A 288,358-nucleotide genomic window follows, 5' to 3' on the forward strand; every position below is an offset into this window, starting at 1 on the left:
GCACTTGTAGATCGCTGTTCAATTGACACACACTGTACCATTGTGTGCTGTAGTGTTGCAATGTAGATTTGTGTTCCAATGTGTGCGTCATTGTGGGGCTGTATGCACATATGCAGGTGTAGTTGTGGTGCAGCACACACACAATTGAGTTGCAGTGTGTGTCCAGCGGTAATGCACTATACTGAGATGGTGTGCTATCTGTGTTGCAGCATGTGGTGCACGCACAACGGTCGTGCAGCATGTGGTTGTGGTACAGCAGCTTTGCAAAGTACAATGGGGGCAAAATGGTGGTGCATTATGTGGTTATGGTGCAATGAGCACTACCATGTGCGATGGAGGTGCAGCATCTGGTTGTGGTGCATTGCAGTATGCAGAGGGGCTGCAATATATGGTTGTAGTGCAGAGCAAGTGTGTTGCAACCTGTGGTGGAGTGCAGTGCATGCAGTGTTAAGTTGTGGTGCATTATAGCATGCAGCACTGGTGCCAGATGCGATTGTGGTACAGAGACCAAGGCAGTCTGCTGGTGTGTTGCAGAGGCTGCAGCGAGGCGTAGGTGTGCAGCGTGCGGCCATGTTGCAATGTGCAGAGGGGTGCAGCACAGGCAGTGCTGCAGTTTGCAGTGAGGGTGCAGCGCACAGGATGCTTCAGTGTGCAGGGGTGTTCAGAGTGTGTGTGGCGCTGCAGTATGCAGTGGGATGCAGTGTGTGGTGTGCAGGGGGGTGCGGTGTGCAGGGGGAGTGCAGCACCCGGGCGGTGCTGCAATGTGCAACAAGGGTGCAGCACACAGAGGTGCTGCAATATGCAGTGGTGGTGCAGCACACTGGGGTGCTACAATGCGCAGGGGAGTGCAGTATGCTGGGGATGCTGCTGTGTGCAGACAGGGTGAACGTGCAGGGGTTGCTGCAGTGCGCAGGGGTTGCTGCAGTGCGCAGGGGTTGAAGCGCATGTGGTGCTGCAGTGTGCAGGGGGTGCAGGACGCAACAGTACTGCAGTGTGAAGGGAAGATGCAACGTGTGAGGGAGCTGCACCATGCAGGAGGGTGCAGTGTGTGGGGGGGCGGCACTGTGCAGAGGGGGTTCATCGCGCAGGGGTGCAGCAGTGTCCGGGGGGGACTACACAGTGCAGGGGAGTGCAGTGGTTGCAGCGTGCAGGGGGTGCAGAGTGTGGTGGTGCAGCAGTGTGTCGGGGGGACTGAGGAGTGCAGGGGGGTGCAGGGCATTGCAGCGTGCGGTGGTGCAGCAGTGTGCTGGGGGGTGCAGCGCGCGGGGGCTAGTGCAACGTGCAGGGGGGTACAGCGCGCGGCGGTGCTGCAGTGTGCAGGGGGGTGCAGCGCGCGGCCGGGCTCCGGCTGCAGGTGGCAGTGAGGGGATTGATCCGCTCCCGCACGTCGGCGATGACTGCAGCCGCCGCCGGTCCCCCAGCCCGGCCGGGGAAGGCTCCCGCCCCGCGCTCGCCAGCGAGCCGGGCCGCCCGGGGCCAGGCCGGCGCCTCCCGGGCAGAGCCGCCGCAGGCAGCGAGGTAAGGGCGCGCCCGGGGCCAGCAGCCGCAGACGGGCGCCGCTGGGCGGGAGGGGCTCGCGCAGCTGCGGGGCCGGTGCGCCAGAGGCCCGGCGGGCGCCTGCCGGGGGTCCAGCCCCGCTCCCCCCGGGCTCGGCGGGTCCCATGGGGTGGGGGGAGCCCCAGCGCTGTGCCGAGCGGGCAGGGGCTCCGGGTTGTGTTTGTCGGGCCGCGGGGGAGGGGTGGGCGCTGCCTCGGGCCTTCCCCTCCTTTGCGGGGCGGAGAGGTCTGCCCGGCCTGCAGCGCTCGGGGCCCCCTTGGCCCTATTGACTGGGAAGGTTATGACAAGCCGGGCAGGGCCCTGCTCCAGCCCTGGGGGCTGGGATGTGTGTGTGTGTGGGGGGGGGCTTTTACCCCAACAACTCTGATTCGTTCTCTGTGGGCTAATCTCTGTGCTCTTTTTTACATTGGGCGGGGGTGGGGCATATGCAGGCTTCATCCGCCATGGACCCACCTTGCGCCCAACCTCTGAGTTGAGGAACTGGACTCCCTCTTTGGGGGTGGGAGTGCGTTTGTTGTTGTGAAGATGAACCTCACACACAGGCTGCAGGACTGGGCTGACCAAAGGCGTCTGGATCCCTTCAACACCTCCCGACAGTTGCTGCACTCTTTGAGCGGGAATTACACCTCTTCCTCTTTGCAGGGGGGTCTTCAGGAGGTGATCCACACAGCCACGCTAGTCACATGCACTTTTCTGTTGACCATCATCTTCTGCCTGGGGTCCTACGGCAACCTCATTGTCTTCTTGTCTTTCTTTGACCCAGCCTTCAGGAAATTCAGGACTAACTTTGACTTTATGATTCTCAACTTGTCCTTCTGCGACCTCTTCATTTGTGGGGTAACTGCCCCCATGTTTGCCTTTGTTCTGTTTTTCAACTCTGTGAATGGTGTTCCTGATGCATTCTGCTTCACTTTCCACCTCACCAGCTCTGGCTTTATCATTATGTCTCTCAAGACGGTAGCTGTGATAGCCCTGCACCGTCTGAGGATGGTCCTTGGGAAGCAGCCCAACCGAACTGCCTCCTTCCCTTGCACCCTGCTTCTCACCTTGCTCCTGTGGGTCACCAGCTTCACCCTAGCTACCCTGGCCACCCTAAGGACCCATAAGTCCCGCCTCTGCCTCCCAATGTCCAGCTTGATCAGTGGTGAAGGGAAGATCATCCTCTATTTGTATGTGAGTGATTTCATTTGCTGTGTAACTGTGGTCTCAGTCTCCTATATCATGATAGCCCAGGCCTTGAGGAGAAATGCCCAAGTGAAGAAATGTCCCCCCATCATCACAGTAGATGCCTCCAGGCCACAGCCTTTCATTGGACCTCCTGCTTCAGGGCGGGGGGATGGGGTGCAGTGTGCTGTGCCTGCTTTTTACAGGAACCAGAACTACAACAAGTTGCAGCATGTCCAGACCCATGGCTATAGTAAGAATCTCAGCCAGCTGACAGCCCCAGCAGCCACCAGGCTCCAGCTGGTGTCTGCAGTCAATTTGTCCACCGCTAAAGACTCCAAAGCGGTGGTGACATGTGTGGTCATTGTCCTCTCTGTCTTAGTTTGCTGTCTCCCCTTGGGGATCTCCTTGGTGCAAGACGTGTTCTCCAGCAATGGTGGTTTCATCCTCTACCAGTTTGAGTTGTGTGGATTTACCCTAATTTTTTTCAAATCTGGATTAAATCCTTTTATATATTCCCGTAATAGTGCTGGACTTAGAAGGAGAGTCCTTTGGTGTGTTCAGTATTTAGCCCTTGTTTTTTTCTGTTGCAAGCAGAAGACAAGGCTTCGAGCCATGGGCAAAGGGAGCTTGGAAGTCAATAGGAACAAGTCATCCCATCATGAAACCAATTCAGCATATATGTTGTCTCCAAAACCTCAGAAAAAGTTTGTGGACCAAGCTTGTGGTCCTAGCCATTCTAAGGAAAGCGTGTTGAGTCCCAAGGCTTCTGCTGGACATCAGCACTATGCACAGAGCAGCTCAACTCCCATGAATACCCGCATTGAACCATATTACAGCATCTATAACAGTAGCCCTTCCCAAGAAGTGAGCACCCCAAATAGCTTACAGCCCGTGAAGTCCACTTTTGGATTTGCCAAATCCTACATTGCCATGCATTATCACACTACTAACGACTTGGTGCGAGATTATGACAGCACTTCAGCTAAGCAGATTCCTGTCCCCTCAGTTTAACTTGGAGGATCATTGTGTTTTCGGTCTCTCCCTGTTTGCTTTTATTAATGATTACTCAAAACTCAAAAGGTATAGTATTATATCTGGTTTTGATAGACAGTTGCCATTTATTTACAAACAATTATTATTAATATTTGGTTATTTAGAGTTGAACTAAGCAGTAGAATACTGTTTCCATTATATTTTCCTGAAATTTTAGGATTTACCATTAATAAAAAAGGGCATCTTTTAGATCTGTATTTGGAATAGTTATATTAGGGTGTTTTAGTTACTATATTTTATGCTGACTACATTATGTATGGAAAGTGGAGGTTTAATTTGTATTATGGCAAAGTAAGTAAAGAACACAGACTTTGCCACCATTATGGTTTGTTATTTATTTGTTGTATTTTTAAGAATGTAGAAAACTGTATTTCCAGTGAATTGGATGGATGCTCAAGAATTTATTTTTATAACTTAAGTAAAAAAAAAGCCGTTTTTATTGCAGGCATTGGAAGAATGAATAATATTCCTATAGGAGGTGCCAGGCTGAGTAAATTTTTCTAAGGTTCTAATGTGAAATCCTAGGTTTATTGAAGTCAATGGAAAACTCTCTTTGACTTCAGTGGGAACCAGGATTTGACTCATGGTTAGTTATAATGATTGTTACATCACTATCTGTTTAGAGTGACTCTTGCAAGAGGCATTGTGCCTTGTTATATGGTAATTTTAATTTATTTTATACCTTTATCGTAGGCACTGGTGTCAAAAAATAACATTTTAGTGGCACAAGGAAAAGTGATTTTCAATTTATACAAGTTAACTGTGCAATGCCTAATTATAAATTTTATTTGAGAATACAAATGATTATTGCAATATCACAGTGCTAAGGTTTATTGCTAATGCAAAAGCCTGTGTAATTTTGTAATTTACAAACTGTTACCTGAGGAGCAGTGTTGTTGTTTGTATTTTGTTTATGCCTTTATATATTTCGCAAATTAGTATATACCATTGCCAACAAATGCACGCAGAAATTACTGATACCTGGAAAAACAGAATTACCAACTAATAATATTACTATTTTTTTCAGATTTTCTTATCTACTAAAATAATTACAAACATGCTAGTGATAAATTATTTACTTTTAAATCAGATTATTTGTCTACTTCTGCATTTTATCTGTAGCCCTATTTCAGGAACAAAATACAGACATTAAGTTTTTTTATAATACAGATAATTAGTTCTATTGCAATTTGTCTATTATGTCAAATCTTTTCTGAAACAAGATGGTTTTAGTTTTAAAGTGAGTGAGTGCTGTTATATCTGCAGCCAAAAATTTAAGTTTGGTGTTCTTAAAGTCATTCACTTCAATGAGTGGTCTGTGTTTCAAAAGTGCTCAGCACTTTAAAGACCTATAGACTTCAGCTGGAGCCCAGGAGCTCTGAAATAATTAACCCATTTGCAAGTTTATGTGCCTCATTTTAGCCCCAAGTTTGAAGAAGTTGGCATCTTTCATTAAGAAAATGGTGATGCTAACTGTTAGGTTCCAGGGAAATAATTTACTGTTTAGAAATAAGAGAAAAACTTCCTTTTTTAGTAATGTGACTTGCTTTAGTTGGCTTTTTTAGAAACTAAACTATTTTACAGTGTTTCCATTGAAGAATGTTATTTAAATGAATGATTTTCTTAGACAAAAGAAAATGTAATAATCAGTAATTTAAACAATTTCTTACAATAAGCAATCTAAACAAGTTTCTATCACAAAGATAATTTCAGTGGTTCTTTTCTCACTACTTAGATATTTTTTTCTGGATGAATAACATGGTCCTTGCTAAAGTGATGATAAAATATAACTAACTAAAATGTGTCACGTTTATTTGTTTTCTGTCTGTGGATTACTCCAGCCCTTACCATGATGGACCATAATTGTTTTAAGGGATGGGGGAGATGTTGCAATGGGATTGATCCTGCAACTCTCACTCATAGCCAATGCTGCAGTAAGTTATAACTTTTCATGGGAAAGGATATTAGGACTAGGATTAGGTTTTATGTGTACTTAAGTTGCTCATCTCCTGTTCTGCTTTTCTGGCATGTCCAAACATTCCACTGAATTCAGTGAGAGTCTTGGTTATGAAAGGTTTGCTAGATCAGGTCTTAAGGTGATTGGTTTGTTTATGCTCCTCAAATGATGCATTTGCTTTGTAATCATGTGAGTTCCATAATGTGACTAGGGGTTAAATCCTGATCCCTTTGCTCATAAAAAGCTTGTGTATTGAATATTTGTGTGATGAGTAAAGTGAGAAGGATTTGGCCCTTAAACAGCAGGGCCAAAGCTTTATTACCTACACACAGCACATCTCCTAGAACTGGAAGGGACCTCAGGAGGTCATCTAGTCCAGTCCCCTACCCTCTTGGCAGGACCAAGCACCCTCCCTGACATCTATTGCCCCAATCCTACTGAGCTCACAACCCTGGGTTTAGTAGGCCAATGTGCAAACCTGTGGGCTATCCCTACCTTCCTGAAATGGTTTACCAAGACACAAAGAAATTGAAAATTTTCAAAATATGTTGTAATTTTTTTTAAGTTAACTGTTCATGGAACTTTGTATTCCTAATATTTTTAAATGTTTGCAGTATCAGATAATAAAATGTAGCATTTCTGAAATTTGAATTGCACTGTGAACGCTGTCCAGTTTGAATTGTCCTATATAAGATTAAATAACAAAGCATTTTGTGCAGCTGTATGGAAGAGGTAAAGAGAAAATACATTGCTGTAATTTTTGAGTTATTCCTTAAGTTAAGTATCAGAAGTCATTAGAAGATCACAAAATAAGTGATTTTTTTATTACTAGTGTGTCTTATTTATTTGTACTATAGCCTCATCAGATCAGGATTCCCATTATACTGGGCGCTGGACACAGTACAGTAATCCCTCAATTTACACAGAGATTGCATCCTGGGCAACCTCTATGTAAGTCAAATTTTTCCCCCAGTTGGGGAAAGCCAGGGAGCAGCAATGCTCCACCACCGTTCCAGCCATCCTCTTCCCCTGGCTGGGAGAAGCAGTGCAGCCATCTGCTCCAACTGCTGGCTTCCCCCAGCTGGGGAAAGTGGAGGCGGGAAGCCATGTGGCCACTGGCTTCCCCCAGCTTGCGGTGCAGTACTGCACTGCAAGCAGCTGTCTGCATGCCGGGCTCCCCAGCTGGGGGAGCTGGGGGCTGGATGGGGGTGGTGGTTTTGATTTGTTCTTAACTCACATTAATGCGAGTTAAGTACAAATCGAAATCGCACTTCTCAAGGGTTTACTGTATAGAACAAGGTCTTACTTAATAAAAGTGATTGTCTGAGAGAAGATGTAACATGTGAATGGTTAGGGAGGTGGACCACTCATATTAAGAAAGTTTGACAAGGAAGGAGATGAGTAAGAGAGGACATGGTAAAAGTGTATAAAACATTGAAAGGTTTAGAAAAGTAGATTTGGAGCTATTGTTCTTTCTGTCTTAAAATACAAGAAGATGAGCACATCCTTGTCCTTTTAGTGTAACACAGAATTAGATTGGCAAAGTCATAGGTGCACTGCATAAAGCCACTGAGACCAAAAATCAAAGAGGGATTGGACATTTATATGGGTAAGAAGGAAATGCTGAGTTATAAAAGTCAAGGCCAGGAATAATAGTTAGTCCCTTCTGCTTTATGGTTTAAACCATTTTCTGAGTTAGGGATTATGATGAGACCTTCAGAGGGGAGGGGGGCAGGTTATCCCCACATCTGCTTAGTGTGGAGTTACTTCACGTTTCTCTGAAACATCTGATGCTGGTCATTGTCCGAGATGAGATATTCTGTGAAATAAATGGGAGAAATTGTAGGACGGTGAACTATTAGGTATGTGTTCAGCCAGTTTATTTTCAGATGATTAATTTATTTTATAAGACGGGAGTGAGGAAACTTTACATGTCAGGCCCCATTTTTTGGCCCTGCAATTAGCCAGGGCCTCCCCAACCTGTGAGGGGACTACAGGAAGGGATGCGGGGGAGGGGCACTCAGGAAGAGGGTGCTGGACGCTCCAGGGGGGTGTCCCAAAGGGGGAGGGGTGCTTGGGGGAAGGACCCTAGGAGGGTACCTTATCAAGCTGGGAACTCACCAACTGCCTCTGCCACTTGACTCAAGGCCTGTGTGCATTCTGATTGGCCCAGCGGCAGGGGTGGGGTCATTTCCTTGGTGACAGCAGTGGTGGAGGTTGCAGGGAAGAAAGCAGAGGTGGGTGTTAGCTGATTGTTGGGTAATGAGTGGTTTGTGAGCCTTATTACATCCGAGTCTTTAACTGCTAGGACCGGCAGTCCCTTTGCAGCGGGCAGCCAGTGTGGCTGACGGGTGTCCCGAAAGGTTGGTGCAGAGAGCTTATTTCACCCGACTCTTTACCTGCTAGGACAGACTGACCCTTTGCAGCGGCCAGCCAGGGTGGCTGATGGATGCCCCAGGAGTCTGTCCCGTGGAGGCGACACTACTCAGTGGTTAGCTCTTACTACACCTTACCACTGACCATGCTAATATAGCCAAACTGGCTCGGGCTTTTTGTTTGTGTTTGGCCAAGTTACAGTAACTGGAATGAGTCAGGCTGAAGCTTAAATGGTTACTATTTATTAAAAGGCAGAAATAAGAATCTTAGCGGTTACAAGGTTATTGCTCTATTTTCTTAACTGCTAGTAGGATGATACATGTGGCATACCAGTTAGATTACAAATGCAAGTTACACATATAAGGACAAAACGCCTTAGCATACAGAGCTTTTACTATTAAATGTGCACAAAGGTACATAGCAGGTATAATTCTTACCCTTGTGTTCTCCGACTCCGGCGTAGCCAGCGTCTTTCACTCAATGCCTTGTGAAGAAGAGTATGAGGCAGGCATCCCCTGGGACCTCGGGAGGCAATGACCTTACCCGACCGGTAGGTTTAGGTGATTGGAGCTCAGTTAGAGTGGGCTGCCGGACCCTTCTTTATACCCCTTGGGTCACGCACAGTCTTTCTTATCTAAAGATGCCGATTGTACTGGTTCGCCTTTGTGACGCCAGTTCTTACAAGGGAGTTGCAAACTTAATTTACGCTTGTAAGAAAGAGATAACTAAATCATTAAGAGAGGACATTGTTTTCATATGGGTGCGAGATTCCTTTCCTGGGATGATGTGTAGGCGTGGCAATTATCAGTACCAGTCAAGGGCAGTTTGAGGCCCTGTGGTCATCAGCTGGCCTGTTAGCCCTCTTATCTGTGTTCTTCCGTTGTCCAGGGTCGTGATGAGGCAGCACATCTGTGCTCTGAGGCATCAAAGACTGTGCTTGAGATTAGTACATCTGTGCTCCCAGCCATCTAAGACTGCACTGTTTCCTTTTGTCCTTTGTGCTCTGAGGCACCTAAGAGGGGCAAGATGGAGTAGAGCAGGGGGATTCTGTCTGGCTGCAGTGGGGGAGGGAGCAGAAGCTACGGGGCAGTGGGAGGGAAGCCGATTGCACTGTGCCTCCCTTACAAAATGTCATGCTCCCTCTGCGGTGCATGCCCCCCACTTTGTGCACCCCTGTTGTAAGACATACAGTAAGTCCTTAGCTGGTCGTCTATCTAATGATTATAATTTTGCAAATTGTCATAGACTGCACAGAAAAATAGAGACCATTGGGGGCCAAAATAACATGGTTGGCTGAAGCTGGATGTTGTAGGGACTGGCAAAGCAATTTGTTTCCATTGACACCCATGCCTAAAAACCTACTAAATGCAACACAAACTGCTCTTGCGTGTTCACACTATGCTCCTGGCTCTGGCAGAGAGCATCCACACAAGCAGCTATTCCATCAGTGCAGAGAGCAGTGCACTGTGGGTAGCTACCCCACTTTGCCAGTGGCCAGGGGATGCTTTCGGAAGGGTTTGCAGTGCCTCGTGGGGCAGGTGCAGCATCTCATGATGCAGGGTTCTCAATCCCATAGTTCCATAGGTTTCCTAGTAGATTGTCAGCTGCTTTTTCAACTGAATTGTGTGGGCCTAGGGGGAGGGAGTATTGTTTCTGGGGCAGAGGGGACAGCAAGCTGACCCAGCTATCCTGAGGTAGGAGGAGGAGGAGGACACCCTTCCCACATCAGCTCCCAGCTCTGCACCTCACAGCACTCTCTCCCCCTTACTACCAGAAGCAACCCTCTTTGCCTGTCTACCTGCCTATGGTTCTAGTGATTCCCTTTGAGTTCTCTCACAGCCCTCTCCGCTGCCTAGAGCAGCATCCTGTGCAGTTCTGTCAGCTCTCTGTGCTCAGAATTGTGCAGGCAGCCCAGCAGTCCCCCTCCCACGCTCTCTGCAGCAGCAGTTTGTTGGCTGCTGTGTTCTGAGTGCAGGGGCGAATGGGAGCATTCCATACCAGCGATGTGCTCTTTGCTCCAGGAGGAAAGCAGCATGGTTAGCTGTCAGATACTTCCTGGAGCTTTGAAAAGGAAGGGGCACATGTCTGCAGGGCAGCAGAGATCAAATCAATGATCAGCGTAGTTACAGCCGGCATGATAGGATGTTGGTGAAAGTCAGTTATGTTGGCATAACAAGCAGCAGCATTTATATTGAGGCTTTGTTGCTTTAACATTGCCACAAAAAGCATTATGTCTCGTTGAGATGGCTTTATTTTGTTGGAAAACCAGCAGAGTTTTCCTGCCAAAAGTAGCATCCTGTTGTGGTACACGTACTTGCACTGTTTTGTCAGCAAAAGGTAGCTGTTGCCGGAAAAACTTTGTAGTGTAGACAAAGCCGTAGTAACTTGACATAAGCTTCTGAAAAGCTTTTGGGAAATGGTAATGCCCAGGAAGAAGAAGAAAGGAAGGGAAAAGATAACAGATTATAGACATCATACTGGTAAAAAGGGGCAGGATGGAGCAGGGATGGGGTTTGAGAGGAGAGGTAGGTGGGGTGTGGGCAGAACAAAAGTGGGGCCTGCGGTGGGGAGTTGCCCTAGGCCATGCACCTCGGGCAGTGGGTGAGGGGTTGACCTGGACCCCATGCCCACCCAGGGACAGTCCTGGCTACAGGCTGGGGACCAACTGGCTCCATGGCAGTTTGCCAGAAAATGACCTGGGGATTATAGTGGATGAGAAACTGGATGTGCGTCAACAATGCGCCCATGATGCTAAGAAGGCTAACGGCATATTGGTCTGCATTAGTAGGAGCATTGCCAAGAGATTGAGGGAAATTATTATTCCCCTCTGTTTGGAACTGGTGAGGCCACATCTGGAGTACTGGGTCCAGTTTTGGGCTCCCCCATTACAGCAAGTATGTGGACAAATGGGAGACCATCCAGCTGAAGGCCGCAAAAATGAATAGAATGCTGGGGCATGTAACTTATGAGGTGAGGCTGAGGAAATTGTTGCAGTAGAGGAGATCTAGGTTGTAAGTAGTTCATTAGGAAGGCACTGAAACATTGGAATGGGCTATCTAGAAAGGTGGTGGAATCTCCGTCCTTAGAGGTTTTTAAGGCCAGGCTTGACAAAGCCCTGGCTGGAATGATTTAGTTGGGGTTGGTCCTGCTCTCAGCAGGAGGCTGGACTAGATGAGCTCTTGAGGTCTCTTCCAACTCAAATCTTCTATAATTCTGTGATCTGTCCTCTGTGTTTTGAAACAGAGAGGAGATAAAGAACAAGAAGGAGAGGCATTCTGAGGATGAACAGGACTGGAGAAAATACAGTGGAAAGGGAGGAGCATTTAAAGGTTACCTCCCTGTAATTCAAGTGATTAGCTGGCAATGTGTCCCTAAGCATGAGGATCAAGGTCGCACACGTAGGTGGAGAATGCATCTCCTTTGCCTGTAAGAAGTCCAAGTGTTTTTGGGAAGAGCACAGGGATTTATGGTTTAACAAAGCACAGTCATTTGGGGACTGTTTTACATGTTAAACTGGTTTTTCATATGTGGAATTTGAGTCAGGGAAATGCAGGAGCAGTGACGGAATTGAGGAGGTATGGGGGGGATTCATATGAGAAATAAATGGAAGTGTACAAAAATAAAGCTATATTTAGGCACATAGTTGTGAATGCAATATAATTGGAAGCAAGAGAGACTTTGGCAACTAAATATTCCTAGAATCATGGGATTGGAGAGGACCTCAAGAGGTCTTCTAGTTCAGTCCCCTGTACTAAAGGCAGAACTAAATATTGTGTAGGCCAGGGTTTGCCAAACTTTACAAAGTTGGAACCTGTTTTTTTTCATTACCCTTTTTTATGGCCCAAAAATATGAGCACAAATAAAAAAACAATCAATGAAAAATGCATAAATGTTCACTGTTTTATTTGCAATAATAATAGTACATGATATAAATCTTGATATAAAATACTTAAGTGCCTAACTTATTGTTACTACCTTAATTATATGGGAAAATACTAAATGTACCAAATTAATAGGATCGTGCATGATAATTTGTATCTTTTCTAAGGACCAGTATTTTTTTCCAGGGACTGGTACTTGGCTTTGGACCACACTTTGGGAAACGCTGATGTAGACCATCCTTGAGGTGTTTATCAAAACTGCTCTTAAAAATATCCAATTATGGAAATTCCACAGTCTCCTTAGATAATTTATTCTAATGCTTAACTACCTCAAGAGGAAGCTTTTCCTGCTGTCTAACCTAAACCATTCTTGCTGAAGTTTAATCCTATTGCTTTTGCCCTGTTCTCTTAGCGAGAGCAAGTTTTGCCCTCATCCTTGTAATATGTTTACACACTTGTAAATGGCTGCAGTGTCTCCCTTCAGTCTTCTCCAAAGTAAACAAATTTGATTTTTTTCAATCTTCCCTCAGAGGTAATGTTTTTCGAGATCATTAATACTTTTTGCTGCTCTCCTCTGAACTTTTTCCAGTTTGTCCACATCTCTCCTAAAATGTCTCCAGAACTGAACAAAAAAACAACAAGAAGTCCTGTGGCATCTTATAGAATGACAGATTTAGGCATCCATCTGACAAAGTGGGTCTTTGCTCACAAAATCTTATGCTCCAATAAATCTTTTAGTCTATAAGGTGCCACAGGACTTCTCGTTTTTGTGGATACAGACTAAGATGGCTACCTATCTGATACATAGGCCTAACAAATGTGGAATAGGGTGGAAAAATTATTTCTCGTATCTGGGATACAACACTCCTGCTAATACATACCAGAACAGTATTTGCTGTTTTTGCAACAGTGTTACACTGGTGTTTCATATTTTGCTTGTGGTCCATTATGACCTCTGGATCCTTCTATGCACTACTCCTTCCTAGGCATCATTTTGCATTTGTGAAACTGATTATTCCTTCCTAGGTGGAGTACTTTGCATTAGTCCTTACTGAACGTCATTCTATTTACTTCAGACCATTTCTTCAGTTTGTCAAGATTATTTTCATTTTTAATTCTGTCCTTCAAAGCACTTCCAGCTCCTTCCAGTTTGGTATCATTTGCAAACTTTGTAAGTATAGTCTCTATGCCATTATCTATATCATTGATGAAGATATTGAATAGAACAGGATCCAGAACTGATCCACGTGGGACTCCACTTGATATGCCCTTCTGGCTTGACTGTGAACCATTGTTAATTACTCTCTAGGAACAGTTTTCTAAGCAGTTATGCACCCATCCTATAGTAGCTCCTTTTAAGATGCAGTATCTAGTTCATTTATGAGAAGGTTATGGAGACAGTAGGAAAAACTTGACCAAAATCAAGTTATACCATAGATACCACTTCTCTACTACGCACAAGATGTTACCCCATCAAAGAAGGTTGCCATCAAACAGCTAAAGAATTACAGTAATTTCAAAATGTTCAGTAACCTAAATAATGATTCTAAATGGTTCTTCCTTTTAAATTAATATCTTTGAGTGTAAAAGGCCTAAATAATATAATTAAAAGGAAAAATAGCCATGCTATAATTTGAAAAACCCACCCTCAAATTAGTCTACATCAAGAAAATCATTTTCAGGAAGGGCAAATTACATGCATCAAAGGTTATTGGTTTCAACAGACATTTTTTGGTTCATCAAAAGTAAAGAGGAGTGAGCCCAATATTTGCTAAACACATACCTTTTCAGAGCAAAGATCATTTTCAGATTAAGCACAGATGATTTATATTGTTTAAAGACATAATTGCAGGGTTAGTACTCACAATGGGTTTTGACTATGCTCCCAATTCAAAGCAAATAACTTGTTTTAAGGATATTTTACAACACTGGAAAGTTTCTGGATTTAAAATAAATTATGCCAAACCTGAAATGCTAGCTACAAATTTGCCCCACGCTGAAAAGTTACTCCTCCAGAAAACACTGATACAAATGGGCAACAAATTCCACAAGGTAACTGAGAATTCAAATTCCAAACAATCCAGAAAAGTTCTATGATTTAAATATTCAACCACACTTCTACAAATGAAAAAAAGGTAAAGTGCTGGGAAGTACGTACTTGCTTGTTTTGGAAGACTAGTTACAGCCTAACTGAACGTGTGTCCCAGATAAAACAGTAACAGAGAGATAGCCGTGCTAGTCTATATGTTATCAAAACAAAAAAAGCAGTCAAGTAGCACTTTAAAGACAAACAAAATAATTTATTAGGTGATGAGCTTTCATATGATGAGATCATAACCAGCTGAAGAAGTGGGTCTGTCCCATGAAAGCTCATCACCTAATAAATCGTTTTGTTAGCCAGATAAAACCATAGGGATGTGTCTACATGGGCACAAATCTTCGAAATAGCCATGCTAATATTTAATTTAATATTTAATATTCAGTGCCTCATGCCTCATTATCATTAGGACGCTTCCAGCTGCAGCACTTCGAAAGCACTGATTTCGAAAGTGCGCGGCTCGGCGTGGGTACATGGGGGTGCTTTTCGAAAGGCGCAGGGTCCTTTTGAAAAGGACCCCCATGTAGCTGCGCTGAGCTGTGCACTTTCGAAAGCGGTGCTTTCGAAGCACCGCAGCTGGAAGCGTCCTAATGCTAATGAGGTGCTGAATATTCAGTTTAGTGCCTCATTAGTAATCTTCAAAATATGGCCATGTTGAAGATTTGTGCCAGTGTAGACACAGCCTAGTTGTTTTTGCTGAAACAGACTAACACGGCTACCTGTCTGTGATCTCTTTCCTAGTGCTCTATATATGGACATTTTTTTGTGAGTGAGATCTGCAAATATTGATATTATAGTTTTTGTGTCCTGACCATACACAATCACTTCTGTTAAAGTTAGCTTTTAATATAAAAACAGGTTTTCTAGAAAGCTGAGAAACGATGTCTGAAAGAAATGGTACCAGGAAAGAGCTTGTCAGTTAAATGTAGTTTTGATCTCTATGTAAGTTAGAAAAATTCTTTACTGAATTACTGGCCATCTGTGTATATTCCATGGCTCTCACACCTTGCAAGATGTCCAGTTTGCATTTTGGATTAAAATCTAGATTATATGTAATGGAGGCTTACTGAAGAGGGAAGAAACCTTAACTCAGCCTGAGTTCTATCCCAAGCTTATAGGGTAGCTTTTGCTAAAGGAGGTGTGTACGTTTCTGGAGGACAAGATCTGTTGTTCTTAATCAGAAGTACTTTAGCAGTGTTTATACCGCTGCAATCTTCTTGTTTAATAAAGGCGCAGTAGTTGACTAGAGCATCCCCAGCAGAGCATCTTCAGTCCACTGCAGGATTTATTAGGGTGTAAGTACATGAGCAGGGAAGTGGCTTTTGGGAAGAGGTTGTGGTTCAACAGATTACACCAGAGGAATGTGGATTCATGTCAAAAAGAGGACCAGCAACTTCAGTCTCCAGCACAATAAAAAATTATCTTTAATATTTCTATAGCAGTGGTACCTCATATCACTCAGGTTAAAAGTATAGATAAATTAAATAGGGCTACATGTTGGAGAAATTGTGGTGATAGATGAAATTTAAGCATGTATAGTGGATATCTCCAGTAATTTGTGAGAGAGACTACCGGGGTGCAATTGGTAACCAAATAACACAAATTTTTGGATATTTATTACTTAATGACCCTTTGGTAATCCTTTTAGGACTCTCCAATGTACATGGTCATGTAAGAGGAAATGCAGAATTAATTTCTCATTTGCTAATAGCTGCTCAACTATTGGAAAAGAAAAATATGTTTGTTTGTTTGCACCTTTTCATCTAATCCATTATCTAATCCCACCTAATCCCATAATGAGTGCTTCTCTGAAAAAAACTAGTACCATAAACAAATCACTAATGATACTTGTTTGAGTAAGCTGTTTCATGAATGATATACATGGAAGAAAGCACAACAAAGCTTGTGGAAGAAATGTACAATCAATGATGGCTGCCAGATGACCAATGCTTATTTATATGAGCGTAATTATAGGCTATGATTTTAAACATGCTGCAGTTTTTGCAGTTCTCGATGTCCGCTGGTTGCGATTAATTTCTTCACCCATTAGACTGTTTTATGCCATCATCTCTCTACACATATATTTTTTTTTATATCCACATTATAAAATCTGCTGAGTCATATAATTATTGGAAATATTATACAGTTTGAACGTCTCTTATCCGGAACTCTCATCCGGCAAACTCCATAATCCAGCATGATTTTAGTTAGTTGGATGACCACGTATCATGGGTGTGAGCAAATTTTCTGTGGTTTCATAAAGTTTGCTTATGGACACCAGTCTTGACTCTCAGTGTTTTGTGCTGCTGTTTAGCTGTAATTTATCCTTATATGTCCTCTAAATGCCCAGTAACCAGTGAATTGTTGGTAATATGCTAGAAAATATTGACTTCCCGTCATCCAGCAAATTCTCTTGTCCAGGATGGGTCAGGTCCCGAGGTTGCCAGACGAGAGAGGTTCAATCTGTATTTACATTAGGTCAAGAAGTAATTAAGAGTAGGCTTGGCAGTTCAGTGCTATTTGTGGCCTTTTTAAAATAGCCCTAAGATAATTTCTAAACTGAAGATCCTTGGTTCTTTATCCACCAATGACAGTGCTGTTTGTGTGCACACTGAGATGGAATCTTTACAAAAACAGAGCAAAATAAACTATAAAAAAACCTATATGTTCAGTGAAAGCCACAAACAGTATTGCTTATTTAACTATATGCACACCTATCTAGCTTGGAGACTTTGATTTAAGACCCAAATGTAAGATTTAAAGATTTAAACCTGAAGCCATTAAAGACTGATGCAGGCCCAGCATTTCAAGTGCGGTGAAGTGAAAGCTGTAGTAGAGAGGGAACTGTACTAAGTTAGGAGTGAGTTATTTACTCTGGCTGCAGTTTCATATCCAGCTTGCATTCCTGGGCAGAGTGAATGTAGTGTTGTAATGGGGTCAGTGGGGCTAACAGCCATCCTGGGGCACTGGGACAAAGTGGGAGGGGGGCCAAGGTTGGCACCCTCCAGAAGTGAAAGGGACAAGTATGGAAGTGGCAGGTCCCAGGGCAGACAGCCCTTGATGCCACCCGGACCGCAGTGCTGGCTCTCCTTTCCCCGCCGAACCACATGGAGAGCGGAGTGGCACTTCAGAAGGGCCCAGAGCTCCAGCAGCTGACACTGCTGAAATGCTAGGCCCCAGGGCAGCTGACTTTCCCTGTCAGTGGGCCTGAATGGGGTAGGCTGGATACATGTAAACAGGTGGGGCTAAGGTAGAAAAGCTGGATGTGGAGAAGAACAAGTGTTATCCTTGGAAGCCTGGTCATAGTCAAGTGTATGTAGCCACAGAATATATCTGATTAATCAAGAAGATTTTAAGAAAGGTAGAATTTATTTAATTATAACTTTGTTAGCAAATGCAATTGAAAATGTCACTCTACATTCTTGCCTAAAGAATTTCATAGTTGAAATCCTTAGCTGAGAGGAGTTTAGAAAATAGTTATTATAAATGTTAGAAAATGGACAGTTTCCCAAATAGGGAATACTCTTCATGTAAAATGAAAATTCTTTATGTAAATGCCAGCATTTCCTTTTAAAATCCCAGAACTCTAAACCTAATGTATCAAATTCAGATGAGGGGTAAGAAAGAGCAACTGCTATTGAGTCAGTGCACCTAATCATAGCTCACACCAGGCTAAATTTGGCTGGTTTTATTCATAAGGGTGATTAATTCATAAGGGTACTATTTCTGCTCAGATATAACACAGAGTTACTCCTGATTTTATACTGTTGGTAATGATTGGGGAATCAGTCCTGTTGACTTCTATGCCTGGCTGAGAGGGAACCAGCCTACAGGAGTGTCCTCTTACCCACTTCCATCATCATGGTCAGTCTTAGCTGCCTTTAAGAGAAATAAAGGTGACTAAAATGTGGGTGCAAACAAATGGGATTATTCAACAGTTCAACATGGTGAATGAAAGGTAAACCAAGAGATATAGAACAGAAATAACAAGGATCTCCACAACTGAAGGTAAATGACAAAAGGAATGGAGTACAGTAATCCCCCAGTACTCACTATTTCAATTTGCACTTAACTCACGTTAATGCGAGTTAAGTGCAAATCAAAAGCGCTCCAGCCCCACAGCTGGGGGAAGCAGGGCAGAAGTCCCGATGCAGCAAGCTGTCTGCCTGCCAGGCTCCCCCAGCTGGGGAGAAGCTGTGCCACCTGCTGGGCTCCCCCAGCTGCAGGATCGGGGGGTAGGCAGATGGCCATGGTGGCTCTTGGGGGAGCTGGGGAGAAGCCACACCTGGCTCCTGACAGCGGCAGGGAGCTGGGAGCCAGGATTCCACTTGGTTCCTAGCTCCCCCAGAGCATGTGGGACTTGGGAAACTGACCAGCACATGGCTGCTGCCTGGTTCCTGTCTCCACCAACTTGCACAAAATTTGAGTTATGTGGGGGTTGCAAGGAATGCAACCCCCATGTAACTCAGGGGTCTACTGTACTGACTGTGAAACAGGTAAACTCACCTCCCCCCACGCAATGGAGGATTAAGGACATAGTACCATGTCCTGCAGCTTGAGGTCCCTCGCGGTGATGAGACAGCACCGGATTCTGTCTTTGGATGGCACCGACACGTAAGAAATGGTTAGATGATGTTAGCTCCCGAGCAATGGCTTGGCTCACTCACCCTCCCTGCATCATTGTGGGTGCATGTCTGCCCTCAGGTGGATGGGGTGGCACTTGAAAGCACATCTCTTGCCTGCAGATATACTCACCCTCCTGCAACATGCCCTTCCTGTGTGGAGCTGGCATGCTCCTTTGAGCACATACAAAACTCTGCCACTCAGAAAGACAGCCCCTTATAGCTGTTGAGGCAGCCGTTGTTACGGGACAAAACTCAGGGCACATGTCTGTCTCATTTCCAACCAAAAGATCAGGAAAATATCCTTAGAGGAGGAAGGAAATGGGCAGCCAAGATGGAGCCCTGGTGGTTGTTTGATATTCCAAGATGACACACCCATGTAATTAAGCACTGGAATTAACTTTTCCCCGATAAGCCTCATGACAGGAGTACTTCTGTCTAAGTAACACTGCGGCTGTCTTATAATAAAACAAGTGTAAATTATTTAGTCAGCTAGACCAGAGGTATGTTTTTGTGGACATCAAAATTTGTTTATAGATTACTTGAGGTCTGTCATTCATGATAGAAACATTGGACCATCAAGCTTTGTGAAAGCAAGAATCAGGCATGCAAGTCCCAATGCCATTAGAACATTGACTCAAAGCTGAGAACAGTTGCCAGCAGCGGGTTACCAGTGTGGTGCTGAAAACAGTGCTATTGGTAACATAGCTGAGACACAAACATTTTTCTTCATTGCAGGAAGTGCAGCTGAGGTTGGTTCTTCCAGGTCTCAGTCACATTGGTTGTAAGAACGTGGAACACATTTTTGTCCCATTTACATCCCCTTTGTGCAAGCAGTGCCAAGGCAGTGGATACTGCCTGCATTGCTCCAGCTGCACCATATCCTTTTTACAGTATGCTGGGGAAAGTATGTTGGGGCTGGCAGTGCTGGGTGTAGAGGTAAAGCCTATGCTTGTATTTCATTTGTGTATAAACCCAATGACTACTTTAGCCATTTTTGCCATAGCACAGTGTTGGCTACTATCTTCAGTTACTCATCTATGACGACACCTCAGTCCTTTACAGAGCCACTCTTCAGGATACAGTCTCACATCCTGTACACAGACATTCTTTGTTCCTAAATGTGCGTGACCTTCAGTTGGTTGTATGAAAAAGAAGGTGGTTTGGTTTTGCACAGTTTACCAGGTAATGCAGATCAAACTTGCCCTTTCCTCATCATTATTTACATCCATAATTCACATCAAAGATCTTTGTATCCCATGTGAATTTTATGAGCTGTAATTTTATATTTTCTTCCAAGTCATTGATAAAACTATTGAACAAAATTGGGCTAAGAATCCGCCTCTGCTGGAAACTAGTACAGACATCTCACTCATTGATAATGCTCTGATACATCTCATAATGTAATTGTTAACACTTGGGTGGTTTTTAATACACTTTAAATGGACTGTATTAGAGTTGCAAATTCTTAATTGGTACAATGTCATGCAGTATTTTGCTTCTCTCATTCTTCAGTGTTGCACAACAGTAATATTTAAGTGAGGGCAGGTTATCACCAGCTCTATTACTTAAAGATTCATATTAGTTATTTTCTTTTAAACATATTCCTCCTACCACTTACTGTAAAGCTACAGCAATTAGTATATCACTTGTGCAGGTGCATGCTTTGTCCCTTACGTTGACTCTGTGTGTACTCACCAGGAGTGCCTGTTTCAGTGCACTTTGTGGTGCACCAGGGGTAGATGTCCCAGTGTGCAACTTGCCATTGTCCAGAGCGGTGTCTTTTAGGAATGCATCCTGGGGCAGAACTGAGTCATGCAAGAGTAATTAAGAGAGTCATGTCAAGTCCCTATCATGCCTCATAATGCCATCTCTACCCCATAATTTTCATGACTGTTCTGAAAAATCTTTAACTTATGCAGGACTTTGTGTTATTCACAACGACAGACAGAAGTATGGAGCCCAAGCAGGTCTATACTATTGTCATAAGTGGTGCAATATTTTCAGAGCCCTACCAATAGCCACAGGGAACATGACAATCTACTGGAAGGTAGGTTGCTGTGGGATGGAGCACAAATCAATTAAAGTTTCTAGCATTCAGCAAGCAGCGCAAATAATGGAGCACTGCATATGGGCCTGAGAAGTGAACACTGACCAGTGGGCTCTCATTGGGATGATGAGCAGTGGCTGCAGAACTTCTGGGTGCAAAAGGCAAAGCTTCTGGGTCTATGCAGTTTGCCCTAGCCCTCCAGTGCAGAAACAACAAAATGATAGCTGCAGTGACAGTGAAGAAACAAATGGTGATCACGCTAAGAAGCTTGTAATGCTGGATTGCTACTGTTCAGTGGTAAATCATTTCAGAGTTGGAAAATCTGTAGCAGAGGCCATTGTCATGCAAGCGTGCATGGACATTAATCTCTGCTACATAGAACTGGCAAGGTGCCCTAATGGGGACATAACTTACTACATTCACAAAAGTATTTTCTTCTGGAGTCCACACTGGTGCTTAACTTAAATAACTCCACTCCCTTCCAGGTAAATATATATCTTTTTGATGTACTTCTATGTAGTAATCTCTCTCCCTAATCACCTATTAGTTAGGCAAAACAAGCCAAGCCTATGTTACCTCTCATGAGGTAGATTTCCTGACGTCATCCTAGTAGCCCCTCTCCTAGTTTGAATAGATCTTTCTTAAGCATGGGAGACCAGAATACCATGTAAAACTCCAGAGGAGGTACCACTAGTGCCTTACATAACTGTAGTAACACTTCCCTATCTCCACTGGAAATATCTCACCTGGTACATCCAAGGTCTGCATAAACTTTTTTCACAACTGCATCGCACTGATGGCTCATAGTCGTTCTGTTATCAACCAATGCACCCCTCTCTCCTTTTCTGTCACATCCAACCAAAAAGTCCCAAGCTTATAGCAAAAATTCTTGTTAGTCCCTACATACATCACTTTGCACTATGTCATTCAATCCCATTTCTATTATTGCAATTATCAAATAAGATGAACTAGAGTGCCGCATATTAAAGGACGATATTGATATACAAGGCATCACAGAAACTTGGTGGAATGAGGATAATCATTGGGACATAGCAATAACACCAGGATAAGACATGAGTTATTCCCATTGATTTCACTGGCAGCTTTTAGTCTCCTGCAGCTGGAGAATGAGGCCCCTGAGTTTAAAGAGACAGGAAGAGCAGAAATAATGACAAAATCTAGTTTGTCTCAGTATTGATTCCTTATTGTGTGAGAGTGGATGTAAACAGAGAGGCCGTCAGTCAATGCAGCACTACTGCCAGTAGGGACACATCCTGCCCTTTGTTCCATTTGAAATTCTGTTATAACAATGATTTGTTATTGACTGTGGCATAGCACCTAAGTGTGCTAAGCACTGGGTGTTCATGTAGGAAGAGCTGGCCCCTCCTGTAAAGACTTTTACCATTTAAAAAGACAAAAAAAAAAAAGGACGCTGTTAAATAACCTTGCATGGTGCTTTACAGCACGGTGCTGCCCCAAGAAGCTTACATTCTAAGTCTCTGCTCCTGCCAAGGCTTACACACGTTTAACATGAATCACGAGCAGTCCCACTGAGTTCACGATTAAGCAGTTTGTTTACTGGGGATGCTGAGAGCTATAGAATCAACTTGTAAACAAAATAAGTGGTCTCCATTTGGGTCCTCCAGTAAGAGAGGCGATGAGTGGGTGTAAAGATAATCCCTGAAAAGTCCATACACATTTCAGAATAATGACCGTGAGAAGATTATTCCCCACAGTTAAAAGTCATAAAAGCAGAGATCAGAAGGCTGTTTTTGTTAGTGCTTCTTCCGCGGACTTGCTATGTCTACACATCACAGCTGTGCTAGCTCACTTTCCCCTATGTGTAATGGAGAATAAGACTTATGCAGCTGAGCAGGAATGCTGTGCAATAAGCAGCTGTAAAAGTACAAAGAAGTCCTGGAGGGCAAGCAGACCTGGCTGGCAGTCCAGTTACAGGAAGAGACAACAGGGATGAGGACTATAATGAAAATGCAGCACAACTGCTAAAAGTGGAGACAACGTAGGCAATGTTCCTGCTAATCTTTTCCATCCATGCTGAATAAAATGTTTGATGTGCACCAAGCCATGTGTGGATGTGCACCACCAGTAGAACACAACCTGCCTGCTGTGAGCACTCTGCTAATCAACTGGGAGGCATCTGAATATTTCCTGGGTGGCTGCCCCAGTGCACAGCTTTCAGGGAACATAAATGCTAAAGTTGTATTTTGCCTTTTTACATTACAATAGAACTAAGCACCAAGGGTTTATGTCATTAGAGACTGTTGAAGCCCTGAGGCAAGATGCCAGTGTTTAGTCTCTTCTCTTTTAAAAAAAAGTCAGCCGTTGAGCTCTTTAGTGGGAGTGGGACCTGGCTCATCTGAGGTTTTTCTCTTTTTTTTAAACAGAAGTTGATGCTTTTCACAGTAGAGAGGAAGATGCCCTACAACATACTCAGAACTTTCAATATCCAGTTCAAATTAAAGGTGCGGGATATTTTAATCTTTAAAAGTTTATCATTCTCTTATATACACATATACACAAAGTGGTTCGTGAGCGTCTCCTTCTAATATATATATATTTATATATAAATTTATTTCTGCTGGCAAGGCTGGCTGGCAAGTATCTCTTTCCATGACTCTAACTCAAACTGCATTGTCCTTTCAAGTGGGCACTGAAAGGAGCCCATTTTCATCTGCTGTATCCAAAATCTTACAGATGACCGGCGATTCCACCTGAACAAAAAACAAACAACCCCCACCCCCATATGTTAGTTGCTTTGAAAAACAATATTGTCAAGTGCATAACAGAATAACTTGGCCATACCACCTGACTTAAGCATCACTGTTTTTGTGACTCTTGGGATAATTATTTGTATCTGTGAAATCTGTAAGTGCACAGTTCTTTATTTGCAATAATGAAATTGAAGTAGCCTTACTGTTGAAAAACAGACTGACAAATGGACCACTGTTTGCTTAGGATCAATTATGTGTTCAGTGCAAAACATCACAAAAGGAATCTGCCTTCAAGAGCTGAAAGTCAGGTTCACAGAACACATTGAAATCCACTAGTAGATATGACTCTTTCAAAGTTACTCACTAATCTCTGAGTGAGTTCAAGAGCTGGCTACAGAGAGCGTGATGGCCTGATGAGAAAAGTTCTGGAAATAGTAAAATTAGATATAGATATACAGGACCCTCAGACTAACACCACAATTGTTCCTCAGAATTGCATTGCAAGTCAAAATACAAGTTGATATCACTTTTCCGACAGGAATCAATTAGGGCTCCTAAACCAAAGCTTGAAATACCATGTTCAACACAATAATCCAGATTTTTTAAAAAATAAATCATGGATGACTGGTGTACCATCAGCATATTTACTGTGCACTGCACTTTATAAACAGCATTCACACGCACATATAAAGTCACATACACTTTGACTCTCCAAAACGGAGCTGGAATGAGGGTCCTTTGCAGTCACTTGTCTGAATGGCTTCCAAGGCCAGGATAGTTTATTGCTAAGTAGCCTTGCCACTTTTTTCTGATTGGCTGCAACCATCGCTGGAAGCCAATGAGAAAACTTGAACAGTGAAATTAATGAGTAGTCAAGGTTCAGCATGTGATGTATGTTCTCCCTGCCAGCTTTTGTCCTTTTGTCTAAGGGCAAAACAACTGTGGTGAGCCGAAATGGGCAGTCAACTGAAAAATGTTGTAAGTAGCATCCCAATGTAAATCAGGCATCTTAAGTCTGAGGACTCCCTCTATATTTACAATGTCTTAAGAGAACTAAATCTCTAACTCTGATATGAGGGAAGATAACCCAGTGAGTGCACCCATTCAACCAGAATGAGCCTAACTGGCATTTTTAGAAAAACAATATTGAGTCATATTTGTTAGGGGCTTGATCAAAGCACATCAGTTTTAATTTAGAAACTGGAAGTATGAAAATCCCACAGGCTTAGTAATATGCTGAATGCCTCATAGAGCAAATGAAAGAGTAACTGAAATGTAGGTTTTTTTTCTAGGCTTCATATGGTAATTATTTAGAACTATTTTAAATTTTCTTCTGAATGCTTTATGGAAGATTACCTACAATGTATTAAAAGGAGATCAGTTGAAGAACTCAAGCTATTATGAGTAGACACCATATTTACAAACACACATACAGTAAATCCTCAATTTAACGGATCCGGATATAATGGACTTTGGAAATAAGGGATGCTGTCTGCCAGCCCCCCGGTCCCCTTCCAAATAAAGGATGGAGAATCACCAGAGCCGCCAGGGCTGGAGGAGCTGCGGGAGCAGCTGGGGCCACTGCAGAGGCTGTGGCCACCAGGGCCAGAGGAGCTAGGGGGAGGGCAAGGGGGCTGCATCAGGGCCCATGAGCTCTCCTCCCGCAACCCTGTGTGCATGGAGCATGTTGGTGCCTGGCTGCTGCTGCCTTGAACAGCGCTGGGCAGCAGCCATGGTGTCAGAGGCTGCTGCCTACTGGCAGACTGGGGGCGGCCACACTCTATCTTCACGCGGGTGGCTCAGAGCTGGGGCCTGGAGGAGCCATGGTGCTTACAGCTGCAGGAGGTGGAAGGAGCCAAACCAGCTTTCAGCTCCTCTCCTGGCAATTGGGAGAGGGAGATGGAGGTATGAGGGGAAGAATGAGGCAGGAAGGCAAATGGAAGGGTGGGGGCAGAGGACAGGAGTAAGTGATGGGCTGGGAAGGTCAGTGCATCATCATACAGTATAACCATGCGGCTATCACCGACTTTTGGTATTAATGGACACCACTTCCCTCCATTAGTCTGTTAAATCGAGCGTTTACTGTATTTTATTTTCAGAGTATCTGAAAATCTGGTCCTATGTTTTCCAACTATAACTGAAGTTAGGGTTCTATGTTTATCTGCAGTGAGTGACTACACCTTACTAATCCTACAAACGCAGTAAGGGGGAAAAAAAATTCTGCAATCCTTTCAGTGCAGATGTGGAATCATCAACTTCCAGCAGAACAAACTCCAGTTTTGTCAAGTGAACGTCCACCTGATTCAACTTTAAATCTCTGGCAGGCGCAAGTTAAAAAGACCCACTCAGAAGTGAATATGCATAATTTCTTTAACTCAAGGCATATGCATTGAGAAGCCCTATTAGATAAAAAGGGACTGAGCTGAATGAATTCATTTTATGCATTTACATACCCCAAGAATGTATTGACAGGAGTGAGGCTCCATCATGTATACTGTTACAGCGTGAGGGGAATCAGATTCTTTACACCTATAAACAGGAATAATCTCAGTAAGTGTTCTAAAAGCACAGAACTGTACCAGTGGGTAGAGATAAAATGTATGACAAAATGTAAGATAGTTTACTTAAGAGCATAACTTACTTCAATTTCACAATCACCTGTCGTGGCTTGTCAGTTAAATCACAAACATCTCCATTTCCATAGAAATGAGATACCACTCTGCCAGAAAAGTTTGGAATTAGACAAGAATTTGGACTCAGATGACATCACCTTAAATGCAGAAAGCAAACTGAAAGGTGTGATTACTCAACTCAAACACTCCCGCCCCCTCAAATACCAGAAACTTAAATATACATGAGGAAACAGAAAAGGGGAAGAAAACTCAGACAAGTTACATTTAATTTGTCTAAATCTATAGAAGCAGATACAACTGTGATTAACAACACTGTTCTCCTTGAATCACACCCAAGGGACAGATGTTGAATTATAAATAGCCTCTTCTGTATTTTAAGTGAAATGATGCCTTATTCAACCTACTTCAACAGTTTATTGTATTGATTAGACTATAATTTACATAGCCCTGCAGTTCGGACTAGTGAGGCATGAACCACAGTGTGTAGTAGTCTGCTGTGCGGTATCTCCCAAGGGGGGTATGCTGCTAGTGCAAACTAAGAGACCTGGGTAGTGTTCACACAAATCCATAGCCCAAACTGTGGGGTCATGAAAGGCCATCTCATCAGAGTTTCGAGCCTCTCCATTTCCCTTCCTCTGCAGCAGTAAATATGAAACCAATTCTCACACTTAGATGACATGACCAATGTGGCTCTGGTGGCAGGGACTTCAGTGCCAGTCGTAATTAAAGCAATCAACACTCAGTATGAGAAATGCTAACTTTAAATTTTTACAACTTTTCCCCCAAAAAATTAAAACAAATTGTGTGCGCCACTATCACAACTTCAGTGAGAAACTTTAAGGCAATAGCAACATGAATCTAATGTTTATGGGGTAAAATTTTCAAAAAAGTGCCTACATCACATAGGTTATTTGAAATTTTACACAGGATGAACTTAGTACTAAATTAAACTGTTTTCAAACTAGTTTTAAGCTCAAATGCCACAATTTATGCAACTTATTTTAAAAGGCAAGGTGAGAAGCTCATTTTCTATTTTTAAAATGTAATATTCTCCATTCAGAATGGAAAATATGAACCGTTCCTTAGGTGAATGGTTTTTTAACAGAAATTCAGATATGCTGGATTGAAATGGCAAAGCTCATCTGTTCAGCATGTTATCTAAGGTTTAGCCAGTCAAAAATCTAACCCACTTACCTAACTGTCTGCATGCCATCTTCTCGGAGATGATAGGCTCTAGCAACATTCTTCTTGGCCCATTCAATGTGTTCTTCTTTGTTCCAGGTACCAACAACTACAGAAGTTTTGCCACTTTCCTTATCCTAAAATAAAAAGAACATGATAGAAATCTTGTATCATGAGGTTTAATAAGTTTGCTGCAGAAAGCACTTTTTCAAGATGAGAAGTACTAGGGTGTCAAATACTTAATAATGGAGAAAATCTTACCAGCTAATTGTTGTCTACATACCACATACAGTAGGGTCTCAACATTTGTGAAGGTTCCGTATTCAGAACCCTTGCGAACATTGATTTTTGCAAAAATGGGGTGGGGGAGTGGGGAAGTAGAGGCCGCCAGCACTCCTAGCCCTGGAGAAGTGGCAGCTGCCTGTGCTTCCTGCCTTGGAGCCCCGTGAAGTGGCAGCCTCAAGCAGCCGCTCACGAATAACTGAATTTGTGAACATTAACTTTGCAAATGTGGGGGATTCTACTGTAGTTATTACAATCATGAGCAGCTGTGCCAGCATGCTTTACTTACCTACAATAGCTTACAAGAAGGTCTCAACAGCCAGAAGAGTTGCCCTATACCAGGAAACTTTCAGTTTTGACCATTTCTGAAGCTGATATAATTGGGGTGCCTGCAATTTCATTGCATTAACTGAAATTTTGCCACCTTGATATAAAATGTTTCCTACTGAAGTCAGGTGTTTTGCCTGATAAAAATACACAGCCTATGGGCTAGTCCATGAACGTTTAGTTCATGGCAATGTGGGCTGAGCATCTATCCCACTTTAGCCTGCTGCATGCTAACTGTCCATGTGGACCCTGTTGAGTGCATTAAATTAGTGAGCTTTATTTAGGGATTGTTCTACACTAAAAAATTAGACTGACCACTTCTTTCAAGCTAGCTTCTGCCTCTTGGGCAGACAGGTTTACCAAAGCAGTGGGAGAACCCCAGTGTAGTAAGTGCCTACACTGAAGTGATATAGCAACACACCTGTGAGCATTTTAGGTGTAGACGTAGCCTAGTCTGCTTTCAAATGGGACTAAATTAAAGTGAACTATTGCACTCTTAATGCACATCAGCCGGCTCTGCATCAACAGCTAGTGAACAGCAGGCTAGTGTGGGGCAAAATCACATCCACAGAATGAGAGTATGGTGATATATGTATGTGTGTATGCACAATGGGGATATAGTGGAAAAAAATATTTCCTGTGACTTGTTTGTAATTTAAAGGCCAAAATTCCTCTCTTCTAGTCAGTTTTATATTCTCTTTGCCACTTTTCTTCCAGACTTCAAACAACCCAATCCACCCAATCATAGCAAACTGCTCAGGCAGACATTACGGTTCTCATACACGGTCCAAAATGCAAGCCGATACTAGAAATCAGCCATCTAGTTTCAATTACTACTAGAGAAGATGGAAATGAACACAATGGCTGTAACAAGAGCTAAGAAATACAAAGAAATAATTCTGCACATCTTGATACATTGTCACTTTCAGCAAAGAGCTGTGTAAACATTTAGGACAAGATTATCTCCTCTTTGTTCATGGGTAATGGGGACTCAGGTCAGGAGAAGATGAGGGACATAAGGGCTCCAGCAGAAGGGAGGTGTTAGTATCAGTGACATACTACACCAGGGATGGGCAAGATACAGCCCATCTCAGGCACAGAACTGCCAGCCACTATTTTAAATGGCTTCCTGCTCTGGATGCTGGGGAGAAGGGAGGCTTTGTGTTCCGCCCCCATGTCTCCTCTCGCCCCAGTAAAGTGTCTCAGCTCTGATTGCCTGGAAACCGGCCAATGGGAACTGAGAGATTTGCACGAGGACAGGAGCATCTATACCCCACATAATCCAAATCTTCTCCTCTGCCTCCTGCACCTCAATCCTCTGTCCCTGGTCACAACCCAAACCACAGCAACCGCCTCCTGCAACTCAGTCCTCTGCCTTAGGTCGCAACCCCCTCCTGTCCTATGTCACAACACAAATCCCTGCACCCCCACTACATCCCAGACTCCTGCTCCAAGTCCCAACCACCTCCTTTACCTAAACTCTCTCCCATACTCCCCACTCTCTCCTACACCCCACTCCCTCACCCCAAGCCCTTTCACGCACCAAGCCTCCATCCCAGTCCCCGCACCTCTTTTATTAATATCATGGAACAGTGCAGCAGCCCTTGACCACTTTCCAATTTTCATCAAAAATTATTACCCACCCCTGTACTACAGCATGGATTGTGGGCACCTGCACGTCAGTTAATGCTCCTGCTAGCAGGATGGAATCTCTGTGGCCACACTCCTGCCCTTTAGGCTTTTTTTTTTTCTTTTAAAGTTTAAGTGTTGGGTGAACCCAGTTTTACAGAAAAATACTGAAAATCTTGTAAGATATTCCAAATGAGTCTAATATTTTTGAAAACTAAAAGGGAAGAGAGGAAAACTAACCACCATCTCAGTCTGGTGATCAAAATAAAGGTATGTTAAGCTTATAGCTTTATTCTTGTAGCCTGTCCGTGTATGTGGATTATTTGACAAGTACAATGGAAGAGCATATTACCTTGACATATCTGGTATATTATATCCAGCAATTAAATGAACAATGTTGGCATTAAAAGTGTCATGGTATAATCAAGTTTATACATTAAAATGGATTTCCATGTGTGTCTGCAAACAAAAGAAACATCAACTGAGGCTGCAAAGCCTGAATCAGAAGGACTATTTTCACTTATTCTAAGGTATCAGTCAAATAGTAAAGAACAGATTTCTTTACTAGAGCAGTCAAGTAGCACTTTAAAGACTAGCAAAATAGTTAATTAGGTGAGCTTTCGTGGGACAGACCCACTTCTTCAGACCATAGCCAGACCAGAACAGACTCAATATTTAAGGCACAGAGAACCAAAAACAGAAAGCAAGGAGGACAAATCAGAAAAAGATAATCAAGGTGAGCAAATCAGAGAGTGGAGGGGTGGGGGGGGAAGGTCAAGAATTAGATTGAGCCAGGTATGCAGACGAGCCCCTATAGTGACTCAGAAAGTTCCCATCACGATTTAAACCATGTGTTAATGTGCTGAATTTGAATATAAAAGCCAGCTCGGCTGTTTCCCTTTCCAGAACGGTGAGATAATTCTTCTTCAGTAACACACATACCTTTAGGTCATTGACAGAATGCCCCATTCCATTAAAATGTTGACTAACTGGTTTGTGGATCTGGAGTGTTTTGATGTCTGTTTTGTGCCCACTGACCCTTTGTCTATGGGAATTAGAAGTCTGTCCAATATATAAATCATCTTTAAAGTGCTACTTGACTGCTTTTTGTTTTGATAGTGTATAGACTAGCACAGCTTCCTCTCTGTTACTATTTTTTACTAGAGGATTGCTATTGCCTGAGCTCATGAGAATATTCATAAAAGCAACACTTGCCCATCTAGTGGCAGAAGACTGCAACTGCTGTTTAACATACCTCATGATACTGATGTACATGTTTGCCATAGCAGAATTCATACTTCCACCAACCAACACCCTGGAAAAAGAAATGGGAATAAAATTTTCAAACATTTTTCTTCATCTGTGCTTTTGTAGTTTCAGAACTGTGTACTCTGGAGTGCCACTGCTTTATGTACCATCAATAGCAACCCATATATAGATGAACTCCTGGAAAGTGGTAAGTGCCCAAAGCATGGTGGTCCTTCCATCTTTTTCCTGAATCTCTTTTGTATTTCCTCCTCCTTTAAAAGTAGCAGTAGCCACAGACTCCCCCTCTTTGTTACTGACCATCCCAATTTCTTCATCTTCCTGATCTCTTTCCCAATCCCAGCTACCAATTATTTCTCATCTTACTAGCAAAATCAAAAGAAAGTTCTCTCTCAAGTTTCACATTCCTACTCTCCCCCTTCAATCTCTGACACATTTAAGTCTCTATTAGTATTTACGACTTCCCTCCTTAGTACACTCCACACCCATTTATTTCATCATCCATGGTGCAGAGAACTGAACTTCATTTGGACTTAATCTGAAACACTAAAGAGATCCCTTAGTAAGACTGTCCCACTCTCCATAAATGTGTGTCTGTCTTTTTTGTTAAACCAGTAATTTAGTAACAAAGAACACCATTAAAACATTTAACAAATCAGTACAAAGCGGTGGCTTTTAGAATGTGGACAAATTCTTATTAAATACAGTACTTACACTTCATATTTTTATCAAAATGGACAAGCAAAACAAAAAAGGCCAAGCTCTGTTAAGAAACCTTTCTGAACATCAGAGTTCAGAAATGTCACTGTTGAAGAAGGCATTCTAGCTAGCCATTTGATGACCACATTCAAAGTCATTTAGTAGAATAAACCGATCATCTTGTCAGACACAACACAGTCTTTTCAATTCATCTTACAGAAGCATCATATTTGATAGAATTACTCTACTACATTTCCAGACTGTAAACAACAAAAACAAAAAACATCAATTTAGCTTCTGAATTTAGTGAACATAAAAAACTCAGGTTATGCTCTAATCCAAGGATGGCCAACCAGTTAGGGACTAAGAGCCACAGATAGAGTGCCAAGAGCCACGTATTATATATTTATTTTGATTTATCTATCTTATTAGATATAAGATACATCTAGATAACTAGATCAAAATAAATATATAATATGTGGCTCAATGCCCTCCCTCTCCCCCAGAACCAGGCACTTCCAGTCCCCCAAATGCAATGCCATTGACTCACTAGAGCAGCTACCACCACCACACTTTTCTCCTGCCAACTGCTGGAGCATGTGTGCAAAGTGATGAATGGCAAGCCTGCCGCATGGCTCTGAGCAGGAGCCGTGTTTAATTGCTCAAAGAGCCATATGTGGCTCGAGAGCTGCAGGTTGGCCACCCCTGCTCTAGTTACTGGCAAATTACTGTGAGAGAATGCTAAGAAACACAACAGCTCTGAGTTAACACAAGTTTTTCCATCATTCTAGTCCACAAAGGAGAACTGAAAAGTGAAACAAACAAGCATTGAATGAAGGCTATAGTACACAGTTCTTTTCTCTCACCCCATGAAAGCAGTAAGAACCACTAAGAAATTCCTTTATGAGTTGGTCATCAGTCAGTCTGGAGATGTGCGTTGTTCCAACAGTTATCAACTGCTGGGATCCAACAGCAAGTGGCTTATGTATGGCGGAAAATTTATCTTCTTTTGTTGAATGCATTTCTTCCTGAAATTAAAATTCAGACATATTTAGAGTCTACACTCTCCCTGCTTAGCACATACTAGTTAACTGAGTGTTGAAAAGTATTAGAATAAATATCAAATGAAACAAGTAGTAGATTAACATGCAAGACCTTAACATGTTGGCCCACTATTTACTGCTTTTTGCATTAAAACCTCACATAAAAACAGAAATCAAAAAAGCAAAGACAGACTGGGGATTATAGACCAGTGGCCCTAACTTTGATTTACAGATTTTTTTAAATATGGCTCCAGCTATTGACAATCCTTGCTGGTTTCCCACAGGCTACTTGAAACATCAATATAAGTGACAAATCAGGGAGAGAACTAGTTGCCATATACTTAAGGTCACAAGTATTCTAATAAGGGAGACTAAAAACTATACTTGCTAATTTAAAATTGCAAAACTCCTACCTCCTTAATCCTTCTAAAAGGCATCTTCAGCATTTCTTGCTGTTGCTCCAGCTGTTCCAGATTATGTGGTTTAAGTGGGGATCCTGGCAGTGACTGGCAAAATATGTCATTCACAGGAGAAGCCCTGAACCTGTCCAAACAAATCATATATATGTATCTACATCTATATCTCACCTTTTTCCTTGTAACATTTATTTCTACTATACTTAATGGTATGCCAGCACATCATCTCAATTTTAAAAACTAAATCTATTAACATCCCCGGGTTAAACTATGCATGCAATATATTACATATAGATCTGTTTTTTAACACTGTTGCTTTAAACAGGAATTTCAGCTTTAGGAGTTTAAAGAAAATAAAAGTGCATTGGGTCATAATGTTTACCACTTAGATTTGTTAAAAATTGTTTTATTAAGAAACCCAGCAAATCAATTTACCCTGTTTTTGTTTTCCTCAGATTCCAGATCATCCTTGCAAATAGGCAATTTTTGTGTGTACTATTAGTCAGCTTTTAAGGCTGGGGGGAAAAAAAACAAACAAACCAACACCACCAAACCTCAAAAGCTAGGAAACTCAAAAAGTTAAGATTAAATGCTCAGCCTTCACTCCATCTTCATCTGTGAAATAACAGAATCATAAAACACTAGGACTGGAAGGGACCTCGAGAGGCCATCGAGTCCAGCCCCCTGCCCCAATGGCAGGACCAAGTACTATCTAAACATTCCCTGACAGATGTCTGTCTAACCTGTTCTTAAATATCTCCAGCGATGGAGATTCCACAACCTCCCTTGGCAATTTATTCCACTGTTTGACCGCCCTGACAGTTAGGAACTTTTTCCTAATGTCCAACCTAAACCTCCCTTGCTGCAGTTAAAGCCCGTTGCCTCTTGTTCTATCCTCAGAGGCCAAGAAGAACAAGTTTTCTCCTTCCTCCTTATGACTCCCTTTTAGATACCTGAAAACCGCTATCATGTCTCTCCTCAATTTTCTCTTTTCCAAACTAAACAAGTCCAGTTCTTTCAACCTTTTTTCATAGGTCACATTCTCTAGACCTTTAATCATTCTTGTCATTCTTTTCTGGACCCTCTCTAGTTTCTCCACATCTTTTTTGAAGCGTGGTGCCCAGAACTGGACACAATACTCCAGCTGAGGCCTAACCAGCGCAGAGTAGAGCAGAAGAATGACTTCTCGTGTCTTGTTCACAACAAACCTGTTAATGCATCCCAGAATCCTTTGCTTTTTTTTGCAACAGCATCACACTGTTGACTCATATTTAGCTTGTGGTCCACTATAATCCCTAGATCCCTTTCTACTGTAGTCACTCCTAGACAGTCTCTCCCCATTCTGTATGTGTGAAACTGATTGTTCCTTCCCAAGTGGAGCACTTTGCATTTGTCCTTATTAAACTTCATCCTGTTTACCTCAGACCATTTCTCCAATTTATCCAGATCATTTTGAATTATGACCCTATCCTCCAAAGCTGTTGCAACCCCTCCCAGCTTGGTATCATTTGCAAACTTAATAAGCATACTTTCTATGCCAATATCTAAATCATTGATGAAGACATTGAACAGAACTGGTCCTAACACAGACCCCTGGGAAATCCCACTTTTTATACTTTTCCAGAAGGATTGAGAACCATTAAGAACTACTCTCTGGGTATGGTTATCCAGCCAGTTATGCACCCGCCTTATAGCAGCCTCATCTAAATTGTATTTGCCTAGTTTTTTGATAAGAATATCGTGAGAGACCGTATCAAATGCTTTACTAAAGTCTAGGTAGACCACATCTACCACTTCTCCCCTATCCACAAGGCTCATTATCCTATCAAAGAAAGCTATCAGATTAGTTTGACAAGATTTATTCTTTACAAACCCATGCTGGCTGTTTCCTATTACCTTACCACCTTCCAAGTGCTTGCAGATGATTTCTTTAATTAGCTGCTCCATTATCTTTCCTGGCACTGAAGTTAAGCTGACTGGCCTGTAGTTTCCTGGGTTATTCTTATTTCCCTTTTTATAGATGGGCACTATATTTGCCCTTTTCCAGTCTTCTGGAATCTCTCCTGTCTCCCATGGTTTTCCAAAGATGATAGATAAAGGCTCAGATACCTCCTCTATCAGCTCCTTGAGTATTCTAGGGTGCATTTAATCAGGCCCTGGTGACTTGCAGACATCTAATTTTCCTAAGTGATTTTTAACTTGTTCTTTTTTTATTTCAACTTCTAACCCTACCCCTTTCCCACTAGCATTCACTATGTTGGACACTCTTTCATCAGACTTCTCAGTGAAGACCGAAACAAAGAAGTCATTGAGCATCTCTGCCATTTCCAAGTTCCCTGTTACTGTTTCTCCCTCAATAGTATGTTAGTGATAGTAATTTGATATTTTTTCCTACAATTTCACATTACTTTATACTCACCTCTTTTAAAAACACTTCTAGCAATTTCACAGATTTACACATGCTTAGGAAAAAGGAAACGGACTCTCTGGACTATCATCATCATTGTGATGGAATGTGTCTGCAGTACAGAAGGCTATGTAAGATATTTTAGCTTGTATTTAAGATAATAGAAATTGCTTCCTAATCAGTAAGCAACTACATTCTAAATTAAAGACCTAGATTAAGGCTGATGAGTTTGAGAAAGGCGTTATTAAATAAATCAAACAATTACATGCCATTATATATTTCCTTTCACCTTTCTCTCCCATCTGTCTGGCATGTCCTACCCCAAGCATGTTCACATGCTTAGGGATCAAAAGAGATTGTGCCAACAATATAAAATACATACTATTCTTATTTAGAACTTTAGAGTGCTCTTATTCCTCAACTTCAGTAGCATTACTGAAGAGTAAAGATGTGAGAATGAGTGGGGAGGGAAAGATTCATGGCTGAAATACTGTTCCTGAGCCACTTTGGGGAGCAACACAAAGGTCTCTACTGAAGAAAAATGCATTTTTAATAACCTGCTACCCACACGTGTGTATGCTGCTTTGAGCAGGGTCAGAGCTGCACTTTAGTTATGCTACTTATGCTTTTGCTAGTTATTAGTGTTACTGAATTGGGAGAATGAGCCCTTGTGTGTTATATGTTAGGTGCATTTTCAATCATCCAATATTCTTACTTGGAATAAAAAAGCCCCCCTCACCTATAAGTAATAAAAGTTTCATGTCTGAACATAGACTGGGGAGAGGAAACAGAAACAACAGCTAGTGGTTTTAAAAAACAAAACCAAACCAAACAAAATTTCCAGCCCATTCTTCCTTCTTCTGGGCAATTTTAAAATGTTTATGTAATACAAGTTCAACCTCTCTCATCCCGTACCCTCAACTGGACAAGAGAATTTTCTGGATGATGGGAGGTCAATATTTTCTGGCACATTACTAACATTTCCAATGTGTACTGGGCTCTCTGAAAACACGTAGGGGAAAATTAGAACTAAACAGCAGCACAGAACACTGAGAGCCAGGACTCGTGGCTGTGAACAAACTTTATGGGACCACAGGAAACTTAGCCACACCCATGATAAACTGTCTTCCAGCTAACATTAAAACCATGCTGGATTATGGAGTTTGCTGGACAAGAGGGTTCCAGATTAGAGGTTCAACCTGTACTTTAAGTATTTCTAATTTGTCACTGAAATGGATGCTGGTGAGGTGGACAGCTCTAATCCTTAAAGAGAATTTTCAAATTCTAAAGAGTGAATCAACAGCAAAAAAATTATAGCAATGTATAAATTCACTGGTCAGCCATGAAGAGAACTGTACTAAGTACAATTGTCACATAAATCCGTCCACCTCAGAACATGTCAGTTGTATGTGCTATATAATGGATTTGCATACTGTATTACTAGACAATAACTGCTATAATTATGCAATTATGGAACATACTTCTAGCCAGAATATATGCATTTGCACCAAAGAGAAAACTAGAGTTATATCAGGAGCTGTACAGAACTGTTATCTGATGAAGTAATACAATACACTTAGGCTAGGGCTACACTAGAAGCATCTGTCTCTACAGAAAAGATGTTCCAACAAAACTTCTGTTAACAGATCCTGTCTACATATAAAAGCAGATCATATTTTGACCTGCTCTGTTGACAAAAGGGCACTCCAGAGCATCTACATGGCTTTCTTTTTGACAGTTTCTCTTGACAAAACTCTCTAGTGTAGACGTAGCCTCTCACTATTTAAATAAAAGATTACACTGTGCACTTACAAGCAGGCTTTATTAGATCGTTCTGCTGCATTAGGAGAAGCTGAGGGCCAGGTTATGATCAATTTACAATTCTAACCTGACTCTAGGCAGGGTTGGAGGGCAGGTGGAAGTAGTCTGCATCAGCCTTTCATCTGGCACAGATTACTTCCACAATACTCAGGGGAGGTGGAGTCAAACCTCAACCCACCCCTCAACTCTGAATGCTCATCTTTACAGGAAGGGGCTAGTAGCAGTCACAATATTGTTCATATGAAGATGCTACAAATTCACCTTCAGATAGAGATCTGCCTAGAAAAATTTCAATCTTCAATGAGAACAAGAGTTCTGGGTGGGTTTAAAAATGCAGGAATTCAAATTAATCTATAGTAGTGCTTCTCTTGCATACAAAGTCAAATGATCCTTTAAAATTAGAAATTGACTGGCAAATAATGATTTGCCAGGGTTACTAATTTATTCACCATATCTTGCAGCTATGTTTGCATTGTGCATGACTGATGTTCCCACATTAGATAGTGCTTTGATGTCTACATATTCTAAAACAGGCTACAAATGACCCATCTGCATCTCTACACATCTCAGAACATGGAAATAAGTAAATATTACAAATATTACAAATATTCATTGCTTCCACCTTCACCACCTTGCCAAGACCTGAGTTTAGGATTCTCTGCTGAGCCTCCAAGAGTTGATAGACTGTAAACATAGGTAAGATATCTGTTATGGATAAGCTACACCAACAACTTGGGCTGCAAAAACCAAGCCCTGAACTCAAGCCTTAGCAAGTACTGTTAAATTATGGATGAACTAATTTTCTAAAATGTAACCTATGATTAAATCTACACATACTGATATGGGATCTTAACACTTTTTAAAAAAGCTTTTAGATCACATGAATAGGATTAATATTTGCAAATGCTTAATGTCAGAGAAACAATGTGACATCACAGTTCTAAAGTCACACCCTCTGTGGCAGGTACACATAAAATGTCCATGTGCAAAAGTTGAGATGTGATTTCTAAAGTTAATCACATGTTAAGCGAACATGAAGACAGAAATTAGGTACCTTGGTTCCCTTGTTCATACACAGATTGGTGGTCTGTGCATATATATAGTATTTTGCAGTACTTCCAACCCTCAGTACTCAAACACTGCGACACCAAAAATTCATGATTAGCTTGACACTTTTTTGTTGTTAAATGGATGGGAGAGGTTTTTTTTTTTTTTTTTTTTTAAAAGAAGCAATGTTGGGGTTTTTTTTAATTTGTCATTTGAACCCTTAGGATGCAGTCACTTCATATTTCTAAACTTTTCTTTATAACCATAATGGTTGGAAACTTACCTTTAAAAACAAACTGAGGCTCTCATTTGATGTCTTAACTTCAACAGTTGGACCTTTAAGAAATACTCCAAGTATTGTGATGTTCAAGTTAAAAAGCATGAGAGTTGGCAGTGTATTTTCAAGTAGCCAGTTATATGCAAGGGTGAAAGGAAGTGTCCAGTCTTGCACAAGGAACCACAACTGGATATAATTTTTGCACACACAAAAGAAAGCTGACTGAAAATTTGGCTCCATATAAGTCAAAAGTATATTAGAACCAAAATGTTAACTGAAATTTGGAAACTGTACCTATATTTAGGATGGTTGCATAACAGAGGGGTCAATATGACCACTTCATATTCACATGTAGTAACTTCTGCAACTGACAGAATCTCATGTTTAGCTTCCGGGTGACAGACATACATCACTGTACTTGATCTGGGCAGATTTTGTCTCAAACTACAGGGTGTACCATTTCCCATTCCTACAGGATAATATGGGGTCATCTGCCCTTCTATGTTCTTTGTAGGAATCTAGGTGAAAGAAAAAAGAAGTTAATTAGGAATTGCAATAGAGCTGTTTCACTTCTCTGTAATGGCAACACGACAACTTATCAGACTCCATGTTTCAATAATGTTTTAATCATTTTCACGTAGGGATTTTTTCCTCCTGTTGCCAAGAGGTGAAGTGTGGTAGGTAGCGGACAAGAGCCACACAGCTAGAAGAAATTAATGAGTTAAGAATCTTAATGTAAAATCCAGTAATACAAATGAGTGACTAGGTAAAGGTTAGCAGTAATATGGGTAAGAAAGAATGTAAGAGCCCAAGCAGTCTTCAGCAATAGATGAATACAATTGGGCTACGGAATCCATGGATAAAAGACTATGTATATGACCACTTTTAGTGGAAGAGTTCATATGTTCTTGCATGCCACAGAACTGTTTTAAATTTAAGATTGTAGCATTATGAAGTGTTTTTTTTTTAAATAAAACTTAGCATTTCAACACCATGAATGTGGAAAGTGGTTCTTGTAAAAATAAATTAACTGTCAAATTCACTTTAATGTCCAGTGTCCTGGGACTAGACTGAACAAGAAACTCATCAGTGGAAAAGAACAAGTAAACTCAAAAACTGGACCCATGATTAAAAAGGGAAAAGCAGAGCTTATTTTCTTACATCTGGATTTGTAAATTAAATATTTAATCATCTCTACGTTTAAGGGTTCTCCATTATTGACTTCAAAAGTGAAAGCAATATTTTACACTTGCCTCTTTTGGATTTTCCTGTGTGTCTTGATCTACAGAATAATACAAGAATAAAAAATGTAAATGTCTTAAAATATATATAAAATGAAGACATGAAATTATATACAAAGTTATGCAAAGTCAGAGATTCGATTTCAGAAATAAAGACCTTTCTTATCAACACACCAGCCCCCACAGTTTCACATTGAAAATTTCAATACGGTACAAGCAAGATTTGATTACACATTTACTTAATATTGTTTTTCACTGAAATTATGCTTGTATGTTAGAATGTTGTCAAATATTACACAGTAAATGATTGTCCTAAAATACCAATCTTTTTTAATTTAATGCATCAAATCTTCCCTTAATCTTAATTTTTTTTTAAATTTTGAAGTGTCCATAACTTAGGATTCTTTTCTTTTTAAAATGGATTAATACTGTACACAAAGAACTATCAGATGCAAAGTATACAAAAAACAGTTTCCTCTACTCAATCTCACTTGTCCGTAGGGAAAGTAGGAGCAAGAAGAAAATGTGGTTGTAAAATAAAGTCACTGATAAAGGGATTGAAGCAAGCAGAGTAAACTCCCTTAAAAGGACAAGTTTCAAAATTAGTGTCCCTTTTTTATTTAAAGCCTTTTATGTTTGGGAAGTCAAGCTAAATTCTGCTCTGTGGTAAGGTCCCTTTGTGCTGGAGTAGTTCCCTGTGACCTTACTGCTGTTCTAAAGGGGTGACTGACCACTTCCTTCATAATGAGAGAACTCCTTTTGCTGGCACAGCAGACAATGCTTAGCTCTCCTGTCTCTCCTCACTGTGCTTAGGGAGCATGCTGGTGGAGGGAGGAATCAGGGCTAGAGTACAGCTTGCCCATGATCACCACCTGTTTGTGTAAGCTGAAACAGGGCTCAGCAGGTGAGGGTTCTCTAAGCAGTGCCAGAAGCAGGATCAGCTAGAGAGAGAAGAAAGGAGACTTGGCTACATTCACCGTAAATGGACAGCCAACTAGCTAAACTCATGCTGGACTACAGATTTTGCCAAACCAGAGAGTGTTGGACTAGAAAGGTTCAACCTGTATTCTTACTTTTCCATTTCCACTTGAAAGCACATTGGACATTTTTCTATACATAACTTCAAGAATATTTTTGTGGGAAAAAAAGAAAAAAAAACAATACCAGAACGTACATATCACCAGCATTAGCAAAAACCCTGCAAACAAGAAAGACACACAAACCTGGATCTGAAAATGGACTCTTTATCAGCATATTCCCAAGGTAGTACTCTTGAATGTTTATTTTCTGCAACCAAAACCAAATATAATTATAGCTTTGTTCGTTAAAGGCAACTTCTCCCACATAAGCTTCATGTGTATTTTCTATTCATTCTTCTCAGAATTCATTTGTGGTCACTTCCGCATCAAAGTGTTGGTTCTAAATACTCCTTTTTTTGATTGGGACTCATAAGCTTACAGAAACATACCTGCCCAGTTTCTTTCTCTTCATGGTACTGACGAATATGTTTTCCATGGCAGACTTCATAAGTCCAGTAAGATTCAATCTAAAAAATATATATGTTTCAGTCAGTAACACAAGAGTCTGGCAATCAACATTTTCCAAAATGTTATTCCTTAATTTTGATCGATGAGTAGAAAAACCGACCCTTCACAGTAGCATGACTTAATCCTCAAATAGAAAAAAACTGCATTGAATTTCCCCCTCATTCCAGGGATGTTAATAGTGTTACAATATGCATAATGGATGAAATCACCTTTTTTTTTTTTAATGCTAATATAGTGAATCATCTTCCATGTATGTAAGAGCCAAATACGTCCCCACCAACCCACAGCCAGATCTTGAGATAGTACCATAAACCTGCTGTGGTCTCTGCTATGGACTATAGGCTAAATTATTAGATATAGCCCACTTCTCTTCCCCTGCCACTTGTATGAGGGTGTTGGGCCACAGTATCTGAACAATAATGGATATGGAATGCACTCTCCCTACTCCATCCTTAGAGCTAGCTTGCTTGGGCGCAGGTATCTAGTTCATCTCCATACAGTCTAAGGAAGTGATGGCAACCTTTGACCTGTGGACCGCCCCAGCTTTCCTCCTTCCATATGGGCCTCTTACACACTGGAGCCCTGCATTTCTTATGCCTCCCTACCAGCACTTTTGGAGGAGCTGCAAATCACCTGATTTGTGCTCTCCCCTCAGAGACGGAATGCCGCAAATAGGTGATTCGCAGCATTCCAGGTCTAGTAGGGATGGGGAGGAGGAGGTAAGTGTAGGGCACTGGTATCTTGGTGCATGAGGGACGAGGCACACACTGCACATAGAACCCCAGTGGGCTGCAGGCTGCTGTAGCCCACTGAGATGCAGGAGGGCCGTTCATCTGGCCCACCCGCTATTTGTGGTTGCCCATCGCTGGTCTAAGGAGTTGTCCCTATCCTACCTTTGTGGCCACTCTGCCACAGACAAATACAGAAATTAGGTAGTATGGACAAACCTTCCTACTTGGATGAATTGCATCCTGCAAAAGAATTCTGGATAGGTAAGTGAAGCTCTTCTAATCACACTTATCAGGGTTCACTTGCTAGCTTTAAAATTGCAGCACCTTCCTTCTAAATGGAGTAATATCAGCAAGTCACGTTGGGCAAGGCAAACTTCTGAAGTCTCTGGGAGGCATTTATCTTTCAGCATTGTTATATATCCAAGGCAGGCCTGGTAACCAGTGCTCCTGATAAGCTGAGATGCTTGGGCGGCCACCCAAGAGAGATTCAAGTGCTGTTCAGATGATTAGGAGAGCACCCACAGCCACCAGCATGTGTTTGTACTGTGGTGCACATCTGCACCATACCCTGGTGTACAGGATAGAATTTATTCCACCCACAAATGAAAAATTTAGAGAGAATGCTGCCTGTAACCATAAGCTATCCTATACTGTGATTTGTATACTGGACATATGATGACAAATTGTTAGTATACTCACCTAAGGCACTTTTTAATTATTTAGAATGTACTTTTTTCAACAATATTAAATATTAACACTAATGAAGTTTATATTCTTACTTTAACTGCTAAATGAAATCTCATATACATATTTATACAGTTGACTACAGTAAGCATTTCAAGGGGCTGAAATTTACATGGTTTATTTTGCTAATTAGCAAATTGGAATGAAAACAGAAAGAACATACTCTATATGAACAACTACTTTGTTTGAAAAGAGGTTCCAACAATTCTCCCGGACTAGGCCCTTTGTAATCCTTTTCTTCTTCCTAGAACAAAAAAAAAAAAAAAAAAGAATTTTACACTTTTAGTTATATATGCAATCTGAAAATTAATACAATAATCAGATAATTCATATGAATAAGAAGAAGACACTTGCAAAGATTAAAATATTGATTGTCTCCAATAACTTGCTGTATGGTGATTAAAAGAATCTTTAAAATTCAGGTATGTGCAAGGGCCACTGAAGAAAAGCCTCAGTCATAAATCAGTCAAACCAAACAAACCCAGGAATTACAAAATTGAAACACAAACTGTAGAAATAAGACCTTTTTGTCATTTTGTACCATTTAAACCTGCTGATGAGAAGTAAGAGAAAAACATTCAAATTGGGATATATCTACAGCAATGAAAATATTTTTATCATTTGTTTCCTACTTCAATATTTGTGTTGTGAAAGTATACTAACAAGGTAGCTACCACTCGGTTTTCACAGAACAAAATCTGAAACTACTTTTAAAAAAGCAGAAGAAACATTAGGTGAAAAATGATTTGTGATGAGTGTCACTAACACAGATGGTCATGCAAACGAGGTGCTCATTTAAAAATCACGTGCCTCATTTGCATATACACCCCTTGTCCACAGCCCTTATCCTTCATTCTTGTCATTCTAATACCCTAAAAAACTTGTTACATGCAAATTCCCACTCTAACAATTGTTTTAATTATCTCTTTCTTATTCTTTTGCTTTCTCCTAACTTGTGTCCAATCTCTCCCCTGTTCAGTCTTAGCTGTTTCCAGCAGGCATCTTAGGTGATAAGTGGAGGGTCTACTAGCATCTGGTGACTGCCTCTGTCCCTCCCTTCCACTTTATAATTCTTTTGCCCAAGGTAGAAATTCTTTGTGCTCAGTTCAATTTTTTCTCATCTTTGCTGGAGAAGTACGAGATCCAGCATCACATGGCATGGTCATGTGTCTTTGTAGGACCCACCACAGTTTGAGCTTACAGGAAAAACAAAAACATTCATGGGTCATTGACTTGATCATTGATCCATTAAGTTCCTAAGTATCACCGATGGCTTTTACTAGAATACTTGGACTAATAAAAACAGGCTACCACTTACTATTTCTAACTTCGCATATGAGGCAGATAATAGCACAAAAATAGAATATACTCATTCAGGGAATCACAAGGCTACATGACCTGTTTTAAACAAAATATCTTTGAGTTATGTATATTCATATTCATAAACTAATTTCATGATGCATAGGAGACAGAAGCTCATGATACCTAGAATTTATTTTAAAAAATACACTTTATTTAAAGAATATACTTAAAACTTCACTATGAAAACCATGCTCAACAGCTCCACTCCTCAGGCACAACAGAACTTCTATCATAAGCAAAAGCTAATCTGTGCAGGACACAGAGCTCTTCCCAGCATTCTTAGTCCAGGACTGTAATTATCACCAGCATCACGAGGTTTCATTGCAAATGAAGGTGTATTTTGACCGGCCTTTTCTAATACAGACACAGAGCTGCATATACACTAAAAACAAATAAATACCCTACCAAAACAAACATTACCTTGCATATACAATTGCTACTCTGCAGAAAGGATGAGTGAGACACAGAATGTTAGTCACACTTTTTAATAAAAATCATGGAAGGTGTTCAGATACTAGCAAGGATGGTATAAGAATCTGTAACCCCACAATTAAAGCACATAACTGTGACTAGCTAACACATCAATCATCCTGCCTAATTAAGGACAGGAAGAACAGATTCATAAACCTGTCAAAAATAGAACTACCATACTAACTATAATTAGGGCTGTGACAATTTCATGAGCAAAGGTATACCAAATCATGAAATAACCCCTTACTTGTGAAACCTGATCTCCCCGTTTTTGCTGGGAAAACCCCAGTGCAGGTGTCTTAGCTGCAAGACTCTGCTGGGCTGGGGAAGGAGAGGATTTGTTCTTCACTTGCACAGCACCCCTGGGAAAGAGGAGGAGATCAGGCCCACTTCTGGGTATATTTTGGATTGGGAACTGCCTGCCCCGCACCCCATGCTTCAGTTACACACTAAAATTTCAGATATAAACAGGGGAAAATGTGAAACTCATTTTAAAATCACCTGAACAAGAAACTGATTAAAATGAACTCTAATGAACACATTTAATTATAAAACTGCTGTACTGTGAAACATTTTGCACAGGAATTTTGTTTTACAAAGGGAAAAAAATACAGATGCGTCACTAACAATATGTAATTGCTGCTAATTGTAACAACTTGCCTTAAGCTTACCTCATCTCCATTTGCTATTAGTGGAAGTATACATTTATATTTTTCTTTATCTACAGTCGTCATAATGATGTAATTATCTTCTTTGTACAAAACGCCTGTTGTAGGCTAAAAACAGAACAAAACCAAATCCAATGAAGATTTTTTTAAAAACACTGTAAAAATTACTAGCCCTTGGAATAAAGTAGGTTAATCAAAACAGGTCCCTGTATCTTTTATATATCTCTCCCTAACCTCATGCACCTCTCTTCCTTCATCCTATTTACTCATTCCCACTCCTTTCCACTGTCCCATAAAATTGAAAGAACTTGCAAAACATAGCTCATCATCACTCTATTCATTTTGAAATTTTGTTGTGACTCTTTCCTTCACTCTGCCTGTTTCTACCTAGCTTGTAAAATCTTCAAGACAAACAGTGTCTTCCTTTGTTTGAACAGAGCTTAATACACTGGGCCTCAACACCCTTTCCAAACAAAGCCTGTAATAAAGTAACAAGACTGTAGAGTAGGTTAACTTACTTTTCATTTCTTTTAAATTCACATCCCAAGTACCCTCTAACTCTGAAAAGGCTATGGTATGTTGAAGTTCCATCTTTTTATCTCAATGCCTGTCTGTGCAAGTGTACTCTGTTTACCTATAATTTTCCTTGCAAATTTTTCTTGAGATCAGAAATTCAAGCTGTGTTCTCCTTAGATGGTGCAGTCCATTTGTGAATTTAGTTAACAATTATTGTGATAATGTGCAATGCATAATCCAGCACCTTCTCCCACATATATGGAAGCTACACAAAGAATCATGTATCCTTCTCAGCAATGTAGCACTTTAAATAAAGAGGCCTGAACAGATTTGCTGCTTTAAAATATTTATCTGGTTCAAGTACCAGAGAGTAGGCAGGTTATTCTGTGTCTGCAAAAATAACAAGTCCCGTGGCACCTTATAGGCTAATGGATTTACTGGAGCATACATTTTCGTTGGCAAAAACCCACTTTGTCAGATGCATGCATAAATCTAGTTCACAGATTCTCCAGCTGTGGGTTGGGACCCCACAGTTGGTTTTAGCCCCATTTTAAACGCGTCTCTAGAGCTGGCTTAAAACTTGCTTGGGCACAGGACTGGAGCCTGGATCCCACCACCCCAGGGCTGTAACAGAACCTTGAGGGCTCCAGGTCCGGGAAGCAGGCTCAGGCCGCAGTCCCCCCTGGCTGGTGCTCCGGCCCTCCCACTCAGGGTGGGCTCAGGCTACGGTCCCTGCTCCCGGGGGCATGTAGCGATGTTTGTTGTCCGGGCAGGGGGATGCGTATCGTGGTGCACCTCGGACTCAGTGCCGCCTCGGACCATAACCACGGCCTGTCCCTCCCCCAGCTCTCCCCGTCGCCGGCAGCCCCAGCACTGACCAGGCTAAAGTCGGTGCCCGGCCAGTTCACCCTGAAGGGGATGTCATCGCTGAGCTGCGAGAGGGCGCGGCCGCCGCTTGCGGCGCCCGCCAGCAGCCCGCCCAGCAGCGCCAGCAGCGCCGTCCGTCCCAGCCGGCACTGCCCCATCCCGCCCGGCGGGGGCTGTGGGGACCGACAGGGGGAGAGCCAGCGGCACCCCGGATACTACCACCAGCCGTCAGGCACCGGCCACGTCTGCTTCCGGCGGAGCGCTAACAGTCATTTCCGGGGCGGGCCGCGAGCGTATCAACATCCGGGGTATGGAGCCCGCCTGAGCCGTTCGTGCCCCACTTCCGGAGTTTGGACGTTAGTCAAGCGCGGTAAGAGGAAGGGGGGTTGCCTGGTCGTGGCCGGGAGCTTCTGGTGTTACACGGCCGGGTGTACCTTGGGCTCTGCTCACGCTGGAGAGAACCGCTGTGCCTGGAGTTGGGCCCGGCTCTTGCTCAGGCCGGGTGCTCCGCGCTGTACAGAGGAGTGCTGCGCCTGCGCGCAGGCTGCTCACCGCCGTGACTCCGGAGCAAACAGCGGCTGGTCGGGGAGAGCGGTCCCTGTTGGAGGTTTGCCTTTGATCTCCAGCCAGGTGGCTGGGGCGGCGCCTTGCTCCCTGCTTGCTTTGGGCACGCCGCAGTAATGGCTGTTCGCTGGCGCCGGTAATTGTGCCAGTCCCCAGGCTGGAAGCGGGACGAGTTAAGGATCTGGCCTAAAAGTTCATGGTCGCGCTTCTGATTGTGTTCGAAATGCTCCTCTGTCTTTGGGTTGGAGTTCTGCTCAGCAGGTGCAGGAGAGCTAGCCGTGCTGGCACCAGACTGCCGCTCAGTCGTCTCTCCTTGGTGTGTTAGGGACCCTCCCATTTGATGGATTGTAGGCGTGTCTGTTAGATAAGGGGATGAGGCCGTGATCATCTTCGTGCTTGCTTGTGATTTTCAGCTCTTCAGAGAAACCTTATGTTAAGTAAATACAGTGAAATAAAATAACATACATTTTTGTTGCCTACTGTTACAGGTAAACACCAGAGACTTTGACTGTGGAAGTTGCATGAACTACCTAATGAAGCTTCGTGTCAGAACAGGTAGGTACTCTATGTACCTAAGCAGCCAGAGGAATAATAGAGGTTGTTTTCAAGCTCTGTAGTCCAAAATGGACTGTTGGTGAAATCCTTCTTGTATTAGAATACAGTAAAGCCCTGTGAGGCCTGCCCCTATTGGTCCCTACGTGCTTTCTCTATAACCATGTTCATTAATACTGGTTAATGATCAAACAATGAACCTTATTCAGAGATGTGATTGTGAAACTGATGTGTGGTCAGAATATCCATTGTTACTTCAGATTTACGTGCGCAGAATTAGGTGTTCAGATACTCTTGTGATGCCTATATGAGTACATAGTAAAGTATTAAATTATATCTATGAAAATAGATGTCATTTAGTATTGCTACACTTTTAGAACTTAGTGTTATTTTTGAATATATGGAGATTGTATGGTAAGTATCTGTTGAGCTTACATTATTGTTTATATCTAAAAGTTTCAAAGATACTTTCCTGCATTTGTGATGTTTTAAATAAATAGGTGTCATCAGGTCAAGTTTTTACAGACTTGCGCAGTATTTTATTTAAAAAAACTAAAATTGAATTATGTATTGGTGTGGACACACCACCCTAAATAAATGCGTTAAGGAGTACTAGGCATGTCTCTAGTGAACTGCCCTCTTGCTGTTCCCCTACACTCTCTGAAGACAATATGCAAACTTTCTCAATACTTCCTATTTGATGCAACACCATGGCTGTGGCTACGCTTCTCCTCCCTTTTGGAAGGGGCATGTAAATTATGGCAGTTCATAAATGCAAATAAGGCACTGATGTGAATATTCAGTGCCTTATTTGCATAATGGCAACCACCTGGCCCATCAAAAATACTGATTTTGATAGGCACAGCCCAGGTATTGTGCTTGGTCATTTCATACTTGCCATTGAACAATGATGGAGACTGAAGCGTGTGTGCATAGTTCATTGCTCCCTCTGATCCAACCACCTACATTGCACGTTGCTCTTTGAATGAAGTTAATATAGTGGGAGGGTGGAGGGAGTGAGGAAGAAGGGAGGTGTACTGGTGGACACACAGGTAAATAAAGCATCAGGGTCTGCCAGAGGATTGGGGGTGGGGTGGGGTGTCTGTCTTTGTCCCCCAGTATATCTGTAGTTGAAAAACCTGTAGTGTGGATGCAGTTGTTTTATTATAAAGGTGATTTATACTGGTATATTTTTTGCCTTTTCCCTTACAGGAATAGCATGCATGCATGCATGCATGCACTCTCTCTCTCTCTTTTTCTCTGATGTAACTGCATCCGCACTAAGGGGGTTATACTGCTTTAACTGTATGGCTATATTACTTAGTGTAGGCAAGCCTAACTTGTGAAAAGCTTTAAAAGTACAGAAAAGAAGCCTGTGTTTGAAGGGGAAGCAATGGGAGGGAGTTGAAGAGTGGTTGAGATCAGTATTCTTGGCTCCTCAGTGTAACTTAATAGCAGAATTTTGAATGGACTTGAGGAGAGGAAAACTGGAGTGGTCAGGATCAAAAGGGAAGAGGTTAGTAGTTGACTGAAAATGATGAGAGTTTGAATCAGTTCTAGCTGTGTGAAAAGTAGGGAAAGGCCAGTCTTTGATATTTAGGTAGGGTTTGTGTGGGTTTCGAGAGTTGAGGCAAGATACTGTGCATGTTATGGTCTTGTACAACTAATATGATTATGGTGATTCCACTATATTAAAGGAGGTTGAGAAGGGATGGTAGAAGCGGGTTGTTTTGGCTGTATTGAGTTTTCACTGATGGAAATCATCAGCTGTTCATCTGATAAAGTGGGTTTTACCCATGAAAGCTTATGCCCTAATAAATCAGTTAAGCTGTGTCTTCACTTGAAGCATCTTTCTACAGAAATTACTGTTGGAAGAGATGCTCTCACAAAACTTCTGTGAACAGATCCTGTCTACACAGAAAAGCGGATTGATCTTTTGATCCCCTCTGTCCACAAAAGGGGCCCCTGGAGCATTTACATGGCTTTTGGTTGTCACTTTTGGTCGACAAAATGCATTTTGTGTATAGATGCTCTGTGAGTTTTGTCTGCAAAACCCCAGTTTTGTTTATGAAACTCTCTAGTGTAGATAAGTCCTTAGTGTCTAAGGTGCTACAGGACTTGTTGATTTTTATACCTCATTAGCAGTCAGGTCTGGTCTGAACTTGAAAGTTATGTTGGCATAAAAAATACAGTAAAATTCCTTTAATCCAGCATGTCTGGGACCGGACAGATGCTGGATTACCAAATTTTCTGGACTATTGGATGTCACTGTAACCCCCATGCCCTAATTCAACACCACCCCCGTGCCCAGCTGCGGCTCACCACTCCTGTGCACCCCCAGCTTCTCCACTTCCTCATTGTCCTGCAGCTTTTTCACCTGCCCCATGCTTTTTGGCTTATTTGCCAGCTCCATGCGTCTCCAGCTTCTTCACCCCCACATGCCACTCCCACCCTACGTGCCCCGGTTCAAACCCCATGCCCAAACCCCCCTGTCACGGCTCACCACTCCCACACTCTCCGGCTTTGCCCCCTGGCCACCCTACAGCCCTAACCCACCCCATGCTTAACTGCCCTGCCACCCTCCCTCACAGCCTCAGTCCACCACCCAAGCCCCCATACTTATGCAAATCTTGAGGTACGCGTATCTTGGGGGACTTCTGTATGCAGGTCCATCAAATTTTGCCAGATTATCCCATAAATGGGACTATTTCTGCAATATGCCGGACCATCAGGATTTCTGGACCATCAGAGGCCACATTAAAGGAATTTTACTGTATTTCAATTACTGGCAGTGCTTTTTTTTTTTGTGCTAGTACTTGCTTGTACTGAGTATATAGGCATCTCTGCAGGCCCAGTCATGGGACTGGCTGGGGCATGGAGGTAGGGAGCTGGCTGAATACTGGCACATCTGTTAAAAAAAAACAAAACAAAACAAAAACAAACAAAAAAAATCACAGGTTACAGGTGTGAATTTTTACCAAAATAGTTATATGGTCTCAGTTAAACTGATGTAGACGTGCCTTATACCACTATAGCTTACAGCTTATTTTGTTATGAGAAATAAAATGATGGTATAAGCACATTTATCGTAGCTTATCCATGTTCACTTCACCCACTGTAACTGCATCCGTTTGGTTAGAGCTGTACAGCTTTTGAGAGTATATGAGCACATAGTCTTTAAGAAAGAGATTAGCTCAACTTGAACTTGATGAGAGTTAGTTGAAAGAAAAAGAGCATTAAGAAGCTTCAAATTAGGATAGGCCAGTGTTTAGATGGAAAATGCATGTTATCCATTGAGGAATGGGAGAAAGGAAGACAACTAGAGTCCTCTGATAAAGAAATTGGATATTAGAGATTAAAAATATAATTATTTTATAGCACTCGCTTCTCTTGAGAGAAAAATGGATGCAGCTGAGTTTTAGTTTTTATAAATAGACATTTAGAATAATTTCCTAGTTATTTTAAGTGAACTCTGACACATTTAGTAAAAACATTTACAACTGCTATTTAAGGGTTACATCTCTAAAAAGATTGAACATCTGTAGACAAAAATATATTCGCAGACTTTCTGACACTAGGGTATTCAACTTCCTTATTTGGTACTGACTTGAACTGTATGTGCAAATTGCTCTAGGACTTCTGAACTTTTGTCCTTGTCACCCATTTATATTCACTTACACTTCAGAGATAGATATTTTGTTCTGCTTGAATTATCTGGATGTACAAACAGTTTTAAAGTAAGTCAGGAAATCATAAGTATTGAATCACAATTTCAGGAGCTAAGATATTTGTGTGTCTCAGGTTCTTTATGACCTGTTACTCTTAAAGCATTGACAGTTCTATCTTACGGGTCTGGAGCACTAGACTCACTGTTCTATTCACACATTGAGGACCCTGCAGCATTGTAAGTGAAATATCCAATCATGTTGAGCATTCACCTACATCATCAAACAAAACAGAACCTCTATATGAATGGTCCTGGTGGAGGAGCTGATGCTTTTAATTTCTCAGCCTCCATTCTTTGCCTCTTGTAGGCTCCAATCAGAAGACATCTAGAAGGCTATGTAGCTCTTCACCAGAAGTTAAGAAAATATAGAATTGGAGCGGGTGCAGCAATTATTTCGTCAAGCTGATGACATGATGATTTTCTGAATGACACGGTGGTATTAATTATTGGTGCTGTCGGACAGTATGGTGTGATCATATTTGGGCTATGATGCTCCAGCTTTTAAAACTAAGTAATATAGACCTAAGGTGTTCCTTAGTACTCACATGCAGTATGCTGTTCTGGCTATTTTAAGTAAAGTTCGTAAGAGTCTCATACATCCTTTTGTATTTCAGGTGAACTTTATCAGCATAGACTCATAGAACACTAGAACTGGAAGGGACCTTGAGAGGTCATCGAGTCCTATCCCTTACCCTCACAGGAGGACCAAGCACCGTTTAGACCATCCCTGATAGATGTCTATTTAACCTGTTCTTAAGTATCTCCAGTGAGGGAGATTCCACAACTTCCTTAGGTAGTTTATTCTAGTGTTTAACCACCCTGACAGGCACTTTTTCCTGATGTCCAACCTAAACCTCACTTGCTGCAGTTTAAACCCATTGCTCCTTGTCCTATCCTCAGGGGGCCAAGGAGAACATTTTTTTTTCTCCCTCCTCCTTGTAACCTTTTTTGAGGTACTTGAAAACGGCTATCCTGTCCCATCTTAAGTCTTCTCTTTTCTCAACTAAACAAGCCTAGTTCTTTCAGTCTTCCCTCATAGCCCATGTTCTCTAGACTTTTAATTATTCTTGTTGCTCTTCTCTGGACCTTTTCCAATTTCTCCACCTCTTTCTTGAAATGTGGTACCTGAAACTGGACACAATACTCCAGTTGAGGCCTAATGAGCACTGAGTAGAGCGGAAGAATGACTTCCCATGTCTTGTCATGTTAATGCATCCCAGAATCCTGTAATAATACCATTGGCAAGGGCAAGCAACCTACTCTGTTTAGATTTGAACTGTACATCTGTAAGATTGACAGTAAGTGTCATGTTTTAAGATTTATTCGAACAGTTCTAAATTGGTTGCTGCAGTGCCACAATTCTCAGTGAGCATAGTTTTATGCTTCTAATGAGAAAAATGTTTTGTTTGCTAATTTCATTGCTTCTCATTTCTGCATTTTTCTGGCTTATTAAAGAATATCAAACACTATATTCTTTCTATGGTCAAACTTGATGGTTAGACAGTGCTGCCTAAAACAGACCATCATCAGATTTTGAGCTTCTAGCTAGCAAGAACATTTATATACAGTTACAAAAAGAAAAAAAATAGGGACTAAAAATGGGAAGAGTTGAGAAAAGAGTAAATAGGCAATGAAGTCTTTGTAAAAACTCTTTCTGTCTCATTTAGTCAATAAGCCGATGCTTTTCATATTTTCTTCATTCTTGCCCATAGAAAATTTGATCTTCCTAATTTCAGTAATTTCCTCTTGCATGATGCTATTAAGCTTAAATAATGATTAAAGGTTTCAGTTTCTGTGTATGTGTAAAAAAATTTTAATGGCCGGTTTGATTGCTCCTTCATCATATCGTTTCAGGGATTCCTTCTTCCCATGTAGCCCTATCCTTGATCCCCATCTCTTCTCTCTATGCGTCTTGGAGTTTTGTTTTTTTTTTTTTTTTTTTTTTGTTAACTTCATCTGCAAATGCAAATTCAACTACTCTTTCTATGCAGAGTGTACACATATCTGCCTGCTGCTCCAGACTTGTCAGCTTCTGTCCAAGCTAAAGTCTCAGCCTGTATTTCAGTTTGTTCTTTCGATGTGTAGCTCTTACCTACACTGAGCTTGAGTTAAAACAGAGCTCTTACTCTCCCACCCTGACCTTCCTGCAAGCCTTTTCTGACAAAAACCATCTTGCTTATCTCTCAGGCACATAACTTGGATGTCATCTTCAACTGGGATATCTCTCTAGATCCTTGTATTCATCTGATGTCCAAGTTTTGCAGATTCTCTCTGCATAACATCTCTACGATATGGCCTTTTCTGTCCTCCATGTAGCCCAAATTCTTCTATGAGTTCTCATCATCTTACATCTCAATTACTGTTACCTACTTTATCTCTGGCCTTGACAAGTGCAGTCTTGCCCCACTCACATCTATTCAGAATGTTTCTGGAAAGATTTTCTTGGCTTGTCATTTTTGACTACGTCACCTCTATTTTTGCATCCCTCTGCTGATTTTTTTTCTTCTGTATTGCACCCAACTTTATTATTTGTCTTCCCTTTGCAGGCCCTTCATAGCCTACCTATCCTCTCTCCATTCAGTATTAAGAATTTGACTCCTGCCTTTGGCTACCCATGATGACCGCCTCAATTGCTAACTTGTCAAGTTTTGCAACAAGCATCTTCATATTTTCATGATAATGGTTCAAGTAAATAATTCCTACTGTATTCAGGGGGAAGAGTTGAGAACTCATGTGGTAGGCAGCATGATCTTGAGTAACTGGAAGCTCCTAATGACCTTCTGCTATTACTTGCTCACCTGGGCCGTGTGTACACTACAGCGATCTTTTGAAAGAAGATCTTCTTTCGAAAGAGAGCATCCACACATAAAAAAGTGGATTGCAGGATCAGTCTGCTCTTTTGACAGAAAGACTCTGTGCAGCCCGTGCTCTTTCGAAAGAACAGGCCAGCGATTTAAAAAAAAAAAAAAATCTGGCGCCATGAGGACTACTTTTTTGAAAAAAGGGCTCATGGAGCATCTACACGTTCTTTTTTCCGAAAGAAGCTTTTGAAAGGAGGCAGGGCTCCTGATCCGGGAGTGGAAGCAGGCTTCCAGAAGAAGAGTTGCCTTCTTTTGATTTTTTGGATTGAAAGAGCGTATTTTGTGTGGGGACGTTCTGTGTGTTCTTTCGAAAAACGGCCAGATTTTCTAAAGGAACTTGCTGGTGTCAACATGGCCCTAGTTTTATCTGCTTTGTTTCTTGTTCATGTGCCAGAAATGTGAGGCAGAGAAGTTGAGAAGAAAGCAGTTTGTTAGAAAAGTATAAAGAATCTTGTAAATGCAGATCTTCTCTGCTTTTTCATATTTTGTCATAACAAGCAGGACAAATTGCTTCTATTTACTTCTAAAACTTTTCAAGTTTCTCTGACTTACAGTAGACAGCAATAAGGATAGATATGAGGCATCTCTTGAGATAATGCAAACCTGGAAAGATGAAAAATACAATACTGTAGTTTCAAATAAAGGTGAATTCTGTTTTCAGTGTAGTTCCTGTGCATATTTGATTTTTTTAAAAATAAAATAACTTACATTTTTATAGCCGATATTATTTTAGGGCATGCTAGTACAACACTAGAGGAAGGCATGTCTTGATGAACAGCAGGTCAAGCTCCTCTTACAAGAGGACCATGGACATCAGATAAAGTCACTGTACACAAACTGCGTAATATTTATTTAATCCGTTTTCATGGGGATGAGTGGTTTAGATGATCATTGTGGGATTTGAATCTGTGGTGCTAGAAAGTAAAAATGTAATACTGAGACCTTTTATGCTGACCTCAGCCATTGTTTTGGAAAGAAATTTGGAGGTAGCATAGAGGTAGTGTTTTTTGTTTTGATTTTTAAATGTAAACCTATTTTGGATACAAATAGAACCTCTAATTTTGTCACACACATGAGACAATCCTAACCACAGGAAAAAAAAATCAAGCATGTTATGTACGAAAGATATAAATAAAATGGCTTGTGGTCTGATTTGATAGCATATTCAGCTCCACGTAATGCACCTGGTTTTGAGAGCCATCATGAAGCATAGGGAAGAAGACACTTTTAATACTAAATTTATTGTTTGTAACTCCCGTACAGAGGCTGCATCTAGATTCAGTCTGTCTGCAATCAGCATGATGCAAATAAGGGTTCATGAAATTGCAAATGGCTGCTCATTTGCATATTTGCAGCCAACGACAAGCAGTGTAGATGTGGTTGTGCTGGCAAACCCCCCCCCCCCCCCCCCGTCACGAGCCCCATATCCCTGGAAAAAAAAATCAGGGATAAGGGGCTGGCAACCGGGGGGGGCCGGCGTTGCTGGCAGAACCACATCTACACTGCTTGTTGTTGGTAGTGAATATGCAAATGAGCATCCATTTGCAATTTCATGAACCCTCATTTGCATCATGGTGCTGGGAGCTGGACTGAATCTTGATGCAGTCAGAAAGGGAAAGTAGAGCTTTAACTTTAGTGCTTTAACTGATATGTTAATGTTGCTAATCTGACTCTGTTTTTGATAAACCTAATGATAGCCCTTTTTATAAACAGAGCTCAAAATGCTTTAAAACTGGAATTAAATATCATAACTAACTTATTTATACTATTCAGGTACTTTGAAAATGTGTCTTGTGGTGGATTGTGTTCTTTAAATCCAAGAAAAAGATTCTTAAAATCTCTGTCCAACACTCTCTCAAATAAATACACGATGCATTTTATTATACTGAAATTTATATGCATAAAATGGAATGTATCATTACAGGTGGTATTGCAACTATTATGAATCTGGAAAAAAGATTGAACTAACAGTATTTTGGAAATGAATAAAAGTAAATTACCAAACTTAGAGCCATACAGAGTCCCAGTGCCACAGTACTAGTGCTTAAATAAACATAATATTTCACGGTATCATTATTGATATGATTAGGGAGTTCTTGAACTCACAAGGGGGTTATGCACTTCCCCTACCATCTCATGACAAACAAAAATAAGCCTTTGACTGAAGAGAGAGAAACTAATGAAAATGTGTACATTTTACAATGCCATATGATATATGCTTTAAATTTACAACTGTGTATTCAAAGCCCAGGTATGCATAAGAAAGGAAATGCTGGCCTTTTTTTTAAAACAAAAATTGGTATTCTTTTGTAGTGTTTCCATAACATTTCTGTGAACTTAGAAGTGTCCAGTGGACACGCTGTGAGTATATTTAATGTCAAAGTGAAAACATTTGCCTACATCAGTATTATTCCAGCTTTGATATCTAAAGTCGTAAGTCCCTCTTCATACACCATAAGTGATTTGATATTTTTAGAGGCTTCCATTGGAGTTAGTGGAGATACATGTTCTTACCGCCTTTGAAAACCTGGTCATTTACTTAGGTGGCTTACATTAGCTATTGAAGTCTGAATAGTCTGACCATACTATCCAGATGAATTTATTGGGCTTGATTCTCTGCTCTGTTACACCGGTCTTGAATCAGTACAGCATAGTGCAGAATAAAGACTTTTGAAGCACATAGGATCTATTTCTCATAAACTATAACAAAGTATTAATGGGAGAATAGGTCCTCGTATCATATATATGTATTATGGCAAATCCCCCTTTCGTCCAATTAGACTGGTGCACCACATTCGATATCTTATGTACTCATAATACAATAAAATTCAAGCATTATCTTTTAATTTTGTTCTTATATTGCTAGTAGCTTTTGAAAATTTAACAGGTAGACTTGTGTCTTTTAGATCTGCAGTCCTTTGATTGGTGACTAAAATTACAGTTCTGGTGTTAAATCCAAAGGTTCTTCTTCGTGTGTTAAATTACATCCAGAAAAGTTACTTTGTGTGCTGTAGCCTGTTTAAGTAGGTGCCTGACCAGAGTGTCATTTTGTAAAATTCAGTTTAAAACTTGTTTTCCAGTGGTGGTCATTTTGGTGATTTTAAGTTTTTGGCCAGCTACAAATATAAAACAAAGGAAAAGAGGAAAAGTCTACCTGTTTGTACAAACATAAATCATTTTGTGTAATATTTGTGCTACTACTGATCGGAAAATAAGACAGGTTTTCATGTGATGATTGAACATACAAACACTTTTGTGTGTGAAAAATTACATTTCAGAGGTCCTTTTATAAAAATACAAAACTATGCTGTGTTGAAGGCTTAAAGAAAATAAACTCTGAGAAGCAAGAATATTTATAGTTGGGATGGAAACTCCTTATACCTTTGTGTTGCAAACGTTAGGCCCAATTCTGCCCTCAAAAGTTTACAAACTACCCTTGTTTTTCTGTGGGATTTATGGTAGCATATGAAGGCAGAGATTAAAGATGGGAGTTTCAGAACATTCTTGCTATACTGTGGATTCAAGTCATATCCTCAGTTACTTTACCAATTCAGGTTTATTTTTGTTTACCACAGTATTTTAAAATGGAAGAAATGAGGCACTAATATGGTATGGCTTATTTGTGTCAATGTACCAAATTTTGTTTCTAAGGGTTTGACACAATGAATAATCTAATGCATCAAGGGAAAGAGTAATTCCTTTGATAGCACAAGTGTTTGCCCTCCTGTCTAATGACAAACTGTGATAAACCAAACGTAAAACTATTAAGTCAATAGAATAGCTTAGTTCTAATGGAGTTGAACCTTTTCTACAATACATGTTTTTCCATGTATTTATTGTGCTTGTATAGTAGCTATTTAAAACACTTAGCTTTTAGCTGTAATAAGAACCTAATCCTGCAGCCTTGACTCAGAGAGAACTACTGCCTTAATCAATGGGAATTTTGTCTGAATGCAGGATTTGGTCTTAAAGGTAGCTTAAAGATAACTATTTTTAGAGCAACTTAAAACCTGAAATCACAAAACAAACAAACAAAACAGGGCCAAAGTTAATTTTTGTCACCTTTTGAAAAAGAAAAATACTCCCTTTGGCTCAAATTTTGTATACCAAATTCAAACCTGAAACACTTCTGCCTCCACTTGTAAAACCATATTTTCAGGAGTTTATAACAATGAAATTTTTAGTGACCCTTAACTACAGTCTTGAATGTAACATTGAAATCAATAAGATAGCATAGTACAGATAAACATGCCTCCAAAGTCAAATACCCGTTGTGCAATGAAACGATTTCTCTGAAGATGAAAGGCGAACCTTATTTGAAACTATGAAATAATTTTATATGCAATTGAGGTTTTGATTTCTTTCCAAGAGTTCCTTTACTAGTTTCTCTAGAGAGAAGAGATGCTCATCTACATCTTCTGGTACAAGGTTCCTGATGGAATTGGCAAGTTCAAACAAATACTCTGTGTTTCTTCCACTGGGACCAACCGCATTAAAAATCTGTTCAGCAATGTCTTCTAGAGGTGCTGGACCAAGGTAGTTAGGATTATCACAAGTTCCAATATATAATAATACATTGAATGGTTTTATTGAGGGATCTTTTGGATAGAAAATGACAGTTGTAGTCCTGTAGCCTCCTTTCTCTCTGAAGTCGAGGTATGCTTTAACTTCAACTTCTTGTCCTGCAGGCAATCTGTAAGCAACACCCCATACACAACCCTGTCGAAGAACACAACCAGAAAGGTAAATCCAAACACGGACAGGACTCTAGAAATAAAATTAATATAAAATGCATTTTGTTGGTAATTCACTTTCTACAGTTTGTTCCTTCCCCACCCCTCATCAGCGGAGGGAGTACACAAGGAATTTTCACAAAAACAGGTTAAAAATAAATTCCTTGGAGAGGTAGGTTTAAAGGTAATTTTTATTATATTTAGGTAGGTTGAGCTTACTTGCCTAAAACCTTGGATATTGCTTTATTCTCATACACTTCCTTTAAAATACTCATATTTTAATTTATATGTACTACCAATATACAGAATTCATAGAGAAAAGGTTATTTTAAAGTTTGTTTTTTTTCCTTGGAACTAAACTCTATATATCAGAGCACCCAACAACACTGTTTGCAGAAATGACATTAAAACATCTTTAAGAATCTGGATGACTAACCATGTGTCAGAGCTGAGTGAGAAATTTGAGGAAATATTTTTCATCAGAAAATGCCAAGTCATTAAAGCCAAAACTACTGTTTTGTGTCTACATGCATGCCTCTTCTTGAGCTGTGGATACTGATGCTGAAACAACGAGAATGTAAATCTTGTTGCTGCTATAATACCATATAATACAGCTGTTATGGGCAAAATTATTCAAGGGTTTGGTACAGGATGTCAAAAGAAGAGGGCAGTCTGTCAGTATTGAGGGAAGTGCTCGATCTCCTACCCCTGGTTATTTTCCATTTTTTAAAATAATTTTCAATGAGCTACAAAGAGACATTCTCAAACATATTTTTACATTAAAGCCACCTCTCCACTTTTCATTTTTCTTTTGTTTCACAAGTATTTGTGCTGAATTATAAGCAAATCAACTGTTGAATTAGTTGATGGTCTCTTTATAACATGTAGTATTCTCAAAACAACTTAGGGTTGTATCTAAATCAAGTTTAAAAAAAGCTGGTGGTTTGCTTTTGGACTCCGACAATTACACAAATAAAGTTTAGCAATACAAATACAGCAAAAACAAACAATCATTCTTTGCTTATATGAGAGAGAGTGAGAGTGTGTAATGTAATGGTATCCCATAGTACTGTAGTGTGTGTGTGGGGGGGTGGGGGGGAAGATTACCAGAAAGGTACAGAAAGTCACATTGACAGACACTACTGCATTGTGCTTGTTTTGTCAGCTACAACAACAGTTGAAGTTTGATTACTCTTACATTTTCCTCTCTGTGTTCATAGCTACCATTTCAGAGAAATGGCAGTGGTGCAAGTATTTTGCCCTATTGAATAATAATTTAAAAGGAGCATAACACTGAAAGCTTATGTCAGGCATGAGCCCTGTTTAGACAAGTTGCTCAAACTCCATCACGTTATGTATGCTGGCTGCACACCAATCTCGCCTTAGCTCAACTGTGACAACTAGGTTAGCATACATAACTTAAAAAACAAAAACTACCTCCAGTTGTTTGTAAGGAATTTTTTATTCAAGCTCCCTGCCTCTTCTCCCACCACTGCTCAGTAGCTTAGCGTCCCCTATGTCCAAAATTCAATTGCATTTGAGAATCCTCACCCTCCGAACTCTAAAATGAATGAAAATGCAGGATGTTTGAGAGAATTTACTAGTGTGTTGTTGTAGACCCCTTGCCTAGGTTGCTTTGCCTAATAAAATGTAGTCCTACTATTTCTTCCTCTGTACACTGATTCCTACTTGGGTTTGTGGAAAATCTTGCATTTGGGCCCTTTGTGTCCCCTGCCTAATTTAGCACTGCTTCGGCTTTTCTAATGTTTCTTGCATAATTGACTTATCGGGCAGGTAGGTAAGAATCTGAATGCCAGCTCAATCCCCATCCACTCAGCATATCTGAAGCATGTTTACTTCATCCCTGGAGTCATGTTTCTAGCAGCAGTGCTAAAGCCAAAACCTGCATTATCGTGTCAGAGGGAAATTCCTATTGGAAAAAGGAGCAGCCTTTGGGTTTACACATCTTGGAAGGCTCAAGTAGCTTTAGCAGGTCAATAAGAACAAAACTATTATTGGCTTAACAGAGCTGTTAGATGAGAGAGAAGTTTTTGGCAAACTCCTGACTTAAATCTTCGTTTGAGATTTTGTTCATACTCTAAGACTTCTTTGGCTGTCATGAAACAAGACCCAGAGTTCTATAACTATTGCAAAAAAGTGTATGCAAATCATCCACTATTAATAAGTTGTTTGCTAGACTAATATTGTTAAATCTATTGACAGCCTCTGGTAAAGCCTCTGTCAGGCTTCAAGCAGTAATGATACACGGCAGGTTTACCTTAATACAGGATTCTTGATTCTTATGGAGGTGTTCTGAACAGCTGAACATAAACACCCATGCACTGCTACATCTTGCACAGATTCAGGTTTTCTTATGTGGAAACTTCTTTGTAAATTCAACTGAAAGCTCTTAGAATGCCCCAAAATTGGTGCAGCAAATGCATAGGATGACAGTGTAGAGTGATCCAGACAAATTAGAGCAGGGGAAGCTGCAGAATGGGGGAAGTTTGATATTAATAAATGTGAAGTTTTATGCCCAGGGAGAGAAAACAATTGAGTTACAAAATAGAGGATGTGGTGGGTTTACAGACCCCTCCTAATGTGAGGGAGTGACAGAGGAGTACTGGGCCAAGAAAGACTTCCCCTTAAAAGCTGCTAAAAGAGCAGCTCCAAAGGGAGAATCTGTTTAAAAAGGGACTCTTGCAGTCAAGCAGGGGTAGCATGAAGGAGAGAAGAATCCAGTCAGTGTCTTCTGGGACACAGGAGACCACAGGGGAAGGCTTGGACTATGAGTAAAGCCCAAAATGCAAGACAGTGCCCTGATCTGTTCTCCCCTTCCCCAGCTGAAGTTTGTGATTGTCTGCTTCTTCTTTTTCTTCTCTGGCAAAGGGGAATCATTTGGCTCTGGAAAGACCCCACTGCCTATGAATAATTGAGATGAAGCAGCCTTCCATTAGGAGGGAAGAATGGTGTGATTTCACCCCAAACTGAGGAGAAACTGGGAGGGTAGAAATGGCTCTGGAGGGGACTGAGATATTCCTCCCCATTGGACCTGGACTTGTTGAAGAGAGAGGGCCCTCTCTGACTGAGAAACCCAGAAAAGGATCTGGTGTAACTTGGCTGCCAGGCTTTGACATTGCCCAGCAAAGCCACACAAAGACTTTGGGGTTGGGGGGGTGGGGTGGGCAGTTGAGCCACAGCCTGCTCTCTAGGCATACTGGTTTCTGAGTGAACCCTACTGTAGAGGGATAATATGTACCTCTTCAGTACATTTTCTTATGTTGTTTCACAGAATCATAGAATACTAGGACTGGAAGGGACCTCGAGAGGCCATCGAGTCCAGCCCCTGCGCCAATGGCAGGACCAAGTACTATCTAAACATTCCCTGATAGATGTCTGTCTAACCTGTTCTTAAATATCTCCAGCGATGGAGATTCCCCAACCTCCCTTGGCAATTTATTCCACTGTTTGACCATCCTGACAGTCAGGAACTTTCTTAATGTCCAACCTAAACCTCCCTTGCTGCAGTTTAAGCCCATTGCCTCTTGTTCTATCCTCAGAGGCCCAGAAGAACAAGTTTTCTCCCTCTTCCTTATGACACCCTTTTAGATACCTGAAAACCCTATCATGTTTCCCCTCAATCTTCTCTTTTCCAAACTGAACAGGCCCAATTCTTTCAGCCTTTCTTCATAGGTCACATTCTCTAGACCTTTAATCATTCTTGTCGCTCTTTTCTGGACCCTCTCTAATTTCTCCATATCTTTCATGAACTGCGGTGCCCACAACTGGACACAATACTCCAGCTGAGGCCTAACCAGCGCAGAGTAGAGTGGAAGAATGACTTCTCGTGTCTTGTTCAGAACACACCTGTTAATGCATCCCAGAATCATGTTTTTGCTTATTTTGCAACACTCATATTTAGGTTGTGGTCCACTATAACCCCTAGATCCCTTTCTGTTGTAGTCATACCTAGACAGTCTCTCCCCATTCTGTATGTGTGAAACTGATTGTTCCTTCCCAAGTGGAGCACTTTGTATTTGTCCTTATTAAACTTCATCCTCTTTACCTCAGACCATTTCTCCAATTTATCCAGATCATTTTGAATTATGACCCTATCCTCCAAAGCTGTTGCAACCCCTCCCAGCTTGGTATCATTTGCAAACTTAATAAGCGTACTTTCTATGCCAATATCTAAATCATTGATTAAGATATTGAACAGAAGCGGTCCTAACACAGACCCCTGCGGAACCCCTCTTGTTATACTTTCCCAGCAGGATTGAGAACCATTATGAGCTACTCTCTGGGTACAGTTATCCAGCCAGTTATGCACCCACCTTATAGTAGCCTCATCTAAATTGTATTTGCCTCGTTTTTTGATAAGAATATCATGCGAGACTGTATCAAATGCTTTACTAAAGTCTAGGTATACCACATCTACCACTTTTCCCCTATCCACAATGGCTCATTATCCTATCAAAGAAAGCTATCAGATTAGTTTGACATGATTTGTTCTTTACAAATCCATGCTGGCTGTTCCCTATTGTCCTATTACATTACTTGATTACAAGATGATGTATTGCTTCAAGCAAATGATAGGAGAGGAGACAGCCACATGACACCTGATGTAGTGTTAGAAACTCTTTAGGAAATAACATGTACTCTGCTCTATTCTTTTTCAACTGTGAACCACAAAGACAGCACAGTGCATCAGCTGAGAGCTGCTTCTAACTCCATGTCACATGTAGTTGTTCCAAACTAAAGGTCTGGTACTGTGCTGATCTAGTTTGGTTGATACCAGTGCAAGGGGGGACACGGTATTCTGCAGGAATGGGCTGTTAAAAAGGACTTATGGCAGAAATGTAAATCTGGAAGAGAGAGATGGAACCATATCCTTTCTGTAGAGCACCCAGATTCATAATTCACACACTATTTAAGTCTGAAGATGATCCATGCTTGACAACTTGCATTAAAAAGGAATACCATCAAGTGATGAATATGGGTTCATTTTTCAGTTAACACAAATGGGTTGAATGCATACAAACCAATTGTGTGAGCTGTGAAGACATGCTGAAAGAGACCAATTTAACACTGCAACATTTAAGAGCACAGTCTTGCCGCCCTAGCTCATGTGGGTAGTCCCACTGACAGTCACTAGAGTCCTTCAGCAGAATGGTAAGCAAAAGCTACTGGACTAGGCCCTTTTAGAGCTGTTGCATGTAAAATCATGTTTCCTTGTCACAGTGGAACAAGAACAGATATTTACAGAAAATCTTCCCCACAATAAAAACAGCACTTTTTTTCTATTTTATAATAAAAGTAAATCAGAAAGAAGTTAGTTTTTGTATTTCAGGGACTCTCAAACTTCATTTCTTGCAACAAAAATTACTTTTAGATCCCCAGGAGGGGGGACCAGACCGTAAGCCTGCCTGAGCCCCACTACCTCGGATCTGGGGACTAAAGCCCAAGGGTTTCAGCTGCAGTCAAGGGGCCAGTAACCTGAACCCTGCTGCTCAGGGCTTCATTCCCAGTGGTTAGGCTCAGACATTGGTCCCTGGTGATGGGGCTTCAGCTTTGGCCTCTAGCAGCTGGGAACAGGCATTGGCATTGTTGAAGACAGCCCTGGCAATCCCAGGCCTAATTCTGCCATTCTTCCATATGTTTTACTCTGCAAAGATTTCATTGTGACTTTTCATGGAGTTAGCATATCCATCTGGAGTAAGACTAGAAGAGTCAGGCCTGTAGCTATTTCCAAACAGGATGTTTTGCTTAAATTCACAAATTCTTTGATTAAAAAATGAACTGCTGAATATTAAGCAAGATCTACGGTGACTTAACCTTTCTTTATATAATCCCCCACATTACATATTAGGACAGTAAGCACACAGGCTGTATTCCATGAGAACACTGTCTCAAACTGGTAATAGCTTCCGGATTGTATTAATCTGACAGTAGCAAAAATCTTATTTGTTTAGACAAAGGCAGTTAATTTGGCTATTCAGTCAGGTACTTAAAACTCTGCCTTCTGTAATCATAAAGCCAAAACACATCTTGTTTCTTATAGTCTCAGTAAACAAGATCAGTTGGAAGCCATTAAATGTATAATTTTGTATAAAAGATCCAGATTTTAAGAACATGTTTTGAAAGCAAAAAAAATAATCAGTTATTTATCCACACTAAAGATAAAATACACAGCTTCGTAGAGGCCTTAATTTTGAATGCAGGATGTTCTGTATACTTAGAGTAAATAACAACATACAAAGAAGAAGTCTTTACCTCAGGATCCTCAATAAGAGTCACAACTCTTCCAGGCTAAAATAAAAAGAAACATTAGTTCAGTGACAAGCCTTTTTGCCAAATCATTAGTAAAAGTGAACAGTAAATAACTTTATTTTTAACAAAGGTACAGAGAACCATGATTAAAAGTCTCATGGAAGTTTATCCCTTTAGGGTTGCATCTACACTAGCAAGTTCTTTCAAAATATTTTTTTGAAAGAAGGGACTTTCAAAATAGCCAGCGGAGAGTCTATACACAAAAGTGTTCTTTCAAAATTAAATTTAAAAAAAACCACAGTGTTCCTTTCAAAAGTGTTCTTCCACTCCCATTTCAGGCAGAGCGCCTTCTTTCGAAAGCTGCTTTCAGAAGAAAAGGTGTGTAGATGTTCTGTGGGCCCTTTTTATGAAAGAGCAGTGCGCATAGCACCAGATTTTTTGATCCCTGGCCCATTTTTTCAAAAGAGTGGGGGGCTGTGTGGAAGCTGTCTTTTGAAAGAAGTTCTTTTGGAAGATCTCTTTTGAGAGGACTTCTTTTTGAAAGATCGCTCTTGTGTAGACATAGCCTAGATGATTGGGGCTCTAGCACATGTGTGTAACGTCGTGTTTGGGAGTGGGGAAGTAATATGTATTAAGGATCAATATGGGAATTAGTTGGTGGTACATAAAACGTTAGCCTTTAAGCAGAAGTGGTAGAAACACAAAAATAAAGTTAAGGTTGGTGTAGATTTACAACTCTGCATTCTTTACTTTTGAACTCATTCCTGTTGCCAGGAAGACAATGAAAATCTTGATTTCATCATATTGCTTTTAGATTTTAGTCTGAGTTTATGTATTTTCCAGCTCAAGCTTTTTTGAAACTAATACATACTGTAATTCCTTTATTCCTTTACCACTTATATCTGAAATCACAGGGATAGAGGACTTTCATTAAGAATCCTACGAAACAATAATTCATCATCATGGAAGGACAGTTGATTTCAGTGATATGGAATGGTAGCCCCACTAAGTTAACAAAGAGATGCTTAACCAAGATATCTTTTATATATTTTCTTTTGTCAGTATTTTTTAATGAGTTGGCATCCCTGATATTGGAGGTGAAGAAACCTATCCACTCTACCTCTACATGCTAGTGGAGGTATTTAGATATAATTTTTATTTTCACTGTTTGAAGATGTAACTGGTATCTGATACAGGTTTTTGTGTATTAACCAACAATTATGTTGTACAAATAGGAGAAACAACACAAAATATTATGAGACTGAGTTCTGTGTGTCTGCCTTTTCTTCTCATTCTTTTAATAAAACTATACTTGTATACATGGTTTGCTGTGGTTAAAATTCTGTCTGAGCGCTCATTTTTCTGCGTCATACTTGTCCCAAAGCTGAGTTCAGGTTTTATGTATTTTTCTACATGCTTATTCAGTCTGAGAATGCTGAACTATGTAGTATTTGTGTTTAAACTAAAAATATTGAGAAAATGGTAGTAGTCTGTTATACAAAAATTAAAAACAAGAATAATTCAAAACCTGCATATTTTCTATATCTTCAAAAGCTGAGAGTTTGACCTACTCCTTCCATATTTTTAAACTCCCTATTCTTTAGTTCAGGATGTAAATTTCCCGGTGTAGGAACTGTAAGACAGTAAATAGCTAAATTTACTGTATATTCTAAAATTTTAATATTTTACTGAACCTAGGTCTCTTGTAGGAATCACAAGAACTTCAGGGGATACAGCATGATTCAAAATGAATAAGAGTGGAAGAATATGAACCATTGGGTAAATCAGAAATAGTAAGACAAACTATACGACCAAACTGACCGAGTTCCCTGTGTAATTCCTTGGATTTGAATGTGTTCACACCAATGATAAGCTGACCCAGTATAACAGACATTCCTAATGCCGCACTTGCTTAGTGCATGTTAAAAACAAACTCTACATCTACACTAACCCTTTCCTTTCAGAAGGGCCATGGTAATGAGTGAGGTTGGAAGATGCTAATGAGGCGCTTCCGTGAATATGCAGCACTTCATTAGCATAATTGCAACTGTGGTGATTCAAAAGTGCCACTTTCAAAGCACGCGTCGCCCATGTAGATGGGGGCTTTTTGAAAGGCCCCCCAGTCTTTGAAGGCCCCTTATTCCTAAAACCAAATAGGAATAAGGGGCTTTCGAAGACTGGGGGTTCCTTTTGAAAGGCTCAAGTCTACTCAGGTGGTGCGTGATTTGAACGTGGCACTTTTGAATCACCGTGGCCACCATTATGCTAATGATCACTGCATATTCATGGTGGCACCTCATTAGCATATTCTGACATCACTCATTACCATGCCCCTTCCAAAAGGAAGGGGCGAGTGTAGATGTGGCTTTAGAGCAATAATAATGTAATTCACAGGATGCTGTGATACATTTATGTAGTAGGTCTCTGGTTGCAAGCGATAAAACTTCAGTACTAATTGTAAAGCCTAGAAATTGTTTGTATTAGCTCAGTTTTATAACAAACCAGAGACTGTAGTGGTTATCAATCTGACAAACTAACAAAGAAATTCAGAGTTAAATAGTAATCCAGATTGACTTTACAATTTTTTCTTGTTTCTTTTTTCTTTAAAACACCGGCTCACTTAGGACTAGATTGTGTTTCTAAATCCATCCTTAACTAGGAGTCACTGTGTAATCTGCTGTGTCCCAGGAGCAGTCATAGGAGAGAGAGTGTCTGAGACACCTCTCTAAGAAACACCTGGCACTTCCTTTTTGTGTAGGAAAACACAAGAGGGGGGAATCTGCTGCAGCCTTTTTACAGGACTCTTCGTGCACACCAACGAGAACCCAGTTTGCATGCCCATCTGCACGTCCGTGGTAGATCAGGGCAAAGTGTAGTCCCTAGTAAGTTACAGCTGCTATTTCTTTAACATTGCCCTGCAAAATAAAGAAATTGGGCATGTGCTATTTTTGCTGCTTTATAGTATGTAAAGGATGTTGGAAAGGGGCTTTCTCTGTGTGGTTTTACATTAAAAATAATTGATCTTGTCTGTCAAGCAAGGCAAGCATTGCTATAGGGGGACTTTTCTGTAAAAATTTCGTCCTGTGGTAACATCAGTTCAGCTGCATGAGCATTAAGAAAATTATGAGTGCTAAACACAAGAGTTTCAGCACTTTAATTATGTTGGTATAATTAATGAAGTATGAACCCAATAGCATGGACACAGTTACATTGATGTAACCATTTTTACTGCTATAGCTTATAAGGAGAGGAATAAACCAATATCAGTAAAAGGGAAATTAATAACACAAAGTGCATCCACACCAGTATAACTACTCCAGTAAAGGATTACACCTGTAACTGAAATAGTTACATGAGTACAAATTCTCTGTGTAGACTAGGCGTAAGAGGTCTTCTGGCAAATACAGGAAAGACTATACTTGACAGTTCCTGCAGATCTGTTTATTGGCATTCCAGATAGTCATCCTTGGTTGATAAGGGTCCTAGCAATCTGGTCAAGCTCTTCAGAGGTAAAATATGGGATCATTATTTTGGTATTTAATGACTTAGACATAGTAATGTTGCATAAATTAATTACTGCTGATTCATGGTTGCATGAACCTATGCATCCCCTTTTTGCAAATGCAGCATTTGCTTTTTCAAAGAGTATTCTTCTTACATCTTCACTAGATATGCTCTTTTTCAAAGTCAGGCTTCAGTTTTATCTTGTAGTTGCTTATGAAGTGTAAATGAGGTTACTGCTTGGGAAAAAAATCTTAAATGAGCAACAGAAAAGCATTTTAATGAAGTAAAATTGGCATTTACCATTTTCTTTCACAGGTAGGGAAACTTAATATTTGATTCATTTACATATATGGGGTCCAGTATGTTAATTATCAGTAAAGTGTTTCTAGCAACTAAATCATGAGCCACATATGCAGCTGTAAATAACATAATCCAGCTCCATTGATGTCATTCCCCTAATTTGCTGGATGTTTCTGTAACCTATTGTTTCCTTAGCATTTGTTGAGCTATTTAGAATTCTGTTTAAGGGTGATAGCCCTTGTACATAGAGCGATGCAGAATTTCAAAATGTAGTAAAACCAAATCATGCTCTTTCCTGTGCTTGAAAAATGTACTTGCCCAAAGGAATTTGGTAAAGATGTTCACACTTGGAAATTAACATCATAATCCTGTGATTTGTTTTATTTAACAAAGATATAATCTTTCCTCTTTATAATTTGTTGTCTGTTGATAAAACTAAAAGCCCACACAGAATGAAATAGTTCGCTCAGATCTCTAGTTTGCTTTAGCTCTCAATTTATAGATTCATACTTCCCCTTGAAGATTAACAAAAATGAGATTTATTTTCTCCAGGCTATTTTGCTAGATGAATATTATAATTTAGGATATAGTTCAAGTAACGAAATTAACTCTTTTTGGTTATTCTTGCTGTTGCTACCATCTTCGAACTCACATATTGCTTAAAAGATATTCTATAGTGTGAAATATATAGAATTTATATATATATGATTTAGCTACAAAAATGACTTCAAGACAACAAGATTCTCTGAAGTATAAGGAGCAGTTAGTTCCTAATACATTATTGGCTTCATACAATCATAAATTTGCAGTCACTGCTGAAATGGTCACTTCCTAATACTCATGAAAGGAAATTACAGTAATCTGAAGCAGAAAGCATGACTTTGGTTGTGTGTACAAATTAAACATATTTCCTTAAGGTTTGAAAAAGTACTGAAAGGATCAATATAAACACAACAAAACTTAATATAAGCTTCCACTGGGCACTCCCAATTTAAGTGAGCACTTAAAGAAGTTCAAGGAAATATTTTAAGTTTAAAATAAATTTCTCCCCACATGTTTATACAGTACCCAACATAGTGGGACTTCATGCTCCTCTGAGATCTTCGGGTGTTACAACCCTATGTAAATAGGACACATCTACACAAAGATCTTTCAAAGTGTGTTCTGAAAGGGGCTTTTTCGAAATTTCCAGCGGAGCGTCTACACAAAAAAAGCATTGTTTCAAAATTAAATAGAAACAATGCAGCACTCCTTTCAGAAGTGTTCTTCCACTCCCGTTTCAGGATGAGCACCTTCTTTGAAATCTTGCTTCAAAAGAAAAGGCGTGTAGATGCTCCGCAGACCCTTTGTTTCAAAAGAGCAGCCCTCAGGGCACCTGATTTTTCAGTCCCTGGACTATTCTTTTAAAAGAGCTGTGTGGACACTCTCTTCTGAAAGAGTAGAACACTCCTTTGATCCCCTTTTTTTTTTTGCACGTGGATGCTTTCTTTCAAGAGATTTTCCAGAAGATCTTTTCTGGACAATCTTTCCAAAGATCATTTTAGAGTGGATGTAGCCCCAGTGCTGATGGTCAATTTTTATTGATCCCTAATGCTGTTTTAAGATAAACTTAATTTGCATAAGCAGAGCAATTTCAAATGTATTTGTCTCAACCCTGCATGTATCACTCGTCTTCTCCTTTTTCCTCCTTTGTTTTGTTCTTTTTTAATCTTTTCCCTACATATACCTTTGTTCCTGCAACTGCATCTAAAGTCGGTGAAGTTCCATGTAGACACGAGGAGTCCCATCTGTACTGAGGCATTTGCAGATAGTGATTTTAGACTATAAGCTCCAAGGGGCAAGAACTGTATTAAGAGTTTGTCTGTACAGTACCGAGGGTGGTGAGGCCTTGATCCTTATGGGGACCTCCAGGCACTAATATAAAATTAACAAACAAATAATTTACTGAATTTTGGTGTTTTAAAGTCATATAGAACCTAGATTCCTCCAGGGTAACAGTAAGTGTGTGATGCTCATATTGATGGCTCACTCACATTATCAACATAGCTATTGCTCTTGAGAAGGTAAGTGTACCAACACCTGCAGGAGAAGCACCCTTGTTGCCAGAAACAGCAAAAGTGGTGCAGCTGTGCCAGTTGGCAGCACTGTTAAGTGTAGACAAGACCTAAGTATTGTACTGGAAATATAGGGATGTTTTCTAGTTTTAGAAACTAGTTCTTTGGACATTATGCCTGTGTCTACCTGGGCAGCCTCTGTCGAAAAAACTGGGCTATTGTTGACAAAGTTCACCGAGCAGCTATATAGTTAAAACACTCTGTGAAGATTTGTCAACAAAACTCAGCTGTTCAGTTGGCAGCATTATTTCTGTTCCTGATCAGGTATAACACTATCAACAGAGTGCCTGTGTAGACACTTCTGTCGACAGAGAAGGTTTCCAGTTCCCTGGACAGCCCTGTTTGCAGATCTTCCTGTCAGGCATTCTGTCAAGAGAGGCAGGACAGTCCGGCTTCTCTCTGTCAACAGAATGGCTTGCTCTTTTGATCTGCTTTTGCGTGTAGATGCTATCTGTCGATGGAGGTACTCCTGAGGTTTCTCTGTTGCCAGTGACCTCCATCGACAGAGGCCGTCCATGTAGATGTGGCCTACATGTGTGTCTCCAACAGCCTGACACAGCTGGTATGGCTTTGGGATTTCTGATCCGTAACTATTAAGAGTAGCACTAGATTTCCCTAATACAAAATAAGAACCAATATTTTAAAATGCCTACCTATGCAGAAGACAACTACTTTTAAGCATATGACTATTTAAGTTGTTTCTGGCAGTTATTCAGCAGTTTTATGCAAATAAAGGAATACTTTACTTCTCTGAATTATGCCATAAAAGTTAACCTATTTTACTTTTCAGAAGTTTACTTTCGTATTTCAAAAGACTAAGAAAAGAGAGAGTTTTTATATTTATTAAACTGCTTCCTGACCTTCTTCGTTCTTCCATGGGATACTGCCAATTCAATTTTTTGAAATTAAGAAATTTTATAAGATTCCAGTTTCAACAGGGCATTATCTTAATATATTCCACAATTCTTTTAAAAACATTCATTTTAAATGTAAGGAGTTTTAACTACTGTTTTGGATTCTATAAGGATCTTTTTAGCAGGACAGTAACTGAATGAGGCCACAAACATGGAAACAGCTGAGTGGTTCTGAGAACAGTCTCATATAAGTCAAAAGGATGTTGGCAATATTGAACCCTAAGGCATTTATCTTGAAAGTTGTTTCAAGCTCCCCTCCTCCACCCTGTCCAGGCAGATCCTCAGTGTGTTGTGGTGTTGCTTTGTACAGAATATACAGGGTCAAGTCAACTTTTGTTACATCGGGGCCTTAATGACTGTAGGGGGAAAAGGATGAAACTAACAGCACAGAATGCTGACAAATGCACAAAATCAAGTGTGTGTGGTGGGGGATAGGGTCATTATTTGTTCTGTTAGTGTCTAACAAAGCCGTTAGCTATAAGTAACTAATAGGTATAAAATGTTCAGACGAGTGTGATTTTTTTTTTTTTTAGTTAATGTTGGATAATCTTTTGTGCTAACTTTGATCAAGATGATGAGATAAAATAGGTGGTGCTTTGTATTGAAGTGGGGTGGAGGACTTTAATGTTACATATGTGAAACTGGTATTAAATGCACTGCAGTTGGAAGGCAGGGCAAGAGTAAAGTGAGCTACTTTGTGTTTACCTGCAGGATATATTTTAAAACTAGGACGTTTTTGAAATCATGTATTTGTTTAGTGAAATGGAGGTGGGACCTAGGTGAGGGAGGCGATCCTTTATGTGTCTGAATGGGACGGGCTTGTGCATGAGAATGAACTGCGTAAGTGTAGTTGGGTGGTTTGAGGAAGACCTGTGTGGTTGTTGCGGGGGAGTGCGGGGTGTGTGCACGTGGGAGTAAGTGGGTAGGGATGCGGGAGAGGGGAGATACTAAGGGCGGGGAGCTGAAGAGCCGCAGGTACCTAAACTAGGGTGGGGGCTGAGCAGTCGGATCTGTATAAGCTCAGTGGGGGGGCGAGCTCAGTGCCCTTTGCTTTGGCGGGAGCGCGGCCAGTATCTTGGCCCTCGGCATCAGATTAAATATTTGGAACAGGGATGGGGGCGGGAATAGCAGGTGCCACCGGCACTTCGCCTCTCCTGCCCCGGGTGGCAGCTGATGCCTGCTTCCCTCCCCGCTCGGGGCACCGGCAGGACACGCTCCCTGCTCCCAGCGCTCACCTTGCCCGGCACCCCGCGGTGGTCGGTGCTGCCCTGCCAAAACCTCCTGCTGTAGCCCGTGATGTACCCGACCATCTTTTCCTCGTACGGGAAATCCACCTTCCAGATGAGGGAGCCGTAGCCGAACACCCACATGGTTCTCGTCCCGCCGGCCGGCAGCCGCCCCTGGCGGTCTCTGCTGCGTTTTCCCCGGAATAAAGACAGAGGGGCCCGGAGCGCTGCGTGGCACAGCGCCGCCTGGCAAAGCACCATGGGGCTTGTAGTGCCGGGGGCCTCTCCGGGCGGTTGCGTTGCCCTGCCCTGCTCCCGCGCGGGCGGCCGCCCCACCGCGCTCGCTCCCGGGGCCGAAGTTGCGGGCCGAGGCGGCGGCCCATCTAAGGCTGAGCAGGACTACAGCTCCCTGCGCCTCAAGGGGCGGGCCGGCCGCGCGACCGGGCACTAGAGCCGGCCCTTGGGAAGCCCTGGCCCTAGGCGAGCGCCACCTGGCTGCCCCGGTGTGCAGCTCTGTGCTGGGGCGCCAGGCAAGGCAGTGGGCCATAGAGGTTTTGAAACATACATATCTAATAGAAGTGGAAGGGCCCTTGAGCGCGCCTTGCTCCGTGTGTTGCAGAGCGGGAACAAGTCAGTCATTCTTAAAGCTGCTGCTCCAGGAGTTTAAACATTATTAAAAACAGCAAGAAGTCCTGGGGCACCTTATAGACTAACAGATATTTTGGAGCATAGGCTTTCCTGGTCAAAGACCTGCTTTGTCAGATGCATGAGTCATCGCATCTGTTGCATCTGAGGAAGCGGGTCTTTGCCCATGAAGGCTTGTGCTCCAAAATATGTTAGTTTATAATGTGCCACAGGACTCTTACTGGTTTTTGAACATCATTAAAAGTCACTCCAGGTGCACAGGTGATCCAGGGGAGTGTCCCATTGCCCCCTGGACCTGTGTGTGTGTGGCGGGAGGGACTGGGCTTAAAGCAGCGCCTGGATTTTTAAAGTGGCTCCTCCGGGAGATGCATGCGTTTTGCTCTGCACTGGGTAGATCACAGGCAAAAAATCGGTAGTGACTCACAAAACTTCTAATGCATTCTAGGGTGCTAAATGAGACATCAGCTGCATTGGAATAAGAACAGAGGATAACAAAAGAGTGCTTCTTCTGTCTGGGTGCAACGCTGGAAAATTTGCAAGATTCCTCTGTGGGGACCATGCTTCCAGGTTGCTTACTGCTGTCTTACCAGAAGCAGGAGCAAGTCAGGTTTCCCCAAAAATCTTATGAGGAGAATCCAAGAGTGCCTGTCTAAGACCTTCAACTTGTTGTCTAAACAGGATCAGCGTGCCATCCCTAGATATACATTAATAAGCTGTTCTAAGGGAAAGGAGCATAAACCCTCCACCCCATGATTGCAACATACTCTTATCAGTGGGAAAAAATCATGCTTACCAGAATCGCCCTCTCCAGGATCTGGCTTTGCCTCCAAAGTCACCTCCTCAGTTAAGGGGATGAGCACCAAGTTGAGAAGCAGCTTCTGGCTTTCAGGCTCTGCTTCTACAGTCAACTGGACCACGCTGTCCTCCACCTCTTTCAAATCAGGATGTGCTTCATCATCCTACTGATGAACACTCTGTAAGGAGGAGTCAAGTTGTCTTTGCGAGGGGAAGAGGTTGCCTCTGTCACCAGAATAGTGTGAAGCTCACTGAAGTACTGGCATTTCTGGGGAGATGTCGCAGACAGACCATTCGCTTGTTTGCATTGCTGGCAGCTCTGCCTCAGCTTGATCTTTATGCAGCACTGAGAATTATGCCGTGAGATGTTTTAGCATAAATATCAGTAATTCTTTTGCTGGCTTTGAGCTAGAAGAAGATAGCTTCTTCCCCCCAAAACTGAGATGAGGTCCAAGATCTACTGATGGCTACATGCTGGGGCCCTTTTGTGATCTTGAAAACTCATGGCTACAGGGTGTGTTGGTGTGCTGCAGAGATGCGATACACATGTCTGCCTGCCACTCTGGCCAGAGAGGAAAGGAAATGTAATAAAAATTCCAGGGCTGCTGACTACCGCTTCCTGTCACCTACTTCCTGCTTACCTGACAGGAAGGGACTGTTTCAGAGGCTAATAACATTGATTTTAATAACACTCCCATCTGCACTTATATAGATTTATTGCACAGATGTCTGGTCTGCCCATCCCCCTTTTCAAAAAGCCTTTTCTCTGCCACTGTACTAAAGTTTCATTGTCCAAGATTGAGAACAACAAGAATTCTTGTGGCACCTTATAGACTAACAGATATTTTGGAGCATAAGTTTTCGTGGGCAAAGACCCGCTTCATCAGATGCATGAGTGGGGGGGGTGGTTTCAGAGGGGTATTTAAAGAGTGGGTTCCCAGTAGGAGGGAGGGCCAGAGCTGACAAAGTCTATTCAGCAAGGTGGAAGTGGTCCAGTATCAACAGTACTTATCAAAAGAGGAAAAAACAAATCAGATCAGACAGGGGGATGTGAGCCTTTGTCAGAGTCTAATGGGGAGACATCAGCACCCAGAGCAGAGAAACTGCGAGCCACTCCCAGTTTCAAATTTGCAAATAAATTGCAGCTCAGAGATTTCTCTCTCCATTTGATTTCTGAAATTTTTTTGTTTCAGAACTTTCACCCTTAAATCTGCCACTGAGTGTTCAGGGAGATTGAAGTGTTCCCCCACAGGCTTCTGGAGGGTTTATGCTCCACCATTTTGACTTCCTGCAGAAAAGGACAATGCAGGAAGGCTGGCTCCTGCAAACATCCCAGCCCTTATCCTTCTCAGCCATGTAAACCTCCAAATCCTTCTGCCCACCCTTGGCTAAATCAACACCCGATTCATCAATTACAGCAGCCTGATTTACCCCTCAGTGAAGGCAAGCAACAAATGATTTGCCCTAGGTCACATGGGGGGTCTTTGGCAGAACAGGGAATTGAAGACTCACCTTTGAAATCTTAGGTTAGCACCTCAACCGCTTGACCATCCTGCTTTTTCCACACCTATTTTTCCTGTACCATCTATTTCATGTTTGGATAGCTGCCTTGATTTTGCAATCAGATTCATGCAGAGCCTGACTGAAATCTGTAGGGAGCCACATAGGTGGAATAGTCTGTCTGTGTACCTCTCATTGAAGTGTTTGTATGTTTTGGCCCAAGGATTGTGTTTTTACTTGTTAATCTGAAGTATGCCCTGTAAATTTTGTAAAGCATTTGGGAAATGGTATCTTTCATTCAACCATAAATGCAAAGTACATATGATCCAGGGGTAGTGTGAAGATGTACAAATTTCAAAACAGTTTGAAGAGAGACTTTAACTGTCACTGAAACGCTAATCAGTGTCTTACCTCACAGGATGGCAATAGTGCAAATACTGCCTAAAATTAACTCAAAACAAGGGAGTCTCCAATAGATGAATAAAACTGGGCAGTCCTGACAGTCTTGGCTTGGATTTTAAGAATATGCTGTCTGTTTTAATTATTGACTTGCTGGACTAACAGTAACTTTTTTGCCCTCTCTTCTCAGAGTGAGCAGTGGAAGGATGGATTTCACAGAGGCCTATTCAGATAGATGCTCCAGTGTTGGACTTGCAGCTAGAGAAGGAAATGTCAAAAGGCTAAAGAAACTGATTAAACAGGGATACAGTGTAGATGTTCCTGATAACAGAGGGTGGATGCCACTCCATGAAGCAGCATTTCACAACTCAAACGAATGTCTGAAGCTGTTAATTAATGCAGGTAAGAAAAACTTGATTAAGGTGCAGCAAGTTATTTTTATTTTCCCTGATCGCTTCCCCATAAATAGAACAATAAATAGAATATACTATGAGACAGACTATTAACTTTTTGATTTCTTTTGTAAATTTTAATATGGTTATAGTGAGAAAAATAAGTATATGTGATAAAAATGGCACCTTCCTGTTCAAGGATAGGAATGCTCCATGAATGTCTTTGAAATATATATTCGTACCTTTTTTGAGAAAAAAACCCTTTTCCTTTCTGTTAAGCAGTGCTAAATAAATTCTGAGATCCTGAGTGGGGTTTGCAGTGTGGAGGTAGTAATTATCTTATTTATATTAGATACAAAAATATTTTAAAGAATGTTATTTAGGTTGCAAAGTCAAGCTCTCAGGAATGAGGAAATGCCAGATTTAAGGTCTCCCGAATAGACCTGTTTGCTTCAGATGGAACAAGAAGTGCCAAACATTCAAGTGGGGCTTAGGGTGCAGTCTTTCTTTGTCTCATGGGCTGCGTCTACACTGCAGAGACCCTTCAAAAGAAGTTCTTCTGGAAGATCTCTTATGGAAAAACTTCTTTCGAAAGAGCGCATCCACACACAAAAAAGAAGATCAAAAGAGCTGTATGTTCTTTTGAAAGAGAGCATCCACGTAGTCCCCTTCTCATTTGAAAGAACAGGCCAGGGATTGAAAAATCCAGCACCATCAGGACTGCTCTTGTGAGAGAAGGACCCCACGAAGCATCTCCATGTGCTCTTTTCCAAAATAATCTTTCAGGGAAAAGGCCCTTTTCCTTATCTGACAGAAGAAGAGGGCCTCTGAAAGAAGGGCTGCATTATTTCAAATTCTTTTTGAAAGAACGCATTTTGTGTGTAAATGATCTGCAGGATCTTTCAAAAGAACCTCGGCTAGTCCGAAAGATCTCACTAGTGTAGGTGCGGCCGTGGCTTCTGGTGATAATGTAAACATATCCACAAATACTGTAGATCAGATTCAGCTGTAATGATCACACTAGGTTAAACTTAGTCTACAGGTTTTTTTGGTATTTGGATCTAATGAGCCTGTCAGCTCAGTCCCCAGTTACAATAACTGTCATAGTTTATGAGAGCTGCCAGAACAGCAAAATGATTTGTAAGCAGTACCTGGGTCTTTGGGAAGCTGATGTGTCACGTAAGCCAGTTTGTTCAATACTGTTCCGTCCATGTTTCTGTGCTTGCCCTAGCAGCCGTTGCACTGGATCGACACCAGGTATGTGTCATGCAAGGGATACTTTATTGGGTTAAGTGCTGGCTGACAGAACAAGGAGCAGTGGTTTCAAGTTGCAGTGGGGATGTCGAGGTTGGATATTAGGAAAAACTATTTCACTAGGAGAGTGGTGAAGCTTTGGGATGGGTTATCTAGGAAGGTGGTAGAATCTCCTTCCCTAGAGGTGTTTAATTCCCATCTGGACAAAGCTATGGCTGCGATGATTTAGTTGGGATTGGTCATGCTTTCAGCAGGGGGTTGCACTCCATGACCTCTTGAGGTCTCTTCCAACTCTCTGATTCTCTTTAAAACCCAGCATCCTGGTACCCTCTGATTTCATGAGCACCTCAGCTTACATGGAAAACAGTATTCTTGGCATTAAGGAGAAAAGCTCGAAAACATGATCTGAGGGTGATCTAAAGGATCAAAATCCAGAAAGCAAACACAAATATACAAATATTTTTAAAAAGCTAGTTTAAAAATTTCATGCTGCTCAAGCCACTCATGAGGTTTTGTGGCTTGATTCATTTTCAGATGTATGGAGTTGACAGCATGGAGAACCGTGCCATTTTCCTGTAAGGTCAGCTGAACTTGGACACACTTTTCCCCTATAAAGTTGTTGTTCCTAGCAAATACTGAAATGGGGGCGGGGAACCTCAGTTTCGCTCATCGGAAAATATAATTTCAAACCTACTTTTTCCCCTAGATGATAATATAAGGTAGTGTTTGATTGAGTGCAGTTTGTTTCAAACCCTAAATGTTGAGCAGTGGGATATTAAATTGCATCAGAATGCACTTAGGTAGGGGTTGCTCTTCATTTCTTGCACAGTTGGAATTAATATTAACAGCTATTACTAAAGTAAAATTTTACTTGATAATTGTTGCAGTTAGATGATGTTCCAAAAGAATTAAGGACCCCACAGAGTGCTCAGATTGTCGATCACATGGAAAATTGAAAGCAATTGCTGGATTTTTTTTTAAAGCGGCTAATATTTAATAAATTCCCTCATTTTCACTGGACATTGCTGTACCATTGCACGCTAGCGGAAAGGGATCTAGGGGTTATAGTGGACCACAACCTAAATATGAGTAAACAGTGTGATGGTGTTGCAAAAAAACCAAACATGATTCTGGGATGCCTTAACAGGTGTATTGTGAACAAGACACGAGAAGTCATTCTTTCGCTCTACGCTGCGCTGGTTAGGCCTCAGCCGGAGTATTGTGTCCAGTTCTGGGCACCGCAGTTCAAGAAAGATGTAGAGAAATTAGAGAGGGTCCAGAAAAGAGCGACAAGAATGATTAAAGGTCTAGAGAATGTGACCTATGAAAAAAGGCTGAAAGAATTGGGCTTGTTTAGTTTGGAAAAGAGAAGACTTAGGGGGGACATGATAGCGGTTTTCAAGTATCTAAAAGGGTGTCGTAAGAAGGAGGGAGAAAACTTGTTCTTCTTGGCTTCTGAGGCTAAAACAAGAGGCGATGGACTTAAACTGAAGCAAGGGAGGTTTAGATTGGACATTAGGAAAAAGTTCCTAACTGTCAGGGTGGTCAAACAGTGAAATAAATTACCAAGGGAGGTTGTGGAATCTCCATCACTGGAGATATTTAAGAACAGGTTAGACAGATGTCTATCAGGGATGGTTTAGACAGTACTTGGTCCTGCCATTGGGGCAGGGGCTGGACTCAATGGCCTCTCGAGGTCCCTTCCAGTCCTTGTATTCTATGATTCTATGATCTGAGCCAGCATCGCTACATTTTATAATGTGACTGCTATCTGGTTAACCACCAGAGCCTATTACTGTAGTGCATAGCCAAGGCCTTCGTTTACAGAGAATGTATCGATCTGTATTACAAAATTTTAAAAAAGGCTGAAAATAGGTGTAAAAATTAATGTCAGCTATTTTCTGCTGGTGATTATTAGGGTTAGTACTGGCAGTATAGGAGGACTGAAAAAAAAAAGAATTCAGGAAAAGTTTTGAGTATTTCTGACCCAACTCCCTGTTTTGGAAAGAGAGGTAGCAGCTCAGTAACTTCAGAATTGGGAGTTGGTTCAGCTCTGTGGTCTGCCTAGGCTATTTATCTGCCATCTTTCCTTTCAGAGCAGAATCTGGGAAGTTCCAGCACTTTGTATTTTTAGGACTCAAGCATTGACATCCATAGGTTGACTGGATGGTCCAATATGATCAGCACTTTCCCAAAAATGGAGGCTTTGTCTTTTATAGGCAATCTATTGCCCATTGTATTGTGTAGATGATCTATTGCCTCCCCATACTGATTTTTTTATACATGCTGTCTAGTCACTCTAGACATACACATATACTCTTATGTGTGTGGACCTTCCACTACACTGCCTTACCCTAACAGGCAGTCTCACATTTACATTAATGTATTATTAACATAATCACATCAACTTAGTATGATATACTGGCCTTTCTTAAGGTAATCAATATTCTCATGTACTTGTGTGATTCAGAATTATCAGCTCATCATTCTGTCATTCAGGGTCACACCATACTGTTTCCCACCCTACTTTTGCTAGATTTTTCAAGGACCTCACTTATATTACCCTGTCTGGCAGTTCCCTCTTATAAAGAATCTAAGTATCATTTTAGCTGGCCTAATGTGGACCTCTTTCAAACCCTGACCAGCTTGCTCTTCACACCATTTGTCTATTCGAACTGTCATTTTAGTTGTTATACATCATCTCAAAGAGTAGGAGAAATTCAGTCCCTGAAGGATAGCCTACCTTACTTTGGTAAATAAAGAAGACAAAATGATTGTAAAACATCATGCTAAGTTTTTACCAAACGTGGCCTCAGATTATCATTTTAAATTTATATGATTCACCTGCTGGTTGTCTTTTGCAAGCCTAACTTAAGCCAAGAGGAAACCAAACCATTTGTGTGGTTAACTCTCTGTTTTATATTACCTCAACAAAAAAGACCCTTCAGGAATTCACCAAGCTGTTTGCAGCATGTGCAGATAGAGTGAAAAGTCAGGCAATAGCAATCCAAAAATGTCTAGGTCAAAGTTTTTCCACATTTTTGATAACTGGGACTGGCTTCCTAAACAGTGTCAGTGAGATCATAGGGACTGGTGCCTGGTGCAGACAGGTTATTGAAAAATGTTGAATTAGATTAGCCTGGCAGTGTTTGTGTCAGACTATCTAGAGGGACACGGTGAGCCATCCCACTAACCTACTGAATGGCAATCCCACTCGCTTAACTTTGACTTGGCTGCCTTTCCATCTGATGGAAGGGTAACTAGGCCGTGTGGTGCCTGGTAACTGAGCGTGTGGTGTGACGTGGCAAAGGGGCTTTCAGTGCCCACTAGCATTCTTTGATGCTGAAATTGAAAATCACTGCCTGGAAACTTTGTGGATATCTAGATTCATGTACTTTTAAAATGTTTCCTAGCCTTTGCATGAGTCAATAGCAAGATCAAAGAACTGACTTCTTCATTGAGATCAATATATTAATGGCCCCAGGTCCACCTAGATTACATTGGAACATCCCTCTTTATAGGTGAGGGGTTTGGAAGAATCCAATTTAAAAAAAAACTGGGGGGTGGGGTGGGAGGGAAGACTAGGTTGATTCAAAAAAAGGTGTAGAGTGGCCTGGACTCTATTAAATAATGCTGAGGAATAGGTATGTTAGGTATGTCCCTGCTTGTTAAAATCCATTCCACTGGGGATCAGGCAGCTTCTGCAGTTTCAAAAGATCCCTATAGCTTATATTTTCTGGGCAGCTATGTGGGATGCATTTTACACTTTCAGCTGAAATTATTCCTCAGTTGAGACCTCAAAAATATTCTCATGATTTCTCAGCTGTGCCCCAGGTTTTTCAGCTCAGATTCTGCAGCTCTTTGCTATGTTATTTTCGAGTGACATCATTTTCAGTTGCCTTCAGGTATCCATCTTATTGCTATTCTGGTGATGGAATCAGTTTCCATTCAAACCACATAGCCACTCATTCTCTGCTACTTCCTGGTAACAATGGTGCTCATAACTCCTGGGCTGCAATTTGTGAATAAAATCTTGGTCTGAGATTGTTCTGGGCCAAAAAATATGGAGGATTTTTCTGACATGAAATGAAGACATTTGGAAATGTCATACTTTGTCATTCCACAGCATTCTGCTGTAACTTCGATAAATCTTCAGTTTGGTTTTGGTTGTATTTTGATACTTTCTAGATTTATCATAGCAAAATCTCTTTTAATTCTCTGTATTCTTAGCTCCATCTGATAACTACATAAAATCCAAGACATTTGAGGGTACAAGCGCATTACATCTTTCTGCAAATCATGGATGTTTGGAAAGTGTCAATATTCTCTTGGAGGCAGGAGCTGAGAGCAATGATGTTACTTACGAAGAAACTACTCCACTATTTCTAGGTGAGTGTGTGTGTGTGTGTGTGTGTGTGTGTGTGTGTTTTTAAAACAGACAATGCTGGATATTTAGGAAATTACTTCACAATTCCCTCATTATCCAGCAAGTTTCTTAGTCTTTTGTGGTCTGGACAGTGATGTGATTTTGCTTCTGAGATGGAGGCATTGCTGAAAACTTCCTTGACTCTTCTCCTTTTCTGTCTCAATGCATCTGTAAAATGAAAAACATATTTTTTCCCCTTTTATTTCTTTGGAATATAGACAAGCACTGGAAGTTTTATGACCCTCACATTTGTCCTTTGTTTTTTGTTTGTTTTTGTTTTCGTTTTATTCCTGCCTACTCCTACATAAAAATTCAAATCTATACAGTCATATTGATATTTCTGGTCTATGCTAGGGTTTGTTGGCAAAAATTTCCTGTCTTTAAATTTTTAACTTCAGTGCAGCTCCAAGCCCAAATCCTTACACTTGCTAGCATTTTTTAAACAACCTATTAATTAGACCTTTCATAGGATGAGTTGGACAACATGGTATTTAAAGAGTCCATGGCTCTGGGAGCCTTGTCTATGTTAATGCTCCTGCTGTCAATATTATCTGTGGATCCCCACTGCAGTTAGCAATGGCAGGGCATTTTTACAAACAAACAATCCATCCCATACAGAAAGCTAGATAGATGAATACAGGAGTAGGAAAACTTGAACAATGAGAGGATAGGAGACTGTAGTCATCTCTTTAAAAAATACACACACACACACACACACACACACACACACACACACACACACACACGTGTGAGGAATAAGGGGGCTTTCTCTCTCTCTCATACACACACACACACACACACACACACACACTCTCTCTCTCTCTCTCTCTCTCTCTCTCTCGGAATAAGGGGGCTTTCAGAAGGTGGGGTTCCTTCCAGAAAGGCCCCATCCATAAGTCTCTGTAGCTTCTGGAAGCAAAATCTTTCAGGAATATGCAAAGGAGGCATGAGATATTTAAATCTACACCTCATTTGAATATTCCCCTTTGCTCATTATCATGACCCTTCTGGAAGGGAGGGAGCTGTGTATACATGGTCTAGCTGTATTTCAAAATAAGCTATTTTGGAAAAGCTATTCTGGAATAGTTTTTTTAAAATAATGCTGCTAAACACAAAATGCATTTCAAAATTGCACATAACTATTTCAAAATACAGCATCTACACAAAGAGCCCATTTTGAAATAGATGCATTATCACTTATTTCAGAATAGGCTCTATTTCCTGTGTTAACACCACCAATTTCAGCGTAGGTGCTATTCTTTGTGTAATGAGGTTTACCAGTTTTGAAATAAACTAACTACTATTTCAAAATGATTTCAAAGTAGCCGTTGCATTGTGTAGATGCTAAGATAGTTATTTTGAAATAACAGCTGTGACTTCGAAATAACTATGCTGTGTAGCAAGTCCTTTCAAAATCGAAATTGAAAGGATGGCCCCTTTCAAAAGAACCCACGAAGCGTCCACACATACAAAGCGCTTTTTTGAAATCAATTTAGAAAGATCGCGGCGTGGCTTTTGAAATCGCTTTTCCCTTCCTGTTTCAGTGAAACCGTCTTTCGAAAGAGGGTCAGTGTAGACGCTCCGCATGCTGCTCTTTTGAAAGAGCAGTCCTCCATGGCACCAGCTAGCTGGCGTGTGGAGGTGCTTCTGACAGCACATGAGAGGCTCTATGGCTGGCATGTGTGCCAACGTTCAAAGATGCAGAAGCCCCATGCAGGAAGCTGGGAGCAGCCAGCTGTGCTCTGGTGGTGGCTGGAGCTTGAGGAGGCGGACATGGGGCGGCGACATGAGCCTGGGGTGAGGTTGCTGGGGCCCTATGGGCCCTTACCCCGGCTGTCACCCCATGCCTCCCCCAGCACCCCCCTGCCACCTCCTGTGCTACCTCTTGTGACACCTCCCTTGCCAGCACCCCTGCTGCCTCTCACCTCACTGCCCTCCTCCCACCCGATGTCTGCCCAGCTGTCCTGCTGGAGCTGGCACAGCTGCTCCTGGCCATGACAGGCCATGCCGCACCGCCTCCCTCCCCCCCACCTCCTGCCCCTGGCACCCAGGCTGCAGCTGCTGCGCCCCTGGCATGCCCACCCGAACCATCCCACACAGATGTCCAGGAAGCGGCCCTGGGCATCCACAAGGGCCTGGAGGACCACCAAGTGTTACCCCTTTCTATTCATGTATGGGCCCGTGCTGTGGTCTGGGGCCCGGATGGGAATATGGGTCCCATCCAGGGCCCCAAAGCTGTTGGGGAAATTCAAGCCAGCACTGAGGTCCCTGAGGTGGACAATCCTCCGCTGGAGGACAGGCATTGATTGCTCAGATGATCTATGTGGGTTGCAGGGCGTGTGCACTGTGAGTACATGTCAGGGTGCCCTGCAGCTCCTGGTCCCCTGTCTTCTCCCCAGGACCTTCCCCCATTTCTGATGGTCATCCTTTCCCGGGAGCTCCCCCCATCCCCCGGGGTGGGTTGAGACCCCAGCATCACTTACCTCAAGTAGGACGGCTGTGACGGTGGCCAACTGAGCAGTGGCTGTCTGGGATGGCCAGCTTCCAGATCGCGATCGCCACACGTTCCTCCAGGTGGAGTGCAGGCCTCATCCGCATATCCCGGGGCTGAAAGATGGGGGCCAGCCAGTGGCACAGCTCCAGGAAGGTCTCCTTCCTCATATGGAGGTTCTGCAGCCATCACATCGTCCCACTTTCACGTGACCACCTGGGCCCACCACTCGTCACTGGTAGGGTCATTGCACGCGCCATATCGCACAAGGGATGGGGTGTGGGTGGTACTCCGTGGTGAGGACCTGCAAGACTGGGGCAGACGGGGAGGGTGTTGGCTTCTGGAGGAGGAAGAGGGCGGCGGAGATGATTAAGGCCAGCAGCATGACCACATCAATGCTGGCATCCCTGTCAGGGAGCTGGCTGGGATCCATGGGGTATCTCTGGGCAAAGGGCCATCACAGCTGTCTCTGCCACAGTAGCCCTCTGCGTGTGCAGGCTGGGGCTCTTTGGGAGGGGCCTTTAAGGGGGAGGCTGACTGTGGGGCTGGGAAGGGCTTGTCCACCATGTGACCCCATCTGTGGCGCTTCCTGGCTTGTTCTTTCAAAAGGGCTTGCCGGGCTGTGTAGATGCTCCCTTTCGAACGAGTGCTGCGCCCTTTCAAAAGACTGGATCAGTGGATCAACCTGCTTTTGGGTGTGTCAGTGCTCTTTCAAAAGGTGCCTTCTGGAAGCTTGCATTTTGAAAATGTCCTGTAGCCTAGACATGGCCACTCTGTCTTTCTCTGTAGATCCAAGTCCCACCCCTTTTGCCTGAGACCTCACCCCTTGCAGGGGGTTCATAGCTAGCCAGTGTCTGGTACCAAAATTCATAGAGTGACCCCCTTTGTGAAAATTGTTGCCCACTCCTGTCTTAGACCTTCTTAGTAAAGAAGAAAGGGGAGGAAAAAATCTGAAACTTCCCCAGAAACTCTATTTGATAATGACTCACAAAGTATGGGGCAGGGGAATGGACTAATTTATGTCTGGAAGTGTACTTCAGTCTCCATTCCTATTCAATTTTTTCCCTTAATTGCTGAGGCTACCAGAAAAATGCCAATCAGTTCCTGTTGTATGAAAGGGAAACAGGACATAGCTGGAAAAAGTCTGATATAATTTTGGGCTTACCATCAGCCTAAAGAAGACAAATGTACTCGGTCAGGATGTTGCTGAATCCCCATCAATCAGCATTGACAACTATACGTTAGAGGTCGTCCATGAGTTCGTTTACCTCGGGTCCACCATCACTGACACCCTGTCGTTGGACACTGAGCTAAATAGGAGGATTGGAAAAGCAGCCACAACTCTGTCCAGACTCAGCAAGAGAGTGTGGAATAACAACAAGCTGTACACTCGCACCAAAATGCAAGTCTACAGAGCCTGCATCCTCAGCACCCTCCTTTATGGCAGCGAGGCTTGGCCCTGTATGCCCGCCAGGAAAAGAGACTGAATGTCTTCCACTTGTGCTGCCTCAGGCGCATCCTTGGAATATCATGGAAGGACAGAGTGACCAACACCGCCGTCCTCGAGCAAGCTGGAATCCCAACCATGCACACCCTCCTCAGGCAGCGTCGACTCCGCTGGCTTAGCCACGTCCACAGGATGAATGATGGAAGGATTCCAAAAGACATCCTGTATGGTGAGCTAGCCTCTGGCAAAAGACCTCCCGGACACCCCCAGTTGCGCTACAAAGATGTCTGCAAGAGAGACCTCAGAGAGGTAGACATCGATCTGGACAACTGGGAAGAGCTAGCAGATGGAGGCAGGGGTTACACAAGGGCCTTCAGAAGGGCGAGATGAAGATCAGACAGCTAGGAGAGGAGAAGCGAGCGCACAGAAAGCACAATAAGGACTTGCCAGACACCCACTACATCTGCAAGAGATGCAGCAAGGACTGTCACTCTCGTGTGGGTCTTCATAGTCACAATAGACGCTGTAAATGAAGTCCTCAATTGAAACTTTAAAGGGTGCGATCCATAGTCTATGCAGACTGAAGGATGCCTACTGGTACTCAAAAGAGTATTGCATGTAAATCCTGAGAAGTAGCTGTCCTGTTCTGTTGGCTCTGGTGAGAGTTCAGCTGGAGTACTGTATCCACACTTGAGGAAATATGTGAACAAATCGGAATGAGTATAGAGGGCAGCAACAAAAATGAAAAACATTTTAGGAAACGTGACCTATGAGGAGAGGGTTTAAAAAACCTGGGCTTGTTTAGTCTTAAGAACACGGAGTAAGGACCAGGTCATCTTCAAATATCTCATTGCTCATGATAAAGAAGACAATTACCAGTTGTTCTCCAGGGCCCCAATGAAAGGACAAGAAATAATGGGCTTAATCTGCAGAAAGGGAGATGTTGGGTGAAAAAAATGTAACTAAAGACAGTTAAGCTTTGGAATAGGATACAAAGATAGTCTTTGGAATCCCCAACACTGGAAGTTTCTAAAAACAGGGTGGACAAACATCTCTGTCAGGGATTGTCTAGGTTTACTTGAACTTGCCATAGGATGACTTCTTGACGTCCCTTTCAGCATACTTTTATATGATAATTTTGATATTTTTATCAGAAAATGGGCTTCATGTTTCATATATGTAACTAACAAATGACCTAGAGAAGAAAGGTTGGAACCTGTATAAGATATCAGCACTTTTTGTAGCCATGTAATGTAAATGTGGCCAAGAGATTTTTAAAAAATAGGGGAAAACTTATTCCTGGTGAAAGTGATAGTATGTCAAGATTCACCTGCATGCAGATTTTACTGACAAGCTCTGAAACCTTAAATAGAGGGTCTTTATAATATAAATGCTGACTCTTAATATAGTATTAATAACAATAATATTAATATTAATAATATTCTGGAAAAATTAAATAAAATAGGTGAACAAAATAATTCAATTTATAGTATAACCGATGGGCTTGACAATTTCCTTTAAATGCCTCCAGATGTCAGTATAAGCAAAGGACGAGGAAAATACTGCAGTGGCTTAAAATAGCTTTAATTTAGGTGTATTCTTTTAAAGAAAAAACAAAATGTATTTTGACAGTGATGAAGAAAGTAGATGTTTTCTTCAGAAAAATATGTATTTGTCAGTATGTGTAACCTATGCTGCATAATAGATGTTTATTTTATGCAAAAACTTCAGTGTGCCTAGAATTTTGTACTGAATATTTTGATGTGCTTATTATGTATATGAATAAAGCCCAAGCACAGAAATGGCACTTATGTGAAATTAGCAATGATTGGTACCTGTTTCACAGAAATCATAGAGCTGCTACTCATATTAAGATTGTGGTATTTTCTCAGCAGTGTTAATCTAAACCTGGTGTTCTAGGTGAGACAATGTTTCAGATATATTGATTTAAAACTCTGTTCCCTGCAGTTTAAAATTGGAATATAATGCATGAGCTTTTTGTACTCTTTAGGGTAGTCTCACTGAGAATTTTCCTGAACAGTGTTCTCCAGGGTGTGCATTGTTCACTTGTATGATCTAAATGGAGAAGTCATTTTCATTTTGCTCAGTTGTCTTTTTCTTATTTAATACTAAAAAAAATCTAAAATATTTTGATACGTTTTCTTTTTAACATTTCTATGTGTGAGATACAACTTTGAATACATTACAGGTAACTGAGTGGTTTAGAAGAGGGAAACTGCACATATTAAAGAGTTACAGCATCAAGGTAATTGTAGATGTGGATGCATTAGTGTGTAGTAAATTGTGCTTTGTTATATTTCTTAGATCGTATAAGATCAAGACAGTTTTTTAAAATTTGAGAGACTGACAAACATTTGTCTGAGGGAGGTGACAGTTGAATAAAGGAGAGCAGAACTGTATTTATTAAGAAAAGTTTCAGGACAGGAGATTGCCCCCATTAGGTTTTACTGTACAGCATGCAGTCTGCATTTTTAGATATATGGAGATTTAAATCAAGTTTAGGGGGTATGTTTTCAGTATTGTAAGATAAATTTTGACCCTGGAGAGCCTGAATTAATCAGAATCCAGCTATTTAATGTGTAATCTATTTTAATTTATTTGTGTGCTGCAGTTACATTTAAAAAGGTATAATGTGAGCAGGGCTATTTGAAAATATTTGTTTGGTTTAGTGCTAGGTTAAGAGGATACAAGATATAAACGCAAAGAATAAATATAGTTGGATATTAAATGCCAAAGGCATTTTCATAACTGTTTATTTTTCCACTGAGGGTGGAATATTCAAAAGCATATGTGGACAGTTAGGGGATTAATTTCCATTACTTTCTTTCAGGTGCTTTTGAAAATCCCATTGTGAATATCTACCCACAAATTTAAGTTCTTCTTTGAGTGCTTGTTCATGTACATTCCAGTCAGGTGTGTGTGCATGACTGTGCACAGAAGTTGGAAGATTTTTGCCTGTCAGCAACTGTCTGGTCAGCCTAGGTGCCTCCTGGAGTGGTGCCAAAATGACACCTGATATATAGCTTTGCTGACATGCCCACCCTCAGTTCCTTCTCACCGCCTTTTGAGAGTAGCTGGAATGCCGTGCTCTTGCTTCTTGCAGAAATACTCGTATATGGTTCTTAGAGTTCATTGTTTTTTTCCTTGTAACAGCAGTAGTAGATAGCATTGCTAGTTGGGGAATCTCCCTGACCTTTTCCCTTTCTCTGGTCTGGGGCATGCCTTGGTCTTTGGGATTTAAAGCTTGCCAAGCCTGTGGCAAGTTTATGCCAAAGAGCAACCCTAATATAGAGTACTTCAAGTGCCTTGGAGAGGCCTATCAAAAGGAGAAGTGCAGAGGAAGGAGGAATGAAAGGCATTATTTTGTCCCTTCTCATGGCTATGACAATCTTTATATGCTACCTCTATCTGACTCTCTAGTGCTGGAGGCAGTGAATCAGAGGGTGCATCAAGATTCTCAGGGCCCTTATCCCAAAAGGGAGACCAAAAAGGTGGACCTCTTTGGGAGGAAGATATAGTCTACTGCAGGGAGGGCTGCAGCTTGGAATTTTGAATCCACATGCCTTTATCAGACATTATGTGCACAGCACCTGATCAGCTTTGTCAACATTCAATGAGCTCCTTTCTCAGGGAGCTAGGCAAGAATTCACCTCACTGGTGGAAGAGTGTCAGTTGGTAGCCAGACCATCTTTACAGGCAGCACTTGTGTGCTGCTGCATCTGCATCTTCTCCTTAGCCATAGGGATGGCCATGAGACTGAGTTCCTGGCTTCCGGTCTGTGGGCTTCCATTTGAGGTCCAGCATCATTGCAGGATGTACTATTTGAAGGGTCCACTCTGTGTTCCGAAAAGACAGACAGGAGAGTCCATAGTTTGAAAGACTGTAAAGTTACTTTTAAGTCTCTGGGCATATGCACGTGCTCCTCGGTTCCTGTACTTTAAGCCTGAGGCCTGGCCTTGGCCATATCAACCTCCTAGTTGCCAGGACTCCTTCCGTAGGTGATACTGTAGGGGCATGAAAAGACAGCATTCAGGCCCCACCCAAGGGTCCAGCAACCCTAAGCATTTCTGGGATTCCAAATAAAACTTTTGAAGATGCATTAGAGGATGGCGTACCAATTCCATCACTGGATCCACACTGCCTTACCTTTTCTTGCTGTTTGTCCCACTTTTACTGTGTCTGGTCCTGTATTACCTTGGGCTGTTGGATTCTTGGCATGATAGGTGGGGGGGGGGGTCTCCAAGTGCAGTTTTCTACCTCCCTATCCCCTGTCCATGTCCCTCTTCAGGAACCCCTCTCACAAATAGCTCCTTATACAGGAGGTGTGTTTGCTCTGAGCTTTGGGAGCAATAGAGGAGGTACCTCAGGGGTACAAAGACAGGGGTTTTTATTCTCAGTGTTTTTTAATACTGAAAGTAAAAGGAGGCCTCAGACCTATCCTTGATCTTTAGGAATTGAACAGCTTTGTAAGGAAAGTCAAATTCTGCATAATCTTTCTGGCTTCCATTTTCCCATCCCTGGATCCAGTGGGTTGTTATGCTGCCCCCAATCTCAAAGACACCTGTTTTTACATAGCCATCTACCGTCCTCACATGAAATACCTCATATTTGTAGTGAAGGATGGTCACTACGGATTCACAATACTTCCCTTTGGTCTATCTTCAGCTCAAGGGGTGTTCACAAAATTTATGGCTGTCGCAGCAGCTTTCCTACACAGACAACATGTGGAGGTGTTCCCTTATCTTGACACGTGGTTGTTCAAAAATCAATCCAGATTTGAATTGAAATCTCAGATCCAGCTAACAAGGGATACTTTCAGCAATCTGGGACTCCTGTAGAATGTGGGGAAGTCTGTCTTTTCCCCGGTTTAGAGGATAGAATTCATAGGGGCTCTACTGGACTCAAGCCAGAGCCTTTCTTCCTCAGTCCAGTTCCAGTCACTGATTGATTTGATCCACATCCTCATGCAGTTTCCTCGTACCATGATAAGGAATTACCTAAAAGTATTGGGGCACATGTCCTCTTGCATTTATGTGGTACAGCACGTCTGACTTAGACCTCTCCAGCCGTGGCTAGTGTCAGCGTACTGACTGGTTTTTGACAGACTAGGTCTGGTGATCACCTTACCAATTCTGGTGTGGGACTTCCTTTGTTGGTGGACAGACCCTGCCAACATACTAGCTTGGTGTTCCCTTTTTTTCTTCCGACCCATTGCAGGCACTGGTGATAAATGCTTCTGATCTAGGTTGGGGAGTACACCTTGGGAACTTCAGGATGCAAGGTCTCTGGTTCTGAGAGGAGATGGCCCTTCACAGCAACATCAGAGCTGAAAGCAGTGTGACTCGTGTGCCAGACTTTTTAACCATGTATATTGGGCCTGTCCATATTAGTGATGACAAACAACACAATGACAATGTTTTATATCAACAAACAGTGGGGTGCACTTTCCTCTCTCCTGTGCAAAAGAGCCTTTCTAGGGGATCTCTGTATAGAACACTCGGTCCACTTCAGCCATTGTATATTCCAGGAGTTCAGAACGAGATGGCAGATCACCTCAACAGGTTTCTTCACACGAGTGATCTCTTTGCGTGCACATCACAGTCTTCCTGTTCTAGGAGTGATTTACTCCCCAACTAGACCTGTTTGCCACTTGTCGCAACACAAATTGTTGCCTCTTCAGCTCATTCCAGAACTACAGCCCAGGCTCCTCCACTAACACATTTCTCGTATGCTGTGGAGGTTGCCTACTCCTATGTGTGTCTTCCAACCCCATTGTTGTACAAAATGCTCATCAAAATTAAGGGAGACCAAGTACAGGTTATACTAATAGCCCCCACCTGACCTCATGAGCATTGGTATATGTCTGTCCTAGACATATCAGTGGACACTTCCACTACACTGCTACCTTCTTATGCAAGACAAGTGTCATCTTCATCACCCAAGCCTTGACGCTCTACATCTTGTGGCTTGGAAGCTCCATGGCTGTACCCCAGAGAGCTTCTCTGTTTGAACCAAATCTTCACATTCTCTTGGGAGTAGGAAACCCTTTATGAGAGCCATGTATTTGGCCAAATGTAAGAGTTTCTCCATCTTGGCATCTCAACATGGTGCAGCCTCTGTGTCAGCTCCAATTCTTCTTATTTGAGACTTCTTACTACATTGTAAGCACCAAAGTCTTTCCAGCTCAACTATAAAGGCCCACTTGGCTGCCATTTCACCCTGGGGGTGTGTGTGTGTGTGTGTGCGTGTGTGTGTGTGTGCTGGTGGTGGTGGTGGTAGGGGCTGCATATTAATATGCAGCAAGCATAAAACCCTTATGAAGCTTTGTGATGGTGCCCTGGGGCAGGGCCAAGGGTTCCCAAACTGAGGGTCAAGTTGAAGGGGAAGGGTGGAGACAGTTCCCATGTCTACAGTGAGTTACTTTGTCAGGACTCTTAACCTTTGTGTGTCAGTTGTTCAGTAATGATAAAGGTTAAGCTAGTCCAGGCAAATTTTTGAATAATTTATTATGTATCTTCTCTTCCATTTGTACAATCAAGTGAAGCTGAATTGCTTGAGTCATCTCCCAGCATGCTGTGTTTTATGTTACAGTCTTCATTTTTGTCATGGCTCTCACAAAATTAGGGACTATGTGCCTTCCGTGACTTTCACAGAATTTGTGACTGAAGCATTAACACCTTTGGATTGCTGCATATGAGAAGTAGATGCAATGGGTAAACTGAGCTAAATTCATTCAGAAACTTTAATTCAGTTGAGTCAAACTTTGAATTGCATGGGGAATAGGAGCTCCTCAGCAATATTGAGAAGCAGAAACTATCAGACCAGTGAGCTCTCACAGAGAGCTTGAATTTCCATCGAGGCAATGAAGTTGATCCCTCACCCAATTTTGAACATGGCAGCAAAAATACAATTCTTTTATGGCAAACTACTGTTCAAATCTATTCATTATTACCTTAGCAAAAGCATAATTATTTAATTCTTTTCTCTAACACAACCTTGAGGCATAAATAAACATTGTACCCATTTTATAGGTAAATAAGCTGCGTCATAGAGACTATAATGATTAGATGTCCATCAGCATACCTTTGTCAATGGCTTAATGAGAGAAGTCCCTCTTTATAGCTATAATATTTGGCAAATGAACCCAGAAAGTGACTGACTGGAAATAAATACTCCTCTTTGAGGAGTGTCCCTTAGCATGTTCCACTTCAGGTATCTTGATGCCCTCCACTTGTAGTCATAGATCTGTGGTAGCAGTGCCCAGCTGGGCCGCACATGTGCTGTTGTTGTCTTGTTCCAGTCCGAGTGATTACATAGTGGTGCACAGCTAAACATTCTTCAATTCCTTCTCTACTGCCTTTGGCTTGAGTCCGAGTGATCAGTAGCACCTCTTTTTACCTCAGATAAGATTCATAGTATATAGTTCATAGAGGTGCTTGGTAGTGTTAGCTACCCTGTCCTCCCACCCTACTTTCTTTTTCTTTTATATTCTTTAAAAAAGAAAATTTGTTGCCTTTCCTAGCTATCTGTGTCTTTGGCAGGCAGACAGCATTATCCTCTAGCAGGGTTACCCCTGCTTTTTGTTTCTCTAAGATACAGGTTGTCTCAGGCATAACTAACTCAACTGACTTTAAATGCTGCCTGACTCACAGACTCTCTATACCAGTCTTGGGCAGCCACTCACACTGTGTCTGCTGCCTTGACGAAACAGATGTTACTCAGAAGTGCCCATGATGCTGAAATCTGACAGCCAAGGCAAGAAAAGCCAGGGATCTTAAGCTCTTCATATGGAAAAATTCCTCAAGCCAGCCTAGGACCCTGATTCCAGGACACCTGTGGGCCAATGGTGACCTAGTGGCAAACTTTGACAGGGGTTTTGCTCCACCAGCAGCTAGCAAGGAGCTTGTTCCAAGAGCGGCTTTCAAAAATTGGTCACAGATTGTTAGCCGGTGGCCAGGTAATGTGCGGTGAGGTACTCCCCTGGGTCCTAAGCAACCCAGTTTTTTACTGTTAGAGCAGGCAGCTCCTAGCACACGCACCCACGGCCAGGCTGTAGTAACCAAACGGTTAAAGTTCTTTTGTTGTGCCGGCTGTGTTGCAGTGACAAAAGGGTTAACAAAATAGTTAGGCTTGGATCTTAGCTAGTTACAAGTTTATTAAGCTACAGTTATAAGCGTGCGGTTACAAAAGGCTATTGTTTACTTCTTATATGCTAGCAAAGTACAGGTGTTAACAAGTTACGTTACAATCCAATACAAAGATATCTGTTACCATCTAACACAATGATATCTTGGCACAATGACATCTAGTTACAGAGCTCTAATTCTTTAGCTGTGCACAAAAAAAAGTCAGAGACCTAGCATGGGTGTATTTTACCCTCTCTGCGTCTCTCGATACCAGCATAGCCAAGCCGGATCGGTCACTCAATTCCGCGGAAAGAAGAATACGAGGTTGGGCGTCCCCAGTTGTGGACCTCGGGAGGCAATCACCTGACCCGACCAGCAGGAAGTTGGTTGAATGCACTCAAAGTTAGAGTTCTGCTGGACCCACCTTTTATACCCCTTTTGGGTTATGTATTCTCTTTCTTATCTATGGTGCCAGATCATACTGGTCTGTCTTTGTGACGCCAGTTTGTTACAAGGGCATTTCTTACTTAGTTTGCACTTGTAAGACAAGAGATAAGCAATTTAGGAGTACAGGACATTCTTTTGTGAGGGTGGGGCACGTCCCCTTCTGGGGTGATTGTGTGTGCATGCATCATATTGATCAGTGCCAGCTGGGGTGATTTCTGAGGGTCCCCCCCCTCTTGTTGACAGTCTGGCCTGTTAGCCTTCCATCTGTACTTTCTGCTTCTCAGGGTCACGATAAGCTAGCATATCTGGGCCTCAATGAGGGCATCAAAGACTGTGCTGTCAGCAGCCATTTCCGTGCCCTGTGTGCTCCTCAGGTGGCGGTGGGGGTGGGCAGCAAGCAAGCTGGCTTGTAAGGGGGAGACTTTGTCTGGCTACACAGATATCTCCCGCTTAGACCTGCCTAAGAGAAAATGATCTGCATCTGGAAAATATGCCCTAGAACCAATAGCACTAAGAGCACTGGATGACTAGGCACTGGGAACATCTGGTACTGAGAGTTCCTATGTGGGCAAGCTCAAATGGAGGTTCACAGAGTAATGTGAAACCTTCCCGCTTGGCATGTACAGAGCTGAAGAAAACCCTGGCACTGAGCAGAGCTGTGACACCCCCTGTGTACCTGCGCTGAACAGCTCTATGTCCTCTGCACTGACAGCTAATGTCCATGGTACTTATTGGAGAGGTCGCCGTGTTAGTCTGTAGCTTCGAGAATAACAAGAAGTCTTGTGCACCTTATAAACTAACAGATATTTTGGAGCATAAGCTTTTGTGGGCAAAGACCCGCTTCCTCAGATGCATGACTGGGGGATGGTGGTTTCAGAGGGGTATTTAAAGAGTCGGGTCCCAGTAAGAGGGAGGACCAAAGCTGACAAGGTCTATTCAGCAAGGTGGAAATGGCCCAGTATCAACAGTACTTATCAAAAGAGGAAAAAACAAATCAGATCAGACGAGGGATGTGAGCCTTTGTCAGAGTCTAATGGGGAGACGTTAGCACCCAGAGCAGAGAAACTGCCTTTGTAAGCTGCGAGCCACTCCATGATACTGTCTCTGGTGCCAAACCTTATAGTTTCACAGCAATTGATGCGAGTGGCTTTGCCCAATTCACAGTCATGAAAAATGCATCATGGATCATGAAATCTGGTTTCTTCACATGAAACTTGGTCTTTTTGTGTTTTGAGCATATACTATACAAATTTCATGGGGGAGACCAGTGTTTCTGAAACTGGGGGTCCTGACCCAACAGGAAGTTGCAGGAGGGTCATAGTTGTTTTAGAGGTGGTGTGGCACTGCCATCCTTAATTTTGCACTGCCTTCAGAGCTAGGTGGCCAGCTCTGACTGTTGGCTCTTAGCCTGCTGGCCAGCTCTGAAAGCAGTGCATCATCACCAGCATCACAGAAATAAGGGGGGTGATAAAATACCATGCTGTCTTACTCCTGCACTGCTGCTTTCAGAGAGATGAAGGGCTGGAGGGTGGCAGCTGCTGACTGAGAATTCAGCTCTGCAAGCAGTAGTGCAGTACCATAATTTGCCATTCTTATTTCTGTGCAGCTGCTGGCAGAAATGCTGCTTTTTGAGCTGGGCTCCCAGCCAGCAGCTGCTGCTCTGAAGACAGCACCATCACTAGCAGCAGTGTAGAACTAAGGGTTACAATACTGCAACACCCTCTACAATAACCTCTGCTGTCCCCTACAGTTAATACATGGCAAAATTTCAGATATAAAGAGCTGAAATAAAGAAATGTATGAATTTTAAAGTCCTATAACATGAAATTGACCAAAATGGACTGTGAACATGGTAGGGCCCTATTTGAGACATGTAGACCTGATAATGGCTTCAATGCCTGAGTCTCCTCTGCACTGTACTGAGGATACCTCATTCAGATCAGTACCAGATCACCTGAATATCCCACCTAGATCCATCCCAAAAATCTCCAGTGATGAGGCAGAAGATAATGCAGTAGTATATACTCATTGCTGTTCTTCACCCAAGTCAGGACCATCTCACCACAATCCATTTGCGGATGTGCGGGGCTGGTATGGTCACCCAGGGGCATCAGCTCCCCTTACCTTTCCCACCTAACTGGCTGTACTGGGGTCCCTGGGGAATATACAGGGCCCACCATTGCCTTAGCCTGACTAGGTCCAGGACATCATGATGCACTTGGTCAACTGTCATAGCACTCTAAGAAACATAAAAGGAAAAGACTGAGGAATCTGAGGATACAGCTGGAAAAAGACATTAACTGTCTATTCATTTCTCATCATCCTCACTGGATGAAGCCATAATGCCACCCCTTTGTCCCCACCACAAGTGATGATCTCAAGTGCATTCAAGGTCTCTTCAAAAGGGTAGTTGAATCCCTGTATGCTTCACTACAGAAACACACCATAAGATCATGAGCATAGAATTCCCAGCAGCAAAGATAAGCCTTGCCAATTAATGATGCTATCATCATCATCATCATCAATAACTGCGGGCTCAGTGCTTGTTGGCGTCTGATGCCTGTCTCACTATTCCTTTCCATCATTCCCTATCCAGTGCAGAGTGGCTTAGTTTCTGTAGACTAGCTCCGCACCAATCTGCTACATCATCTATCCATTCTCTGTGGGGTCTGCGTCTCCTATTCGAACCGTCCATTATGCTGAATACCAGGGTCTTGATTTTTTGTTCATCATTCATTCTGCAAATATGTCCAGATAGTTGTAGCTTCTGTTTTACAGCCTTCTGCAGCAGGTTCTTTCAGCTGTATCTTCCTAGATAATTCCTCATTGGCGACCTTCTGCATCCATCCTATTCTCAGAATCTTTCTATAACAACTCCTTTCGAACGCCAATATTCTCCTTTTTGAATCTTTTGTTATCACCCGTGTCTCACATCTGTACAACATGCTGCTGAATGCACACATTTTCAAGACACCCAACTTCGTTATTAAGCTAATTGCTTTGCTTTTCCAGATCTTATCCATCGCCTTCAAACTTGCTCTTGCTTTCGCTATTCTAGTCGATATTTCCTTCTTACAGTCTAGATCATATGTTATGTTGCTCCCCAGATATGTGAACTTTTCTACATTTTCTAGTTCAATACCATCCACACTGATCTTCCTTCCTATTTCCTTATCTCCAAATACCCTTGTTTTTGTTTTATCGATGTTCAGAATCAGTCCGTACCTCTTCCCTTCTTCGTTTAACACCTGCACTGTTTTTGCTAGCTTCTTCTCATCTTCCTCAATGATAACTATATCATCCGCGAACCTCAAGTTGTTAATTCTTTTCCCATGCACAGATATCCCTTGTACCTCTTCCTTGATCTTGTCCATCGCTCTCTCCAGATGCGCGATGAAGATACTTGGCGATATTGGATCTGCTTGTCTCGTACCTCTTCTTGTTTTAAACCAACTTCCCAACTCCCTGCATGTTCTCACTGCTGCCCCCACGTTATCATTGATATCTTTCAACAACCATATTAGTCTGCTATCCACTCTGTATGACTCCAACACCACCCAAGTCACTTTCTGATCTATACTGTCAAATGCCTTTTGAAAATTGACAAAGCAAGTGTATATGTTTTTGCTCTTTCGTCGAGCTTTTTCTGCTATCAGTTTTAGTGCCAATATTTGCTGTATGGTACTTCTGTCTTTTCTGAACTCTGCTTGCTCATCTGCTATATGTTCTATCTGCAATCTTAATCTCTCAGTTAGTATCCTCATCAGCACCTTACCTAGATGACTCGTTAGGGCAATCGTTCTGTAGTTCTTGCACTCCAATGTACTTCCTTTCTTGGGTATTGTCACTAGCATGGATCTTGGCCATTCCTTAGGTGCCTTTCCCTTCTTTCCATGCTATATTACATAGTCAGTGTATTTCCAGAATTACGCTTTCTCCACCGTATTTGATCATCTCTCCCGTGATCTTATCATTTCCAGGGCTCTTGTTGTTTAGTCGTTTCACTGCTTTTTCTACTTCTTCCTTTGAAATATCCATCTCGCTGTCGATGCTCGGGGGAGATATCTCTTTCAATTCTTCAATCAGTCTGTCTGAGACAGTTGGATCCAACTGTGCTTTGTATAGATCAGTGCAATATGTCGTCCATCGCTGCCCAATCTTCTCCCTGTTCATGAGCACTTCTTCGTTCTCATCTTTGATCGCCATCTGCTTTGGTTGCCATTTCCTATTAATATTCTTAATTGTCTTATGCACCTCTCTGGTCTTACATTCACCGTAATACCTCTCGATATCTTCACATTGCTCCTCTAACCATTTCTCCTTATCCTTTCTGGCTGCTTTCCTTACCTCATTGCATTTCATCCTATACTGCTGTTCTGCCATCTCCGAAACATCTCTTCTGATCTTCAATGCCCTTTTGTCTTCCACCACCTTCAGTATCTTCTGGGTAATCCACTTCTTATTGATCTTTTCTTCTTCTGGAATAGTCTGCTCAATTGCCTCTTCTATAGTGACGGCTATCCCTGCGACTCTCTTATCTAGGTCTTTCTCTGTGGTGATATTCTTAATCTTCTCTTTGGCTACGTCTACACGTGCAGCCAACATCGAAATAGTCTATTTCGATGAGTAACGTCTACACGTCCTCCAGGGCCGGCAACGTCGATGTTCAACTTCGACGTTGCTCAGCCCAACATCGAAATAGGCGCAGCGAGGGAACGTCTACACGTCAAAGTAGCACACATCGAAATAGGGATGCCAGGCACAGCTGCAGACAGGGTCACAGGGCGGACTCAACAGCCAGCCGCTCCCTTAAAGGGCCCCTCCCAGACACAGTTGCACTAAACAACACAAGATACACAGAACTGACAACTGGTTGCAGACCCTGTGCCTGCAGCATAGATCCCCAGCTGCCGCAGAAGCAGCCAGAAGCCCTGGGCTAAGGGCTGCTGCCCACGGTGACCATAGAGCCCCGCAGGGGCTGGAGAGAGAGCATCTCTCAACCCCCCAGCTGATGGCCGCCATGGAGGACCCAGCAATTTCGAAGTTGCGGGACGCGGATCGTCTACACGGTCCCTACTTCGACGTTCAACGTCGAAGTAGGGCGCTATTCCTATCTCCTCATGAGGTTAGCGACTTCGACGTCTCGCCGCCTAATGTCGAAGTTAACTTCGAAATAGCACCTGACGCGTGTAGACGCGACGGGCGCTATTTCGAAGTTGATGCCGCTACTTTGAAGTAGCGTGCACATGTAGACGCAGCTTTTGAGTGCTATTCTGTATGCATTCCCTGCTTCTTCCTCACATAGCCTCGCCATATCTCTTCTTTCTTAAACAGTGTCTTACATTTTCTTTTGAGTTTTATCTTGATGCTTGCGATCACTAGACTGTGGTTTGAGTGTATATCCAGTACTTGGAAAGTTGGGTACTGCTATACTGATGTTATCCATCATCTTCTTATCAAAATCATATCTATCATGTTCTTGGACTTCCCATCATTCGATCGCCATGTCCACTTCCTACAGTCCTTTTGTTGGAATCTTGTGTTGCAAATCACCATCTCATGCTCTGTAGCAAACTCTAACAGTTTCTCACCTTGTTTGTGTCTTTCTCCATATGCAAACCTTCCCATCATTCTTTCCCAACCTTCGTTATCTGTTCCAATCTCCGCATTCCAATCTCCTCCAATGATCAACACATCTTTCTTCAGTCTTTCCTCCACCGTCTTTGTCAAGTCTTTATAAAATAGTTCAATCTCTTCCTCCGTACTGTCCGACGTGGGTGCATACACCTGAATGACTGAGATGTTGAATGGTTTTGCTTCATATTGCGCGACCATCATTCTTGCACTCACCGATTTGTATCCTAATAATGCTCTTCTAGCTGTTTTACTAAGAAGGAATCCAACTCCTGCTTCCTGCTTCGTTTCATTTCCTGACCAAATGACTTCGCAACTGCATATCTCTCCTGATCCCGTCCAACGCATCTCTGCCAGTTCAAGTATATCACATCAATATCTCTCTATTTTCTTCTGAAGCAGCTGTAATTTTCCAGTTACTCACAGTGTTCAGGCGTTCCATGTTCCAATGGATAGCATATGTATTAGGTGTAATTTTCTTTCGGTAGCCAACTTATTGACCCAACCCCCAATCGCTCGATTGGTATCACGGACCTTGTTTATCTGGGCAACATCCGAGCCGGCATCTTTTAACATTTGGTTGTACTGGCATCAGATTTCATTGATACTGTTGTTTGACAGTCAGCGCATTGACACACATCTGACCAACCCTCCTCCTTCATCCAGGCTTGGGACTGGCATGGAGCTCTCAGTGGCTTCATGGTGGAGTTGATGCTATCATGGAGTCTGCAAAAATAATCTCGTAAACAACAGCTATAGCTCCAGACTCTTATAAGAGGTCTGTTAACAATATTATGTGCCAACTGAAGGGGCAGAGATTTTTATTTACACACCCCAAACCAAACTTTCTAATAGTGGAGGCGGTCAACCAAAGGGGAAAATAACGCTGAAGAACTGAGGCAAAATACAAAGAACTTTGATCCTCCCTGACCTTAATTTCATTGGTTATGCTAAGTATAAGGCAGGGCAATGATAATAGCCAAAGCAGTGTTGATGACTTGCTCTACTTTGTATTGGTGGCTAGCACCCCAAAAATATACACACACACACACGCACAAAAAAAATCTTCAGCCAGTAATAGTGAGTCAGCCTATCATAATTAGGGTCGTCCAAGGATTAGATTTACTGATGAAAGGAAATGGTTTATGCAGTAGTTAAATGCGTTAAACTCCATGTCTCCAGGAAGACAGAAACTAAACTCCCAATTAATTGGGACCAGAATTTCACCCAGTTATATGTTGAGGGCACCTGAATATAGGCATGTGCAGAAAGAGAGAGCGAGAGAATCAGAATTACATGGCCTTGAGTTTCTCTCTCCTGTGAGCCCCCAAGTCCTCTTCTTGCGGGGTACAATATATCGAAAAGTGACTTTTTCCATCTATTTCTTCATCATCATCATCATCATCATCAATAACCATGGGCTCAGCACCTGTTAGTGTCTGATGCCTCTCACTATTTCCTTCCATCTGTTTATTTGTTCTTCCGTATAATTTCTTATGAGCTTTTCTTCAGGAGATGTGATCTGGGCTAAGAGAGTGGTGTGGACAACAAAAGATGAAGGGTTGATGTCTTCTGGTGAGAAAGTGGTGAGACATCAGCAGTAACTAATCACTGGGAGAAGATTAAGTTATTATTAACAAATGGCATAAAAGGGCATAAAACATTGGAACAGAGGGGATGGGATTTATAGATTCAGGAAACAATTACAGCTACCATTTGGCAGGCAGAGGTGAATTGGTAGATAGATGGCTTGCAGCCTGTCCATTTGTTGCTGCAAAAATTCCTCAATGTGCTAGCTATAAATATGCCTTATTTTTGTCTACTACTGGTCAGGATAAATGGGGTTTGAATAACAACAACAACAACAAAAATCATGTGAGAATTTTTCCTCTTCATCTCTTAAGTTCTATTGCTCTATCACAAGCATTGGTTAGAAAAGTGAACATTAAAGAGAAATAGTATATTTTCATTTACATGGTTATTTTGTCAAAATGCATTAAATTTGTGAGGATATTGCCACAAAAACATAATAATATTAAATATAGTGATGAGTCATTAATTATAAAAATGCATAAATAATGTAACCATGGTACTTTTTCCAAAATAACATCAATGTAGCTGAGAAAAACTGACACTTTCAAGTTTCCTGCAAACAAAGTACTAAATTCATTATTTCCAATAGGATGGTGATATATCTTCGAAGAAATCACTTTTTAGTTTAGTAACCAACTAAGTGGTCTCAAGGAAAGTTTTTGTGTGAGTAAAAGTTATGAGTGCAAAATCTTTGAGGCAGATATCTTACAGTCATCATAATACCTTTTTTTCCTTAATGAGTGGTAAGGATTCTGCATTCACGCTGGGTGAGAGAGACTAAGATCATATTATTATAGTCTCTCTCACTCTCTGTAAGCCCCATAGTTGGAGCACTTTCATTATCATAGCAAAATTAGCCTGTGAGCAATGTGTGCAACAAAAATGATGCTGAATATGATTTAACTGCAAATATAGGCAAGGGATAGGAGTTCAGAACCAGTGCAGAACCTGGGGCTAAAACCTATTTAGCTCATTTTCTGAAATGGAGTTCAAAAGGGCTTGTCTTTGGTGTATTGTCATTTAAACTCTGTTCAGCACCAGGTTAGTTTCACTTGTTGGTGATGCCTGTTAGCAACGAGACATTTGGTAGTGCAGACATGATCTCAGGCAAGAAGTAGCACTATTGTTCTTGTATTGTTTTTAGTGCTTGTTGTCTTTCAGACCGAGACTGAAGAGGGAGGATGTTGTTTATCAGGTAGATGAACAGCCAACTTCTCTGTATTCTCTCTAATTCTTACTTTAAATATAATTTGCAAACAGCAACCAAAATAAGCTAAATGTATTTTTATGTTCTGAATGCAACAGATAGATAAGAGAGGCCATCGGCATGTAATTAGCTCTAAACAGACTTTTTCTTTAATTTCAAAACCCCAAAAGTCAAGGTGGCCTGCCCTGGCCCCACTTAGTATTGCATATGCTATTGTGCCTTGCTGTGGAAAATGGAGCTGTGTCAGGGGCTCAGATAAGCATAGCTGTGTATTATATAGCATAGTTTGCAAAGTATTTTTTGTGTTTTTATATTTCAGAGGGTATAAAAATAATATGAAAGACACTGTAAAACTGTGCTATATAAAGAGAGAAAAAATGCCACTTCCGTGAGCTATCATGAGTCAGTTCCACACCCCAGCATGGTTCTTTGGAGCCTCTGAAATTAAAGCATATATTGTGCAGCGATCGGGGAGGCTAGAGGAGTAGCCGGCATGTGTGACTTTGGAAATTTAGGTAAAAAGTGCACTTCTGCATGCAATTTATTTAGAGTTTTCAGAACTTAATAATATGTGTAGCTCTGTGACTTGATAAAATATTCTCAGCTCATCTTTCAAATTCTGTTCCTGTGCCCTGTAATGTGTAAACTCCATTAGAGAGAATTTCAGTTGAACCCCATACTTAAGATGTTTCTGTGATTGTGTAAATTATTGTTAAGTAAAGTATGACAACTGTCTATGGTCTAAAGAATTCTGAAATAAGGACCTGTATTGAGAGTAAGAGCAACTCTTTTGGCTTCTAAGGAAGGCAGGATTTGGACAGAGGGCATTGTGGGGTCCTCTGACGTAGCCAATGCACGGGCCTGCTCCCTGTAGATATGTGAATAGCTGTTCTATTTTACATAGAATTCCTATGCGAATAAGTGGAAGATTTAGCATCTAGAATTATCCAAGTGAGTCAGGTTGGAGAGGGTTAAAAAAAAGGAATACTGTTTGTAGGAGAAAACATTCAAGAACCATTCATCTCTCTGAATGTGACCCCTGTAATTCTGCCGAAGACAGCAAGACTTATTGTGATCGCCTGAGCAAGCACAGGGCTATTTTAACTTTTGCACTTATTCAATTTTTCAAAGTTTTAAAAACATTTTAGACAAGATAGTATCAACATCTTGCTCCAGAGGTCTCACACTTTCCTGTTTCCTTCAACTGGAAATCCATAACCTCATATCTCAACTAAAATGTACAACCCATGCGAGGCAGCAGACTCACCGCTTTCCCTGATTTGCCCCTGAGAATTCCATTTAATCAGTTTTAGTCAATGGCTGCGGTGTATATATGGATATAAAATATGGGGGAGTACTTCTCACTTTCCTGCTTTTGCCTTCTAGTTCAACAATTTTGCAAAGCAGGGGGTTCGGCAGGGGCTCTGACCCCAGCCCTGTGCTCTGGCGGGGGCTCTACCCCCTCACCCCCATGTTGCAGCAGGCCCCAAACGTCTCTGGCCTCAACCGCTGCCCCACTGATGCAAGTCCTGCCCCAGCCCGAGATGTTGCGGGATGAGGGAACACCGGATTTAAGAAACTGTACCTATATATCCCCACAACTGCAACAGAACATTGGGTTTTAAGTCTGTGGAGTTTCGACTGTAAACAAACATAGTTTACTGACTTATTTGCGGAAGCAGGTGAGATCTGAGACATATGTGACTGACCGGCCAAGTTTGAATCCGGATAAGTAAGCAAGTGGCTCTTTCGGTCAGCACTGTTTGTTTGTTTTTCTTGAGGAGCCACTTGTCTGATGTGAAGGGTAACTGAGTTCTAGATTACCATGTTGTTAGCTAGTTCCAAGAGCAATGGCTAGTAAACCTTCCTGAAAAGGTATATAAAGAGGCATACAAGTGTTACTATAAAGTCCAGTTTTAAATGTCTTGTAGCATTTAAAGAGATTTTACAATGGATATGCACACTTGCTGTGTATGCCAAAGACTCTACCTGGGGTGATCTCAGGGATCCAGTCCTTCTTTTTGACAGGTGTAAAGGAGAGTGCTGGAGTAAGGGAAATGAACAGTCAGTTGGTCCTGCGCATGTGAGGTAACACAGGAAATACTTTTTATTTATCCTCCTCAGAGAGCATCTGAACTGCTGAAGAAGATAGTGAGGCATTTTGGTCTGTGGTAATGTTTGTATGGAGATGGTGCGTAGTTCTAGGTTTCTTATTCATCAGATTCAATTAGTTCACTTTCCTTACTTCCCTAGCATAGGCCCAAAATAGGGAAAAGAAAGAGCTGTCTGATGACTAATCTGGGTAAAACAGAGATGTGACTGGTTGATAATCTAGAGAAATCAGTGAGAGTTGTAACTGCTCCACTTATGCATGAAATGAATCCCACCCTTGCCAAAACAGCCTGGGGCAATTTGAACCCAAGATTTCTCATGAATTCCTAACCAGCAAAAGAGGTTCATAAAGCTTTTTGACGCTGTGGTTGAGTGAAGCGTTGTGGCTTTTCCTCATTGAAGCAAGTGTCACCAGTCATTCATGCCTCTGTCCCTTTCAAGCTCAGGCTTCTTTGTTGTCTCACCATTGTGGTTATCTTTAAAGACCACTTGGAAACTTTAGCTAAAGCTGACTTCAGTAGCCACATTGTCACAGCGGAATGGATCAGCACATTAGGCCTGAGTGCCATGCACTGTTTTCCCTGTCTTCCAGGGCTGTCCCTAGGGACAATCTGGGACTACCCCCCACCCTGTCTCTTCATGTTCTCTGCCCCCATCTCGAGTGATGCAGCCCAGGGGATTAGTGGAGGCACCTGGCATCGGCAGCAGACATTGGTCTGTCCCCTGACTGACTGACAACAGTGGGACGCAGAGCTCCCTGGCCCCAACCTGCTCTGCTCCTCTAATTCCCAGCTGCATTGCTCCACTTCCTGCCACTGCTGTATACCTTTCCTATGGAGAACCTGCACTGAACATACACCACAAGGGTGTGCCAGCAATTAATTTGTTTGCCTTTTCCCCACAACTAGTCAGGTTTCCAAACGTTTTCTAATGCCATCCTTCTATTGCTTAAAAATATAACAGCACTTAAGTCAGGTAAGTGAACCCCTTCCTCGCAAAACAACTCAGGTGCCCCATATGTTGTGACCAGGTGTGAAATTACTGCCCCTTCTATGCTCCCATGGAATTTGGCCACCTTCCTGGCGTTGTCCACCCATGGGGGGCTCAGGGCTCCCTGTCAGACCCTGTGCTATAGCATATCTAACTAAAGAAAGTTAACTCCTGAAAAAAGTTCAAGGGTCAGCCCCAGATCCCTCCTTGCCCTGAGCATTAGTTCTACCCCTTTTAAGCATTTCTGCATTGTTTTCTTAAAAATGAACCATAGTTATATCTGTGGGCTGCTAACAGGCCTGCACAGCATACAGCATTGGTATCAGTTGATCCTACAACAAGCCCCTTCTTGCATGCCATCTGAGTACCACTTCATCACCAGAGCTGAGCTCCAAGCCTTTGGGCAACTTGTACCTGTGCCTTTGTGCCCAAAGACAATAGTGTGTTTGCAGATCCATACCATTGTCTGCACGGCTGGCTGTCCGTCCAACATCCATAATGAGATTACAACAAATTAATGTTGACTCATTGCCTGAGTTCTTCGTATATTAGGTGTGAATCCAAATGCCAGCTCCCGATTGCTTGTATTGCCTCTACTCACATAGCCAGCTCTACTGCTGCTGTTGTCACCCTGATTCTGAATGAGTGAGAGCCAAATCCGTGGGCTGGCAGCCCCAATCTTATCAGTCCCGGTCTCAGCTCAGTAACAAATTGATACACTGTAAGGGGACTCCTGTCACTGTGCATAAAAATGGGCCTTTCCCCTTTGGCTGTATCAGCCTGCAGGTCTTTAAAGCCTGAACTGGGCAGACTAAGATCCTAATTGCTTGCTTCTGGCACCCAACTGTGTTTGCATTTTCTCACTGTAAACACTTCACTGAGTTCTTCAAATGGTGACCTGTACTACTTCTTGATAGTAAGCAAGATTACAATTCCTTTGCCATACACACAGAAATGCAACTTTTGTTTGTAAGTATGACAACAGAAGAAACATAAATATTTCTAAATAAAACCTTACAAAACGTAAACCAGAACACTGAAACAGAATGTGAATAGTCAACACTGCACTTAGCCTGGCTGTGTCTGGACCAACTTTAATAAATCTGCCAAAGAAAGCAAAATAGATTGTTACACATAGGCTGCGTCTACACGTGCACGCTACTTCGAAGTAGCGGCAGTAACTTCGAAATAGCGCCCGTCACGTCTACACGTGTTGGGCGCTATTTCGAAGTTGAAATCGACGTTAGGCGGCGAGACGTCGAAGTCGCTAACCCCATGAGCGGATGGGAATAGCGCCCTACTTCGACGTTCAACATCGAAGTAGGGACGTGTAGACGATCCGCGTCCCGCAACATCGAAATAGCGGGGTCCTCCATGGCGGCCATCAGCTGGGGGGTTGAGAGATACTCTCTCTCCAGCCCTTGCGGGGCTCTGTGGTCACCGTGGGCAGCAGCCCTTAGCCCAGGGCTTCTGGCTGCTGCTGCTGCAGCTGGGGGTCCGTGCTGCATATACAGGGTCTGCAACTAGTTGTTGGCTCTGTGTATCTTGCACTGTTTAATGAAAGTGTGTCTGGGAGGGGCCCTTTAAGGGAGCGGCTTGCTGTTGAGTCCGCCCCGTGACCCTGTCTGCAGCTGTGCCTGGCTCCCTTATTTCGATGTGTGCTACTTTGCCGTGTAGACGTTCCCTCGCTGCGCCTATTTCGATGTTGGGCTGAGCAACGTCGAAGTTGAACATCGACGTTGCCAGCCCTGGAGGACGTGTAGACGTTATTCATCGAAATAGTCTATTTCGATGTCGCAACATCGAAATAAGCTATTTCGAAGTTGGGTGCACGTGTAGACGTAGCCATAGTAACATAGGACCTAATCTGTAACATGCTGAATACCTTTAACTTCCATATGATTTAGGGTTGTGCCAATGCAAATGAGGGGAGAACTTGGTTTGGATATCTTCTGTAAGTGGCCAATGGAAAGAGATGATGAATAAGCAAGATTTTGTGTAGTCTGAACCTTTGCACTAGCAAAAAAGTAATATTCCTAAAGGGGTGATATACTTGACTGTAAAATGTTAAATTTTTAGCATAAATTTTTTACTGTCACTCTTCCTCTATCAGTCATGAATACAGTGATCTCACATTCTTGTTTAGATGTGCAATTTTCAGAGAAGCCTTGCAATAAATACATATATAAATACTTGTTCCTTTTGTCATTTGAGTCCTGTGGCATTTCTAATAGCTAAACCAATTTTTTCCACTTTTTTCATGTAGTCAGTCTAAGTCCAGAAAAACTAACAACTGAATAGTAGATTCATATATCACCCCTGCAGCCTGATAAAGAGAAAACAAGTTTGGATTGTGGAATAATTTTTTTCTATTAAGTGTTAGCAATAAATGTATAAAGTATGTATCAAGCAGCTTGATTTTCATAAGCTAAATTGACTATAGAGATTGGAAAAATAAAATTGTTTGGATTGAAAATTTAGTAAACATGCCCAGTGTTCTTTCTAACTTTTCCCACACCTGAGCAGAATGAATTTATTATTTGTCTCTGCTTATGCATCTGGATCCACAAAAATGAGCCACGGATAGCCTCATTGACATCTGTGGGTGCAAATACCCACAGGTATAAAGTGGATATCTACCAATTTGCAGGGCTCTAGTAATACTGGTGAACATAACAAAATTCATGTGGTGAGTTGGGCCCATGGATTTCTGAATGTGGGTGGGGGCTCAGGCCTGGGGCAGAGGGTTGGGCTCTGGCTGGAGCTGTGGATGAGGAGCTTATGGATGGGACAGAATATTAGGGCATAAGAGGCCCTGGCTGGGGGTGCAGGCAAAAGGATGAGGCTGGGTTGAGGGAACATGCTCTGAGGTTACTGGGAGGACAGAGGACCTCTCCCCATCCCACCTCTCCTCCAAGCAGCACCTGGGCTGGGAGTGGAGGACAGCGTCACTCCCTACCATGACAGTGCCTGGGCAGTCATGGCAAGATAGGCACCGCTCTCTCACCCCACCAGGTTTGAGCAGGGGCTGTGCTGAAGCTGGGAAATGGCCACTCCAGCCATGGCAGGTCCAGGGCTGGGTTAGGTTGGGCCAAGGATGAGGCGGCTCTCCCCTGGCTGCAGCAGGTCCTTGGGTGGGTTCCCTGAGAGCTTGAGCCGTGTTAAATAGGCAGCAGCCATGCAGCTTACAGGGAACTTGAAACATGACCTAAGACGACTGTCACATTGAGGTACACCTTGCAGAAATGTATTTTTTTTCCCAGTGTGATTTTGTGAGGTCTTCTGTAGAATTTTACAAATTAAATTTTACACTTTATAGGATTTATAAGTCTTTTAAAATGTTTTACAAATATTTCCTAAGCTGAGCAACTCTGTAAGAAATTATGTACTGCAGAATGTATCATACCTATTTTACATAAAGGCTGATCACTTATTCTCTTTGTTCGTCGATTTATATATTGGTTATAGAGTGTATTGTGGTAGAGCTACAAGTAGAACCCAGGATTCCTGACTCTGTTCTTTCCCCTAATTTTATGGTTATTTCATTTTCAAGGGGTGTCTGCAATATCTGTACAATGAGAAGCATAGTCACGTACTCTAATTCCACTTCCTTGTCTTCGTGCTGAATGTGAGAAGTAAAGTGCAAGGTTGCCTCTAAGGCCAGTGTGGCTGATTGTGATCTCTCATCACAGAGTGTAATCAGGAGTATATCACCCTGTGTTGACATAGTTCTATACCAATGTAACTCCATCACTGAAAGCAGTAGAATTACTACTGATTTACACTGGTGTGAAATCAGAATCAGGCTCAGCGTAGGCACTGCACAGAAAACTGGGTGATATAAACTGTGTCATGGGAGCACTTTGAATTTGCCTTAAAGTTTAGAGCTCTGTAAATAGTGGTCAGCACTTCAGTTTTCCCAGCCGTAGCTTTTCAGCTAGTACAAAAGAAAATATCTGCATAGGAAATATAATTTCCAGATAATACGTGCTTCTCAGTAGCCTTGCATAGCTCTGCTTGCCCACATGAATAGGATTTTTTATGAATAAAAGTTAGTAATTTTTGATCAGTCACCATCATCATGGAAAAGTAAAATATACCAGTGGAGGGGAAGAAAATTGAATGACAGTTTTGTAAGGCTAGTTTACATTCTTATGTCTTGTGTACAGGCTGCAGCAGTGTGCTCTAAGGTGTTGTGCATTAATGTCTTCATAGACTTTGTTTGGTGTGCACTAAAAGTTTCCTACCATGCTTCACCTTGCAGTATACCATATTACACTACACTACATTAAAGCAGGGTTGACTTATGTGCAATGCGTTAGTGCAGTTTAGAAACCACATCCCACAGGGCACATTACCCTCCCACACCAAAAATGGCTAAGGGCTTAAATTACATATCTACAATTTTAGTGTTGTGTTTTTAAGTTAAACATTATTGAGGATGAGAAGAAATTAAAATTACTAGTAGATGTTTCCTGAATTATGCTTTCCCTATAAACTCTACTTCCTGGAGAAAGAGGTGTTAGTTTTATTGTACATTGAAACTTTTATTCACTGTAAAACCACTTTATTAGACTGATAGTACTTAATGTTCATTATCCATGTACCGACTGTCATATTCTTAAAAGATAGCTATTAGTATCCCTATCTTGGATCTTATAAATGTTTTGCTTCAAAATGATGCAACATTCGACACAGTTTCTGTTTCAGATGCAGAGCCTTAAAGGGTAGGTTTTGTATGTTTGTGTTTAGATCAGATCATGAAATTCTTGTAATCAAAGCTGCACAGTCACTCAAACAGAACTCATTTTGATGTCTGTTGTGCGTTCTTAAATCAGTTCTAACAACCAATGTGAAAATTTGATGACAAAACAAGTGAGCAGACTGGATCCTTTAGTTGTGCCTCTTTGGTAAGAATAATTCTTTACTCCTCTGTTTGAAGCTGTTGAAAATGGACATGCAGAAATTATAAAGCTTCTGCTCCAATATGGAGCAAATATTAATGGATCCCACTCTTGGTCTGGATGGAATTCTTTGCACCAAGCTTGTTTTCAGGTAATCTATAAATTTATTATTTCATTTCCATGTAAGTAGTGTGTTTTACCCTTTTAAAATGACAAGGTTTACAGTTTTTGCTTCCTACTCTGATGATTTATGATTGTTAGGCTAGGGCAGCAAAGGCAGTCTAAATGCTAATGATCATTCTGAATATGTCATAGTATGCTACAGCTGTTATAGAAGGTATTGGCCAGCAATGATTATTTAAATATTAAGAGTACTGCAAGTACTTAAGAACTGGTCTGATACAATATTTGGGATGTAAATCTGTTATAAGATAAATTTTAATTTTTTGAAAAAAGACTTCAGTTGATGAGGCCAGTCTGACCTCTTCTGAATTATTTTTATCCATTGTAAAAAATTATTAGACTTATGGTTCCAGGTGTTAATTAAATTCTGTTTATATTTTTTGGACTTGGTTACTGCAAGATGAAGTTAAACCTATTTGATGATTCTGCCACAGACTTTCAGAATGCCATAGATTATTGAACGTATTCCATATTTTAGGTTCCTATGCAAAGTAAGAATGAAAATGTAGAGGTCTAGGTTTCACTGTTCTTTTTCTAACAAAACACAAATGTATTTATTTCAGGGACATACTGAAATAATAAATTTGCTCCTTGAAAAAGGAGCAAACATGGAATGCGTGGATGACTTTGGAATCACACCTTTGTTCATTGCTGCTCAGTATGGGAAGCTGGAGAGTTTACGAGTACTTATATCACATGGTAATTTTCACATTTCATTTGGCATTAGTAATATTTTTATCATTTTAGTGAAACATTGGCTTTGAACTGACTATGAAATTATCACAAAATGCTGAAATTTTGCTATTGCTCTAGCTTATCTTGCTTTCCCTTCGGTGAGACCAAGAAACAAGAAATGAAAGAAGTGCTTGTCTACACTTGAAATGCTCCAGTGCATAGGTTCAGGTACACCACTATAGCACTGCAGTGTAAATATGGTCTATGCTGATGGGAGGAGTTCTCCTATAGGCATAGCTAAATCAACTCACTGAAGGGCAATAGCGAGCTTGTCAGAAGAATTGTTGGGTTGACATAGAATTCTGCTTTGTAAGCCCTGGGAGTTAGGATATTTTATATCCCTGACTGACTTTTTCGACCAGGTCTAAGTAAAGACCTAACCTAGGTAAAGATTGTGTCTGATAGTGAAACTCTTCATCCCACTGAGTAGTCCTTTAGTATTTGGGAAGCCCAATTCATTTCTATGGATTACTTCAAGAGGAAGATACAGTAGACTCTCATATCCAGCATTCTATTAGCCAGAACTCTCAAATAACTGGCATTTTAACCATAAGTAAATTTTAGCTACTTTTTGCATAAGTACAGTATAGTGAGAGTAATTACAAATAAATACAGAGAATACAGTCTAAGTTTACAGTGTACAATATGCCTGTTGGTAAATCAAGTACTCTGCATACATTTTTGTTTCTTAGTATCTAATCTTGTTTTTCTTTAGTGCTATGCATTGCTAGGTATACTTCTTTATTATCCAGAATATTTGAAAATCTAGCAACCTACCTGTCCTGGGGCTGCTGAATATGAAAGAGTTTACTGTACTACTCAGCGTGCTTAAGGGTATCACAAGCGAGCCCTAAAGTGACAGTAATAATTTCTTCAGAATCTGAAAACAAACAGACCTTAATGTTCATCTCTGAATAGAATGTTCTCATGAGCTTTCCCACAAAAGCAGATGAAAATCAAACAATCATACAGTAGACCCTCGATCTGCACTAGAGTTAGGTTCCTGGAAACCAGGTGTAACTTGAAATTTGTGGAAGATGAGGGGACGGGGCCACCAGTTGAGCACCAGCAACCACTGCCGCAGCCGGGAGCAGGGGACTCCCTGTTAAGGGGGAAGAGAGCTGGCAGAGCACTTTGCTCAGCCAGCTCTGCCCTGGGGTGCCACATCTGGGAAGGCAGGAGGTGGGGATCCCCTTGTTAACAGGGATCCCTGTGTTAAAAGGCTGCTGCTGGGACAGGGGGGAGGTGATCCCCCTGTGAAGGGAGATCGCACCTGGCCTAGGGTGCCCTCAGTGCCATTGTGGGGGGGCCCTTGTTAATAGGGATCCCCCATTAAAAGGCTGCTGGCTGGTGGAGCGAAGCTCCCCACCTCAGCCACAGGAAGCAGCCACCACACAGGCAATGGGGGAATAGATCCCCCTGTCAAAAGGAAACAGAGCTGGTGCAGCCAGCTCTTCCTGAGTGCCTTCGCTGGCGGAGGTAGGGGGGTCAGGCTCCCCTGACCTCTCCGAGATGGCACTCGGGAAGATCTGTTCCCCTTTCACAGGGGGATCTCCTCCCCCCTCGCCTGTGCAGCAAAGGCTGCCTCCAGCTGGAGCTTCCAGGGTTCCCCTCCAGTTGCGCTAATGTGAGAGACATGCAAGTCGAATGTGCGTATCTCGAGGGTTTACTGTAATTATTGCATTGATGAGCACTCTAAACCTGGCCAAAACATCACAACACAGATCAACAACTCGAGCATCTCATAGCTTCTGGGATACTATGTACAGAAAGTGATTGCAAACAAAATATTAACTAAATCTTTGCCATTTCTTCGCAATGTCTAGCATTTATCTGGAATTGCTCTATTCTGAGTGAGTGCTTCCTCCTATCACACAAGATCTCTTTTAATTTCATAGTAGGAGTAAAAATCTAATATAAAGTTGGTCTGTAAAGGTGTAAATAAAAATGACTCTTTGTTTTATACTTCTGTTTACTAAGTATTCTCTTATCAATGTATAACACACTGCTAATAATTTGCCAAAGTGCAAGCCGTAACACTGTCAGCATAGGATTATTGACATGTGGAATGATGGAGGAAAGTGGTTCAACTCTCTAACATGTGATGTTATTTTAGAGTTTGTTTTATTAGATACTAATTACTTGTTTTGTGCTGACAATTGCGTTTTTTGCTGTATTTGTGATTAACTTAAAATAATGTTTTATGTCACTCATTGATTCTATAACTTCATCAGGTTTCAGGTGACACTGACAGAGAACATTAGAGGGCTAGCATTCAACATCAATGTTTTTGTATCAGATTTAAATGAAAATAAAAAAAATTGAAAACTTTATTTCTAATCACTTGGAAAACATTTGTAGCAGGATAGTAAAGTAAATAAGATTATTTAATACCCATGGAAAAACTTCTGAATGATGAAGCAATTTTGTGACATCCATTACCTAATTAAGGCTGTAATTTATTTACTCCCTTTTGGTTTTTTGCTGTTGTATGTAATCAGGCATCATGCTAAATGTTTTATTCTATGTTAGGTGCAAATGTCAATTGTCAAGCCAAGGACAAAGCCACTCCATTATTCATTGCTGCACAGGAAGGCCATGCTGAGTGTGTGGAACTATTGTTATCAAAAGGGGCCAATCCTAATCTCTACTGTAATGAGGAGGAATGGCAGCTGCCTATTCATGCAGCTGCCCAAATGGGCCATAGCAAGTAGGTGATATACAAATCTAATAAATGATTCTGCTCACTAAAGAGTAATCAAGAATGGAGATTTTCAGCTATAACTAGAAGAGAAATAATGGGTTATGGATTTGGTTTTTAGTTTAGAATTTTTAATTCTCTTTGCATTACTGTTTCAAGGCCTCATCTTGCAGCTGTTTCCCATGTGTAAGTACCAGGGCCTGACCCAACTCCCACTGAACTCCGTGGGTATCCCACAAAGAGAGGGGTTGCAGGATCAGGCATTTGTTCACATGATCAACATATTACTGGTTTGTTTTTATATGTTTTAGGTGTAAATAATGATAAAGCATTTTATTTAAGCGTATTTTTGGATCCCTTAATTAGAATTACGTTTGTAAATGATAACCACACATCAGCAAAAGGTGCCACTGGACTCCTGGTGTTTTTCTTGGAACAAAGACTGTGTTAATACTTCTTTCAAAGCAACAGGCAGGCTGTTCTCTCTAAAGAGAAGCTTTGACATCTGCAAAGGACTTAGTGGTCTTCATTAGTCAGGAAGGATATGGGTCCAAATTATAGGTTGTGACATCATATTCTCCCATCACATCCAACACCTCATTAAGTGCCAGTGGCCTGAATTCTAACAGAGAAGTTATTCCTCTGTCTACACTTTGTTAACCCAGTCCTCCCCCAATCTGAACAACCACTCCTACTACTTTGTAAAAGTTTAGATCCAAACTTTGCAGAGTATAAACCAATCCCAAATGTGAGCTATTACTACAAATGCATCAATACCAGATATATTTGAGTAACAAACCATAAAAGATGTTCAAAGCAATATTTCATTGTACTTTTGCAGATCGTATTACGTTAATGATACTAAGTTCCATTTTTGTGTCAAAAAGTCTAAAATTATGAATGGTCTTTGTAATATATGTGTTCAGTTAAAAGGATGTGATTGTGAATTTGTTTTAAACAGTAATGGCCATTGGAGAAATAACACTAATTTTTTCCTATATGTGAAAAAACTCCTCAGTAAACATAATTTTAAATATTCCAGCATATTGGGATTGCTAATACCAGTTACTGATCGGACGTGTGACACAGGGAAAGACAAAGTGAGCCCTGTCTATTCAGCAGTTTATGGTGGTAATGAAGAGTGTTTGGAAATATTACTTAAAGAAGGCTACAGCCCAGACGCTCAGGAGTGCCTAATCTTTGGCTGCATATCTCCTATGTGTATGGTTTTCCAAAAGAAGTATGTATTTCTCTAGTATTTTTTTAATTAGTCATATGTAACTATACTGTTTTTATCTCAAGTTTATTTTTAAAAATATGTAATTTATTTTTCCTTCTCCAGTTTTGATGCTACAGAGTAAATCTTAAGTACCTGTGTAGCTCACTAATTCAGGGTCACTCCATGAGCTAAAGAACCTTGCTAAAGTCTCCTATGGGGAGTTCTGTTCTTTGAAAAAGGAGTCTTGTATAACATAATTGCAGTCTAGTTTTCTGGCTTTCAAAAGGCCTTATCAGCCATCTTTGTCTTGTGGGAACTTGACATGATGCTCTAATTGAATAAAACAGGATTCTTAATTAACCTGATTCTTTTCAGTATGATTGCATTCTTGAAATATACAGTTTTACTTTCTCTGTATGCCAGCTTTGTGTGTAAAACAAAGCAATATGAAATAGTTTTTGACAAGTGCTCCTCTGCCTTATATCTCAGTGTTCCTGGGACAAAACTGCCCCATAGTCTGAAAAGAAAGCTTTCAGCATATTACAGTTCTTGTGAAGTACTAACGGGTTTATACTTAGATTTAAAAAATCCCTTAAGATCATGATCACAGTGCTCTTTTTGTTCAGTACACTGTACATGACACATGCTGTTGTTGCTCATCAAATAGTTATTTCATGATGGTTATTTGATACAACAGAGGAAACATTGTAAAATGTATCCCTACATTAATTATATTTTAATTTAATGAATTTAGCATTGAAAGTACACTCTTGCATTTTCAGTGTTGTGAAGCAGAATTCCCTTTGGCTCTTCAGTTCACTATTTTGTACTAATTAATTTTATTAATGAAATTGGTAAATCTTCTTCCACCAAATTCTTCATATAGTTGGGTTTGTGGAACCCTTGAACAATAAGTTCAGCATGAAGATTATCCCATTATTCTGTGTCTTCTATTGCCTCTGCCCAAAACTTGTTCAATGTGTAATGCATTCTCTCTAAGGATGAACTCTAGAGGCGAGTGAAGATTATGGTGCAAGATTAGCCCCCCAGACACTTCTTGGGAACTCATGAGCTTTACATGTTATTCTGAGCTACCTTTTACAAAAGGTACATATATATGTTGGGTTTGAACTGAGACAGATCTCTTCATGGATCTGATATTGGGCTAGGCATTAGAATGTTAAGGATATTCAGTACGTGCATATACCGGAGAATAATATTTAAAAAACATGTACAAATTACTTTTGCAATAACTACATTTATTATTAAATATTTTGACAGAATGCAATTTTAACTTAATTTTTATATCATGGCAATATTATGCATAGCAATGTTGTGTGACTAATATGCCTTTTTAAAGGGAAATTTTTGTTCAGTCTTAAATTAGATCTACTTAAAAATCACATTCTAACAGAGGAATGACTCTTGGACAAATGGTAAAATTATTTCCTGGCACAGTGCCATTGAAGTCAGTGACTTAGTAGGAACAGAGAATTTGGCTTATTTCTAATTTTTAAAAAACTTACTCAGTTGAGTCAAAAAGCACCTGTTTTGGTGCTGTTTTCATTTTGTACATGCAATACTTTAATCTCCTCATTCTGATTTCTTTCCCTCTCTTTCTTGATGACCAGTTGTGCTTTCCCTGATGTTAGACTCATAAGAGGCCAGTGAACTTGAAAATCAATATATGGAAAAAGCGTGAAGAGATATATGTGTCAATTGACTTAGATTCTTTGGTTGATACAAAGTGAATGAAATAAAATGAGGGTTTTATGTAAAGTCTTGATTTTTAAAAAAATCTACATCACATATTTTATTTACATGCTACAAGGCTATATTTTCGGGAGAGGGAGGGATTGTTAGGGAACCCATGCAGACCTCGGCTGATCTCTGGCCTCCTGATACATTCCGGGACATCTTCCTCTGCATCCCCACGAGTCTTGCACTCTCCCTCTTTCCTTGTGTGGCCTGGGCCCACCACTTCCTCAGGCACTCTTAATGTGTCCCTGTGCCCCTACTCAGCCATTCCCTATCTGCATGTGTCCCTGGAACCCTTTTCTTCTGTTCCTGTGTGGCCCTGCACCTCTATTCAACCACCGTCCTTCTCCCATGAACCCCAGAGCTCTCTACTCATTGCTATTTGTCCCTGAATCCTTCCATCCTGTTCTTATCGGTGCCTTTGCTCCCACTTAGCCAGCCCACCTTTACCCATCTGGCCCTACAGCCCTTTCCCCTGTCCCTGTTTGGCCCTGTACTTCCACGCCTATTGAGCCACTGTTTCAGTCTCTCCTGCTCTACTAGCTTTTATGAACAGGAGTCTGTGACTCCCCTCCAGTAGCCCAGTGTGCCCCAGGCTGCCTGTTCTCTTCCCTAATACAGTGAGGGAGATTCTGGGAGTATCTGCATTGTTCTAGCACCACAGTGGCCCTGGGTGGGCAAAAGGAATAACTGAAGTAACTTTTCAGTGAAAGGTATTTTTTTTTTCTGTCAGGGGAACATTTATGTATAGCGCATGAATTATGCATGCGCGCAGTTGTGCAAAATTCTCCCAGGATAGTACACTTAAAAAAACCCCTGTCTAAACATTTAAATTTTCTTCACAAGACTCTCGCAATATGTTCCAGGTATCTAGAATCAGTATCAGAATTTTAATAAATAACCTGCCAGTTTGGTAATTTTCCTGAAGTGAAAATTCTGTAACAACATTTGGCTTTCATTTATTCTCCTTCAACTAAAAGCACATATTTCAAGGGAGGAAATCAGCAAGGACATAATTTTTTTTTAAACAGCGAAAGCATGTCCCTATGACTGTGCCTATTATAGCTAATGCTTCCCTGGTCAGGCTGCAAATGATTTTGAATTGCTTGAGGCAGGAGCTCATGCAGATCCTGAACTGCACATGTGAAATCATACATCGGAATAGTAGCCAGAATGTGCTCTGCCATGTCTCCTATAAATTATGTATAAGGTTTGCAGTGAAGCAAGGCCTAGGGTTTATTATATTGAATTTCACTGCATGCTTCTTAGACCATGTCTTTAAAAATCAATGAGCACCATTTCACTGTTCTGGCCTATGCTTAGGGTATGCTAAATATAGTTTTTAGAAAAAGAATCAGCCTACCTAATGGTACTCAGAAATGTTGCTACAAATGAGGCAGGCAGCAGAAGTGTAAATTTCAATCTGTCTCATAGAAGCTATATTCTGTAATTAAATTATTAGCTAAATGAAAGCTGAATGTGCAACCAAACAACATAAGTTATTGGTCATGCCAGCATTCATTATCATTATATCATTACTAAACACTAATCAACACCTATTTCAAAATACATCTTGCTGATAATTTCAGTGAGGGCAAAGAAAAGCTGACAATTTGACATTAAAATTCAGTATAGAAAGAATTGGCTCTTCGAATTGAAATCTTGCATTTCAGCATTCTAACACGACTGTCTCTTTTATTGCATCCCACAAAACACATCTGGACAGCACATTTTCAAGGTAAAAGCAAGATCTTCAACTGTTTGTTCATAACAGAGGTGAGGGCTAACTCAGTGTCTCATACAAATCATGCTCAATGCAAAACTTAAGGAAAAATGTTGCTAGGGTTGATGGTATTACTCTAATTTCAGCATCAGAAGACACTAGAAAAAATATTGAACAATCAATTTGTTCAAATCTGGAGGATGATAAAGTAAGTAATAGCTAGCAAGATTTGTTAAGAATAAATCCTGTCAAACCAATCCAATTTCTGTCTTTGACAGGGTAACTGGCTTACTGGATGGTGATAAGCTGTTATCTGGACTTCAGTAGGGTTTCTGACACTGTCCTGCATGAAATTTCATAGACAAACTAGGGAAATGTGGTCTAGATGAAAATCTTGTGACGGGGCAACACAACTAGCCGAAGAATGATACTGACAATAATTATTAATGGTGTGTTGTCAAACAGGGAGGTCATTGCAAGTGGGATTCCACGTGGTCTGTTTTGTATTTGTTGAAATTTTTATTAACCAAGAGGGGGATGAAATGGAGAGTGTGTTTATGAAATATGAGGCTGTCACCACCCTGGAAGCAGTTGCTAGCACTGCGAAGGAGGGTATTAGAATTCAGAATGATCTAGGTAAATTGAAGAATTGGTCTAAAATTCTCAAGACGAAGATCAGTAAAGACAAAGGCAAAATACTTCATTTAAGAAGGATAAAATAAAATGCACGCATTCAAAATAAGAAATGTCTGGCAATATGTCAGTACTGTAGAAAAGGATTTGGGGTTTATTAGATCACAAAGGCTGGGTCTACACTTGCCCCCAGCTTATTCAATCTGTATATAAATAATTACATTAAGGGCTTGTCTACACTTGCCGCCAGCTTCAAAGGGGGCTTGTTAATCAGGGCAATGGGAGATTACTAATGAAGTGCTGCGGTGAATATGCAGCGCTTCATTAGGCTAGTTCTTCCCTGTGGCAACTTTGAAGTGTCAAACTTCAATGTGCCAGCATGCATGTAGCTGCGGGCACTTCAAAGTGCCTTTATTCTCCAAAATTTTGACACTTCGAAGTTGCTGCAGAGGGGAATTAGCCTCATGAAGTGCTGCACCAGTTGTTAGGAAGAGGCAGCTGTTAGCAGTGGGTGAGTCGATCATTAGAAACATAGATATTTGGGCTTTTGATGACCAGGAGAACTGTATGGTGACTTGTCTGCCTGGTGCGAAAGTTGTGGATCTCTTGAGGCTTCTAGATAGACTTACGTGTAGTGCTGGGGAGGAGCTAGTGGTCGTGGTACATGTAGGTACCAATGACATTGGGAGGGTTAGGAAAGATGTCCTGGAGGCCAAAGTTAGGCTGCTAGGAAAGAGACTGAAATCCAGGACCTCTATGGTGGCATTCTCAGAAATGCTTTCTGTTCCACATTCAGGGCCAGGTAGGCAGGCAGAACTTCAGAGTCTCAATGCGTCGATGAGACGATGGTGTAGGGAGGAGGGATTTAGTTTTATTAGGAACTGGGGAGACTTTTGGGATAGGGGGCACCTATACAGGAAGGATGGGCTCCACCTAAACCAACGTGGATCCGGACTGATGGCACTAAACATTAAAAAGGTCATAGAGCAGTTTTTAAACTAAGAGATGGGGGAAATCCCATTGGTGCGGAGGAGCACATGGATTGGACAGACTTTTCTCTTAGAGGAGAGTCCATTGATAGAGATTCAATAGGTTTTAGTCAGAAAGGCTGTGTCTACACGTGCCCCAAACTTCGAAATCAGCTCATGGGAATAAGGGGACTTCGAAGTAGGCGGGGTCCTTTTGAAAAGGAGCCCCGTTTGGACGAGCCGCGCGGCGGCAAGCCACGTGAATTTTGAAGCACCGCTGCCGCCCACATGCTAATGAAGTGCTGAATATGCATTTCAGCGCTTCATTAGTAAACTTCGAAATGGCCATTTGCGTGGCCATTTCAAAGTTTGGGGCACGTGTAGACGTAGCCAAAGAGGAGAGGAGATGATATAATATGTGACAGATCAGACAGGGAATACTCACATATAAAAAAAAATCTAATACATCAGGGAAGGGCAGACAAACGGTGACAATTTTTTAAAGTGGTTCTACACAAATACAGAAGTCTAGCTAATAAGATGGGTGAACTAGAGTGCCTTGTATTTAAGGAGGAGATTGACATAATAGGCATCACAGAAGCCTGGTGGAATGAGGGCAATCAGTGGGACGCAATCTTACTGGGATGTAAAATATATCAGAAGGACAGAATAGGTCGTGTGGGTGGTGGAGTGGCACTGTATGTGAAAGATAATATAGGAGCAAATGAAGTAAAAATCTTAAATGAATCAAAATGTTCCATAGAATCACTATGGATAGTAATACCATTCTCTAATAAGAATATAGCAATAGGGATATATTATCGACTGGCTGACCAGGACAGTGATATTGACTTTGAAATGTTAAGGAAGATTAGAGAGGTTATCAAAATAAAAAGCTCAGTAATAATAGGGGACTTAAGTTCTTCCCATATTGACTGGGTGCATGTAACCTCAGGATGAGGTGCAGAGATAAATGACTGCTTCTTGGAGCAGCTAGTACTGGAACCCACTAGGGGAAAGCCAATTCTCAATTTAGTACTGAGTGGAACACAGGATTTGGTCTCGGAGGTAACTATTACAGGACCGCTTGGGAATAGTAATCATAATATAATAACGTTTAACATTCCTGTGGTGGGAAGAACACCTCATGAGTCCAGTACTCCGGCATTTAATTTCAAAAAGGGGAATTACACAAAAATGAGGAGGTTAGTTAAACAGAAATTAAAAGGTACAGTGATTAGAGTAAAATCCCTGCAAGCTGCATGGAAAATTTTCAAGGGCACCATAACAGAGACCCAACTTAAATGTATACTCCAAATTAAATATCATAATAAGAGACCTAAAAAAGAGTCACCATGGCTTAACAACCATGTAAAAGAAGCAATGAGAGATAAAAAGGCATCTTTTAAAAAGTGGAAGTCCAGTCTTAGTGAGGTAAATAAGAAGGAACATAAACTGCCAAATTAAGAGTCGCAATGTAATAAGAAAAGCCAAAAAAGATTTTGAGGAACAGCTAGCCAAAAACTGAAAAAGTAATAGCAAAATGGTTTTTAAGTACATTAGAAGCAGGAGGCCTGCTAAACAACCGGTGAGGCCCCTAGATGATCAAGATACAAAAGGAGCAATGATAAAGCCATTGCAGAGAAACTAAATGATTTCTTTGCTTCAGTCTTCATGGCTGAGGATTTTAGGGAGATTCCCAAACCTGCATCATCCTTTGTGGGTGATGAATCTGAAGAACTGACCCACATTAAAGTGTCATGAGAGGAGGTTTTGGAACAAATAGGAAAAACTTAACAGTGACAAATCACTAAGAGTGGATGGCATTCACCCAAGGGTTCTGAAAGAACTCAAATGTGAAATTGCGGAATTATTAACTGTGATTTGTAACCTGTCTTTTAAATCAGCTTCTGTACCCAAGGACTGGAAGACATCTAACATAATACCAATATTTAAAAAGGGCTCTAGAAGCAACACTGGCGATTACAGATTGGTAAGTCTAACATCAGTATGGGGCAAATTAGTCAAAACAACAGTAAAGAATAAAATTGTCAGACACATAGAAGAACATAATTTGTTGGGAAAAAGTCAACATGGTTTCTGTAAAGGGAAATCATGTCTCACTAATCCATTGGAATTGTTTGAAGGGGTTAACAAACATGCAGACAAGGGGGATCCAGTAGATATGGTGTACTTATATTTCCAGAAAACCTTTGACAAAGTCCCTCACCAAAGGCTCTTGTGTAAATTAGGTTGTCATGGGATAAGAGGGAAGATCCTTTCATGGATTGAGAACTGGTTAAAAGACAGGAAACAAAAGGTAGGAATAAATGGTAAATTTTCTGGATGGAGAAGGGTAATGAGCAGTGTTCCCCAAAGGTCAGTCCTAGGACCAATCCTATTCAACTTATTCATAAATGAACTAGAGAAAGGGGTAAGTAGTGAGGTGGTAAAATTTGTGGACAATACTAAACTGTTCAGAATAGTTAAGATGAAAGCAGACTGTGAAAACTTCAAAAAGATCTCACCAAACTGAGTGATTGGGCAACAAAATGGCAAACGAACTTTAATGTGGATAAGTGTAAAGTAATGCACATTGGAAAAAATAACCCCAAGTATACATACCATATGATGGGGGCTAGTTTAGCTACAACTAATCAGGAAAGAGATCTTGGGGTTATTGTGAATAGTTCTCTGAAAACATCCACTCAGTGTGCAGCGGCAGTCAAAAAAGCAAATAGGATGTTAGGAATTATTAAAAAAGGGATGCAAAATAAGACAAAGAATATTTTACTGCCCCTTTGTAAAACTATGATATGCCCACGTCTTGAATACTGTGTACAGGTGTGGTCTCCTCACCTCAAAAAAAGATATTTTGGCATTAGAAAAGGTTCAGAAAAGGGGAACTAAAATGATTAGGGGTTTGGAACGGGTCCCATATGAGGAGGGGTTAAAGAGACTGGGACTTTTCAGTTTAGAAAAGAGGAGACAGAGGGGAGGTATATAAAATCATGATCCGTGTGGAGAGGGTGAATAAAATTTACTTGTTCCCATAATATAAGAACCAGAGCACACCAAATAAAATTAATGGGTAACGAGTTTAAAACTAATAAAAGGAAGTTCTTTTTCACACGGTGCACAGTCAGCCTGGGGAACTCCTTGCCGGAGGATGCTGTGAAGGCTAGGACTATAAGGGAGTTCAGAGAAGAGCTGGATAAATTCACGGAGGTTAGGTCCATAAAAGGCTATTAGCCAGGGAGTAGGAATGGTGTCCTTGGCCTCCTGTTCATCAGAGGCTGGAGATGGATGGCAAGAGACAAGTCGCTTGATCATTGTCTTCGGTCCACCCCCTCTGGGGCACCTGGCACTGGCCACTGTTGGCACACAGGATACTGGGCTAGATGGGCCTTTGGTCTGACCCAGTAATAGCTGTTTTTATGTTCTTATGTTCAGCACTTTGTTAGTAATCTGCCGTCACCCTGATTACCATCCTCCTTCAAAGCTGGGGGCAAGCGTAGACAAGCTCAAATTGAATATGATTCAGCAGTGTGATGCTGCAGTGAAAAGAGCAAGTATTCTGGGGTGTATTAACTACTACTACTACTACTTCAGTCAGCACTGGTCAGGTTTCAGCTGAAGCATTGTGACCAGTTTTGAGCATCACACTTTAAGAAAGAATAAACTGGAGATATTATGGGTGTGTCTACACAGGCACAAATCTTTGAAATAGCCATGCTAATGGCCATTTTGAAGATTACTAATGAGGCACTGAACTGAATATTCAGCGCCTCATTAGCATTAGCGGCCACGGAATAAGGGGATTTTGCGTGCGCGTGTAGTCGCGTGCTTTCAATAGCGCAGCCAGAAGCGTCCTAATGCTAATGAGGTGCTGAATATTCAGTTCAGCGCCTCATTAGTAATCTTTGAAATATGGCTATTTCGAAGATATGTGCCCATGTAGACACAGCCTATGGGGAGAAGAGCAGAAGTGATTAAAAAGGTTTAGAAAACATGACTTATGAGAAAAGATTGGCAGAATTGGGCATGTTTAGTCTAGAGAAGAGAAGTCTGTGGGAAGGTAAAAGCAGTTTTCATATATGTAAAAAAGAACAGTGATCACTTGATTTCCTTGTCCACTGAGTGTGGGAGAAGTAATCCCCCTTTGTGGGATGCAGCATAGAAGATTCAGGTTAGGTATTAAGAAAAACTGTCGAAGGGGTTTTGTATAAGGAGATTTAAGCATCAGACCAGGGCGCCTAAAGAGGCTGTGGAATTCTCGTCAATGGGGTTTTTTAAAAACAGCCCAGAGCAGCGGTTCCCAACCTTTTCGAGGGGGGACTGCATTTTGACAATTCAGAAAGACACGGTGACCCAAGGCGATTCAAAACTGGGGTAGTGGGGAGCAATTTCTCCGCTGTGAAACACTCCTGCCCTCTGGCTTAAACCCTTCACAGCCCTAAACTACCACCCCCACTTATCCCACACAAGCATTGTGCACTGCTGCTGCTGGTCCTTTGCTGGGCTGCTGCTGCTTCTTTTGCACAGCTCCCCTTCCTACTCCTCCTCCCTTTCCCTGTCCACAGTGCAGGCAGTTCCCTGCCCTGTCATGCTGAAATTGGACTCAATTTCACTGGTTTAATGGCTGGATCCCTCCTTCCAGCTCTTAAACCAATTCAGTTAAGTTCCATTTCAACATGACAGGGCAGGGACTGGGAGCTAGACGAGTGAGCAGCAGCGGGAGCCACAAGTGTTTCCTTAAAGAGCTGCATGTGGCTTAGAGTCACCCATCTAGCAACCCTTAGAAAATCTAGTGGTGACCCATGTTTGTGTCCCAACCCGTAGGCTGGGAATCCCTGGTCTAGATAAGCACTTGTCAGGTCTGGTGTACATCTAGTTAATCCTGCCTTGACACACGGAATGGACAAGATGACCTCTCAGAGTCCCTTCCAGGATCACACTTCCATGATTATTTCAATTTCAGAAGATTTCCAGGACTCTCAGCAGTTGGGAGCATTTTGATCAAATTGTTAAGTAGATTGTCTATAAAATGAATAAATTTAATATATTAAAGAGAAGAGTAATGGTGACCGCATCCTGACCTTTTTGTAAGAGTGACATGAGAGAATGGGTAATGAGACTGGTCTTAAAATGGAGGCTTTCACATCTAGATTACCATCTACCATCTTAATTATGAATTAACAAGTGGCGACTGAATATATTAACATGTGAAATTGATTGGTAGTCTCAGTTGAGTAGCTGTTGGAGAGAGAGAAACCAGTAAACTGCTATTGTTAGTCTCAATAGAGAATTCAGGGATTGAAAGGAGAAACCAATATAATTTATGCCATCATGTGCCAGCAATGCCCCTCTGCTATATACATCGGACAAACTGGACAGTCTCTACGTAAAAGAATAAACGCACACAAATCAGATATCAGAAATGGCAATATACAAAAACCCGTAGGAGAGCACTTCAGTCTCCCAGGCCACACAGTAGCAGACTTAAAACTAGCTATCCTACAGCAAAGAAATTTCAGAACCAGACTCCAAAGGGAAATTTCTGAGCTACAACTCATCTGCCAATTTGATGCCCTCAGCTCAGGCTTAAACAAAGACTGTGAATGGCTGGCTAAATACAAAAGCAGCTTTCCCTCCCTTGGTGTTCACACCTCCAGATCAACTGCTGGTAGGAAGCCTCACCCTTGCTGACTGAGCTAACCTTGTTATCCCCACCCTTGCTTTGGCTTATTTATACCAGGCCCTGCAGATTTCCAAGACTAGCATCTGATGAGTGAGTCTGTGCTCACGAAAGCTCATGCTCAAAACTTTTCTGTTAGTCTATAAGGTGCCACAGGACCCTTCGTTGCTGTTACAGATCCAGACTAACACGGCTACCCCTCTGATACTTGTCTGAACTAGGTGGTCCATGGAAAGCTGGTTTGAAGAACACTGGTAGGGCAGCACAAATGGAGCACTGCGTGGATACAAAATTTGTAACTTTATCAGATCTGCAAACATGGTCCATGGATATTAGTAAATTTGCTGGGTTCAAAAAATAAAATTTGGATCCACATCCACCTGCAGTCCACAAACATGATCCACTGATACCCACGTTGGTTGTCTATAAAGATGATATCTGCAGATTTGCAAGGCTAAGTGTGAGAAGGTAGCAGAAGGGTAACCTTCATTGCAGCTGTCCTGTAGGTAATCAGAAGGCTTAATTTTTTGGTTGTATACTGATCAAACAACTTTCACAAACATTACTTAAACTAAACATTATCGCTGACATAATTAAGTGTAGGATTTTTTTTCAATTTCAGGAACAGTTTTAAATTTTAATACTGATCTCTTTTGTGGAATACAGATTAATTGAGTAATGTCTTAAGGTGATGATTTCTTGAAACTTTCATGACTATAATAGACTAAAATTGTTATTAAAGATTCTCTAGTCTTATTGTATAACTTCAGTAAAATATTTTCAGTATTATCTTATGCAGATTTCCTGTTTTCTGTGTGGTATTGCAGGTTTTGTGGCTTAATTCCGGTTCTTCTGAAGTATGGGATACACCTACTTGGGATTAATTTAGGATACTGCCTGCATCATAAAAAGTTTTCTTGGTTTCAGCACTTCTTGAAAGTGGGCTGCCCGATGCCTTCTGTGGAACACTCACGGGAGTTTACAAAATCTGCCATTAAAGCACAGGATGAGTACAAAGAGTGGCTACCATATCTGTTATTAGCTGGATTTAATCCACTGAATCTGTTGTGCAGATTGTGGTAAGAAAGATGATAATGACTTGTGTTTAATGTGTTGTGTACTAAATACTGATCTCCAAATTCATGACTAACCTAGTTTAATAAATGTGTTCGCTGAACAGCAAGCACTTCATAACTAGTGCTTATGGTGTGGCAAGTGATGGTGGGTTTCAGATCCAGGAAATAAAAATTGTTAACCAGCAAATCACGTTCTGAGTGGCTGCTTTACCCACCTACTAGGAAAGAGCAGCCACTCAGAGCTGCTTCAGGAAGCAGGTCAGGCTCTCCTTCCTTCTCTCTGGAGCTCACAACATTTTCACAGTGGGGACAGCAGGAAGAGACCAAATACACAGGGTGACTCTGTTCTCTCCTCCCTTTTGCTTCTCTGTGAACAGTTGGACAGTTCCTATGTTCTCTCCCTGTGTTTTCCCCACTTCCTCACAACAACATTCAGACTGGGAAGGGGCAGAGGTGGCCTTGCTGCAGACGCTTCTCTGGTCTGGAAGATGGGGCAGAATTCCAGGAGCTGGAGGAGGAGCAGGGTTGAGACTGGAGGAGGCAGGAGTGAGGGCAGAATAAATGGGGCACAATTGATATAGGGACTGGAGGGAGGCTACATTGAGGGGGCAGGATTGCTTTGGGGCTTGTAGGGTAGAATTAATTTAGCAGGGGCACAAGCACATATAGAGGTGATGATGGAACCCTCCATATTTGTCAGGTCATTTAAGCATGGATCTTAATGCAGTTAACTAACTCAAGATCATGACTGATAGAGATGTCAAATGTCTTGAGTGAAAAGTTCACACATAAGTGCAGGGTTCAGTGTTATAATATTTTTTCACTTCTCTGGGAAGAGGCCCAAAGCAAGGCTTCTTTGTTTATTCAGGGGAAAGGGGTGCTTCTCCATTTTTCACTGAACAGGCTTTCTACCCAATCAGTTCCTTCTTTCTGTGTAAATGGTGTGCTAACCACCCCAAATGAAAGTATGGAAGTGAATAAAACAATGGTATAAGAAGAATCTCAAATGGACAGATAATTATGTGTCAAACTGGGAATATAAACAAATGGGAGGAGGAATCCCCCTAGCATTAAATTCAGCGGCGGGAGCGAAAGAAGGTGAATAAAATTCCAAATTGGCATTATCACTTGAATATTTTACAATAGTACTATCAATCTTATGTTGTTTTACACAGAGCATTGTTTCCTACATTTTAGGTAAAAATAACAGTTTTTTATTTACTTAGGCATTATCAAAATTATTCTAGTACTTAAAAATGTAACAATCTTTTATTTTGAATTTTTTCCCATTTTCTATGTTGACCTGCAGAGTAGAAGCTCTGATTCTACAGTTCCATATTTATGATTTTCACAAAACAATATAAAACCCTACAAACATGTGACATACAAATACAGATTGAAACTCTCTTGTCTGTCAACTCCATAATCCAGCATGATTTTAGTTAGCGAGATGAGCACTTATCATGGGTGTATCCCTGTTTCCTGTGGTTCCATAAGGTTTGTTTCCAACCACCAGTCCCAGCTCTCAGTATTCTGTGCTGTTATTTAGCTGTAATTTACCCCTAAATGGCCATGTCTACGCTAGCCCCAAACTTCGAAATGGCCATGTAAATGGCCATTTTGAAATTTACTAATGAAGCGCTGAAATACATATTCAGCGCCTCATTCGCATGTGGGCGGCCGCGGCACTTCGAAATTGACGTGGCTCGCCGCCGCGCAGCTTGTCCCGATGGGGCTCCTTTTCGAAAGGACCCTGCCTACTTCGAAGTCCCCTTATTCCCATCTGCTCATAGGAATAAGGGGACTTCGAAGTAGGTGGGGTCCTTTCGAAAAGGAGCCCCGTTGGGACGAGCCGTGCGGCGGCGAGCCGCGTCAATTTTGAAGCTCTGCAGCCGCCCGCATGCTAATGAGGCACTGAATATGCATTTCAGTGCTTCATTAGTAAACTTTGAAATGGCCATTTGTGTGGCCATTTCGAAGTTTGGGGCTAGTGTAGACATGGCCAATGTCTTCTATGAGCCCAGTAAGCAGTGGAAATGTTGGTAATGCTGCAAGACAATATTGACATCTGGTGGTCTGGTAAATTCTCTTGTCTGGCACTGCTCTGGTCCCAAGGGTGCCAGATGGGAGAGATTCAACCTGTAATGGATTAGATGGAATTCACTAGTTTGGTGTATTTATGAAATTTTGCATATCCTATTAATAATTCCACTTATACATAATCTTTAATTTTCATAAAAATAATTAAATTTTAATATTCATTCAGTTTCAATAATTGATTTGTTTAAGATTTTGTGATGATATTATATTGGAGTTTGTCATACTGCTTGCAATGTTAACATCATCTTTTGACTGATTTTCTTGTCTTAGTGAAATTTAATGTTCAGCAGTTTTCCACTCAGTAGTTAAAACATATTTTAAGCCTGACGCAATAAATATTTGTGATTACACTTTATATACATATAAAAGATAGTGCATGATTACAAGAGTTAAGCTCTGCAAAAATCCTGTTTTTGTGACTCTTGTCTAGGATGGATTGATTTGAATCAAGGCAATTTAAATCACCACAAAAATCATTGGTTAAGTTACAAAAAAGGTAAACCTGATTGTGCTTAGAGTGCACTTAATTTTAGAGTAAGCCCCACTGATCTCCCTGGCACTTGTGTTTTTTTGAGAAAGCAAGTATAGAATGGGGTTTCCTTGGAAAAGCTGAGTTATACTGAAGAAAAATAGTGAATAGATAGATAGTATCACCATTATGGTCTGAGACCATGATGTTCCAAAAATAAGAAGCATATATTATGTAAAAAACAAAACAAAACAAAAAAAAAAGACAGTGGCAACTGGCAGTTCTAGGTTTCTCTTGCTGCAGCTTTCTGTACTGTCTACTTGAGTGATAGATTCTAAACCTAGGTAACTAGTTAAACAAGTCATAAGGATTAGCTAAGCGAAACTTTTCTTTTCCTAGCAACATCCAACACAGAATACAGCTCAGGAATTTACTTGTCAAATCATACTTCTGCTAAAAGACATAGAGTCTTGAAGCATGATGCATTGCAAAGTGAATTTTTTAAGTTACTAACCGGTTAATCCATTTAGCCATATCCACATAATTTCCTCCCAATAAACTGTTTTCCTTGCGATGTTTCATTTTTGCAGTTAGGCCCTGTATCATCTTCTTGCACTGCTTACACTTGACACATTTTCCTTTTTTACCCAGGGAACAAATTTATTCAAAATATTCCCAGATATGTTCTCTCTTAAGCCCAGAAACCAGGGGAGATTTTCTGTGGCAAAACTAGGGGAATAGAGGAAACTGTATGCTGAATAAAGTCTTCCATTTTTCTTTTTAGTTCACTCCACTGTTCCTTTCCATGCTGCCTTCTTTCCTATGTATTGTTTCTGTCTTAAGACAATGTCTTAACTAACTCGTCTGCGATGCTTGGCCAAGGTCCACCACCACATAAGCATAGAACAAAAACAATTGCATCCAGCTTTTGCATATGTTACTTTTTAATCTGCTGAGATACAGAAATTGAAAGCCCAGAACTTTGAAGAAGCAAGGGCTAGTGCAGGGGTTGGCATCCAAAATAGCAAGGAACGCTTTTTTTAATTTGGTAAAATACTCAATAATTCAAGAACTGCAATACATGTGAATATGAGACGGTCCTTAAAAAATAACATCAAACTGTACTTTTTGTAACTTCTATTATAAGAGCAGTGCACAAACAGTGATTTGTAATGCAATACATGAATACTGTGGGACATTCACAAACTTTTTACCTATTCTGTTTACTCACACTTTACGTGTGTTTGTAGCACTGTCTTCCTGACTTTCCTTCCTGAACCTTCTCTCTCTGGAGGATACTGGGGGCAGTTATCCAATGTTTCAAGATCACATACTGTTTGCTGTTTAGATAGGAGTTCATTTTTGGGCTTTTTGACATTCACTGTTTATCTAAAAAAAACTTTCGTGACTATTTTAACTTAGCAATTATAGCATTAGGAGCCACAAAAAAGACCTTACAGAGGTGCAGGTTGCAGACCCCTGAGCTAGTAGATAGTCCAGATAAATTAGAGCCATTCATTCATTTTTATGGGGATCTAACCACTGCAACGCATCATTAAAGACCTACAACCTATCTTAAATGAGGAATCCACACTCCAGAAGACCCTAGGTGACAGGCGTGTTCTCTCCTATAGACAACCTCCCAACCTTATGGGGATTCTCACTAGCAACCACAGGATATACCACAATAATACCAATCCTGGAACTTTTCCTTGCAACAAGCCCCGTTGCCATCTTCGTCCACATATCTATTCTGGGGACACCATCACTGGACCTAACCATGTTATTCACAGAATCACAGGCACATTCTCCTGTTCCTCAATTAACATCATATATGCAATCATGTGCCAACAATGCCCACACACCATATATATAGGACAGACTGCAAACTCTCTTCAACAAAGAATGAATGGACACAAAACAGACATCAAAAAACTCCTAACTCTCAAACCTGTCAGCCATCAGGTTAATGGAGTGTAACAGCAATGAAGGGTCCTGTGGCACCTTATAGACTAAAAGAAAAGTTTTGAGCATGAGCTTTCGTGAGCACAGACTCACTTCATCAGATGCTGGTCTTGGAAATCACCAGCATCTGATGAAGTGAGTCTGTGCTCATGAAAGGTCATGCTCAGAACTTTTCTGTTAGTCTGTAAGGTGCCACAGGACCCTTAGTTGCTGTTATAGATCCATGCTAACACGGCTACCCTTCCGATATTTAATGGAGTGGGCCATTCTGTCAATGACCTGAAAGTCTGTGTTTTAATGAAATGGAACATTAACAGTCGTTTACGGAGGGAGTCCACAGAACTGTCATTTATGTTCAAATTGAACACATTAACATGTGGTTTGAACCAGGACAGCAATTACCTGGCCCATTATAAGGACTCTTTTACATACTGTTTTTATTTAACTCTTAATTTCCCCACCTCACACCCCTCTCCTGCCACCCCACTGGTCTTCTGATTTGTCAACCTTGATAACAGTTTTTGGACCTCTGTGCTTTATATATTGAGTCTGTTCTGGTATGGCTATGATCTGAAGAAGTGGGTCTGTCCCACGAAAGCTCATCACCTAATAAATTATTTTGTTAATCTTTAAGGTGCTACTTGACTGCTTTTTTGTTTTCATGAGGATCTAAGTGTATGTGTAGCATGTTTGTAATGATATTTAATTGTAACTGTTATGTTTAAATGAGAAATATTTTATTTATTACTTTAAAATAGAGAAAAATCAATTTTAATAAAATCTGATTTAAATTAAAAATTCCAATTTTTAAATTTTTGTCATACATTTTTATCTATATGTCACTTTTTGTACTGCCAGATAAGTGTTGCTATACTTCTTGCTTGAATTAAATTGTTTAAAAATATTCATGTTAAAGAAAACCCTGCCTCTTACTGTGTAATCTACAAATTTGATACACCTTTGAAACTCTAAATATAATGCTAGTTTTTTCCCCTAGAAAATAATGACAGAGTAGTAGAAAGTAAATGCCATCTGTGTATACGGTTTGATTCACTGTCATTGGCTTTTGATTGTACAACTGTGCAATATAATGGTCTAGTATGATAACAGTAAATTTTACTAGGTGTATCGAAAGAGGAAAGAAAACTCATTGGCTGTGTCTATACAGGCACATATCTTCAAAATAGCCATATTTCGCAGATTACTAATGAGGCGCTGAATTGAATATTAAGCGCCTCATTAGCATTAGGTCGCTTCCAGCTGCGGCACTTTGAAAGCGTGCGGCTGCGTGCAGCTACACAGGGGTCCTTTTTGAAAGGACCCTGCACCTTTCGCAATCCCCTTATCCTGATCACTGATCGGAATAAGGGGATTTTGAAAGGTGCAGGGTCCTTTCCAAAAGGAGCCCGTGTAGCCGCGCGCTTTCAAAAGCGGCGCTTTCGAAGCGCTGTGGCCAGAAGCGTCCTAATGCTAATGAAACACTGAATATTCAATTTAGCGCCTCATTAGTAATCTTTGAAATACGGCTATTTCGAAGATTTGTGCCTGTGTAGACACAGCCATTAAGTCATTAAAGAAAGCAATGCAATCAGACATCTCTCTCCTGTGTATTGTTTAAATAAATGCATTAAAATTACTCTCTTGGGTTAATCCTGAACTAAATTAATGCTGAAAAATAAAATAATAGAAAAAATAAAATAGGTGAGAAGGATTTTTATTATTTTTAGTTAACCAGTACATTTTTGTGTTTCACAGCTTTTTATGTTGTAAACTATTCATTGAGTCAGTTTAAAGTGCAAGAATACATATATAGGTAGAAAATACTTTGTGAAAGTACATATACTGTGCATATATTGTATTTCAGTACATTTCAAATGCTTTTTAAAAAGCATAATACCTTAGATGTCTTGAGTAAAGCAGTTATGCAGTGAAGGCTATTGTTAACAATTTTTAACCCATTATCTTGGAGAACTGAGGTATTAATCACCCTAAAATCAATGTATGCATACAACTAAAATCTTCTTGTAATAATCCCTTAGGCTTTGGTTTGATTATTTTGTAAGTTAAATAGGCCATTCAGCATTTTTTTCCAGGTGTGATGGAAAGGCAAGGTAATGTGTGAGATACTCAATCACCCTGATTTTGAGAGACCTTGCAAAACCTAGTTAGAGATGGAATAAGCAATTCTAGTGGAGGAATGTATTACCTATTGCTAGGGGAGATATATTTTAGAGTGTATTCATTCTCTTACTGTGGAGCTTAATTCCAAAAGTGATGGAGGAAGATATAATTCTTTTAGTAAAATGTTACATTGTCCAACTTTTTATTTATTTATTTATTTATTTATTTATTAATTAAGAATTTCCTTTGACGTAATTCTATGCTTAGGATATTTCTAGGAACTTGTTATAAAAACATAAATCTTGCAGTATGTTTCCTCCTCTCCCCCAAGATTATTTTTATGATGGCATGTACAATAATTGACTTATATGTAACTTTTTATTATGTAGGATTTATTCTGTGAATGATGACATCCTTAATTTCACACTGGAGTTCACTAACTGGAAAAGGCTTCCTCCAGCTATAGAACAAAATCTCTCTCAGCACAAAGAAACATCCAGCTGGGTTCCACATAACCATTTTGGTGAGTAAAACAACGAATCAACTAATTTCTTCACATAACTGTTCACAGAGTTTGAGAGAGGATTAGCTCTTTGGAACAATATGTGCATATTGCAGAATGTAATGTTAGATTGGATAGAAATTTTGTTTTAAGACCTGGGGCAACCAGTTGTTGTTCTAAACTAAGATCATATTTGAATTAATAAAATAAACGGGATAGTAAGTGATATATATGTACATTTATTCCTCGCTATATGAGCACAATTGGTTCCCAACTTTCCGCTTGTAGGTGAAAACTTGTAAGAGGGACATTAAATTACCATTAAAATACATGTAAAAGTGTCTGATTGGTTCCTCATGCTCCAAACTCAGCGAAGGAGTGGCAGCGGGTGCGCTGCTTTGGAAAGGTAAGTGAACCTTGGGTGGCGGGGTTGGAGAGGGTTAAAGGCTGGGGGCAGTTCAGGGCCATGAGTGGGAGGGAGGGTTAAAACCTGTAGGCGGCTCTTGTGGAGGAGGTTGTGGTGGCTTGTTCCTCCTGGCTGCAGCAGAGGTACGGTGGCAGGGTGTGTGTGCAGCGGGCAGGGAGGTTTGGAAGGGGATGGGGTGGGTGTTGGGAGCAGGCTAGGGGGCGTTGCGTGGGGAGCTGTGGGCTGGGGGAATGTTGGGACGGGGTGAGGAGAAGCACGGGGAGTTGCCGCAGGGGGAGTGTTGGGATCGGGCTGGGCAGGACTGAGAATCTCCCCGCTCCCCAACCAGGGACCCGGTGGCTGGCTCGAATGAGTGAGGGAAGTTCACTTGGATAGTGAACAGTGGTAAGTATATGCCTCCCTCGTTTTAGCGAGTACTCGTAAGTAGAGTACTCCGTTAAACAAGGGATGAATGTATTTCTAATTGATACCTTTAGTCAGGATTATCCTCTTAATGTAATTACTGAAATACAGATTGAATAAAAATTTGTCTAATTTATCTTCATATCTTCTTCCTGCTTGATCCTTCAATGGAGTTTTAATTCTGTTTTGTATAGTAAACTATTTTGTTATAGAAATTCATGCAGTGTTCTAAATTTAGCATTAGGACTTCACTTCAGGATCAGCTGGGAGAAAGACAAGTTATTATTGGTAATTACCAAACTTAGTAAGAGGAATATGAAATTGTTTCTTAAAATATATGTTTTCCAATATTAAAAAATACGAAAATAGCAGACTTAAATGTGTTCCATTTATGTTAGATATTCCTAAATTTTTGAAAGTCTCCTTTTGAAGTTCTAGTCAAATTGTTAAATGTAGAAGCAGGCCATCGTCAGACAGTGCACCCCATTTCACAGGCCAGACTACTTGCCTAATCAAACCCAGTGAGAAAAGTTGGGGAGCTAGAGAAGTTATCCACAGCAGCCTACATTTTTTGTTAATGTTCAGTCAGCTGCAATCAGATAGGGAGAGAAGGCAGGCATGTTGAGGTGCATCCTGCCCATATGTGGCATGTTACACTCAGTGGAGAGTTGGATTTTACTAGATCTCGAATGGGACTAAGAAGCCCCAAAGAGTTAATATCAGAAATTAAAATTGAGATTTTGTGCTAAATATACAAGAACCTGTCAGCATACCTCAATTACAATATGTTTATTTCAAGCACTCAGGATGAATAGCTTTAATTATTGTAGGTGAAACTTGTCTCTGTGCAGAAGGATAGTACTGCTCTATATACAATTTAACTTCCACTGTTGTCATGTTTTGACACTTTCATGGGTTTCTATGAGTATGTCTGTACTGTAATTAAAAACCCATGACTAGCCCATGCCAGGTGACTCAGGATAATGGGCTTGGATTAAGGTCCTGTTTAATTGCACTGTATACATATGGGTTTGGGCTGGAGCCTGGGTACTGAAATACTCCAACCTTACAATGCTGTATGCCTAAGCTCCAGCCTGAGCTCAAACATATATACTTCGGTGAAATGGATCTTTAGACCAAGTCATCTGTCATGGACCATCACAGGTGCTAATTGTAGTGTAGACATACCTTATATGATGAGCATTTGTACTCTTGGGGTACATCTATATTGCAGCGTAAGCCCACATCTAGTATAACTTGAGTTAGTTGTTCTTGAGTTTAACTGAAGGCTTGAACTTTTACACTTATTTATAATCCCAGATAGGAACTGTTGAACCATCCGTCTCAACCTGGGGCTCAAGTGTCTACACTGGATTTTGTGGTCCCAAATCCAGCTATTCCTATACTAGACTTTCTAGTGCCCTCCAAAAGATATGACCACTCTAGCCCTTTGTTCATTGTATAGCATGGGAAAATTTGACTGCCAAACTGGACTATCTGAGGACTAAAAATAAAATAAAATAAAATAAATCAGCCTATGGGATACTTTTGGTGGACTTGAGAGCACAAGTCCAGTGGGGCTTCAGCTATACTGCAAAACATTAGGGCTTGAACTCTGAGTCCTGGCTTGACTTAGGCTCAGTTCCTTTTGCTCATGGGGTTGCAGAACCTGACTCCAAGCCCTTGCTTAGCACACTCTGGCTGAGTCTACACTTGCCCCCAACTTTGAAGGGGGCATGTTAATCAGGGTGATGGGAGATTACTAATGAAATGCTTCAGTGAATACACAGCACTTCATCAGGCTAATTCTCACCTGCGGCAGCTTCGAAGTACTGGCATGCACATAGCCACAGGCACTTTGAAGTCCCCACACTACTTCGAAGTGCCTTTACTTGGCAAAATTTTGAGGAGTAAAGGCACTTTGAAGTGCCCATGGCTACATGCTTGCTGGCACTTCGAAGTTTGACACTTTGAAGTTGCCGTGGGGGAGAATTAGCCAAATGAAGTGCTGCATATTCACCACAAAGCTTCATTAGTAATCTCCTGTCACCCTGGTTAACATGCCCCCTTCAAAGTCGGGGGCAAGTATAGACAAGCCCTTTGTGTGTGATGGAAAGAGGATTTGACTTAAATCCAGGCTACATATCCAGGTTTGTACTGCAGAGTAGACGTACCTTTAGTCCTTATCTACACTATACAGTTTTGTCAGCAAAAGGCAACTTTCCTTGACAAAACAACGAAAGTGTCCATGCTACAATGTCAATTTTGCGTAAAAAACAAAACCCCTTTTTCCATGACAAAATAAAACTATCTCAACCAGAGGCATACAGTTTTTTGTGGCAAAACTTTATAAAAAAAAGAGTCTGTATAGAAACCACCCTTTGTTTTGTCACTGTAAATGGCCTCCAGGGGATGTCCCATAGTGCCCATCCTGACCGCTCTGGTATTCAGTTCAAACTCTGCTGCCTTGCAGTCAGGTAAATCGCATCTGTTTCTCTGCCTTTAACAGCCTGGGAATTTTGAAGTTTTATTTTCTGTATGTGTGGTGTGGAGAGCATAAACTGCATCTTCCCCGCTGACCATGCTGGCTCCATGCAGCAAACACTCTCCCACTTGGACAGTATTGGTTTAAACTACTTAAAAAAGGGAAAGTGGGAAAATATTTGGCAAGGTATTGGAACTGATTCTGTGTTTGTTTTGTTCAAATTACGAAGGTTAAAAGTTGCTCAAAGAGGAAGGAGGCAATTGCAGGTCTCTAGTAATTACTTGTATTCAAAGTTTCAAGAACTTTGAGTATGTGATGTTATAGTGCATGTGTATTTAGTGGTCAAAGTATTCAGTGCCACATTGCAAACTTTATTAACCTGTAGAATAAAAAGTCCCTTGGTTACTGTGAGATTGGTTCTCAGCTGTTAGTTCATCAGGTTAAGGATCATAAGCCAAAAGCCATGGTAAATGTGTTAGTCTCAACATCAGAACTAGAGTGATTCTATTAAAATTGTATCTTTGCAAATGTAACACCATCTTTGAGGCATTTTGGTCTCAAAATAGCATAGCTTTTCCAAAAGGTAAAAAAAGAAATTGAACTCAAATGATACAGATAAACTATATATAGACTACACAGATCTGTCCTCAGAAGTTACTGTCGGAAGATATCTTCCTAACGATGCAGACTGAGTGGACAGCTCAGAGGCAACCAAAGGGCCCGTAAGGTCACCTAAGGCGTTCCACCAGCGGCCAGACACTGCCCCAGGTTTTACCCTGCAACCTGTGTCGATTGTCACGGGACCTAGTCCAGTGGGGTTTTCAGGGTGCGTGACGGGCTGTGCTGTTCCCCAGAAAAGATGACAGACAAGGATCAACTTTCCCACAAAAGATTTTATTTCTCAAGACCAGGATTCTTTTTATATTATTCTCTTTTTATATTTGTATTTAAAGTAAACTCTTTATATTCGTTTTATGTCGTTATGCTATGAATACAACTATTAATTCCCCTACTCCCTAAGCCTAGCACAGGATTTGATTGTAGCAGACTAATAGCCTTTAATATATTATGTTATTACAGTAGTCAACTCTACTCTAAACCCTCCTAACTTACTTCGGATCCGGAGGAATACATAATGAAACTCTTCTTCGAATGTCTGTAAGGGAAGAATTATAACAGAACTGTATACTGGTGTTTTTCCTAAATATATTATATTATATTATATTCTCTTTGTATCTTATATGTATATATTATATTATATTCTTTCAAAAAGGATATTTTATCTAAAAGGACTACAGTACAATGAAATGTACTATATTGTATTCCCTTCACCTCAGCGTCCTTACGCCCTTCTACAGCCCTTTCCGCTGGAGGTCGTTCCACCCTAGGCCCAGCTACCTAGGGGAACAGATGGTATAGATAGTATTAAGTGAGGTATGCCCTGTTGGCCAGGCAGGACAGAGGCCTCCAAAAATAGCTCGCGGGGTTCTTTCCCTGTAGGGGCTATTTGCCTTAATACTAAAAAAGCTGCCACTTGGAACTGCCTATGCCGGCCCCCAGTTACGGGAAGCCCTTTACTGCACTGTCCCAAGCTCAGCCTAAATTAATGTACGTACAGTCTCCTCAGACATATAGGTACAGTCTCCTCAGACATCAATAGAAATGGAACTGCCTATGTCGACCCCTAAAGGGCCCTTTACTGCATTGTTCCAAATCCAATTCAAAATACCCTTGAAGGGTTTAACTGCCGTATAATACCCACCAGCAGTTACGTTTAATATCTAAATGGGGTTTTCCCTTTACTGGGTTATCCCCTAAATGCTCTTACCTCTACCCAAGCGAGCTCTACTTAAAGTGAGGGAGCCAACAGTTCTGTATGAATATTAACAATGGCTATAGTCTACACTAGTCTTCTATTTGAGTGCTTAATATAAAGGCTAGGTCCAGTAAGACCGCCTCCTGTGCTTTACAATTACGGCTATAGGAAGTGGGGTTACAAAATCTAAGGCGCGCCCTATTCAAACAATGCTAGAATTCCTGGATCTGCCATAAATGTAACAGCAGCAAGGAATAGTTATTAACAATGTAACTAATAACAATGTTATCGATAACACAAAAAATATTAAATCCAATTCCATAACTAACAATTTAAAATTATTTAACCTAATACCTATGTGTATGTGTGGAGGAGATGTTAAATACCTATACCCTCCTGCTCTTTCCGTCCGGGCGCCGGGCCCGCAGGTCTCCTCCGGATGCTAAGAAGGAAAGCCCTCACGGCGCGCTTGTACGGCAGCCGTGGACAGGCAGACAGAAAACCAAGGGAAGAAGAGGTGGCCAGGGGGAAAAGGCCAACGTGGTAAACAAAAACCCCCTGGCTTAAAAGGCAGCCTGCAGTTCCACTGCTGGCCAGCAGGGACCGGCGGCTGAAGCAGGCAGGCCGCTTGTGCGGCTCACCAGGCAGGGCACCTGCCGGCGCGGTCTGCCCGGTGAGCCTGCCTCAGGCAAAGTTCTGAGGTCTTTGTTAGTGAGTTCAGTTCAGTCTCTTCAGATCTTCCTGGCTGGAGCTCTTCAAAAAGGCTTTGTAGCCGGAGCTCTTCGAAAAGGCTTCTGCGTCCCGCGGCGGCTGGGGAGCGATGATTGACTCACAGGTCCGCTTCAGCTCTCCGCTCCGAGTCTTCGGCCACTAGCAATGTCCAGCTCTTTACGCAGTCCTTTTGGATGTTCCATCCGCTCCTCTTCTCGTCCTCCGGCGGACTGAGGTAGCCGGGGCTGCGCTCCAGAATTTATGGAGCCAGGGCGGACCTGGTTGAACACTCGCAGGTGTCAGGTCCGCACCTGCGTTGCCCTGGCAACCAAGATGCACATTCCACATACATATTCATAAGCATCCTATTTTACCCTATTAGAGCTTCGGATTTCAAACTTACGCTCATGAATATTCAATTAGCTCATACATATGCATTACCAACTGGCAACCCTAACGGTTGCTTCCTATACCTTTTATAGCACCTATGTTACCTAAGCACTTTTATATCCTATTTTAAGACAAATCTTTTTCTATTTATATTTTATTCTTAAGCGGATTGATAGGGAACACTGTTGAGAAGATAAAAATAAAACTCTTTATTTAAAAATGCTCAATACCTCGAGGCTATCTAGTAAAGGGTAGTGGAAGGCACACACACCTCACAGCCCATGGCCAGGGACATGTTCTCTTAAAGAGGAATTTACAACACTTCCGACAAAACTGCTGTCAACAGATTGTGGCCACACACGAAAGCAGATTACTCTGTCGATCTGCTCAGTCGACAGAGAGCAGCCAGACTGCCTAGCTGCTTTCTCAACAGAACAACCAACCAGAAGCACAGCAGGCAGGGTTGCCTGGTATCCAAGAAGCCCTGTCTGACTACAGAGGGCCCCCTGGAGCATCCAGACTGCTTCTCTATCAATAGATTCTGTCAAAAAAGGCATCATGTCTCCTGAGCGAATGGCAGAATGCTGCCAATAGGAGTGCCGCATTCTGTCAATTTACTGTCGACAGAACATATTTGTAATGTGGACGCTCCGTGAATTTTGTCAAAAAAACTCTCTAGCGTAAACATAGCCATAATTAATGACAGTAATATACTTTTCTGTGCATATAAAAGAGAATTAATCACCTGTACCTGTATTTGTTTCATGGGTGCGTATATAAAATATATAGCTGCTTGCAAATCAAGCCTTGTCTTATATCTACACTCACCCCTCATTAAACGAGTACTTTACTCACAAGTACTCGCTTGAACGAGGGACATATTTACTTACCTTTGTTCACTCTACGAGTGAACTCCCCCACTAATATGAGGCTAATCCCCTCCCCTGGCTCCAACCTGCCCTAGTCTGACCCCCTGCCAGCTGTGTGGCCCCAATCCCAGGCAGCCTGACCCCCCCCAATCGCCCCACAGCAGCCTGACCCCCCCCATCCCTCTGCAGCAGCCTGATCCTCACCACCTGTACCTCTGCCAGCCCTGCAGCAGCCCGACCCCCCCACCCTCCAGCCACCCTGTGGCAGCCTGATCCCCCCTGTACCTCTACTGGCCCTGCAGCAGCCTGAACCCCCTCCCCACTCCGCCACCCCACGGCAGCCAGATACCCCTGCCCTCCACTGCCCCACAGCAGCCCGATCCCCTGCCCTCCACCTCCCCATAGCAGCCCGACCCCCTGCCCTCCGCCATCCCGCAGCAGCCTGATCCGCCCCATACCTCTGCCTCTCCATGGCAGCACGATCCCCTGCTCTCTGCCACCCTGCAGCAGCACGACCCCCTGTCCTCTGTTGCCCCGTGGCAGCACAATCCCCCGCCCTCTGCTGCCCCGTGGCAGCCTGATCCCCTGCCCTCCGCTGCCCCGTGGCAGCCTAATCCAACCCCCCTGCCAGCCCCGCATACTGGACCGCGGCAGCCTGACCCCAGCCTCCCCTCCCCGCCAGCCCGATAGACCTAACCCACCTCAGCCTGACAGCCCCCACCCCCGCTGGACCACACACCCAACCTTCAGTACCCTTAAGCCCCCCACCCATCCGACAGACCCAACTGGCTGCCAGGTGTTAACCCTCCTTCCCACTCATGGCCCCAAACTGCCCTCAGCCTTTAACCGTCTCCAACCCCCCAACCCAAGGTTCACTTACCTTTCAAAAGCAGCGCCACCTGCTGCCACTCCTTCGACCAGCTCTAGAAACCAATCAGAGACTTTTACATATATTAGTGGTAATTTAGTGTCCCTCTTCCAAGTTTTCACCTACGAGCACAAAGTTGGGAACCAATTGTGCTCATACAGCAAGAGATGAGTGTATTTACTGTTGTAATGTTTGAAACATCAAAAAGAGCAGTGCTTCCTTAAGCCACACACATATTGCCATCCTGAGACATTAAAAAGCAATGAGTGTGCACAGAACTCCCTCCCAGCTTATGAAACTGACTTTAAACTCACAGGGTTAAAATGATATGTTTGATGGTCTCTTTATTTATGTTGTGCCTATTAAATCTTTAGGGTTTACATTTTCAAGGTTTTCTTCTCAGCAGGAGGGCTAAATCTTTTTTTAAATTGGTTGAGATTCTCATGTAACCATATTACTTTAAGAACGGTACTTCAACAAGAACACTGAATATTCTGAGATTTGTGATAAAGTTGCACGTGCCCCTTTTCAGATACAAGCAAAAGCTATAAAAAGAACTTTGGCATGCATGTATCCATATCTGTTTCTGCTAAATGGAAAAAAAATATTGGGTTCAGTAGACGGATTTGCAGAGGCAATGTTCCTAAAGAGGCGATGCCTGCAAAATAACTTTTTTCTTTTTTCTTTGCTAATTGTCTGCAGAACTTCACAATCCCGGGATGCAAAAAAAACCCCAAACCTAATGTTAATAATCCCAGCAGGAGGACAGATGAGGACTAATTTAAACAATGATTACAGAACTGCTCTCTGAAGGAAGCATTATAAGAAAATAATGCCTGGCTGCAATTCAGGTGGTAGTTTTACAAATCTTAGTCCTAGGTACACTAAGGCTGGGTCTACATGTGCCCCTTCCTTTCGAAAGGGGCATGTTAATGAGCAGGTTCGAAATATGCTAATGAGGCACTGCAATGAATATGCAGCACTTCATTAGCATAATGGCAGCTGCAGCAATTCAAAAGTGCGGCTTTTCGAATTGCATGCCGCCTGTGGAGACGGGACCTTCCAAAAGGACCCCCCCCCAAGTTTTCGAAAGCCCTTCTTCCTATCTGGTGATCGGAAGAAGGGCTTTCGAAAACTGGGGGGGGTCCTTTCAGAAGGTCCCGTCTCCACAGGTGGTGCGTGATTCAAAAAGCTGCACTTTTGAATCGCCGCAGCTGCCATTATGCTAATGAGGAGATGCACATTCATTGCAGCACCTCATTAACATATTTCGAACCTGCTCATTAACATGCCCCTTTCAAAAGGAAGGGGCACATGTAGACCCAGCCTGAGAATGCCACTGAAGCTGTAACGAGGTCTAGTTAGAGTGAGGTATCTGACCGAAAGGAGTACTAGGTAGATAATAACCAGCCTGCATATATAGCCTAATCCATTTAAAAATCATTGCATAAAACTAAGATTCGTTTGTATGGGAAGAGTGAAATGAGAGCATTTGGTTTTGTCTTGCCCTTTTCATTAGTCTCAGTTGCTGAATAGTTTTGTTAAATTGTTTGGGAGCACTAGTATGCCGGTGATATGCTACCCTGTTCCTAGTCTGTAATGGGGTGGGCTCGTACATTGTGAAAGTGTGGATAGTAGAAGGCATTCTGGAGGAATAAACTGTTAAGACTCTTGCTTCATCTTTAGCTCACAGTGTACTCTTCAATTTTGCTAAGATCTGCTGGTTTCTTTTTTGGCATCTGTTGCAATATATGAGAAACAAGAGCCTAGCTCTGAATTTATTTGCTTTAGTTGGTTTTATGTCAGTCCTTTGGCATAGTTTTTGTATGCATTGATAAAAAATGTATAATCCAGGTCTTGCATTGAGCCAGTTGTTGCCACATCAACATTTTTTCATCAATGCTGTAGGCTGCTCACTTAGATAGGTGAAATATGATATTGAACAACGGTAGTGCTAGGGGGTGACTGTAGGCTCTTGTTTCCTGAGTTATTGACTTTCTCTTCTCCCTTAGAACAAAACTGATGTCCACTCCTTACCAGGGGATATCTCTACAGAAGGTGGGAGAATACTTGTTACACTTAGTAGAGAGACACACACCAGCTCCTCAGTTATTATGGCATAGAGAGGAACTTGTAAAGTTTGTGGATGACAGCAAACTGGCAGGAGTTGCAAATGGTTTGGAGGAGGAGAATATAATTCAAAATGATCTGGTCAAACAGGAGAAATGGTTTGAGGTAAATAAGATGAAATTCAATAAAGAAAAGTGTAAAGTGCTCCACTGAGGAAGGAACAATCAGTTTCACACATACAAACTGGGCAAAGACTGCTTAGGAAATAGAATTGCAGAAAGGGACCTAGGTGTCATACTGAACTGCAAGCCAAATATGAGTCAATAGTGTGATATTGTTGCCTAAAAAGCAAACATAATTCTGGGATGTATTTACAGGATTGTTGTTAGCAAGACATGAGAAGTAATTCTTCCACTCTACTCTGCTCTGATAAGGCCTCAAATAGAGCACTGTGCCCAGTTCTAGGCACCACATTTCAGGAAAGATGTGGAGCAATTGAAGAAGGTCCAGAGAAGAGCAACAAAAATGTCTAGAAAGATCTACAAACATAGTCTATGAGGAAAGATTGCTTAGTCTGGTAAAGAGAAGACCAAGAGGGAACATAAGTTTTCAATACAGTAAACTCTTTCATATCCAGCAGCCCTGGAATTGGGAGGTTATCAGTTCTTCCAATATGCCAGATATGTGGGAGGGTCCAGTGTGCTATAGCCTGGGTGGGCACCATGCAGGGAACCGTACTGGGTGGCGTGCATCACTACAAGCCACCCTGGGTGGGGCACTGCTATGGGCATCTTGTGCATTACCGTGCCACGTGGGGAGCCACTCTAGGCGTCCCGTGCATGATTGTATCATGTGGAGAGCCGCTCTGAGCAGTGGGCACCTGGGCAGGAGAATGGAGGAGCCACCAGCTGCACATATATATGATGGATGCTGGTTAATTGAGAAGTCTGGTTGTTTGAGAAGTCTGGTTTGTTTGCTGGTTAATTGAGAAGTCCGGTTAAACAGAGTTTACTGTATTTAAAATGTAATGGGGAGGAAGAAAAATTATTCTCCTTTACGTTTCATGATAGAGCGTGAAGCAGAGGGCTTGATGTTCAGCAAGAGAGGTTTAAATTGGACATTAGGAGTGTCTACATTAGCCCCCTCCTTCGAAGAGGGCGTGTAAATGAGCCCAAGCAGCAAATAGCAATGAGGTGCTGCGCTGCATACGCAGCACCTCATTAGTCTAATTCCTGCTGCGCAAACTTTGAAGTTGCTAACTTCGAAGCACTGGCAACCCATGTAGCTGCGGGCACTTCAAAAGTAACTGCAACTTCCAAGTGTCCTTACTCCCAGATTTGTTTATTTCCACGTAGAGCACAGATAAGCCTGCACTCTTCTATTTTATAAAAGTTCTCCTTGCTCTGTCACACTCCTGTTCTTGAGATAAAGGTCAGCCAATTATATATGGAAGCACATAGCCACACACTATCCATTGAGTGAGCGTGGGAAGGAGCATGATCATCACTTGCTAAGTAGACCAACAGAAGAATGAAATGCCATCTGTTAATAATGAAAAGGTTCATTTAAACTCTGATCAGAAGTTGTTTTCTCCTATCTTTTGTATGGATTGGCTTGTATAATGTAAGGTCAGCGTGTTGATAGTTTTTAATTTAATTACTCTTCTCTCCATATCTTGTCCCTCTCCATCAGCACACTCAATAGATAGGAGATGTCCTCTTTTAATCTTGATTTTCCTCTTACTCCCCCATATAATATTCCCTTCATCCAGACTTCCTTTTTCTAATGTTTGAATTCCTGACGACATTTACTAACTCCATTGCCTCTCTTCTTCCTTTCTGCCACTGAGCACTGTTGGCAAAAAATCTGACAAGCTGATTTTTGTTGTGCTTTTAAATCTTCCTTAATTTCCAATCAAACTGTGCTCTTCCTTCTGTGAGCAAGTCCTAATGCCATTCTGAAGAGCTGGTATTTGACATTAATCAGGCCTTCCATTTTAAACCAAGTTTGGTCCTTCCCACTGCACCCCTTCCCACTGCACCCAAATTTAGCAATCTTACCTAATGGTTTTGACATTTTTTATTGTCTCAAGGCAAAAATCTTCTAGAAATGAGAGGCAAATCTGAGGGACTGGGGAGTCCAAAATGATACAAACTCATTTGATGGATGTCTTTCTAATTTATTTATTTTTTGCTCGTTATGATTCAAAAATGGCTTGGCCTAAATACTTCAGACCTGGTTTAAACATTGGCCTTGGCAAAATCATTCTAGATGACTATACCACTTTGCTTCCCCAGATTGGTGGTAGGCCTTGGTAAAAATTAGAATCAGACTGTTAACGTGTTAAATAGTGACTTTTTAATAAGATTGTGACCAAGAGATTGATGGTGAGAAATATGAGATTTTTTTATAATATAAGAGAGGGAAGGTGAGAGGGAAGGACGTGAAAGGAGAGAATTATAGTGTGGAAGACTCAACACAATAAAGTGTCACGGTCTTCTCTTTCTCTTATATAAAAAGAAATATTTTTGTTCTCTCCTGTTGTTGGTATGAAACAAAAATTAAGCTTGTACCAGGCTATGATAGTCCCTAACGTTATAGAGCATCTGTGGAGACCCTGCTGTTCATTCATCTTTTAGCAGATTGGTCATTCTTAATTAATCAGATCTTGTAGCAGTATTTTAGGTAAAACAAAGGCTTAATGTATTATATGAAGGCTTAAAGCTGTATTCCAACATCTGTATGATCGATTTATTTACTCGGCACGTGCGGTGTGGTTAAGCCCAGCCACAGGATTCTAATCAATGGTGTTCAAGGCACAAAGACCTCCAGGATGTTTAATCATTCTGCCTTCTTTAGCAATGTGTTTGTGGCTGCCCACATGGACATAATGGACTCTCTCTAAAATAACACCAAAATTCTGCTGCTGCATCGGTATGAAATACTAACAATGTATCACAATACATGTACAATATATATTCTGCGTGTTAATACACCACTTCACTCATTGGCTGCAGTTTGATGGGACACAGATATATAGCAATATAGATACAGTATAGTTCATATGCATATGTGTGAAAGAGGAGTTTGCAGAGGGATTGTTTATGACTTCTAATTTCACACTAAAACATAATAGCCAACACAATAGGTTAACACAACTCACAGGTATGCTGAACAAACATGTATTTGTGAGTCTTGGTTCATTAAAGGAGAAGCTGATTAGTAATAGCTTGAACGATAATCAGAAAAGATGACAATCATATTATCTTCAACCAATTACTTTTGCTATCAGTACTGACTCTTTTCTCCCCTCAGTAAATTGGTGTTTCCATTGTTGAATTTCCATAATCTCAATTAATTTTGTTTCTCCCTCTGTGTACCTACTATGACGACTGCTAATCTCTCTCCAAGCAACTGGCAGTTCAGGCGAGTTGAATGGAACATTTTAGTAAAGGGTGAAAAAGTTCGATTTCATGGATATCAAGATTAAAGAGTTTTTATCTAACTGATACAGAAAAATTCTAACACACTGGTTTTAAAGGTGTTAGGCTTTTTCTTACATTAGAATTCTGATTAATCCTCTGCCAAGTGGTTTATTTAATGTTTTTTAAACAAAGGAGAGCTGCTTGAGAGAAGCAAAGACATAAACACACAGATTAATTCAGTAATTCTTTTCCTCAGTTTGATTTTTTTGTTTCTCACATTTTCTGTCATTTTTCAGCCTATATCCCTTCCTTGGCACACCTTTGTCGTCTTGAGATCCGGTACATTTTAAAAAATGAACACTTACGATCTGACCAGTTTATACGTAAGTTGCCATTGCCCACTTGTCTACAGGACTATCTGCTATATTTAGATATATTGAGAATAAATGGCATTCCAGAACTCGTGGATGTTCAGGATGTATGGGGTGAAGGAACACTGCACCCAACTCATTCTAGTTCCGAAGATTGCAAGAAGGAAAGCATGTGTAGCTGATGTATGATAGCCTGGCTGCCTGACACTGGACCCAAATGGTACAGACTTTATGAATGTCAATTAGCAGACAACACGGGGAAGCTACTGCTTCAGCATATTTGCTACTCTAGTATAAGGTTTTTTTCACGTTGTTGTTTTATATTTTTATTAAAAGTAGGCTGCAAATTATTGTCTCAACTACATAGAAAGCTTTTAAAGAATCTGTTCAAGTCCCTTCATTTATATTCTTTATCTCAAATGAAAATTCCTTTTTCTTATGAGGTAAAATCAGTACCTTTGGTAAACATAAGTTCTCGATTGCATTCCTGGTGGTCACTAATGTGAAAAATGCTATCCTAGTATTATCGTTTAAAAAAAAAATTGTGTGGAGAAATAGGTCTGGAGAGCCAGACAAAATCACTGAATATCCAAAAGGAAGTGCTTGTTGAGGTAAGTCTGGTCTTTGTGTTGATGGACAATAGTCTGTTTTAATTTGTATAAACTAATGCATTAATAGTTGCTTTTGTTCTGCCTTGTATGAGACTTAGGCTATTCATTTCATTATAAAAATATACACAGTACTTTATTTGCAAAATAATAATACTTCCTTCCTCTTGACTTTAAAGACACGTAAATGACATTTTTGGTACATAAGAGATGTAGATCCTGGTTTGTGTGTATACTCAATAGAAGAAAAAGCAATATTCAGGTTAGTGTTTGAACAGCATACACAACAATGATATTTGGAATGATGTTACAGTAGAATTGAAATCCTGCAATAATCCCAAATTTCATGTTCACATTCATGGACTATTTAGTCTAGTTTCTTAGTAATTAGAGTACAAAAAGAATTTAGGTTCAATATGAATGTGGTGAGCTGTCCTAATTATTCTAATTATCAGGAGATTAAGCACTTCATGTTCAGTGATCCCACATCTGCGTGTTGCAAAGAGAAATTAAATCTGCTGAATGCATTTATTTTTTCTTTAATTAGATAGCATTTACAGTCCCTCTTTTGCTTGGTAATGACTGACTTCTGGTCCTGTTGGATATTTCTGGAAATGGAAAGTCTGTTCTTGCTGGATATCGTGACTTCTGCTACCAAAGTCCCAACTGTGTCATGTATATAGAGTTGACCATGGTCACGAATGTAAATATTTGTGGATATTGCAGTTTACATTTAAAAAATTACTGCTGGATTAGAAAAGTTAGTCATTCTTCATAAATGAAAATGCAAACTATGAACATGAGTGATAATAATCACCTCAAATTCCTTTTTACACTCAAAAGATCTTATTATCTTAAATACCTTTTATTTACGTATGGTTTGTACAGAGAGGAATTTGGTAACACGGTGTAGAGCTGTTTCTATGTACTTTGCTGTAATGGAGTGCATATGTGCATTGTTAGTATACAATGCTAATGTTATAATCATTGATATTGCTTATATTGTTGATGTGTTATCAACCCTTTTGTCTGATTCAATAAATAATTTAAGAAGAAAATTTCCATGGTGGTGGTTTTTATGAAATTTCAACATGCTTGCCATCTGCTCAGTCTAGGTTAGTCTCCCTTCAGTTATAATTTTTATAGGGATGGTTCTCAAATATTTATAGCGTGCACATTGTATTATATAAGTAACTGTCCAAAGACCTAGACTGTCACTTCCAGATCCATTAATTTATGCTTATACAGTGTAAATATATTGACAGCACAATTTCTGAATCACAGATTTACAGTGCTTTCTTATACTTTGTTTAGAAAGTAACAGAGAGATAGCCATGTTAGTCTGTATCTGAAGAAGTGGATCTGTCCCACAAAAGCTCACCACCTAATAAATTATTTTGTTATTCTTTAAAGTGCCACTGGACTGCCATTTTGTTTTGTTTAGAAACACTCTGTACACTCTGCGCCTTGCAGGCTCCATTGTATTAATCTGTGCTGTAGTACTTAATCTGAGGCTATTGCAAAGATTTGCATATGTCTCCTCTCCTAATGCAAATATCTCTGAGAATCTTCACACATGAGAGACCACCTGTTCTTGCAACACTGCACATAGGTTCCTTAAAACTCAGAAGCACAGGTGATATGCAATCTGCTTCTGATAGGGTTCTGTTCTGCTCAGGCTGTGGTGACATGGTCAGGGCAGATGGGGAAATTGTGCTCTATCCTGGGAGTAAGCAGGGCTTCCCATGTAATTGTATGTCTGAGCTGCTGTGGGTCAGGTTGGGTCCAGACCCTTTGTCCCTGCTGTATTCTCAGTGGTCTTCTTCTGGGCCCAGCCAATTTAGAGGAGCAAGCTGCCTAAACTGAATCCGGAGCGGTAACATCTGGGAGTGTTTCATTTGGAACAAAGAGGTTTGGGATTGGGGGTTCTGGTGGAAGGGAACTAGGAGTTGGGGTACTGGGCACTGAGATAGAAGGGGGATTGTCTTGTCAAGCAGATTTGAATTGAGAGCTGGAGAGCTCTCGGAGGGGAAGAAGGCAGATCTGATGAGGAGTTCTAGTGGGGAGAAATGGGTCTTGGTGGACAAAGAGATTAGGAATAGGAACCAGGGATTTCTCATATTAAGGAAATGCAGTAGATCTCATCTACCTGGATTTTAGTTAAAATTTGATAGTTCACTGCAGGAAATCCTTTGTTAAAATAGAAAAGAATGGTGTAATTCAAGACTCAAGACAGGTGAGGAACTGGTCAAAGGGAAGGTCATGTTGAAATTAATGTGAACTGTCAGTCTGGAGGAGGTTACTATCAAGGGTTCCTCAAAGATTGGTTTTAAGACCAATCTTACTAACATTTTCATTAACGACCTTGTCACAAAAAGTGGGAGTATACTAATAACATTTGTGGATGTTACAAAGTAGCTGAGTATTGCTGATGCGGAGGAGATATTAGACTATCATAGGCTATGTCTACACTAGCCCCAAACTTTGAAATGGCCATATAAATGGCCATTTCGAAATTTACTAACGAAGCACTGAAATACATATTCAGCGCCTCATTAGCATGCAGGTGGCCGTGGCACTTCGAAATTGACGTGGCTCGCTGCAGCGCAGCTCATCCCAACGGGGCTCCTTTCCGGAAGGACCCCGGCTACTTCGAAGTCCCCTTATTCCTGTGAGCAGATGGGAATAAGGGGACTTCGAAGTAGGCAGGGTCCTTTCGAAAAGGAGCCCCGTTGGGACGAGCCACGTGGTGGGGAGCCGTGTCAATTTCGAAGTGCCACAGCTGCCCGCATGCTAATGAGGTGCTGAATATGTATTTCAGCGCTTCATTAGTAAACTTCGAAATGGCCATGTGAATGGCCATTTCGAAGTTTGGGGCTAGTGTAGACATAGCCTATGATAGTCTAATATCTAATATTTACATATTACATATCATAGCCTATGATAGTCTAATATCTAATATTTACATGGCCATTTCGAAGTTTGGGGTAGTGTAGACACGGCCATACAAAATTTGGGCGAACTTGAAAACTGGAGTTATGGAAAAAGGATGCAATTTAATACAGGTTGAACCTCTCTAATCCAGCAAACTCTTGTCTGGCAACATTTGTGGTGCAGCATGATATTAGTTAGCTGGATGTCCATTTATCATGGCATAGCCAAATTTTCTGTGGGTCTGAAAAAGTTTGCTTGCAGCCATCAGTCCTGGTTCTTAGTGTTCTGTGCTGTTATTTAGCTCTAATTTGCCACTAAAGGTCTTCTAAGAACCCAGTAAGCAGTGGAAATGTTAGTAATGTTGCTATACCAGTGATTCCCAAGCTTTTTGGTATCACACCCCACCTTTCGATGCTTGAGAGACCCTCATGCCCCTCCACCTCTTTTTACCATCATCCATCCCACTTTAACAAAAAATTGAATTCATAATTTAAAATAAACACAAAAATTGATATAAAATGTCATTTAAAAATAAAAATAAGCACAAATAGTTTTTCTTGGTCCAAAAATTTAATAAAAATTTAATTTAATACCAGAAACAGCAGAAACAAAATGAATTTAATGTGAAGGATGATGCTGCATTTTCTTCACAAATTGGGAAATCCTAGGTTTGAAAGATGATAGTGTGCAAAACAAATCGCTTTTGACATCCAGTCGATTTGCATTTCATTTTTAAGGTGACTAAACTTGAAAAGCTTTTTTCACAGAGGTACATTGATGAAAATGGAAGAATAATACGTAGTGCTTCTTCTCCAACTTTCGAGTACATTGGGAAATATTTTATCCAAAATTCTTCCAAGCTTGAGTTTTCAAAATTATCTTTTGCACTTGAATCATATTTTATTTCAATTGCTTCTTCTTGTAATACTTCTGGCAATGAATCAACATCAATGTTGATTGGGCTGCATACTAATTTATGAATGGAGTTGCCAGAAAAGTTGTCTGGAAAATAGTGGATGAACTCGTCAGCAAGGAAGTGCAGATGAAACACAATTTTGTTCCTCACATTCTCTTTACAAAGTTCTTGGAAACCTTCATTTTCAGCAAATGATGAAAATGTCAGAAAAGATGAAAAGTTAGGCATCTGAGCTTCTGTTCAATGTTTCCAAAGCTGGATTTTTCAATCAATGCTTTAATGGCATTGTGGTGTGCTATAACGTTTGCAGCATTGCTTCCTTGTAGCTTCAAATTGAGGTTGTTCAAAGATTCAAAAATGTCCACAATGTATGCCAGTGAAAGTTGAAATGTTTGGTCTGTAAATGCATGATATAACTCTTCTTTCTTCCGTTGCTTGAGGAAAATTTCCACTTCAGCTTTCAGTTTCAATAATCTCGAAAGCATGTGTGAAACAAAAGAGTTTTATGATCCGCTCCCAAATCTGTGCAAAGAGCAGCAAAAAGTCTCATATTTAAAGCACTGTTCTTCACAAAATTGACAATTTTGATCGCCAAATTCAAACAGTCATGTAGATCACCTGGAAGGGTTTTAGCAGCCAGCGCTTGTCTGTGTATGACACGGTGAGTTGTGGATACAGCTGGAGTTTTTTCTTTCACTAATGTCACAAATCCAGAGTGAGAGCCAAGCATTGCTGGAGCACCATACGTGCACATACCAACCAGTTTTACCCATGGAAGTGTATTTTCTTAAAAAAAGTCAGAAATCATTTTCATAACATCAGAAACCTTTGATGTGGTTATCAATTCCTTTGAAAAAAGCAGTTCTTCTTTCACAGTTCCAATGTTAATGAATCACACGTAGGCAAGCAACTGACAGTGTTGTGCTATATCTCTGGTATCGTTGCACTGAATTGTGAAAAAAGGAGAAGACAGCACTGCCTCCATAACTTGAAGTTTAAGATTTTCTGCCAGGTCATCGATGCGACGTTTCACGGAATTGTTGGACAGCAAAATTTCTGATAGTTTTCTCTTGGTTTCGACACCAAGCACAATATCAGCTGCTTTCAACAATTAAGGCTGCAGAATTGTTTCTCTGATGATGTGCACTTTCTTGGCTTTAGCGATGAGCAATGACAGTTCATACTATACTTCCACCACTTTGGCTGACTCTTGATGAAAAGCTCCAGTAGCATCCAGGTTCATTCGTTTCAAATTTTGAAGTTTAGAAGCAAAACACTCTTTTGGTTTGTCTGTCAAAGCACTGTGGTGCTTTGTCAAGGGTCGCTCAAGACGACTAGGTCTCAAGGCATCATTGTTGAGAACTGTGTGGCATACTACGCATTGAGGATGATCGATCCCATTGTTTTCTATGACAGTGAAGCCATACTTAATGAACTCTTCATCATGCTTCCTTTTCTTAATTGCCGCCATAATATGTTAAAAAAGTCTATAAAAATAATTTTTCTGATTAGAGTAAATTTAATGGATGCAAGTTACTTTGATCAGTTATTGTGAATGTTTATTTACTGTTATTTTGTAGGGATGTGTCCTGCTTTATATATACCCTACCACAAGTAACCACGCAAGACTGACTACTTACTCCCATGATAGAATACTCCCAAACACTCCTGCGAGCATGCTAGTAAGTTTGAAAAAGTTCCATTGCCTTCTACATCGTTCTTTAGCCTCCCAACCCACCGAACCAGTACCCCATATGTCAAAAGGGAAAAAAAATTAACATTTTATGGTATGAAATTTGAAATTTAAAATTTTTAAAGGCAATGGTCTCCAATATTTTACACCCTAAGATCACTTTTTAAATGTCAGCACAAGCCCCATGACCCCACCCACCACCCTCTCTGTTCCCCTATGGATCTCCACATTACCTCCCTTAGCCAAGCACCACCCTCTGCAGCCAGATACCCTACTCTCCCCCTCCTTCCCAGTCAAACACACTGTTCCCAATCCCACAAACTGCCAGTGACTCAGTGGAGCCATGCCACTTCGAGCTGCGCGCCAACCATACAAGCCTTAGTGCACCGCCAACCTGTGGCCCCCTTACCTCCTGCCAGACCTTGACCCCTGCTGGGCCCCAGTCATGGGCTGCGAAGGCTGGTTCCAGCCACATGCTGGACATGTCCCTGGCCACATGGACATCAGCTCTGCCCCAGTTTGGGAACCCATGTGCTAGACAATATTGACCTCACTTGGTTTTGTAAATTATCTCATTCGGCATCAGTCAGGTCCTATGGGTGCCAGACTAGAGAGGTTCAACCTGTAGTGCAGAGTGCAAGATCATGCTGTAAGGCACCAACACCAAGAATTTTTGCTATAAACTGGGGATTTATCCGTTGGAAGTGATAGAAAAGGAGAAAGACCTGGCTCTATCAGTGATCACAGGATCTCTATTTGCCACTAATATGATGCAGCTAAGAAAAAGGTTAATTCAATCCTATGATATAGCAGGTGATTGGTTTAATTAATCACTGTAGGATTTGGCCATGTACTCAATGGGGATAGGATACCTTCAGTTTTTCAGTGGCTGTCCCACAGCCCTTCCCCAGGACACTAGAATTAGCATATAAATTCAAGATGCTGCTTTCTGCCACAGCTTGCACGCTCCCAGTAAAATTGAAATAGATGGATGCGAAGATGCTGGAGAGGGAACCAAAGATTAACATCGTAGGGGACTTACTTAACCCAAATCAAGCTGGAAGCCTCGGATGTGAACTCAGTACAGACACATTACCCAAAAAGAGAATAATGCCACTGTCCAGCATAATCTACTCTCACTTGGTCACAAGGGAGCATGCCATGGAGAATGACTGCTCTCTTCTGTACCTCTTTCACTGCTCCCATTTTGCACCAATTTTTCCAGATCTCTAATCAAATGATGTCAAATGCAGATGTTTCTGTGCTGAAACATCTGTACAGTCTTCAAGAATAGAAGCAACATACTACAAAAGAGTTCTTCCCTGCTCTACATCTGCCTACTCATGTCAATCTGCATCACCTGGGACATTATGGCAGTATACCACTGCACTAAGATCCTTAACTGGATCACATTCTTTTCAGTTGCTGAAATTATATATCCCTGCAGCCCAGAGGCTTGACATTTTCTATAATTTTGTACGCTTTCTATTTTATGGTGGAAAAAGTGCTTGTGAATGACAAATGACAAGTTTACACTTAAACTGCAGCATAACAGACACTTATGGAAAGCAAACAGTGGGGCAAAGAAAGCTCTTGGAGTAGAGAAATGGTCAGAATGTTTGGTCTGGGAATATACTCTATGCGCTCTTTGTTTTGAGTCAAAATAAATGTCTGTGTCTACAAGGCCATAGGACTACTAGTCTTCAAGTGCTTGCTCGTGTTCATGCAACGTAGGGGGGTGTGTGAACACCACATGCACTGGTGCCGGAAGATTTTTCCTTCAGCAGTACCTGCAGGGGAGCTGGCTCTGGTGTCCCCTGGAGTGCCACACCATATAGGGCACCTCCGGCCCCATCCCTCCTCAGTTCCTTCTTGCTGCCAGTGATGGTGCTTGGAACTAGTGCTTTGTTTTGTTAAGGACCTGTGAGTAGTCACAGAGAGGTAGACATGTTAGTCTGTGTCTTCACAAAACAAAAAAGCAGTCCTGTAGCACCTTAAAGACTAACAAATAAAGTATTAGGTGATGAGCTTTCGTGGGGCAGACCCACTTCTTCAGATCTGTTTTCTGAAGACCTTCTTCATGATCTGAAGAAGTGGGTCTTCCCCCTGAAAGCTCATCACTTAATAAATTATTTTGTTAGTCTTTAAAGTGCTACAGAACTGCTTTTTTGTTTTGTGACCTGTAAATAATTGTAGAGAGCTGTAGATCAGTGCTGTTATTTCCCTGTTTGGGACTTAGCCTGGGGATGGGGCATGCTCTGTTCCCCTGCCTTCAAAGCCTGTGCCTTGTGTCGCAGGCCCATGCCACTGAGTCATCTTCATTTTGATTGCCTTCGAAGTCTTGGTGAAGTCACATCTCATAAGCGCAAGCTCTGCAGGTCCTTTCACCCAAGGACAATTAAAGACAGGGTGAGACACTTAAAAATCCTGCTTATGGAGTCTGCACTCACCCTGCAAGATCAGCAGTCAGACTCTGCACTAAGCACCAGTGCCACAGTGTGGAGCGCTCCATCAGTGCCATCGGTTCAGCATCATAACTCAGTGGCACACAGACAACTGAAGAAGGCCAGGAAGGTCAAGTCACCAGCTCTAAGTAAAGAAAGAGCCAAGAAAGTGGATTGTGCAGTGGATCATGCACTGGAGAACACACTGGCTTTGATGAAGCAGCATAGTCCTGCTTGCTCCCTCGTCCCTTCTCCAATTGTTCACACCTTGTCCACGCTCGAAACATTTCAAGTGGCACAGAGCATTAAGGACATGGTGGAGCTGATGGGCCCTAAGCATAGAGGGAAGACACCATTTGTTCTCCGGTTGTTCAGCAGCCATTGCTCTCATACACCTGTGTGGATGGAGATGATAGCCACCCATAGCTTGGCATGGTCTGAGAGAGACCAGGGCAACATTCCACACCTCAGGCTTCACCAGATACTGGGCACAGACCCGTGGAAGCAAATCCCCATCCCAGCACCATCAGCATGAGGAATTTTGTCACCCCCACTGCCACGCCGTCGTTTGAGGGACATTTCCCCAAGAACTTGGTGCTTCTGCTACTCACTGGCACTCGTGTACCATCTCTGGCAAAGTGGCTCACGGAGATTGAGGTAATTCTCCTGGCAGTGGGCTTCTATCCCAGCATCATTCTCCACCAAATATGAGTAGGTTCTGGTGTTGTCTGTGTCAGATCTCTCCTGGTACTGGAGAGGACGGAGTGCCTGGTCTCCATCATGGTTGTCGCACAGCCTTCACTCATGGAGCGTGGTTTCAGAGTCTGGCTCCATTCCACCAGCACAGCCTTTAGCACTGCCACTGGCACCACGGTTGGTCTCACTGGTCCCCCTACAAGTCACCCGATGGTCCCAGGAACAGTGGCCATCTCGGTGGTATCCTTGGACTCTGTGGGACTTCCCACTGCAGCTGCAAGTGACTCTCATGGTCACTGGTGCATCGGAGGCACCTTTGGCGTCCTCTGAAAGCTAAACCCAGGACTCTGAGGTGACTAAGCTAGTTACCCTACCAGTTGAAGAGGAAACTGGTGACCCTCCACAGGAGCTGAAAGAAGGCTGGGTGGCCCAAGCATCCTCTTCCTCATCTTCTGATGAAGCCATTGTGGCAACACTTCCAGTGGTCTCCCAGGATGACACTAAGGCCCACTGGAACTTTTTAGAGGGAGGCCTCAAACTTGAATCACTCCAGAGGGGAGATAGAGGAGCCTTCAGATTTGCTTTTTAGAGTCTTGAGCCAGGCAGCTTTGGCAAGAGTTGTGTTCCCACTGCATGAAGGGACAGCCAAGATCTCCAAGTCTCTCTGGCAAACCTTGTCTTCTTTCCCACCAATTTCAAAGTGGGTGAAAAGAAAGCACTTCATTCCTGAAAAAGGGCATGAGTACTTGTATACCCACGTAGCACCAAATTCTCTGGTAACAGAATTGGTAAATTACCAGGAGCACCAAGGTCAGCCTGCCTCTACTCTTTAAAATAAAGACTTAAAGCATTTGGACTTGTTTTGTTGCAAATTTTATTCATTGGCCAGTTTTCAATATAGGGTGGCAAACAAACAGGCACTCTTCACCCAATGTGACTTGAATGTGTGGCAGGCAATTTCTAGGTTCAAGGCAATTCTTCCTGAGGGCTCCAAGAGGGAGTTCTCAAGGCCCTCACAGAGGAAGGTTCCTTAACAGCCAGAGCAGTGCAGGAGGCAGCCACTGATGCAGCAGACTCTGCTGCCAGAACTATGGCCTCTGTGTTCACCATGAGGAAGGTCTCATGGCTCCTGTTGGGGTTGTTCCTGGAGGTGCAGAACTCTACCCAGGACCTCATTTGCACAAGAGATGGATACTAAATTGCCTGGGCTGAAGGACTCCAATCCAATTTTGAAGACCCCGAGCCTCTACATCCTGATTCGAGAAAACAGAAATGTAAGCTCCAGCCATCTCAACCTAAAGCTTCTTACCGCCAGAAAGAGCAGCCTCGAGGGAAACTTAAGGCTTTCAAGAGAAGGTCAGGTCACCCTTAACAGATACAGACCACCTCCGTGCAACTGGAACAGTCCAGCAAGTGCCCCTTTTGAGGGTACACTCAAGGGCAACACCCCTGTTGGTCCATATACTCCCTGTTTCTTTTCATTTCAATGACATTTCTTTCTCACAGCCTGGAGGACCATTACTACAGACTGCAGGGTCCTGGCCACTGTTAGGCACTGCTGTACCCTACAGCTGGCTTCTACTCCACCTCCCATCCTATCTTCAGGGACCCCTTTCAGGAACATCAGCTCAAGCAGAAGATGCTGGAGTTGCTGCATGTCAAAGCGGTGGTGGAGATGCTGCTACAGAACAAGAAGAGGCGTTTCTATTCTCACTACTTTTCAATCCCTCTTCCACAACCTCCCTTGCCAATGTTCCCATTCAGGATATCTGCAAGGCAGCAATGTGGCCTTCCATCCACACATTTATGTCCCATTATGTCATCATGCAGAAGGTGAGGGATGACACAGGCTTCAGAAGGGCTGTATTGCAATCTACAGTTCGTAAGGAAACTCCTCCTGCCTCTGTGGACATTGCTTGCAGTCACCTATGTTGAATGGATGTCAGCAATCACGTAAAGAAGAGTGAGACATCCTGATGTTGTCTGTGTCAGATCTCTCCTGGTATTGGAAAGGATCGAGTGCCTGGTCCCCATCATGGGTGTCACACAGTGTTACATCTTTCAGTTACTGGTGTTCTTCAAGATGTGTTGCTCATGTCCATTGGACGTCCCACCTTCTCTCCTCTGTTGGAGTTTCTCGCAAGAAGGAATTGATGAGGTGGGGAGCTAGAGACACCCTATATAGCACAGCATGCATGTGCCACTCCAGGGGGCACCTGAGCCAGCTGGCTCTGGGTCATCTACCACTTGTGGGGCTTCCCCACAAGCAGCGACTGGTGGGACGGGCTGGTGCTGGAGGATTGGGGTGATGACCGGTGGCTACAGAACTTCAGGATGACCAAGTCGACATTCCTGGAGCTGTGCCACTGGCTCGCCCCGGTCCTCCAGCACCTCACTACTGCTGAGGGACAATGTTTCAGCAATAGTGCATGTGATGAGCACACACACCTTTGTTGACAAGACATGCACAACACATCTCAAACACCAGTTATGGAAACAGGTAACTGTCTTTTCTCTAATGGAAAAAATACAACTCAACATAATTTAGTCAGGGAAAAGAAAGGCTGCAGTTTGCTGACAATAGCTATTGACTTGTAATATAATTGAGGGTTTGTTGGAAAATCATTGAAGATTAATGACATAATTAGCTTCAAAATCATATTCCTTAAAAATCATATTCCTTAATCTTTTTTATTAATTTGTTCTTTCCCTGTTCTTTTGAGGGCTTGATTTGACAGCAGAGAAATTTAATGCAGAGGATCTTTGATGACTAAACAGTCACAGAACACAAGTATCAGTCTCAGCACCCACAGGAGGCCACCAATCCTAAAGGGAGGAGTGCAGAATGGATCATAAATATTATTATAGATTGCAGTACTGGTCATGGACTGGCTCCTACCCTTATGGAAATGACCCACAGGACTTAACCACACTTACATTTTGTTAGATGCTTTGAACCATCCTATGAAATTCAGTAGAGAGTTCTACCCAACAGCAATATCCCTACTATGGAGAATGGTTCAAGAAATCCATAGAAAATATAAGGAATCTGTAAGTTAAACCAGATTCTAAAGAAGTCCATTACATTTCTATAGATGTCTCCTGGTTTCAGACCTCTTAAATTCTAAAGGATCTTTGCATGTGCATAAGTTTGTTTAGTCAGGCTTGGTGGGAGAGATGAGGGTTTCACCCTACATAGCTGTGGAAGTCATCTTCGAGGAACTTGTCTATAGAGCCCTGAGTACATGGATAGTGGGTGGAGCCCCCTCAGAAGAGGTTAGCCACAGCTCTGCCCCTTCCAGAATGCTGCTGGAGCCTCAAGACCACCTGCGTCTCGAACCCAGTATCCTCTGCCTCCCTGCATGGTTGGAGCCCTGAGACACCCCTCTCCCCCAAGGGACCTGAGTATCCCGTCTTGGGCAGAAGAACCCTAAACTGTCTGAAGCCCAGAGCCCGTCCCCTGCTGAGAGGAGCCCCAGGCTGGCCAAAACCCCAAACACCTCCCCAGCTGTCCAGAGGAGTCCCAAGCCAGTTGCAGTTGTGCCACATCTCCCCTCCCCAGACCCCAAGTAGCCCAAGGAAAAGCATCTCTGGTCTGGGAGATGCTTTTGCTATGCCCCAAGCAGGTTCTGGGATGGCAAAGAAAGCAGTATGTGCTACTCAGCTTCCTTGGTTGAAACATGGAGATATACCTGTCTCATAGAACTGGAAGGGATCTTGAGTGGTCATTGAGTCCAGCCCCCTGCACTCACAGCAGGACCTATCACCATCCTTCAGAGATTTTTTTTTTCTAATCTAACCTCCCCAGAGTCCAGGCAGACTGCTGATGAACTTGAGAAGCTGAATAGCACATATTGGCTACGTCTACACGTGCAGCCAACATCGAAATAGTCTATTTCGATGAATAACGTCTACACGTCCTCCAGGGCCAGCAATGTCGATGTTCAACTTCGACGTTGCTCAGCCCAACATCGAAATAGGCGCAGCGAGCGAACGTCTACATGTCAAAGTAGCACACATCGAAATAGGGATGCCAGACACAGCTGCAGACAGGGTCACAGGGCGGACTCAACAGCAAGCCGCTCCCTTAAAGGGCCCCTCCCAGACACAGTTGCACTAAACAACACAAGATACACAGAGCTGACAACTGGTTGCAGACCCTGTGCCTGCAGCATAGATCCCCAGCTGCCGCAGAAGCAGCCAGAAGCCCTGGGCTAAGGGCTGCTGCCCACGGTGACCATAGAGCCCCGCAGGGGCTGGAGAGAGAGCATCTCTCAACCCCCCAGCTGATGGCCGCCATGGAGGACCCAGCAATTTCGACGTTGCGGGACGCGGATCGTCTACACGGTCCCTACTTCGACGTTGAACGTCGAAGTAGGGCGCTATTCCTATCTCCTCATGAGGTTAGCGACTTCGACGTCTCGCCGCCTAACGTCGAAGTTGGTGCCGCTACTTCGAAGTAGCGTGCACGTGTAGACGCAGCTATTGGCTCCAGCCACCCTGAAACTTGCATGTGCGTAGCAAAAGTGTCTTCCAGACCAGAGACACCCAGTAGCCTGCGTGAGTCATCATAACTCAAAAACTATCCTCCCCAAACCCTGCAACTGGGGTCGGGTGGCTTCAGCTATCCTTCTCTGGTTTATTAAATCTCCTCCCATACCTGTGTGATTGAAAAAATATATATACATATACCGATACCTGAACTGTGATTTGCAAACAAGGTCTGTAGATATCTGCAGATATAGAGTGGAAAGCTTCAGATTTGCAGGGCCCTATGCCCATTAACTTCCCTGGAAATTGGATCAGCTGTAAATGTGCCTCTACACATTTGTCACTGTTTATGTGCAATGTAGTTACCAAATGTTTGCAGTTTTGTCGTCTCGGTCTAACGACAGTAGTTCTCCATTTGCCTCCGCTGGCTCCCCTTCACTGCATGAAGCACAAATTACTTGCCTTCACTCTTACAGATCTTCATGGCACAGTCCTGTCAGCTGTTACACACTTTTGAGCTGGTGACCTTTGCCTCAGCTTTGCCATGTTTCTAGCCTTAGTTATGAATTAATCAAATTTTCCCACAAGTGCCTTTGCTTTTCCACCCCCACTGCCCACTATACATGAGAGGGGTTCCCTATAAAAATCTACAAATCTCCCATACTCTCCACCTTCACATCCCTTCTTAAAATACGCTTCTGCTTTGATGCCTTGAAAGCACTAAATAATGGCCAGGCAGCTGGTGTACTGTCATTTTTGCTTATCACACTGATCACAGTGCCTCACTGTTACCTAGTGTTCGAACCTCCATCTGTTAGTTGCATCCACTTCTTGTCTTTCATCTTATACTTAGATTGTAAGCTCTTTGGACAGAGTTTGTGTCTGAATGATATGACTTAGTACAGCACTAAGAGCATGTGATCCCTCCTATAGTACTGCAAGACAAATAAATGCTAAGAAAACCACCATATTTTCTAGTATCTTACAAGAATGTAATGGAGCTACTGCCATGTTTGGAGATGGAGAATAGACTACTGTGTGACAGTTTGGATTTTTTAAATTATAAAGTATTAATGTTTGGTTTTAAATCTAGGAAGGGGTCCAGGTGTTAACTCGGTAAGTGCTGAATCCCTTGGTGTTATAATTAATGTACTATTGTCCTTTCTGCGAAACCTTTATTTGGGAAGATCTTGCTACAACTATCTGCCTTTCAGTCTTAGCTGAGTGATATGATGCTGTAGGTCTTTTTGTGCAGGCATAGGGTGATGTGCTACCTACTTTAGTTTGAATGGCATTCTAACCCATTGCCTGATTCTAGAGCTACTCTGAAATTAATCAATCTTCCAAACTGATAGCAAGATAATTAATTTTGAAGGTTTTTGTTGATGTTGGAACTGAAGTTTTTATGCACAGCTGCTGCCAATAGCAAACAAAGGATTTCAAAGTCCTTAAGAGTAGAACTGTCAGTCTGAAAGATCTAGTCTTGTACTTTCTGCCATGCAACAGTGGTTAAGTTACGAAGAATAGAAACATTCAAAAGGCGAGACCTTGACTTGTTTTGACTGCCTTTGAGATCTGAATTTGTGGGAGAGAGTGAGTATCAAATTAATGCATAAATTGGCTGGCACAGTGTTTTTTGGAAGCTTTTGCTTTTTATCTTAAAGGAGCCCGAATTGCCAACAAAAAGAAAATTTACAATCAATAAATATGTAATGGCATCCAGGTTGCTCAAGTTCATGTTTGGTACTATGTGGACCCATAGAATATTAATAAATGTGTGTTCTACACTGGAAAAGAAATCCCCTTATAAAATATGAAGGAAAGGGGGAAAAAATCCAAAAGATTTTAACAGCAGAGGGAGCCAGATAACTAGGTAACAAGTATACACCACAAGGAAGATTGATTAGGCAAGCCGTGGAGATTAAGCATAGTTTGACAGTATATTGCACCATACAAGTAAATAGAAGGAAGCACGTGGCTCAGGCTTGCTAGATGATGGGGATCTTTGGAGAAATGCTAAGTTCCTCTACTCCCGATCAGGGCAGGATTAAAGGGGCCTAAAGCTAATGGGAGGGAAGGACCTAAGTGTGACTCATGTATTGCAAAAAATATTATGATGTCACCAAAGTTTGTTTGTTTTAAGCTTTCTGTAAGAAAAAAGGTCACAGCTAGAAGTGCCACAGGTCTTTCGATGGTAGCCCTGTACTTTTGTATATTTTTGTACTATCTTAGCTATTCAAAAACCAGTGCACAAACATTACACACATTTAATCTAAAGCTTTGCAGCATTTGAATGACTAGGACAAAACAGAAGCTAGTCCCTGCTGTGTTCTCTGCCCCTGTAAACAAAAAGACTTCATGGAAAATCAGCATCTCAGAAGAACCCTCAGAACCATGTTTGTTTACTAGATTGCTATAGAAGGATCTAGCAAATCACATGCAGATCTTGCTTCCTGTTCCGTTGTTTAAAGTACTCAGGGTTTAGGGGAGGAGAGTGAATGAGATTCTGCTTATCTAGCAGTAAAAAATCAGTAGGGACCAAATTTTTTTCTTACGCAAAAATTCATTCTCTCAGTCCCTGGCCTAAAGTCAGTGAGACTACAAACATCAATATGAAATTGTTGTCATTCTCATTCCTTTCTTGAATTGCACTCATTCCAGGGTTACCCAATATTGCCAGCTGAGAAAAATGTGAGTATGAGTTGGGGCAGAAAAATGACAACTAACTTCAGGTTTATTTAGCTTTAAGTTTTTTAATGAAGCACAAAAGAAATCAAATGTGAGGTACTTACATGATGGATTGAACTGCTAGAGACCCGGCAAATGGACAGAACTGTGTCTTAGCCTATTCAGCCAGTCTTTCTATCATAGCCTGCAGAAGAGTCAATTTAAAATCCTTGAGGGAGCGCCTGGGGAGGGAAGAACCTACAGCATGGTGTGTTGAGTTTGCTCCAGTGCTTTTGCAACCCCTTAATAGTACAGAGATGCGTAGGGCTGTGGAACTAGGTGGAGCATAAGGAAAGAACTTAGCCACCTGTGCAGTTCAGTATTGAATAACACATCGGAGAAAAATGGATTTCGTTGATTTTTAGTACAGTTCAATACAGTACACTGCATCGTGAATCTGAAGCCCCTGGATGGAAGACAGTGTAAAACTAAAGTGCTGCTGTCCAGCGTGGGATGTTGTATTTTTCTTAATGTGTGAGAAGGCATTATACATAGGAGAGGATGGGGGCAAAAGTTCTGGCCGGAGCTGGATAGAGCGTATGCAGCTTCTGTGCAAGCTTCCTTCTTGCCTACTGCTTTGGTACTGCCTCTTCCCTGCACCACCCCACAGGCACTCACCAATTGCCCAGAAATGGACCCAGCACACTTAAGACCCACCCATAAGACGTAAAGTGGGCACTAAGACACTGGAGGCAGCATCATGGGCCTGCGTGACCTCACCTGAGAGGACACAGGGACAGCAAGGGAGCGTGGGGTCCCTTCCTGACAGCTAAGCAGCGCTGTGGAGAACTCAGGGTTGAGGTACATGGGACAGAGAGGACCATGCCTGCTCAGACTACACCCACAGCTGGTGGAGTTCTCCATAACCCAGGTTTTAGTGTCTGGTCACACAGGTAACTGGAGAATACCTGGTAGGCACAGCCTGTTCCTGCAGCACAGCCCGGGAGACACAGACCCTGGGGAATGGAAGCAGCCGGCGGCCAAGCTGAGCTCCTTCTAAGCCACAGGGGCTGCTGGGCCTTTCCTGTTGGTAGGAGTGTTCCAGGCTCCAGCAGCTCTACGTAAACAAGTGCGCTCTGCCTCCCTCACCTGGCACTGCCCTTGCCCACTGACTGACTTAGCAGGGCCTAATCAACAGGGCTTAAGGCTATAGTCTTATTAGCTTAATGGTCAGTTCGGCCTTGGTCCCAGTGTAAGCTGTTGTCCCCATTCAGGAAAGCATTCAAGCACACAGTATGTTTAATGTAGCAGTGTTTAAGAATGGGCTTAATTCCCACTCATTGAGTGCATGTGTAAATATTATCCTGACTACTGATGCTTTCTGGAATCACAGCCTGTTAGAGGTAAAGGTGCTCAGACCTCAGAGTTGTCCTGTCAATAGGAGTCTGCTTGGCATGGGGGAAGAAGTGACTCCTGCACCTTGAGGAAACCACCCCCATTACTCCCACTGGCTGAATTGCAGCCAGTGGGAGAGACCGAGGGTAGTGCCGACAGGCGGTGGTTCCCTGCAGTTCACACAGCCACGTGAAACTATGTGTGCACGCCCCTGCCCCCCCGCCTCCCTTGTCAATGTGGCAGGTAGGCGTCCCCATCCTCTGTCCCCTCCTGCCCAGACCCTGCACTTCCATCCCACTCATGCATCCTCCCTTCCAGACCCCTCCCCCAGCTACCACTCTGTTCCTGGATCCCCTGGTACATGCTTGGTGATGGCCTTGCCATAGCATTCTGGTCAAATGTGCTGCCAAGTGCTAGCAACTGTGCTTAGATACTTGAATGACCCTACTGTTTTTTCTCTACAAAGTGCATTTAGCAGTTATCAGAGTGGGACAAATGCTCTTCTCTCCTTGCACATACCAAGCCATGGAGGAGACAGACCCCTTTGCCCACACAGGCTGTGGAGGAGGCAGCAGAGCCATTCCATAGCCACGAGCAAAAGGGTTGCAGGAGTGTCTGCAGGTAAACCAACCCCTCTCTGTGGAAGGCAATAGGGCGTATAGATCCCTTACAGGCTTGAGCTTGCTCCTTTGAAATTTTACCATTGACTTCAGTTGACTTCACTGGGGAGAGATCAAGGATTAGCTTTGCAAGAGTTACCTTAAAACCTTGCCTTGCCCTTTTGACTGCATTACAGGACCCTCTTCATCCATAGAGGACAAGGCAGAATTTGCCACAGTAGTAGTAATTTTGCTGAAAGCTTTAACATAGGTCTCTATTCAGCAAAACCTTGCAGATGTTCCTATCTTTACAGAGCCAACTAGTCCCACTGACTTCAACAAGACTATTCACATATTTACAGCTAAGTATGCGCTTAAATACTTTGCAGAATCAGGGCCTTAATGATGTACATGGGATGCTAATGTGCAGAGTACGTCTGGATCACACAAAAGAAGTGCAGATATTTTCTATTCATCTGTCTCCTTTTGTATCTTTAGACAGAAACATTTGTCCAGTTCCCTGTATAGCACTTATTTATTTTTTTCTTGTATGTAAAAATAAACAAAAAAATCAGCTTCAGGGCATGAGTGTATTCTAACATCCCCCCAAGGTGATGTCGGGGAGAATTCCAGTGCATATTTTGCATATTTATTTTTGCCTTGCTTAGAAGCATTTGCCAGTTATACAGGTCCCATCTCAAATTATTTTATTAAGATAACAACTGCTTTGCTATGATGGGAGAGAGGGGTTACTTTTCAATTTACACCTTCATGAAACAGACCCAAATGAGATCTCTACAGAAACCTATTTCCTCTCTATGCAGCTAGATGGAATGATGCATTTTGCTTCTGGTAGGTAATTAGTGATAGAAAAGAGACATGCTGAGAAGAAATATACTAAACTCTCTTTTTCCTTTCCTTCCATGGCTGAAATTCACCCCTCGCAAAAAGGTTTGCTCAAGATGCATGTGTAACCTACTAGTCAAGAGAAGTGTGCTATGTCTGAAAAGCTGCACAGGACAGGAGACTGTTGTAGCCCTTGACTACACAGCCTGGTTAGCTCTTTAGCTTGAACTCTTCAACTCTGGATGTCTCTGTTTCAGTGACTTGAATTAGCCAAGATGGCAACCAGCACACATGTATTATGTATGTCTTCAAAATTGGCTCTGAGTAGTGCATAAAGTTCATGCTAGTCTTCTGTAAAAGGGAGAACTTTAGCCTGTTTGTGTTTCAAATTTCATTAAACCTACATGAACTGAGCAGTGTGTGGGCTACCTTGAAGTGAAAAAAGGGCATTACTTAGCTGTGAAAATGACACAAGGTGATGTGGCTTCCTGTTATAGGTTATAATTTCAAATCATGGTTGCCAACCTGACTTAGAACGTTGAGATGGGAAGTAGAAGTCCCACAATATCAGGCAACATTTGACTTTTTCCTTGGGGTTGGAAAAAAAATCTTATTAGCTGCACCTCTTTAAGAGAGAGCCCTGAGCTGTTGCTCAAGAGCTCATTAAAGACTGGGTCGAGTACAGCCAAACCCTCTATATGTGTGACTCCCATTGACTACAATACAGATTATGGAACTGGAAGGGTTGAAGCGCAAAGCCTGAAGCTATGAGCATGCCAAAGCAACCAGTTCCTCATACAGCGTCTATGGTGGATAATGGAAATTAAAGAGCATGATATGCTTCCAAACACTGAGGTCCTTGAGTGCTGCAACATCACAGGCTTGGAAGATTTCATGCAAGGGCACAGCTGATACAGTGCAGCCATGTGGTCTGTATGTCTGGCAATCAAATGCTCAGTCTGGAACTCATTTTAGAGGAAGACCAAGAAACACCACAAAGCCACTCATAAAACCAGCCTACAATCCTATACTGTTTACCTTAGCACCTAAAAGCACTAATTCCAATTTTTCAGAGCTCACGGATTGTTGCACTCAGTGACACGTGTGAAGCATAAAGCTAAAAGCACCCTGTGTTCATCTACAATTGTCTTCATTTGTGGCACTTGTGGATGGGGGCTAAAAGTCTGAAATTGGTCTTCGGTCTCATCTCAGAACCCACAATATTTGTGAAGACATTAATGTCAGAAAATAATGCATTTATAGCTCCCAGCCTTGTGCAATGGCTGGGCCTGAAATAGCTGTGACTATAAGCAGATGGTCTAGCCACATACTGTAGTTACGTAAGAATGCACCAAGGGCTCATTAATATTTCACAATGGAGTATTAGAATGAAATGCCAGACTTTTAATGTGTAGCAATGGGAAACAAACTACAAGAAGGCAATCTATGGGAAAGTGTTAGTGTGGATTCTAATTTTAAATAAAATTTAAGGCATTAGAAATGCAAAAAGAAAAAAAGAGGTTAGAAAAAAAGAGAGGCAAGTTTCAGATTCTCTGGTTTAAACAGCTATGCTTTTGTCTAAATTTATTTTATATAGCGTGAAATAAATTAATTACTGAATTGTGTATATTCACTGAGCCAAAACTGTCACATTTAGGTGCTTATGGATAGATTAGATGCTACAACAAAAGAGGCCTATGTTTCAGAGCCACTGGTTTCATCAGGAACTGTGCGTGATAGCAACTCTGAAAATAAGGTCATTTCACTGAGAAACCAGTGGGCTAGATTGTGACCGCTCTATGCTCCTTGGTGAACAGTGACTGAAGTTAATGGGGCTATTAAGTTGAGTAACTTCTCACCAATGCAGATAAAGTCTCAGTTAGACCTTGGGTGTAGATTTAGGTGCCTACAATAGCCTGAGGCACTGAAGATTGAAAATATAGGCTCTAGTCATTTATAGGACATTGGGTGTGGTTAGGACACACTGTCTACAGCTGTTAGAGCAGCTGCTTGCATGGAGAGCATTTATTATTATTTGTTGTTTGCATTACTGGTAAGTCTCATCTGATTGTAGGGCCTAACTGTACTTGATTTACTTGACTTGTACTCTGAGTGGAGCATAGATCATGGACAAGTCTCCTGCACTTCACTCTGTCTCCAGACAAAACTTCTAGGTGACTCCAGGTCCAGGAGTGCCCCAATTGTCTTTCAGTCAGTAGATCTTTTCCATGTTGTCTGGGGTCTTCCTCTTTTGTGTTTTCCTTGAGGGTTCCATTTGAGAGCTTGATGAACTATGCTGGATGATGGTTTTCTGAAAAAGTGGCCTAGCCATCCCCACTTTCTTCTCTTGATTTGATCTTCACGTGGTTCTTGTCCTGCTCTGTTCCAAAGCTCCTCATTTGTGATAAAGTCTTGCCTTTTGATGCAAAGGATGTACGTCAGGAATCTATTTAAATTATATTAGGCACAGTAAAAACAGAGACCATTTGGTTTAGTGGATAAAGCACAGGACTGTTATTCAGAAGATTTGGCTTCTGTTTCTGGCTCTGTCAGTGGCCTGCTGGGTGAGCACGGTGGAGTCACTTCACCTCTCTGTGCCTCAGTGTTCCCATCTGTAAAATGGGAATAATGATACCTACTCCTTTGTAAAATGCTTCAGCATCTGCTGATGAAAAGAGCTAGGTATTATTATTTTATTATTACAGTGAGAAAGTTATAATCCAAGAAGAAGTTATAAATCAAACAGACTAGGAGAAGTGGAATGTCTTTTTTTAAAACAAAGTCACAGCAGGTCAGGCAGAACAGACCTTGGATGTTCTGTAGCCTAGTCTAGTGCTCTACTCACTAGACCATTCTGGCATTCCAGCGGGTGAAATTCAGACTGCTGTGTCCTCTTAGCTCACCGCTCTGGGATGCCTTTTACACTTTTGTCTGTGAGCAGCAAACCCCTCCAGGTTCTGTTTGGTCTCAGACACCAGTATCTAGGGTTCCCAACTGTCTAATTGCCCAAACAGTGTAGCATTGCCCCTTCCCCTTCTCACTCCATCCCACCTCCTTCCATCACTTGCTGTCCCTTATCCGCACTCACTTTCACCAGGCTGGGGCAGTGGATATTTGAAGGAGTGCAGACTCTGGCTGAGGAGTGGGGCTGAGGGGTTTGAAGTGTGGGAGGTGGCTCTGGTCTGAGCCTGGGGCAGGGGGTTTGGGTGCAGGAGAGAGTGCGGGAAGTGGGCTCTGGGAAGGAATTTTGGGTGTGGGATGGGGCTCAGAGCTGGGGCAGGAGGCTGAGGTGTTGGTGAGGCTGAAGGGTGTGGCCTCTGGCTAGCTCCTGAAAACCAAAGGGATGTGCTGATTATTTCCAGGAGCTACCTGGCGCCAGGGCAGGTAAGGAGCCCACCTTCATGCCTCTGCACCACTGACTGGCTTTTAGTGGCCTATTAATAGGATGACCATCCATCCTGTTTTGGCCAGGACAGCCCTGTATTTCGGGCAACAAGAAGGAGCCCCAATTTATGTTAACAAAGGGGCTAATTGCCCTGTATTAGTGTGGGGGAGCAGCTCAGGGGAGTGGGGAGCCAGACTGGCGCAGCTGCTGCCAGACTCCCCACAGCTCAGGGGAGCTGGGATCCAGACTGGCACAGATGCTGCTGGATTCTGACCAGACCAATGTGGCTGCTACCCGACTCTCCACAGCTCAGGGGAACTAGGAGCCAGATCAGCATGGATGTGCCTGGCTCCTGGCTCTTTGCCTCTCAAGGGAGCAGGAAGGAGCACTGGCTCGGGGAGGTCCCCAGTGGTGCTGCAGCCTCATTCCTGGCATTCCAAGACATGGGGTAGCCAGGAGCTTCAGCTGCCCCCCTGCAGCCAGGGAGTACCCCGTCCCCCGTCCAGCAGGGTGTCAGCTCCCTATTTCAGGTGCCAGGAAGGCATCACTCTCCCCCACCCACTAGGGTGTCCCATATTTAGCCTGGGGGAATATGGTCACCGCACCAATTAAAATCTCCTAAATTGATTTCAGTAGCCACTGGGAGTTCAATTCTGTGAGATTCCTAGCCAAACTGAGAGTGTTGGCAACCTCACCAGTGTGAAAGGACTCTCCCAACTAAGTACACGAATGCTAAGTCCAGCTAGGGATGAATTACATACAAAGTTATGCCCATATATCCACAATCGTAGCCTTGCAGCCCAGAAATGTGCAGCTTACACTGCTCAATCATCCCCTGGATGGTATAAGCTCATGGACAGTCCCACATTAATATTTATGAACTAGGCTTGTTGACTTTTTCAGAAGTTTCCCAAACACTTCAATTAAACAGAGTAGGTTAGATAAAGCAGTAAAACAAAAGGGAAAGATTTTAAGTGACTGCAAGTATAGATGCATAAAAGTGAAGACTGATTACAAAATAAATAAAAAGGTAAACATGGAAGCTAATTCCTAAACTTTACCAAGGCTAATAGTTTTAAAAGCAAAGGAGCCATCTCATCATAAGCAGTAGTAAAATGTCACAGGCTGCATCTCTTTCCAACCTGGGACCACTCATTGTTCAGCTCTCTGACAATCAGTGTTCACAGAATCACAGAATAACAGGGCTGGAAGGGACCTCAGGAGGTCATCTAGTCCAGCCCCCTGCTTCAAGCAGGATCAACCCCCATTAAGTCATCTCAGCCAGGACCTTGTCCAGCTGCGACTTAAAAACCTCGAGGGATGGAGAATCCACCACCTCTCTAGGCAACGCATTCGATGCTTTACCACCCGCCTGGTGAAGTAGCTTTTCCTAATATCTAACCTACACCTTTCCCTCTTCAACTTCAGACCATTACTCCTTGTTCTGCCATCTGACACCGAGAACAGTTTCTCACCCTCCTTTTTAGAGCTCCCCTTCAGGAAGTTGAAGGCTGCTCTTAAATCACCTCTAAGTCTTCTCTTCTGTAAACTAAACAAGCCCAAATCCCTCAGCCTGTCCCCATAGGTCTTGTGCTTGAGACCCTTAATCATTTTTGTTGCCCTTCGCTGAACCTGCTCCAGTAAATCCACATCCTTTTTATACTGGGGCGCCCAAAACTGGACACAATATTCCAGATGTGGCCTCACCACTGCCAAATAAAGAGGAATAATTACTTCTCTAGATCTGCTCAAAATGCTCCTCCTAGTGCACGCTAGTATGCCGTTAGCCTTCTTGGCTACAAGGGCCCACTGTTTACTCATATCCAGCCTTTCATCCACCATAACCCCGAGGTCCCTTTCCATCGTACTGCTGCTGAGTCCGTTGGTCCCCAGCCTGTAACAATGCTTGGGATTCTTCCGCCCCAGGTGCAGGACTCTACACTTCTCCTTATTGAGCCGCATCAGATTTCTTTTGGTCCAGTCCTCCAATTTATCCAGGTCCCTCTGGATTCTCTCTCTACCCTCCAATGTATCTGCCTATCTCCCTAGTTTTGTGTTGTCATGAGCAGAGAGATGGAAAGAAGTGAGAGTTGTTTAGGGATATTTTTTCCTTCCTTCCTTATACCTTGGACCTTTTGTGTTGGAAAAATCCTTGCTGGGTCATGGGGGGAGACCGTTCTATTGTGTATGTGATCTGCAAACTGTTCTTCAGATGAATTGTAAATGTCTTGTTTACAACTCTCCTCCTGCTGGAAAATGTCTGATTAAGCTTGGAATGGCTCTTTAGTTCTTTGCTGTGGTGGTAGGGTGTCTTTGTATTTGAGAAATTGCTTTGTGTGAATTACCTAGACGTATAACATTTCAGTAACAACCACATAGTAAAATCTCATAGTTTAACTGCAGTGTTGTTAAATACATTTCAGTTGTTTTCAAATGATACCTCACAAGGCATATGTTATTCAGAATAATCACATAATCATATAGAAGTGGATAACATGGAGTACAGGGTATCTCAACCACCCTGCCTCCCAAGTTGTGTGACAATTGTAAATGCATCCCTACAAAATAGGACTCATACTGTTGATTTCTGTCACCTGGTGTGGGTGGAACAGGCCGAGTTGGCAGTCTTATAGTTTCAGGCTTTGTCCTGCAACCCTTCCAGTTCCCCACTGCCACAGCAGGCATACTGGATGTCTGTGGAAATAACTCATACACTTTTGATTCTGATCCTTAGCTCTGATTTTAGAGTTTGGGTGGAAGAGGAGGTCTCTGTGTATTTAGTTTTAAGGGTTGGTTTTTTCCCCCCAGTCTAGTCTTTTGCCACAGAGCATCACCAAAAAATGAAGGAAGAAAGAACTTACCTGTTTCAGGGGGGAGGAAAATAAAAAAGAGACTTGGGTATATATGTATGTGAGCAAGGATGGAAAAATACACACAGCTTTACATGCATGCGGTTAGCATATCCTGCAAATATACACACAGGTATAGTGAATGGGGGAGGGAGGGGAGAGTTGTTTGGGAGCCCAATGTTTTAAAGGGGCCCTGAGCTCCAGCTGTCACTGCTGCTGCTGCTTTGGAGTGGCTGGAGCTCTGGGTCCCTTTGAAACTCTGCATCTGTGCTGCTCTGCCACTCCGCACAGATGTGGGCAGCTCCATGGTCTGAGCAATGCTAAAGGCTGCCTGCCCGAGGCCCCACCAATTCCAGGAGCAAGGCGCCAGGCCCTCCTCTCACCTTGCCCCTGGGCCTGCGGTGGCTGTCAGCTCCGCTATACACAGATTGTTATTCTCAGAGAAAGAGGAAGTAATAGGTCTGTATTTCCCTCAAACCCAATCAGTCTGTCGCCTGTCTGACTTTATTTTTTTGGTATGCTTACAAACCAGAGAGCGATTAGAAACTGTTTGCCTCTGCCAGGAGTGGGAAGCAGTGAGGGAGTCGGCTTATGTCTGAGCATGGAGGGACTGAAGAGTTTCTTTGCTGGTAGAAACAGGGGCTTTGATTTCTTGTTGGCTGCTTTTTTTATCCATCAGTGTCCCTTCCTGATTGCCTAAGTATCTGGGGACAGGAATTGGATTTTTGAGCGGGGGAAGTCAGCAGATTTTAAGTAATTTAGGAGCTGTATCTACCGCAGCCAGCCAGTTTTCCACCCTGTAACACAACAGTGAATTTGCTTAGCCCTCAAGAGGGCTGCCTTCCCATATTCTGTTATAGGTAAGATGCTGACCGTCAGCTGGGTTCCACTTAGGGAATCCCATTTCCCAGGGCTTTGTTTGGTTTCTAAGGCCAGCATTCTAGAGAGGCCTACAATGCATTGCTCTCAGCTTTATTCTTCTCACTGAGCTTAGAGCCCATTTCTTACCTATGAAACACGTTTCCTGGACTGTAGGAACAGCTTTTTCAAAATTCGGTGTCTAGGCAGCCAGCTTTTGCAGCCACCATTCAACACAATGGCTGTAATCCTGGCCCAGTTGAAGTCAATGAGAAAATTCCCTTGGACTGCAGTGGGGTTAGGATTTCCCCTCAACTTCTTCTCCTTGAGGCTCAAGGAATGGGTTGCACAAGACGATGGGAAAAAGACTTGGTGCCGGCCGTTTTGCTACCAAGAAAGGTGAATGAAAGGCAGCGTCAGTTTACTTTCAACACTGGGGAGTTAGGCCCGGCTGTCCAAGCCTCTGTGAGTGGAGATAGCTTCCCCCTCCATTCTTCTTGAGGCTGCCCAAGTTTACAAAATCTCTCCTTGAGGCTGAGACTTCCTCTGAGGTGGACATGGTGGGTGAGTGATTGGAGGGAAAGCAGGACCACGAAAGAAGAGTAGTGAAGTGACATAGGAACTCACAGAACAAAACTGGCACCCACTAGCAGCCAGCTTCCCCACTTACCCACAGTACCTCTCGTCTGCTGCAGTCCATTGATCACTCCCTCCCCCTCATGCCCAGTGCCTCCCAGCCACCACAATCAGCTGTTCTGCAGCGTGCAGGAGTTGTGGGAGGGTGGGGGAAAGGGAGGAGTGAGGAAGGGATATGCTTAGGGCAGGAGGAGGTGGGTGGGGAATAGAGAGGAGGCTGGAAGATGTGGGGGGGGGTGGGCAGGGCACAAGTAGCCCTGGGACTCAGTGAAAGCCAATGCTTGTGATAGGCTGAGCAAGAACTGGAATGCTCCATAAGAAAACCCTCCTGAGAAAGAAGGTTGCCGTCCATGACAGCCATGCTAGCACTTAATGCTTTGCTCCTGTTTCCCATGCGGTGGGAGCTAGAGCAGAAGAGCCTTTGCCTATGTGAACAGAAACTGGGCAGGACCAAGGCAAAAGTGAGCACGGCCCCACCCCCCCAGCCATGCACAAGTGGAGCAGCGCTGCTGCAGTGTTACCAAGGGGCACACCTACCATCTCCATGTGAAAAATTAAGCTGTTGCTGAGCTGACGTGTGTTGGATGGCGGCTAGGCAGGCCTGGGGAAGACGGCTGCAGAGGCCACATAAGGAAAGACTAAGGGTATATCTACACAGCAAAGACAAGCCCCTGGCTGGCCCAAGCCTTCCACCTCAGATTCACAGGGCTTGAGCTCAGGGGGTGTTTCATTGCTGTATAGACTTGTGGGCTTGGACAGGAGCAGAGTTCTGGGACTCTCCCACCTAGCGAGGCCCTAGAGCTCATGCTTGGGGCTGAGTCTAGAGGTTTACTCAGCAGTGAAACAGCCCTGCAGTCTGATCCCCATAGACCCGAGTTGGGTGGTATGGGCCAGCTGCAGATTTTTCCTTGCGGTATAGACATACCCTAAGTGCTGCAGTCTGCCGGAGAATAGTCTATAGTTCCTCAGTGTGTAGTGGTTTATGTTCTCTCACTCTGCCCTGTGTCTTTCAGGGAGTGTAACAATGCCTTTGTAACAGCACAAGCTTCATTGTCTGGATAATAAAAAGTGCTGGTTATTTGAGCTGGGGCCAGCAGCCAGCCCTGTTCTGCACCCCTGGCCAGGCAAGCAGGCACCAGTCCCACTCTGTTCCCCTCCCTCCCGCTCTGGCCAGGCGCTGGGCAACCAGCCCCACTCCGCCTCCCCAGCCAGGCAGCAGGCAACGGTAACTGGTCTGTTTTGTTGGCCCCGGCCTAATAAACAGCCCTACAGCAGCTGCAGCAGCCAGCCCTGGCTGGGTAACTGGTGCAACGACAGCCGCAGCAACTGGCCCCAGCCAGGTAACTGGTCCTGTGGCAGCCACAGCAGCTGGCCCTGGTCAGGCACTCAGCCCCTGCCAGCCCCAGCTCAAATGATCAAATGTGCTGGTTATCTGTGTGCTGGATAACCGGGCTCGTGGTGTAATACTCTTGTGTCAGATTCTTTCACTAAATAACCCAATGTAATTTTGTTACCTTAACATTTGAATTGCTCAGAAAGCTTTTCCCTTTTTTAGACATCGTACTCATAAAAGGTGATCACTTGCTTCTTCCACTTACAGAGCATACTTCCTGATGTCAATTTATTTGAAAAAGCCCATTAGTACTCTAAAATAAATCACTCAGTTAGTCCTATCCAGGCCTGAAGTATGTAGTTATGCTTAATGTGAGGGAACAATTCCAAAAATAGCCTTCTCTTTTTCTCTTAATTCATTTTTTTTTGCCATTCCTCTTTAAATCTTTCTGTACAAGACTTTTGAGGTCTTGTTAATAAAGGGTATTTCTGTAGTAACACTTCAATTTATTACAACATTTCTAGCTGCTTTGTGTGTCATTTCATTCCCTGTTATCCCCACATGTGTTGGGATCCAAGCTAAGGCTGCATGTATCCTCATCAGTTCTGTGTTATTCGAAATATAATTTAGCTGATTAAATAACTTCTGTATTTTGAGACACCCTTTTTATCACCATAAGGCTTTAGACTGAAGCTGAAAAAATGACCATAACTGCTGGGCATACATCCCAGATCCAATTTAATGCTAGCATTACTGCCACTAGTTCTGCTGTCATGACAACAACATAATCAGATATTCTCCTAGCTGTACTAATTTTCAATTTTGATACACAACATATTGTCCCTACTCTTCCTGCTTTTTCTTTTTCTGCACCCAGCTCTATATATTTGACAAAACTGACTCCATTTTTGTTTATATACCAGTAAACTTCTCTTTTATTAGTCTTTTTTATAACCCTTAAAATTGTAGAATAAATCTAAATTCATGTTTGTATATGCAACTTTCCACCCATAACTCATTTCTCCTTGACTAAAAGTTTTGACTTCATTCAGCTTTGCCTTGTCTTTCAGCACCTGCATGCACACTTTAAAGCCAATGAGATGTGGACTTCTAACATTGTGTGCTATAGTTCACTTCTTGAATGTCCAACAATTCTCTTATATTTGGTATGTTCATCATTGGAGTTCCCATTAACTTTAACTTAGAAAGTTGGGCCCAATAGTTTCCTTCATAGTAGAAATGGCATTTCACTAGCAGCTGTCTGTAGTATGTAATTAATACACCTTATACAGGCTGTAGCATGTGGGCTTGTTTTAAATAATTTTTTTAAAGTTCAGATTTTGATGTCGATTTAAAAGCTTGGCAGCCATAGCCAATAAATCCATCTGATTAAGGCTCTCTATACCATCAGCAATTTTTTTCCCTGTGTTAAGCCACACCAACAGAAGCCCCCAATTCCCTTGCCCCCCACTGTGAACACCCATGCCATTCAAAGCTTGGACTCCTCAGCCACAGGCGAGTCCACAACCAATGAGCCTGTGGAAGCTGAAGACGTCATCGTTGAACACGCCAGACTACCTATATGTAATGGGCTAATTAGCTGTCTTGTCCCCAAGCCCATTCTAATCTGCTAATTAGACACTGTCAGGTCCACTGTGAGAGAGTTAGTTGGTTTTTAAGTGACCAGAGTGCTAGTAAGCTGTTGATTCACAGAACTCTGTCACATGGAGTCATAGGGTAAAGGAGAGGAAAATCAAACCACATATTTCCATTGCATTTTATATTGTTATTGCTCCTTGTGAGGAGACGATTGTATTTCTCTTTACTTAGGCCAAAATATTCAAGCCTGTATATCTTAGTCTCTTAAATACTGAGGTACTAAAGCAAAGTGATATGAATTTTTTAAAGCTCCAAACCCCTGAAATTCTTATTGACTTCATTTAGATCTGTGGGTGCACTTTGATCTGAGAGTCAGTTGTTAAACTTCAGGCTACCATGCTAAAACTGTGGCTTCATCTATGCCAACAGGAAAAATCTTTGTTTCATATATTTATCAAATATGGGCCCCCATCCCTAAACTTTGTAGGGGATTCATCACTGATTGAATTTGCTGCTTTGGCCCATGTCTAATAGTCATTCATGTCACTCACTAACCCATTTGTTTCCTTTGCAGTGCAGGGAATATCAAACATTTCATTATGTTTCAGCCATCCTAGTTTTCTTCATGTATTGATCGGGTTCAAAATCGTCAGGGGATACCAGCTAAGTCCTATTTATAGAATTGTGTGCGTGAGCTCTCTACATAAATAACTGCTCAGCTTTCTCACACGCGATGCCATTTAAAGGGCAAGAAGAAACCTGAAAGTGAAACCTAACAGACATTTAGTGAATTCAGAGTTCTGGCAAGAGTTACGGTTAGCTACAAGATAAAATAACATTTGTTTCTCAGGCGTAGATGAATTTTTACTGAGTGAAATTTTATTCTGGAAAAATATAACTGAGTCATTAGAGCTAAGATATTAAAAAAAAGAGTCTGAGAGCTAGATGGACTGATAGGTTGATTTGGTCTCCAGATTCATTAATGCTGCTTTGAAAACCCTGAGCCTGATTTTGAAAAATAAATGTGTGCAAAAGAATTGTAATTGGGACATCATAATCATAAAAACAAGAGCTGCTGAAGCTCCTTTGAAGAGCCACTCTACAAACAATTAATAATAATACCTAGAAAAATAATATACAATTCATTAGTGGATCTCAAAGTGCTTTTCAAAAGAGATTAGCATCATTATTTCTGTTTCATTGATGGAGAAACTGAGGCACAGAGCAACGACCCAATAACACAATTGCACATATGGCTTGTATTCAAATGGCCAGAAAGATGCCTAACTGGACAGCGGCACTTCCAAATACTGAATTGGTATGTGTAGCTGGGGTAACTGGGCATTCACATTAGTGGACCAGTTCTTCAAACTCTACACGTGGATCTCCCATTGATTTTAATTGTAATTCTGGACATAGAAGTCTGGCAAGATTAGGTCCTAAGCACACAGTTACACTCAGATGAATAACACTGAAATCTTGAGTAGGAATAAAGGGTTATTTTGCCTCTGTATTTGGCACTGGTGTAACTGCTGCTGCAATACTTTGTTGAGGACTGGGTTCAGAGAAGATCCATAAGGATTAGACAACAGGCCTTACAGTGACAGACTTTAGGCATTTGATCTGTTTATCTTAGCAAAGAGAAGATAAATTGGGTGGCTTGACTACAGTCTTTAAGTACCCTCCCAGGGAACAACTAATGATGGGCTCCTTGTTCTAACCAAGGAAGGTATGACACAATCCAATGGCTGGAAGTTGAAGTGAGACAAATTCACACTGGAAATAAGGGGAACATAGTTATTGGAACTAAGGATGCTGGAGGTGCTGTTGCACCCCAGCTCGAAATGGTTTCCATCAGAAGAGGGTTTACAATTTGGTTCAATGACTTTCAGCACCCACACTATACAAATTGTTCCAGCACCCCTGAAGGTGTAAATATTTAATTGTGAGAGTAATTAGCCTTTGGAACAATTTACCAGTCACTCACTATTCTCCTAAAAGATATGACCTAGGAATTATTTTGGGAAGTTTCATGGCCTGTATCAAACTAGATGAACAAAGTGGTCCCTTCTGAGCCCAGAGTCTATGAATTTCCTGGTTCTGCATGCAATTATTGCTTTCTTAAGACAGTTTTGAAGTGTGTTTTGATTTCATTCTTGTTTTGATTAAAAACCTGTTCACATGTTGGAAATTTTAAGTGAAAACTAATTGCAAAGAAAATGGGCATAGTGATGTGAGAGAAATTATAATAAAAATGTGTTGGGCAATGGTAATGCTTTAGCCCTTAGTGTGTGTACAATACGTTTCATCAGTAGATCTCAAAGCGCCTTTCAGAAAAAGTGTATTGTGGAGTGCACCTACAGACAACTAATATTTACTTAAATGGAAGTCCTGCATTGGAAGCTAGTTTCTGGCATGCCAAATGTGATGCAAGAGGGTTACTATGCTATTGATGTAAACTAATTAGTTAATATTAGCCTATTGCTGTTTTTGCACAATTATGCTTTTCATTTATAAAAATAATTTCATACAGACCACATCCCACAATCACCTTCTAAATATTTTGGTATTAATAATTTATTACAAGTTTTAATTTTTGTGGTAATAGAGGCAAACTTTCATTGGATTTAATACATAAGTAGGTTATGAATAGTCAGATAGAATGTTAAGGGTACAGTATTTATATATTATTTAGTTAGCTTCATATATTATCTGACTACCTTTTCCCAACATGCGTATGTGTGTTTCAAACCCATTCTATGTTGTACTTAAAATTGCTAGGTAGACAAATGAGGATTTTGCCACCTAATTCTATAGAAGATGCCCCTCACTATAATTAAATGTGATTTCTTTCACTTGAAGATGAATGAATTATTCATGGCATTTAAGCATAATCAGGTTATGTGCTTTGTGAAATTCTTGGATGATGTTCAAAGGTTAATTTTTTTATTAAAACACAAAAAAGCTCAGATGGTACTGTTTCCAACACAAAATACACGTTGCCTAGGATACCATATTAAAGGGACAGATAGGTTCAGGGTGTATATATATCCTTTTACATGAAGTCAGATACATTTCTCTACTTATTTAATCCAATATGATTACTTATATACAAAGACACTTGCCTGATTGAGTATTTTTTAAATTTTTTCATGAAAGCAATACAAAAATGAGAGGAATGGGAAGACTAGAGTAGAATAGAGGTGAAGAAATGTAGTCACTCAAAAAGATGGAGGGAGAAGGAAAGAGAAAAAGTTAAGACAAGGAGAAAGAAATAAATGCTTAGGAGGCATAAAGAAAGCTGATGTGGACCAAGGTGAATTACACTGCTCTGTCAGCACACATACATGTTACCCATAAGGATTACAAGTTCTGATGTCAATTTCCTTTTACTCTGTATAACCAGAAATGCCATCCAGATGTTTTCAAAATGTTGGAGTTTATTCTGCCATTTGTTGTAGGCTATTCTCTCCTAAACTGCCAGATCACACAGTTCAATACATCTGCTCGCTTCAGCAGTCATCTATTACTGCAAAATAATTTCCTTGGCTACCAGGGAGGTATTCCTGACTCACCTTAGAATCAGACTGTGCTGGAGATCTATGTCTAGATTCTCAGCTGGAGTAAATCACATAGGGAAAAAGTCTTTGCTGCTGCTCATGCCCTAATTGAACAGCAAAAAATTCCTTCAATGTGGACATAGCACCTACATCAGTTGTTCCCTCATGCTTCCATGGAGCATTTGAGAGGGGTGGGCAGTGAGTGGGGAGTGTAAAGCATGACTGCATTTGGCCAGTTCTCAACTGGTATATAGTTTCTTAGGGACTGTAAACAACTGGTACAAATTAAAGTTTCGCTTTTCTGATATATGCCAACATCAGGTCAGTTTAGAATCAGAGAGTCCTGCTTTCTGTTCTATCTCCTTCTAAAATTGAATGGGTCTTGGCAGAGCAAAGTTTTGTTCATCTTCTTTTCCTTGTCTGCATTTACATCTCGCTGCATTTGCTGCATTTAGAAACTGTGACTCTGTGGCTCTTATTTACTCTAGAAATCCTCTGGGGATAGAGTCTGTATGAATAATGTGAAATAAATGTATTATTGAATACTGATGCAGTTTATTAGACTTACCTTTCTAGTAAGAAGCTTTGTGTATGGAAAACTATCTAGGAATTCCCTATGTATTGCAAAAAGAAAACTCCAAGCGGTCCTATAACATCTTAAAGATTAACAATTTTATTTATTAGGTAATGAGCTTTTGTGGGTAGGACCCACTTCATCAGATTTGGACCATTAATAAGAATCCAGGGTTTATGCAGCAGAGGGCAGGGGTGGGGAGGAAGAAAGACAAAGAAGCGGGAAAAAAGGGGTGGCAGAGTTACTTGTCATTAATAGGACTGATGGAAGAAGTAAATTAAGTTAAGTGGGATGGGTGGGGAAATTTGTCCTTGTAATGCATAAGATAATTGAGATCTCTGATAAGCCCCAGGTTAAATGTATCAAACTTGCAAATGAATTCCAAAGAGTTCCCCTGTAGGTTTATGTGTATTCCAATTCCTGATGTCTGATTTATGTCCATTCATCCTTAAGTACAGGGACTTTCCAGTTTGTCCAGTGTACATAGCATTGTTGGCATATACCACATTACTGGATGTGAAGGTGTTTGAGCCCCTGATGGTGTGGCTGATGTGATTAGGTCCAGTGACAGAGTCTGTAGTATAGATATGTGGACAGAGCTGGCAATGGTTTTGTTTCAGTGATAGGTTCCTGGGTTAGTGTTTTTGTGGTATGGTATATGGCTGCTGGTGAGTATTTTCTTGAAGTTTGGTTGCTGTCTGTAGGAGAGACCTGGCCTGTCACCTGAGGGCTGTGAGAGTGAGGTATCGTGTTCTAGTATAAGAACATAAGAATGGCCGTACTGGGTCAGACCAAAGGTCCATCCAGCCCAGTAGCCTGTCTGCCAACAGTGGCCAGTGCCTGGTGCCCCAGTGGGGGTGGACCGAAGACAATGATCAAGTGCTTTGTCTCCTGCCGTCCATCTCCAGGGACACCGTTCCTACCCTTGGCTAATAGCCTTTTATGGACCTAACCTCCATGAATTTATCTAGCTCTTTCTTAAATTCTGCTATAGTCCTAGCCTTCACAGTCTCCTCTGGCAAGGAGTTCCACAGGTTAACTATGTGCTGAGAGAAGAACTTTATTTTATTAGTTTTAAACCTGTTATCCATTAATTTCATTTGGTGTCCTCTAGTTCTTGTATTATGGGCACAAGTAAATAACTTCTCCTTCTTCTACGAGTGTCCTCGTGGGTGCTCCACGTTAGGTGTCGGGCTTGCCCCGGCGCCGCAGGTCGGATCTTTCCAGCAGTTTCTGCCGGACCGCGCATGCGCCGGCGCGCACTGCTCCCTTGCGCGCTCCTGGCCACGTGAGCGATCCGGTCCCCGCCAGTTCCTCTTTAACCGCCATCGGCTGCAGATGGAATCCGCTCAGGCTACGGCCAGAGTCAGCGTATTTAATGTTCTTAAAGTGTTTTAGAGTTTCTTTTTCAATCTTTTAGATTAAGATAGCTTGTTATTGTTTTCCAAAAAAAAAAAAAAAAGAGGCAGGAATAAAGCTTCCAGTCTTAGTAACAAGCAGAGCACCGGAGGCCCGGGGACGTAGGGCCATTAGGCATCCTGCTGCGGCAGGCTGAGTCAGAGAGGGGAACAGGCACAGAGAAGGTGCTAAGTACCCTATTAACATCTCAAAGACTCACCATAATGTCCTCTTCAGGATTTAAAAAGTGTGAGTCATGTCGCGAAGCGATGCTGGCCTCCGATGGGCACAGTCAGTGTATAAGGTGCCTTGGGGAATCTCATGTCACCCAGAAATGTTCCTTCTGCGCTGAGCTCACAGCCGGAGCAAGGAAGCACAGGGAGATGCGGCTCAAAATGCTGCTCTTCGACAAGGCTCTCCAGCCAGATGTGCCGGAGCGACTGCAACAGGAGGGACCCTCAGGGGCCCATAAAAGGAAAGCTGCCTCCCTCACCCCGTCAGCGCAAAAACGGAGGAAGCTCTCACCAACCCGATCCCTGCCGGCAGCTACAGCGAGCGGGACAGGTGGAGCGCATAGCCCCTAGCCGCAGTTACAGCTGAGCGGCGGCAGCGCGGAGACATACGTGGCAGAGGCTGAGCCTCTGATAATCAAACAGCCGCCCCGCACCGCTGGCAGGGCGGCGGCCAGGCAAGCGCCGGAACCGGTGGCACCGCAGGCAGCGGCAGCGATGCCCGGGGAACCGGCGGTGTAGAGCGCGCAGGCACGTGGCCTGCAGGCACCGGGGGAGACCACCCGCGTGGCACTGCAGCGGAGCGTGCCGAGCGCAGCGCAGACAACGGGGCCAAGATCCCCGACGTGAAAGGGGGCGGAGCCAGCCCTGCAGGGGAGGGGAAAGGCAGCACAGAAAACCTGGCACCGCAGCCCTTCTCCAGATAGGGCTGCAGGGCTGCTTGCTCTGAGCCCTCTGCTCATGCTGTGGACCCCAACAAGAAGGCAGGGGTCACCCCCAGCCTATCCTGAGCCCCCATCCCCGTTCCTACAGCCAGCCTCACCATGGCTCGGACCACCTTCGCCCTTTTTGGGCTTTGAACCTTTGGAGTACTACCAAAAGTCAGTCTTTCCAGTATCTCAATTATCCAGACGATCTCGCTCCCCCAGGTGCAGGGGGTATGCGCCTCGAGAGTGGTCCAGGTCCCCATCTCAGGAGCAGTGCCTGTGTTGTCATGGTCGCCCCTATCACGTGGGGCATAGACACCATAGGCATACTCCCAGGGACAGATCCCCCCAGACGGTTCAATATCCCCGAGGGCAATTGTGGACGGGGACGGAAACGCAGATATCTGAGGGGGAGTTGATTCTGGAACCCCGAGATTTTCCCTCGCAAGTATCTAGCGAGAGGATGTATCACCGTCAACAGGACCCAGAGGGGTCCAGAGAGGCTTACCCTAGCGGTTCCTCGCTATCTTCCCCTGATGAGGCCACGGCCCCAGGGGACGTCCATCCTCCGGACGATCTCAAACAGTTCCAAGAGCTGTTTAAAAGGGTGGCCTTCACGCAAGGCATCCAAACAGCAGAGGTGCAGGAGAAACACCATAAGCTCCTTAAAAACCTGAGACCTCCAGCCTCTTCCAAAATAGCTATTCCGCTTGATGAAGCAATCATGGAGTCCGCCACCACAATATGTCAGACCCCTGCGTCCACTCCGCCTATAAACAAGAGAGCGGATAAGAAGTACTTCGTCCCGGCGAAGGGCATGGAGTTCCTGTTCAGCCACCCGCAACCAAATTCTCTGGTGGTGGAATCGTCTCAACAGAGGTCGAAAACTTCTCAGTACAAGACAGGGGGAATGGACAAAGATGTCAAGAAACTAGAGTTGTTCGGCAGAAAGGTCTACTCCTCCTCTACCCTGCTGTTGAGAATGGCGAATTACGCAGTGCATCTAGCGAACCATAATTTTGACAACTACTCCAGGCTGACTTCCCTCATGGACTCGCTTCCAGAGGGCAAGAAGCCGGTGCTCAAGGCCATCGTGCAGGAAGGCTACGCAGCCTCGAGGACGGGAGTTCAGATCGCCCTAGACGTAGCGGACACGGCAGCATGCTCAACAGGTACGGCAGTGGTCATGCGCAGGGAGTCCTGGCTCCAAACATCGGGTATCCTGAGGGATTTGCCGGCGAAGATCGTCGATCTCCCCTTTGACACGCAGAAGCTGTTTGCTGAATCAATCGACTCGGTCCTTCATTCCAGTAAAGATTCAAGAGCTACTCTTAGGACCTTGGGGATTTACACCCCTCCATACAGGAAGAAAAAGTATTACCCTCAGCAAAGACGGTACCAGTATCAACCACAGCGTCCCCAGTACCACAGGGGTTACGAGCAAGGGCGACATCAACAGCACCAGCAATACAGAACTCCCAGGCGACGTTCCCAACAGAGCCGTGAGTCCTCGGGGCAGGGCCAAAGGCCACAAGTTTGACACACAGATCCAGGGCTGCACCATCACTACCATCGCGCAATGTCATCCGAAGCTATTATTTCACCATCGCCTCCGACCATTCTACGACCAGTGGCAAAGGATCACCACAGACAAATGGGTACTGGAGATCATAGCCACGGGCTATGCGATCCCCTTCCAGTCGCTCCCACCGCCACGACCTCCACCCAGGCCCCACCTGAAGGATGCCTCCCATGAAGCGAGACTCAAGCAGGAGGTAGCCCATCTCATACTCATAGGGGCAGTGGAAAGAGTGCCAGAGCAACTTCGAGGGAAAGGATTCTACACCAGATATTTCCTCACGGAAAAAAAGACAGGAGGCTGGAGGCCCATCCTAGATCTTCGGGGCCTCAACTGGTACCTGCGCAAGCAACGCTTTCGGATGATTACGGTCGCCTCTATACTTACGGCACTGGACGATGGAGATTGGTTCGCAGCCCTCGACTTACAGGACGCGTATTTCCACATAACTATCCAGTTTATGGTAGGCAAAGAACATTTTCAATACAAGGTTCTGCTGTTCGGCCTCTCCCCGGCCCCCAGAGTCTTCACCAAGACCTTGGTAGTGGTGTCAGCCTACCTGCACAGACAGGGGGTGTTTATATTCCCATGTCTGGACGACTGCCTACTGAAAGGGGCCTTGAAGGAGGAGGTACTTCGCATGATACGCATCACAGCAGGCACATTCTCTTCGCTGGGCCTGGTCATCAATCTGGCAAAATCAAAGATAGACCCCACACAGGACATAGAGTTCATAGGGGCACGTATAAATTCTATCACAGCAAGGGTTTATCTACCAAAGACACACTTTCGAGCCATCGGTTCCCTCGTGCAGGTCATCACCTTCAGCCCTACGGTGCCGGTTCTAACGTGCTTACAGCTGCTGGGCCACATGGCAGCAGCGATGTTTGTAGTACAAAACGCCAGGTTACACATGCGCAGCATGCAGCACTGGCTGGCGAGCGTCTACAAACCGGCAGCACATACCATTCACAGGGTGGTGTCGCCCACAACAGAGGTGCGCAGATCCCTGCAATGGTGGGTGAACCCCAAGAACATGCTAACAGGGGTGCCCTTTCACCAACCACAAATATCGGTTTTCCTCACTACAGACGCCTCCCACATAGGGTGGGGAGCACACATGGGCGAAGAGGTGATGCAAGGACTGTGGTCCTCCACGGAACAGTCACTGCACATAAATATACTGGAGCTCAGAGCAGCGTTCAACGCCTGCAGACACTTTCGAGACCATATACAAGGCAAAGTAGTCGGGATCAGTACAGACAATACCTCCACCATGTTTTATATAAATCGGCAAGGAGGAGCTCGGTCCTGTGCCTTATGTGAGGAAGCAGTCCGATTGTGGAACTGGTGCATCGCCAACAATATAACCTTGAAAGCCTCGTACTTATGAGGCGCTCACAATGTGAAAGCAGACCAGCTGAGCAGGCGCTTCACACTCACGCACGAGTGGCAGATCCGCTCCAATCTGCTACGACCGATCTTTCACGCATGGGGTTTTCCCCAGATAGACCTGTTTGCCACTCAACACAACAAGAAGTGCCCACGATACTGCTCCAGGGCAGGACTGGGACGGGGGTCCCTGGGGGACGCATTCGCGATCTCGTGGAGGAGCCCCCTGCTTCACGCATTTCCTCCCACAGTGCTTATCCACAAAGTCTTGCAGAAAGCCAGGAGAGAGGGAGCCCGAATGATCCTAGTAGTCCCAACGTGGGATCGACAGCAATGGTTCCCCTTACTCCTGCGCATGTCGGACCGTCCACTGATGCCCCTCCCGGTGGCGCCGGATCTGCTCACGCAAGCTCAGGGGTCCATAGTGCATCCACACCTCCGAGGCCTACGACTACAGGCATGGTTAATCCCTGGCTCAGCTCCCTAGAGAGCACATGTATGGAGGAAGTGCAACAAGTCCTAGAAAGTAGCAGGAGGACTTCCACCAGGAAGACCTACAAGCAGAAATGGACTCGCTTCACTGCATGGTGTTCTACCAAACAGTTAGCCCCCCTTGCTGTGCCTATACCTGTAATATAAGAGTATTTACTGGACCTCAAGAGAGGAGGACTCTCCCTATCCTCGTTAAAGGTCCACCTTGCCGCTATTTCGGCTTTCAGACATGAAGAGGAAGGGCACATGGTGTTTGCCCATCCCATGGTTACCAGGTTCCTCAAAGGGCTGGTAAACCTATACCCCCCCTTGGAAACTGCTTCCACCTTCGTGGAGCTTGGACCTGGTGCTTAGTGCGCTAACGGGACCACCGTTTGAACCTTTAGCCACGGTTTCCCTCCGTCTCCTTACAATAAAGACGACCTTTCTTCTCGCAATCACATCAGCTTGCAGGGTGAGCGAGCTTGCAGGAGTTATGGCAATGCCACCCTGCACAGTATTTTCCAAGGAGGCGGTAACCTTACGGCTGCATCTAGCCTTTGTTCCCAAAGTTTCTTCAGAGTTTCATATTAACGAACCTATAGTTTTACCCTCGTTTTATCCAAAGCCTCATAACTCTAACTCTAACAAAGAGGCACGCCTACACCTCCTGGATGTGAGGAGGGCGCTGGCTTTCTATATAGACAGGACTAAGTCCTTCCGGAAAACGGATAGACTCCTAGTCTCTCTCGCTCCCAAATCAAAAGGAGAAGGTCTCTCTTCACAGAGAATCTCGAAGCACATCGTATCCTGCACAAAAATGTGCTACGAACTCAAAAAGACTCCTTTACTGGCCCCGCCCAGGGCTCACTCCACTAGGGTGGTGGCAGCATCAACAGACTTTTTCAAGGGCGTTGCGCTAAAAGACATTTGCAGAGAGGCGACCTGGTCATCCTATGACACCTTCGCCAAACATTACGCCCTTCACAGGGTATTCCAAGAGGATACCCATCTCTCGACAGCGGTCCTCTCGGGGACAAGCTGCACATAATCCGATTACCCACCTCCTATCTTGGGTTACTGCTGGGTAGTCACCTAATGTGGAGCACCCATGGGGACACTTGTAGAAGAAAGAGAAGTTACTCACCGTAGTAACGGTGGTTCTTCGAGATGTGTCCCCATGGGTGCTCCACCACCCGCCCATCCTCCCTGCTTCGGATCTGTGTTTAGTGTTTTGCAGGAGCATCCGAGGCGGTTGGTCAAGGAACTGGCGGGGACCGGATCGCGCACATGGCCAGGAGCGCGCAAGGGAGTGTCGCGCACCGGCGCATGCGCGGTCTGGCAGAAACTGCTGGAAAGATCCGACCTGTGGCGCTGGGGCGAGCCCGACACCTAACGTGGAGCACCCACGGGGACACATCTCGAAGAACCACCGTTACTACGGTGAGTAACTTCTCTTTATTCACCCTCTCCACACTGATCATGATTTTATATACCTCTATCATGTCTCCCCTCAGCCTCCTCTTTTCTAAACTGAAAAGTCCCAATCTTTTTAGCCTCTCATCATACGGGACCTGTTCCAAATCCCTAATCATTTTAGTTGCCCTTTTCTGAACCTTTTTGCAGTGCCAGGATATCTTTTTTTAGGTGAAGAGACCACATCTGTACACTGTATTCAAAATGTGGGTGAACCATAGATTTATATAGGGGCAGTAAGATACTCCTTGTCTGATTTTCTATCCCTTTTTTAATAATACCTAACATCCTGTTTGCCTTTTAGACTGCCTCTGTACACTGCGTGGATGTTATCAAGGAACTATCCACGATAACGCCAAGATCTCTTTCCTGATTTGTTATAACTAAATTAGCCCCCATCAAATTTTAAGTATGGTTGGGGTTATTTTTTCCAATGTGCATTACCTTACGCTTATCCACATTAAATTTTATTTGCCATTTTGTTGCCCAGTCACTCAGTTTGATGAGATCTTTTTGAAGTTCTTCACAGTCTGCCATTGTAGATTGTCAGTAATGAGCTGGAGGGTTCTGTCTACAGAAGTGGGTTTTTCCAGCAAACCTGGCCTTTTGCTGGAAAAACTCATGGAGCATCTACACACAAAATGTGTTTTGTCGACAGACTGTTGACAAAACCTGGCATGTCCACCAGCAGCATCGTTCCTCTCCACGTTCAGGTATAACACCTCTGTCGACAGCTTTCTGTCAACACAAATGCTGTGTAGATACTCCAGTGGCACTTTTGTTAACAGACAGGGCTTCTGGTTCCCTGGGCAGCCCTGTTTGCTGAGCTTCCGGATGGCCCTTCTGTTGAGATTGTGGCCGGGCAGCCTAGCTGCTTTCTTTTGACAGAGTGGATTGCTCTTTCGATTTGCATTTGTGTGTGGACATGATCTTTTGACAGAAGTTTTGCCAGAAAATCTCTTCTGACAGTAACTTCTGTTGACAGATTGCTGTACTGTAGACATAGCTGAGGGCTATAGGTGATGACAAATGGTTGTTCTGTTATATACTTTCTTGGGCCAATCATGAAGTAGCTGGCCTCTGGGTGTTTGGTCCTGTCAATCTGTTTCTTTACTTCTTCCAGTAGGTAATTAAATTTGACAGATGCTTAGTAAAGATCTTGTAATTTTTTGTTCATGTCACTGCATGTTAATAATCTTTTATATTTCAGTATTGCCTGTAGGTCTCAACCAAATCTTGGCCCAGTTGGACTAGATGCTGTAAGACTGTGGAGCAAATGACAGTATCAGTCCAAAGAGCTCACAGTCTAAGAGGCAAGGAATGACAAATAAATTAAATGAACACATGAAGAACAGAGAGTCTGTGTCTACACTAGTTCCCTACTTTGAAGGGAGCATGGTAAGTAGGGTGTTGGGAGATTATTAATGAAATGCATATGCAGCACTTCATTAAGCTAATTCTCCCCCACAGCAACTTCGAAACGTTAGCCAGCGGGTTAGCCGCGGCTACATGCAATCCGGCACTTCAAAGTATAACACTTTGAAGTTGCTGCAGGGGAGAATTAGCTTAATGAAGTGCTGTATATGCACCACAGCACTTCATTAATAATCTCCCAACACTCTAATTACCACGGTCCCTTTGAAATAGGGAGGTAGTGTAGACACAGCCAGAAAGAAGAAGGAAGAGTGGGGATGATTGGGTAGCAAACAGATTGAAAATACTTTATTTTAAGAAGACATAACATTCTGATGCACTGCGAATATTGAAATTAAAGCAATGTTATGAATGAGTGAATGAGGCACAATGTAAATAAATGACTTGCTTAAAGTCAGCAATTGAATCTTTGACACTGTCAAGACTAGAACACAGAAATAGTAACTCCAACCCCTTGTGCTAACTAGTCACAGTCCTTCTCTTTGGTGATTACTGGAGCATTTGGAATTATTTTTAAAGAATGAGAAAATTTTTTTCTATGTCTGTATGTTTGAGTTTAGTCCACCCATGCTGCTTCTTCCCATAATTCCCTTGCAGAGCTATGGTCCTTCAAAGTGTTTTTTTTTCTCATTCGTAATCATTATTTTCATATCTGAGCTGAAACATTATAGTTTAAGGACCCTAATGCCTTATTGTCACTTATCACCTTTTCATGGTTAACTGCATCTTTTTGTAAGCCACAGCACTCTGGTGGTAATAAAGAATATACAGAATACCTACAGTTGTCAGGTATCCCAAAGCTTTTGAGAAATCATTTTTTGCTTTGTATGTGCTCTATTATTGCTTTCTGCAGCAGAGGTGAAACAGTAGGAAGAGGTGGAGAGCTAACTTTATTTCCCATTACTTGTACATTGACTAACATTAGCATAATTCTTTGACCAAAGGGTAGAAATTACAGCAAATAAAACACCATGTAATCAGTTAATGAAATCTTAGGCTGAGGTCATAATAATTCAGAGAATTCAAAGCTTCAAAGGATTGCTCCCCTGCATTATCCTAGTCTCTCAAATCAGTAGACATGCACTACAAATGAGCACACAGGCAGGGGATGTCTATTAAGCTTCCTCCTGGAGAGCAGTAACATTTTCCTCTTTTTCACCAGATTTTTCTCTGTCTGGGAGAAGAAAAGAGAGATTTTGTTAATAAAGAAATAAATAAATGAACGGAGCTTTACTATTATAGGCTAAGGTGGGGGAAACCCCCCCGAAAATTATATGAAGTTCAACTCCTGACTTGGGAGGGTGAAATAAATTGCAGTCTGTTTTAACCTTGTTGTTCATGGTTTGCAAAGGAATGTCCTGGCTACCAACATTACTCAGTTCAGCATGTAGATTATATCCAAAAAAACAGTGCTCAAGGAATGTAAAGGTTGCAAAGTGGAAGTGCTTGTGGCTGCACGGTATGCCGGCACTTCGAAATTTAATACTTTGAAGTTGTCGCGGGGGAGAATTAGCTGAATGAAGTTCTGCATATTCATCGCAGCATGTCATTAGTAATCTCCTGTCAGCCTTTGAAGAAGGGGGCAAGTGTAGACACAGCCAGAGAAATTCACAAGGAGGACTTGAGTGTCAGTCCACTCAGTGGACTTCTGAGTCCAATGTACACAGTGTCAAGTCATTTAACTATGCAAAGTGAGAGTTTGGTCCTTGAGAATGGGATTCACAAAGTCAGTGGGGAGCTGCCTAAGCTAACCAGTAGGAAACACTGAAAAAATGGGTGTGGCACAAAGCTTCTTTCCACCTTAAATGGTGTTAGGTGCCTAAATCTGAACTCCCAGCGGTGAACCCTCTCCTGCAGTTAGATCCCTATGTTAATCCTTTTCGAAGAAAGACTGAAAAGGAGGAATCATCTTTCTTACAGTTCTTAGCACAATGGATGACACAATGACGTAGTTCCAATCCCACATCTGCTTGCTGTGAAGCAATACTTTGAACTTGAATCTCCCCAAAGGACACCATTTAAGATTTTGCTGTGTGTGGGAGGCTATGCCTGCAGGGGCTACTTAAGCATGAAATAAACATTAGACCAGCAATGGGCAACCAAAGCTAGTGAGTGGGCTGTGTAAGTGGCTCTCCTTCATTTCAGTGGGCTGCAAGAATGTTGTAACCAAGATGGCTTTCCAGAATAGGGTAATTTTGCTAACTGCACTTGCATACCTAGAGTTTGAGGGGTGCACCAATTGAACCATAGCAGTGCTTTGATTGGATGCAGCAGGAGTGCACACCTCTCATAGTCAGTGTTATGGGCAATTAGCACACACCTCACATCACATGTCCTTGCTTTACATGTGCGTCACATTCATAATACTGGTAGAAGTTATGTGGATGGAAAGCAGCAGAATCTGGCAACCCTGTGTGTGTTTGCAACAGTAAACAAACTGTCACAGGCCGCACACAGAAGCTCAATGGGCTGCATGTGGTCTGTGGGCTGCAGGTTGCCTACCACTGCATTAGACCCATTCAGCTCCAATAATAAAATATTGTGACATCTTGTGGCAAGTCTCTTAAGGGACACTGGTTAGGTTTAAAATTGTAATGTATATTCTTACTTTGTTACTAATTCTGTACGGAGAGAGACACCCTATCAGATTGCAAGGTTCTATCTGAGCTCTGGGAGGGAAGTGGGTCTAGTGGGTTACAGCGGAGGCAGATCACAAAGTCATAGGAGATTAGGGTTGGAAGAGACCTCAGAGGGTCATGTAGTCCAAACCCCTGCTCAAAGCATGACCAAACCCAACTAAATCTCCAGCCAGGGTTTTGTCAAGACAAGCCTTAGATGCGTTTAAGAATGGAGATTCTACCACATCATTCTAGTGCTTTATCACCCTTCTAATGAAATAGTTTTTCCCAATATCCAACCTAGAACTCCCGCTTTGCTACTTAAGAATATTGCTCCTTGCTCTGTCATTTGTCACCACTGAGAACAGCCTCTCTCCATTCTCTTTGGAACCCCCCTTCGAGTAGTTGAAGGCTGCTATCAAGTCCTCCCTCATTCTTCTCTTTTGAAGATGAAATAAGGCCAGTTATAATAGCCTCTCCTCATAAGTCGTGTGTCCCAGCCCCTAATCATTTTCACTGTTTTGCTGGATTCTTTCCAATCTGTCCACATCCTTTCTGGAGTGAAGGGTACAAAACTTACTCTAAATGTAAGATAAATTACTCTAGATGTGTTGTCACAAGTGTTGAATAGAGGAGAATAATCACTTCCCTCAGTCTGCTGTCAATGCTCCTACTAATGCAGCCCAAGATTGCATTAGCCTTCCTGGCAGAAAGTGCACACTCTTGTTTCCGCTTCAGCTTTTCATCTCGGGTCCTTTTCTGCGAAATGGATGCTTAACTAGTTACCTGTAGCAGGATATAGTATTCTTCTATCCCAAGTGCAGGACTGTGCACTTGTTGGACCTCATCAGATTTCTTTTGGCCCAATTGTCCAATTTGTCTAGGTTGCTCTTGACCCTATTTCTATGTCTCCCCCCAGCTAAGTGTCATCCACAAACTTGCTGATTGTGTAATCCATGTCATCCTCTAGATCACTAATGAAGATGTTGAACAAAACTGGCCCCAGGATCACTACCATTAAGCTTGACAATCTAGCCAGCTTTCTATCCACACATTCAAACCATACTACTATAATTTGCTGGCAAAAATACTGTGGGAGACTGTATCAAAAGTCAAGCTATATCATGTCCACCGCTTTCCCCATATCTAAAGAGCCAATTACCTCATCACAGAAGCCAATAAGGCTGGTCAGGCTTGACTTGCTCTTGGTGAATCCATGTTGACTGTTCCCAATCACCTTGTTCTCCTTTAGATGTTTCAAAATGGATTGCTTGAGGACCTGTTCCACAATTTTTCCAGGGTCTGAGGTCAGTTTGACTGGTCTGTAGTACTCCAGATTTGCCTTCTTCCCTGTTTTTAAAGATGGGTACTACATATGCCTTTTTTCCAGTCATCTTGGATTTCCTCCAGTCACCACAAATTTCCAAAGATAATGGTCAATGGCTCTGCAATCACATCAGCCAATTCCCTCAGCACCCTTGGATGCATTAGATTTGCCTCCATGGACTTGCACATGTCCAAGTTTTCTAAACAGTCCTCAACCTTTTCTTTTGGTAATGAGGTCTGCTCACCTCCTAATTGGTTCCAGACATCTTGTCTCTCTCAACTTGTATGACTTTTGAACCCAGACGTCCTGTAGATTGTTTCCAGCTTCTTTCAGTGGTTTCAAAGATAATCCTAGTTTGATTCTGAACATCAAAAAGATTTGCTGAGGTTGGCTGCATTATATAGGTAATAAAACATTTATATGTGGAAATGCATTCAGTTCCCCAGTATCTTATTCACTGAGGAAAGAGAGGATGGTTCACTGGGAGAATGAATAAGACCTTAGAAACAAAAAGATTTTGATAGCATCAGAGTAAATATGAAAATAAAGTGCAAATGTGTGTAATGTCTTTAGACTCTTTGATATGAATAACATTTCATAGTTTTCTTGCATTGCATTTTATATGTTTAAATATTTGTTGGAAAAATATTTTCTATGCAAAATGTGCTCATGCATGTTTATGTTTACAGGCTATTAGATATTGTAACAGAAAAGACTGTATAGTCCTCTTTTACACTTATAGTTTGCTTTCCAGACATTCATGTGGTGGTACTGTAGGACTGATAAACAGGTGATTCAGTCAACTGAAATACAAATTGCTTTAGTCCATTTTCAAACTGCAGTCCATTTCAATAATATAACATTTTCAACTTAGTAACATCATATGGAGGAAGTAAAACCTTTTGTTTTTCAGCAATTGATAGATTTTTGTTTTGGTCAGAGCTGTGAAATACACCAGCAATGATGCATAGGAAGGCATGTATTCAGAGATGATTGAATTTGTGGGGTCAGCTGTGATCCAGATACAGAACACTAGATAGTACTAAACAGGTCCCAGAGTAGCATGGCTCAAAAACAAAAAATCTCTGTAATATGCCCAGGATTTTCCATTTAATTTCCACTGAGTCCATGTGGATCTGAGTGACATGAGAGAGGGAGAATCAAAAGAACTGAAGATAAATTTAACACCATGGGGCGAGAACTGAAGACAAAATCAATGCAAGCTAACTTTTTGGAAGTCCATCTGGTGCCTATTGCAGCTGAAGAACAGTGCAGGCTGACACTGGAGACCACGCAATAGATGTGGATAGTTTAGAGCAGGGGAGCTCACCACAAATTTTTGGTGGTGAGCATGCAGCTATCAACTCTTATGGTTAGGCTCTCTGATAATTTTTTGTAAAACACTTACCTGTAGGAAGAAACAAACAAATAGGCACATAAACAAGCCAATTCATTTTTTATTTATGTGATAGATGGGAAGTAGAGCTCCTCATTCAGCTCATCTTACCTTTTTCCTATTCTTGCATTTGGAGAATGTCATGGAGTGGGAGCATCTCATTGTGCTAGGAAGCTGTCCATTTCTCCAGTTTATCCAGATAATTTTGAATTATAATCCTATGCTGCAAGGCACTTGTAACCCCTTCCAGTTTGGTATCATCCACAAATTTAATGAAGCATATTCTTTATGCCATTATCGAAGTCATTGATGAAGATATTAAACAGAACTGGTCTCAGAACCGATCCCTGTGGAACTCCACTTGTTATGCCCTTCCAGCATGACTGTGAACCATTGATAACTACTCTCTGGGAATGGTTATACAACTAGTTTTGCACCCACCTTATAGCAGCTACATCTAAATTGTATTTCCCTAGTTTGTTAATGAGATCATGCAAAACTGAATCAAATGCCTTACTAAAAAGGCATTTAATTTACCATATCTTATCATCTACCAAAAAGACATTCGGTATACCACTTCTACTGGTCCCACAAGGCTTCTTATCCTATCAAAGAAAGCTATCAAGTTGGTTTGACATGATTTGTTCTTGACAAATCCATGATGACTATTATTTATCCCTTTATTATCTTTTAGAAGTTTGGAAATGGATTCCTTAATTATTTGCTTCATGATCTTCCTGGTAAAGAAGCTAAGTTGACCACTTTACAATTCTCTTGGTTGTTCTTCTTTCATTTTTTTACAGAAGGGCATTACAGTTGGCCTTTCCTAGTCTTGTGGAATCTCTCCACTATTCCATGACTCTTCAAAGATGTCTATTCAAAAGTCTATGGCCTCAGTTTCTTCCACACTCCACACTCACAACTCTTGGGTCAAAACTACTCCACTGAATCTAGGGCTTTTAGGAGTAATAGGGAAAGGATTAAAAGGGGTCACTGTGGTGGTCTGGTAAGAATATCGTTGGCCATCTGCTCAGAGGGCTTCTTTGCATATATTATAAAACTAGGCTAAAAGGGGTATTAAAATTCTTGATGAAGCAGGTAAAAAGACAGATGCCATCAGTGCTGGGACCACCCATGTGCACCTAAGGGATAGAAGGACTAGTTCAGCACGTATCTAATCCATTAAAAACGGTGTGCAGACAACTGTAACATAGCTAGGCAATTCAAGTGACAAAGTAGTTTGATCCCAAATTTCTCTGTCCTATTTTAATGCTGAGACCATCCCAGTAAGAAGAGTAGACTCCCTGTCTTATCAACACAAAATTAATGTTAGAGATAAGTTACTCAGTATACTAAATTTGGGGTGATGGATAACGGTTAAATAAGCACTATCCCTAGGCGCAGGTGAGCAGAATGTCATTTAACACCAAGCATGTAGGTTATTTCAATTATGTAGGTTTCCTGAATTAGTAACTGATTAATTAATAGCCCTCTCGACATTGCAATTCTCCAAACACCACAATCTCTAAAGGTTGAACTATTTGTTGCAAACTAAAAATTGAAATGAAATAAAATTTCCTAGGATTCTTTTTTGTTCAAATGGACACTGTTTTTACCAACTGGAATAGTGGTATGGAAAGAAAATGTAGAACACTCACCATTCTGTACATATGTTCACATGACTGTCAGGAGACAATTCTTCTGGCCTGTTGGTAAACAATGATATGGTCTATAGACTGCAGAGGGTTATGCTGCTCACATCAGTGCTGGTCATTGCTCTTGTGTTTAAGAAGATAAAGCCTTTGCTAAATGCAGTTTGCATAACCTTTATGTACCATTTACAAATTGGCATAGTTAACAGTCAATATAAAGGGGTTTCCTTTTATTACAACTTGTCTCCTTCTAAATGAGATCATAACATTTTCTCAGCTTTTGCAGATGTGGTGGGTTATAATATTAGGGGGCACACAATATTTTCACAATACTGGCTAACATTTGGGTTGAAGGCCTCAGTGGATTGCAGGTAATTAGTATCACAAAGCATCCTTGCAACAAAATGTGTTATTCAGAATTTTCATACTGATGCTCCAACTTGCTCTGTTTTACATGATTATACATGGCATTTGTTGCTATCATGGCTTAGTCTTAATGTTTTATGACTTATTCATTTTTGATGAAATCTTGTGATTGTTCCTTCTTGGCACTGTAAACTCTGATTCTATAACATATTATGCAGGTCTGGAACTCAGAGGAAGAAAGGGCACAGTATGGGAGCAATGCTGGCCGGCCCAGGCCTCACACTTTATCAGCTCTCTGTTTTGTACTCCACTGCATAATGATATTGGCTCAGATCCTGGATGTTTGTTGTGGAATGCACTACATGGTTCAGCACAGGCAGTGGGCCGTGCAAAGGTGATTCTAAGTTGCCTGTGTTTTCCTCTGGTCCAGGGCTGGTTGTGTGCTGGGCTCCTCCTTGGACATACGCAAGTCCAGCTGCCATCAATCGGGAAGGCATATGGCAGCCCAGATCACACCCCACTTGTTTCACATCCACATTCCTGTGCTCAGTTCCTGGGGCCAGTGTAGGAGTCATTATGTCGAATTCATGACACTAGCAAATCTCCCTATGCTGGCTTTATTTCACTATTGTCTGTCTATGCCAGCTTCTTCGAGTTGGTGGTATGGAGTGGTAGAATAACATAAGGGCCCCCAAGAACAAGGGGCTTCAAGACTCCATAACTCCACTTTGTTTAAACAATTTGCTTTAATGGAACAAAAGAAATGTGTGATGTCATTCTTATTTTAAAATTAATTCAAGTGTAATTTTATTATCCATCACAAGTAATAATAAGCATGAATAGATTTTAAAGCATAAAGAATGATGTTACATTAACATTTTAATATATTAAGGGGGCTCCTTGTGACTGTGGTATCCCATGGCCCCACCTGTTCTTAATTTAGCCCCGCAGTATGAGGCAAAGTGGCCTCAATGCAGGGAAGAATCTCAGCTGTTTTTTTGCTGATGGTTCATGGATGTACACAATGTATTTTATCCCTTATTTTGAGCACATGCATGACAACAGCTCTAATTAGAATTGTTGTAGAGTCTAAATAAAAGGAATCACAGAATGCACGGTGTCTGCATTGACTCACAGGGGCCATATGTGCTTTATCCAGAACTTAATTTTAAACACATATAAATCAGCTGTGCTTATGAGCTGTGCCCTGGATGACTGTATGAAGTACAGAATAGAAATCTGTCCCCTGAGTGACTGGGCAAGTAGAGTTTGTTCTGGCTGCTGACACATTTCTAAACCAGGGTGTTTCCAGTGCGATGTCTTTGAGTTCTCCATTCTTTTAAGTCAGACAATAAGTTACTTGTACTGGCAAATACCAAAACTTCAAAATACAAATGTCATAATGCTTCTCAAAAATAAATGCTTGATTCTTGTTTATACATCGATTATTAGAAATGTACATTTGCAATGAAACCCAGCTATTGATTGCAATCAGAAATGGATTTCCCAATTTATATTTTTTAACTAGACGTTGAGAACAGTTACACTCAGAAGGGGCTGTAATTTGCTATGCTTCCCTCTATGCCTGGAATTGCATTTTTAATATCATGGCAGATGGTGTTCAAGCACTTATGAATTTTACACCCACAGTTCCCAGAGTGCCAGTTGGGCACAGCATTTTTTAATTCTCTGATTACACCACCTTGCAGTTTTTTTAACAGTCACATATAATACAGTATTTCCCCAGTTTGCTAGAGGTACGTTTTCAAATCCCAGATATTTTTTTTCTCCGTCTCTTTTTAACTAATAGTGCATGTGCTCAAATGGCACAAAGGCACTGTAAGACTGAGAATGAAGGTAGAAGTATTTAGACTTTAGTGGGTGAACTCTGAGCTGTGTAGGGTGCCTTGGTGCAGGCCCACGGATGCTGATAGGGGAAAAAGAGCAATTAACTGGGGCCCTGGGCAATTTAGAAGGTCCCGGAAGCTGCTGGCAGCACAGTGGGGCTAAAGCAGACTTCCTGCCCCCCTTCACTCTGCTCCAGAAGCAGCCAAAACATCCTGGTAGCCCCTTTGTGGGGGAAGGGGGACGTGCAGGAGAGGAAGACAGTCTCTGCATGCTGTCCCTGCCCTACACGCTGACTGTGCAGGTCTCATTGGCCAGACAGTGTAGCCTGTGGGGGTGGTGCCTGCAGGCAGCAGCATGCAGAACCCACCTGATCCTCTCTACCTAGGAGCTCCTGCCAGAGGGATATGTTGGTCACTTTTGGGAGCCACCCAAGGTCAGTGCCAGATGTCCCCTCACCCCCTCCTGCACCTCAACCCTCTGCCTCAGCCCAGAGCCTGCACCTCTTTCTGCACCTGACTCTCTGTCCCAGTATTGAGCCGGCACCCCAGCTCCTTCCTGGAGTCTGCACCCTGCAGCTACACTCCCACACAAAGCCTGCTCTCCCAACCCCTGTCCTAGCCTACATCCTGCACCCCACATCCAAAACTGCCTCCCAGAACCCACACCCCTCAGACCCAAACTGCCTCCCAGAGACTGTACCAAACTCCCTGCCACAGCTGACCCCTCTGCCCAAGCCTGGTGTAAGTGTGTGGAAGCAGGAAGAGAGTGGCATCAAAGAGGATGGAAGGATGGAGCGGCAGGGGGGTCACCTCTTGTCCCCACACTCACCACATGGGTGGTGGAAGCAGCAGCTCTCTCTCCCATACCATGCCCTCCAGGCCTGCTGAGACCTGCTTCTCCACAGCAGCAGGAAGCAGCCTCCACTCCCTACCAACCACAGAGAAATGGGGCTCACCAGGCTGGGAGGGAGCAGTGAGTGGAGCGGGCTCCCGCCACCCAGGTGGTGTGTGGGAGGGAGAGGAGTTGACCCCCTGCTGCTACCACTGGCTGCTAGCTGCTGATGTGCCTTGCCCCATGTGAACTTGGCCTGGTTGGCTGGGGAGAGAACTGGGGGATAAGGTGAGGGGAGAGCAGGGGGAGGGGAAGGGCAGGGCCCATGTCGTGGAGGGGTTCACCCAAGGTCCTGCACCTGGGATACAGAGGGGTGGGTAACAGCAACGAAGGGTCCTGTGGCACCTTATAGACTAACAGAAAAGTTTTGAGCATGAGCTTTCGTGAGCACAGACTCACTTCATCAGATGCTGGTCTTGGTTAGCTCAGTCAGCAAGGGTGAAGCTTACTACCAGCAGTTGATCTGGAGGTGTGAACACCAAGGGAGGGGAAGCTGCTTTTGTATTTAGCCAGCCATTCACAGTCTTTGTTTAAGCCTGAGCTGAGGGCGTCGAATTTGCAGATGAATTGTAGCTCAGAAATTTCCCTTTGGAGTCTGGTCCTGAAATTTTTTTGCTGTAGGATACCTACTTTTAAGTCTGCTACTGTGTGGCGTGGGAGATTGAAGTGCTCTCCTACGGGTTTTTGTATATTGCCATTTCTGATATCTGATTTGTGTGCATTTATTGTTTTACATAGAGACTGTCCAGTTTGTCCGATGTATATAGCAGAGGGGCGTTGCTGGCACATGATGGCATAAATTATATTGGTAGATGTGCAGCTGAATGAACCCACGATGGTGTGGCTGATCTGGTTAGGTCCTGTAATGGTGTTGCTGGTGTAGATATGTGGGCAGAGCTGGCAATGAGGTTTGTTGCATGGATGGGTCCCTGAGTTAGAGTGACTGTGGTGCGGTGTATAGTTGCTGGTTAGGATTTGCTTCAGGTTGGCAGGTTGTCTGTGGACAAGGACTGGTTTGCCTCCCAAGGCCTGTGAAAGTGGGGGATCATTGTCCAGGATGGGTTGTAAATCTCTGATGATGCGCTGTAGAGGTTTTAGCTGAGGACTGTAGGTGATGGCTAGTGGTGTTCTGTTGGTTTCTCTCTTGGGCTTGTCCTGTAGTAAGAGGCTTCGTGGCACACGTCTGGCTCTGTTGATCTGTGGGTGTTGGTTGGTGGGTGTTGCCCTAGGCCCCGCTTCACACTCAGAATGGCTGTGCCTGTTTTAATGCTCATACTCTGCTTAACTCTTGTTCTCTTCAGACTATGAGTACAAGATCCCATTGTCAAACTGGGACAGTAGATTTTAGTGCTTCAAAAAGCTGTCCACTGATGAGCTCTAAAGGCTATACAGAAGCTACATTCTGCTGCATAAAATATGGCCCATTATTTTCAAATTAGCCCTCCAACAAGTGTTTGCAAAGGAATGTGAAAAGCCTCTTCATATGCAATAATGGAGACTCTTCTGTAGATTAGATGGTAATCACAGTTAATTGTAAAATGATTGTTTTAGTACAAACATGGACAAATGAAATTTAAATGCCTTATTTTTTTCTTTCCAGAGTTCATGTTTTGCTGTTACAGCTTCCTCCATATTTTTGCTTAAACTCATTCCCAAATAAGATTATTGCATGTTAAAAGAGGGAGGTTAAAGCCCTTCTGTGTTTACTTGTTCCGGATTTAGAATTAAAACCTTCAGTAAAATGAGTGTATCAAGGGCTTTCAGTTTCACATTATGAAGTGTGCTGTTATGCATAGTTCATTCTGTTAAAAACTGAAAATTGTAAACCTAAATTAAAATGCAGGGACTGGATCATTCAGAAGGGACCTCTGGAAACACCACAGAGTTCTCTCATTAACTAGAGACATATTTTACTTGTTTCTTTTTTCTCAAGGAAACTGATGAGAATAACTGTGGTGGCAAGAGTCTTAAAAGCTGCAAGGTGGGATTGTTACCGTTATGACCATTTATCCTATGTTACCTGAATCTTCATGCTACCATCTGTCTCAAAACCTGATGGGGACTGCCTGTTGTTTCAGGCATTGGAAAAGATCTGAATTACAAGGGGATTTAGAGAAAGGAAGCACACATTTAAAATTTGCATTTTTTTCTTTCATTTAAGTCTTGTTTCAATACACCATATGTTATTTCAGAAGCAAGAAAAACACTGATTCTTTTCTTCAATGTATATGGTGTCCTGAAATCTATACAAAAATCTATACGTAATGTGGTGTACTCACCTTTCACAAGCAGCCCCTGGTTGAGCATCTGTTTGTGGTGGCTCTTGTGGTCCACATTTTGTCTGTTCAGGGTGGCTCTTTGCTGGCTGAGACACACAGAATCTGTGAAATAAAACAAGGCAAACCCCTTCCAAGGTACACGTTCGGCAAGGGCCTGTCTCAGTGCCCTTGACAATGTCTGTTTGTTTCTGGTCTGGAATATAGAAGTACCCCAGGAATACTTCCCTGAAAGCAAAATCTTTGTCCCCTCAGGGCTTTCTGGACCCAGCTCTTGAGCTGGGCTTCTATGCTTCAGATCCCTTCCCCACACCTCCTGGGGTATCTGACTGTCTAGGCCACTTCCCCAAATGGCTAATGGGGGTCGTAGAGGGAAAGGGTAGGGGCTCACCCTCTACTCCAGGTCTCAGCTCAGAGACCCTCCAGATAGCAGCTGTGTGCAATATTCCTTTCAATAAGTGTTGCTGCTAGAATGCCTTGGGCCACTTCCCCATAGTTCCAGCACACTTTTCATCCTTATGCCAGGGCCTTATCCCAGTGGAGTCTCAGCAGCCAGTGTGGCATAGCACCTGCTGTCCTCCAGCTCTAACAAGGAACTGAACTAGCGCTGACTGTGCAGCTGTTCTTATGCTAGGCTGCTGGACCCTCAATGGCTGTGCCCTATATAGCCACTCTAGTCAGCTTGGCTAGGGAAAGCCATTTTCTGGGGGAAGATGTGACAAGACCACCAGGCCTCCAGCAGGGGGCCTCAGGGTCTAATCAAGCTCAATCACTCTATAATTAGAAATAAGAAGTTTTAACATGTTCACTTTCTGACTGTGGAATTGCCATGACACCCTGTTAACTCTTCATTATGATTTAGCCTTTTATCTGGGACAGGCACTGATGGAAATTGATAGGTCTGATTAACACTTTCACAGAAAGGGAGATGGAAAATACTCAGTGATGAAGTAATTGTTGGGTGTTTTGGCCTCTGTTGCTAATTCATGGTTATTAATGAATGACACATTGAACACACCATGGGACATCCCTTTTGTAGCAGGATTTAGGGAAGGAGCAATCTCTGAGAAGACTGGCATATTTAACTCTCTGGTCAGATCTTCCAGTTTACCTCTACCCTGATGAAGCATTCTGGGAGAGGATTTCCAGAGGCAAAATGGGAGTTAGTTAGAAGCCCAATGTACTGGGTTTCAGTGGGAGCTGGATACCAAACTTGTCCTTTGTGCATTTGAAATATCCACTCGTGCCTATGTGAAATAATTCTACAATACCACATAATTTATAATCTGAATGGCATATTACATTGGTTAGAGTTATGTTAGCATGTAATGACAACCCCAGTTGTGATACACAAATACATGAGATAAAATTTTTCACATCATTGGTTGTCAGTGATGCAGAACTCTCTAACAGAACTTTGTCATACATGATATCAAGTTTCCACTATATACAGCACTTCTTATAGTACCCCAGTAGGATACTCGATATAGTGCATTGGGAAATCTGTAGGAATCTGATGAGATGCTTGGTGCTCCTGGGAAGAGTGTCATTGATAGAAGAGTTCTATAACGGAATGGAGGCTATATTTGTGTCAATGGCAGATACACAACCTGGTTTCCTGTTTCTGTGGGAGCACTGCAAGGCTATGTTCTGTCACCACCATTGTTCAATATCTGCTTTGAGTATTTGATGGAAAAGCTTAAGGAAGCAGTTCTTGATGGCACTGAAATGAACACCTGCTAGGACAGCATGAATACATCAATGATCTTGTCAATCTGGTGAGTCACTGCAGCAAATGACTTATCTGGTCATGCAAGAAGCAGTGTGCATTGGTCTGTTTATTAATCTGAATAAAATGAAGTCCTTTGGCACTACCATCAAGCAGATTTTTAGCTCCAGATTACAACCAGCTGGATGAGACATTAACTTGTCTGGATGAGACACTGAGCAGTTGGTAGCTGTCAAATAATTGGAAGTGTGATTGATTGTGATAGAGGATACATGAAAGATGTGGACATTGAAAAAGTAGCAGCTGTGACTTTTTAGGGACATTGTGACATCAAACTTACTACAAAGCTGTGGCTCCATAGAACTCCACTGTTGTTCTACTTCTGCTTTGTAGCATGAAAGGTGGGCACTTGTGAAGACTGAAGAGTGGCAGTCGGATGATTTTGATTCTTATAATCTTTGTCAGATGCTCTAGAGCAAGATCAACAAATGAAGATTATTCAGAGCCAGACCTTGCAATTGTCTCCATCAGCACTGGTTAGATTTTGGTAGCTTTCTTGGTACAGACATATCAATGGGATGGAAGATCAATTCATTGTGAAGTTTGTTTACCAAGGAATGCTGCTGTACAATCATGGATCTTGTGGTCATCCAGGCTTCCCGATGGGGAGGGCAAAGGGGGCAAATGAACTGGGGTCTGACGATTCAAAGGTGCCCAGAGTTCCCCACTGCTGCTGCTGCTACAATGGGCCCCTTGCATTGTTGGGAGAGCACCATTCCATGCAGCTCTGAATACTTGAAGGGTGGGTGTGTGCTGTGGCCTGAGGCCCTCTACCTTCTACCCAAGGTCCCATTTCTTCTGGGGTGAGGAGTCAGCCCCCCACCCCCATGCTGTGGCCCATAGAGGCTGTCAGCTCCGCTGTATCCTCAAAAGACTTGCTGGCTCAATAAGATCACTAGTTGTGGACATAAACTGAATATCCATCCAGATCACCTTAAGGACCTAACTAGAGTGTTCCAAGCAGCACTTGATCTGCAAGAAGGTTATGTTCCTTTAGAGTTTGCTGTGAGGCAATACATCTTTTGTGATGTTCAGGCTTGCATGTCCACTGGTCCTCCTTAAAACTTTCCAATTGTTTTAGTTAAGGTAATGACGTGCCTGTTTTGTTTTACAGTAGTCAAGGTATGTTTCTATAATATATCAGAAAAGTACAGAGAATATTGCAAAATACTGAAGTAACACTGTCTCTTCAGTGACAGAAAATCAGCCATGTTAAAAATATCTACAGTAATTGCACCACTACTCTCTTAGGCTGGGTCTACGCTTGCCCCCAACTTTGAAGGGGGCATGGCAATCAGGGCCACAGGAGGTTACTAATGAAGTGCTGCGGTGAATTAGGCTAATTTTCCCCTGCAGCAACTTCGAAGCACCAAACTTTGAAGTGCCAGCATGCATGTAGCAAAATTTTGAGGAGTAAAGGAACTTCGAAGTAGTGAGGGTACTTTGAAGTCCTGTGGCACTTCATGCTGGCACTTTTAAGTTTGAAGCTTGGAAGTTGCCACGGGGGAAAATTAGCCTAATGAAGTGCTGCGTATTTACCGCAGCACTTTGTTAGTAATCTTCCATGGTCCTGATTACTATGCCCCCTTCGAAGTTGGGGGCAAGCGTAGACAAGCACTTAGTGAATGTCAGACCATTTCAAATCTGAATTATCATAAGCCGTAATAATGTTGCCGCTAAAAGTGACTTCTCCTCTGTGTTCAAGACAACTGTATTTGACGCAAACTGTCTAATAATAAGTATACGCATTTAAACACAACAGAGCTGTGTCTACACATGCACACTACTTCGAAGTAGCGGCACTAACTTCGAAATAGCGCCTGTCACAGCTACACGCGTCGGGCACTATTTCGAAGTTAACTTCGACGTTAGGCGGCGAGACGTCGAAGTCGCTATCCTCATCAGGAGATGGGGATAGTGCCCTACTTCGACGTTCAACGTTGAAGTAGGGACCGTGTAGTCATTGCGCGTCTCGCAACTTCGAAATAGCGGGGTCCGCCATGGCGGCCATCAGCTGAGGGGTTGGGAGACGCTCTCTCCAGCCCCTGCGGGGCTCTATGGTCACCGTGTGCAGCAGCCCTTAGACCAGGGCTTCTGGCTGCTGCTGCTGCAGCTGGGGATCCATGCTGCAGGCACAGGGTCTGCAACCAGTTGTCGGCTCTGTGGATCTTGTGTTGTTTAGTGCAACAGTGTCTGGGAGGGGCCCTTTAAGGGAGCGGCTTGCTGTTGAGTCAGCCCTGTGACTCTATCTGCAGCTGTGCCTGGCACCCTTATTTCAATGTGTGGTACTTTGGCGTGTAGATGTTCCCTCGCAGCGCCTATTTCAATGTGGTGCTGCGCAACGTCGAAGTTGAACATCGACGTTGCCAGCCCTGGAGGACGTGTAGACGTTATTCATCGAAATAGCCTATTTCGATGTTGCTACATCGAAATAAGCTACTTCGATGTAGGCTTCACGTGTAGACGTAGCCCAGGTTTGATTTCTGTAGAATTTTTGTGTGTCCATGGAATGCAATAATTGTGAAATCCCAGACAGCCTTTGATTTCTGACACCTTCTATGATGCCTTATGTGTATGAGAGAAAGAGCAATGGACTTTTGACTTTGAATTTGAACTTTTAATAAATCAAGTAAATGAAGTTGTTATGAACAAGAACACGAAATGCAAGCTCAGTAAATTTTAGTGCTTTATAAAAGCTCTTTGCATTCTCATGACAGTTATCTCCTGATAAAATCTGTCATTGTATGACACAGGATTGTAATTTAATGATACCTTTTTTGCAGAGTTGGGATCAGAAAAATGCATTTTGAAAAGATTACGTGTTCTATGCAGTTTTAAGTAACCCCCAAGATAATAATTTGTTGCCAAGTTCTAAAAAAGTTTTGGAACTTTTTGTGTGTGAGCAATCTTCGTTGGGGCAATCATGTTCTTGGTTTGATCTTGAGTCAGCTAGTGCTTGTTGAACAGACAAACTCAACAGAGCTCAGCCACATCTCTTTTGCAGAAATGAGTAGGTTTGTCTGATGATGAGCAGCTGGCACAACTTGACCTGACATACAGTAGCATGAAGGTGTGGTTAGAACAAATGCAAGTTTTTATAAAATTTAGACATTTTCCATGTATTGTTCTTTTGCTACTAAGTTTTACATCTAGAGTAACTTGAAAGAATATTGCTAGTTTGTTGGATGCCAGTTTTATTTTCCTATATACAGACTAAAGCTTTAGCTGTCTATTAAGCTGGCTTGGCAGCCTGTGGACTCTTTTTGGGTTTGCTCATGCAAGGAGCTGCAAACTGTATATCTGATCCAGCAAAGCACTTAGAATGCAAAGAGTACTCTTGAAACCAGAAAAGGCATGTGTAGCCACCCAGGCTCGGGTTCCCCAGAGACGAGGCTGCACCCAGAAGGCGAGTGCTATATTTGGTTTATTGAAAGCGCGTGACACCCGCGACGGGAGCCCCGGAGACGCCGCAGTCACCAGTGGGGAAACCCGACGCGTCGGAACTTCGCTCGGGGAGAGGCTCTGTAACAGGCCTCCTAACACTAGCTGATAAAGCTGAGCTCATTAACATAAGATTGCCTAAAATTGCCTATGCATTTCTTATCACTACCTCTAGTGGCCTCCTGCCAGGCTATAGCCTTGGAGTTTTGGCGAACACAGCATAGTTCGCAGGTGTGAGTTGTTTTGCAGCTTTCATCTTGCACAGACCGGTTCCGGTATCTCTTGTTTGTTGGCAGCATGCTTTTGTATATGATTCCTGTGAGAGTTCACAGAGGGGTCGGACTGCTCTCATGAGACCGTTACAAAGTCTTCTCGCACCCTACACTCCTCCCCGCGACCCCTTTGTGAACTCCGAACTAATAAGAGGACTCGAGGGAGGTGGTGGAGGCCCCCCTGACAAGGCGTCTGGTCACACAGCGTGCACCTGCAGAACAGACTTGACAACAGCACATGAGACAGAGATACCCGGCGCAAAGGCATAGAAGCCCAAGAAAGAGGATCTGCACTAGGTGGGCTACCCAGCCCCTCAGTGAGCCCACCCAGGACCAAAGCCAGCTACTGCCCTGGCTCTGTTGGATGCCCTGGGCCAGGGCCTCCAAACGATTTAGGTTGGTCTCCACTGTGTTACCGACATCAGTGATGTTAAAACAACACATACCTTCAAACTCATCACATATGTGTCCATGTCGCAAAAGGAGATAATCTATAGCCATGCGGTTCTGTATCACTCCTTTGCGCACCTCCCCGAGTTCCTGATTGAGGGCCGCAATGAGAATAGAGGTGAGATTAATGGTTTTAGCAAGAGCACAAGCAAGGTGAGTTATCGCATAATAATCATGGCCCAAGAGGCCAGAAAGGCCTCCAAAAGCAAAAATCAGGGCTGCTGCTTCTTTTTCGGCGGCCAAAGTCACCCTCGGATCACAAGTGGGTGGCAGAGGCAGGGTTGGCAGGTCACGTGCCAAACGGCGTCGGGCCTTACGCGGTGACGGATAAGGGCTAAGAAGGGGCACAAGCCTGCCAATGGTACAAGGGCCGCCTGAGCTATTCGCAGGTACATAAGTGCGGGCTACACGGCCACATAACAGGAACCACCCTGTTGGTAGCAAAAGGGGGTGGCGGGCATATGAAATAAGCTCGGTCTGAGCACACTGTAGCTCGGTGTTATTCAAATCTACGCGGGGCCCTGAAGCATTAACAAACAGCAGACACTGTATAGCTTGTGTAACGTTGGCTATACGAAACGCATATGTGCGGCTGTCTGGGGCTGCTAACACAGTCCCCATATCATACAAATTGGCAAAGGTGGCAGTGAAAGCAAAATTACGCAAAAGGGTATAGTTTTGCAAAACAGCAGGAGAAGCACTGACACCAATAAAACAAGTGTCCATGAGCTGTCCCACGGCCATGCTGTGGGGCAGACAAAAGGCAGACGTGTTGATGGCAGTCTGTGCCAATGTTACCCAGACGTTGGAGCGGTCACTGATACGTGGGCCCCACTCTGAGGCCAGTGTTACAGCAGTCCAGAGGTACCAGCGCCACAGCCAGGCCATGGTTACAAGGTCCGTAGTGTCAGCCTGCGGGAAGAAACACATTGAGGAGAGTCCTCCCCTTCAGGGAGGACCACGGCCGTGCCCGAGCCTTCTGCTAAGATCGTAACTGCTTGTATAGCCCCTGAAGGCGCACCACGGCACCAGGCGCTAAGCAAAGGTGCACTGGCTGCGGGTGCAGGGGCACACTCTATGTGTGCCGTTGTGGGGGTCACAGGGACCAGCTCAACTAGGGGTTGCCCTACTTCCCAGACAACTGGCTGATCGGTGTGATTGTAGCACCGCAAGTCGGCCAGTGGTGAACCAGGAACTGACCAGTAAGTCGGAACCCAACTCAACCCAGATACTCGGGTATTAACAGCAAAGAGGATTTCAGGGGTGCACTCAAGCATGTCTGCCCCCGCCCAGGGTTCAGCAGTGGTCAGGGGTGCTACCGTTTCTGGAGTCCCAGCAAGGAGCACCACTCGGTGCCCATCCACTTGCACCTGGCCTGGGAGGGAGGCCTGCCTAACACGGATGACAACTCCTTGCTCCGGGGCAAGGCGCAGGCGCTCATAGGGCGTAGTGGAGCCAACCGCCCGGTTGTTAAGAAGGAAAACAGCGCGGTGCACCACCTCCCCCCACCCTTTCAGAGTGTTCGTGGGCGTTAGTTTGCGGATTTGCTCTTTCAGGAGCCCGTTCATGCGCTCGATTAGCCCACTCGCAGTGGGGGTATAGGGCATGTGGAATGTCCAGGTTACCCGTAGGTCAGCCGCCCAGTCACGAACGCGTTGGGCGGTGAAATGTGTACCTTGATCACTTTGAATTGCTAGCGGGACACCATACCGTTCACTGAGCTGAGTGAGGGCTGTGATTGTAGCAGCAGCGTCCGCGTGCTTACAGGGCTGTACAAACAGCAGACCCGTATAGGTGTCCACGGCAGTCAGCGCATAAAGCCACGAGCGCGATTGAGGTAGTGGTCCGATATAATCGATTTGCCACTCACTACAGGGTAGGTGCCCGCGGCGTACACTTCCTGTGGCTAGCGCTAGCGCCACTGGGGCCAGTTTGGTGCAGACGGTGCATTTCAGTCGGGCTGCCCGATACGCCACCAGGGGGAGGTTCTCACCCTTGGTTAAGCCATATTGGCGGGCTGCGTGAGCGCCTCGGTGCCCTGACTCCACATGGAGGGCCATGGCACGCTCTGTGATTGTGTGTCCTGCCATCTGATCCACGGCTGCGTTGAATTGCGCCTCCAAAGTCGTCTGTTTAGTGTGGGCATCAACGTGTCGCACCGCCAGGGGCTTCTGTCGAGCAAAAGCTAAAAGTTGTTGCCATAAGTCGGCACCCCAGAGGGGGCGCTCCGCTATTTTCCACTCCTTGGCTTCCCACGTTGTTACCCAGGTGCGCAGACCCTTGTAGACTACCCAGCTGTCAGTATAGATGAAGGTCTCCGCTTGTCCAGTTTCCACTGCCAATGTCGCTGCCCGCAATTCCGCCCATTGACTCGAGTTACCTGTTCCCCAGGCAAAGGCGATTTCATCCCTGTAGGGGGCGTATGCGACCGCTCGCCACTGTCTCTGTCCTGTTGCGGTGTAGGTAGCAGACCCGTCGGTTACCCAGATGCTTCCTCTCCTCTCCTCAGGCATGGTATCCAACGGAGGTGCCTCCGCTACCGGCGAGGGGGCCACTGGTGGGTCGACGGCGGGTAGCTCATCCGCTAGCTGAGGATCATGCTGAAAGGTGATGGTTCCCAGCAGCAGGGCATGTGGAACAGTAAGTGTGGGGGCTCCCAAGCGCATGCGCTGCTGTAAGTAGTGTTTCCACTTGAAGTGGGTAGCTGCTTGGGCTACGCCCGTATGTGCACGCTCAGAGGTATCCGTGACCCACCCCATTAAGGGGATCGGGGTTCGCACGGTAACAGGGGCGACACCCGTAACCCGCTCCGTGTCCTGCAAAGCCCACACCACTGCTAGGATTTGCTTTTCCAGGGGGGTGTACCCACCCTCTGCTCCACGAAGGGTTCGTGACCAGAAACCGATAGGTTCTTTTCGCTGGGTTCCTACCTGCTGCCACAGACCCCAGGACGCCGCGTCGCCGACGGTTGTGACCTCCAGTTCAAACGGTTGGCCCTGCAGCGGTGCGGTGAGGCGGGCGTGTGCTACCACCGCCTCTTTGCAAAGGTCAAAGGCGCGTTGGTGCTTCTCTGTCCAGTGCCACTGAGTGGCTTTGCGCACAAGCTCCTGTAAGGGACGCATAAGAAAAGCAAGGTGCGGAATAAAAGCACGCCAGAAACCGAGAAGGCCCAGAAAGGTTTGCAGCTGCTGCTTGGACGAGGGTGTGGGGAATGCCTGGATGGTATGCCGCACTTTTGGTGGAATGCATTTGTCTGTACCCATCCACAGCACGCCCAAGTAAACCACACTGGTGGCTGGCCCCTGCACTTTCTTGGGGTTAATAGCCCACCCCCGTTTTTGCAAACCTGTTACAACGGTGTCTAAGGCAGCTTGGACAGTCGGTTCATCTGGTCCCGAGATCATGACGTCATCGATGTAGTGATAGTAGGCCGTTTGGTCCAGGAGGTCCAGACGCTCCAGATCGGCCTGTACTAGCTGATGGCAGATCGTCGGGGAGTGCTTAAAGCCCTGGGGTAACACGGTAAACGTGTACTGCTTTGTTAGCCATGTGAAGGCAAACTGCTCCTGACTCTCGGGATGAATGTCAACAGAGAAAAACGCATTAGCCAGGTCTATGACGGCATGCCATGGCAGGGCTGCCAGGGTGATACGCTCCAGAATGGTAACCATGTCCGGAACCACAGCCGTTAGCTCTGGGGTTACCTTGTTGAGTTCTCGATAGTCCACTGTCATGCGCCACGAGCCATCCGGCTTCTTCACTGGCCAGATGGGGCTGTTAAAGGCGCTCAGCGTGGGGCGAATAATCTCCGCCTGTAGCAATGCAGCTATAGTGTCACTAATCTCCTGATCTCCACCGGGAATGCGGTACTGCTTGACTGATACCGGGGTCTGGGGGACCGGCAGGCGTACAGGCTCCCATTTGGGATGTCCCCGAAGCAGGGGCTCCACAGTTCTGATTGCCCGGATGTATCGGGGGTGCCCAAAGGCAAACAGCCCATACTGTGTGTCCACACACCGGCCACGCAAAACATCCATGCCAATGATGTATTCACCTAGCGGCGCAGCCAGCACAGTTGCCCGAAAGGGAGGGGCTTTCCCCAACGTGAGGGTGACCTCCACTGAATAAGCGGTGGTCTCTGCTCCTCCGAGGCCCTGCACAACCACCACGTGACCCGCAGCCTGGGTAGAATGCAGAATGGTCACTTCAGCTCCAGTGTCTAACAGAGCAAGCACATGCTGCTCCCCTCCCCGGGGCCAGTTGATGGTTAACGGGACGAATGGGCGCCGGTCCCCTGCTACTTGTTGCACAGCCACAGCCCGTACCGCAGGGGACCCGCCTCCCCGTCACTTCCTGGGGGGAAGGGTCCAGTCGACCGGGGCACTGGGCTCGGTCCTCCCCCCAGCTCCTGTACCTTTCTGTGGTGCCTGACCCACATCCTCGCTCCGCTGGGTAGGCGGCAGTTGTAACCAACGCTTGTACATGTCTGGTGTTGGCACACCATTGATCTCCTCACGGGGCACTCCTGCCTTCAGCAAATCCGTCCACATAGTTCTCCGAGTCACCTTCACGTGCCCTTTTTCCTGTCCAGAGGCTCCTGCCCGACCACCTTTTCCTTTTGTGGCACGGACCGCTTTCGCGCCGCCTATGACAGCCTCCAACTGCATCAATGTTCCCACCAAGTCACCGACAGTCCCGCTCGCTGCCATGACCACGGCCATAAGGGAGGCCTTCAGCTCGAGAGGGGCAAGGCGTAACAGAGTGGCCTTGATGGATTTCTGGACAGTTATATCGTCCGGTCCCATGTTGAGGGCCGCAGCCCATGCCATGCCCAGCTGTCTTAGTGCACTCACCCCTTCCGGGAGCGTACGCCAGGGCCTCACTTGTGCTTCCAGCTCCCCAGGGGAGGGGTAGACGTCACCCACCGCCGCAGCCAGCCAGCGGTACAGGGACGGCGCTTCCACAGCATTCCCCTGGTCATCGGTCAGACCTTGCATAGTCTGCACTCCCTGCCTGACTTGTGAATCCTGGGACAACACTCCCATCTGGTGGAGCTCGTCAGGCAGCAACAACACAGAATTGCCCGCGTTGTCCCACACGCGCACCAGCCAGGCCAAAAGGCCTTCCCCCGGCTCCTGCTTAAAACTCTTCACCAACTCCTGCAATTCACTTGTCTTAAACGTTCGCCAGACATCGGAGCGCAGGTGCCCCCCTTCTGACCTCATCTCCCGAACGGGACGTGCCTGCCTCTGGTCGGTAGGCATAGCCTCCCCGATCACCACCACCTCCTCCTCCTCCTCAGACGAGGAAGAGCTCCAAATGCTACCATCCCAGGTCTCAGGGTCCCAAGAGGCTAGCGCTAGGACCGCACGCACTTGAGCCTTCGACACTGGTGCTTTCCCTACTTTCGTGCGCCGCCGATTTGCAACCCTCGCTGCCAACACCTCACAACGATGGGTTAACTCTTGCGCCCTTTCGGACTGCGAGGTAACCACCTCCTGCGCTATTGCCCGCGCATCCACCAAAGCGCTACACTCCTGCTCCTTCCCCGCCAGCGCCTTCTGCAGGCGGAGAAGCTCATCACCGAGGGCCCGGAGGGCAGTCAGGAAAAGCCATGCTACCTCTCCCGCCACCCTTTTTTCCGGCCCCGGCCGGCGGCTCACCCGCAGCCGACGCAACGCCCCTTCTACCTGTACCGGCGTCACGCCTGTCGCCTCCTGCAACTCCGGCCAATCTGCCGGGGCTGCCCAACAGGCCACCATCCGCGCTACCGGCCCCCACTGCTCCGTCGAGGGCCATCCTGGTATGCGCTGCAGGGACAGCGCTGGCTTCCCTGCCTCCCCTGCTTTCGACCAAAAGGGCATCGTACCTGGAGAACCCTGCTCGCTGCGCCAATTGTAGCCACCCAGGCTCGGGTTCCCCAGAGACGAGGCTGCACCCAGAAGGCGAGTGCTATATTTGGTTTATTGAAAGCGCGTGACACCCGCGACGGGAGCCCCGGAGACGCCGCAGTCACCAGTGGGGAAACCCGACGCGTCGGAACTTCGCTCGGGGAGAGGCTCTGTAACAGGCCTCCTAACACTAGCTGATAAAGCTGAGCTCATTAACATAAGATTGCCTAAAATTGCCTATGCATTTCTTATCACTACCTCTAGTGGCCTCCTGCCAGGCTATAGCCTTGGAGTTTTGGCGAACACAGCATAGTTCGCAGGTGTGAGTTGTTTTGCAGCTTTCATCTTGCACAGACCGGTTCCGGTATCTCTTGTTTGTTGGCAGCATGCTTTTGTATATGATTCCTGTGAGAGTTCACAGAGGGGTCGGACTGCTCTCATGAGACCGTTACAAAGTCTTCTCGCACCCTACAGCATGTGATTAAAATTAAGCATCTACTTTGTTCAACTGGGTGCACAGTGCACCTTGCTTGATCAAACTTTGAACCAGGCATTGCTGGAGCTGGCATAGGGTTTGAGTTCAGGTCCAGAATTTAGTTTTCTTGTAAAGGGTGTTGGTGGTATAGTGCCATTCAGTCCTCCTTATGCCATCAGTGTCTCTTTCTTATATAGGCATGTTCCCTGATGAAATCTGCCAGTTTGGTAGCTCCTATGTGCCTGCAGAGTGGGTACACAGGGGCTACAAGAAGTTCTGGAATTTTCACTCCTGTGTGTTCATATCATTAAAACAGCTGGATGGAAGCCAATCCAATTTGACTCGTAATACAAAACTTGGATTTCCTTTATGGTAATTTTGGCCTCTGCCTTGGAATGCGGGTTGAAATAATAGAATAATAGAACTGGAAGTAACCTTGAGAGGTCAACCAGTCTAGTCCTCTGCACTCATGGCGAGATGGCACCATCTAGACCAACCCTGACTGTTGTTTGTCAAACCAGCTCTTAAAAATCTCCAGTGATGGAGATTCCACAACCTATCTAGGGAGTTTATTCCAGTGTTTAACCATTCTTATGGGAAATTGTTTAAATGTCCAACCTAAACCTCCCTTGCTGCAATTCAAGCCCATTGCTTCTTGTCCTATCATATGAGATTGAAGAGAATAATTTTTCTCATTCCTCCTTTTAAACAACCTTTTAGGTACTCGAAAGCTGTTATCATGTCTCCCCTCAGTCTTCTCTTTTTCACACTAAAGAAACCCAATTCTTTCAATCTTCCCTCAGAGATAATGCTTTCTAGACTTTTCATCATTTTATTGTTCTTAGAATCATAGAAGAGTAGGACTGGAAGGGACCTTGAGAGTACATTGAGTCCAGCCCCCTGCCCTCATGGCAGGACCAAGCATTTTCTAGACCATCCCTGAAAGCCATCTATCTAACCTCTTCATAAATAGCTCTAGTGATGGAGATTCTACGACCTCCCTTGGCAATTCGTTCCAGTGTTTGATCACCCTGACAGTCAGGAGCTTTTTCCTAATGCCCAACCTGAACCTCCCCTGCTGAAATTTCAGTCCGTTGCCTCTTGTTCTATCCTCAGAGGCAAGGAAGAACAAGTTCCCTCCCTCTGCCTGATGACACCCTTTTAAATACCTGAAAACTGCTATCATGTCCCCCCCTCAATCTTCTCTTTTCCAAACTAAACAAGCCCAATTTTTTCAGCCTTTCTTCATAGGTCATGTTCTCTAGACCTTTGATCATTCTCGTTGCTCTCCTCTGGACCCTCTCCAATTTCTCCTCATCCCTCCTGAACTGCGGTGCCCAGAACTGGACACAATACTCCAGCTGAGGTCTAACCAGCGCAGAGTAGAGCGGGAGAATGACTTCTCGTGTCTTGTTCACGACACACCTGTTAATGCATCCTAGAATCATGTTTGCCTTTTTTGCATTCTTCTTTGGACCTTGTACAGTTTGTCCACATCTTTTCTGAAATCTGGCACCCAAAACTGGACGTACTACTTAAGTTCAGGGCTAATCAGTGCAGAATAGACCTGAAGAATTACTTCTCATGTCTTGCTTACAACACTTCTATTAATACATCCCAGAATGATGTTTACTTGTGTTTAGCTTGTGATCCTTAGACAGTGCTTTTTTCCTAGAAAAAAAATGGTGCTGGAACTCAAGTCTGATGATTCCTCCTAGAGGTTAGGGTGTTCAATTTTAAGGCCCTGGTCCCCATGCTGTTGTGAGGTGGTGGGGGCTCCTGCCTCAGTCCCTGCACTGCTGCAGGACTGGTGGAGTGAGGTGGGGTGGGGTGGGGTGGGGGGTGGGAGTTCCTGCCTCGGTCCCCATGCTGCTTGAGAACCAGCTGTGAAACTTTTTCTGCTTCTGTAACAGAAAAAAGTATCCAGAACTCCATTCCAGTGTGTTTTGCCAGAAAAAAGCCCTGCCCCTACATCTCTTTCTACAGTATTCCTTCCTAGGCAGACATTTCCCATTTTGTATGTGTGCAGCTGATTGCACCTTCCCAAGTGGAGTACTTTGCGTTTGTTGTTATTGAATTTCATCCTATTTACCTCAGACCATTTTCCTTTTTGGCCAGATAATATTGAAGTTTGATCCTATCCTCCAAAAGCACTTGTAACCACTCCCAGCTTGGTATCATCCAAAGCCTTTAGAAGTAAACTCTCTATGCCATTATGTAAATCATTGATGAAGATATTGAACACAACTGGCCCTAAGACTGATCTCTGTGGAACCCCATCCATTTTGCCTTTCCACATGACTGTGAACTATTAATAACTACTCTTTTTGAATGGTTATCCAACCAGTGAGGCACCTGTGTTATGGTAACTCCATCTAAGTTATATTTCCCCTCATTTTTTAATGAGAAGTTAATGTAAGACTGTATCAAATGCCTTACTAAAATCAAGATATAACATGCATACCAGTGCCCCACTATCCATGAGTCTTGTTATTCAGCCTCAGAAAGCTATCAGGTTGGTTTGACATGATTTGTTTTTGACATGTGTATGCTGACTGTTATTTGTCACTTTTTTATCTTCTAGATATTTGGTAATGGATTCCTTATTATTTGCTCCATTATCTTTCCTGGCACAGAAATTAAGCTGACTGGTCCGTAATTGGCTAAGCTGTCCTTATTTCCATGTTTTATAGATGGGCACTATATTTTCCCTGTTCCAGTCTTCTGGAATCTCTCCCATATTCCATGAATTTTCAAAGATAATACCTAATTTCTGAGAGAGCTCCTCAGTCAGCTCCTTGAATATTGTAGGATGAAGTGACTCAAAATCATCTAATTTATTCTATTTTTAGCTTCTGAACCCACCACATTTTCATTGGCATTCACTATAGTAGGCATCCAATTGCCACCAACCTTCTTGCTGAAAAGAGAAACAAAGAAGTCATTAATCACCTCTGCCATTTCCACATTTTCTGTTATTGCTTTTCCCTCTTCATTGAGTAACAACCTACACTGTCCTGTCTTCTTTTGCTTTTAATATATTTGTATGATGTTTTCTTGTTACCCTTTACATCTCTGGGTAGTTTGAGCTTGTTTTTTGTTTAGATTATTCAAGGGCTCCTGGGTAAGCCATGGCAGTCTCTTGCCACGCTTCCTGTCTTTCTCACAGGGTGCGTCTACACTAGCCAGCTACTTCAAAGTAGCTGGCACAACGTCAAAATAGTATGCATCGCGTCTACATGTGCCGTGAGCTATTTCGATCTTGAAATCGACGTTAGGCAGCGAGACGTTGAAATCGCTATTCCTATCTGAAGATGGTAATAGCGCCCTACTTCGACACTCAACGTCAAAGTAGGGCATGTGTAGACGATCCGCATCCCGCTACGTCGAAATAGCAGGGTCCTCCATGACGACCATCAGCTGAGGGGTTTTGAGATGCTCTGTCCAGCCCCTGCGGGGCTGTATGGTCACCGCATGCAGCAGCCCTTAGCCCAGGGCTTCTGGCTGCTGCTGCTGCTGCTGCTGCTGCTGCAGTTGGGGGTCCATGCTGCATGCATGGGGTCTGCAACTGGTTGTCGGCTCTGTGGATCTTGTGCTGTGCAGGCTGTGTGTGTCTGGTAGGGGCCCTTGAAGGGAACGGCTTGGGGCTTTGCTGGCCCCTTATTTCGACAGGGAGTGCTTGTGTGTGTGGACGCTATGCATTTCCTGCCGGGGTGGCTCCTTTCAATGTTCTCTGTTGCTACTTTGACATTGAACGTCGATGGCACCAGCCCTGGAGGATGTGTAGATGACAGGTGTTGAAGTAGCCTATTTTGATGTTCTTATGTCAAAACAAGTTACTTCGACATAGTGTGCTAGTGTAGACGTAGCCACACAGTGGAAAAGATTGCTCTTGTGCCTTTAATACTGTCTCTAAAAAACTGTCAACAGTCTTCAATTGTTTTTTCCTCTTAGACTTACTTCACATAAGCTCTTACCTGCCAGCTCCCTGAGTTTGCAAAAGTCTGCCACCTTGAAATCTATTACCTTTATTTTGCTGCTCTCCCTTCTAACATTCCTGAGAGTCACGAACTCTACCATTTCATGATCACTATCACTTTCGTCTGAGCTGGTCTGCTTTCACATTCTTAAACAGTTCTTATGTATTTGTTAAAATCAAACCTAGAATAGCTTCCCCCAGTAGCTTTGTCCGTCTTCTGGGTTTAAAAAATGCCACCAATACATTCCAAGAACTTCGTCTGGATATTCTGCGCTCTGCTGTGTTATGAATGAGGTCACGTGTTATCTGCTTCTTTGTTGTTCATAGCTGTTTTAAATTGTAGTATATATTTTAGCTGTACCGTATCTCTGAGGGTTTCAACATGTAGTTTAAAATATATATTATGAATATTTCCATTTTAAAATGTTCTGCGGTTTCAGTCACATGGGACATTATTCCTGTGTAAATCAGCAGAATTTTAATTGGCTTCATTTCTACTAGTCAGCAGATGATGCTCTATTCACATTTGTGGTTTATTCAGTAATTCATAATTTTGTTTTCCTGATGTCCATGTGCATTTGGCATTGTTAAGGCACAATGCAATAAATTCCAGTAAACATATTTATGAGTGTATTTGGTAGAATCAAATTATTGTGTCTTTCAAATCTTTTAAAAATATGTTATTTTTCCTCATTCAGCATCTTCAGCTACAAAGGAATTGTCATCAAGCATCATTTAATGAACAGTGTTTATTTACATTGAAAAGTTGGACTTGACTTTTTTCCTTCTGATTAAAATTTTATGTGGTTACAGGTAGTATTATTAAATATTTATATTATAATCAGATTTGGGATTTCTTTATGCAAGTTAATTTACAAATACATGCAAAGATGTTATGCTATCTCTGGCCGAAGGAGTCCTGAAACAAATAAACAGTTAGTCAACATACGGAATTTAACCCGACTAACTATTCTGGAAGGGCACCCTATGAGGACACTGAGTTCTTGGATAAAGTTATTCTTATGTCCACACAGGGTGCTATTCTGGAATAGCTAGTCAGGTCAGATTCCTGATGTTCTTCCATTGAGATAAACTGTTTATTTTTCCACCATCCATCTGTCCCCTATTCATAGTGGGGGAACAGTGAGGGGTGGATGTGTGTGGCAGGTGAATAGCCAGAGCTGGACTCAGCTGCCCACTTCTGGATGAATGCCTTGCCTTTTCCTCTCCACAACATTGTGGAGGGCACAGCAGGTGCCCACCATCTGGGGGAAATTCTGTAGGTCAACCTCCAGACACATTAGGAGGCACCAAAGATGGCCCGTCAGGTGCCTGAATGTGCACTCCTCTGCATTGCAGGCCTAGTTGAGCCTGGTGTTACAAAGCTCCTGGGTGGGTTCCAGGTGGCTGCTGTAGTGCTGCATTAGCCAGGGCTGCAGGGGTAGGTGACGTCCACCACCATGCACTGAGGCATGGTGATATCCCCGACTGGGATCTGGGGGATGAAGGTCCCCACCTCCATGCATTGGCAGAGGCCAGTATTCTGGAGCACACACACATCATGTATCTGGCCCAACCAGCCCATGAACATGGCCACGAACTGTCCTTTGGCATATACCAGGGCCTGGCGCACTGCCGAGTGGTAGCCTTTTCAGTCTGTGTAGTGGTCTGTGTTTTGTTCCAGGGCAGGGATGGGGATATGGGACCTGTCCAGGACACTGAAGCAGTTTGGGCATCTAACTGCTGTGAATCCTGTGATGGCCGCACCCAGATCCTCCATGTGGATGACCCTCTGGTGCAGCATGGCGTCGGTGGCCTGGATGACCTGCATGGGATGGAGGGTGTGTGCGCTCATGAGTGGGTGATAGGGTGTACCTGGCTCTCGCCCCCCCTTGGCCTATCCTCACCCCTCCCATGACCCCTGCCCACCTCCCCACTCTAACCCCTCACACTGCTTACCCAGGAGCCCTCTCCCTGTGGCAGATGTCTGACCACAGCATGCTTATCTCCATGAGGATGGCCCTAACGGTGGCCTTGCTGACCCCAAACTGGTGCCCTACAAACCAGTAGCTGCCAGGGTGGCCGGCTCCCAGAGTGCAATGGTGACCCACTTCTCCAGGTGGACCATGGGCTGGATGTGGGTGTCTTGATGTTTGAGGGTCGGGGAGAGCCAGTTGCAGAGCTTCAGGAAGGTTTTCTTGCTCATCCTGAAGTTCTGCAGCCATCTGGCATTCTCCCACTCCCCCATCACAAGCCAGTCCCACCAGTACAAGGTGCTGGGATGGCTCCAGAGTTGCAAGGGCACCTGGTGGGGGGACTGCTGGCAGGGTTCCAGGGAGAAGGGCTCCACTGCCCTAGTGGGGAGAGGGGGAAGCTCACCCATCAGAGGAGGTGGAAGGTGGCCACCACCACCATGGCCAGCAGGCTGACAACTGCATTCATGATGTCCGTGTCTGGGTGCTGCTGGGGATCCACATAGCTGTGAAATGTCTATCTGGTCCCTGCACTAGTTCAGCTCTGCTGCGAACAGCTTAGCAAGCCTAGGCAGCATGTGTAGGGAGGGGGTGTTTGGGAGGGCCTTTTAAGGGAGCAGCTGGCCCCATCCCTGGAAGGGCTTGGTGACCATGGAACCCCATCAGAGGCATTCCCTGCTCCGTTCTTTTGAAAGAGCGGCTGGGGCTGCATGGCTGCTCTCTTTCGAAAGAGCAGATCAGTCCTCCAACAGAGCAGATCTAAAGATTGATCAGCTTTTTGTGTGTGGACGCGCTCTTTTGAAAGACGATCTTCTGGAGGATGTCTTCTGGAATATCTTTTTTCAGAAGAGTGTTGTCTTGTAGATGTAGCTTAAGAGAACTGGTTACTTACAAATGCTCACCCTAGATGTGGTTCCAATAATATCTACACAGACTGGACACCTTCCAGTCTGGGTTCAGTCTTTCCTCCCATCCAGCCTGACATGTTTCTATCTGTCATCTTGGGTGGGTCCCACAGAAGAACTTTACATATTGATCACTTAAAAAAATAAAGTCCCAACTAACATTGTCTGCCTTCAAAACAACATTAATTGGCTGAAACTAAGGAGTCTTGACTGTCTATATTAATCAAAGTATTTTTAGAGCAGTATAAATGTCAGACAGTTAGCAATCAGAGGTAAATGCATTGCACACATAAATAAGAAACACAGTTTCAAAGAAAACCCAAAAGAGAATTGGAATTAAACACTTTAGTAATGAAAGATATTATAGAAAAAATCCTCTCTGCAAATTATAATATCTTGCAAATAAAAGTTTAATAGAGTTTTATGTGATATTCCCTCTTAGTAATATCTTCCTTTCCTTCCTTACAGTTGCCTCTTGGCATAGGAATAAAAACAACAGTAATAGCATGGTTTAATGACACATACTAATCTCTTCTAATACAACTCACAGTAGGAATTGTTCAGAAGAAGCATGATCTTGCAGCTGAAGCGTAGGATTTGCAGCCAGCAGACTTGGATGTTTCCTGTGTGACCTTGGGTCACATATATCACCCAAATCAAAATATTCAAATGTGGATGTGGCAGGATGTATCCTCAGGGTGAGGCCTGGAAGCTGTTGGAGCTGCTGTGCCCACTAATTATTCAGCTGGGTTGGCCTGTCCCTCTGTTCTGCTGGCAACGTCCAACCAGCCCCTCTGGGCCCTGTAGTTACCCAACATGCCAGGTCATGGCACCACGCACCCAATGGAGTCAGCTGAGTGCTTTACCCAAGCCATTGATGGACCAATGATGGAGGCACCAGATACTTTCCAAGCTCCCTAGCTTTGCCCCTCTACTGGAGTATAAACCCCAAATTATACTGACACACTGCCAGGGATCTGTACAATACACTACACAGGGGTCTGTGTGATGCAAGGTCGTTAATTAATCTCCCCACCTCCCCGCCCAATGTAGGGAAAATGTGCACCAGCCTTAGCTGAAAGAGTTGAGATTCTCTAACACAGCTCAAAAACACACCAGTGAAGACAAAAACCTTAAACAGGTTTATTAACAACAGATGTTAAGTGATTGTAAATGATAACAAACAGATTAAAGCAGGTTCACTAAGATATCAGACAAAATCACAATTTAAGTCTCATACAAACCAGATAGGATTTGAATCAGCAATATCTCACTCTGATGATGCAACCAGGCTTGTAGATTTTCAAGGCATAGGCCGCATCTGCTTTACAGTCAGGGTTCCCCACTCCCATTCAAAGTCTTCCGCCTTCCAGAAGTTCATTCAGGTGTTGAGTGATAGGGGAGTGAAGACGAGTAATAATGTCACTAACCACCTTTTATAGTTTCTTCCAGTTCACTGGAAAGTTTATGCAATGAAACATCCATTACCTATGTGCCCAGTCAGAGGACACTTCTTTACGTGTGGTTTCTGTGTTAGTGGATTCTTCTCTCAAATGGGTGTTAATGACAGCAATTAATTCTAGCTACTAACCTACTGTACCTTTGCCTTGGGAATCTTGGTGATGGGTGGGGAAAACTGTGGACATAGGAAGTCGCCAGCAGCACAACTCCAGTGGAATTGCCCACTAGTAAGAAGAGAAGTGGTGTCTGTCTGCAGTGAGAGAGACTGCACAGACGTGGGAGCATTCAGGTATGGAGGAATGCCCCTTGGTCTTTCCTAGGCCCCTACTCCACCTCTGCCCCCTCTACGGACAGAATGTCAGAGATGGAACTCTGAGGAGGATACTTGGAGGATTCCTTCACCCAGTGCCCTCCTGTGGGTTTCACAGTGGAAGGGAATGGTCCAAGGCCCATTATTTACTGAACCATTCTTGCTAGTGAAGTGAAGCTTGCACCTTTCTGTGCACTAGACCTGGCTTATCTAGCATTTATTCTGAAACATAATGAAAACTCTTGTTGCACACCAGAGGCCCGATTCTAACCTCACTTTTGGCAGCATTTACATTGCTGTGATCTACTATCTAAATCGTGTAGCTCCTGATTTATACTGGGGTCAGATTGGAAGCAGACCCAAGGTCTCTTTGAATGTGACAACAGATAATAAATACTTCTTTGTGTCTTCATCAGGTGAGAGCACTGTTGCTTATCGGCAGGGCATGCTACTTTTACTATGGTGGTATATCATTATTTACACCCATTCCCTGTCTGAAATGAAGGCTTCTGACATACTGTCTATTAACTTCCTCTTGTAGCAAGGAGGACCTGTGTGAGAAGGTTACCCCTGATTCTAGGGCACTGTACTTTTGTTCGCATTACAAAATCCTTTATAGTCATTTCAGTTTGACAGAATGTTTGCCATAGCAATCAACCTTATCTAGAGTTATTGCCTACAGAGCCTAGAAACCACTTCTTAGTGTAAAACTGCCATGCACAACTTTGCCTATGGTAATTACTTAAGTAATAGACCAAAGACCTTGGGTAGTTTTTGCTGTCTGCTGGAAAAAAAATCATTCTCACACTTAGACTATTTCCTCATTCACCATTATTGTATGTTATACTGAATTGAACTGTCAAAAAGCTGTAGATTATACTACTATACTCAGGATGGGGTTGAATAGGTTTTCAAAATTCAGTCCATTTCTTGCTATACAACTACTTTGGATTTTGTAGCTTAATCTAATTTGTCAATATGTAGTTGAGTTTTATGGCAAGTGCAACTTCTATCTGTCCTTCAAGTATTTCTTGAACAATTGATAGTAATGTTCATATAAGAGGCAGATTTAATTTTTGCTAAATAGTTTTCTGTAGAGTTTTTCACAAAGAAATAAGGCCACTTGGGAAAGCTCTCATTGGCACTTTTGAAATCAGAAATCAAAGCCAGAGCTTTCAGATTCGCAGCATCACGATAATGTGTCTGTTTTGGCTTGCACTGAGAATTCATTAGTGTACTGTAAGCAAACACTTTTTTGCCATTATTGATTTCTTTTTCTAGCAATGAACAAATGCACCTATTTAGCCTGTTCATTATCACTATGAAATATCTTGACAACTTCAATTTTAGAAATACTTATCAGAAAAACAAGAAACGGGTATTTGAAGAAGAGGTCACCAATGTTTTCCAATATATCTTAAAACATGAATTTCATTAGACATCAGAACTAGAAAAGGATGTAGATTTTACAATAATGCTAAGCTTCTAACATAAAATAATTTAACAGGCTTGAATCTGTTTCTTAAATATGCAGTTCATTCCAGCTGTTTAAATCTTCCTTACTACATATTCAGGTTCAAGTATAGTTCATGTCATGAATATTACTTGAATATTACTACTTTTCCTGAGCTTTCAGAATGCTTCTAATTTACTAGAGATGCATAATAATTATAATCCTTTTCGACTAACCTTTCTAAAAATATAATTATTTAGTTCAGAAATATATAACAAGTGCTGTCTTTACACTGAAACAGTGATTTTTTTATTTTTACTCTGCAAATAAAATACAGAAGTAATGTACAGTGTGAGTTATAATAAAACAGGATTTTGTATTCTCAAATCATCTTCACTTAACAATACTTGTTTCATATTCATTAGATCATTAGAACTGTAGCATTCAATAGCATCGGAGAGTTTTATTTTGCAGTGAGGGGACAACTCTGTTACCTGTCATTCATTGTGTGCCTTGGTCCTCAAAGAAAATTTAGAGAACAGTTTAGCTCCTGCAGGCACTAGGTGGAACTGTCTGGCTACATTTTGGCCCAGGTGTGAGATAATCTGAGCAGGTAGAGAAATAATCGTTCAAAATTAAAAAACCTGCATTCTAAAACAAAGAGACTTTAACACCCGATTACAAAGGGAGACATCTGAATTGGAGTTCATTCTCAAGTTCGACACTTGACACCTCAGACTCAACAAAGATACCTTACGTGTTACAAGGACAGCTTCCCCATCTTTGGTATTCATAGTGATGTCAGGCACTTGGAGTAAATATTTTTCTTCCCCCTCTTCCCTCCTCCTTCTGTCCTATCTAGCTGGTTTGTCAGTTTTTATTTCATTTTTCCATCTTTCTGTTAAATTCCCTTTGTCTCAGTTATCCTTTATCGGGATTTTCCAGATTTGAAGAAGTGGGTCTGTCCCACAAAAGCTCATCACCTAATAAATTATTTGTTTAGCCTTTAAAGTGCTACAGGACTGCTTTTTTGCACTGTAATTGATGCTGGGGGACGGCTCCATAGGCTCCCTTCTTGGTATCATGGTGACTGCAGAGAGCAATAGAGCCAGATGCCTTTTTAAGATCTCTGCTTGGTGTCATGAACCTGGAGAGACAGAACTGTCTCTGGTTGACACCTCTCATTTGGCAGATTAAATAAAGATGGAGATTAAAGTACTCTGTGATACGCTAGAGATGTTCTTTCCTGCTCTTGGTTGAGGCCCATGGGGTAAGTCCTGTAATGAGGTCCTCTGCAATGTACTGTTGATACATTTTGCTCCCTAAAACACTAAGTTTAGTAGAATGCCAAATATAAGTTGTTTTTAAAAAGCTTTTCACGTGTTTAAATCCAAGCTTTAAAACAGTTCAGGTAAGATGAGAATGAGGATCGGGGGCCCAGTCCCTTACATAAAGGCTATGGCTATATGGCAGCCCTATTTCAGAATAAGATTTCTTATTTTGAAATAACACAACCACACATAAAGCAGTATTTTGGGACATGATAGCTCAGTGGTTTGAGTATTGGCTTTGTAAACCCAGGGTTGCGAGCTCAATCCCTGAAAAGGCCATTTAGGGGTCTGAGGCAAATAGATCAAAAACAAATCTGTAAGGAATGGTGCTTGGCCCTGCTGAGGGGACAGGACTCACTGACCTCTTGAAGTCCTTTTTGGCTCTACGAGATATGTATATCTCCATATATCTGATAAGCACCCAGCTATTTCAAAAGAGCATTTCTGGGTCCATAGCACTATTTCAAAGTAGTGTCATTGGAGCCCCTTATGGCTTATTTTGAAATATCACTATTCTGTGTCTTAATGGCTACATCTACACTAGCTTTTTGGAAAATAAAACTTTTTTTTTCTGAAACCTGATAACTTGTTTTGTTCACAACAGAAACTGCAACCAATATATGAAAAGGGGGACAACTATATACATAGGGGACAACTATGTACATGGGAGCCCGACGGAGGGCTTGGCCATTGGCCCATCAGTCCAGGGTGGGGGTAGAGGGGTGCGACCCCCCGGCGGGTACAGCTCACGACCCCGCCCTGTGTCCACGGTCCTCGGCGTGGCTGGCTGGGGGCTGGGAGGACCAGCGAGTATGGCTGGGATGCTTCCACTGGCCAGTCTTCAGCCCCAGTGGGCTCTGTGGAGCTTGTAGACAGTGAGGCGGGTGGGGTGGCAGGCGGCGAGGTGGGTGGGGCGGCGGGGGGGCAGCAGGCAGCAAGGCAGGTGGGGCGGCAGGTGGTGTGGCAGAGGAGGCCTTGGGTGGAGCAGCGGGGAGGGTGGCCCAGGGGACAGAGGGGGGCAGGAGCCGGGCGACGGCCTCCTGTATTGACCCAGCTATGTCCTGAAAGACCCCCATAAAGTCCTCCCATGCCACCCACCACCAGGTGGACTCCTCCCGGTCAAAGTGGAGTCTCTCCTCCGCCACCTCCATCTGCTGCCGGAGAGCTGCCAGGAGCTGGGGTGTCCACAGGGGCCATCCTCCGAATCTGGCAGTGGCGGGACCGTCCTGCTGCCCTTGGGGGTGTCTCTGGGTGCTGGTGGTGGCTGACCTCCAGCGGGCTGTCGGGGACAATGGACAGTGCCTGGCTGCCTGGGGCAATGGATGCTGCAGCTGGAGAGAGGGCAAGAGGGAGGGGAAGGCAGTTAGTACAGTGCCCTGGCATATAGCCCATTCCCCCCCACCCCTCTTGGGTGCTCGGTCTCCGTCCCCGTTGGTGGGTTTGATGTCCCTGTTGCCTGTCGCCACGGCATTGTCCCCCCCACCGGGGTTAAGGCTGAGTGCTTTCCATGGGTGCGGGTGCTGATGGGCGCTGATGGCTGTGCCACCGTCCTGGGACCATACTGTGGCTGGGCGTTTGTGGGTTGGGGTCTGCTGGGGGTGTGTCAGGCTCCCGGTCATGTCTGGTACTCCCACCCTGTGGCCCATGGGTGTGTGCTCTGTGGGGTAGGTACCTGACTGGCCATTGCTGCGGTCGGGGGAAGCCTGGTGAGCGGACGCCCGGCTGGTGCTCTGGGAGGGGAGGTCAATGAGCAGCCCCCCACTCCTTGCTGCTGGACCCCTCCTCCGCTGTCCTGAGGGGGGCGCTCCTTGGGTGGGCCCTGGGGTGCGGGGCTGGCCTCTGGGCCAGACTCCGGCTCTGAGGCCTGCTGGCACTCATCGGCCATGGTGTCAAGGGTGGTGGGGGGGGGGAGGGAGGAGGTGTCCCGGGGGCCCAGGATGGCCCTGAGCTCCCTGTAATAGGGGCAAGCGGTGGGGGCAACCCTAGACTGGCTGGCCGAGTCCTGGGCCCGGGTGTACCCCAACTCCTTCACCTTACTCCAGATGTGATCTGTAGTGCAGGCAGGGTGACCCTGGGCGGCCAGGCCCTTGGCCAGTCAGATAAACACTTCTGCATTCCACTGCTTGCTCTCCATCACGTGGAGCACCTCCTCTTCACCCCAGAGCCCCAGCAGGTCTCGGAGCTCGGCCTCCGACCAGGAGGGACCCCGCCTCTTTTTGGCCCCCTGCTTGGCTGCTGGGGGTGCCTGGGTCCCCTCAGGAGGGGAGCCCTGGGGCGCTCAGGGGACTGGCTCAATGCCATGGTGCTGGTTAGAGGGTTTGGGGTCTGCAGAGGGCATGCAGGGCTAGCACGTGCATGTGCTGCTGCCTGCACGCTCTCAGCTTCCTGCCACAGGAAATCCGGGTCTGTGGTGCTTTAAAGGCTGCTGCGTGCGGGGACCATAGAGCCCCACAGGGGCTGGACAGAGTGTCTCAACCCCTCAGCTGATGTCCACCATGGAGGACCCCACTATTTTGAAGTAGCGGGACGCGGATCGTCTACACACACCCTACTTCGATGTTCAACGTAGAAGTAGGGCGCTATTCCCATCTTCGGGTGGGAATAGCGACTTCGACATCTCACTGCCTAACGTCGATTTCAACGTCGAAATAGCACACAGTGCGTGCAGATGCGACAGGTGCTATTTCGATGTTGTTCTGGCTACTTCGAAGTAGCCAGCTAGTGTAGATGCACCCAATAACGCCTATTTCGAAATAACAGTTTTGAAATAGGCATTATTCCTTGTGGAAGGAGGTGTACCAGAATCAGAATAACATCCTCACTATTTCAATTGTATATTAAAATAGTGTGTGTGTCATTTTGATGCTGCTGAAGTTGTTTCGAAATAACTGCTCTTATTTCAAAATAACTTTGTCATGCAGACAGAGCCAAAGACATCTTGTTTCAGAAAATACAAGGCTGTGTATGAACTGATGAAATGTCCACTGTGAGTGGTAAAACAAGAAGTTATGTTAAAGAATATTCCTAGAAGAAAACAGGCTGTACAAGTCCCAATACCCTACAAAAATAATGATTGCTGAAGTTATGGGCAGACAGGTAGCTAGTTACATCTGATATTCTCTGTAAGTGACACTACAGTGTACATTTTGGGATAGTGACATGTCACTGTAAATGACAATACATTACTAACATAGCATTGTTAAGATTTCCTTTGCCGATATGGTGACTTTTATAAACCTAGAATATGCTGGTTTTAACTGTAATACTACCATGGCCATAAACCTATATACTATTTTTGCTTTCCTCTATTATTCTGATGAGAGGGTTTTCATGTATATATTTAAGAGCATTAGTCTTTCTTGAAACATATCAGGTAACAGAACTGAAGTCACAAATATGAAATGGACTCTTGGAATGCCAAAATGAGATAGCAGAGTGGCAAATGCTGATGTGCCAGGAAAGCCTGCTAATGGGGTGGATGGCGAAGAGGGCCATTGCCCTGGTGCTCAGTGAACAGGATCCTTTTAAATAGTGCTGCTGCAGCAACTTGGCAGTGACTGTGGGGCGCCCCAGAGCTCCCTGCCACGTGGGTCCAGGGGAGCAGCAGGGCATAGGGGTCTGGAGCTTCCTGTTGCTTTAAACTCTGCTCAGGTCTGCAGAGGCACAAGCTGGGCGGGGGCGGGGGGGTGCCTGTGTGGGAACGGAGAGCGGGAGGGCAGAGCTAATCAGTAGTGTTGAGAACCATTGTGTTTATGTATGTGTTTATATGTGTGTCTGCATGCTTCCTGTGTGTGTGTAGACGTGTGTGTGCACTTATCCTTTTTTGTAGCAGTGATTGGCTAAATGTGCTTTTGTGTTTGTGTCTTTTCTATCTGCACCTCTATTTTCTTTGACTTGGGTCCTTTTACATAGCCTGGGTGGGCTGCAGGCTCCTAGGTGCACGTTCCCAAGTCCCAGGTCCAGTGGTGCACCCTGCCAGACAGTGCCAGGGCAGGAGTGGCCTTGCTCAGCCAGAAGGTGAGTCTGTGCTGGGATGGCAGAGCTGTTGGAGGAGCCACCCTGGAGGTGGCAGCAATTGCTTCAACTTTGCAACTGTGTGAATGAGCCAGGAGGGGAGAGTTGGGCAGGGAAGAGAAGAAGCGGGCCAAACTCTGGGGTAGATCCAGTCATGGGACTGTCATACAATAGGTTAAATCCAGACATAGTGGGGTCTGCATTGGCCAGCAGCTAGGTGAGCCAATGGGAAGAGAGAGGGGGATTCCTGAACTGAAGCTGTTACCTGCTGGGTGAGTCCTTTGTGTGGCCAGAGGAGAGAGACAGGGCAGTTTAAGTCTGAACCAGGCTTGGAGGCTTTCAGTAAATATCCAGGCCTCAAAAAAAATCTGGGGATACAGATACATAAGTAGAAAGGAAATTTGTAGTCAGACGTGGTCAGGTTATTTGTTATTTTGGTTTTATGTGAGATGTCTCAGGCTGGCTGATGTACTCCCTGTACACTGTAAACTGAGTCCCAGGGAAGTAATTCTCTGTATTTTAATTTGCCTGTTTTAGTTGCTTCTTAACACTTTGGAGCCAATTATACTTTGTCACATACATCTATTTTGTTTTGTTAATAAATCACCTTTTCAAGGCAATGATTTGATCCCTGTGTCCTAGAGAAGGGTCTGTGTGTATGCATGCGTAAGATGGAAAGGTGAGCAATCAGAGATTGCAGTTTAATTTCTTTCTCTTTGTTTTCACACTGTCTCCTAAGGGAGGGTTAAGATCTTGGGATTACTACACAGGGGCTGCATCTACACTAGCAAGTTCTTTCGAAAGATTTTTTTAAAAGAAGGGGGCTTTTTTGAAAGAGCCCATGGAGTGTCTACACACCAAAAGCGTTCCTTCGAAAGTAAATCAAAAGAATGTGATGCTCCTTTCAAAATCACTATTCCCTTTCCTATTTCAGGAAGTGCACCCCCTTTCAAAAGCTTCTTTCGAAAGAAAATGTGTGTAGATGCTCCTCAGGGCCCTTCTTCTTCCTGGTCTATCCCTGGCCTGTGCTTTTGAAAGAGCCAGGGCTGTGTGGATGCTCTCTTTTGAAAGAGCAGATCACTCTTTTGATCCGCTATTGTGTATGTGTGTGGACACACTCTTTCGAAAGAAGCTCTTCCAGAAGAGATCTTCCGGAACAGCTTCTTTCGAAAGATGTCTGTAGTGTAGACGTAGTCAGGGAGACAGCCCAAGTGTGTCTTCCTGGATTCTAAAGAGGGTTTTTCTCAATTGGGTGGTGGCAGCTACATCCCAAGGTCAGGCAATCTGTGACCTTGGGAAGCTTTTAAACAGAAGTCTGTAGAGGCAAGGTATTTTTAAGGTCTCTTTCAGTCCCCTACCTTCTGCACTTGGAGCATCTGAGTGGGGAACAGCCTTGACAGGGACCATGGAGAGTGAGGGCCAAGGGGGACAGACGAACTGGCCTGGGAAGTGAACAGAGCAGAGGGGTAGGGACAGAGGTTGTCAGGGATGGTTGGGAAAAAGGAATCGAGCGGGAGGGGACATGTGACTGCTTGTAGGTATAGCTGGCTGGGGGTGGTGGTTGAGGGAATCAGAGAGGTAAAGGAACTGACCTGGGCACAGGACTGCAGGGGGGACAAAACTGTGCATGAGGTGGCTGGCGGGGGCAGAGATGGAAAAGAGGGTGGGATGGGCATCCCTAGGCAGGTAGGAAATCCAACCAGGGGTTCCTCTGATTGAGGGGTGGAACTCAAAATTTCTGTGGGTCAGAGAGGGCTTGTAGTTCTGTCTGAGGGAGGGGTGCAGGGTGCCTATTGATTCTGCTGTCCAGGAGCCCAGAATTCCTGTCAGCAGGCTTGGTGCCAGGTTATACTGCAGAGAAATTATGGGAGTTGCATAGTCAGTTGCATTATGGGAGTTGACAGAGCCAGAATTTTCAAAAGTGATTAGTGACTGATTCCCCGCAGTTTTGGTTGATGCATTCTAAATACTCTCTAAAGATTCCTTTTTTAAGAAGATGCTCATTAACTTCTTGATGAAATTTAGGCCTTGGTAAACTGTATTGTTAGGCACCAAATTGACTAGTCACTTTTGAAAATCATGTTTTTAGCAGGTATTTCAAGGGAAAACATAATTTAAATTCTGGCTGAATGAATGATCTTTAATCGTTTATTCGGCAATCTCATTTTCTTTCAATTGGCTAATTGTGAACACTCATTGTGTGTATGTGTGTGTGTTTGAAATTATTAATTAATATTTACCTAGAATTTCTGGTCTGCCAATTCTTTTTGATGCGCTCACGATGTATATTTAAAATATGAAAATAACGAGTTTTACCTAATGAAAATGACTTTGACCCGATGTAAATGTGGACTTGCTGAGGTAAGTAGATCTAAGCTAGTGGATTTGAGTTATGCTAATAATGGACCTCAAATTGCACATCATGCCTTCTATCACTGTCCCAGTACAGGCTAAAGAGGTTACTGTAATTTCCATACAATGCACACATTACTGTCCCATTATGACATGCAGATAGTACTCTTCACATTCATGTCAGGGCCTGTTTGCCCTACACGTTGAATAATCAGAGGCTTGCCTCCTTCAGGGGTCCACTGGTGTACTTTATGGCCTTTGAAAGTATACATGGACTTGGAAAGGAGAGCATGGTATTGGATGTGCTGAATATTACCTGTCAGATATTCCTTAAACAGACTAGGTTCATAAAGCAAATAGCCACAATCTCTATGATACGTGTAGAAAGTTGGAATGTGAACAGTATTTGTGGAATTTGAATCTAAATTTCTAGACAATCATTTAGTTTAAGATGCAGGGATTTAATGCGTGTTCTTTTTAATAACACTCTTGGTATATATATGTAATTAAAAGAAATCCAGCATTAACTCCATCTTAATGAAAGTTTTTGTTGGGGAATAATAAGATCAAATTTATTTATGTTGGGGAATGTATTTTTAAATTCATTCTGGGCACAAACCAATAAAAGAACACTGTGGTTACTTGGGAGTTGTTGGCTCTTGGGCAAACATGATTTAAGCTTGTGTAAATGTGTCTTTAGATATTTTGATAGAAGCACTATTTACCTAGGTCAGCATGTACTGTATAGGGGTACCGGTTCTGTATGTATTTCGTGAGTCTGAGTGTGTTTTGTCTATTAAACTGTACTTCTCTAGTGCTTGGAAGCCATTATACCTTACTGGATAAACTATGTGTTTGGTATGGGCTCCAGTTCTTTTGTGAAAAAAATAATATTCACCCAGTAGAAAGTAATGGATCCAAATACTGTAACCTGAATAATTTTGAATGTTAGATAAACTTAATTGACCATTGACAATAACTGTTGGACCTCAGAATAAATGTGCTTTTCCAGATTCTCAGATGATGCTGAGGAGCAGTATTTGTAGTAAGGGTTGCAAAGGTGTCTGTGGTAAAGGAGAGTGTTGCCTCCCACCCTGCCAGAGAGGGAGAGACCACAGCTGCCCTCTGGTGGGCAGAACCAGGACACCCACCACTGGAAGCAGAGGGGTGGGACAGGAAGTGGGACTATAAAAAACCCAGCCCCCAGCTTAGGTGGGAGAGAGCTGCCAGAAGGAGCAGGACACTTCTCGCCAAGTGGTGGCTCTCGGAGCAGTTGGAGACTGCTGCCATGCCGGAGACTGGACTGCCGGAGCTGCCAGCTACAGTGATACCGACAAGTCCTAGGGCTGCCACTTGTGGCCTAGCTGATGAAGATGGAGGACAATCCCAGAACCCAAGTGCCCCGGACTGGGAGGGTAGGAAGGAGCGATGGGGAACTGAGTAGGATTCAACTGTTTGTAGACTGGCCAGCATGTTGTAGGCAGACCCCTGCTGACCTATTGGTGGACAACCCTGCCCTGATAGGACCCTGGGCTGGAATGCAGTGGAGTGGGAGGGCCTGTATTGTCCTACTGGGGCTACCTCTGTCCCTATGGGGGTGTGTGTGGCCATCTCCCCAGGATGAGCCAGAGACCTGGATTGGTCTGCTGTCCACTGGAATTATGTTGTCAGACACATTTGCTATAGCTCCTGCCTCAGAGCTAATTCCCCCACTGAAGTACAAGTAGAATGTCTTGGTTGTGGGACCTGTGCAGAAAGACCGCTTTAATCACCTGGACCTATTACCAGCCAGGCCCTGCTAACTGTTGGCAACCCCCCCTTAACTGAGACTGTGGGACAGAGATAATTCCTGCTGCACAGCCCTGCCACATACTAGAGTCCAGGGACCCTCACTGATTCCCCTGGACTGAGCCACTTCAGCAGGGAATCGAGCAAGGGGACGTGGTCTCCTGTCCTGGCAGACAGGGAGAGACCCACAAACTTCTCACAGTGTTCTTTGCATTTTCTCATCCTGGAGCCAATCTGAACCAATTCAATCCTCTGGTTTCAGATGACAGTAGTCCACTCTCTGTGTCAACTGTGGATAGCCACAAGAGACCACGGAGTATCAACTGATCATTTGAGCATAAGAGAGCACCAGCTATGCTCCCTTCCTTGGGTGTACTCCTCCCCGCCCGCCTCAGTTAATGGCACCTACCCCAGCAGCTGGGAAGAATGGAGAAGGAGCTGTTAGTGCTGCTGTGCCACATGAGATGCCCACAATACAGGGAGGCTTCTTCAGAGGTTGGCTCTATGACCCCAGGATTCTTAGAGCTGGTGGAGTGAGGAAAACTAGTCAAAACATGTCCCAGAATCAGCACCACTCGGCTCATTTAAATGGCAATATTTGCTCTGATGGATCGTAAATGTTATGAGTTAGTGCAAACATCTGCCCCCAGAACAGCAGGTGAACAAAGTGAGACTCACTTCTGGTTTTGGACCTAGAATTCTAGGCAGTGTGAATGTGTGGCAAGTGATAGCACCTTACAGATAGCATGGAAGTTAGTGGCAGGTCTTACAAAGAGTATTTTCAGAAAGAGCATTCAGACAAGAGTGTGTTTATAACTAGAGGGCAGAGAGCCAATGGACGAAGAATAATTAGAGAGAGGGAGATGGAGGGAATTAGAGAAAAGGTCCGAAAAAGACTGGGAGAGGAGAACAGGCTGGGTAATTACAGAGGTAAAAGAGAGATCTTAGAGTCAGACTTCAGTCAAAGTGGAACTAATAGTGGAAGACAGAGAGGAAAAAGGGGGGTTGTTGTAGTTTCCTGTTTAGACTAGAACAACAAGAAGTCCTGTGGCAACAAGTCCTGGTTGTTCTCGAAGGTACAGGCTAACATGGCTACCTCTGATACTGTTTAGACTAGAAGTTCACTGTGGCAGTGTCTGAATAGACTGGTGACTTTGTGTAGTCTTAGCACAATGTGGCCCTGATCCTGATTGCGGCTTATATTGCTACTACTAGTACAGATACATGATACTAATATGGAGTCACTTTTGTGTGGTGGTTGTAATATTTCCCTCTATAGCTGTGTCTACACGTGCACGCTACTTCGAAGTAGGGGCACTAACTTCGAAATAGCGCCCGTCACGGCTACACGCGTCGGGCGCTATTTCGAAGTTAACTTCGACGTTAGGCGGCGAGACGTCGAAGTCGCTAACCCCATGCGGGGATGGGAATAGCGCCCTACTTCGACGTTCAACGTCAAAGTAGGGACCGTGTAGACGATCCGCGTCCTGCAACGTCGAAATTGCCGGGTCCTCCATGGCGGCCATCAGCTGTGGGGTTGAGAGATGCTCTCTCTCCAGCCCCTGCGGGGCTCTATGGTCACCGTGGGCAGCAGCCCTTAGCCCAGGGCTTCTGGCTGCTGCTGCAGCAGCTGGGGATCCATGCTGCAGGCACAGGGTCTGCAACCAGTTGTCGGCTCTGTGTATCTTGTGTTGTTTAGTGCAACTGTGTCTGGGAGGGGCCCTTTAAGGGAGCGGCTTGCTGTTGAGTCCGCCCTGTGACTCTGTCTGCAGCTGTGCCTGGCACCCTTATTTCGATGTGTGCTACTTTGGCGTGTAGACGTACCCTCGCAGCACCTATTTTGATGTGGTGCCGCGCAACGTCGAAGTTGAACATCGACGTTGCCAGCCCTGGAGGACGTGTACACGTTATTCATCGAAATAGACTATTTCGATGTTGCTACATCGAAATAAGCTATTTCGATGTTGGCTTCACGTGTAGACGTAGCCAATGTGTGTGAAGTCCCTCTGATTACCTGTTTGTCAGAAATAGGGTACTCAGTTTCTCTCATACACGCGGCAAAACAGAAAACTTCATGGAGAGTTGTCTAAAAGTGATCTTATGAGACTGTCTTGACAGCCTGTCTGTGCAGATTGTTTAGCAGACTGTTTCATTGCAGATCTCAAACTAGGAGGTAAGAAATATAAAGCAAGTTCTCACTTTTAAGGGATTTCTTTGTGCACAAACAACCGAGATGCACATGCTGAGCCATTTTTATTTGGAGGAAAACCATATTATGCCAAACCAATTATGCCAGTCTTCACCGCCTATTCACTCATCTTTCCTTAAAGCACCTTCCTGCTTTCTCCAACTCTGTCCCTTATACATGGGAAGGCATCCTATCACAAAAATCTAAAAAGTTACAACACCGTCCTCCTAAATCCTTCTGCCCTACCATGAACTTGGCCATGGGTAGGCAGGGGATGCGCAAAACATTTTTTTTTCCATTAGAAAATGCCAATATGTCACATCAGAACTTTTCAGGATACATTTAAGTTGTGACAAAACTTTTGTTTATAGAATTTCTGATCCAAACCAGACAATTGCCTTAAGAACTTGAACATGATCTATTTCTTTCACATGTGGAAGGAGCAGAGAGAATGTTTTTAAAGGAAAGCTTAGCTCCTGGAGCACAATGCAGGGGTGTGTGCGTGAAGGGTGCAAACATATCCTCCTCCCCAAGAACGGTTTCTCTCCCTTCCTGCTCACTGCGCTGTGCAGGGAGACCCTGCACAACTATTTTGAACTCTTATACTAAAAAAGTTATGGTCCACATTTACAAAAAAGCACTGTGAGTCTGTGCTCACGAAAGCTCATGCTTAAAACTTTTCTGTTAGTCTATAAGGTGCCACAGGACCCTTCGTTGCTGCTCCCTCCACAGAAATTCGGGCCTGCAATGTATGTAGCCATGCACTCATACTGGAAACAGGGCCTTGCCCATACAACTGACAGGCTAGAAAAGAGCAGTCTGTCTGCAAGGCCCTAGGTGTCTATTTACAGCTGAAGGTGAGATATCTCTAACTGCGCCCACCTGTTCAAAATTTGACTGTGAGATCCTACCATGGTTTCCTACATTTTAGGTACGTGCACTAACCATTGGGATGTTGACAAGCCTCAGTGTGCTTTTTCATAAAAAAATTTGAAAGGTCTGAGCTTTGTCCTAATGTGGAATAAATCCAAGTATTGAAACCTCAAAAATCTTCATGAAATAAATTTCTTGGTGGATTCTCCATGACTTGAAGTTTTTAAATGATGATTTGAAGACATCAGTAGCTCAGACAGAGGTTATGGGCTTATTGCAGAAGTAGGTGGGTGAGATTCCATGGCTTGGATGTACAAGAGTTCAGGCCAGATGATCATACTGGCCTCTTCTGTTCTTAAAGTCTGTGAGTCTTGTTTTCAGATGTAGTGAACCCTCAGAATTTTGTAAGAAATGGAATTCTTGTTTTCTGGACAACCCTACTTGAGACTGCTACTGTTTGGACCAAACAACTGTCCTTCCCACCTATCCCTGGTTTTCTCTGATTTCAATCCTTATGTGCTGAGCTCTTTGGCTCTATACACCATAATGAAATACTACTATATTTTTGAGAACAGGTCAGCTATGTTTAATTGTATTTCCTAAACTGTTGTTCCAAGACTGAGCACATGCTGGGTAGGGGAGAAGAAAAGGCCAACACTCTGAAGGCAATTTTCTTGTACAGAGTCTGAAGAGAAACAGGCATGATGAATTAAGTTTAAAAAGCATCTAAAGTTTTGCACCTATCAACTAAAACTAAAAACTAGGCACTGTCAGAGAATATCAAATGATGAAGTCTAAGGAAGCAATAAGCATATAAAGAATAATTGGGGTGTGTCTACACTAGGAACTAACTTTGAAGTTAGGCATTACATCGAAGTAGCCAGCAGAGAGTCTACACACATTTTTTTTCCCTTACTTTGAAGTTAACTTCAAAGTAGGAAGCCCAACTTCGAAGACCTTACTCCATTCCTGGGAATGGAGTAGTGCCCTACTTTGAAGTTTAACTTCGAAGTAGGACTCTGAAGTTGCTTTGTTTGCTTGTTTACTCCACTCTATCAACATGATCAGGCAAAGCCTGTTGGACCTTACTGTTCTCACTTCAGGCCATGTCAGCATCACATGGGGAGCTGTTAAAGGCATTGCTTCTTTCACCATACACGGACATTAGCAACCAGCCTTTATTGACTGGCTAGAATATATGTTTATCTCAGTACAGCACCACAAGGAGTTGTCCTTGTACTAGCTTCATTGGCATATTTTCCAGAGCTGGGAAATCCTTAGAGAATTCATCCTTTGCCATATTCTGCAACGCATTTCTTGATCATCAAATGGCATCATGCTCACTGCAATTAATACCTACTTTGGAGTTGCAGCCCCTGTGCAGAAGACTTGATCAAGAGGTACCCAACACACACACCCAGAACAAAATCCAATCTGTTGTCACTTAAACAGTGGGATGGATAGCTCACTGCGACACCTCTTTTTACTCATAAGAAAACAAAGCATTTGCTTAACTGTATAGCTGTCAAGTAACCCACTCAATAGCTAACAAAACACTTCTACCCTATTCTATGCTTCCGCAGAGGGGATGTCATGTCCTAGTGTGTGCAGAAGCAATTAGGAAACACTGAACCATGAAGTTAAGTGAATGTTTTTCAATGTACTGTGCCGTTCAGCCTGGTGAGATGAAGAATAAGTGGCCAGCTACAGAGAAGTGTTACTCACCGATACATTCTGTATACTCTTGGTACGATACAGTCAAATATTCAAGACACACATGCAGTTACAGATATGCCACCTTCACTTGTAAATAGATGTCTAGGGTCTCACAGACTGATTGCTGGGCCCTGTGTGTAATATGAGTGCATGGCTACATATATTGTGCTGTGGAAAACATTCTCTCTTCTTCTTCAAAATGTGAAACAAATATATAACTAAGAAGTATCCTATTCCAGATCCTGCATGCAACCTGAAACAACACCTCTAAGATAACATATTTATATTGATTGCAAAGCCTAATGATGCTGTTTGAAATGCATACAGTATCTGTGGTGATTATTAACGGTGACCATTTTAGGAGAAACATGAAACTAAGGTACCATCTTTTTTCGGTTCTAAGGATAGACAGTAGGATAATGCAGGAGTCAGCAACCCATGGCATGGGTGCCAAAAGTGGCAAGCGAGCTGATTTTCATCAGCACATGAGGCGAGAGCTGAGCCCTGCCCATCCTTCCGCATGCAGCCAGGAGGCCTGTGGATTAACAAAAGAGCAGCTAATACTTCCAACCACCACCTAAACAGTAAAGCTCTGTGTCTTCATTTATTATTGAAGCAGTTGTAAGTAGGACCAGTGCTTTTTTTGTTGGGGGCAGGGAGGGGGAAGGAGCTGGCAGGGACTCCAGCTTCCAGCCCCATGGCAGCCTGCTGGCCCCAATGCAGCTGAAGGGACACTGGGGCTCCAGCTCCTGGCCCTGTGCGGCTGTGGGGCTAGCAGGGGCTCTGGCAGCCCCACAGCTGGGAGCTGTCTGGGGCTCTGAGCCTTGCTGGCAGCCCCAGCTGTGGGAACCTGAGCGAGAAAGAGTCACTATGCTTTACAAGCATGTACCACCACAAAAAAAGCCCTGAGGAGGTTTATTAGTGACTTTAAAAAGTATCACTGGCACTTGGACCATACATAGAGGTCAAAAGGTCAACTTTAATATGGGTAAGTGTAAGGTAATGCACATTGGAAAAAATAACCCACATTACACGTACAACATGATGGGGTCAAATTTAGCTACGACAGATCAGGAAAGGGATCTTGGAGTTATAGTGGATAGTTCTCTGAAGACATCCACGCAATGTGCAGCGGCAGTTAGTAAAGCAAATAGGATGTTAGGAATTATTAAAAAAGGGGTAGACAATAAGACAAAAGATATCATACTGCCCCATGTAAAACTATGGTACGCCCACATCTTGAGTACTGCGTGCAGATGTGGTCTCCTCACCTCAAAAAAGATATATTGGCATTAGAAAAGGTTCAGAAAAGGGCGACTAAGATGATTAGGGCTTTGGAACGGGTCTCATATGGGGAGAGGCTAGAGAGACTGGGACTTTTCAGTCTGGAAAAGAGGCGATTGAGGGGTGATATGATAGAGGTATATAAAATCATGAATGGTGTGGAGAAAGTGAACATAGAAAAATTATTTACCTTTTCCCATAATACAAGAACTAGGGGACACCAAATGAAATTGATGGGTAGTAGGTTCAAAACTAATAAAAGGAAATTTTTCTTCACACAGCGCACAGTCAACCTGTGGAACTCCTTGCCGGAGGAGGCTGTGAAGGCCAGGACTCTATGGCTGTGTCTACACGTGCCCCAAACTTCGAAATGGCCATGCAAATGGCCATTTCGAAGTTTACTAATGAAGCGCTGAAATGCATATTCAGCGCTTCATTAGCATGCGGGCGGCAGCCGCGCTTCGAAATTGACGCTCCTTGCCGCTGCGCGGCGCGTCCAGACGGGACTCCTTTTCGAAAGGACGCCGCCTACTTCGAAGTCCCCTTATTCCCATGAGCTCATGGGAATAAGGGGACTTCGAAGTAGGCAGCATCCTTTCGAAAAGGAGTCCCGTCTGGACGCGCCGCGCGGCGGCAAGGAGCGTCAATTTCGAAGCGCGGCTGCCGCCCGCATGCTAATGAAGCGCTGAATATGCATTTCAGCGCTTCATTAGTAAACTTCGAAATGGCCATTTGCATGGCCATTTCGAAGTTTGGGGCACGTGTAGACACAGCCAATATAAAGTTAATTTGTTAACATAAATAAGAGATCTTATTTTGGAAAGGAACGGGGTGAGGTGGTTTGAAATGATCCCTGCTACAGATGGTGACCTGGCTGATAAGGTGAAAGATGAAATGAGTTATGAAAATGTCTTTTATGCAATGGTTTTTGGAAACAAGGCAAGGTTTGGGATTTAGCATGGTTTAAACAGGATTAAAATCATGTGACAAGTTAAACTACGTTGTCAGTGTGTTAAGAGACAACTTGTTTGTAACTGGGAATCCTGGCTGTAGTTCTGCATATAGCTTATACAGGTTAAAGATGGTCAGGACTCAAATCATAGAAAGCACTAAAATGAATGTATTTAACTTTATTTGGAAACAAAATGATAGCAAGCTCGGTCTGTGCAGTGTGTGGAGTAATTTCCTGTCATTTGTAATGCTGAAATATGACATTTTAAAACCCTATCTCCTCTTGAGTTCAGAGCCAGGTTTAATAACGCTGCCTGTTGAGTGATTGGGCAAAATTCAGGCCCACCAAAGGGGTCGGGGAGGGGAAAGAGGGCAGTTATCCTATGACACAGCAATTCAAAAGGGCTTGGGGTTCCTGACCGCAATGGTGATGGCCAGAGCACCAGGCCCCTTAAACTGATGCTGGAGCACTGCACAATGTGCTTGGGTGGCTCCGAGGGCTGCCTGGCAGAGGGACCTCTGTGTGGCACTGCGGGCTGAGTGCTCCAGCCTTGTCCCTTCCATTTGTCTAAGGCCCTGCCGCTTGTGGGAATGCAAAGTCACCCCCCACCTTGCCCAGCGGCCTGTCAAATCTGTAACCCCCACTTTCCCCCCCACAATCCAATGCAAAATTTTCCTGATTTTTGAGTTTTTGAGAAAAAGCACCTACTCCCCCAAACAAAATCAAAGAAACCCAATCAATTCTCTGCAAAAAAGTTGCCAAAAACTTCAGAGATTTTAGACAAGGGTAGAACTGGTTGATGTTTTATGACTTTCAAAACTTCTGATTTTTTTTAATTTCAAAAACTATTAAAAGTCCTGTGAACTTTTTACTTGATAACTAAAGATTCGAAAGGAAGAATATTGGTGTTCGAAATGAGTTGTTATAGAAAGATTCTGAGAATAGGATGGATGCAGAAGGTCACCAATGAGGAATTATATAGAAAGATACAGCCGAAAAAGAACCTGCTGCAGAAGGTTATAAAACGGAAGCTACAACTATTTGGGCATATTTGCAGAATGAACGACGAACGAAAAATCAAGACCCTGGTATTCGGCATTATGGATGGTTCAAATAGAAGAGTAAACCCCACAGAGAATGGATAGATGATATAGTAGACGGTGCAGAGCTAGTCTACAGAAATTAAGCCACTCCACACTGGACAGGGAAAGATGGAAGGAAATAGCGAGAGAGGCACCAGACACCAACAGGCACTGAGCCCACGGTTATTGATGATGATGATGAACTTTTTAATGTTTTTTCCCCTAAGTAGTTCTTGTTATAGGGCAGTTCTCCCCAAATATCAACTTTGATAGTGTGTGATATTGTTTCAAACCCTAATATAAACATCGCATAGCCATACTGTAAAATGGTGATAAGCTGTTTAATGGTATGCTATTTGGATTCAGCCCCACTGCCTGCTATTATTTCTAATGGCTAGAAGCAAATACCCAGACAAAAATGGCCCTGAATTGTGTATTCATTCTGATCCAAACTTAGTTGCTTAAATCCATCTCCATTAATAGGATAGAAATTAAGAATGCTGTGAATTTAAAAAAAATTGAAGTATATTTTTATCTATGAACAGAACTAAGAATATCAAACTTGGAATATAGTTAGACATTTTTACATCAGGTGTGAAATTCATAATTCTACTTAATCACAAGTCTTCTGAAATCATAATCTTGGCCTTTAACTGCAGTACTATTTTTTCCTTATGTGAACTCTGATTAGTAACTCAACTTGTCATCTGTATAATAATCTCAATTATCCTTTCTATTCTTTTTGAAAGAAGCCATCCCATAAATCAATTTTCTTTGCTTGTAAGACAATTGGATCACAAAGAGTTTCTTTGGGTATATAATTCCTTTTCTGTAATGTGAACACATTGTACTTTGTGCACCTCCAGTGTATGCTGATGGTATTGCTAAGAAACTAAGTAAAGGAATTGTGAATGAAAGTTTCATAAACAACGTATTTATTATAAATTAATAGTGGTAACCTTATGTTCATAAGTTTTATGACAATTGTGACATTTTAATGGGCCCTTAAATATACAGACTAAATAAGTAACAGAGGGGGAGCCGTGGTAGTCGATATACTATCAAAACAAAAAAGCAGTCAAGTAGCACTTTAACAAAATAATTTTTTCTCTTCTGGCATGACTATGGTCTGAAGGAGTCGGTCTGTCCCACGAAAGCTCATCACCTAATAAATTATTTTGTTAGTCTTTAAAGTGCTACTTGACTGCTTTTTTTGTTTTGATAGACTCAATAAGATATATTCCACATGAGGTTTCAAAGTCATTAGGTCAATTTCAATATTAACAACTCCCCACCCCAATGGCCATAGGTATAGAAATAAGAAAGTTTTGCTTGTAATTGGAGAGAACTAAACATTAGCATTAAAAAACAAAACAAAACAAAAAACAAAACAAAACAAAAAAACAAAACCAAAAAAAACAAAAAAAAACCCCACCCCAAGCCCCAAAGGTTGACCTGCCTTGACAGATTACGGTTAGATTGAAGTATTTTGTGGTAATGCCTACACTGCACTGGGAGGGTGCTTCTCAGCTTGGGTAAACAGGCACTCACTAGCTCTGTGTAGTCTTGCATGGTATAAATACAGAAAGGAGTAAGATGAGGACAGAGAAGTGGGCAGGAGTTTGCTTTGCAGGGACTCTGAGGTTGCTTCTGGGGAGAAGTTAGTGTCTGGGAGAGGGAAGCTAAAGGACCATCCCAGATCACCGTTCCTTTAGCGGCCTGGGACCAGGTACCTTTTAGTGTGAGTGGGTAAATCTCCCATCTCTCTCAGTCATGCGTTTATGGTAATTCGACTCTAGGGAGTAACAAGAAACTGACTAGTTAAATAGGTGGGTGACTCTAAAGAAGACTCATAGGACCTTCCTGGAGAAAGTTGCCAAAGCAGTCGGGCTGTGAAACCCTAATCTTCAATAGTAACAAAGAGGGAGCCGTGCTAGTCTATACACTATCAAAACAAAAAGCAGTCAAGTAGCACTTTAAAGACTAGCAAAATAGTTTATTAGGTGAGCTTTCGTGGGTTTAACGTGCCAAGAAGTTCCAAAAAGGAAGGAAGTCTGTGGGACATTAAACTTGTTGGATGAGTTATGGGTGAAAGAGACCAGCACTTAAAGTCATAGCCCCAAATTAGGGGACTATGAACTATAAATCTGAGAAGTGAGTGGAAAGGGGCCCTTTTGGGAGCTGAGTGATATTGAATATGTGAGATCCCCAGAAGAAGGTGTGTTGTTTCAAAGACCTTTTCTGTGACTGAATTAATTCTGGAAAACTGACGTAGGGGCTGCAGTGGCATGCTCTGTGACAAGGTGACATGCTTAGAGATTTTAGATTCATTGAAACAGGCTAACGGTGCCTCTAATCCAATATTCTTTTTTCTAAAGAGGCTGGTACCTGGCGTTGCAGAGGAAGATGCAGGAAAATCTGTGCAGGACATTTAGCATATAACCAGTCTTTAGAGGATATCTCTTCCTCAGGCAGATAAATTAGAAGCTAGGTCCTGCAGAGGGTTTATAGTCTGTCTAAAATGGTTAAATGTTGCCTACTGTGGGTGTTAATTCTCCATGTAAATAGCTAACCATAAAAATACTGGTAAACTTGTGTCATGTTGTGTGACAGTGGGTTCCCTAGACTGATTGTGTATTGAGTAAAGAGGGATTTCCTTTAATCAGTGTTCCTTTTATTTCTGTTTTACTAGGTGCCTCTTGGTCTTGTGTTGTGAAAAAGGGTAAATAAAAGCTCCCGATTTACTGTAATGACATTATTATATCCCCTTTTGTATGTCTCCTCTTTAACGAAAAACAACACAAGTCTTTTTACTCCTTCCCACAATGAAGTTCAGAAATCTCTCATTTTCACTGTCTCTTTGCAGACCTCTTCCCTTTTTTTTGCTATTTCTTTCTTTTCTGTTTTTTGCTGAGATGTGCAACCATTTTTCCAGGCACAGCTAGAATGGCAAATATAGCATGTCCAGTATGATGTTTCAGTATTGTTTCCTTGGTTTTTTCATACCCATCTCTGTACAGGTTTTTTGCTGTGCTGTGCTGTGCTGTGCCTGGAATGCCAGGGGAGGGATTTGAGGAGTGGACCAACATTGTCCAAGTTTGAGTTGGGATAACGAGTGAGAAGGCACGAGATGGACCAAATGGTGCATAGAGGGCTTTTTGGGAGGTGTCTGAGACTGGAGATAGAAGAATTAGTGTGTGTGGGGGAAATTGGGGTGCAGGCTCAGGAGCTAGTGAGGAGAGAACAGGAGCTAAATGGAAGGAGGGTTGCAGGGCTATGAGGGAGAGGGTGGAAGATGCAGGGCCCGAGCGGGATGGATACAGCAGTAGGAGGTGCAGGATCATAGGAAGAGGGGTTTGCAGGGTCACAAGGGCACAGGTGTTAGGGGGCTGCAGCAGCATGGGGAGGAGGAAAGGGGGTGCTGAGGTATACCTAAGAACCTTCAAGGATCTCTCCCAGACTCCTTCCCTTTTCCTCAGCTCCTCTCTTACCCATGGCTCCCTCAGGCCTTTCAAACACTTTGAGAGAAATGCTGAATATGGTTCTGTGGAATAGTTTACATGACTCACTGAAAGTTCTGTATTTATATGCCTAATAAGCACCTCCTTGGGAGGCACTCATTTGTGGACGACTGAGATCATCACTGTGGTAAAGACGAAACAGATGACAATTTTCTTTGCCTGAATCTTTTTTGGATGTATTGTTAAAGATACCCTTACTGACAGATATTTTGAAATAAATTACTAAAACTATTGAAGCTGGTCTGATTATATTGTGTTAAACTGACAAATAAAATATGCAGATTTTTGTTGAATTTTAAAATATTGTGTACAGAATTTTTAATTTTTGTGCAGAATCCCCCCCCGGAGTAACACATCTGAGGCTCAAATAGCTAATGGTATGTACATGTCTATTAACATTGCCTATTAACTTTTCCAGCAAGTGCATAACAAGGTAATAGGGTTATTACATGCTTAATCTTAGGATATGTCTACACTAGAGAGCTTATAGCGACTAAGGCTGTGTCAATGCAGCCTTCTTGCTACTATTCGGCTTGTTTGCTGTTTGTCTGCACTTTTGCTACCCACCTATGAGGGGGTTTTGCTTTGTTGGAGGGAAAGCACTCCTGCCAACAAAGTAGCATGCACATTTTCACTTGCCATGACAAAACTTTGTTGTTCATGTTTTTTTTAAATGCCAGTGAACACCAAAAGTTTTGTGAATCAAGTACGAATGTAGACATTCTCTTATTCTCCTCTTGCAGATTTAGAGCTTGACTCTGACTTGTACTATGCACCTGTGCAAAGGAGCAGTAATTGTCTTTCCTGCATCTCTGAGTAGGCTACCCCTAACTTAGGTGTGTTAGAATAAGCTACTTGCCAGTGTCCTCTTCACTTTGAGAGAAGGGTCAGGGAAGTGGACACATAAGAACATAAGAACCGCCATAGTTATATATATATGGAGGTATACCTATCTCATAGAACTGGAAAGGTCCATCTAGCCCAGAATCTTATTTTCCAGTAGTGGTCAGTGCCAGTTGCCCCAGAGGAATGAACAGAATAGGTAATCATCAAGTGCTTGTTGCTCATTCCCAGCTTCTGGAAAACAGAGGCTACAGACACCATCCCTGCCCACCCTAGCAATTGATGGGTCTTCATCAATGTATCTAAGCCTTTTTTGAACTCTGTTATAATCTTGGCCATCACAACATTCTCTGGCAAAGAGTTCCACAGGTTAATAGAGCATTGTGTGAAGAATTATTTCCTTTTATTTATTTCAAATCTGCTGCATGTTAATTTCATTTGGTGATGCCTCATTCTTGTCGTATGAGAAGGTGTAAATAGCACTTCCCTGTCTACCTTCTCAACACCAGTCAGGATTTTACAGACCTCAATTATATTCCTCTTTATTTGTCTCTTTTCCAAGCTGGAAGGTCCCAGTCCTACTAATCTCTCCTCATACAGAAGCCATTCCATACCCCTAATCATTTTTGTTGGCCTTTTCTGAACCTTTTCATATTTCAGTGTATCTTTTTTGAGATGAGGCAAGCACATCTACATACAGTCTTCAAGATGGTGGCATACCATGGCTTTACGGCGAGGCAATGTGGTATTTTCTCTCTTATTGTGTATCCCTTTCTCAATGATTCCTAACATTCTTTTAGCTTTTTTTAATTGCTGCTGCACATTGAGTGGATCATTTCAGAGATGACCCCAAGACTTCTTTCTTGCCAGGTAACATCTAATTTAGACATGCGCCCCCAATTATATTATATATGTATATTTGGGATTATGTTTTCCAGAGTGGGAAGAACCTTTGCCATAGTAATTGGGTTAATTTGCGAGTGTCGGTGTGTGAGGAGGGAATAGTAATTTACTGCTGCCATTATCATATAACTACCTCCTTATTCCAGGCAGGAGGAAGCAGGACAGGAATTGTGTGTTAGATTATTTTTGGGTGCATCTACACTAGCCAGCTACTTCAAAATAGCCAGCACAATGTTGAAATAGCACGCGTTCCGTCTACACACGCTGTGTGCTATTTCGACGTTGAAATCGATGTTAGGTGGTAAGATGTTGAAATCGCTATTCCCATCTGAAAATGGGAACAGCGCCCTACTTCGATGTTCAACGTCAAAGTAGGGCCTGTGTAGACGATCCGCGTCCCGCTACTTCAAAATAGCGGTTTCCTCCATGGTGGCCATCAGCTGAGGGGCAAAGAGACGCTCTCTCCAGCCCCTGCGGGGCTCTATGGTCACCGCGTGCAGCAGCCCTCAGTCCAGGGCTTTTGGCTGCTGCTGCTGCAGCTGGGGGTCCATGCTGCGTGCACAGGGTCTGCAACTGGTTGTCAGCTCTGTGGACCTTGTGCTGTGCAGGGCAAGTGTGTCTGGGAGGGGCCTTTTAAGGCAGTGGCTTGGGGATTTGCTAGCCCCTTATTTTGACGGGGAGCGCTTGTGTGTGTGGACGCTCTACATTTCCTGCCGGGGCGGCTCCTTTCGATGTTCCCCATCACTACTTCGATGTGGAACGTCAATGGCACCAGCTCTGGAGGATGTGTAGATGATACACGTCGGAGTAGCCTATTTTGATGTACTTCGAAATAGGCTACTTCGACGTAGTGTGCTAGTGTAGACGTAGCCTTTATGTTATAAGGTGCTGTGATCCTTTTTTATTTATCCTTTTATATTTTGAAAAAAAAAGTAGATTGAATTCTTTATATGTTTAAAATAAGTTCTTCATAATGTTCTATTTATTGTTTTCGGTTTTATCATCTAACTATCATATTTAGTTGAGGTTGGGAGTTTGCTAGAAATTTTGCCATCTGTAAAACAGTCCCAATTTTTTAAATATGTTTGTTACATATATATAGCATTTGCAAAGAATTTTAAGTTGTTAATGAAACTGACAGTATAATTTGCATATTGTTGCTTAGCACTATGTTTTCCTTTGCTTTTTGGCACGATGATTACTAATTTTTGCAATTTCTAGGACAATTTTTCAAAAACTCATATATTCCATTTCCAATAATCTGAATTTAGAAACAACTTGTTCATGAAGGTGTGCTAGTTTTGCCGAAGTGAAGGATACTCACACTTTCATGAATGGTCACAGTCCTACAATTCCTTGTTTATAAATGACTCACTTCTTACCATCCCATTAACAGTGATGAATCAATGAGGAAGACAAAATCTTGAAAAAGAGAGGCACACATTATGGGATAGAAAACAACGCACCTGTTCAAGGGAGAAACACCATTTTCCAAATTTCCAGCATATAAATTACAGTAGATTAGAACAACCTTAAAATGAATATTATTCTTTTGTGTGACTCTACTTCACATTTACTCTTCTAAAGTGCATTAATTGACTCCACAACAGCCCGTGCACTAGAAGCGTTCATATACTCAGGCTATGGGTCCCATTTAAAAATTCCAGATGCTGGAGATGACTAGTCACTGTCTGTTTACAGCCAGTCCTCCATATTCTGAATTGTAGAATGGAACAGGCACGGCAGTCCTTCCATGGCCAGCTGGGCTGGAGGATGAAGCACAGCACACATGGTGGGCAGGCCTAAAGTTTCGGGAAGAATAAAGTCAGAGGCTTGGGCTCCACCATGGGCCCTTCTCAGCCCCTAGGTCTCTCCTGTGTCTTTGCTTCTGTTTTACAGCTTGAACATTTATTACATGCTGCTGAGACATCGGCCGCTCTGGCCTCCCATTCCTAGGGTGATCATATCTCACCTGGCCAAATATGAGACACAGGGGAATGACATCTTCGTGGCCGAAACAGGATGGATAGTCACCTACCTGGCAGTCAGGCGGTGGCTGCCCTGTGCTGGGGGTGACTCAGGCCAGCGAAGCCCTTGGCTCCTCACAGCCAGGAGAAGTCAGGCGGCAGCTGTGGCGCCGTGCAGGTCTGGCTCTGGCTCCCCCTAGTGGGGAAAGTCTGGCTCTGGCTCTCCCCAGCCGAGGGAAGTCGGGCAGCAGCTGCGCGGGTCTGGCTCCGGCTCCTTGCGGCTGGGGGAAGTCAGGAAGCAGCTGTGCCACTGGGTGGGTCTGGCTCTGGCTCCCCAAAACCGGGGCAGTCGGGAGGATAGTACAAAAGTGGAATACAGGGCAATTAGCCCCTTTTGCAAAATAAATCGGGATGCTGGGGTAGCGCCCAAAATACAGGGCTGTCCCAGCCAAAATGGGATGGATGGTCAACCAACCTATTCCTTCCTAACTGTCAGAGTCCATTTTCTGTCAGCCTCATTCCAGCTGCTTCACCACATGGCTTTCCCTTTCTCCTCACTTCTGCATTTTTGCAAAATCTTTTGAAACAAAGCCATTTAGGTACATGTGGTGACTAGCCAACTGAATGCCTATCTCGGTATGTATGCAGCCTCTGTGTTTAGGTCCAGTACCTACTCCGTGCTGTTTGTCTTCCCTTATAACAGCACAACTTTTTTAAAGCTTCGATCTTGCATGCTTCTACCCAGGCAATCTGAGTGAAGTCAACAAAGAATGCTTGCAGATCTCCTTATGGAATCAGAACAGGGGACTTTAAAGGCAGCTGCAAACATACTTCACAGAGACTCAGCATGAGGAACCAGAGCTTGGGAGTGTAAAATGGGGGTGGGGGCAGGGAGTTACTTCTTTCCAAGTCAGTAAAACAACTTGCTTTAGGAGCTTTTGAAAGGAAAGTAACCAAATACAGCTTTCAGTTGTGTAAATGAAGCCCCTCTTGCATTAGTTTCTTGCTACTAATGTCCCTTCTACACCTCTTGTGATAGCGAATCCTCATTGCTTGGTAAGAATCATAGAAATGTATGGCTGGAAGGGACCTTAAGAGGTCATCAAGTCCAGCACCTTTCACTGTGGCAAGACCAAGTAAACCTAGACCAGACTTGAGAGGATTTCATCCAACTTTTTTTTAAATGCTTTCAATGATAACCTCCCTTGATGTTTGATTTCTAGCTGGGGAAAAGCGGTGCCAGCTAGCATCTTCTGGCCTGACACAAACTGTATGTAAACTCCAAAAAATGCAGAGAATAAGACGCCCAAACAGCTAGTGGGAGGGCTGACACATTTCAAATGGGGATTCATTGTCCAAAACTTAACTATGTATTTTGTGGTTTGAAAATTGATAAACATTTTGTTCTCTTGAATTTCTGTACTTTCCAGTTCCAGCTGCCATAGGTCTGGAAATGCAAAAGGCAAAATATCTTCACAGGCTTTTCTTCCCTTATTTCCACCCGGACCAAAAGCTCCAAATCGTAAGAGCTGATTGTAAAGAGATATTCACCCCAACAGTACAGGCCTAAAGGCTGCTCATAGTGCATCTAGTCAGGTAGACTTTTAGGTGTGTATCTAAATGGAAATCAATCTCCTGAGCTTTGAGGGCTGACCCATCACCAGTAATCATACAATAATACCCGGTATATTAGGGAAGCACCAGTAACTTTTGCTGCTGTCGTCATACTGAATAACTTACCGCCTGAAATTTGCATCTCATGCAAAAAAACCCCATTCACTGTCTCTAATATTTTGCTGCCTTAGGAGTTCTCCTGTTCGTACCTGTGTGCGAAAGCTGCATGAGCTCTGCTGACGTACTCCCATTAGTTCAGCAGTGAGTCTTTTCTTGGTCTTACATTTGAACCATTCATGAGATGATAACTTTATTCAATGAGCTATCCTATCCCTCGAAATAACTGTATATGCAGCTGTAGTGAAGCAGCGTGGCTTCCACCCCCACTGAAGCATGAGGGGGTACTATACTCCCCTTGGTGGATGGTGCCAGACCCACCTTGCTAGAAGTGCCAGGATGAGACCAGAAGCAAACAAAGGAAGGCCTCGCAGCTCATTGGGCCAGAGACCATGGAGGAGAAGGTTGGCCCTGTTGTGCTGTAGCTTCACTGTTCTCGGGTTTCAGAGGCAGTGGACACTGATCAGGAGTTGTCAGGACTGTCTTCAGATGTGTACCCTGAGGGGCCTGATACCCACTGGGAATCAGGGGTATCAAATCCTGGGGAGGCAGGAAGAAGCCCAGGTGCAGCCCATGACTGTCCAGCTGCAGAGTTCTCTGCATCTCACTTGGCATGTTGCATCTGGATCCTGGGCTGGGATATGGTATGGTTGGTCTGCCTCTCCCTGTGACCCTGGCCCCATGGTGGCTGGTTCTCCTCTCTTCACCAGGAGGCCTATGATCCTGGAAAACCCCCTTGCTAGTCCCCTAGATTGCTTGCTGGGTGCAGAAGCCCCTGTTTGAGCTGTAGACTGAGTGGATACTCGCCCCCAACCTGTGCCAACAGACTGTGTTTGTTTGCTGGCTGCCTGATCCTGAAGTCAGGGCTAAAGCCTGCTCCTGTGGGCTGTTATTTGCTGGCTGCCTGAGTCTGGGCTAAAGTCTGCTTTCTGCTCAGCCTTGCCTGAGGTCCTAGAACACATAGGCTGTGTCTACACGTGCCCCAAACTTTGAAATGGCCATGCAAATGGCCATTTCGAAGTTTACTAATGAAGCGCTGAAATGCATATTCAGCACTTCATTAGCATGCGGGCGGCAGCCGCGCTTCGAAATTGACACTCTTTGCCGCCGCGCGGCGCGTCCAAACGGGGCTCCTTTTCGAAAGGACGCCGCCTACTTCGAAGTCCCCTTATTCCCATGAGCTCATGGGAATAAGGGGACTTCGAAGTAGGCAGCATCCTTTCGAAAAGGAGTCCCGTCTGGACGTGCCGCGCGGCGGCAAGGAGCGTCAATTTCGAAGCGCGGCTGCCGCCCGCATGCTAATGAAGCGCTGAATATGCATTTCAGCACTTCATTAGTAAACTTCGAAATGGCCATTTGCATGGCCATTTCGAAGTTTGGGGCACGTGTAGACACAGCCATAGACTGTATTATTTGCTAGCTCCTGAGCCTAAAGGGCTAGAGCTATTTGACTGCCCATTAATTGCTGGCTGCTCAATTGTGGGGCTGTGAACCAGAGGGCCCACAGAGCTTTGCACACCCAGGCCCCAAACTGCTACTGGGATTTGCCTCTCACTGACTCACCTAGAAATGTAGCCTGTTGACTAGGTCTGCTGATGAGTGCAGTTGGACATGGACCCGGCCTTTCAAAGAGGCCCGGAGCTCCAGTCACCGCTGCTAAAGTAGAAGCAGCAGCAGCAGCTGGAACTCCAGGCCTCTTTCAATTGCCATGGCAGTCTGCTCTGGTGGCACATGGCTGGGAGAGAGCAGGGGCAGGGCCTGGCATAACAGTCCCAGTGCTGCGGAGGGCTAAATGCCCTAGGACCTGCCCGCTTCCACCATTGGCCCCGCCCTTTCTGGGTCACACAGCTGTGCCCCCCACCCACCTTGCCTTGGGCCCATGGTGGCTCTGGGTGGTGCTGCTGCTGACCCCTCAGTACCACTGTGGTGACCCGAGGCCGATGACGAATACAATGCAGTGGAGTGGCTTCCCTCCCCACTGGAGAGTGAGGGTGCACTGCAGCAATTTACTTAAAAATAAAAATGGTCTGAATTGTGAGTGGCTTTCTAGAAAAACATGGAAAGTGATCTTTACAGGCACCAGCTGCACAGCTTGTATTAACTGGGAACCAATATCATGAATCATGGCAAAGGAAATATGGTTATGAGCTCTGTGAAAGAAAACATTGAAACTTGGGGCAATTACTTACTGTTATGTAACCAGCTTGGTTAGGAATACATAATAAACTGGCAGATTGTTGTGCAAAGACCTATGTTTTTGCTTTGCCTGATTAACAAGGAGACCTATTATCATTTTACTAGTGCTTGCTATTCTATTAGTGTATGTATGCACTAAACAAACCATAAAACATGACATAATGTAGATGTTTCAATTTAGCATTCGTGTTTGCTAGTCTAAAACACCACTTAAGAATTATGTAGGCTTTCACCACATTTTCTTTGAAATTAAAAGTGGCTTATAATTAGTGTCTCCTGCACAGAGAGAAGTTGTGCTGAAGGTATTGTACATAACTCTTCTGTAAGGGAATACATCACTCACTTTTCTAAGGTAGAGAACATACAAACAAAGGGAAGGGATAAAGAAGCTCCAACTGTCAGACACAAATCTATTAGCGAGCAAGCGAGAGAATAACAGCATCCAAAAGGGGCGTTGTTCTCTTGCATGGAAGAAATGTAATTCTCAAGTGGGCAGATGATGATGTCCGAGGAGAATTATTTTTACCACATTATTGAGATGCTTAAAACATGATGCTGAGAATCTCAAAAATCTTACATCAGTTCCCTTTCTAATGTCTATTTTCATTATTTTCTCCCTTTGTATGATTTCTTTGTTGATGCACGGAATAGAAAGTACTATGGTGAATATCTTTGAGTAAAAATGGATTCTGCAGGGACTGCTGGGGTGGATCACAAAGAAATATAGAACTGTTTTTAGTTAAAGTGAGTCAAATATTTGTCTGAAGCTACAGATTTCTTTTTTATATAATACTGTGTTTGACAGCCCGATAACTAAAGAGTTGAAAGCCACTTGTAAAGAATAAAATGCTCATTTTGTAAAAGAATCAAAGGACCAAGTGGTCATATTGTGAATTTAATTCCTAAGAATGAGAACTTGCTTTCTTATACACTTTGTGGAGACTGTAGATTGACTCAACCATCAGCCACATATCAAAGCCTAACTGGTAATGCACATTTCAGAGGTCTGTTTTGATATTGTGGCAGCAGGATCCTCCATCCTCCAAGAAAGACATATTGTAATGTCCTGATAAGAAAAAAAACCAAGAGAGATAAGAGAGAAACTAAGGAAGAATGTGACTCCAGAGAACTGTAGCCAGTTTTAATATGGAGCCAGTGCATTCTGGGTAGGGGCCTTAGCTATCGTGACCATCCGTCCCATGTTGGGCAGGACGGTCCTGTATTTGGGATGCCAAAAAAGCGTCCCGACTTATTTTTTGAAAGGGCCTAATTGTGCTGTATTTGGGCCCCCCCCTTGCCCTAATCTTTTCTGCGAGCAGCTGTGCAGGCACAGCTACTGGTGGGAGTCACTTCCCTGAGCCTTTGGGAAGCAGGAGGAGTGTGGGTGGCTGCCGCTTCCCTAGGGCTCCTGGGGATCGCTGGCGGCCGCCACTTCCCTGGGGCTCTGGGGGAGTGCCGGCAGCTGCCAACTCCTTCCCAGCTCCCTGGGGCTTGGAGGAGCTGCCCCTCCACCCCATATCCCCCTGTTCCATATTTGGGACAGGGAGATAAGGTCGCCCGAGCCTTAGGAGTTTATTAATGGTATCTATGCATTTCTGCACTGACTACAGCTGATAATATCTCATTATAAATAACTGCAATGTAATATTCTCAGAGTGTTTTACAAGCATTCAGATTTTATTAGAGATGACACTGAGGTACAGAGTGATGGAGGCACAGAGCCAGGAATCAACTCAGGCACTGTGCCTCCCAGTACAAAATCTTTGGATCATATTCGTGCCTAGATACTACGTCCTTGTTACAGTGTCAGCAACAAGTATTTCTCAAAGACCCCTGAGTGTTGCAAGAAAAGGAAGTAAATGCTGGAGGATCCAGCCATGGTGTTAGCTGTAGCATATAACCTGTGACTAAAATCAGTTTCTGTACCAGATGACTGTATTTAGTACAGTCTATTTAATTACTGCTGTATGCAATATGTTAGTGAAAGAAAGGTAATCTGAACATCAGAACTATTTACTTGGAAGATCTTGTTCACTTTGTTAGCACATCAGGAAAGCATATGCCAATTTTGTGTCATATACTGGAAAATATATGAATGTCGGTAGGTGTGATTTGATGTATGTTAGTAATGGCACTTACCACTTTAGCACTGGAAGCCACTGGCAAAACTATACTGTGCATTGGCTAGTTCAGGGCAGCCATCCTGGATCTGCTGCTTTGGAGGGTCCCATGCGTTGGGGGGTTCTCCAAAGGACCCAGGGTGTCCTGGAGAACCAACAGGGGCCTAGTGATGGCAGCTGGACCTTACCCAAATTCACTGGTGGCAGTGGGAAGCCAAGTGCCCCAGACCCAGCCTGCTCCACTCCACCCGTTTGCAGCCAACTCACTGCACTTCCCACTGCCATGGTGAGTGTGTGTGAGGGCAACTCTGCTGCTGACACCAGGCCTCCTGTAATCCCCTGAGTCACATCACTTGAAGGAAGGGCTAGGGGAAGAGGTGCACCAGGGTGGGAGGGGGCAGAGCAGGATAGGAAGAGGTGGAGGCAGGATGGAGGAGGGCAAAGCAGGGAACAGAGGAGTGGGGGTGGGGTCTGAGACAAGGCTACTGAAACTTTGTCTACATTAGAGCTTCCACCAGTGGGTTTTGTTCTTTGTGTTGTTTCTTCTGTGAAAACTCTTTAGAGCAGACACTACTTTATGCATTAGCCAGTGAGTAGAATACATTATCCTATGGGAGTATTTTATAACAGCTTAATTAGAAGTCGTCTGAATTATATGTGGTGTGACTATGCCTCAACTAGCTAAGGAACAGATACTTGTTGTTACAGGATGTCATAGTTGAGATTGTGGCTGAAGATGACGTTGGTAGTATGTAAACATTTTCTAACAACTATGAAAACTACAGTTCCTGCATGCTGCATAGGTAGCTTTGTTTTAAGTGGTATATTAGCTCAGCACATCCATATTCAAATCTGCGGGTACGTGGATAAATACTTCTTTTGTACTTTTAGGCTTATTTGTAATTTGACTACATGTAATTTGAAAAGAGATTTTTATCTTGCTGTTTTTCTGCCGAGTGTTTTTTAATGTGTATATATTATTAAACACTTCTGACTCTCTAGTCAGGCCTTTGGCTACTTATTTCCATCTTCCTCTTTTTCTTCTTTGAAGCAGATTACCCCCCGATGAGCTGCAAGTGGCAAGATGATTATGAGAATCTCACTAAATGAAAACGTATTTTTGCCTCCTTCTGAAAAGTGGTAGGAAAAAAAGAGAAGAAATTACCCTCCTACTTTAATCTTTTCTTTGTCATTTGCCATTTTTTTCTGCTTGCCATCTCTAAAATGGAAATCCACCCAGCCTTGTTTTCTCTTGGGTATCATTGAAAGGTCTTATGTGATGCCTAGTCAGCATATGAAAATATGATTGTAGGAAAGGTACACGTACCCCTGATAGCTTTAATCTACCTAGCATGAGTAAGAATGATTAGCAAAGATGTGATGACATGGGCTTATATTTGGGCAAGCCACCTGAGTTCAAGCCCACTGGAAGCCCAGGTACATATTTGAGTTGCTAGCACAATGTGGTTCTTGTCTTGCTACATCTTCACGATTATTGTTACCTGTGTGAGATAAAAGAGAGCATGGGAATGTCTACCGATGCTACAATCACACCTATACTTTCAGTGCAGCCATCCATTTAAAAGCAAACAAGCCAGATCGGACCATTGTGATCATCTAGTCTGACCTCCAATATAACAAATGCCATAGAATTTACCAGGATAATTCTTATTGGAAGCAGAAAGTATTATTGGGAGCTGTGGAGTCTATCCACCACCCATTGGGGGTACCCTCACAACTCCTGGCCACTTTGGGCAACAGTATGTGTGGGACCCTTCGACTCCCAGTTGCAATGGGCAGCAATGGCCCCCAGAGCTCCTAGCTATTATGGACAGTGGTGGGGACCCTGGAGCTCCCAACAGGCCCTCACAGCTGCCAACCTCTGTGGGTGGTGTGACATCTGCAGACGAAGACCCCATTTTGTCACGGGTACTTTTAGTAAATGTCATGGACTGGTCACAGGCTTCTGTGCCTTTTCCTAAAAATACTGGTGAGAGAATCTTAGCCTTAATTATCATACAGTTAAAACATTGTGGAGTTTTTTCCTCAAGAAGGGAGAGAAAATGACAATGGAATCCTAGTGTGGGACTTCAAAGTGCTTCACCACATTAGCCTCAGCAAGAAGCTGAGAATCTGTAGGAGTCAGTCAGCAGTTATCAAATATGGCACCACTTTGACATACACACTAGAACACTCATTGCTGGGACCAATAAGTGAGCAAACAAAACTGACTCTCTGTGGAGATGCAACAACATGGAAATGTTTTGAGACAAATATGAAGAAACCATTTTCTCTGTCTCTGTCTCTGTAGCCGCGTCTACACGTGCCGGCTACTTCGAAGTAGCCGCGCCAACTTCAAAATAGCGCCCGCCACGTCTACATGTGGCAAGCGCTATTTCGAAGTTGACATCGACGTAAGGCAGCGAGACGTCGAAGTCGCTATCCTCATGAGGAGATGGGAATAGCGCCCTACTTCGACGTTGAACGTCGAAGTAGGGCACGTGTAGCTGATCCGCGTCCCGCAACATCGAAATAGCTGGGTCCACCATGGCGGCCATCAGCTGAGGGGTTGAGAGATACTCTTTCCAGCCCCTGAGCTCTATGGTCGCCGAGTGCAGTGGCCCCTAAAAGCTCCCCGCCCCCTGCCTTCCTGTGCAGGAAGCTGAGAGAGCGTGCAGGTGGCAGCACAGCCACGCGGCCTGCCTGCACGCCTCCCTGCAGCCCAGAGACCCCCCCCCCTGCGATGGCCACCCACCAGCCCCCCAAGCATCCCCAGGGCACGCCCCCCCAAGGGGAGCCAGGGCTCCCAGACAGGCAGCTAGCTGGGGAAGAGGCAGCGGGGCCCCTCCTGGATGGAGGCCGAGATCCGGGACCTGCTGGGGCTCTGGAGTGAGGAGGAGGTGCTCCAGGTAATGGGGAGCAAGAGGCGGAACGTGGATGCGTTTGCTCGGCTGGCCGAGGGCCTGGCTGCCTGGGGTCACCCTGCCCTCACTCCTGACCACGTCAGGAATAAGGTCAAGGAGCTGTGGCAGGGTTACGCCCGGGCCTGGGATACGGCCAGCTGATCTGGGGCTGCCCCCGTCACTTGCCCCTTTTACAGGGAGCTCAGGGAAATCCTCGGCCTCTGGCACACCTCCTCCCCGCCGGCCACTCTTGACACCTCGGCCCATGAGCCCCAGCAGGCCCTGGAGGCAGAGTCCGCCCCAGAGGCAAGCCCCGCACCCCGGGGGCCCCCCCAGGAGCCCACCCCTGGGATGCCGGAGGAGGAGGAGGAGGGGGAATCCTCCTCCAGCGATGGGGGGGCTCCGGATCGCCATCCCGTCCCGGAGCTCCAGCAGGGCGTCCGCCCACAGGGTGTCCCCCGACCGTGGGAGCGGACCATCAGGTATGTACCCCCCCTCGGTGCACACCCCTGGGGTTGAGGGGTGGGGGCAACAGACATGACCAGGGCCCTCCAAAAGCCCAGATGACCATGTCCCCAAGGACAGCAGTGGCATGTCCCTCAGAAGAGTGCATCAGCCCCTGCCCCCCCAGCAGGACAGTGCCATGCCCCATCCTTGGGGATGGGGGGAGCGGAACCTAGGGTCCCCCGGGGGGAGGGGGTGGGACACCCATCATCAGCAGGAGCATTTCCCGGGGACAGGGATGGGGAACCAGCAGCAGAGGGGTTGGGGGACAAGGGCCACGGCTCAGGGCCCACACTAATGGCTGTCTCCACTCTTCTTCCCCCCCGTGTTCCACAGCTGCACCATCGGAGGGACCGGAGAGCGCCGGCGAGGTGTCAGTGGTCCCGGAGAATCCACTGGGGCCATCACTGCAGGCCATCCCCTCGTGGAGCACCGACCAGCCCCAGGGCGGGGCTGACGGTGGACCGAGCACCACCACCGGACAGCGACGGACCCGCAGCTGCTGGCGATCCTCCGGCGGCAGCTGGAGGTCTCGGAGCAGCGTCTGCGGGTGGACGAGCGGCGCCTCCATCTGCAGGAGCAGGCGCTGGCCTGGCGCCAGGAGGCATGGGGGGTCTTTATGCGCACGTTTGAGCACATCGCAGACTACCTGGCCCCCCATGCCGCGCCGGCTGCTGCTCTGCCTGCTCCACCCGCCGCTCCACCCGCTGCTCCACCCGCCGTCCACCACCGAGGGGCCTTCCGCTGAGGGGGACCTGGGGCCTGCTGACACCCGCCGGCCGTATCTGCCGGTTTGCCTGGCCCCCCAGCCAGCCCCAGCCAGGGCTGAGGCCGAGGCGAGGGTCGTGCTTGCCAACCCCCAGCGCTGGACCGTAGGGGGTGTGGGGCCCAGGACGTGGCCACCCCCCTTTGTACATATCCCCTTTATTTATGTTGTATATAGTTTGTATTAGACCCCTGTTATTTTATGATACATGCCCCCCCCATGTAAATAGTTCTCCCCTTCCTTGTGTTCCACTGTTTTTTGGTTATCATATAATATATAATATTTATATTTGTAGTAATAATATAATAATAAGAATTCACCGTTTTGTGGTTTCACGAACAACAGCTCTATTTTTATTTGCAAGAAAAGTGTGTGTGGGGGGTGCTCTTGGGTGCTCTGTGGTGTGGGCGTAGGGGCAGGGAGTGTTGTGGAGGATGGGGGGGGTGCAGTGGGGGGCCTGCCAGCGTTCACCCCACGCCCTGGTCAAAATGGGCCCACAGGGCCTCCCGGACCCACATCCCCTCGGGGTCCACCTGGTGACTGGGGGCAGCGGGTGGCTGCATATCAGCCCTGCCAGCCTCCACAGCCCAGCCCTGAAAGAATGCCTCCCCCTTGCTCTCCACCAGGTTGTGGAGGGCACTGCATGTGCCCACATTCTGGGGGATGCTGGTGGGGCCTGCATCAAGGTGGGTGAGGAGACACCTCCAGCACCCTTTGAGGCAGCCAAATGTGCGCTCAACCACCTGGCGCACATGGTTCAGGCACGTGTTGAAGCGCTCCTGGCTGGCTGTGAGATGGCCCGTGCAAGGGTGCATGAGCCAGGGCCAGAGGGGGTACGCCATGTCTGCGATGACGCAGAGGGGCATGGTGGTGTCCCCCACAGGGATCTCCCGCTGGGGGATGTAGGTCCCCGCCTCCAGCCGGCGGCAAAGGCCTGAATTCCGGAATACCCGGGTGTCGTGGGTGCTGCCAGGCCAGCCAACATAAATGTCCAGGAAGCGGCCCCGGCTGTCCACCAAGGCCTGGAGAACCACTGAATGGTAGCCCTTCCTGTTCAGGTAGTGTCCTCTGCTGTGCTCCGGAGCTCGGATGGGGATATGGGTCCCATCCAGAGCCCTGAAGCAATTTGGGAAGCCCAGGGTGGCAAAGCCTGCGATGGCGGCATCCGGATCCCCAAGCCGCACGAGCCTGTGGAGGAGCAGGGCGTTGATGGCATGGATGACCTGCAGGGGAAGGACATGGGAGAGCACCAATGAGGGGTGTGCAGGGTGTGTCTCGCCCTCCCCTCCCAGGGTTCCCCTCCCCTCCACCCCCAGGTCTCCCCTCTCCTCCACCCCAAGCGCTCCCCTCCCCTCCCCTCCCAGGGCTGCCTCCCCCTCCCCGTGGGTCCTCTTACCTCCTTGAGGACAGCCCCAACGGTGGCCTTGCCGACACCAAACTGCTGCCCCATGGGTCGGCAGCTGTCTGGAGTGGCCAGCTTCCAGACAGTGATGCCGACCCGTTTCTCCACGCTGAGGGCACGCCGCATGGCGGTGTCCTGGTGCCTCAGTGCGGGGGTGAGCCACTGGCAGAGCTCCAGAAATGTCTGACGGCTCATACAAAACTTCTGGAGCCAGCAGTCGTCGTCCCACTCGCCAAGCACCAGCTGCTCCCACCAGTCGGTGCTCGTGGGGTAGCTCCACAGCCGGCGGTGTGTGCGGCGGGGGGGGCGGGGGGCAGCAGGGTCTGGGGTTGCTTCCTCCTCCTCTGGGGGCAGCTCCTCTTCCACGAATAAAAGGTGATGAACTGCCTCCTGCATGGCATTGAGCAGGGTGAGCACTGCTCCTGCAGGAGCAGCTGGGTGGACCTCTGGCTGCTGCTGCTGCTGCTGCTGCTGCTGCTGCTGGGGGTCCATAACTGCTTCGCCGAGGTGTGCGTGCCTATGGTTCTGCAGACCGCTTGCTGTGCAGGCTGAGTGTGTCTGGGAGGGGCCCTTGAAGGGAGTGGCTAGCTGTTGCCCCGGAAGTGCTAGTGTGCCCTGTGACCCTGTCTGCAGCTGTTCCTGGCACCATTATTTTGATGTGTGCCACTTTGGCGTGTAGACGCTCCCCTGCAGTGCCTACTTTGATGTGTTGCTGCTCAACATTGACATTGAACGTCGACGGCACCAGCCCTGGAGGACGTGTAGACGTTATTCATCGAAATAGCTTATTTCGATGTCGCTACATTGAAATAAGCTATTTCGATGTAGCATACATGTGTAGACGTAGCCTGTCTCTTTCTCTCTCTCTCTCTCTCTCTCACACACACACACACAGAGGCAATGGAATATTCTGTTTCAAGCCAGGAATGTTTTTATTTCAAAGGTCTCATTCGAGTCCTGTTTTCTTCTGTGAAGCAGATTTATAGACAGCTTTTAGTTTGTGAAAATGGGTTGCTTGGATCTCTTTTTTGGTATAGCTTCTCACGACTGGATCTATTTCAAATCCAGCTTAGAACGGTATTGCTAAAATGTGTTTTGTTCAGATGGGCTTGAGCCAAGACCAGTGGAAGCTAACAAATGGAGGTCCACTCACACCTCACCCTCAATATGGCCTCCCCCTTTCTGCTTCCGCCATGCCACTCTTTCTCCCCAAGGCATTGCCCTCACGCCATCCGTCCCCTGCCCCCAGGACCCTGCCCTTGTATTGTCTCTTCCCCCAAGATCCCGCTCCTGGCCATCTTTTCCCCAAAAACCCTGTTTGCTCCTCTCAGCGTCACCCCTGTCCTTGCAGCCAGTAAAAAATGAAGGGGTCCTGGCTGTCTGGCCTCCCTGTTCTGCCCGCCCATCCGAGTTTGAATAACCAGAAATCAATGGAAGGGTGCGGTAAATGGGCAGCCCCAGAGTAGCACTCCACACAACTCAGAAAGAAGGGGTTCGAAGGTGGCTTTTGAGTGCCCTTTACACACAAACCCACCAACCCATCCTGCCAGTCTCTCACTGCAGCTCAGAAGAGCCTCACGGCTGACAGACAAGCTTGCAAGCTCCACAGAAAAGACATGAAGAAGGCCTCTGTGTAGTTTGAAAGTGTGTGTCTGTCATCAAAAGGAGTTGTTTCAGTAAAAGCTATTATCTGACCCACTTTGTCTCTGTGATAGGTATGTACACGGCGAGCACTAAGCAACTCCACCAGCCTTTTGGAACCCAGGTTTCCTATTCCAAGGCTCAGTCCCCCCTCAACTTCTGTGGGCGGGCAGGAGGCATAGAAATCTGAAGAAATCATTAACTGCCTGCTTTAGGTCTCCTTTGTGCTGTTGCTGTCATGCAAAGGGCAGTCCTGAGCCTGAAGCTGTTTGTTAAGGGAGTATCTCAAAGCATGGTGATAGTCAGTAAAGAATCTGTACAAATAGCCTACTGTAGTACAATATTTATCCTGTTTCTCATGTTAAATTAGTCCAGTTTATAATCAATCAAATTTCAACCCAACCTGAAAAATCAGGCAACGTTTTTTTGCCTCTTATGTCATCGTTGCTAGTGTATTTCAAAGAGTACTTAACTGTTGAGGACACGTGGCAAAATTTGTCTTAATCTAGTGTGGCTTAGTAACCATACTTGCCTTTGTGAGTAGCTTTGCTTCAGATAAATGGAACAGTTACACTGAATAAGAAGATGCTGTCTGGACAAAGTCGGTTTGCTGAATATAGAATAAGCAAGACAGATCTTAAAATTACTAAATGTATTGCTCAGAAGAGTCCCTCTGAAAAGAATTTAGCCATTATGCAGACAGAGGCAAAGGTAATCCCTGAAACTCAAACGGAGGCCTGAGCCAGTTCCCATGCAAATACTCTGTCAAAACTCGGAACAGGTGTCAGTGCAAGCTGGGTAACATTCAGAAGCTGGTCTGTGTGTCTAAGAGTGTCTGTGCTATCTCATATAACTGGGGATGTCTTCTTATTTTCTCCTTATAGGCAGTTTAGCTGTTGGTTTGAGGCAAATAAAATTGTTAACAACCTTTCCCAAGCCCAGTCAGTGAAAGCTTGTATATATGTTTGCCCTCTTCTGCTTTCCCTTTAACACCAAAAGTGGCTGAAATCACCTAGTTCTGCATTGGAACTTGTAACCATTTACATAGAATGTACATGTGTATTTTTAAAAATTGCCCACAAACATTAAAAGCCAAGACAGCAGGCAAAACTTTCCCAAGCACTCAGAGGAGATTAATAAAATAATACAGGCAACAGACACTTACATATATAACTCCTTCTCTTCACTAGCCCAATGTGAGGTTATTCAGCCTTGTGATTTCCTACCTGATTTGGGAGACTAGGCCTGAGGCTCCTTGGTGTACTCTGAGTAGTCTATTATTTTGTGTAGCTCAGACCAGACCCACTCAGACAAAGAACCAAGAACAGGCTTTATTCTGTAAAAAAAACCCCACAAAACATGATGACAGTTCAGCAGTCTCTCTTCTCTGCCTGCAGCCTGCATACAGCTTCAGCTTAGTCTCTGCTGAGACCCTGCTGGGGGCAGAGGGCACATCCTGGCAGGAACTAGGAAGTTCTCCCAGAATGTCACAGTTCGTAGTCCACAACTTGTAGGTCCCAGGGCTGCTGCAGAAATTCACTGGTCCTTGGGCTGGCTACACATAGTCTGATTTTCTCTTTGAAAGCCATTCTTTTTTATTTACTTTTTTTCCAGTGTTCAAATGCATGCTGGTATCTTCTAGAGCTAAGTCCATGCAATTTTCCAAGAATAAATTGTTGGCGAAGGCAGAGAGCACTCTGCAGTGAATTCATCCTACTCAGCTATGTACTACTTGTATCCGGTGGGGATCACAACCACTGCAGGCTCTGCGGCAAGGTGGGAGTGGGGCCCGGCTCCCTGCCCCTGGAAGGGTAGTGATCGAGGACAGAAGGGGCATAGCTTAGGGTAGTCAGCCCCACAACTACCCTCCCCTGTTCCCTCACAACCATGTGTGGAGCAGCCCCACTGGGCCCCTTTGAAATGCTGGGCCCTGGGGCAACTGCAAAATCTGTGCCCTCTCCCCTGCCTCCACTGACCATCCTGCTTGCATGTACCTTGTGTTCTTATAGCAGCATTTGAGCCAAGTTGCGAAATTAGGATCTGGATCTGAACTTGTCCGAAGTTTATAGCTGTTCAGCTCTAGAGGTTTGATTTGGCATGGGCTGCTGTCTCTGGAGTGTTTTCTTGTCTTCTGATGTAAGGCTGTACAGTTAATTTATAATGCTGTTGAAAGCAGGTGCAATGCAAGAAGTTACTTCCCTACACAGTGTCCTCTCCTTTTCCTCCAAACCTCAGCACGCAGTCAAACACGCTCATCTCAGGTTCCCTGAAGATGGGACTTAAAAATGTGAGGTGCAGTTCAGGGGTCAGACCTGTAAAAGCCAAGGAGTGTGTGCTGCTCCTGTAGTACCCCAGCCTCAATGCTCCCAACCTGTTCTGCACTGTTGGGGGTCTCTGTGAGCATAGTGAGTATTTTAAGTGGCCCCGTTTGTTTGCTGTTTGGGTAAGGCTGACCTGTACTTTTTATTCTTATTTTGTAGAATATCGTCTGGAATCACCTTTTCCCTTCCCTGTCTAATCATCTCTTGCCATGTATAGATTTATACTGCACCTGTGACCTGAGCATCTTACCGCATATTGCAGGGCAGAGACTCTATCTGGCCACAAGGAAGGATTTAGAACTATAGTGAGCTCATCATTTCAAAACTGAATTTGTTGAAAGGAAAAGTATCTTGTATTCACAATCAGTTAAATCAGTGAAGTACAATAAAAGTCTCCTGAACAAGTAAGCTGTTGTAATCTCCATTGTTCTACTACAATTTGTGGTAGAATTGGTTAAGTAGCCCTAACAGCTATAAAGCATTTGGGTCCCAAGTTTGTTTCATCCAGGAGTTTGTGGCTTGCAGAAATCTAAAAATAAATAAAAAATAAAAAATCCCTTTGGTTATGTCTACACTGCAAGAACTCCACAGGGCAGCAAGAATTAAAACCTAGATTAACTGATTTGAGGTTGTGCTACAGGTCTAAAAATAGTAGCATAGGCATTCCCAACTTGGGCTGGCTGGAGCATGGGCTCTGAAACCTGGCAAGGGCCATGGGTCTCAGCCTGGGCTCCAGTCTGGTTTCCACTGCTATTTTTAGCCCTGTATTGTGATCCCCATGAATCTGAGTCAATTCATCCAGGGTCTGACACCTGCTGCTGTGTTTTTTCCTTTTTCCTGGATCATGTGTAGAATCATACAATCATAGACTCATAGGTCTGAAAGGGACCTCAGGAGATCTTCTAGTCCAGCCCCCGCTTCAAGCAGGATCAACCACCTCTAAGTTATCCCAGCCAGGACCTAGTCAAGTCGGGACTTACAAACCTCGAGGGATGGAGAATCTACTACTTCTCTAGGCAACGCATTCCAGTGCTTCACCACCCTCCCGGTGAAGTAGTTTTTCCTAATATCCAACCTACACCTCTCCCTCTTCAACTTCAGACTATTACTCCTTGATCTGCCATCTGATACCACTGAGAACAGTTTCTCACCCTCCTCTTTAGAGCTCCCTTTCAGGAAATTGAAGGCTGCTATTAAATCATCCCTAACTCTTCTCTTCTATAAACTAAACAAGCCCAAATCCATCAGCCTACCCTTACAGGTCTTGTGCTCCAGCCACTTAATCATGTAGCTGTTCCCTTGGTGAGATGTATGTTCTGCTTCTGTGTAGCAGTGAGGATGGCTTTACACAAATGCAATATCAGCCTAACAATTAAGAGGAAGGAAGCTTAACAAGGCTCATATGACTAAAACAAGGCTCATATGACTAAAAACTTTCTGAAATGCTACAGAGAGTCTGCTGTCACTGCTGCCAGAGGCAAATTAACTTCCACAAAAAGCCCAGTTAAAATGTCACACCTGGAGATACTTTCTAGCTCATTTCACTTTTGACAGAGCAAAACTATTTTAAATGGCATTGTCTCTTACTGTTTTCCAGAATTCCCCAGTAGTTCTGAAATATGTGTGTTTTATGGTTTCCAGCATCTCTTTAGCTGGCTAAAATAGTGTATCTGTCCTTAGGCAGTGAGAAAAATATCCTTTATCCCATAATTTTCTTGACTTGATTAAATAAGCTTTTTTTTTTTTTGTTAAAACAATTATGTTTCTTTTTGATAAGGAAACTTGCAATTGCTTTTAAGATTCTTTTCTGCAAATATAATTTTTAAAATGATATATTCCATTTGATTCAGCTCAGAAATGACAACTCAGTTTTTTATTTCTCTGGCAGGAAACCTCTGCAATTAAAAGGAAAAAAAACACCCAACAGATATCCTCATACATAATTCATGACTTGCAGCAACCTCCTCTTACCTGACAGGCACAAGTTAGAGCTGGCCTTATGGGTGATATTGGTTACCTGAAGCTTATGAAGTGGGAGGGGGAGATCTGAAAAATGACAGGCTATTTTGCTTATGAGGTTTGTTTGTAAACTGCTAGATAGCCCTGTAGTATTCACATCACTGAGAGAGATTCCTGACCCTTTCCAGCAGTGGTACTTTTTAGGAAAGTGATAGATAGACTATTTCTTTGGGACAGCTAAGTAATGCTATCCAAATGGCTACCCATAAGCCATGTCATGGCAAACAATTCAGTTCCTGTTCTTCACTGTTTGAAGTGATGTGGTGGCTCTGGAAATGACCGTCACAGTGACAAAAATCAGGGTGTGCCACAGTGGATTAGCACAGAGGAGTGACGGGATAGCACCTTTCCATTGTTCTGCCAGGTGAATGCTCAAACAGCATGATTTATAGGTGGGCCAGAAACATTTTTAGTTTGGTAAACTGTATCCATTCACAGATTTATAGAATGCGCATAGTCAAGAAACCCAGTGTATTTCTACCATCAGTTCCAGTTCCCTTACTTTTGATTTGCAATGTCTCTCCTGTGCTGCTACTATAGCCCCTTGATTCTTCGTGGCCACTCTGACTCCAAAGCTCCTGACTCCCCTTCTCTTTGATGCCTTCTCTCATGCATACTGCATAATGATTGATTTGGCTAATTAAGTCTGCATTTGGTCCACATAGATTAATTAATGGTCCTGGATCTCTGGTGTGCTTCCTTAGGCCATTCTGCTTTGCTCCTCTTTACATCCTGAGCACTTTATTCTTCCTGAGACATGATGGGAGGATGATTTTTTTAACCTTTTTCCTGCCTCTCTTCCCCAGTATTTTAGTAATTACTTCACTACATTTTCTGCCAGATTGATTTTCATCAGGCTTTAGAATTGAGAAGGTTTTTATATAGATAATGGGTGTTTTTATTCTCTCCTCTGACTCCTCCCCAGCTCCCCCAGTATGTGAAAACTCTGAATGGGAACATGGAGTTGTTTTTTTTCTGCCATATTTGGGCTTTGCACTGTTTGGAACCTACTTAGGTGACTCTTATGACACAATCTTAGTAATAAACTAGTGAAAGGCAAGGGAGGAGAAGGCTGGCAGTCAATCTGACAGCTTGCCTTGATGATCCAGGTCCTAGAGGAGCACATCTGCAGTAACTTGTACACATCATGCTGGGTTAGTAGCATAGAAACAAATATTTGATGGCATATTGAGAGCTGAAGGGCACGGAGCAGAAGCAGAACTGTCAGGGTTCTGGAGAAATCTAAGACTATGTCTACACTGGAGGGTTTTGTTGACAAAATACCAGTTTTGTTGAGGAAACCTGCAGAGTGTCCAGCTTCCCAAGGCGTTGCATTGACAGTAAGTCAACAGAATGCAGCACTGTTGTAGACAATCTTACCTCACTCCCCATGAGGCATAATGCTTCTGTTAACAGAGATCTGTCGACAGAAAGCCAGTCTGCACGTTCCAGGGAGCCCTCTGTCGACAGACAGGGTTTCCTGGACACTGGGCAGTCCTGTCTGCGGTGCTGCCGATAGGCCATTCTGGTGAGAGGGCGGTACTGTTGGCAATCTGGCCTCTCTCTGTCAGTCTACAGAGTGGATCGCGTTTGTGGTCTGCTTGGCAATTCAGTTGGTCAGTCACTGTAATCTAGACGTAGCCTAGAAACTTGTACCCAAGGAATCTGGCTAGATAAATTAACACATGAAGGCTTTGTGTATGCTACGTACCTTTTAGCTACGCAGTTGTGTTGACACAGCAGTATCACTAAACATGCACTTCTCTGCCCTGCAGCTGAAATAGTTCTCAATGTAATTGATTGGCTTAACTGCCTGACAGCTGTTAATCCAATTAAGAAATTGGGAACCACTTCAGGAGTGTGAATGGCTTCTTAACAGCCACCTGTGGAGCTGCCCAGCCCAGCCCAGCCCACAACCCTTTTGAAATGTAATCGACACCCATGTTTGGTTCCGCACCCATAGGTTGGGAAACCCTGTTCTAAAGTGTTCTGCCCCTAGCAGCTTCCAATGTTCTTAAATTTAAGCTGCTGTTGACCTTTAGGTACCTCTGTTAAGTGAAGACAATGGAGCTGTTGGTGCTTGGCCTTCTGAAAACCTGGCCACTCAATATAGGTCCCCATATGCGAACATTTGGGCATTAAATTTTCTGAAAATCTGATCTCAAAGATACCGTTAAAGGAAGACACTGCTATGATTTTGAACATAAGCTCTTTGCTCATGAAAGGTCATGCTCAAAACTTTTCTGTTAGTCTATAAGGTGCCACAGGACCCTTTGTTGCTCTTGCAAAAACAGTGGATCTTGAAAAATTTTCATCACAAGTTCCTTACTCTCCCACCTGACTCGAATACTCAGTGCTTTATTATAAACGATATTGAGCACTGTTATGTCCTACTGATTTCAGTGGGTCTTATCTGTGCTGTGTCACTCTGAAAATCAGACCATCAAATGTTGATGCAGCTCTGTGGAGAAATATATTTCCTCAATTTCCGTTTCTGTTCAGAACAATGGTACCTCCCTGAAAACTACATATCCAAATTGCATAAACTAATCCACATTTTAAATTTTACATAAATTTTAAACCTGATAGCTCAGCGGTTTGAGGATTGGCCTCATAAACCCAGGGTTGTGAGCTCAATCCTTAAGGAGGCCGTTTAGGGGCAGGGCAAATAGAGATGGTGCTTGGTCCTGCTGAGAGGGCAGGGCTCTGGACTGGATGATCTCTGGAGGTCAATTCCAGCTCTATGAGATATGTATGTATATGTAGCTCATACATTGCAAAAAAATAGCAAGTCTTGAATGTTTTCAGCATTTTTGGTCCTTTCATACCTGCCATCATTTTATTGCAAATCATAACATGCCAAACAGAAAAGTCAAGGTAACTCTTGTTTGTTTGTTACGTGATGGAATTTTTGTATTTGTTGACACCCTACACTTACTGATTGTATTGTCTCCTAAAGATAAGTTTATGTTGATCTGCCATTGTAAGCTAAACATCTGCTTATCATTTTTCTCAGATATTTGTCTGGGTATTTTAAAACTATTTGAGCTGTAGATTTGTTGACTCTTTCAGGTCATTCCTACCAAAAGAGATAAGAACATTTATTAAGTATGCACATACAATGATGTGGGGGAAAAAGGAGATGGAGAGTGTTTGTCTATCTTATCTTTATTCATGAAGCCCTTGAAAGTGATGGAAAAGGGTACCAGGAATCTGAGCAGGCTGTTGACTTATAGGGACACATTTAACTTTGATCATCCTGGCTGGCTTAGCTAACGCACATATAGGGTTGTGCCAAACCTTGTGTGCAGCTTATTCTGTGTTTTTAATGCTCTCTGAAATGTTTACTTTTACAGGCTATGGGCTGAGGTAAGATTGGTACCATTGTCTCTCCACTGAACACTGCCTTTAGTGCTGTGACCCTGTAGTTCCCTGATTTATGTTAGGACTGAGCAAGCACAGCTGCACTACAGCAGTATCTGGTATTTTCCAGCACTGTCAAAGGCTATGGTCCAGAACTAAAAGCCGCTTTTGAATTGCTCATTATAAAATACATTAACCAGTGATCTGTAGACACATATCTAGATAGAAAAAATTAATCAAAACAGCATGGCCAAATCTGGCAATTTTATTGTGTGTTTAATAGTATCTATCGTTTTTCTTAAAAGTCCCAGCTGTTGCAATCAAGAGAGTGCATGAGAATCTCTCCTTTCATTTTTAAAATATGTTTGTTTCCAGACATGTAGTTGTTGAGGAAATGTGAAGTGGAACTTAAGGGCTCAGAAACCAGAAGAAAAATACGCGTTCCCTCAGATTTATCACTTTAAAACTAAGCTCATGATTTTCAAACCAGTCTAATTGGGTTTGAAAGCCTTTCTCTGGTTTTTAATGTTTGGAGTTAACAATACTGCACACATATCTTTTCACACATTTTTGTTCAGCTACTGCTATTTTTGGAATTCCAGCAGAGTCCGATGCATACTTGAAATATGGGCATCTAGATAGTGTCTTATGAGAGCTAAGCTGGTGTAGTCATCAGTAGGGTTACCATACAGCTGCGTTTTCCCAGACATGACCTCATTTTGGTTATCTTTTTCTTGAAATAAGATTTAAGCTTTGGGGTTTTTGCAGAGTGGACACTGCAACTCAGAAAGAGCCATACTTGGTTTGCTTCTCAATTGGTCCATCCCCTTGCAACCCTGGGAGGATGTCCCACGGGGAGGGGAGGTGATGACAGATGGCTGGCACTGGGTCTTGGGCTTGTGCCTGTCATCCTGCATAATTATATAATGTGGAGATACACCTATCTCATAGAACTGAAAGGGACCTTGAGAGGTCATCAAGTCTAGCCCCCTGCACTCACAGCAGGACCTATCACCATCCCTGGCAGATTTTTTTAATTTTTTTTTAAAATTTATTTGCCCCAGATCCCTAAATGACCACCTCCAGGACTGAGCTCACAACTCTGGGTTTAGCAGGCCAATACTCAAACCACTGAGTTATCCCTCATGAAAGGGACCAACAATGCCCCCCACAGGTACCCCCTCTAGAGCTCCCCAGTACTCCTCTCAGTACACACACACACACACCTCCACACCTCTTAGGTATCCCCTTTAGCATTGCCAATTGTACCCACTCTAGCTCTCCTCTCTGCCTCCTTCCCAGCTCCCTCTGTCCACTGTGTCCTCTTGAGGAACCCTGAAATATGGTCACTCTAATCACTGGAAACTGGACCTGTGAATGAGGGCAAACACTGGTCCAAGCTCAGTCCATTATAGAAACTAGTTTGCAGAACTAGATAATGTGGTCAAGGTTAATGCAGCTGAAGATTTTTTTTTTGTTGGGTCAGAGGAGCTGATATTGCGTAAAAAAGTAATTTCTGTACTCTTCGGCTGTGCAGAGTTTGGTTCACCTAAGAAAGAATGAGATAATTGATGGTATTATGGTGAAACGTTTCCACAGCAATCTGTTCTGTTTCATCTCTAAATATCATTAATGCCAGGCTTGATAAAGCCCTGGCTGGGATGATTTAGTTGGAGTTGGTCCTTCTTTGAGCAAGGGATTGGACTAGATGATGTCCTGAGGTCTCTTCGAACCCTAATCTTCTTTGATCCTATATTGTGTGTGTCTGTGTGCATGTGATAACATGATGTATTATCTTTTTGTGTAATATAGCAAGCCTATGATGTAGAGAATGCATGAGAAAATCTATAGAAATGATCTCTTACCATGAGTTTTTGGTAAAAAAAAACAAAACAGCAGTAATGTAGCACTTTAAAGGCTAACAAAATGATTTATTCATTTTGATGAGCTTTCGTGGGACAGACCCACTTCATCAGATCAATAGCATTTCTAGTACAGACTGACAGCTATAAGTACAGAGGTCCAAAAAAATTGCAATAAAATCTGACAAATCAAGTACATAGGACTGAAGGAGGGCAGGGTTTAGGGGTATGGGATGTTAAGTGTCTTGCCTGAGAGAATTACAAGCATCAAAGTAAGGGAAGTAGTCCTTCTAATGCATGAGGTAATTGTTGTCTTTGTTCATACCAAGTGTTAATGTGTTGAATTTGAATATGAACAGTGTGAGGACCAAGGTGGAGGACCCCCTCAGAGGGGGCCCAAACAATCAGGAGGGCCTGCGGAACACCAGTAGGGCAATCACAGGCAGCTGGGCAGGAGATGGCTCAGCCTAACGGGGGCCAGCTGACTTCAAGACTGGTGTAATAAGAGGCCGTTAAAAGCCCTGCAAAGTGGGAAGGGTGGGGAGAGAGCGTGAGAGATGAGTGGAGAGAGGTGAGGAGGCCAGAGTAGTGGGAGAGAGCAGGTTTGAGAGGAGCAGAAGAGAGGATCAGGAACACCAGAAACAACAGAGGGAGCGTGAGGAGCTTCAGCAGATTGAGAGGGGGACTTGTTACTGCTGCAGCCTGGAGAAGGTACCAGGGAGAATTGTCTGGGGAAGTGGCCCAAGGAGAACAGCTGTTGTGCCAAGGGCTAAGGGAGTCAGCCCTTCCCGCTATCAGTCAGATAGGGTCCCCGGGCCAGAACCCAGCATGAGTGGGCAGGGGTGGGTTCCCCCAGACCACCCCTCACCCCAGAGAGGACAACTGGGGCCGTAAGTGGGACCAGTGGACTGAATAGAGGCCAGAAGCCCAAGAACAGGACTGACTTTGTCACAGAACTCAAATTCACATCTTTCTCTCTGCAATCTGTTTTTAAAGTTTGTCTGTTATAAGATGCAGATTCTCAGGTCTTTAACAGAATGGCCCACACCATTGAAGTGCTCACGGATTGGCTTATGTGTACTGAGATTCCTGATGTCTGCTCTGTGTCCATTCATTCTTTGGCAAAGAGTTTGCCCAGTTTGTCCAATGTACACAGTGACAGGGCATTGTTGGTACATAATGGCATATATAGTACTGGTTGAGGTACACAAGAATGAGGCCTTGACCTTGTAACTAACTTGGTTAGGTCCAGTGATAGTATCTCAAGAATAAATCTGTTCACAAAGTTTTTGGTGGTAGTATTTCTTGGAATGTGTGCATTCACGCATGCAATACACATCTACAATGTGGAGGTGACAGCCATATAATAAATTTCAGTCACACAATAAATGCATTTATCATATACCTTTGACTGCCTCACCTGCTTCCACTGGAGTCAGCAGTATGGTCACCATAGCACCACCTGATTTATGCTGAGTTTAATGCTGGATAACTTTAGCTGATTATAAAGTCTCAAACAAAAAAGCCTACCAGTCTAAGAAGAGTGCTGAGATTTTGTATTTGCATATGTATGTAATGGATCTATACAGGATATAATCCTAGTCTAGTCACAGTTCCTAGAACAGCATTAAAGCAAGCCAAACAGTTAAACAATCTGTGTGCAATATTGCTAACTATAAAATCATGAGTCTGGCCCCCAAAACGCATGAGACTAACTTAAAAATAAATATATTTTGTTTTTTATTGTTATTTGTCAATCAGTTGGCTAGGGTTTATATTTTCAAGGTTTTCTGCACAGCAACAAGGGCTAAAATTGAGATTCTCACAGAATTATGGAATTCCAGGATCAATCCCATTTAATGATACAATTATGAGAGCTGGCAACAGTGTTTAATGAACTTTCCAGGTGTGTTCCTTTTAGGGTGTAGAGTGTTAGAGGTACACTGGTTGTGGTCAGCAATCCAATACTATGGGCTACTCCAACTGTAAACAGAGTTTTGATTTAACACTGAAACGTATCCAGAGTTGTCTCTCTTTCTCTTGTGCTGTTGCTGATACTGTGATACCGGAAGCTCTTGGCTGGAATTTGCATTGACTTGTTTCATGCACTTTCTTAAACTACCTGGAAAGAATCCACTCTTCTAGAAAACAGGAACAAAGCTTTTTTTTTAAAAAAATTCCAGTTTTTAATCCAATCTGTTACCAATGTAAAACTACTGAAAAAAGTCAATTTCTAATTAACAACAAAGAAACAAGATCGATATATATGTATTAAGTTTGCATCTCACTTCACCCACACTCTCGCATTTTAGTGCTGAATCTTAAATGGCTGCCATTCTCGAGCAATTCAACATATTTTACATTCAGTTGTAATGAGTTGGGTAATTCTGACAACGGGAAAGTGGAACAACCACGCAAACAAGGAACACTTTTTAATTGCCATTAGAAGTGTTTATAAGACTGTGATGCACAAGAGCAATGTAAAAAAGAGATACACAAAATAGAATTTAACAATAAAATGGTCTGTCTCCTGTACACTGGCACTAGTAAGACCATTGGTCACTGTCACAGGCTTTCTGTAAAATATATCAGGTTTTTCATATTGCAGGCTGATAGCTGTAAAAGGCACATGACAAATAGCTGTGTGAAGAGGATGTCACTTGTATATGGAAGTGCTATTACATATTAATAGAGTAATTTATCAGTGGATGATTAGCACAATACATGCCTGCAGTGACAGCCAGATGTTTATGATACTCCCACCAACAGATTTTATATGAAGGGAAAAAAAGAAGTGAATCATCATGAGAAGGAAAATAGCTATGAAAATTAACTAATTAAAAGCAAACTCATGTGCCAAGGCAGAGGCACAAAACCAGATTAGACCATCTAGGAACATGAAGAGTAATAGTACATTTGAAGCAAGAGGAATACCAAGGTCAGAGAATGTCCGTTTCTCAGTGTGGAGAGAAAGACAATGACAGAAAACACAAGATTGGCCATTGTTAAATATCTCTTGTTTTCAATTTTCACCAAAATAGTTAGACATCAACGTGAATGGTGTGGGATAAGAGGCTAAACTAGGGAAAGAACTAATTAATAATTTTGGAGAGCTTGTCTGTACTTATTGTGGTGTCATGGTGTAACTGCGCTATTGCAGCTGCACCACTGTAGCATTTAGTGAAGGTGCCACCTACGTACCCATGTACCTACATCAAAGGGAGAAGCTCTCCCTTTGCGGTAATGCTGCTTACACTGGGACTTTGGCCAGCATTACTCCATCACATAGGCATGCTGATTTTCCGTACCCTTGAGCAATATAGTTATTCTGACATATGTTTCTTGTAGATCATGGCTTTGACAAGTTAGAAGTCTTCAAGTCAGCAAGGCTGGACAAAAAAAATCCTAGTGTATTTCAGGAACTGGCTGAAGAGATCTTGGAGCCATTAGCAGTTATCTTTGAGAACTCATGGAAAATGGGAGAAATCACAGAGGACTGAAAAAGGGCAAATATAAGGCAGTCTATATAAAGTGGGCTGAAGACAAACATTTCCTCCTTAACCAATCAGCTTAACTTCAGTACTCAGAAAGATAATGGAGCAAATAACCAAATAATCAATTTAAAAACTCTGAGGAGATAATAAGATGATTAGTAATAGTCAACATAGGTTTGTCAGGAGCAAATGACATCAAATTAACCTAATACCTGTATTTGACAAGTAACAAGTTGTGAAATATTTCAACTTCAGTAATCCTTTTGATATGGTCTCACATGACCTTCTCATAAGCAAATTGGGTAAATCTAGCCCAGATGAAACTACTGTAAAGTGGATTTAAAACTAGGTGGAAAATCATTGTGTAGTTATCAGTGATTCACTGTTAAGCTGTAAGGGTTACCTTGGGTGAAGGCAAATAATAACCACCCCCAATCTTACACCATTCCTCAGTTATGAACATCTGAAAGGTTCAGATGTGTGGCCAAGGAGACCACTTTCCCCTTGATTCTTCTATTGCCTTTTCCAGCTATACTCACTCACCCACCCCAGTTTCTTCTGCTCTCTCCTCTGTCCCTTGTTTTCCCACTCCTCTATATCTCCAAATGGACCCAATAACTTAGCCTCCCTTCTTAGACAAACATTTCCTCTTGTTTACCCTTCTCTGCCCCTGTTCACTCCATCTTATTTTCCTGCCTCTCACTTTGGGACCTTCTTTTCGTTCCTTTTGTTTTCTTTTCTTCTTTACAGTGTCACTTCTGCAGCGGTCTTTCTGTAGCTGCTAGGAGTGTATTGCAAGGACTAAATCCTGATGGGATTAAGACCACCCTTAAGAGATTCAAATCTTGATTGGGTTGTGACTAAATGAATGTGGGAGGGGAGGGAGGTAAATAATGCCTGTTGGTGACTGGAAGAGAGCCAATGTGAATTTATATCATATTAGCCTCATTCTTCCCATCACATTGTGGGGTTCAGTTTAAACCACTGAGTGGCTGGGCTTGTCCACACTTGCCCCCAGCTTCAAAGGGGGCATGATAATCAGGGTGATGGGAGATTACTAATGAAGTGCTGTGGTGAATATGTACCACTTCATTAGGCTAATTCTCCCATACAAACACTTTGAAGTGTTAAACTTCGAAGTGCCGGCGTGTGTGTAGCTGCAGGCACTTTGAAGTGCCAGTACTACTTCAAAGTGCCTTTACTCCCCAAAATCTTGAGGCGCAAACACACTTTGAAGTAGCCTGGTCACTCTGAAGTGCCCATGGCTACATGCATGCTGGCACTTTGAAGTTCCCATGTGGGAGAGTTAACATAATGAAGTGCTGGGTATTCACAGCAGCACTTCATTAGTAATCTCCCATTGCCCTGATTAACATGCCCCCTTTGAAGTTGGGGGCGAGTGCAGACCCAGACGTTGTGTCACTGCTGTTATTATAACCCCAAATGTTTCTGCTGCTGATGGCTCCCTGCCTGGGACACAGACACAAACAGCATGAACTCTGTGTTCTGAATGATGTCCAGTTCTGATTCAACGTCTTTGAATCCAACAGTTTATGCGCAGTTATCTCAGACACCCTTGTGTCTTGACCAGACTTGATTCATGTTATCTTGTGATCCCAATGCAACCACAGTCCCAGATTTTCCCAAACCCCTTGCTGTGCTATGTCTAGCCCTCTCCTGCAACATTCAGTGGAATAATAAGATTCAATTGCTCCCTTGAAATGAATGGCGCATTAGCTGGAATTAACATTCACTCTAATTTCAAAACAGTGCTTGCTGGTTTAGATTGATAGTATGACACACTCCAAAAAAGATAGGATTTTAAGTGAGTTCAAGTATAAGAACTAAAGTTAAAATGTTTACAAGGAAATAAAAGTGAAAACACATCAGACTCCAAAACTTAATCCATCAAGGTACAGGCTTTTTTTTTACGATGACTTTTCTCACTCACAGTTTTCCAGCATGCTGATGGTTGGTTCTCTCCTCCTCTCTAGCAGGAGCTCTTTGAGAAGCCCAAATGTGGACAAAATTCCTTGCTTTGCTTAGGTGACAAGAGATAACTTTGGGGTTTTCTGCCTCTTTCTTTTAAAGTCCAGTGAACTTTTGAAATGGATTTTTCTGAAGATTGCCTCAAAGTAAAGTTTATGGCTGCTGTGAGGAAGGTGACACATAGTCTGGTAAAAAACAAACAAACAAGCAGTCCTGTAGCACCTTAAAAGACTAACAATTTTATTTATTAGGTAATGAGCTTTATGGGTAACACCTAATCAATTACATAATTAAAAAAACTGTAAGTATTTAAGGTTCTACAGGACTTTTTTTAAAAAACTACAGACTAACACAGCTACCCCTCTGAGACTATTTACATGTAGTCTCGTAGTGAAGGAACCATGATGCTGTTTTTTCCCCCCACTGTTGATTGCTAAAATGCATTCTTCTGTTTCCTGTCATCTGCTCCCCCTGTTATTTGATAGTCCTGTTACTACTTATATGTAAACTGAGGTAATTCCACAATCCTTTGCTCAGGGCAGGCCTGTTTACCAATTCCCCGAGAAGCCTGGTTTTAACATATTTTAGTCAGAATTTCAGCATATATCCATAGCTCTTAATACACCCTGGATACATACATTACACAGGAGTATTTATGATCAGTGAGTTATTAATTTTCAAATGAAATCTTATATACAGTACTACTGTAGGGTCCAATTGTCCATAACCAGTTGTTTTGGCTCACACTTTCTCATCAGTGGGTTTTCGGAGACAAAGAGAGCTGAAAAATGAATATCCTATAGAACAGTTTTTCTTAAACTTTTTGAGACCATGGAACACCAAACAATAATATTTTTATGATGAACACCTATGAAAATGTTCTTTAAAAAATTCCTCAGACTCCCCACCTGCCCCCACAGAAAAACCCCAAAAACCAAACAGCAACATATACAGCAAAAATAAAATGAAGTAATTTAATCAGGTATCATAGCAATAAAGAAGTAATATTGTATCTAGTTTTAATAATAGAAAATAGAGACCATCTGTGTATTTTTTGCAAATGCTTGAGGCACACCTGTGAGCTGTACATAGAACACCAATATTCTGTGGAACACAGTTTAAGTAACTCTGCTACAGAAGACATAAAAATTATGGTTGTTGCCAGTAATTTGACAGGTGATATCCAGTCAGAAACAAACAAACAAAAACAGAGTAGTAAATCCTTTTTAGGTGTATATATAGAAGAAAAAAAATGATTGTAGAAAGAGATGCTATTGCAGTAAAATTCACAAATCTAGACCATGATGTATTCTCAGTTAAAATATTACCCTCAAATATTCTTCTACATATTTTTAGGTGAACAAAGGGTGCTAAAGTCAGCAGACCCTTTATTTATTAATTCAGGATCTCATGCTAAGTCTACAGACTCAGAACCTCATCCTCCACAGGGTTCTACTGCTGTGCAGTCAATAGATGTAACCCCTAGAGGTGAATATATTTTTAATCCCTATCCTACGAGGTAGAGCAAAGTAAAAACAGCTACATCTTTGTCTGGCCTTACTTTGAACCGGAAAACAAACTGTAGCTTCGTTCACACTATCTGTCATGATTTAAGTGTAGTCATAGATAGTATTGCATTTTAAGACTGAAAAAAGAGTGCAGGTATTTGCTGTGTCTGATGGATTTCTGCCTGGTAATCACTTATCCACAAATATTTGCCTTGGGAACTTGGTGTCCATGTCTGTTCTGGTGTCAGGAAAAGAGAAGGAGGTTGTAGGAATGGGAAGGGTGGTCTATACTTAGTGCATAGGATTTAGAAGCAGGGGTTTAGGCTTTATTCCCTGCATTATAGGCTTCTTTTGTGACCTTGGGGCAAGTAGTCTTATGTCTCTAAGCTTGTAGGTTGATAGGAACGAATGCTCCCATTGACTTCCTTTACTCCTTGTGAGGAACAGGAGTACCAGTGACAACTGGGGCACCCTGAGAGTTTGATTTAGTGCATTGCTACCAGGCAGACTAAATCAAACTCTGGAAGATTGACCACAGCAGCAGCATCGACCTTCTGCTGAGGGTAGACAAGCCCTAAAGTACTCAGGACCATGAAATGCCTATGGGGGTGTTTGAGAGCTAAACCTTTTTAGGATGAGATGTCTCATAAGAGTTATAAAGCGGGGTCTAGCATACACTCTTTGGTGAAAATTGAAAAGGATTTGGCATACTAGCTGCTAAACTTATTCCAACACCTGTTGAAGAGACACCTGGGAATGGGAGGGATAAACAAACACTAATGGTCTACTAAGCTGTGTTATGCTGTTCAGCTCCTAGGTGGCACTGTGTGTAATATGAGTTTTCTGACCAAACAGCATATAAACCTGGCAGTTCCTTAAAATGTCATCAGAAGAACATATCTTATGTACCTCTCTGGAGTGGAAGCTCTGTAAGCATACCTATCATATGGTGTCAGAAGTAAAGGTAGCCTAACTGGTGCCAGAAGAGAGCAGATATAGATGGAAAATAGCAGCAAAGGTTGTAGGCAGGGGTGGGACAGAAAACAAGAAAAGTTGCAGGGTCAGTCTGGTTAGAATGCTGCCCTTCAATGCTCCTAAGAACTTTTGCTCTCACAGACCTTCAGAATGGACTGAAAGCAACACTTTGTAAAAATTTGCCTTACAACTAAACTCCACAAGGGAAGAGGAGATCTATGGGCGTGCTCTTTAATTTATGCCAGGAGGAAGTGGGCAGAATGTGTCTTTGAATCTTTTACCTTTACTGAAGACAGAAAAATAAGCATGAAAGGTTTCTAGCTAAGTTTGATCCATACTTTATACCTCAGAAATATGGTTTTATGAAAGGGCATGTTTCTGCAAGAAGATTCATCAGCTAGGGGAGTTTGTTCAATCTTTTTTTCAATGTTTTATGTTCATTGACAGAAAACTGTGATTTTGTGACCTTAAAGTATGACAGTATCAGAGACAATTTAGTAATAATGTATACAGATAAAAATCTCTTTCACAGAAGCTGCAACTAAAAGCAGACTTTGCCCTGCATGCAGCTATTCAAATAACAAAGTATTCTGAGCTGAAGAAACAGTGAAATCAAACTTGGAAAAGAAGAAATTTGGTTAGGAGCAGTGAATAGATGCAGCATGTGTGCTAAACTTAATTACCATAAAATCCCCAACTCAAGAAGTGAGAACTTCCAGGCTAAATATACAAGTAACATGAAAACGATGTGGAAATTTTCATAGCTCAAGGGATGTATGGCTAGCCAAAGGTGCAAGATATCATAAATGCACAGAATATGGACATTTTACAGTTTGCAGCACCAAAGCAGCAGGGAGTTGATTCACAGACACAATCGCGAGCCATTGTTTTTGGGATCTGCCATGTGTGATGACACAGATTCTGCCTGAAGAGTGAAACTGAATCACTATTGACTTTAAATTGACTCAAGGAGAGCTGATAGTTGCATGGGAAGGAACATCTCACCGCCTTCAGCTCCTCCCAGAGCTGAAATTTACTGATACATCCTTGACTATCCCTAGAGATATTCTGAATTGCACAGGCCATTCACCATCGGCACAGTTTACAAAGATGTGTTTGCATTCAGAATAGAAAGGGAATGGAGAAGAGAAAGGAATAGGGAAATCAGTCAGTGAGATGGGGACATGGGAGCTGGGGTGGGGCAGGAGACATTGAGGAAGGGAAAAGGAATAGGACAGAGAGAGAGAGAGAGAGAGAGAGAGAGAGAGGGGCTGCATCTACACTATGAGATAATTTCAAATTTAATTCAGCTAGCTTGTTTTTACCACATGACTTCACTGTAAATACCATTAGCTTGATTTAGGGTGCACTAATCTCATGATTACAAAATAGCAGTTACCTGACAGGTATAGCGTCAAGCTCAAATTCAGAAGTTCAATTAAAGGCAAGTGTGGAAGCACCATATCTTAAAAGTGACAAGTAGCTGAGAGGTCACCATGTTAGTCTGTATCTTTGAGAACAAGAAGAAGTCCTGTGGCACCTTATAGACTAACAGATATTTTGGAGCATAAGCTTTCGTGGGCAAAGACCTGCTTCGTCAGATGCATGAGTATGGGTGGGGGGTGGTGGTTTGGAGGGGTCCCAGTAAAAAGGACCCCTTTTAGTTCTTGTTGATCTTAAAAGTGAGTCTATTAGCTTCCAGAGGTGTCCCAAATGTAACCCATATTGCCCCCTCAGTGCCCTGCTCTGGCTGCTGCTCTCCAGTGACAGAAAGTCCGTGAGTTTCCAAGTGGGAGCAGTGAGCCTTTAGCTGTGGGCTCATATTAGTATGAGAGCCTGAGAAATGTCTTTCTTTCTTTCTTTGCTGTTAGTGTTGTGAGTGCATCTGCCCATTCAGATAGCCCCTGCAGGGAGTTCACAGCTCTGTCTGTACTCTTGTTATGTTTTTCTGTGCTGCCTGGCACCAGCCCATGCCCCACCGTACAACGTGTCAACAACGCTGTACTGGGGGTTGTGCTTGCATAACACACTGAGAAACTTCTCGGTGGTTTCCATTTGTGTGCGAACCCCCTTCCCTCCCCAACAGGTGCCACGTAGTCTAGGTCTTTCCTGCACTCAGCCACATCAATAAAAGGATGTGGCTGCCGTTTGGTGCTGACCATGCTGCTAGTACGTGGGTAGTGCTCCAAGGGAAAGAAAGATGTTCTTGGCTTTGCTGCTGCCATGGGAAGTCTCCCCTGGAGGTTAAGACACTGGGGGCTTTTCTGTTGCCATGGGGAAGGACCACTTCAAATGGCCCCCCGCCTACTGCCCCCTGCCTTTGCCCATACTGGGACTTGCTGCCACTGGGAACAAGTCTCCCCTGGTGGCTGAGAAATTCAGGGTTTTGCTGCTGCCGTGGGGAAGGACCACTTCAACTGGCCTCCCACCCACTGACCCCACCCCCGCCCTCGCCCATACTGGGCCTTGGTGCTGCAGGGGACAAGTCTCCCCCAGTGGCTAAGAAACACATGGACCTTTGGTGCCACTGGGGAAAAGCCCATAACGGGACTTGCTGCCACTGGGGGGGAAGTCTCATGAACTAGGGGGCTGGTTCCCCATGAAGGGACCAAGTCAGCTGGGCCCTCAGCACTTAGATTGATTCTTTTTTATCTAGTTTTATATCCTCTGTCTTCTCACTTTAAAGAGCGCTCCGGGGACCTGTATTATTTTCAGGGATCACATGCAATGATGGGAGGTGGGATACTTGGTGTACTGAACTCCACAACCTCCCTAGGCAGTTTGTGCCAGTGCTTAACTACCCTGATAGTTGGGAAATTTTTCCTAATGTCCCACTTAAACTGCTTGTGATGGGGTGTATCAGCCCCACACTAGCACAGCCGGGGTTGACTCCTTTTTGTTTGCAGAAATGGTCCCAACCCTTCTGCACTGCTGGACATGCTCCAGCTGGACCAGGGTATAAAAGGCATGACAGGAACTCAGTCTGGGTTGGCTGCTGGAGGAGAGGGGGATGCAGTGTGAGCTCCAGTGAGTGGACCACTGCCATTCCAAGTCTAGGGGGACAGCCAAACAGGATGAAATCTGCCCACACTGATGGGGGATGCTGCAGTGAGTGCAGAGATAATTGAACTCTGGACACCAGAGATGCCATAGAATCTGGTAGGAAAGGACCCAGTAGACTGTAGGTGGCAGGGCACCAGAACCAGTTAAAAGCCTCAGCATGTTGTGGGTGGATCCCTGCCAGGCTGGTGGCAAGGGCGTCTGCCACTGACAGGGACCTGGGTCAGAACCCCATGGAGAGGGAGGGCCTGGGTTTCCCGATGAGAGCCCTACCCACCAGGAGGTGAAGTCCCAGACTACCATACACAGATGTCGGCCATTGGGCTGCACTACACTGATGATAGGGGATTATTCAAATAACTCCAGCCATTAAGCAGTACTACCCTGACCATATGGCGAGCACTCATTGACTCTGGCCATTGGCCTGTACTATCCCAAATGAGGGGGCTTGTTCTAGGGACACAATAACCAACATGGACACTGATTTAAATAGTCCTGAGACATGGGAAACCCTTTATACTGGTTCATGGGGTTGCAAGATGTTTCTCACCCACCTTGATGAGTGATAGGGTATAGTGGCCCCACACCACTGCCCTTGCTGCATTCTAAGCCTGTGGCTTCTTGTCTATCTGGAGGTTAATGAGAGGAGCCTTTTTTGCCCTTTTCCTTGTATAAATCTTTTATGTGCTTGAAAAATATTATGATGTCCACCTCCCCGCCCCCGGCAGTCTTCTCATCTCCAGACTAAACAAACCCAGTTCTTTCAGTCTTCCCTCATAGGGCATATTTTCTAAACCTTTAATCCTTTCTGGGCATTCTCTTTTCTGCACTTTCGCCAATTCGTCCGCATCTTTCCTGAAATGTGACACCCAGCAGAGGATACAACACTACATCTGAGGCCTGCTGAGCATGCAGTACAGTGATGCCTTGCTTACAATACTCTGGCAAATACATCCCAGAATGATATTTACTCTTTTTGCCACAGTGTTGTGCTGTTGGCTTATATTGAGCTTGGATCCACTATGCCCCCCAGGTTCCTTTCCTCAGTACTCCTTCCTGGAAGGACATTTCCCATTTTATGTGTGCTATGAACTAGTCATGCACCAGTGTGTATCTACTGCATGACACTATTGATATCAATCTTTAAAATAGATCATTTCCTCTTGGCCCTGCAGGGATACTCATCCAGTGCAACATTTTACTTCTCATAGGAGTCCTTGGGGAAGAGTGGAATATCTGGGAATTCTTAGTGGTTCCTGTTAAAAGGAGTGGCCCTTTAAAAGGAAGCAGGACCAGTGTACCTGTGATTCATCAGCTTGTCCAAAAAGCAGAGCCATCCCCAGGAGATGCAGGGATCTGGGACAACCAGCTCTCTGCTCCAAGCCCTGCCTCTGCTCTGCCCCAGTCCTTCCTCCACGCTCCACCCCTACTGCACCCTGTCCAGCCTCTTTCTGCCATACTGAGCCCCCATTCCACCTCTTCCCCCAAGCTCCTGACCCTGCTTTGTCTCCACCCTCCCTCTTTCTGCTTCTGCTTAGTCCATTCCACCCCTTCCCCTGAGGACCATGTCCCAGGGGACTAGAAGAGGGCCTAGAAATGTCAGTAGGGGTCAAGCCCCCACCACTGCAATCACTGATGGTGGCAGCAAGCAGGCCCCCTGCATCTGGCAAGGGTCCCCACTGTTGCGAGTCTGCTGGCATCGTGCACCCCAGCTGGCTCCCAGATGCATGGCTTCCAGCAGGGCTCTAAGCCCCACCTGGTTCCCAGCTGCAAGGCTGCTGGGGTCCCCCCACCCCGGCTGGGGTCCCCACAGCTGCTCTCTGGTCCAGCAACATCCTTTGTCCTGCTGGGTGAGGGATGTTGCTGCATGAGAGCATGCCAGATGAGGCAATTTGAACCTGTAAACAGTAGCAGCTCTTGACAGTGTTCACACACAGCTTCTTAAGCATGTGTTGTGAATGTATCAGTGACTACCTCCTACATTTTCAGGCTGCACCTTTTTGTGACTACATTTCAAAATCCTTATAATCAGTGAGGGGAAAAAATCTTTGAAATTTGTAGACTTCCCCTCAAGACTCAGCACTTACATAGATAAAAAAGTGAGACTTTTTCTTACAAATATATAACAATCCTGAACTCATTTGTCTTGCCATAAGGAGGAGGTATGTTATTTAAATTGCTTTGTTACTTTGCACCTGATGTTCCAAAGATATCATATCCTGGAACATACTGTACCATCCTGCATATCTACAAATGGGACCTTTTTATGCAACCATTGGCACAGGCTTCCTGTCTCACTTTCAGAATTGTATGCCACCTGGCACTGGAACAAAATCTGAGCATTGAGGAGTTGATAATGCAGACTGACATTTTAGAGTCATATTGCCTTTATTTTTTAATGCCAGAGTGCTGTGTGTTTCCATATGCATCTGGATTTTTGTCTGGACAACCAAATTCCCCACTGTATTTTTGAAGTGGCTTATACTTTTTGTATGAATTATGGTTTAATTACCATATATATTGAATTTGAGTGGATTATTGATTTCAATATAGGATGTAAAAGTAACACTACTATATAAGAGAGCAGGATAACCTTTTAAGATTATAACCTTAGACTATTTGAAAGGCCACGACATAAGTTGGAC

General features: G+C 43.4%; 4 protein-coding genes, 1 long non-coding RNA gene and 1 pseudogene across 11 annotated transcripts; 2 read left to right on the forward strand and 4 right to left on the reverse strand.

Moving 5' to 3' along the window:
* The first annotated feature begins 1,392 nt into the window (after positions 1-1,392).
* GPR75 (G protein-coupled receptor 75) lies at positions 1,393-6,266 on the forward strand. Its single transcript, XM_074988508.1, has 2 exons — positions 1,393-1,518; positions 1,989-6,266. The coding sequence occupies exon 2, from the start codon at positions 2,083-2,085 to the stop codon at positions 3,733-3,735; it is 1,653 nt and encodes a 550-aa protein (XP_074844609.1). The 5' UTR covers positions 1,393-1,518; positions 1,989-2,082; the 3' UTR covers positions 3,736-6,266.
* Positions 6,267-23,238: 16,972 nt separating this feature from the next.
* Positions 23,239-46,917, reverse strand: ERLEC1 (endoplasmic reticulum lectin 1). Its single transcript, XM_074989535.1, has 14 exons — positions 46,681-46,917; positions 45,290-45,394; positions 42,949-43,029; positions 41,232-41,309; positions 40,987-41,050; positions 39,776-39,804; positions 38,817-39,040; positions 32,968-33,097; positions 32,378-32,539; positions 30,802-30,861; positions 27,321-27,445; positions 26,135-26,212; positions 25,947-26,022; positions 23,239-23,493 (listed from the first exon to the last, which is right to left on the reverse strand). The coding sequence occupies exons 1-14, from the start codon at positions 46,825-46,827 to the stop codon at positions 23,422-23,424; spliced, it is 1,431 nt and encodes a 476-aa protein (XP_074845636.1). The 5' UTR covers positions 46,828-46,917; the 3' UTR covers positions 23,239-23,421.
* A 39-nt stretch (positions 46,918-46,956) lies between these two features.
* ASB3 (ankyrin repeat and SOCS box containing 3) lies at positions 46,957-151,269 on the forward strand. Of its 7 annotated transcripts, none has more exons than XM_074989531.1 (12): positions 46,957-47,039; positions 47,722-47,788; positions 59,062-59,116; positions 76,964-77,175; positions 82,650-82,808; positions 111,856-111,968; positions 112,564-112,699; positions 115,268-115,445; positions 116,479-116,676; positions 128,263-128,514; positions 135,556-135,689; positions 149,428-151,269. In XM_074989531.1, the coding sequence occupies exons 4-12, from the start codon at positions 76,980-76,982 to the stop codon at positions 149,682-149,684; spliced, it is 1,623 nt and encodes a 540-aa protein (XP_074845632.1). In that variant the 5' UTR covers positions 46,957-47,039; positions 47,722-47,788; positions 59,062-59,116; positions 76,964-76,979; the 3' UTR covers positions 149,685-151,269. The 7 variants fall into 7 exon arrangements, with proteins under 7 accessions (XP_074845632.1, XP_074845628.1, XP_074845634.1 ...); XM_074989530.1 differs by lacking the exon at positions 46,957-47,039 and adding an exon at positions 47,062-47,369; XM_074989527.1 differs by lacking the exon at positions 59,062-59,116 and having other exon boundaries at positions 46,986-47,039.
* Positions 56,322-75,024, reverse strand: CHAC2 (ChaC glutathione specific gamma-glutamylcyclotransferase 2). Its single transcript, XM_074989536.1, has 4 exons — positions 74,873-75,024; positions 73,444-73,680; positions 65,380-65,415; positions 56,322-59,092 (listed from the first exon to the last, which is right to left on the reverse strand). Exons 2-4 carry the CDS (start codon positions 73,576-73,578, stop codon positions 58,709-58,711), a joined length of 555 nt encoding a protein of 184 aa, XP_074845637.1. The 5' UTR covers positions 73,579-73,680; positions 74,873-75,024; the 3' UTR covers positions 56,322-58,708.
* A 2,393-nt stretch (positions 151,270-153,662) lies between the features above and the next one.
* LOC142010131 (SCAN domain-containing protein 3-like) lies at positions 153,663-155,431 on the reverse strand (annotated as a pseudogene).
* A 54,410-nt stretch (positions 155,432-209,841) lies between these two features.
* On the reverse strand, positions 209,842-211,624 carry LOC142010230 (uncharacterized). Its single transcript, XR_012644735.1, has 2 exons — positions 211,397-211,624; positions 209,842-210,688 (listed from the first exon to the last, which is right to left on the reverse strand). It is a non-coding gene; the product is annotated as an uncharacterized LOC142010230 (long non-coding RNA).
* Positions 211,625-288,358: the final 76,734 nt, after the last annotated feature.

The sequence above is a fragment of the Carettochelys insculpta genome, chromosome 3, assembly GCF_033958435.1.
Source record: "Carettochelys insculpta isolate YL-2023 chromosome 3, ASM3395843v1, whole genome shotgun sequence".
NCBI lineage: Eukaryota > Metazoa > Chordata > Testudines > Carettochelyidae > Carettochelys > Carettochelys insculpta.

Bases quoted from the DNA above. Each gene is read 5' to 3' on its own strand.
- GPR75 (XM_074988508.1), top strand. From the start codon at position 2,083: ATGAACCTCACACACAGGCTGCAGGACTGGGCTGACCAAAGGCGTCTG.
- ERLEC1 (XM_074989535.1), bottom strand. From the start codon at position 46,827: ATGGGGCAGTGCCGGCTGGGACGGACGGCGCTGCTGGCGCTGCTGGGC. The intron at 26,023-26,134 runs GTAAGTTATGCT...TCCTGTTTATAG, and splicing joins CAGGTGATTGTGAAATTGAA to GTGTAAAGAATCTGATTCCC. The intron at 23,494-25,946 runs GTATGTAAATGC...TTTTTTGTTCAG, and splicing joins CCTGTCAATACATTCTTGGG to GTGGAATCGCCGGTCATCTG.
- CHAC2 (XM_074989536.1), bottom strand. From the start codon at position 73,578: ATGTGGGTGTTCGGCTACGGCTCCCTCATCTGGAAGGTGGATTTCCCG. The intron at 65,416-73,443 runs GTGAGCGCTGGG...TTTTTATTTTAG, and splicing joins ACCGCGGGGTGCCGGGCAAG to CCTGGAAGAGTTGTGACTCT. The intron at 59,093-65,379 runs GTAAAGACTTCT...GTTCTTCGACAG, and splicing joins CTCTTATTGAGGATCCTGAG to GGTTGTGTATGGGGTGTTGC.
- ASB3 (XM_074989531.1), top strand. From the start codon at position 76,980: ATGGATTTCACAGAGGCCTATTCAGATAGATGCTCCAGTGTTGGACTT. The intron at 82,809-111,855 runs GTGAGTGTGTGT...CTCTGTTTGAAG, and splicing joins AACTACTCCACTATTTCTAG to CTGTTGAAAATGGACATGCA. The intron at 116,677-128,262 runs GTATGTATTTCT...GTGGTATTGCAG, and splicing joins TGTATGGTTTTCCAAAAGAA to GTTTTGTGGCTTAATTCCGG.